This window comes from Phaethon aethereus, assembly GCF_964289735.1.
Source record: "Phaethon aethereus genome assembly, chromosome: 13".
In the NCBI taxonomy this organism is placed as follows: domain Eukaryota; kingdom Metazoa; phylum Chordata; class Aves; order Phaethontiformes; family Phaethontidae; genus Phaethon; species Phaethon aethereus.
In genome coordinates, this window is record NC_138589.1 from 8,471,157 (window position 1) to 8,757,122 (window position 285,966).

At 36.8% G+C, this 285,966-nt stretch overlaps 4 protein-coding genes across 5 annotated transcripts; 3 read left to right on the forward strand and 1 right to left on the reverse strand.

Moving 5' to 3' along the window:
- Positions 1-32,945: 32,945 nt before the first annotated feature.
- PHKB (phosphorylase kinase regulatory subunit beta) lies at positions 32,946-114,214 on the reverse strand (the record flags this gene model as incomplete). Its single annotated transcript, XM_082005490.1, has 31 exons — positions 32,946-33,083; positions 35,424-35,564; positions 36,737-36,844; positions 37,252-37,381; positions 40,404-40,538; positions 44,064-44,266; positions 45,554-45,644; positions 47,405-47,462; positions 50,053-50,134; positions 50,983-51,145; positions 51,233-51,294; positions 53,668-53,758; positions 53,839-53,921; positions 54,767-54,871; positions 55,308-55,391; positions 59,002-59,095; positions 59,287-59,342; positions 65,953-66,047; positions 70,209-70,367; positions 72,269-72,346; positions 75,586-75,643; positions 76,331-76,528; positions 78,188-78,283; positions 83,604-83,667; positions 91,393-91,508; positions 94,941-95,021; positions 96,994-97,101; positions 100,369-100,468; positions 103,186-103,324; positions 105,470-105,559; positions 114,160-114,214. 31 exons carry the CDS (start codon positions 114,212-114,214, stop codon positions 32,946-32,948), a joined length of 3,261 nt encoding a protein of 1,086 aa, XP_081861616.1.
- Positions 114,215-114,291: 77 nt separating this feature from the next.
- Positions 114,292-201,146, forward strand: ITFG1 (integrin alpha FG-GAP repeat containing 1). The gene is made up of 18 exons (XM_082005665.1): positions 114,292-114,706; positions 118,313-118,385; positions 120,275-120,420; positions 122,041-122,098; positions 122,640-122,714; positions 126,347-126,441; positions 141,523-141,584; positions 143,970-144,054; positions 157,889-157,983; positions 166,096-166,268; positions 174,498-174,648; positions 175,097-175,205; positions 179,114-179,157; positions 181,085-181,163; positions 194,768-194,892; positions 195,745-195,827; positions 197,463-197,580; positions 200,835-201,146. Exons 1-18 carry the CDS (start codon positions 114,532-114,534, stop codon positions 200,892-200,894), a joined length of 1,806 nt encoding a protein of 601 aa, XP_081861791.1. The 5' UTR covers positions 114,292-114,531; the 3' UTR covers positions 200,895-201,146.
- Positions 201,147-207,913: 6,767 nt separating this feature from the next.
- On the forward strand, positions 207,914-238,737 carry NETO2 (neuropilin and tolloid like 2; the record flags this gene model as incomplete). Of its 2 annotated transcripts, none has more annotated exons than XM_082005861.1 (9): positions 207,914-208,273; positions 218,821-218,877; positions 220,379-220,519; positions 222,498-222,746; positions 225,226-225,270; positions 225,360-225,487; positions 228,802-229,030; positions 235,093-235,206; positions 238,157-238,737. In XM_082005861.1, exons 1-9 carry the CDS (start codon positions 208,240-208,242, stop codon positions 238,735-238,737), a joined length of 1,578 nt encoding a protein of 525 aa, XP_081861987.1. In that variant the 5' UTR covers positions 207,914-208,239. The 2 variants fall into 2 exon arrangements, with proteins under 2 accessions (XP_081861987.1, XP_081861988.1); XM_082005862.1 differs by having other exon boundaries at positions 225,226-225,249.
- Positions 238,738-273,400: 34,663 nt separating this feature from the next.
- Positions 273,401-283,389, forward strand: DNAJA2 (DnaJ heat shock protein family (Hsp40) member A2; the record flags this gene model as incomplete). The annotated part of the gene is made up of 9 exons (XM_082005642.1): positions 273,401-273,448; positions 275,452-275,511; positions 276,478-276,701; positions 278,089-278,169; positions 278,512-278,645; positions 280,359-280,555; positions 282,239-282,383; positions 282,557-282,684; positions 283,201-283,389. 9 exons carry the CDS (start codon positions 273,401-273,403, stop codon positions 283,387-283,389), a joined length of 1,206 nt encoding a protein of 401 aa, XP_081861768.1.
- Positions 283,390-285,966: the final 2,577 nt, after the last annotated feature.

Consider the following 285,966-nt stretch of genomic DNA (forward strand, 5'->3'; position numbering starts at 1 on the left):
TCTAGAATTTGAAACTATTGAATCTGTCAACTCTCCCCTAAATACAGGGAGAAAATCTAATTCCTCGCTTATGAATACTACTTTGCTTCAGGTAGTCTTTTTAATTCAGTAGAAATAAATGTGGGCTATGGCGATGCTATAAGTAAGCAGATATCTTGATTAATTGCTGATAAGATGCAAACCTTGAGAAAAAATATCCATCAAAATAAATAGCTTTTTCTTTTTCAGTATTAGTAACTTATTTCTTTGTCCAGCATACTTTCAGGGAAAGAACCGGAGTATCTTCTCTTTTTTCCATCTGCCTGTCCTTAACCTTTTCCTTGCAATTTGATTTATTCTTACTAAGTTGCAGTTCTGGACTCCTTATCTTCTGCACTGTCATTTTTGTGAAATCTTGTATTTTAAGAAGGCATAAAGCTTTTTCTGACAGTTGAATGAATGCTTTTGCACAGAGAGGAATTGAATGAGTTCCAAAGAGTGGGTTGTGAATCTGGTTTCTGCTTAGGTGAGCAGTTATAGTAGTGGAGAATGGTAGTGCTCTCAAGGCTAGAAAATCAAAGAGTGCTTGTTCTGAATTTGCTAAACTTCAAATCTCTAATTCATGCAAGGAAACCTTCATTACATTTTCCCATGGTGATTCGAGTAATTTGGATAAAAAGTATGCCTGCTGTGCTTTAGATTACAGTGGAGGAACTCTTCAATTTAGAAAGAGGTTTTAAATTCACGACCTACCACTAACACCCTGTGATGCATGTCTCAACTTAAGACAATGAAACTAACCTGTTTCAGACTAATTCCATCTAAATAATTAGTAATTCAAAGTTGTGAAAGTTATTTCAGTCTATAAAGTTCATACAATTCTCACATCAAGTATTTGTGGATTGTTAATGCAAAAATAATTTAGTATTATTTGACATTGTTCACCAAACAGCCCAGGAAGAACTAATTTGTATAAAATGCTGAAATGGTGTTTTGAAGAGACTGACTGAAATCTTTAGGCTTTTTTATTGGAGAGTTTTCATGTTTGGTAGTCAGATGATATACAAATGAGTAATACAGCAGTTGTTGTAACTGAAATCCTCAAAGAAAAATATAAGCATTCTCTAGAACATGCAAACAGGAAATGAGGTAAATGTTCTAATGAATAGTACTTGTGCAAAGTGATTCTGTGGAAACCTGCCTGTGAGGGTTTGAGTGTTTTTTACTTACTTGTAAACAGTTTCTTTTTCTGCTTTAGCAATCTTAATGGAGTAACTGTCTGCAGGAATTAGGCATAGAAATTCAGTATGACCTGAAAAGAAAGTAGTAACATTTTGTCAGAATGTGGACTTTGTCTAAATAAATGAGTGACAGCCCTTGCTGACACCCTGAAGAATTTAATTTGAGAGGGATATTAAGTTCCCCTACCATCCTTTGCCATCTCGTTAGTCACGTTTTTTTTATATCTATATTAAATAGACCAGTTAACAATATAGATTGTATAAATAAGACAAATGAGTAACACAGATAAAAAATAAGAAAACCTTTCAAATCCGTTCACATCCCTTGTTCCATTTTTGGGGGGACTATTTTGTTCTTTCTCCAGGACAGAATGTGTATTCTATTCCTCTTAATTCCATTGTTCTTCTTATCTATATTTCTGTGATGAGCATTAGTTTTTACAACCATAAGCGGTAAGTGCTTGATTTAGAGACATGAAGAGATGCAGGTAAAAAATGAGCTTTAGACAGAATGAAAGCATTGAAGTTCAAGAGTGGATATGAAGTTTGACGTGCAACTCAAAGCTCTGCTTCTGTGCATATGTAGAGCAACTTCTGCATTAAGGACCACCTGCTGCTTATCTCACTCCTGAGCTTGGTAACTATCCTTAAACTAACCATTTCTCTACCTAAATCTAACATACAGGGTCAGTAAGTGTTGTAAAGCACACTGAAGTCATGCCAGCAGGAGTAGTTTGTGTGCAAAACCCAGAAGCATTCTTATTCAAAGATAGCAGAGGCATCTTATATTAAATCACAACATTTTTGTAGAGGGCGAAAGATCAGACCTCCACTATCACATGAATTTTTAAATTTCATTTTTATGTTTGAAGATTCACATTGCTCTGAGGAAATCCTAGTTTAAAAAATAAACAAACCACCATCCCACCCCCAAGCCCCCAAAGCCACCTAAACAACAGATATCTAATCTTAAGAGAATGTTGGACTTAACGTAAGGTTGCATCAAGTTTGCATCTACTTTGGAGTTTTGCACGGAAGGCTTGGGGTGATCTCATTAAACCAAATTATATACTTAATATTGAAAGCGTGCTGTTGAGAGACTGTCCTCTGTAATTCCTAAGATGTTCATTGCTGTCACTTCCTAAATAATAGCTCTAAGTTTTTGTGAAGGTTGCTGCTTAGAGTGCAGTCCAGAGCTTTCCAGGTGAGTGCAGAGAGAGGAAGGAAACAAAACAACCACACTACAGTTGTCTCTTTGGCTGACATTTCTTTTATCCTTCTGTCCGGTAGAGGTGGAGGTATTGTTCTAAAATACAATTTTTTAAGAAATGGCTAGCAGTAATGTTGTAGACAAAATTAAGGAATAAAAATGGGAGAGAGAACATAATAACTTCAGAAAAGCTTTTAGCTCCCTAAGTTTGGTGGCTTCTGCTAGTGTTCTCTCTATTGAAATGCCATTAAGAGGTTAGCAAAGCTATCCTAAGCTAGGTTGTAGTTATCTTTTTGCTGATGTTTGAGTATTGTTTCCTTTGAGTTAGTTGTATAATTCTCCTCTTATCTCCTTGTAGATGATGCATGGTAGTCTTTAATTTTAAAATATTACATCCCCTCAGTCCCCTCAGTTTGTAAATAGCAATTTGGCACCTGCAGCTTTTCTAGGACTAATTTTGGAGTTTTATTTCCTGATGCTTTAATTAATCTTGTGTGAACTCTAAGTGTCAGTACACATTTTTACAGCATCTTTGCTGTTGGGAAGTGAAGTAGTTGAAGGAATTTCTAACAGCGTAACTTCCTCTTCCCTTTCAGTTTACCAGGTCTAAATATATAGCAAAGTGCAGCTGTCTGAAATGACTTCAGTGATCTTATTTGAGGGCTGCATTTCTAAGCCCTGTTTCTCTTGCATGCTGTCACTCACTGTTTTGTTTGTGGTCCAAGTGGAGATACAAGTGATTCAAGTGATATATGTTTGTTCAAACTCTATATCCTCTTACCTTTAGTTATAACGCCTTCAAGCTGAAGTTGCCCTTCTGATATTGATGTAACCTATATTTTATCTACTCCAGAAATACAAATAATGCTTCTGTCCTGACACATTTGGAACAGTTGTTAGCTGGAGTACTGCATAAGAAGCAATTTCTAAACTTGTGTGTCCTCTGGCTATGTAACACCAGAATTATGAGAACTTGAGGAACAATGGCTAATAATGAGCCGCCTTTTTTAATGAAAACTATGTGCAAGTCTCGGTGATGCCACTTTCCAGTTTTTTTTGTCAAAGGCATTTTACCCCTGTGTATTCTAACTAAAGCTTTCGAAATCTACCCAGTGTGCTTTTGAACTATTCTTCATATGTAGAATCCATGAAGCATTAAATTTTCTGTAAATTGGTTTAGTAGAAATGTTAATATATGAACTATTGGCAATCAATAAACTGCTGAGCAGTTGACATTTGTATTGTCCTTCCAAAACCAATGAAAAAAAAAACAAAAACCCTGGAAGTATGAAAAAATTTACTTTCATCATGCTTTATTTGAATAAGTTAAGCTTCCTGGAAGGGAATAAACCTATATTAAAAAAAAAAAAATCTGTGTGGCTGTCTGGAAACATATTAATATTAAAGATGGTATTTTTCTCTCCAGATGGGTTTTGAGATTTGTATGCTAGCTCTGGGAGCCTCTGTGCAATGAGTTCTCTTTAGAGGATTTAAAAGAAAATCTGTAACTTCTGTATTGTGGGCAGAAAATGTCCGTTTTCCTTTGTGTGCACAAGGAAGAAAAAAGTTGTCTTGAGAAGGATATTAGTTGGTAATAAATATCCTGATTTAAGAACTTTGCAAAGTGAAGGATCAATGTGGTGCAGTAAAATGAAGATCAAATTAATCTTAGAAAATTATTTCCTTTCAACCTAAAGGATGTTACCGATACTGCTTTGGATTTTAGCCAGGGTATTTATATTCGTCTAGTAGGTTATTTGGCTGCTCATTTTACCTTTCTAAGTTGCAAAAATAAGGGAGGAAATAAAGCAGCAGCTTTTAAAGAGATCTTTAAAAGTTTTCGTATTGTGATATGTTTACAAGAGAAATGTATTATTTCTAGCAAGCCCCTCCAAGTTCTCTAGGTTCAGGCATGATACATTCTATACCTCCCAAGAAAGAGTAGATGTGATTCAAAGCCCATTTTGGTCAGGAAAAACCTTGCCAACAGCTCCAAAGTTTAGGATAGGCCCATTATGTATATAACATTAGTCAGACTTCATGCTAATGCTAGTAGTAGAGTAGCTGAAGTGATATATCAAGATATCAGTAAGTTATTCTAATGTGTGTAGCATAAGTTTTAACTTTCACTAAAGTCCAGTACTGTTATTGCAGGTTTGCTTGTTTGCCATACAAGCTAAGGATTTGATTTCTTTACTTTGAAGTAATAATACTAGGAATAGAAAAATAAAATTGGGAAACAAGTGTCTGAGAAAATGATCGTTATTCTGGGAAGTAACCTGATGTCATTTAAGCATTCCTGCACTATAATCTGCATTGTGTTTTTGACCTTTAGCTTTTCTGATCTGTGTCATGCACTTAAATTCTATCTGTAATAGTATCATGATGGTATACTGGCCCTTAGCACCTCCATGAGTTTTATTTGTCAGCTGAGCACTATGTGTTAAGCTGAGACAGTAAGATGAAGGGAGAAGGTAGGCACTATGTTGGGAAGTGGTAAGTGTTTTGAGTGTTCCTCCTAAAAACATAATATTCAGTAGTTATATTGTGCTGTTTCTCAAATGCCACCAAAGCAATAGTCAGCAGACTTAAGCTTCTTTTTTTTTTTGACCCTTTTCCCAGTGCCCAAGAAAAGCAGTGAAATTGCTTTATATAAAAATGCATACATCACGTAAAATTACTGCAATGAGTACAGTTTAAGAAGTTACCCAAAAATTCTGGTCAATAGTTGATGCTGTTGGAGCTCTTGAGCCTGCCAAACTGGGTGGTTGTTAAGGGAAAATATATATTTAAGTTGTTTGACGCCTCCCCTTTGTTTTGATCTGTAAATATGGTAACTTGGTAAATACCAGAATGAAGAGGTGTCTGAAGAGGCATAGTAAACAGAAATCTATTTTATGTTTGAAGACGTGACTTGTGGATCTAGAACAGTATTACACGTTTTTTCTTTTGCGCCTGAATTGATCTGTAATATATATGCAGTATTCCATAACATAGTGCATCAATAAAGTAGCACTTCAAAGTTCCACCTACCAAGAAATGGAATGAGTGTGAAGGAGAAGTCATTGTACCTGGAAGCAGCGCATTGGTGACAGGAAAGGACTCGGTGTGGTAGCATTTTTAGTATGTTACTACTTGCTAAGCTTGCATCTTCCCAGCCGATACTAGAGTCATGTGATGATGTGGTGGGGTAAAATATCTGTTGGGATTAATAAAATCTGGTTAGTATTTTACCATCTGAGTGTATTGGTGTCAGTTCTGTTCATCTTGTACATCTTGGATTAGGGAACATTTGTAAGAGCCTAGCTGGACTATGTAAAATTTCCCATTCTTAGGAAGCATGACTGCTGTATGGTATGGGTTGCACCTTTCACTAGGGAGAAAAATAACTTCAGGAAAGGTCCCTACTGTATAGGTTAGAGAGAGGCTAATGCTAGCTTTCACTAACTAGTTCTTTCTTGCAATGTATTTCCACCCTCTATCAATAGCATAATTTCAGGGGAAGGAGAATATATCTGGGTGAGTTTTTACCCACTTGTTGGTTGCTCTGCTACATACTTCTCCTACAGAGTCATTTTGCATGCTGCCACAAATATACGGTGAATATAAGAAAAACATTCTTTACTGCTTTCACAGACATTTATAATAATGCATAAAATTTTCAAAATCACTTGGTGTGGGAGACTGGATATCTGTAAGGATCTGGGTAATAGAAGTCTGCATCGCTGTTGGAAATGGTACTTCTATGCATAATGACTATTGGATTTTTTTTTTTTTTCCCTCAAGGATCTTTCCCTAGTTAACTTTCAAAGTTTTGAAAATAGTATTCTGTTATCCCAGCTATTCTTTGCTGTTTTTAAAGTGAAGGCCAATTTGGATTTAGGGATTGGGCTTGTTGGCTTGGGGTTTTTCCCCTTTCTATTGCTGTTGCCACACAAATAGTCCTGTTTGGTTGCTTTAGCCTGTGCAATTTACTGAAGCTTTGTCATGAAAACTGAAGATTACAGCAAGGTAAAACGCAGAAAGGTTTGTGCTTTCAGGTCACAGGTAGCAAATGACTTCTGACCACGGGTGGAAGCAGTATGCCAAGAACAACTGTATCACGAGGTGAGGATGCCAGAAGCAGTTTCCTGTTTATGTAAGCAGTGATCTGGCAATAGATTCCAAGTTTACTAGATTTTAGGGGTTGATACCAGAATGTCTTTGCAAACTGCGTGTTGTAACATCCATGTTGAGGAGGTCTGAGTCTATGTAACAGTTTATTCAAGCCTTCTGCTAATATGTTCTACCAAAACAATCCGTTTGGTTCATGCTTTTTAGGTGTTCAAGGGGGTTTTTTGAGAATATTGCCATGCAAAAAATGTTATCAACAAATAGTTCAATAGGAATAGGGGCCCATAGGAATAAGATCAAAGATGACTTTTTGATGCAATGAGACTAGACATTAGATAGGATTTTATGGTTCATGTCAAGAATAAGAAAAGCATGACAGGAACTAAACATGAAAAGCTGATCTCTGTGTTCTGACTGCAATTTTAAATGAAACATAGTGAGCCATATCGCAAAAGGATAGATGGATGGCAGGACCATTAAACTTTTATCATGTGTATGAAGTGAAAAAAAGTATTATTTCTCACTTTCTCTCTATGAGTCCTACAAAATGAGCTTACATTGACATATTCAGAATGTCAAACATCTCTAAATAATGCGCATTTGGGCCAATGCATCTGAGAATTGCAGAGAAAGGTGTTCACTTGCAGTTTTCTTAAACATACTATATCCTCAAATAACTTTTAAAAAGTTACTTTCTGCTCCAGTTTTCCCAGTTTTATTTTGTGATAGCTAGTTGTCATTGCTTTATTTTCTACCACTTGTTTTCTGTTTAACCCTGTTTTCCGCTCTTTGGTGCTTTTCTCTTAATTACTCTTCATGAAGATTATCCTAAGTGATTGAATTTCATACCAGTCTACTTTTAAGGCAGTAGCTTAACACACAGTAAAAGCCAATGTTGCCATCCAGAGACATCTTTCTCTTCCCTTCCCTTGGCTGCTAGATTTTATGAGTTGTGCTGGCATAAATGCAGGTATATCAAGGCAATGAATTAAATCCAGCAACATATCAAGGTTACAGCTAAGGTGGCAGTTTCACAGACAGCTGACCCACCCAGATTGCGTTGGGTCTTTGCTACAAGAAGGGGAGGGCGGTGTGTGCTCTTCAATGTGACCATGCCATTGCATACTGCATACTTGGTCTCACATACTTGGTGGAGAGTGGTGGAGCCTTCCCAGAGTCAATAGTTAGAGATTTTTTGCTAGACTGTTGCATTAAATTGATGCATGGAGAGTTGAGAGTGCTGTGACATAACACAAGACAAAAATGATGAACAGTACAGTAGAGCCGGTAGAATTTACCTACCTCAGAGCTTACAAGCTGCTATGCTGCTTACTGAATCTTCTGGAGCCTCATGCTTTTGGGTGCAATGTCAAAAATTGTCTAAACTGATACAGTGGTTTGCTACCAGGAAGAGGAGTACCACCGGCTACTTGGATTGGCTTTAGCACTCGTCATCAGGAGCTAATTTAGCTCATTGAATTTGCCCATCAGAATCTTAAAGAAATGTAATGCATCTATGAAGAAATGTATTGCTGAATTTTCTTATTTTTATAATGAAGTCATATGGTACTTAGTCTTCAGTACCAATGCTGGTTCATGTCAATTTACTGACATGACCAGCTTTGTCAGCACCAAGAGTAGTAGAAGACAGATTAAGGGCACTCTGGCAACATGTGCAGACTAAAATCTGTGTTAAAATGTTCCATGCATGCATGCTTTGTATCTTGAGTAAGGTTTTAGTTCCGTATGTATGAGTTTCATGACTGTAGTCACATTAGCTAGAAATGCAGTTATACAAGTCATGGGAGTAAATATTGGTTTGTTTTGCTTTAATAAGCTTTTTTTTATTCTGCTGGATATGACATTGATGATGTCTAAATACTTGGTTGCAATAGAGTAAAAACGGTGGAAATTTACGTCTGTGATGCTGTTGGTGATGTGTATTCATAGATGCTCACCCTGGATTATACATGAACTAACACATGGAGCAAAAATGTCAGCTAAACTGGTACAAAATGTATGTTCCCCTAGGCATGAGAATGCAATTGCTTTACCATTGCAGTCACTGTTTAGAGAATTTGGGTGTCAATGAAGTATTTTATTTGATAGAGATTTTTGCCTTAAATATTTAAAAATAAGATGATGTTAAAAAAAAGTTTCATGTCATTGCAGCATTAGAAAAGTGCTTTTTCAGATTTCACAGATGACAGCTCAGGTTCTGTCAAGTCAGGTTGGATTGTGTCAGTCCCACTCTGTTACATAACAGGACCTGAGCGATACAAACTGACAGTATGCTGCAGATGGGAAATAAAATCTGAAGTTTCCTCAAACCTGGAATAGAATGAATGCAAATTCTTATGAAGCATTTTGATACTCTTCTTGATGCAGAGAAAATTCTTAAACAGAAATAGCTCTGCTGATGTGCTTGAAACTGGTTTTGTGCTCTTTACATCAAGTACTAGTGCAAGTAATTCTGCTCCAGTGGTGCTAACGAAAGAGTTTCTTTTTGCCTCTTATTTATGTCTTTAAGGCAGTCTTTTCAATAAACGTATTTTTGTTAGTAACAGATTTAAAACCAAACTGCTATGGCTCTGCTGATTTGGGGGCATACCTCATTCATGATGTAGGGATCATGATAATATAATCCAAGGTGATCAAGAAATACTGGCCTAGTTAGTTACCGCCCATTAGTTGAGTCAGTGACATACATGCTCATAATACATTTCTGCTTACTAATTCAGATGGACTAAATTAAATCATTGTGTTTGGTTACCACTGTTAGGGGTAACCCATTCAGAATGGTAACTTGGTCACCCGGAACTGTGTAAAGAAATCCGATCTGCTAAGAAACCAGATACTCTTGTGCAAGTATAAGATATGCTGCTCTGACAGGTTTTACACCAATCTTGCTGCACCTGTTTCAGAGACTAGAGAGGGACCGAGAAGACTTTTTGGTTCAACTGTACTCATGTAGTTAGAGCAGCAAAAGTTTTCAGTGTATGGCTGTAAAACTACAAAGTACCTCTTCACCTAGCTTCTCTCTGAGATGTTGCCACTTTAATGTAACATTCATAAAGTATGTTAGAGTAAGGTGTCTACTAGGGCATTTTGGGATTATTCTGCTTAAATCTAGGTTATAATTTTTCATCTCTGAAGAATAAAGAAGAATAAATCTTGTTGTCATCTGTTCTTGTAAATCATCTGTCTTACAAACTTATTTCATAAACTTATTCCATTATTGCCTTTTGAGTGGACTAGCAGGCCAGCAGTTTTTGTTTAACAAAGTAATAGTAATATAGATTATACCCCCCAGGTATTCTTTCTTGTTGTCCCATAACTTTGAAACCCTGAGTAAACTGCTACTTGTAGAAATGACTTTCTTATTTTTGTATTACACAGTAATACATCCTCCCAAGTGGAACAGCTTTTTCAGATGGTATACTTGATGATGCTGGATATAGCATGTCTATCAGCAAGTCACTTCTGAAAATTTGCTCTCATAATTATCTTTTCCCTTCTTGCTATTATTTGACTTTTTAATTCTTGCTAATCTAGAATTTAAAAAAACAAACACGATGAATCTTTATCATTCAAGTAGTTCTCGTAACCTGCTTCTATGTTCATATGCTACAATTTTATTTTCATTCCAAGGTGTTTTTGCACTATCAGATGCAGCCACAGAAGCAACTTAGTTGCTCGTTTTGCTCTTTGTCCTTTAATTTCTTGTTTCTGCATACATCCCAGTAGCCATCCAGAGTCTATGGTGTTTCAAATACCACATTTATTAGTTTTTGTTCAATAAAGATTTTTGAAACATTAATGTTTTAATGTAAAACAAACTTTTAAAAATCTTATTGTGTTGTTCTGTCTTTGTGTTCTAAATCTATTGAGACACTTTTTTTTAAACAGAATCACTACTGTAGATATTGCACATACTCTAGAAAATCACAATATTAAGGTCTAATGTAGGTTTATACATTTTCTTTGCACTTATTTATGAACTGAGGTTGTCCTAAAGCTGGCATATAGTGTACTAAAACGATTCCTTGTCAGCCTAAGAAATTCTCATTTGGTGCAGCTGGCTTTCTCATCAATGCTGGGTCCTTTCATGTGGATTACCTGACTTGGTATATCGTACAAGGAGCATTGTACAATTTTCCTGTGCTTCTGGATGACATTTTCAGGAGTTTGCCTTAGGAGGGAGGTTATGAGCCTGTAATTCCAAGGCACCTGCTTTTTCTTGTCTCTGTCTCTTCTTTGAACATTTCATTGATCCCTCTCATTCTCCTTTATGTGGAATTCTTTCCTGGAGGTATGATGCCAGTCTACCTTCAAGGTTAGTATTGCATCACAATAATATAATGTTTTTTCTTTAAAGACATTATCTCACTGCAAGCCGAGTAAGTCTGTTTGCAGTGTGTAACAAACTGACTTGGTAGCAGTGGATACTGCAAATTGTAGATCACAAAAATGGGTTGCTTCTGAAAATGTGCTCTATGTTTAAAAATTTTAACTTGGCAGTTGTGGTTTAATATGCAGTGTAACAAGTGTTACAGTTTGGGCCATTTTCAATCTCTGCCATGACATATGGGCAGATTTGGAGCTTGAGACATGGTTCACTGCTGCAGCATGTTAATTGTGTTGTCCTTTGCTTTAATCCACATTGCTATTCTTAAATCAAACTGCGGTTTCCAGCTCTTCTTCCACTACATGCTTAAGAAGTTTTTGAAATTGTTTGGTCTATGAGAGATTAAACCCATATATTTATAGATTTGAATTATTACTGTCTTTTTATTGTGGTCGTTTTTAACATTGATATTACCTCTGTCAATCTTCAGGAATTTTCTGTCACCCTACCAAGCTATTAATGATGTCTGTTTAAATGAGAATAGAAAGTTGACTATATAACAAAGATACAGAGTCTGCATGAAATGCATCACTTGTGCCATTTTTTTCTTCCAATTATTGTTCATTATTTGCTGTTCCATGATTTCTCCCCCTTGTCCCCTCTTTTTTTTCTGCTTTGGAGAATTAACCTGTTACTCAGGTCTCCAGTCTTCACTTGATTTTATCAACTATATATATCAAATAACACAGAGAAAATAAAAGCTTAATAATGGAAGGAGGTTTCTGATGTTTTTCTTCTTAAAGCTAAAAATAATTTCACTGAGTGAATGATAGTCCTTGTTTTCATAGAATCTTTGTGTTGGAGGGGACCTTTAAAGGCCATCTAGTCCAACCCCCCTGCAATAACCAGGGACATGTTCAACTAGATCAGGTTGCTCAGAGCCCCTTCCAACCTGACCTTGAATTTTTTTTTTTTTTTTTTAATGCTTTCCAATTTAGTTATGAAATATGCTGGCCTAGATATTTCCAGTAGATTTTTCTAAACACTTTTATTGGATACCTGACTGTGCTTCCACTGAAAGCAACAAATATAACTACTGATATTTTCATAGTAACACCGCAATATTGATTCTCAGTGGAATTCACTGAGAAAATGCATGGAATTAACTTTTTTTTTTACATTACAATAACTATATTGTAGAAATGTCACAAGGCAAATTTGAGAAGAAGAAACAGGAAAATTAAAAAACCAAAACATAAATATTATCTCTCAAAACTCCATAGAACACAGATGTAGGACTTGCTCAAAGAACCTGTATTTAATGCGTTAATGGCCTTCGTTTCCCAATTCAAGAAAAATTATTGTAGCATAATGGAAAAAATATAAATAAGATGGACAGGACTCCAGATTAGTGTAGTTTCATAGAACATTATATTCAATTGTGTTGGCCTGAGAAATTAATTTCCCAGCTTTATTGATTTTCGTGTTCCAGGGCAACAGTGGATTTGGGGTTTTGCTGTTGTTCTTGAAGGGTAGAAGACCATTAAGCTTGTTATATGATTTTCATATCAATGTCATATTTTCTGTTCTGAAGTTTTGACAGTTTGCCAGCAAGTTCCCAAAGTTTGTGCTTTGGGAACAGGCAACAATAAAGCTTTCAGAAGTGGTATGTGTCTTTGAAAATTATTCTGTTTTAATGTATATCTAAGAGCAACGTTTTGACATGAGATGTAAGGGGAAGAGCTTACTGAAGGCAGGCTTCAGTACTAAATGGACTCAAATTCCGTAAGTATCTTGGATCGGGAAAATCTTTTAAGGATAACTGCACCTCATCTTCTCTCCTGCATGCGAGTATTTAACATGATCTTCATAAAACATTAGTCACTAAAGTCATAGAGCAGCATTGGTATAAGGGTTTGCCTCTGATACTGGAGAGAAAGCAGTGAAATAAAAAAGAATCTTAATCCCTTACTAATTACCCTAAAATTGTTCCCATTACCAGGTAATTACCAAATCCACGGGTGAATTATTCTGTCTAAGAGAAAATAGAAACCACCAAGGGTAGCCTGAGTATTTTTAGATATAGAATGTGTCAAATTTGAGGCTGAGGATAGATTTGCTGTTCTGCAGAATATATTTTACTAAAACAGTAAATGCTGTGATTGCCTCAGTTTAGGAAATAAAAAGGTACTTGCATCCTGGGGGGGCCAGTTGTGTTTGGGAGAGTTGTCTGACTTATACTGACCATTAGTTACTCGCTGTATGAGTGAAGAAGAAATTACTGAGGCTTTCTGGTTTGTTTTTGTGGAATCTTACTTGCTTATCTTGAAGCGCTTTCTGAGCATTCCATCTTACAATAAACTAGGGAAACAAGCTGTTTGTTGAGTTTTCTAGATGCCTAAGCAGAGGCACAGAGAAGGCAAGTGGATTGAGCAAAGCTTTACACTTGGAAAGGTGGGTATATTACCTAAACATCCAAAATTCATATTGTGCAATTTGCCTAAAGACTGGTTCTGCAGACTGAAAATCATACAGGAATACTTCGGTGGAGGCTTTTATGTGTGCATGGTAAAAGGTAGAGGCGTGTTCAACCCTGTATACATGTATATGTACAGGTATATGTAGATACCAATACAAATATATATGTACACGTGTATAGATCACAGCACAGGGTGATTAACTGAAGCCTGAGGTGAAGGATGTGCTTTCGCAATTTATGCATTAGAATACTAGCATCTTCAGCTGTTAGCATTTTCCTGTTTCTGCAGGTTCTGTGAGATGGTTTCTAGAAATCATGCACTGACTTGGCTCTCCTACTTAGTCCTTCTCCAATTCCCAGTTCTATGCTTGACCAACCTGCTCTCCTATGACCAGGTGACCCACCTAGTGTATGAGGGAAAGGCTGTGGATGTTGTCTACTTGGACTTTAGTAATGTCTTTGACACTGTCTCCCACGGTGTCATCTTCTCCTGGAGAAACTGTGGGTTTGTGGCTTAGGCAGGTGTACTCTTTGCTGGACGGCCAAGCCCAGAGAGTTGTGCTGAATGGAGTTAAATCCAGTTGGCGGTTGGTCGCAAGTGGTGTTCCCCAGGGCTCAGTACTGGGGCCGGTCTTGTTCAATATCTTTATCGATGATCTGGATGAGGGGATCGAGTGCTCCCTCAGTAAGTTTGCAGATGACGCCAAGTTGGGCGGGAGTCTTGATGTGCTGGAGGACAGGAAGACTCTGCAGAGGGATCTGGACAGGCTGGGTCAACGGGCCAAGGTCAACTGTATGAGGTTTAATAAGACCAAGTGCCAGGTCCTGCCCTTTGGTCACAACAACCCCATGCAATGCTACAGCCTTGGGGAGGAGTGGCTGGAGAGCTGCCCAGCAGAAAAGGACTTGAGGGTGCTGTTTGACAGCCAGCTGAACATGAGCCGGCAGCGTGCCCAGGTGGCCAAGAAGGCCAACAGCATCCTGGCCAGTATCAGAAATAGCGTAGCCAGCAGGAGTAGGGAAGTGATTGTGCCCCTGTACCTGGCACTGGTGAGGCCGCACCTCGAATACTGTGTTCAGTTTTGGGCCCCTCATCACAAGAAGGATGTTGAGGTGTTGGAGCGTGCCCAGAGAAGGGCAACGAAACTGGTGAGGGGTCTGGAGCACAAGTCTTACGAGGAGCAGCTGAGGGAACTGGGGTTGTTCATTCTGGAGAAGAGGAGGCTGAGGGGAGACCTTATCGCTCTCTACAACTACCTGAAAGGGGGTTGTGGTGAGGTGGGTGTTGGTCTCTTCTCTCAAGTAACTATGGCCTCAAGTTGCACCAGGGAAGGTTTAGACTGGATATTAGGAAAAATTTCTTCACCAGAAGGGTTGCCAAGCATTGGGACAAGCTGCCCAGGGAGATGGTGGAGTCACCATCTCTGGAAGTGTTCAAAAAACATGTAGATGTGGCACTTCAGGACATGGTTTAGTGGGCATGGTGCTGTTGGGTTGATGGTTGGACTTGATGATCTTAAAGGTCTTTTCCAACCTTAATGATCCTGTGATTCTGTGAAATGCCCATGTCAAGATGTAGATTAAACAACCAAGTTTGATTAATTTGAAAGACTTTTGCTATGTCATACAAATAATTATATGAGAATGGGATGCTTGTTGATCAGCAATGAATCTGAAATATATGTTGGGTCTGCTTTCATATAACATACATGATTTCATAATGGAGGTAAAACTTGGCCTCTTTTCACATATGACTTACAATTTTTAGTCTTAAAACAGTTTATGCTTTATAAGGAAACAATAAAACAGCTAATTCAACTCTCATAAGGTATTAAAACAATTCTTTCCTGTTAAGCGCTAAAAAAAGAACAGATGCAATGCAAGCCATCAAGCTAATTTTTTGGAAGTAGTGGAAACCCATTTCACTTCTGGGTTACATTGCCTTGGAGGTGCACCACGTCTGTGTTCACATGCAACATGTTTTGTAAAGAAATGCAATTGCTGCCTAGCTTTCCTTTTTCTCCTATTTCTTTTTAGGTTATGCCGTATAGCAATCTGGCTAGTGGAAGGTGTCCCTGCCCATGACAAGAGGGTTGGAACTAGATGATCTTTAAGGTCCCTTCCAACCCAAACCATTCTATGATTCTATGAATATGAAAAAAACCTGTCTGGAAGAAGTAGTAAACAAGCAAATTTTTCGTGACTTAAGCTTTGAATCCCCCATTTATCTCACTGATGTAGCCTGGATATTTACTGATACAGCATGCCACAATAGATAAATTATTCTTATGTACTGCTAGGTATCCCCAGCAATCTATAATAGTAAGCTTTATAGTGATAGCAAGCTAGTAACAGTGTGTGGCAGGATTATACAGGGAAAGGTGTCTGGGTTACAGAAATAAATTCTGCTTCCTCAGAATAGCTTGATGCTATTTCGGTCTTTAAATCATTTAACTTAAATAGTTCCTGTCTTGAATTGTTGACACTCTCCACATTAATGTCTGTCTTGTTTTTTAAACCTTGCCATGCAGCCTTCTAATGAATGTTTGTGTATATATCCCTCTCCCTCTGGCTATGTAGTTAGACAATAGAAAACTAGCAGTAAGCTGTAAGGAAGGCCTTGAAAGTTAAGTAGTTCTGTTATTAGACTAATTTTGTAGCACATTATGTAGATTTGTCCTCTTTCTATGGCTTAGCTCTCTCCTCCTTTATAAAAAGAAGAGATATATACTGTCCTGGTTAAATTGCATGAACAGGAAAAGAAAATGTAGATGCGCAAATGAAGCGATGTCGTTTTCCCTTGGGTTTTTCCTTTTCAGTTTCCCATAGCCCTCTGTGCCTTTTCTCCTTTTGCTGGTACTTGCTGACGCTCATTAACAATGAATATAGGGAAGGACATTTCGGAGGGGAACCTGAACAGTCCTTATTCTCTAAAAACAAATTATGTTTGAACCATTTTGTCATTACAGAATTAGGATTTCACATTTCCCTACTTTGTTCCTAATTATTATATTGTATGTATCAGCTCTTCTAACTCTATTTTTGTGACTTCCTTTGAAGTGTAGAGAAGGGGGATTGGTTTTGTTTCATGAAAGTTGTTCTGATTTTGGATAGGCTGCTGGTCATTCCTAGTAGAAAGGTTTGGTGCAGTTGGACAGCACAGGTTTTGGGTGGAAGACTTTATGGAACAGGCTAGTGTGCCCAGAAGTGTGCCTAAGGACTGGCTTTGCAATAGTAAATACGAAGAGAAGCTCATTGTACCTTGAGTTTTGAGAAAAGGAGGCAAAAAATCTTTTGAATTGTAGCTGCCATGTCTAGCTACCTGCCTAGTGCTAAGACTCCAGAAGAAAAGTAAACTAGATGCAGGATCTTTTTAGCTACTTGCTCTTCCTACTCTTTCCATGGTGGGTTTTGTGCTCTGAAGATGTGTATGTGCAGGGTGATAGAGGTTGGAGGGCGGGAGGTGAACCGTACTGGTCCTGTTGCTGGTCTGTTTGGTGACTCAGACTAACAATTAGAAAAGCTTGTTTTGCATCAATATTTAGTTACCTTTCTATGATACCTGAGTCTAGCATAATTTATAAATCTAATTTGTCTCTTAATTTAATATGAGGCATTTGGTCTTTAAATATGCGTGCTGTGCTAATCACTTAAAAGTCAGTTCTGCAAGTCAGTCTACTGTGTGCTCTCTAGTGTAGCATATGTTGCCTGTTTGCCCATCAAAGCATCAAGGCAGTGTTTTGTGGAATTCTGATAAAGTGTCTGAGGGTAGAATATGCAGGAAGGGTGATGAGTTTAAGTGTTCCTAACCATTCAGTTGAGAAAAGTTAGAGAAGTCTGAAACCACTAGTATAAAAAATTATTAATTTAATGTAGTAAGAATGAAATTTACTTAAGATTCACAATTTATTACACCTTTCATTTAAAGAGTTCATTAGAACTTTGGTTTTGGCTGGTTACTGAGTAAGGGCTTTGAATTTCTGTGTTAGAAATTTCTTAAATCATGAAAGAATTAGTAACACCCTTATCATAAGGGATCTTAGCATATCAGCTCTTCTCAGAGAAGTTGTTAATTAAGATCAAATCCGTAAGAGGAAGTTGTTTGTAGTTCAAAAGAAACCATAGAATAAATTAGCACAGAAGTCTCACCTGGCAAACCTTGCAGCATTTATTAATCTCTGTGAAAACAGCGTCTGATGAGAAGGGAATCCAAACTTTCCTTCCTTGCATTTAGTCCTGTTTTTCTACATCTTTGAGAAGGTGGAACTATATAGCTTGTTTCCTTGTCAGAAATATAAGGCGTTAGATTTGCTTACACAGTGATACAGAAAGCATAATGAGATGTGTAAAATGAGACTTCCTAGTCCACATCAAAACAAATAAAAGGTAACAAAGCTTGTAATAAAGTCTGTCTGGATTACCCAAGAGTACGCTTTTTTGAGATTTTCATTCAGCCTCTGTCTTTAAAAATTACATGCTTGCAGTCATTCTTATTTACTCCTGTTACTTGCTTCAGTGTATTAAGTACTTCCAATGAGTCATGTAGTCATATGAATTATAAAGCTTGCCCCCTATGCTTTTGCTAAAGGCGAGGTGTAATGTCTCTGGTTTGGGTGGGCTTTTTTGGTTTGTTTGGGATTTTTTTGTTTTGTTTTTTGTTGGGGGGGCAGTATTCTTTGTTTAATAAAATATTCTAGCTTGACTCGGAATTTGTGTCTGAGTATCATATTTTGGGATCACCACCAACAAGCAAAGTTGGATATATTTGGAAAGCACCTTTTGTAGTTGTCCTAAAAGCAAATATACCTTCTCTGTTGGTTTAGTGGGTTTGGTTTTGTGTTTGCTTTTTTTTTTCCCCACAAAAAGGAAACTTTCTGAATTTTGTTGGTGTTGCAAAGCAAACTATATAACTGGAAAACTTGCTTGCTTGTAAATGTTACCAATCTTTTCTCCTGCTTGTAGTCTGTCTTACCTAAAACAGAAAGGTAAAATGTTGGATTTATTTTCTTCTCTTTTATAACCTTTGTTTTAGTAATGTTGCAACTGTGGTTGGGCTTTCAACCAAAAGAATTTCAGTATTTCTAACACGTCTGTTGTGACCAGGATTTCTGTGAGAGAGGGTGATTTGAAACAATAGTAATTTCAAAATTTCAGCTGCTTGCTTTGTGCTGATGTAAAGGTTGTATCCATGGAAACTGGAGGGGTAATACCAGACAGCTGCAGACTTGTTAGAATTTTCTTTTCTAAAATTTTATTTAGGTCTGTCAGTACAAAACTTCACAGGCCATTTCCCAGTGTGCAGGCTTGGGTATTTGAGATTTGCACATTTGAGCAAACAGCCTCAAACACATAATTTTATAACCCTTTTAAGAGCTAGATAGAACAAGGTACAGAAAGAAGGGACTTCCATCACAGAAGTCAGTTGGCAGCCCCAGGAAAAGAAATTAGGTAACGCATGGGGAATTGTTCCCTGTTACTCACAGAGAAGCTGATAGAAACTTTATCATTGATACAACAGAGAGCAGCAACAAGCAGTTCAAGTGAATATATTTGAAAATCCCTTCCAAAAATATCTAGCTGGCATGGTGCCAATATGCATTTTTAATAAAACTAGTTTAGCAGTATTGTAGTAAAGCTCATGTATTGATTGTAACTTCAGGCCATTTTTTTAACACAAACATGTAAACCATGCCATTTAAAAATATTATCATGAACAGTCTGTAGTGGACTTCTGCATTAAAGGGCAGTTCTTCTAGGAAGTTCTGGATCCTGCTAGTACTTTAATACAGGTATGGCTTTATTCAGAGTAGTCCTAATTAAGTCTGTGTACCTGTCTTACATTAACTATGTGCATAAAGGCTTCTATAAAAGAAGGATCTCAAATAGAGCACTTTTTGAGTGCAAATATAGCAATTGCTCTGCTGCACGCTAACAGCAATCTTTTTCTGTCTCAGAAGTACGTGGATTCTGAGGACCGAACTTTGTAAGGTTTGTATCGCTTTTTATTTGACTCTTTGATCAAAACTACTGTTGATTTCAGTGGAAGTTTTGAATGTTTAAGTGTGTTGTGTCTTGAAATTTTACATTGGAAGTGATTTGTCAGTGAGACAGTATGAAGAGGCTTCTTTATCTATAAGGCTGTTTTTCAGCAATCTCAAATCGATTAAAACTCTCCTGGCAAGAGCTCTGAGTAAAAGAATCTTACTGCTTTAATAGTTCCCTGTCTGAGATGCAAATGAAATGTACCACATCTTGTCAGTGAAATGAACACAGGAATTGCTTTTCAAAAATTGCAGTAGAATTTGAAGCTCTGATTCTGGAATTATAAAATTCAAGTCCTATATGCATGGGGTACAAATAATTTCCTATGCAATAAGTGTGGCAGTTCTCAACAACAAATGAGAGAAAACTCAAGTCCCCCAATGACATCTTTGTGGGTTTTCTTGTTTCCCTGACTTCCACTGAGCCTGTTTTCAGTGGAGCCTTACGCACTGGTGGCGATACCCTCTGCAGAAGTGCTTTTCAGGAGAAGGCTGGGGATGGAGTTCTGACTTCTGGTTGAAGCCTACAGCAAGGCTTGCAGCATACGCTCTTGAAGTCTCACTTGTGGTTTATCTACAGTATAACTTGCTTCTGGGTGCAATGAAAAGGGAAAGATTTCTTACATTACGCCAAAGTAGTATTTTTTTCTTCATGGAGGTGGCATTCCATCTTCTGCAAGAGCGTCATGAATTACTGTGAAGCAGTAGTGTTGAAACTAGTTGCTCAGAAATAATAATAGACATGCGGTGAACATACAGTTCTCCACATGGACTAAAAATATCTTCTGAATAAATATTAAAAGGTTAAATTATAGTTCATATGGCTTGTGTGAGCTTTGAAATAAAAATTGACACAGCTTGGCACTAGAGGAAGTTCTCTAAAATCTCTCCAACGCATCCGATGATAATGTTATTGTAGCTGTTGGTATAGCCATGGTTATGGTGTGTTTTTTTGTGTTTGTATTTACTTTTAAAAATAGTCAAGCAGGGGACATATGTCCTCCTTTGTGAGTTCTTCTCCTTTTGTATTGTTCAGATGGATTTAACAACAACAACGAACTTAAAATTATTTGAAAGTAAGAACCACCACTGTCTGTACAATAGTAAAGTTAGGTAACTAATTCTTTATTTGTCTTTGTCCTCCATTTTATTCCTTATGAAAAATATTAGCACCTTGTATCCTTTGCAAGGAACTGCAAAATACTTTTTAAAGCTGTAATTTCTATTATTGAAGCTTGATTCAGAGCTGTATTCCAGTCTGACAGGTCATTTAGATACAAAGTAAATAATAATGTGTCATGATGGACTAAAAGAGAGAGCTGACATCCCATGTATAAATATTTACCTATGCTTTACCCACTTTTTGGTAGGTCATGTTAAAATTAATAAACTGCTGCTGTGTTTTAAGGTTTATCCATTTCTATATGCAAACTGCACTGTAGTCAGGGCAGTGACATGACCCTTTGTATGAGAGGGGATGTGTCAATTTACCACATAACCCTTACTCCAGCTGTCTCAACACTTTACCTGTCATAAATAACAGAGGTTGTGAAATAAAAGCATTTAAAGCAAACTCCAGAGAGTCAGCTCCAATACAGGACTTGGAATTGTAATCAGGTAAATAATTTTTTAGTTCACTTAGGCAATGGGATTTTTAATATAAGGGCTTCAAGATACAAAATGAGTTCTCACAAGCACACTATGAACCTGATAGAACGCAATGAATACTCCAGTACTGGGAGGCAGCTGGTGATAAGGAGGGGGAAAAAAAAAAGTATCCATAAGCAGTAAGTTCATTTTGGCAGAGACTTGACCCAAAGCTCATGTGAATCGTGGAATTGATACAGAGGCTGACAGGTCTGAATCTGAAAACCTGCATTGTGAAGAAAGATTAATTTTGTAACAGTAAGTGAGGTTTCTCTCTTTGTCTTGGCCAATACCATCAAAGGCAGGAAGGTCAAAATGACAAAGTCTGTGTAGTAAGAGGGTTTCAGAAAGAATTTTAAAGAGCAATTAGATCCAAATACTATTACATGATTTCATGTTCTGATATCTCCTCAGTATTTTTTGATATAAGTACAGTTTTCTGGAGAAAATAACTTTCAAGGAAAGTATACATTTGGGGGGATTCTAGCCTCCCTAGCATGCTAGTTAAACAGATATCTTCCTACTCATTAACGAGGGTCACAGTAACCTACCTGGGTTGTGAAGCAAAAGTCTCTTGCATCTATTCTGTACATCATCTGCATTTTGAAGAGAGAGATTATTTATTACAGCTAGAAATCCAAATTCTTTTACTAGGTGCTGTGGGTGTAGTTACTTACCAGTTGCTTCTTGTGGGGAGAAGAAAAAATCGTAGCCATATATCAGGTTCTCTCCAGCAGAGATGAAAAAATCGACTGCCAGATGAGCGTTGCCATTTTACTATCATTTTGAAGGATTCTTGTGAATGCAATAGCTTATCCTTTCTAGCATCACGTCAGTGATTTGTGTACAGTTTTGGGGATATTTTTTGTGTTACTGCCTTGACTGGAATAAAATCAGACATGGGAACAAGGCCATAGTAAGATTATTTAGTGGTGGCCTCTGCAGACTGCATGTACAATAAAAGCTTACAAAGTATCTTCTGATTCTGTCATAAACCTTTTCGCCTACAAACCAATAGGAAGCATCAATGGGACACATTGCTGATGTTAAATGCTTCTTGGGGGGGAGAGACAGCATGGCATGGACCATAGGTAGGTGAGTACCATTCAGCATCTATGCAGTTGCAGGTTCCTCTAGTTCTCACAACCACTATTCGTAAATTGTCGAATGGTGACACACAGTAAGTGTTAAGCATGGTTGCTGTAGTACAGGTTACAGCTGAGGGAGGGAAGGTTGCATCTGAAAAATTAATAGAAACAAAAATCAATTTTTCTCCATACTAACAGCATTTCTTATATATGTATAAATGTTCCATTTTGAGATTAACTAGTGATTTAGTCGTAAGTGATGGAAGTGTTTGAAGAACATGATTTGGAACATATGAGAATAAGACTGGCTATATCTACTCTCTCACATACCGATGAGAATTTTCTGTTTGGAAGAATTATTGGGGTTGTTTTTCTGATGATGGTGCAGGGTATTTTTGCTTGTTTTAACCTTGAATGCTAACCATATGGAAAAAACCCAGACTTTTTCTCAAGTGTGTGTTATATCATGCATCTATATAAGATTTGGATTTAATAGCAGACACAAACCAGGACTTACTTTCTGTTTATTTTTTTAGTTGCAGCTAAATCGTGTACTACAGGAGGAGTATGCTAGTCTTCAGTATTCTTATCTGATGTTGTTCTTCTGAATAAACACTTTTGTGAGAATTTGAGGAAATAACCATCTGCCATCAGAGGTTTAGTCAGGGTCAGTAGTGGCCACAAAGTTTGCTGCCAAAGCTCTATAGCTGTTGTCTGAGTGTAATCGGTGCTGTGTTGCTAACAACTGTCATAGCAAGACGTATTTTCTTCTGAACTGTCCTGGAGGATTGATAATTTTTGAAAAAATTATGCCATAGCTTGAAAGTAGAAAGGGATACATACTTCAGCAGTTTAGCAGTCTTCAGGGATCTTTTAGGGTCTTTTTTTGATCAGCTTGAATTTTATTTTTTTTTTTAATTGTCCAGTCTGCAGGCATGTTGGAGAAAAAGTAATTCTGAAAACAGCATTGCAAGTATTAGTCTCGCTACCTCGTAGAAATGCTGTATAAGAGTGTTTGGGCTCTGAGACTATATGAAATGGTGGGACTGAAGAGTAATGTCACTGTGAGTAAAACAACATAAAAGTAGTCCTAAATAATATCCCTGTTTCTCTGTTTCATAACTTTTAATGTTTGTCTTGCATTAGTGTTAAGAGGCCAAACAATATCATATTTAGCATTAAAAAAGCACTTTTATAAATATGCAGAAAATTACTAATTATCCATAATACCTAATCATATCTCAAAAAGTATGCCAGGAGTAGGAGCTACTGGGAAACAGGATGTGAAGTTAAGGGGGGGAGATTAGTTTGAATGTGATTTTTAGGTATCAAATGCAATTTGTTGCAAGATACTCTTTTTCTAGGTGGCTTTCTGGTTTGAGTAGGAGCTTCCACACTTTTAAAAAGGAGGATGGTAGGAAATTAGAAAGCACTTGACAGAGACAAGGAGAGTCTGGTGATCAGGGCTGATACCATCAGTAGAGCAAAGGAGCTATGAGATTAAAAAAAAAAGCTACTTAATTCTGTAAATTGTAGCTACTATTGGAAGCAAGAAGTTTGCATTAAATGTGATGGAAACGAGGCCACATTTAGTGATCTGAGAGCATCTTACACAGTGTCAGAAGTGTCATACCAACATCACAAAAAGAATTAACGTGTGAAACTTATCCTACTAGTTCAAATTTTGTGGTGGTTTTTGTATTTTTAGCATGCTTGCTTTGTTCTTGTGGCCTTGGTTATATGAAGTACTGTCTGTGCCACTTTATGTCAAATTACCTGTAAAGAGTTGTCCCACAGTGAATATAAAGTAAATACAAGCTCTGTAGTGTGTACCCTGGCCCATAAAATAGAAATGTGGTTGTATACATATACTTGACCCTAATTGAACTTTCATGATGGTAACCTTGGTGAGTATTAAACTTGTTGGTGATCAATCCAGTAGTTTACAGACCTGGTATCCTGGATTGTGGAACCACAAGAAGAAGGCAACAGAAAACATGGAACAGGAAAATTAGGAATATTGAGGCCAGAAAGGAAGACATGTAAAGACAAGGATTTTGGCTTATTGCAGAATGATACTACTCTATAGAAAAAAGTTAGTAGTTTAGTATTGATCTGGTTTATCCTGTGTCTGATTAGTGTTTTGTTTTCCTTCAAGTGTGAAGTCTGTACAATTCATTACTTTCACATAACTATCAAATGGTGTCAAGGAATAGAATTTGCCACTATCCGTCTGCTTCCAAAGGAAAAAAAAAAAAACAAACAAAACCCCCAAAACCCCCAACAAACTAAAACTGTTGTGTATTGTATGCTAGATGTGATCTAACAGTTTCGGTGTTCTAAAAATTCAGTACAGTCATGTGAGAGGTAATGGCAATTACAGCCCTCTAAATAAATGCTTTTTTTTCCCTACCTCGTAATGCAATGACATACTTAGTTTAGACCTCTGAATATGTGAAACTGGAATTCTGTGTGTTGTATTGAGCTGATTCTGTTTGGACTGAACATCTAAATGTGAAATGTTTTTTAATACATCTGCTTCTGAATGATAATAAAAAATTATTCAGTTAACAGCATTAGTAGTTATTGATTATTGTACATACTATAGATGCTTGTAAATTTATACTTACTCATTTTTGTGCCAGGATACTCATGTTCTTTCCTGGTGTTTACTCATTCCTCACTCAAATGCCAAATGAAGTCAGAGGACTTCTGTGTAAGCAAAATTGTGCTTCTGTAGGAATGACTACATTAAATCTAGCTAAATACATATTTTGCATTTTCATGTTATCTTTAGTTTTTCACAGTTAAACTTCCACCTAAGTATAGTTTTAAAATGAAGTATTTTGAATGATCATTTTCGGTTTTAGGTATTGACAGTTGTTTTGCATGGTAACAAGGCTGTCACTTATATCTTGTTCTCCCCTAAATTTATCTTTCCCTTTTTTTTCTCTGCATTGTGGCTAATGGCTTCATATTTTACAAATGATTGCCTTTTTTAAAATTGGTTAACAAGGTAAGTTGAAATTCTTATCTAACTCCTGGGGAATTTGGTAGGGCAGCAGTAACACCCCGTTATAAACTGTATACAACTGATGTTAATAGATGCTCATTTGATTTGGAGAGTTGTGTGCTACTATTCTCAGTTGCTCTAGGGGACTTCCTCTAATAGTCAATCTTGTCCATAATTAAGATGGCTCAGCTTCTTGTCTGCCTGTAGAATGAAAAGATGAATTCATTAATATAAAATACCTATAAACTCTGAAACTACTCAGCTGAAATTTTGCTGCAAAGCAAACTTAAATACAGGAGAACATGGAGAAATCAAAGTTGGTTCCTTGAAAACAGTGTAAGTTTCTCTGACCCATTCTCTGACTGAATGCCTCCTATAAAAGCCATAAAATTTGAATGATTCCCATGAATGGCAGTGGGCTCATGTGAAACATGTATAGTTCCCCTGGAAAGTGACATTGGAAGTATTCCTAGAAATACTCTTAATTTTTCATGTGCAGGAGACACATGGAATGTAAGATGGGTTTTCGTAAGTCCAATGCTAAGTAGAAGATTATTCTGATCATTTAATATTTGTCTTCCCTTCCAGGAGAGTCTTCATAAAAACTAAAATGCCACATTCATTACTAATTTTAAATTGTTGTTATTCCCATTTCTGAGTATTTGCTTGATTTATCATTGATGCAGAATTGTCTAGTGTATGTATTCTAAAGGGATTGTGGAGTGTAGGGACAAGCAAAAACATCAGTTGTGTTGACATTGCCAGTGTTGGGAAATAAGTACTATAAGCCAAAGCAAATCTGGAGCAGAACATCGAGCAGAGCAATGGACGTAATCAAAATAAAACTAAATTTGTAAAAATAAAATTGGGAGTCCTTAATGTATGTAGCTTAGACTACTTACACAGTCAAATGTAATAATGCATCTCTACTTGTATATTAATACAATATGACCTACAGATAAGAAAGCATTATGGAATCAATGTAGTCACAGAAAATACGAGTACTTACCTTGGGGAAAGTAATTCAGTACTTTTGCATGTCAACCATATCCATGCCAACCATATCTCTTAATTTAATCTTTCCACCAAGTGCTTGAGTTTTCACAAGGAGACTTGAGCTAAGAGAAGCTTTAACAGCTATTCGTTATGTGCTTTTAACACTTCATAAACAAAATGCGTAATTCATCTTCTTGAATGACCACTGTGATGCCGAGGTTAAGAATTTATGAACGCAAACTCAAAACATTTATTGTAGAGCATTCACAGGTAGAATTGAAGGTTTGTCTCTTCCTCTTGAAACGTGTTGATTTTTAGAATAGTTTTGTAACAGCTGTGATTTCATTAGGTTTGTGATGAGACTTTTGAGATTAAAATCACTAGTTTTAGTCAACCCTCTATTTTGTCTGTCTCTGGAATACAAAGAGCCAATCGTTCTGTTAGTGATTCATTGACTTTTTGCCAGGAAACCTTCATTCTGTCTGCCCAGTGTGAATCCTCATTACTGATGTTTCATATAGCTCTCATTAGATTGCTTAAGTTTAAAGTTGTTCTTGGATGTAGCTCTGGGAATTTGACTAAATCCCACAGAACTTGTACCGTGCTGTAATTGATTTCGGCAGAAGCTATAGTACTGATAGCAAAAAGAACAGGCATAAGGCTGAAGTCTTTTTATAAAATAAAACCCTTAAAAATAGTAAGCTTAAAAAAAAAAAAAAGACTCTGATAAAAGGCCATTTGTTCCCAGAAGCACACTAGTCATTTGTCATAATAGTATTAAGATAAAAAGACAGCTCTATATTATCTTCCAGGCTCCAACATTAGAAGATTTTTATGTTATGTTTGAGATGTTGCGGCTATCCATTTAGGACTTTGTCAGCCAAAGACCTCCAGTGCAGTTCTGCTGGCTGATAACAGTGGTGGGAGCACAAATGATGAAGAGGTGAGACTGTTCATTGATATTTTTACCATCATATCTTCTAGATGTGCTCTGAGATAGTAAGGAGGCCAGGAAGCACTTTTAAAAATCGATTTTCCTGTGCCTGGTGCTTGCAGGGATTATGGCAGTCACACTCAGGCACATGACACCATACCATTCTTGTGTTCCTTTGCCTAGCTGTTTCCATCCATCTCTTTTCTCTTGTCTCACACTGAGATCTTAGACGCCCTTTGAGAAGAGGGAGTGCATTTTGTATAGTGCCAGACAGAAGGAGAGTAAGTCCTTTTTTAAGGCCTCTAAAGGTACATAATAACAAAAATAATAAAGAGTGAGTAGAAGTGTGATATTGTACTTTTTCATAAAAATTCTCAGATTTAAAGAATAAAATAAATACTCTTGAAGAACACAGGCAGATGGAATTGTACAGTTAAGAGCTTGTTGACTTTCCCTATGTTAATGATCTGGTGTTCAGGCAATGAAAACAAAAGTAAGACTAAACCACAGGAAATACTTAATCATTTCACTTGTATTTAAAACCCTGAGGTCCCTAGTACTGAGAAGAAAACAATGTAATGGGGAAAGACATTTGTTCACAAAGAAAAGCATTCTGGATTTAGTTAGCTAGTTCAATCATGAAGACCTTAAGGATCCTCTTTTATGCATCGTTGAAAGACAGTTTTGTTTCTTCTTTCTTGCATGCTTTTATGCCCTAGCCAGCAATGTTAGATACATTCCAAATATATGAGAATCACTGTTGACATTTTCTTTCTAGTTTGTCATTACTTCTCATAGATTATAGAACAGATGCATGTAGGTTAAGAGAATGTGCTAAAATCTTCTCTAAGCACATTGTTATTGTTTCCTTTCTAAATTTTGCAGTGTGATTTATCTTCAGGAAGTGCAAGTTCAACTGTGCAGCATATCTAACTAAATACATACTGTCTATCACCGGAAAACAGAAAATTGTTGGGTTTGCTTGCCTATGAGTCAGATTAATGATCTCTTATGAGAGTCTGAAGTGCAGCCAGATGACTTATATGTGAGCAATGCCAGTAATTTCAGGTTCTACTGTCGTGGCTAACTGACAACCCTGTTGCAGAGACCACTTAGTAATACAGTGGCCTTCCATAAGCAAACCAGGAGCTTGAGATGCTTGCATCCACCTTAGGCAACAAAGTGAAAAAAGGTATAGTTCAATATGTAGTCCCATTCCAGTTCAAAGTGGAATTAGATTATATGCTTTAGTTTCTGGAATGTAACCCAGAGTGGACACACATGCATCTCTCCAGTGACGTGGCAGAAAGTGACTTTGGGAGTGTTTTTGTCAATAATTTCCCTGGGAGTTGCTTTTTGGTAAATTATGTGGCTTTCCTACCTGGATGGAGTGATATGCAAGTTTTAGGTCTGTGGTCTTGTGCAGATGTAAAACAATATGATGTCTTTTCTCCGTATACACACTTGCACCCAAGTGGATTTCTTGCAATCTGGGTGAATTTCTTGATGTGCCTAGGCATAGAGCATTTTGTATTTTGGCAGAGCATAGACTGTCTTTCTTGTTTATTTAATTTTCTCTTCCCATGCTGCAAGGCTTAGTTCATTAGGGGTAGTTTAAAAGACTGTCACGGTTCTGGAGAAGCGAGTATGTTTGGCAGGGATTTTGTGGATCATAATTATCTAAAAATCCAATCAGGCCATTTTCTTGATTGATTTGGGGATGAGATATACAGGCTTCAGTGGAGTTAATTGCACCGCTCTATTTTCTTAATCTATATTTTAGGCATCTGACTGCCCCACCCACTTCTTTTGGTACTTTTTTTTTCCCCGTCTCACAAACTAGCATACAAAGACTCTTCTAGGTATATGCTCTGACTATTAATCCCTCCCCCAATATGTCTTCCAGTGATACTAGTACTGTAATACTCATGTAGCTAAAAAGCATTTTTACAGAAGGAAAATTTTAAGTCTCAGAAATGCTGTTGGTCAAGCAGGCAGACTTTCTTGAAAACTGTAAGGAGGTACATGAATATAAAGTGACACTGATTGTGAATACTGATGATTTCTTGAGGAATTTTCATGACATGAACTCCACGTATAAGGTTTAAGAAAGTATTTTAAATAGCAGTGAAAAAAAAAGAGAGACCTAAATTACAAAAGCAGGAATGGTAGCTCTCTAATGGTATTTTCATACTAATCCTAAGCTTGCTGTTATCAAATACACTGCATGCTGACAGACCTTGATGACAAAACGTTAATCAGAAAAATGCCCCAGCCATCAGTGTTTTGATAGCATCATGTTACATGCTCCAGGACTGACCCAACAAAAGTCCTTTCAAATCAGGATCTCTTACTATGTTTTCTGCTCTGGTGGATTAGCAAGTAATGAAGAGGATTTCTCAGAGATTGATTTATTATTAATCGAGTTGTCTATTACTTTTCTGTATCAGTTGCACAAACTGATATGTAGTCAAAATAAGACTGAAAATTCCCATGGAGGAAAACAACAAAGCTAACAGCAGAAATGCCAAGAAAGTCAGCTTTGAATTGCATCAACTTGTTACCTCCTGAATTCTCTTGAGGAATAGAGCAGTTTGAAAAGTCTGATGTACTGTGACCATGATGCCTATTAACTGTCACAGTAATCCACAGTGCAAAGACGCTGGTTTTGGCAAAATTGAGGGTGACTGAGTTTGGGCTTGGAGAGAGGGGTGCGTTATTTACATCGGGAGTTGTCACTGCAAGTTGGTATTCACCCTCTTTCTAATAGTAGAGGAAAATGGAAATTTCCTCTGTGGTTTGCTTAGCTGAATTAATTTGATCCTGCTCTCAAGAATACCTGACAAAGGAAACTGGAAAAAAATGGTGTTAAAAACAACCTGCTTTTACTTAATAGCTTTACCTTAAACTGTTTCAACTATTGTTTTCCCATTGCTTGAATGGATCCTACTTCCCCTAGTAAGCGGAATGGTTTTTGAAGTTTTGGAGCACTGTGAAGGCATATAATAAGGGAGCTGAACGGTGTGAACCAGTATTGAACCTGTTGGGACTTAGCAGCAATGCTATTGCCAGTAGCGCTTGTGAATACACAAGGGACTGTATTGATCATTTCATCTCTGGTTATTAATCTGCAACCCCAAGTGCATGTCCTTCCTTGTCCTTTTGAGGCAGAATGTTTTCAAAGAAATCAGGACCAAGTTAGTTTGAAAAATATTAACCACAAGTCACTTGAGCTCTGGCTGCTTAAAAACTATTAGGTTTACCATTTATTTTTTGCTACCCTCTTTATTCTCACCAAGTTTTCTCTTTCCTCTGTGACTTAAAACATTTTCTAATGTAGGAAAAACGTTTACTTTAGTAGAAATTATAGTTTCTTTTCCACATGTCTTGTATTATCTTTCAAAACTATAATTTAGGAGGCATGCTATGTGAGAGCCATTTGTATCAAGCTCCTTTCTTGTCTCTGCTTCAGGAAGAAGAGAGACAAATTAATGGTATTGTCCTTTCAGACACGAGAGCCTTTTTCAGAGAATGAAGACTGCTGGATTGTGGTAGCTTCCTCTTCTAATCTAGGTACTTATCCCTATTTTGTAGAAGTTGAAAAATTGCCATGATCACACTTTCATAAACCATGTGTTCAAGGCTATAAAGGAAAACAGAAACAGTTTGCATGGATTTTCATCCCAAGTTTGTATAAGGAAAAGTGGTGACTGGGGCCTTTTATTCATTTGCAGTTGCACAGTTCAGACCAAGAGCAGCAAACTTAAGGCTTACCAGTAACTGGAGGTACTAAAGGAGCAAGAGCAGAAGAGGAGCAGTGGGAAGTAGGAAGTGATGTAAAAAATGTAAAACTGCTATCCTGATATTTGAAGAATTAAGGTGCGTTTTAATGCAAACAGTGCTACTGTCTAGCAAAATGCCAGGGCTCCTGGAGTAATCTGTTGATTTTTTTATTTAGAGGATTGTTTCCTTTCAGTAGGATTTACAGTTTGTAGACAAGAGTTATGTTCTGTGCTTGTATGGCAAGAGAGATGCATCAATTTTAAAGAGTACTTTTAAAAACACTAGAAATAGACATGCTTGCTACCTATGTAATCACTGACCTATGACCAGCTGGTCTTTTAGTAAAAAAACCCCAACAAACAAAACAACAAACCAAACCACAAATTATTGCAGTTGCTAACTCCCAAGGCAGTAATGAACTAAAATCTGTGAGGATATGGTGGATTGCTGTTTAAACTAGTGGCTCATTCAACATTTAGAACTGCTGCCAACAGACTCTGCTGTTTAATTGTAGCCTTCTTGGTAGAGTTAGAGCAATGCTGCAGCCCCTCAGATAACATTCTACTATTAAATGTACTAAGACGCTACAGTCATGTGCCCAACAGTGCGTAACTAGTGTATGTTTCTTCCCTGTCTCCCCCCCGCTGCCACCCGTCCACTATTCTTTGAATGATTAAATATATTACAGCAAGGAAGAGCAGTAGGACCACTACTCCACTAGCCCAAAATTAGCTTTTCAAACCTCATTCATTCTCCACATCATTTGAGAAGAGGTTTGTTAATGGTTTAGTGTCCTCCTTCAACAACAAATTCTTCTACCATTTTGGTTTGAGAAGGACTGATTCTGTGACTTCTGGGGAAGTTCTGTAAGCCAGGGAAATACTAACCATTGCCTAAGTATGTTCAAATAAATACTCCTCTTGTGCCCAGATTCACTCCATCACTTTTGCCGTTAGTTTTACCCTCTATCTCCAAGTTTATCTCCAAGTTAAACTCTACCTCCCTTTAATAACAATATGTATTGACAGTCGAAATATTTAATGACCAGTTCTAAAGCTTTAGTATATCTTGTACTGCTTAAGAGGCCACGGTGGTAGCAGTAGCATGTTAAAGACTTCCACTAAGGTCAACAGGAGTCTTTGCATGTAACTTACTTAAAGTGTTTTTATTGACAGGTTTTTTTTACAAGCATTTGCTTCTTATTATTTCACCAAAATAAAGCATATAGCATACAGTGCTTTCACACCTTTAGGAGATAAATAAATGTACCTTGACTTCTTTAATGCATTGATAGCTTAACATAATACAAAGTTTTTTCTTCATTGATGATAATTTTAAATACAGCTTGCTTGCCTTTTGTTTTTTAAAACAAACTTTTATCTTGTTACCTACTATACGTTTCCCCTGTTAACTTATAGAAGTTTAAACAACAACTGGGAAACTGCAGTGATATTTATTGCTAGAGATAAAAAGTTTCTCTATTAAGATGAAACCTGTATATCAAGTTATCAACTGGTAAATTAAAAAAAAAAAAGACAACCCTAAATGTACACTGTCAATTGACCTGATAGAGAAAAACTTTAAAGAACAACAAATATTTAACCTTCACCTCCAATTTGTGTGTAGAATTTTTAAAAAATCCAATTTTCATATTTCCACACTGATTGGTATACTTGTTAATTATAGTATTTTTCTGATTTTCATTTAGAATTTACAATAAACTTGTTTGCAATTACAAATAAATAGAGGTATAAAGACAAAATCTCATACTGCATTTCTCTTGAAGTTACCAACTATGTTAAATGTGTAATTTAAGATCATAAACACAATCCCATACAACTTGAGCAGCTATCATAGGACTAGCTTCATGTGCTCAGTTTCATGCTGCATAGTTGAGAAAGGAAGAAATTAGGTGGCACTTAGTATCATCTTTAATGGCACTTCTTTCAGCAAAGGATAGTATGCATTGGTATTACTAGCCAGGGTTACTCTTCAAAACAGTATTTTAATATATGCATGAAAAATACATAGAACACGAAATAAAGCAAGAATTCCTATGTTGTGTTTCAGGCTTTAGCTAACGGTACAAGGATCATCATTGCTTGCTTTCACTTCCCCTTCCAGCAGTAAAGTGATCACAGCCTTACTCAAGTAGCTGCATGTTCCTTTTTTTCCAATTGGGTGGGTGTTGTAGAAAGCAGTCATGTCATTCTGCAGGAGAGGGAAAAGATGTTGCCATTAATGTTGATTATGTAAAGCAGCCCAACAGAGGCAAACAAGAGGAACATCACAAGTATGTTAGAAATGCAGATGCATTTTTCAGACTCTAAAGCTATAGTGTAATTCTACTCAATTTGCAGAAATAGCCCACATATGCTTACCTGAACATGTGGAAAACAGAGTAGTAAAGCGCAGTGCATGTATTTCTTTACGAATTTTCCAATTCTGTACAGATACCACCACCTTAATTTTTTTTTTTTGATGTAACAGGTGTCAGAACAACTGCTCTCTTAAAACATGCAGTAAGATGATAACAATGTAGTAACTTACGGTGCTATCACAGTATGTTTGTGAGCCAGGTCTGTAGGTGTATATGTAGCGATACTGACAAAATACTTCTTTGGGAAATACCTTTTTTTTTTTTTTAAATCTAAGAACCAAACCACAGGTAGCCCATGAAGTAATTCATTAATCAGATCAACAAAATAGGTTTCCTTCACTGCACAGTTAATGATGTCAAAACATGTGCTTAATCTCAAATTATATATTGGCTGCTGTAGTAAAGGTTCAACTCTAATTCAGGAAACTGGTTACTTTTATTAAATCAAGGGCAGAGATTGTGTGGTGAAAATATTAGATTTCTGTAGTTTTAGGGTGTGTTTGAAATTGCTGGAGTAATTTTGACATAAAATTATACAACAGTAATTTTGATATAAAAGTACTTTGGACATTTATTACATGTTAACAGGGAATTAACAAAGTTGAAAATATTTGCAAGTCAGTTTAATGGAAGAGCATAGCTCAGCCAAATTCGAGTTCTTTTAGCAGTGTTTGTTAGGAAAACTTAAGACAGAATATAATCAGAACAATCTTAAATAGGCTACAATTAACTGCCAGCAGGCATATACCTGGGAATATGGGAAAGTCTGGTTCCAGAAAATTTTAATGTAAGGAGTTGGGCTTGCTTTCTAAGAGGCAGAAAGGCCTCATTCTAAGTAGATCTGGGCTTGGGAAAAAATCCATCACTTTAATGGAGGCTAGGGCAGCACCAATAAAAATTTTTCTTTCTGTTTATAGCCATTAGGGATTTCCAGCTTGTCACAAAAGTCAGTAGCACATTCAAGGTACTGTGCAGAGCTGGCACTTAATAGCTGTTTGTGTGGATGATACAGATCAGACAAAAGTCTGATTTTGCTATGGCTGCAACCACAGGGTCATTACCTTCCAAAACTGGCAGGCCAAAAGAATCATTATTTCAAAAAAACTGTGTCCCTTTAAAAACAAAGGTGTTGTGCAAGGTGATATGTGGTATTTCAAATACTTTCAAATCTTATTACAAAAGGTAGTGGCAAAAAAGTGAACCTCGAAATTCTTGAAAGAATTCTTAAGGAGCATATCCTTCCTCATCTTTTAAAGGAGCTAAATAGAGCAACAGGAAGTGCTGTTGCATATCAATATGTTATGAATCAATAAATTATTCAGAGCTAGCACAGATATCTCTGAATATATTGTGTACAATAAAATGCCAGACGGAGCGAGGAAGATCATCCTCGGTAGCACAGGGACTTGTCCCACTGCTTTACTCCTATTTCCTGCTTCAACCAGTTCAATGAACCTGGCTTTATTACAAAATGTCACAGCTTTGAGGCACCAAAACTTGTAGCGAGACTATTTAAAGGTCTTCTAAGCTTAAAACCTAAAATCCTAGTGAAGTAAACCTTAAAAGCCACTTCATGATCAAGTTTTATTTATTTGGATTTTAAGCCTTAGAGATTAAAAGCTTGCTAGGTAATGAACGCAACTCTAGTACAAAAAATCAGTAGCTAGGAACAGTTTTGCATTTCATGTTCTTACCTTAGTATTGTCAATATTGGTTCTTTCAGTTACTAAATTTGTCTTAGTATCTGTGTACATAATATCCTAAATTCACAATTCCTTGCTGGGCTTTAGTTTTTTCTTTCCTTTTCTGTTGTTCTTAACTCTTCTCTGTCCTAGTGTCCCCCCCCTAATTAATTCTTTCCCCTTTAATGAGTATTACAGCTATTTCAGCTTTACCCAGACTCTCACCTCAGAGCGATGTAACATTGTGAGTGTTCTCCTTACCACACCAGTTTGAATTTGCAATTCAGCGATAGAATAAGTGTGCATCTTTTATCTCTGCTTACAGGCTCTTGGCAGACTTAGGCAGCACTTCAGTATATTCATTTCTTATTTGTGTTCCATTCTGAACTCCTATCAACTGTGGTTTTTTATTCTGAACTGGAAAGAATTAACACTTGTAACAAACTTCACTCAGAATGGTAAATTCTAGAAAACTAGTATTTTACTCACTTGTTTTTCAGCTCCCTTTGAACTGCTGTGATCTTTCTGAAAGTCATGAAATGCTTCTTGCACCACTTTGTCCAAGTCCACTTTGTCCTGGAACTCTAGCTCAGGATTTCTCTCCAGAATAACAGATACAACCATCAACAACTAGAAGGCAGAAAAAGACTGTAAGACTTCAAATTTTATTTTTTTTAAATTCAGGTTACATAAAAGCACTGTTAATAGTTACATATGCCTCTTTCAAGCAGGAAGCCATTTAATAATGCTACAGATAATAGATTTCTGACTTTGATAAAAGAATCACTGAAAAAGCAGGCTCTTGTGAAAGGTTACAATTCCTGGTGACTGTCTAGTTAAGGGCACTGCATAAATGATTGACATTAACATCTAACTTTGCTGGGAGCCAGGGAAGGTATTTTCCAGTTTATTCTGTTCACTGTGTAGCTGGACCAGTGCTGGTGCCCAGCCAATGGAAAAGCAGCAAACAGTGACCCTCAGCATTTGATCTTTTGAGGCATAATCAGATATGGTGTAATTGTATAATCATGCTATGACAAAGTTTATAAAAACCAGTCAATAGACACCAATAAAGTTTCAGTTCAAGAGAATTTACATTCCTTATATATGAAAGAGGTTTAAAATAGGAAGGTGAACATGATGAGTGGCCTGCCATAATAACTACAAGTGGGTAGTAGAGTCTATATTGGTCATTTTGGGTTTTGTTAGTTGTGTTATCTTTTAGCAAAAATCGGGGATGTTCCAGCAAGCAGCATATGACCAGTAGTAGTTAGCCAGAAGCGAGATGCATTTATTTTACTGTGGAGGAAGTTTTTTTACTTGGGAACTAACAGTGAAGGCTGCTGACAGCACAGATGTCAAGTTACCAAGGGTACACATGCTTTTGATCTGTTCAAAAAGTAAACATTATGTGCAGTAGTGGGGAAGGAGTTTAAATAGCCTCTTACTTTACTGTTAGGTATGGGAACATAAGGAAACTGGAAAGCATAAGAAAACATAAAGGAAGCTACTTTGGAATTATTATTCTTAAGTAGTTGTCACCCCCTGTGACCTAATTGTATTGGCACTGTCATTAACATTTATCTATTTGCTAAAGGGGAAGAATATCAAGAACTTAGTCTATTCTGAACATGTTAACAAGAACCTGTTCTATCATACAAAATCTATGAAGAAACCACCAAAGCAAGTGTTTATACTTAAAATGTTACTTCTTCAAATATTTGAGCCTTGGATTTTTTTTTCTTTTAAGCTGTAACATACTCATGTTTATTTTAAAATTTCATTCATTGTAGGCCACAGACCTCTACAATAATTTGCCTGTATTCCGGCTGGTCAATATTTTGCAGCATATCTTCTACTAGAAGGGAAAAATTCATTTCATACATCGTCATATCCGATAAGGTTGGTTGCTGAAAAACAAATAATACTTTCACTGAAAGATCATTTGCATTTAATCAAAATGACCCCCAGGGTAGAGATTATTTGCTTGTTGAATAAATAATACTCAACTAAGAAATACAACCACTGTAGGATCAAAAAGGGAGCAGATTTCGGAGTCCATGCCTTGAAAAGAGTCTTCCAGACTTACGCTTTTATAAATGTGTTTTAATAGAAATAACTGACTTCCGCTCTAATCTAATTCTATTGTATTCAGAATCAAAAAGAAAACTTGAAAATAATTAAAAAAACCCCAAAACAACAGGAACAGATTACCTTAAGTAATACATTATGGCATAAAATAGACATTAATGATAAAGTAATTCATGATTAACAGCCAGGTAGAGCAGAAATAACTGAGCATCTCCGCCGGTTTTACCTGTGGTAAAAATTTCCCTGCCACTATTAAACCATTAGGGGTTCTCTCCAAGATCTGCCACACCCGATCATAGAATCCAGCAGGCGTTCGATTGAGAGAACCATCTATCTGTCTTCGGTTTAGCCAGCCTCTGTGGATAAAGAAAATTGAGAACATGAAGTCAAAAACCGTTACAGATGCAGAACCAAGCCATGTTCAAAGGTGTAGGCCAGTAGGGTAAGCAGTGACATCAAATACGTATTAATGATGCATATACAGTATAGGTTGTGCTTTCTGGTAAGTTACGCTCTAAAGGAAAGAAAATTAAGATGCTCAGCATGTAGAGGTTAGAATGTTATGTGTGTGTTTGTGCCTAATGTCACTGCAGGAAAAGAATTAACTGTGAAATCTATCCAGTGCAGTACAGCAACAGTAGTAGGCTGAATTCATCATGTCTGATCAATTGAAGTCACCGTCAACTAAAACATGCAGAAAACAGAAGTCACTGTGTGACACCTATGAGAGTCAAATTTATACATGCTGGAAAAACACAGTATTAACTATAGTATTTAAATTTGTTTTATCATACTACAATAGGCAAACCAATTCATTATATAAATACAGCCCAAAGAAATTCTGCATCTAGAAAATACAAAATGCAACAAATAATGTATTAGAAACACCTATCATTCTAATTTAAATACCCCATTAGCATGCCTGATGAAATAAAAGAGATCTTACATTGAAAAACCTTAACCTTAAATGCTGGAGGAATGGTGAGAATTCCTTCTGAGATAAGACCCGAAAAGCGAAATCTAATTCGGACAACTCCATATGTGTTCTTACACTTTTCTTCAGTTTCTTAGTGTAGCTCCCAGCTACACTAGAAGATCAAGCAAAGACAGTGTTGTTTTGTTTTGTTTTTTTAAAAGAAGCAGGGGGAAGTTTCACTAAGTGGTGGATCTTCTGAACAGGTTTGAGCTGTAGGTAATTGGGATATGCCTTATGAGAACAAAGGAGATATTTAAAGTTAAGGCTTTAAAGCACTTGTGATACAATAGCTGCCACTGACTTGCTATTGGCTTCTAATTACTCTACCACTGCCAGGATCAAGCCAATATGCAGTGGGTTTTCTCCTGTAGAACTGTATTGGATTAACATGACAAATTAAGAAAAAAGGTCTCATAAATCACTTCTCAATAAAACATCTAACTGCCAAAAACTTGTGCCTGCTATGACCATTCGATCTCATTCTCTGCACAGCTTTGTCCTTGGACTAGGACAAAAAAAATATTCATGAAAAGAAAAAGACAAGTTGTGATAGGAATAAAAGGTTGTTTTCTTAATACACAGAAAGAAGCATTTGAAGATGTCAAAATACTCCAACCTCTCTAAATTACTACGGTAAGGAAGAGAGTCCTGTAAATTGTATGAGCAAAGTGCGTTTTCTAACTGTTAGGACCATTAAAAGAATAATGCTCCATTTTAAAAAGTCTACTCGCAGTCTTGTCACCTACATAAATAGATCAAAAAGAGTAGCTGTGGAAGTCTGCACTCTGTTGGCAAGATACAGAAAGATAGGTACCTATACGGTATCATATCCTGGAGCCCAGTGTAAGAGGTAGGAAAATTGCAAAAATTTTACCCTCTGTGAAAACTTGGAGAGACTGTTAGGGAGGGAAGTATACTGCTAGCCCTTAATGCATGACGAATTAATTGGCAGCGATATATGGTATCACAGTAGGGAGAGATTTCTTCTAAAAATCACAACAGTAGGAAAAACTGTCACAGGAAGAAAATGCAAGAAGACAACATTCTGTACTTCCTGGCAGGAAGAGAACTTTTAAAAACAAGTCACTAATGGGTAAGGAAAAATGAGCTAGGAGTACTGTGCAGGAAAAAGTTAAAAGATAGGAAGTTTTGAAGGATATGCTGGCTAGCTTTTGTACTCTGATAACCCCCCAAAAGGAATCTTGGTCATCAGAAAATCAACCAGAGGGCTCTTTGCTGACGCAACTATGATATGTTAAAGGAATCAAAACCAGAAGGCACTGTGACAGCTCAGTTAAGATCTGTAATGAAGGATGGTGCTTGAATTGCTTACTGTGATTGACCAAATTGTTTCCTCAAGAGCATAATATTTAATGGAAGATGCGCAAAGAGAAACCTAGGGTTGTTCTGCTAAGGTTTTAGAGGAATAATGTCAATGTCAACATAAGTAGAGACAGGAACTAACAGCACATATTAACAACCACAACAAAGACACTGAAAAGCATGTGGGAGATACCGAATACATAGTCAGTGGGACTGAGAGATTCTACATCATACAAATTAGGTAAGAGAAAGCTGACACCGATTTAAGGAGCTTGTTTCTCTGGCATTATAGAGCAGGGGAAAAAAAATAGAATGTGTTTTGAATTAAGCAGGAACAGAAGTAGTATGATGTGGTGTATTTCCTCTTTGTTGAGAGGAAAGGCCATCATCCATTCAGTCAAGGACTATGGAATATATCAGCCATATTATTTGCCCGAGTTTAATCTAACTTAACCAGAAGTAAAAGCTACAGGAGGATTTTTGACTTTACTCTTACCAAGATAGTTTAAGTGGAAATACTGCAATTTAAACTTTTGTCTTGCACACTTTATATCAAGATGAATGCTCTTTTTGGCAACTGGTTACAGCCTGGAGAAAAGATTACAAGAATCACACAGCACAGCTACCTCTTGAGAATTCCAGAGACCATATGTTCTTAATTCATATAATAATCTAGAAGGAAGAGGGCACTGAACAGCAGACAAACTGTTCTTGCAAGTTACTTAAGGAGACTGTATCGAGTAATTGTTTGGCTCCTTTCCCCACATCAAAGAATGTAATGCTTCACATTCCTGCCAAAGTACGTGAAGTAGAGTAGTAGAGATTACTGCTATAAAGTAAGTCTTCCACAGAGATAAAGCTGAAAAAGGAAGCTGCAATATAAAAGAAACAATTGTAGAACCTGGACACAGGTGAAAGAATGAAAAAGTGCATTTTTGCTACCTTTCCTTAAGTAAGTACATTACTGATTGCAAATGCCTGGTGATTTCAGATGTGTACGAAGTATTTCAGAAACAAAAATTACTTGAACGGCCTATTATGAATGAAAATAGATGCCACAAGCCCACATATCTCATTACCTCCCCTGCTGCTGTGGCTGAAGAATATCCAGCAGAAGCTGCTTCACTTCACTAGGGGACATCTGGTATAAGTCCTTGGCTGGCATATCTCCAGCACGGATCTTCAGTTCATACTTCATAGCATGGATAATCCACCTGAAGTAAAGGGAGGAATACATTTATTAATTTAATACAAAGTTTCCCAAGAGGAAAAATTAGTCTAATAAAATAGCTCATAAGAATTCCACATGATGCTGCTATTTGGCTGTCTGGACATGCATAAAATATCCGCTATTCTTACCATATTACAGAATTTACTCAGATTTTCTGTGTGTCTGCAATATGATACAAACTGAAAGGGATAATGCATAAATTTTAACAAATGGGTTGTACAGCATGTTTTTCATAAGGAAGATATATTTGACTACATATTCCCCTATATCCCACGTTCATTAAGACAAACATTTACCTGCCTTGTGATGTTAAATTCCTACTCAAAAGTATGCTTTGACAGTATATGCATTTTGCTGATGAGTTTAAAAAAACCACATAAAAATGAAATTATTGTACATTTAAAAAGACTTCAGGGCTTATTTATAGTTTTAGCCTTTGAAATTCCTTTTTGCAGTCTATCACACTTTTTTTTCTTCTGCTACTCCCTTTTGAAAAGATTTGATTAAATAAAAATACAGCAACAGTGAAGATTTTTCAGACTTAGGTATCAGAGAGGCAGAACTTTGCAAGTTCTTAAATCACAATCTTTTCTGAAGAATTCTTGGTAACTACGCAGAATTCTGAGATGTTAGGCCAATGATTCAATGTTGCTTTAAATTTCAGGCTTCTAGGACTGTTCTTGAAGGTGCAAGAAACAAGAGAATATTAGGCAACATGGACATACTATGTTATCCAGAACACACTATTTTAGTGGGTGAATAGTGCCCTTCGTGTTGCTGCTAAGATTAACAAACACAGCTGGCGTAGGAATAATTTCTTTTTTCAGTATGACTCAAATATATCTGTGTGCAAGTGATTCACTGGTATTTTCTCTTTGCAGTGGCCTACAAAACATAGCAAAGTCAAGAGTGGACCTTCCTACTGACCTCTTCACTGGTAAGAGGTGGGCAGAAGTCAGTTGGTTGGAGGTTTTTACAGTAATAGGGCTGTCAGGAACTTGATCTATTTCAACATGAAACCCTGAAAACAAATCAATAACCAGACACTAAATCAAATCATTATCAAACTGGAATGGTGTTTCTGCGAGAAGGTTAATTTTGCTCACTGAAGTGGGTGATAACGCTGAAATAAAGGAAATTGAATCTCTAGCATTAACCTTGGAAGAAAGAAAAAAAACCTGAAAAAAGGATTAGCTACAGAGGATGAGGAAGTGGAGGAAAGAGGAGTAACATGGATCTGTAGAAGGTACAAAATAGATATTTAAGTGCCAAAGGATAGATGTACCTGCAGTTAAATTTGGTACAGGTGATTTGAAAAGGTTTTGGTTTTCTAACTACTGGAATGTACTACTAAAGGGAAAGCATGAATCTGGTGTGCTAGAAAAAAGACTGCTGGTGTCTACCTCCAGTGCCGAAACACTCTTTTCTGTGTGAAAAAAACATGGAAGATGGAACATTTAAGTTCTAATTTTAAAGCATGCTCACTAATTCTGTAAATCCCAGTCACTAGCACCTGGCCTCTTCAAAGAAGTGCTTATTCAAATGCATCTGTCATTTCCTAAATGTGAAAAAATAATTAATTTCTGTAGATAGCAAAGTAAATGCAGCCGCCATGGAATATGATAGACTGCACAGACTATTTGTAGGTCACCTTATCAAAGAACTTAATAGAAGAATCCAGTAGGTAAACGATGTTTTAAACTTGATTCATGTTTGCACTTCCTAAGATACGTATAGCTTAGCCTAACATACTTGGTATAGAATTGGACAACTATGTAGCTGATGAACATTCAAGAAATGTTGTGTGTGTCTGCAACAGGGCTGCTATTCAGTTGAGGGGGTGTTTTGGGGCTTTTTGAAGAACAAAAAGACATTTTTAGCAACATGACCTTATAGGACAAGTCAGGTTTTTCTTTACCACAGCTGTTAAGTACTTTTGTGTAGAGAATTGCTCTTGAACAATGTCTTTGTTACGCCAGATACCAGATACTCAGATTCACTGAGTATCAGAAGTATACCTTGGTGCCCCAAAATATTTTAGGAAAAGCTGTAATGGTAAATAGATTTGAGCTGCAGAGGGCTTTTATTACCTAAAGTCCCCATTACAGACAACATTCTAAAAGAACAAGCTGTCTTTTTAGGCTGATCATTGTGCTGAAACTCTGAATAGTTTAAGTACTTCGAAACACTGTTCACAGGGAATTTGTTGCTCATTATTGTCAGACTTCTAAGACTGGTTTAGAGAAGGCCATATTATGAGCTCGGCATCTTACTAGAAACCAGAGAATGCAACTAGAAGCATGTGTTGACTTGGAGAATTGTGTGGTTTCAGAAGAGAAGAAAATTCATGCTGCATCCTTCCCAGCTTATGGCGTTTATGCAGTCTCTCCCCTTTGCCCCAAATCTACATGACATAGGTGACTGCTGAAGTGAGCAAAGAGCTTTTAAAGGCCTCATCCAGGAGCCTTAATCCTGGACTGCCCTTTTCCCTCCACCTTCCTCAAGTCCTGACAGTCTCTGACAGTGAAAGCTCTTGCTGCCCTCTCTATCCTCCCTGCCAGCTCAGAACAGCCCTAGCCTCTGGCCCTGTCCCTCTAACTTGCCTGATAGGCGGGCAGGCAGCAGCATCTGCCTTACCTGTGGGGCCTGTAAAGGAAGAACCAACATTCCGTTTGGTGCAATCCATTATGCTTCTAGGACTCTGTCCACATCACCTGTTTACCAGTAATGAAATTTGTGCTAATTACCAGCCTTAAGCATGCACAGCACACCTGTGCCTAGCACACGATAAAAAGACTGCTGTAGAGATGCCTTGCTGCCTGTGCACAGAGCGTGAACTGTGAGCAGACGTTGTTTCCACTCTGCAACTGGGAAACTCTGGATGGCACCCAGTGTGCTCTGTGTCTGCTGCCAGGTAGAGAACTGTCTCAGGAGCCCCACCAATACACTTGAGTGCATACTTCATTATTTCATGTGTGGATATGAGGCCAGTTGCAATATAAAACCGAACCCACTGCCTTGCTAACGGAGACTCACTGTGTCTCTGCCGGTGCTACGCACAGGCCAGCCAGCTGGTCACGGCCTCCGTGTTGGCTGCCAGCAGGACAGGGTGAGTGGGAGGCAGCACACGTGCCATTGCTCATTTGCTATATGGAATGCATCTAACCTGGCTACACTGTTTTTGAGTTTAAAGCCCTAACATGAGAGGGATGCAGCTTTGAAAAATTCCTATAGTTCAATGTATTAGCTGTAGGAACGCTTCAAATGGGCTATTACAAGGACTGCCCCTCCTCCACTCTACGCTGTTGACTGGCAAATTTGAGATTAGTTGTGTACCCATTTTTGGCACGCTAATTTAAAGCAGGCTTCCTAGAAATGTAAAACTGAAGCATACAAGTTTTGCTGCATCATCTTATAAAAACATTTTTGCAATGTAGTAACAGTCTCTGAAGCGCGTACGTTCCCCTGCAATACTAGCAGTAAGAACACCAATAGATACTTTACTGACCCAATCCGTATCTTCAGCATGCCACTGAAAAGTTCAGGTGAATTTGAGATGATCCAGCCAATATGTATGACAAGTTCCTGCTGAACTACGGCTTCTCTTTCATCTTGTAAATGACATTTTTCATAGATGATGTTCTTAATCACTGCTGGGGATAAGGGATTAGAAATAACTTCTTCCTCTTGGCCAAAAGCTCCAAGTGTCACCTACGGTATATTGAAAACAATTCAGAAGCTATGGACAGGAATAAAAGCACAGCAGAAGCAATTCAGAAACAAGGCTTCATGAACTCTGCTTTTCTTGTTAAAATGCCACAATAAAAAATAATTTTACATCAGTGACTGATGCTTGTTAATACCGTTAGTTGGATGCTGTTAAAATAACAACATTCACTAAAGACCACATTTTACAAATGAAGCCACTGCTTTGGTTTCAAAACTGCCTGTACTTTTGACTGTGCACTAGGTTTAGGTAGTCTTTGATTTCTGACATTTCACCTGTGGAGCTCACTTGAAATTCAGAATTAAATTCATAGTTTTGTTTTCTTATTTCTAACAGCATCCTGAAAGCTAGCAGCTTTCATTTTAAGAAAATATATTGCTGGCACTGGATTGTTTAACCACAAAAAAATGATTTTTTATTAAAAATCTAATTTCCTTTTAATCTTCTGTCAGTAAAACAGAGCAACATTATTTTTTCTCTTGTAAAAAGGGATCAGTAAAGGCAGGTTAGGTTAAAAAGTTGAAAATAAACAGCTACAAATCATGCCGCATGCAGATGCAGCTTCCTCTATAGCTTTGTAGCGCCAGAAGCACATACCCAGACTTTAGTCTGGAGTAAGACAAAGATGACCCTGTCATAATAGCATTGCATACAGCTAAGTATACACAGATATTATATTATTATAGGTAAGTATATACTTATTTTAATACAAAAATACATAATATTCAATTACTATCATTTCAAAACAGCTCTTCAGGAACTTTATTAAAATTATTGTGCTGGAAGGAAAGAAAAAGTCCTCAGGAAAGGAAGACAACACTTTGATGATTCAACTTTGTTTGGAACAGAAAACTAAAATCCTGAAAGACTTTCTGCTCAACTGCTACTCATCTGTGGTCTTACACTCAATTACAGAGAGAGTGGCTACATCTTCCTTAGGGCTATATTACTTGACTCCATCTATTTCTGTGGCGTAAGAGGGCATATATATAAAATCTAAGGAGTTATGTAAATCATGCCTCTTCCCTTCTTATCTAGACACTGAACTGTCTTCCCAGAATTGTCCTGTCATTAAAGTAAATTTATTAGCATATAGTATATGCAGGTATTCAATACATCTTTATTTTCTCTGGATTTTGCTGCTTCAGTATGGATTTTTTTAAGCCATTTGGTACTTTTAAAAGAAGCAGAGGCCTTCAAAATTAAAACGCCCATTTATTTAGTTTCTCTGTTATCATTCCTTAATGCATTTCTGAGGAATAAAGACTTACCTGCTTGCCCTGAACTAAAACATTAGTAATAGATGGTGCAAGGCTGTCCACTAGTTTACCTAAAAGACTTGCTGCGAAGCGCACAACAGACCTGAGGGCAGAAAACAGAGCAAACCCACTACATATCAAAGCTAGTTTAATGAATTCATATGTAAGTTTGAAGTCTGCCACAGCAGAGATGCCAAAATTAACTCAGTAAATACATACATTAGTTACAAAGTAGAATTTGGATCAGATTTTATGTAATCTTCTATGGATTTTCATTTTTTAGTCTAGATAGTGGCTAAGGGATCAAAAATAAATTTAGTTAGAACTCATTAAACTACCAGCTCCATAAGAAGCTTGTCGCTTTTTTCTCAGCAGCATCTTGAAAACAGACAAGGTAAGAGATGCCACCTTCTCTTCTGTGACATTTTCATTATTTTGCAAGATAACCTTGGTAATTTTTTAAGTCTATTTAAGGAAGAGTTAGAAAGATTTTGCAAGAGAAAGTACAACACGTAACACCAAGGCTTTGTTTTGTTTTCCATGCTGAGATAATATTTTGCATCTGTATTGTGAAAAGAAGAGACTTGTGTAAACTGCTAGGTTAAAAACTAGCTGTAACTTCTAAGAAAAACATTTTTTCATATATCCAGTTGATGGTTAAAGATATAAATATTTTTAATAATAATTTCCTGACAAAATACAAACTTCAACCTGTACTTGAGCTTTTCTAGCACAGACTTTGAGGCTACTCAGAATCTTTTATCCACAAAGATAATGAAGTGAGTTGGAATAGTCTATATAGTGTTAGTAAAAAATTCAAACAGTTGATGTCGATTCCTGTGAAAACTGCTATGCACTTCTTAAGATCAAGAGCAAAGCATCTAAAAAATGCATTAGCTGATACTATCAAAATGCAAATAAGCAAAAAAAAAAAAAAGTCTCACAGAGCTCCATTTCAGACCTCTGGGCACGTTACCTGCTTCCCATGTACCAGTAAAGTAGTAATATGGGGGGTTATAGAAGAAGAAAATTTCTGTGCAAATGCAGCACTGTAGCGCAACACCAACCTATATGTATGTCACATGGCAATCATGGAAAAGAAATGAAAAACAGTTTACATATTTTGTTTCTAAAAATCCTCTGGTTTTTACTCTTTACAACAAATACCACCAAGGTATTTTGGTTCTAACTTCTTATTGGCAAAGGCCTATTTAACTGTATGAACCGACTAAAATGAAAAATGAAAAACAGTTTTTATATTTACAGAGTGAGAGAATAGAATTCAGGACAGGCTTAACTCATTTCTTTGATAAAAAGAAATGAAATTTCTACTGAGCTTCAGGGCAAAGAAATTAATCAACAACATGTCAATACCAATCTACTTGCTGAAACCTTTCAAAGTTATTGTGACAAAGTCAGGCTCAAAGTAAATTATTTCAGGGCAATAAACAAACTGCATAAGTGTATCAGCTTAACCGATCTATATTTGATCACCAGCCTTGCTACAGAAAGCTATTGATAATATTTTATCATGCCCTGTAAGAAGTAAGAATGTTAGTATTCTTTTCCTGTTATTTGAATTCAGTGAGAACTGTACATCGGCAATAGCACTCACAGCAAAACCAGCTTAATACTCTTGTATTTCAGAACAAAACGGTAAGAAAATTGTAATTCTTTTTTTTTTTTAAAAGCATTGTAGACCAGATCTTCAGCTGCAATGAACCAACACAATTTTGTCAGTAAAGCTTTTTCTTTCCCCTCCGCCCCCTTTAGGTGCGTAAGGATCCAGCTTTACTCTCTATAAACACATTAAGGGAAAAAAAGTGGTGTAAACCAAAAGGAACATGATATACGTATACAAACCAGAGCTTTTTGCTGCCGGCTCGTCTATAGATTCTTTCAATATGCTCAGCAACAGTACCTAAAAGCATTTAAAAAACAAAAAACAAAACACAAGCAAAAAAGATGTACAGGTTTTCATTTAACAGCAATAAGGTAAATTTGATGAGATCAGTTAATTCTGAATCAGCTTTAGTAAAGCACTTACCTATTGTGCTTAGCATCTAAAATTTAGATGCCATCAAGTCCCCTATCGTCTAGTTGTATGTTGTTGTGCAAGAAGCCAAACCAAATTTCAGCTAAATTTGCTGCATATGCTATAATGAGACTTAGGATATCACCTATTGTTGCAATATACTGGGGAGAATTAATCTACATACAGATTTGGCCTATAAAGGTATATCCCCATCATAAGGTACATCCTTAAACTGCAGATCATCTTTTGGATACAGCATGTAGATACTCTCTCCACTGCCTTGCCTCATCGTTGAGCTAAAACCTAGAGGAAGCAGCAGGGAAGGCTTATGCTCGACAGTGTCATTCACTGAAGGGATGCTGGGGTTGGACAAAGTTTGTAATAGCTGATACCCAAATTTGTATATGAACAATACATCACCAGGTTGATCATGTGGGATGCCAGTCTTCCATTTTGCAGGAATTTGGGCGAGTGTGAAAGGGAGGGTCTTTCACTGCTTTGCCGCTCTGCCCTGAATAACCACAGTAAGGTTCCCACAATGATACCCAAGTGACTACGTGAGCTAGCTTTGGTCATCGGGTGCATTACAGCACTCCTATCAGCGTTGCAAAGTACAACAGGGGATATTGGACAGATACGCAAGACATTATGTCACTGCTTTACTACTCTCCCTCTCCAAGCTGACTTTCTGTGTGCTAGAACCAAAGAACATTTTGTGAAGTATTGGCATATTAAACTGTACAGACATGACCTAAAAAAGAGAGGGGAGGAAGTGGGAAGAGCACCGCTGCTAAGTCAAAGTAGGTAGTCCAGGATTCAGAGAAGGCATGAAGTACATTAATCAGAACAACAGATACCCTTTTTTTGTCAGCTTGTAGTTGATCATAGCGCATCAACTTGCTATGCTGACATCTCTTCAATTGTGCAGGGGTCAAGTGGGGACCACTCATTATGTAAAAGGTAAAAATGGTGACAAACATTCCATTATTTAGACCTCATTTAGTTTATAGATTTTTAACGCTCAGATGCAATGGCAGTGTTTTTTGTGTCAGGCACTTAACTGGTGAACAGTAAGTTCATCTATAACAACAGGGGTAGTGGAAGTTGACTCACAAAATCATAGCCTGTGCCTGTCAGCTGGAACACCCAAGGTTCTTCAGCTTTTATTTTTAGATTGATGTTTTATCGATTGTGTGATCATTTAATGTCAGTCTCAGTAATCTCCAGTTGTAGGAGGACAGGAACTTTAGTCAGTGACTCAGACTGTTTAATGCAAGCTGCATATTAAAAAGGTTATCATCATCTGCAGTTTCATATTGGATGGCACAAAAAGATCTATATGAGTTAGCTCTGAACAGTCGGAGGCACGACAGTATTTCTTTGACCTAAATGGTTTAAGAGAGTTTTTAAGTTGGTCATCATGCTCTAATGGTCAAAAGCGACTTTTGCTGGTTGCTGACAGAGGTCAGGAAGTCTGCCTCAAGTTGCTTCCAGAGCAAAGGAGGACACAACCTACAAAGAACTAAGAAAGGCTGCTGAGGCTCTCAGAGCCTGACAACAGTATGGGTAACAGTTGCGAAAAGGCCTCCTGCTTCAGAGGTTGCGCGTGCCCAACGCACAGATTCCGACCGTGACTTTGGATTCACATGGTATTTCAGCAATGCACTGGGTATCAGCCAATGAATTCTATACCACTTTACACAGTATTGCTATATTAAAAAGGTAATGGACAACAGATATAATGTATATTTATGCCAAAATGACAACTCTTCGTCACAAGGACATCATCTGTCCTCTATCAAAATTATGAAGCAGGGCTTGTAACATGAGGTGGTAAGTTACAACACTGCTTGAGGATTAAGTAAGAGAATATGATTTGATCTTAACATTCTTCTTTTTCTGAGGCGTCTTCGTATATACACAGGCAGCTAATAAGCAGTCTTTGGCAAAAAAAACACCAAACCACCAAACCTTGCAGCACAACAGCCACAAGCCTTAGTAGCCTCTTCTGAATTATTTTACATTAATTTGAACCCTATGCTCTAATACAAAGCCATAATACAAAATTAGAGTAGAGCAAGATTCACGGATGTACCAAATTAGTCCGATTACATAAAAGTAAAATAAAGATTCCATATAAAGCTTCACACATTTCACACTAAATGTTAGAGACACACAAACTTGTCTTCAGTTTTCTATACAAGGTCAAATCCCCTATTTTTTAATATCTATGTGTTCAAAATTAGAAGCAGATACAGCATCTGCCTACAATCTAAAAGAGAGTTATAGATTTAGCAGCTCATTCCCCACCACACTATGAATTTGCATGTCCCATTTAATGCAGAAATTGCTTTAAATGGCAAAGAAAATAGCTACACAACTGCCTGCATGCATGGCCATTATTCACGTCCATTACAACTAAACGTACAGCTGCTTTCTGAAATGCTCAGAATAGTCAAAAGAAAGCGGCTCTTACCTTCCTTGGTGATAAAATTCGGTCCTTCCCTTTTAAGCAATATACTCGAGAGTAATGCTTGACTTGCCAGGCAATTGCAGTCCTTAAAAAAAGCCAGCAACAACATAACTACAAATAGCCTTCAGATTTTCAGTGAAGCAAAACCAGAACAGCTATTAAAAATTTCAAGTGAAAAAAGAGCCTCTTTTGGCTTAATAAGAAAAAAAAGTAGTCAAGAAATCTAATTTTTAAGGAGCCTTCACAGCTACTTCACACCCTGTGTATCCTTTTCACTGCTGCTTGCAGAGGCTTCTCCAGGGTTCAGATTAAGTTGTAATAATTTGGCCTCAGGTAGTTCCTGATTTTCTGCTCTTGGGTCCTGTCATTTCCAGCAGAAATACTTGTCACGACATAGGGAACCAAGCAGAATACTTGGTGTGTTCCTGTTGAACACTGGCTTTAGAAACAGTCACTGGTAGTTTTCTGCTAGAGGGAAAAAAACAGCCAGATTGGAACTTTCCCTTGGTATCGTTAAGAAGTTACCAGTCTATCAGAGTGAACACCAGCTGTTGAAGTCTTCTGAATTTTAGTCTAGCAATAAAATATCTGTTTGTACTTTTTAGATGGTCATTTATTACCAGGAGAAGATTTGGGTAGCTGAAGCCAGCAATTGCAGCATGAAGGGCCGGAAAGTTCTGTGAAGACGAAGGACTGTCAAGAGGAAGATTCCCTGAATATGAAGAGGAACATAGACTCATAGGATCATTTAGGTTGGAAAAGACTTTTAAGATCATTGAGTCAGACATTTTATCTTACTAGCTAGATCATTAACATTGAACCATGACATTAATCATGTTGATCTAAGTAGGCTGCTGTTAAAAAGAATACCAGCACACAATCTCTCATTTCATGAGAATGAAGTTACACTGTATTTTTATCAAGTTCTCTTACATTAAGTTTCTGCAGGATCTCATATGTTGACTTGTTTTTCCAGTCATTAATATTTACATCTGGTTGCTGCTCAAGTTCAGATGCATTTGGAGTACTAGACTGTCTCTTGACTTTTGAGTGTTTTGGAAGATCCAACTCCTCCAAACTCTTAAATACAGGAGCCCTGAAAAATAATATTTAATTTCTTCATAGTTCAGAAAATATTTTCATTATCGAATACTTCATCGTTATTATTTACACATAGCCTTACTCTTCTGTTTCAGTGATTCTTAGGAAGTCAAGTTGTTCAACAACTGCTCCAGATATTAATGTCTGAAATGAAAATTTGAAAAAAAAAAAATTAAAAATGCAGAAATGTACATAACTATATAGTTGTCTTTTTATCTCAGTATATTGCTGGTGGTTTCTACTGAGATAGTTTCTTTACAGTTCCAAGTATTTTTACACTCAAAGAGTATTTTTCCTCTTTCTTAAGCTTTCTCGAGACACTGCAAGTCTCTTGAGGCTGCTGTCTCTTTTTTGCTGGCACTCTGCTGTTCTTTTGCCTGCAACATATGGCTTAATCAAGCAATGTGTCCTGCCCTGCCCTGCCCACCCCAGGTCTGATGAAAACCCCTGAGTCTCCTGCATTCCTGAGTCCTGCAGGATACCCGTGCTCTGGATCATAATGCTCCTTATTTCGGGGATCTCCAAAGGTTGGTGGTTTTCCTGCCAGTCCCAGTGATGTTACAGGAAAACACAACATAACAGCGTTTCCCACTCCCTAGTCATTCCTTAATCCAAGCGTGGCTGCCCTAAGTTTGCACATCAAATGCAGCTATGAAATATTCTGTCTCAGAATGTTACTTACCTGAAATTCAATGTTGCATTTATCTGATCAGTCCTCACAATTCATTCACTCCAAATTTATATGAATTCCCTATTTCTATACTGCCAGAGGAAATATATTGTGCTACAGCATTTTCAAGACTGCTTTTTGATGGTTCTTATTAGTGTATTGTGAACTTCTAAATTCCATTTTCATTGTACACAAGTTGCAGGTAAAATACTGATCTGTTACACTGTGAGATGACTGAAATACAAGAAAACCTGGGTTGCTTTTATTGCTAGTCTCATTTATTCTTTGACTTGCGTATCTGCTTGAACACAGGATGACAACACAAAGGTGAAAAATCAGAAGAGAGATACAAGTCTAAGTACACATTTTTAAGTGAAATGAGATTTTGTAGATTTCACCAAAAAAAGAGCATTCCCCCAATGAGTGACACACATTCTATCTCTACGCATGTTTACACATACGCATCTAAATGAAGCAGCTGAATGCAATCCAAAAAATTCAATATATATTTTGTTGGAATAGATGAATTATTTAAGAAAGCACCATGAATTAGACAGGTCCTTTGTTCTTTTCCGAAATCCTCCCCCATAGTGAGACAAGACTGTTTCCAAAATGTGACAACTGTGAAGTAAGATTCAGGGACTATAGTTAAACTGATGGAGAAAGTGTACCACATTCCACCAGGAAAGGCACTGATCACCAACATCTACCCTTGGCCTGAAAGCCAAATAAACATTTGTTTTTATTTTTACCATTGTTTTTAATGGATAACAAATAAAGCAAACACTGATGACTGTCAACATCTTAAACACTTCAATACTTATTAAAAAAAAAATCTTTCCAGATGGTGACTGAGTGTAGAAGGGGAAGTTCACTCCCTGATGACTGTAACAGTGCAGTGCTTAAAATAAGGACATGTTATGTAGATTGAGAAACTTTTTGCCTGGTAATATGCCAGTTTAATAAAACGTAAGCCAAGAAAGTCCTTGCAGTTAAATTAAAAAAAAAAACCAAACACCCCCCCCCCCCCCCAAAAAAAAACCCACAAACCAACACTGTAGAGAAACGCAAGGTTTTCCATGGACAGCAATGGCATTTGGTGTAGAAGTTGATGGTAACAGGAGAGGCTACATGACCTACATATGACCAGTAGAAATACAGACTACTTGGAGGATTACAAGGGTATCTTAAACGACTACAGCTATGAATAGGTGATTTAAAAATGACCCAGCTCTTTGACGAATTCATGACGTTCTAGGGAACAAGAAATCATAACTGTGTCTTTGGTCTTCTCTCTTACGAAAAGAGGGGTCCTTCAGTAGGTGTAAACTAAGATGAACTAGCACATACAAGTATCTAAACCAGCACCTGACTTGGTAATTTTCAAGTTTTAATGAAATAACGTTCTTGCTTTAAGATCAATTCAAACAGCAAAGATGTTAAAACTAGACTGTAGTTCTTCTAAGAATTTTAATACATGTGAAGCAACTTTTTTTTCCCCAGGTTGTTGATTATCTCGTCAAAAGCAATCCCTGAGTGCTTGACATGGTAGATTTGTCCTGTGGTGGTAATTTCACAAGATTGCTAAACATAAAAAAAAACCCTTCTCCCTTCTGAAAATCCTCGATGAAGATTATCACTTTCAAAAGACTCATCAAAAGGAATTAAAACAACGCCATGTTACTTTTGAGATAAAACAAAAACTGTACCGAATGTCTTGGGTCTTGACTCCTTAATTTTATGATAATAAATAAAAGACTTTCGAGTCACGTGAAAAACACAGGTGGGAAGAATGCACATACCAGTAGTAGGAGGTAAGAACACAACATTCAGGAAACACAGCATACCTGTACTCTGTCAACGTGAACTTTCACTCCTCCAACAATTCCCTTTCGAAAGGCTGCCAGCATATCTAGTATTGGATTGAATCTGCTCCCTCTGAAATTTGAAACAGAACTCCATTAACCTTGCAGTTAGGTAAACACCACATGGCAAATGATTATTTTATCTTTCTCTACCTTATATTGTCTTCACGGATAAGTACGACAAACAGTGGACGACCATGCATTTTCCAGTACTGCTTAATGAACTGCAGCGCATTCTAGATAAGAAATAATACATTAGTCACAAAAAAATTAAAAAAAAACCAACCAAAAACCCCACACAAGCACAAGCTACCAGAATACACAGTACAAGATACTAGAAGAGCTACCTTAAAATAACAGTGCTGAAAAACCCAACAGATCAAAAAAACAGCTAACAAACCACTAACAGGTTTCTTCGAAGAACAGAAGCTGCTTTCAAGCACTATTTCACAAGTTTTCTGAAAATACTCCTAGCGTATCTATTGATCGCTGGCTCGACCACTCAGCAGAGTGCGGTGCACTGACCTACCCGTGCCGACGCAGTAAGCGTGTGTGGGAACGCGGGGCTTGAGCCGCAGCCACTAGCGCGAACAGCCGCCGCCAGCTGCTATGCACTGCATGCAGCCGCTCAAGCAGAGGGGACTGGGTGGGTAGGCTTTGCGCTGCTGCCTGCCTGGAAGTGAGGGGAGGAGGCAATTTTTTGTATTTGTGGAAAGTCAAGTACTATTTCCTCCGGGTGAGGCTTTCATATTTCCCTTAAGCGGACCAGTCTCGTTCCTCTTTTCAGGCAAGAATGTTTGTTTTCCCAAAGAAAAAAACGACAATTTGCTTGCTGCACTACAGCATTCCCAACCACTTTGGGTGAGTTTTTTTGTCAGGTAGAGGTACTCACTAGAACCCCCACCGGGCTGATAGGATATTCATCTTAATACACTTTCCAGCATAAACTGAGTTTATTTTAGAAGAATACACACTACACAGCGTTCCCTGTTCAGCCTTCTATTTTATCCAACTTCACCATTTCTTCTTCTACAGACTCTATTTTTGTCAGTTTCTTAAAGGAAAAGTTACAGATAAATACCTTAATGTCATCAATCAACATCATAACATCCTGAGACATGTAGAAATCACTTAGATCAAAAATGATAGAGTAGCAAACTACAGTCTTTCCCAGGATTCGATAAATCTGTTGAGAGAAAAAGCTTCCATTAATCTTTTCCATAAAATATTTTAAGCACTGAAGTAGCAGAAAAGGAAAAAAAGTGTGTTGAAACTATTAAATTAATAATCAATTTAAGATAAAAATCTATAAATCTATTTTTAGGTACTCTTTCATTAGGTATGCAGATCTACATTCTACTTCAGTTAACGCAGTTCGCTTCTCCACCATTCAGCCTGTTTTGGCCAAGTACTGCTGTAACTGGATGTCTAGGAGACATACAACAGTTTAGTAGTAAGACTGAGCACACACATCCGTAATAGCAAAACACATTACCAGGACTTCAAAATAAGATACATGCATAAAATAAAATTACATTTCAATTCTATTTAAAATAATTCAGAGACTAATTCAATGTTTATCTGAAATGTGTATCAATAACAAAACCATTTCTGGCAACAACCTTTGATGTTCCAAGGCATCCTATAGGCCTGTCTGGTCTTCCAGATAATCCCAATTTGTCATTGACTCCCAAATGGAAGTAAGCCTGTGAGAAAGAATCATGAAAACTGAGGGAAAGCTAGATCCAAGCCTTTCTTATGCCCCTGCTTAGAAAACATAGAAAGCTGTGTGCATTTTGCTCTCATTAGAAAACAAGATTCAGAAAATGTGGTCATTGTTTCTATTGGGTTCCCACCCACCCCACGTTTGTTTTTTGGAACATACATCTATATATCAACAATCAATAAAATGAAAGCACACTAGATTTAGTAAATGTACCATTCAAAGACCGCAATTAATTCTTTTGCTAACAACAGGTATCTTTACAGCAAAGAGAAATCAACTATTTAATTGAAGCAAGAAACACAAGATGCAAGAAGACAAGACACAAGCAGTCTGCTCCCTGACTTCATTCCACTGTAACGCACATCACTTCTGGCGGACGTGATGTGGTCTAACAGTCCACATCTGTGCAGATGTGGTCTAACAGTTCCCCTTCCCTCCTTCTAATAATAATTTTGGGAGGATGAAGGACTTCACCTTAATCATGAAGGTTAAAATAGAGTTAATATTGGTTTACATTAAAAAGAGATGTCTTCCTTAAGGGGAAGCAGGAGCGCGGGGTAGGATCCTGGTTAGGACACACAGGTGCAACTTCGGGTTTGGGCAAAGCACTAGAGTCCTGCCTATCTCCATAGTTTCAAAATTCAACTAAAACTTACTGCTTCCTATATTAGGTCTTACTCCTATTATTTTTCTAATTATGTAATTAAAATATTTTAAAAATCTTCTAATTGCTCATTGAGACATATTTTCTAAAGAATCATTTGCATTTATTGTCTGGCCAATTTTGCCTTCTGCAATGCTTTTCCTATCTGGCTACAAAGGTAAAAGAGTAATATAGGAACTCTTTAAAGATCTTTATTCTAATTTTAGTAAAGGCCTGCATCAAAAACAGAAGCAAGAGGAAATTACCACATTATTCATTGCTTGATTCATATTTGATGTAAGTTATGCATACCTAGTATTACTGCAATTGATAAAATTTTGTAAAACTTGCATATTAAAGAAATAATCTTCATTTATTACAGTGTATGACAATAAAACCATTAAAAAAAACCAAACAAACAACTAAGCTGTGAACAAGACAGTATAAACGTTTCTATTAAACCAGACTGAAAGGTATAATTTTTTCCTTATTTGGGCTGTTTTAGGTAAGAAACCCCACCATTACTAAAACTTCAGAACATTCAGAATTCAGAACATTGTCCTAAGCTCCATCATTTTTTATGTTCTAGGAAGATAATTCAGAAGCAAATAAAAGTGAACATTTGAACAAACATTACACTCAGTAGCTTTTTACTGCTGCCAGCTTTGGGCCTTCCTGATACTGCCTATGTTTCTGCATCAATACCAAGAACTAGATATAAAATAAACAAAATTACCTGTATCACCTGTTCATCTAGACTAAGTAACCATATCCAAGTGGGAAAGGAATGGAGACATCAAAACATTAACAGCGTTAAATAACCCATCTATGCATAAAAAACCCAAAAGAACATTGAACCCCTTTTTTAGTACGTAAGAGAGACTAGAAGAATGGCAGTAGACATAATTTAACACTAAAAGGACCTTTGTTTTGCTAGAATGTAAAACATCAGATGTTTTCTTAACAAAAATAGAATTCCAGCAGTATTGTAATATTGTCTCTTCCTTTGAAGACTTTTTAGCTTGAGGCCTCATGTTGTTCTACAGTCTACTAGAAGATGAAACTGCTTTAGTAGGAGCTTTCCACCTTGATCTGTTACAAAGTGGCAGCTCAGATTCAGCACCAGAGTCTGTGAACAAAGCTACAGTTCCATGCAAGTCCGGCTGCTTCAAGCAGGTTTTTTTTGGATTACAATGCCCTTCCGTTCTGGAATATTGAAGCTGCTAATAGCAAGAATCGGCAGTGAAAACAGACAGGGCTGGTGGGTTGAGTTCAGAGAGAGAATCAAACTAGCACGGTCTTTCACACCATCTGTTTCCGTGTTCTTTTATGTGTTACCAGTCTATGCCTATGGAGTATTCCCCTGTACTAGACTTCCACTACATATACACTTCCCCCCTATATATTGCATGTATCTTATCCCATTTTCTTGTTTTCCTCTTCTCCCTCTTTTCACCCCCTCCCCAACTTTGTGGATCTGTTTATATGACCCCCAGTCCTACCTTCAATCCCTAATTTTCCTGAATCAATGTCTTTCCCTCATCCATTTGTTTCTTTTTACACTACTACTTTGGACACGTGCCTGTTTATAAGTCTCGAGGTTTAAAGTGTTACCATGTGCCACTAGACCAGTTGAAAAGTTTCTAATTAAACACTGCTGAGAATTGACAGCATCAGAATAGCAAATAGCGAGACCCATCTTCTCATGGGTCACCCTCTTTTCCTAAATATACAGGTAATTGTTCCAGCATTAGCATCCCCTCCCCACAAAGGATGGCGAATACTACCAGGGTTATTTTGATTGCTTGCTTTTTGGTTTACATTGGGTTTTTTGCATAAGCCCAGAGATCAAACCTCAGTTCTCATAATGCCCCGAACACTTTCACTGAGGTGCATCAGAGAAGAGGTAAACAGGCCCCCTGTGTTCATATAGATTTTTATTAGGGCATTTGACAAGTTTACCTATACTTGCTGATCAACGCAGTTATCATCAGAGCAGCATTTGTCATAGTTTCTTAAATATATTTCCAGGACAAACAGCAGTGGAGAGCCTGAAGCACATAATCGATGTAGCCAAAGTTACTTTATATGTAAAGTACTGAAAATGAGCAAACAAAAAAGAGGCCGTGGCAGTGCTAAGAGATGCTGAACTGGAGCGCTATGGCCTGTAGATGCCACTCATCATCTTCGACTGCTGGCTTCACCTGGAGTTGACAGCCACCTGAACAGATGCACCTAAGCTGGCATCATCAGTGCGGCTCAGTACAGATGAGGGCAAAAAGGGCCAGCTTTTTAAGGGAAAGAGCCGGTACTCCGTTAGGAGACTACTTGCCTCTGTAGAAAAAGGAAAGCCTGAAGCCTTCACAGAGGATGAAGGGGATTCTGAAGATGTCCTTCATGCCAGTAATTTTTGACCGCAGATTTTTAGATGTGCCGAGTTAAAGGGGTAAACCAAAAAGGGTTTAAACACCAAACTTCGTGGATACAGTCAACTCAAGGGACTTAAAAAAAAAAACAGTTACAGAAGACTGTATAATGCCTGTGATACAGGCTACACTATGAAATTATATGATGGCTTATGCCTCCTGCCTTAATCCATTTCTTCGACTATTGTTCATATGGTTGTTTCTCCGTCAAGTTTCACTTAGTCTACTCTGCTACTAACATTATTAAAATTTTATTATTCATTCATTATTCTTTCAAAGTGGCGCAGGTAATAAGCCTCATCAGATAATACAGAACATCTGGGCCTCAGCATTTCACTGAAAGCTCTAACTAGGCATATATAACTGCCTGATATCAGTATATCTTGCAACTGAATTAAAATAACACAAAAAGGTGCATAACAAGCTTAAGGAGATACAAGTCTGACAGCTTGATATAAATTCCTATAGTTACAAAAGAAATGTATAGGTAGCTAAATAATTTTAAATGCAAAATTCCTTACTTTGACGAGTTCTTTTTGAGCCCATATCTGAATTGGTTCCACCTGCTGCGGGGTCTGAGTTTGAATTCCATATGTGTTCAGAAAAACTTGAAGGCTACAAATGAAGTAATGACAAATTCAGTGACAAATCACAGAAGAGCCTTAGCTTTAACAGTTATCCTGGCAGCAGATACACAAGTAACAGTATTATATTCTACATCTCCTTGAATACCTTTAGCAATTTTAAGATACCTATTGCTCAACACTTCCCTAATTCATACATTCTTAATGAAAGTAAATACATACCGCTGACTTTCTGCTATCAGGGCCACGTGTACTACCAAATCATTTTCTAAAGGACCCTAGAAAAGAATGAAAAAATATTTATTAGCATTTACTAATTAAATACTGTGTTAGATATAGCATGAATAAGGACAATGTCTATTTAAACAATTCACGAGTATGACAGACATCACTGTCTGCATTGATTTTTCATACTGCGTGAACAAATTCAAGAATAACACAGGAATAAAACTTGTAAATCGTAAAACTATGGGAAGACTGTCCTATCCATAATACTTTGCAAGATGCATTTTTGAGAATTAATTAATTAAACAGATAGTTTCCACTGTTTGGTTTGTTGTTTTGTTTTTTAATTAAAAACATTCTGCTTCATGCAAAAATTTAGAATTCATACCATCAATGTATTTCCTTTATGCCTGATGTGACATAGTGTTTTGATACACATTTCTGTAGAGAGCGAAATAACACAGCAACTTAGGTAACTGATAATACTCACTTTAAAATAATGAACTGATGATTTCAACCCTTTACTCTGAAATGTTTTGATCAGACAACTACTCTACAGTTGTATGAAAGATATATTACATTTCACAGGAGATAACAGCATTTCCTTGCATTGTTTATAATGGATACTTCACGTGTGAAATAAATACTAGTATTTTATGTCACGAAAGCATGCAAAGAAGAATGAATTCAGCATGTTGGGTGGAATCACTGACTCGACTCCCTGGGTCTTGAAATGGCAATTCACACCTTTCTTTTCACTGGCAGCATGTATCACAAGCTAAAAAGTGAGATGTCCAAGTTATTCCTTGTTCATTTCTTCTCTGGCATTCAGTGACTGTAAAGTCAAAAGAATTAAAAGCAGCACACTTTTTCATTCCTAAAATGCTTTTTTGTCTACTTTTGTCTAGAAACTACCAGAACATTAATGACAAAAGTTAAATACATCTTCTATTGATTGATTATATAAAAATATAGCATTTTCTGTGAAGATAGATGGGTAGACATATTCATGTAGAACAAAAAGTTCAGAGTGAATGCTTGCTTATTCAGGCATCTGTGAGTCTTGACACCAAGTTAGATCTTACAGATTTACAGAAGAAATTCTTGATAACGTTTTCCAAAAAGTCTATCAGCACTGTATTTCCGCTAATAATTTTGGAGTTTTCACCACATGAAATGAGTTTCTGATGAAAGTACGTGCAAAAGGGGACCAGATTAAGAAGTCAGAAGTTCAAGTGACTTTAAAAGATTTTCCTCCTCAGAATAAGTTGATCATGCCATCAGTCGCATTTATACAAACAGTAAGAAAACACAAACCAATTCTCTATGGTAATCAGTGCATTGTGTTTATAAAAGAAAAAGCAAAAGACACCCCCCCACACACACACCAAAAATGAAGGAGCCCCCTCCCAAGACTGTACTGATTTATAGACAGCCTGTGATCTAACTTGGGGAGTGGTCTTCAGGTGAAGGCTCAACTGAATTATTACCATATTAATGATGAACTGAGCGGGACTGTGTAACCACAGACCATAAGCTGTACAGAAACCTATGGATTGTGCATCTCTGTTGAGGTACGTCCTTCTCTGACACCAGCACTAAAGCCTCTCACACAGAGGACATGGCTCATTTATAAGCAGCCAGTAAGTAGTGGTTCTAACATGGGCCATAACTAAGCAGATCCATCTGCAGCACAACTGGCACAACACAAAATCTGTGTGAAAAATAGCTAGACTTTTACAAGTATTGTGGAAAAATATAACTAGAATTGCTGTACAACTACAGGATTGCTGTAGCTTTACATGGGAAGTTACCTTCATGGTCATTTAACATGTCAAGGCCTGGAGGATCACAGTGGTCTAGAGAAACACAGATCAAAGTAACAGATACTATACTCATTAAAAAGTCTGTCACCCTTTTCAATAACGATATCAATAATAATACAGCATTTGCTATATATTTAAAAAAATGTGGAAAAGCGTTAAACTCCTAAATATTCCACTAAATAAATCTTATTGCTGTTAAAAGTTCCCTTTTAACGTGTTCGATTTCACATTTGTCTAATAAGGCAAGCTAAAGTGTTGTTCACACAACATCAATCACCATCTCCCCAAGATGCTGCAACACACCTCCCCACCCTAGGTTCACCCTTCTGCCTGGCATTTTCACATTGGATAGTGGGCAGAAGGATCTGTTTCAACTATATTCTGCATGCTGTGCAAATGATAAAGATACTTCATTTTTTTCAGAAGACCAAAACAAAGACAGATTAGTTGTTCTTTGTCTCCAAAAAAAAAAAAAAAAAGTTTTTAACAGGTTTATAAACCATTGGAAGCAGGAAAAAGGGAAAAATCCCTGACTGCATTCCTGCATTCCTGGCATGAGCAGAGAAAGCAGCTCAGTATTAGCCTTTTGTTGCACTCTCACTGGACAGATGCTATCACTATATGCCTTTCTGCAAACATTCCCAGGAAATCTCAGAACTCCAAAAAAAATCCATTCATTTTGAAAATGTGAGAAAGTGGGCACAATACTCAAAACACCGATTAAAAGGGTACCTACTGGGCTTTCCACCCCCATGGAGCAAGATGAGGAAAACAGAAATAGCATGCAGCAGAAGAAATTGCACTTAACTCAAATAATCCACCTTGCTGTTACAAAACTACAACTGAATTGTTACAAAACACGTCTGCCTCTAGAAGCATCTAAACACTGCTGAACAGTTTATGGTCAATGCTACTAACACACCAGACTTTTTAAATAAAACACAATATATACACACATGGCTAACAATTGTAGAATTGTGTTAATTGTGGTAGACAACTGTATTAAGAGAAATGAAAGCAAGACTATGCCTATAATTAACATTACAAAACAAATCACTCAACGTGATACATCTCTCTCAACCATCAAAAGTAGGCATGCTCTAAGCCTAAACATAATTTAGGTAGCTGAAAAATCTTAATATAATCTCAGCCTACCTACACTCACTAATTTTAGTTCCTTCTTTACACATTATCTACTTCCCTGAAAATAAAAAGTCTATCATTTTGACTATTCTTTTCCCAGCATCATCAATGAGCATTAACCTTAATTTCCAGTAACTTGAATTAAGTCCTCACAATACTAAGTCTACAAAGCAAAACATTAAAAGAATACAATCACATGCAGTCAGAGAATGTAATTAATTCATTGCAACCCTGTACATATATTTCAAGTTAACCCAGAAGATAAATTAGTCTTACTTTGACAATTTAGTAACATTATCATTTCTTGTTAAATACAAAATTAAATATGACAGCAAAAAATCAGCTTTTATATGCTCCATGAAAATAGAAAACAAAACCATAAAATCCCCACCCCACCTCATTTCTCAAATGCTACTGTAAAGGCCCTCTTATACACTAAATTCTCCCAAAACAGCATGCTGTTAACGTTACAACACTCAAAACTGTGTTATAATAAAATCTCTCCTGGATATGGAGGCAGTAAAAAGGAATAATAAAATAAGCTCTTGTAAGGAATCCAGTTCTGAAGATTTATCCCCACTGAAACAAAATTCCCTGCATTCTTTCAATTAAAGTAAAAGGAGCATAGAATCATAGAATCATTTAGGTTGGAAAAGACCTTTAAGATCATCAAGTCCAATGATTAACCTAGCACTGCCAAGTCCACCACTAAACCATGTCCCTAAGCACTACATCTACACACCTTTTAAATACCTCCAGAGATGGTGACTCAACCACTTCCCTGGGCAGCCTGTTCCAATGCTTGGCAACCCTTTTACCTCAACAAAATTTATATACACAGGCATCTGAAGTTTTTATATATCCTTGTTTACTCCTTACAGGAATGAAATTTAGTATAAGTGGAAATACTTTTCTATTCAATTTAATTGAATAGTTCTTTAGCTATATGGAAAAGAGAAGACATCATTAAAGAGAAGAAACTACTTTTGATTTCTGAAGACATAATTAAGATGTGTTGTGCTTCATTTCGTATTTTATTTTTAGTCATTTCCTAGCACTTTAAGGCAAATACTAAATACTGATCTTACATACCTTAGCTCAATTAGATAAAATGGCATAATCAAATATTCAGACAAAATGTGGATTAAAAAAAGTCAAGGTCAAGACTCTAAGCTGGAAGTTGAAGTTTGCTGACTTTAACTGCAAGACCTTTGCTGATAAAGCACACCTCACACATTGATACATCTATACATCTGTCTTTCATTTCTTAACCTTCTCTTAATGATGACCAATCTGAATTAACTTCTGTATCAACAAACATTTTGCCTTGATACTAATTTAATAGTAAAAAACACACGAAGTACAGCAGTGCCTGTTTCAGTACAAACAATCCCAATGCAAATTCCACAGCCACCTGGTTAGCATTGCAGGGACACTAACCATTCTGGTCACAGCTTCCACATTGCTGCTCAGAAGGTACAGCGACAGAGGTCTGATGCCATAGTCATCTAGATTTCTGACTAATTCAGAAGTACCTCTCTGTCTTCTAACCCACCTTGAGAAGCACATGCAGTATCTTCAATAGTTTTATCTAATACGTATCAAAGAAGAGCATGCACAGTCATCTGTACCATCACTGGGAAGAACAGAGGTATAAGCAATCCCAGAGCTGCTTGCTTTCTTCATTTATTTACCGTTCCACCTATATGCCACTGAACAACAGACAACATATCTCACAACCTTTTGAACACAAAAGGATATGCACAAGTACAGGAATTGCTGAACGTATTGATCTAAGTCAGATTTCTATAAAAATTTTTAAGAAAAACAAGTGATCTTAGACTCTCTTGATTTCTGGCTTTCAAATATAACATCAATCTTGTTCATCAGAATACAGTCAAGGATCATCCTGGGAAGGTCTTCTCTTTCTCTTTCTCTTATCCTGACAACGAAAACATTATTGATCCCAAATACAGAAAATTTCTGCCAAAGTTTTAGCAAATTTAAGCAGCTAAAGGCAGCCTTTAAGGGGAAAGATTAACAAGGTTCAGCTCCACCAAGTTCTCAGAGAAGAGCACAATTGTTCTTTCAGATAATTCTAGCATATAGACAATTGTTGAGCACTGAAAGAACAGGACTGTATAATGAGCACTTGAGGATGACAAACCATCTAGTCTAATCTCCCTTTTAATGGTGACAAAAGCTTTTTGTTTTTCATCATTTGCACATAAAGCAAAGTATCAAAACGTAGCTGTTTTAAGTTATTTTCAATTCTTTCAACACTGTTGAACTTTCAGAGTTCCTATTATGTTGCTGAATTTTACTAGATAACTGCATTTTACTAAATAAGTTCTTTATTGACCCACAAAGTGACCACCAAAGAGTAAGTTATGAGAAAATAAGTCATTATTGCATTATTATCTCTTTTGGGAAACTCCCAAGGCAGAGGCTATTTCTCTCTGAAGATACGGAAATTCCCCATCATATAATGGGTACCCCCCCAAAAATAGTAAAAATGGTTTTCTACTAAAACATGTCCTGATGAGTCACGCAGTGTTTTTAGAACAAACTACCATAATCTTCAGAGTGTTCATCTGTGACATATTAAAAGTTATTGGCTTCAAGAATCAAATAAAAAAAAAAAATTGATGGGCTGCATGCAACAATGACTCCATAGAGGCTTCTTCTAATGGCACTCCTAAAAGGGCAGCTGATACCAGCAGTTCACAATTTCTGTAGCATTCACAATCTCACGATGCAAGAACAAAGAAACTGGCAACAAATGAAGTCACCGAGCTTTCATTATCTCCTATTAACACGGCAGAAGTGCTGCACTGTGAACAAAGAAAGCTTCACTATGACTGAGACAACACTCAGGCACTTGGATTACCTTGGTAACAGGAAATAGTAGGAAACAGGTTTTAAGCAGCATTTGGATAGTACAAGAAAAACATCGTTCACTTCTGATCTTGGAATAAATCTCAAGATAAGTGCTTCATATTTTATGCTTCAATAACAAATCCACAATGCTGCACAAGGAACTTTTCAAATATATAATCCTTATACCAAGAAATAAAAAGGCTGAAAAACATCTTGTGGCTACATATTTCCATGTGTACAGTTCTTACTTCTTTAATAAAAGGGGTCTCCTACATATAGACTATGTTTCTGTCTTGTTATCCTACCCACTGCAGATTTGAATTACAATATTTCAAGCATTCCCTGGGGGACTCATTCCTGCTGCGCATTTAAGCAAAATACAGGAACACACGTATATACCATGCACACCAAAAAAGAACCTCATCCTTGTAGTTCTTAGGAGCTCTGAATACAAAATATTAAGACACTGAAGTACTAATTAATTTGAAGAGGGTGGCAGAAGCAGGCTCATCCTTGCCTTGCTGATGTACCTTACAACTCAAAGACAGACAACTATCTATTAGCAGCTACTTAAATTTACAATTTATGAATCATTTTCATTGCACAACTTAATTTGAAGGCAAACATCCACTGCTTCCCTAAAACTGCAGATGTTCTACTCTTTCTTGTAAAAGCAATCCTAAGCATCAACTAAGAAAATGTACATACATTTAGTATTTCCCTAGCACTTTAATTCCAATACTAGAAGTCTGTAAAACAACATGTAGATAACAATCTTTCAGTAAAAATATTTTGGTACTAAGCTTATGCTTACCTGATTTGAAAATCTCATGCTAACGTTCCGCTGATCTTGTGGAGGTATATAACGTCCGATAGGGTCAATGTCTTTAGGACTTACTAATTTGTCAGCTGAAAGTAAGTGACAATAAAAATACAGAATTACTTGAACACTTTCTGCAGCTTTTTTGAAGGAGGCATGCAAACTTATTTTATGTACTCAATTCTGCAGCTATAATCTTTGTTTTAGAGCTATGATTTACAGATCAAAAGGACATTCTGCAAAATTATATTAATTTTTAAACTAATGACTCAAGCATCATCTTGCTACAGCTAATTATAATACTGTAGTATATACAATCATTTATTTTTTCACAGAGATGTGTTCAAAGAATATATGGAGACAACAGACTCCCCAAAACACAAGTCACATGAAAAGCCTTCAATCCACAACCATAGAATTATTCTAGAGCTTTAACTAGAAACGCAATGGTTACCAGCAAAAACCGTTTAGCTTTGAAGAAAAACAGACAGTCTCTATCTAAAGGTAATCACACAACTATAATCCTGAAAGGGACAAGGGATATCAAAGATATCTCTCAATACGGTATCTCAAGAAGAAATTGAACAAAACCCTATTAAATGTATTTGAAAACTAGCAATTCCTACATGGAGTTTTATACATGCAAAACCAAAAAAACCCCAATCACACAACACCCCAAAAAACCCACCCAAACCTAAAATTCCATTATTTTAACTTTCTCCTGAAAAAAATTTAGTATTCCAATAAAACTACACTATTAAAATTTTTCAACAAAGGTTCCCAATCTACTGTGAGCTATTACGCCCTTCAAGTAAGTATTCTATCAAAATCTCATTTTGACATGAAACTGTCCAATCTTTATTTAATTTCTGCTAGAGAGGAAGTCACACTGCATTTACATTTCTCCTATATGTCAACAATTTTTCACATATTCTTAAAAAGCTCTACACTAGGAAACCCATTATTAGTCTAAAATGGAAATAACTCATGACTCCATTAGCTTAATTCAGCTACAACAGCTGTCTTGATAATGAAAAATGCTTCTGAATTCTACACTTTGTAGTAAATTAAGACAGCAGGTTGTAAACTCAAAATATGCCCTGGTTCAAGCTTATCAAGTGTTAGGAAAGAACGAAGAGGAGAATAAATAGATGGTACAGTGGAAAGAAAATGCATGGGCAGACAATGAAGGACACTAGCAGGGCAGTTCATCAAGTAAGCCGTGAAGGGGCCTGCTGCTGCTAGGAACTATGCCAGCGACTGTCAGCCACTAGATACGGGGACCGTCTCCTGCCCTCAGCCTTCTGTTGAGAGAATGCAGCTTGACTCTTGCCAGGAAAGGACCCTGTTCCCGTGCTCTGCCCTACTCCCGCGGAGTCACAATCTACCTGCCGGTGGCTATGTAAAAACAAAACAAACCACACACACACAAAAAACCTCCCAACACCAACAAAGTATGATGACGACACATGGGTTACCAAAACGCATTGTAAGGAAAACAGTCATCTGAGCTCCAGTCCGCCCAGCCAGACTTCTAATGCTGGCTAAAGGCATGTAAGTTACTTAGATTATTTCTAGTACTGCTGATGCTATAAAATTGAGCAACCAAACGATTGCCAGATCAACAGACTCTCCCTCACAGTTCTTAAAAGCAAGAGTGGTTTCCAGAACAGGTCTTCTATTTCCACTGGTTTTTACATTAATTTACACTGCTCAGTAATTAAAGTATATAGTCAAAATAATTTATTTAAACCTACTGCACCAATAGACTAAAAAAAAATTTAAGCTAACTTCCAATATTAACAATTGTATTTAAAAGAAGAATCTCAGTGAATATTCATCACCATTATCACAAATACAAGTGTATCAGAATGCAAAAGCAGAATTTTCTGTGTTAGCTCACTGTTTACATTAGCAACAGCTGACAACGTTTAATCCATGTGGTCTATATGCTAAAAAATATTGTTAAAAACCCATTACTTAGTTATAGGCAGCACTGAATCCACAGAACAAGATATGAAAATTACAAGAAAAAGCACAGGAAAGATAAAAGAGAGCTACTAAACGAAAGACTAAACTGAGTGAATTTTCAGTTGCATAAAACAGCTGAATACCTGTCATTCCTCTCCCTTGCTCTAAAATGGGGACCCTATCATAAAGGATTTACAAACCTCCTCAACCAGAGCAAGAAAGATATCCTATGAAAAACTGCATCACCGTTGGCAAAATGCATGCTTTTTTCCTACATAACCTTTTCTTTCAGTTGCATAAGCATGTGGTGACCTCCAACAGCTGTAGGCAGGCACTTTCATTGCCTCTGTTGTTCAGAACCCTTATAAGCAGGATCAAAATTTTGATTTCACTGCTTCTGTTTGCCCCTCTGTGGGAGGCAGCAAGTTGTACAGAAATTGACTGTTTCATGTTGCTGCATTTAGAAAAATTTGGACCACAAAAGGCAGACACTAGACCCACAGAAGAAGAATCTAAAAAGGTTATATTGTATGCTCGCCTACACAACAGAAGCAAGGAGGCTGAGCAAATACAAATTAATCGCTACCCTTGAGGCAACACAACAATTTCTGAAATGGATGACGAAATGGGAAACCAGTACCTTCCCAGAAATCAAGGTGTTTGGAGTCAGGCTTCCACTTAATTAGCAACCACCAACAAGCAAAGTAACACACACGAAGACTTTCCCCAAGGACGAGATTGTTTTTCAGGTAGGTTTTCACCCAGAAAGGAGCAAAATTAAATGCACTAATTATAAATTAGTACAAATAAATGGAGTTGCTGATATAACAATCATGGGTGAATAGACATAGCTTTGTGATAAAATTTCCCATTTGAAAAGACTATGAGAGAAAAGGAAAAAAAAATATTTTGGAATAAAGGGAAGGAAGAATGAAAAGCAGTGAATACAGTGGAGAGAAAGTTTTAAAACAATAAAGAAAACAGTTACTAATGACAACATTTCAAAAAGAGATTTAGCACAATTATTTAAGAAACAGTGTAAGAACGTTCAGCAAATGAAAGAAATTAAAAGAAACAAAAGAAGAAAGTTGCATTACTCAAACAGCATTTAGCAAACAATAGATACAATTTATTTAACCAGCATTCCTTAGGAACAGAAATACACAAATATCAGTACAATATTAATGCTAGCAGAATTACTACAGTATTCCTGCACACATATTTGAGGATTATTTGGCTAATACCAAGAGGTTAAATTAATTTTTTTTTTTTTCATTAAAGGTGAGATTGCCTGCATTTACAGTGTTGCCTAAAAAAGGAACTATGCAAGGAATACAGTGAAACCAAACAGGTGGAGCACCAGACGGACTCTCTTCTTCCATACCTAAAGACACAACCACTGTTCTTGCCAAGTCTTGAATTTTTAAACTCCCCTTCAATCTTTCTCATTTTTACTACCAACAGCCTGTTTCCCTTTACAGTGTTCACAGAAAAAAAGTTTTTAGGACTCAATCTACTGATTACCAGGTAAATGCTGAGCATGTTAAAATAAAGTAATGTATCTTTCTCCCAAAAGAAATACTAAGAAAAAAAAATCTTAGCGGTGAAGATTTTTCTGGCTTAGCAGCTGTTTTTGCATTAGTGTTTGAATCCTCTGAAGCGAGGCCAAGAGTTCATTTGTGACTGAAATTCTCCATAACAACCTTCAATGGCAAAACTTTGAAACGCACTTTCAAATGCTCATCTAGTCTCTTCTATTTTAAAGGAAGGGTAGAAACATCAGCTTTACCTGGGACTGCAACTCTTCAAAATTAAAACTTGTCTTGCTTAAAAGCAGTCAGTAATTTGAACTAAATGCTGCAGATCACTTAAAAACATCACTGTACACGTGCAGCTGATACAGTTAATCCAGAAAGTGTCATATTAATATATTTTGTTATGAAGAAAAGGAAATAACAGGGAATGTCAGGAAAAGACACAGCAAAAAAAGAAACTTACGATGTTTAGATTTTCAGTATTCTATAAAAAATTCCAGTAAGCTTCATAGTGTGCTGCATGCAGCATAAAATTTTATCATAAAGAATAATAAGCAATTTTTGCCTTTCATGTATGTACTAAAGCAAAGGACATACATGTCACACAAAGGACATACATGTCACCCACAGTCCATTCAAAACTCAAGCAAACATGTTTGTTCAGATTCAAGAAAAACATTAACAAGATAAATATCCTTCACCTCTGATGAGTCAAAACCTGGTAGAATTTCCTCAGCCTCTTACCCAGCAGTTTTGCAATGATGTAAACTGCCTGCCCCCACAAGAAAAACTTCCCATCACGTCCACTGTTACTAGGAAACCGCTTCTGACTGCCAGGGTTCTTCTTTTCCAGTTCAACGAAATCAGCTGGCACATAGTAATACTTGGGTACAACAGGACACCCTGCGGAGTTTTAAAATAAGTACAGTAAGTAAATAAATTCCACTCTCCTCATTATTTGATTGTAGTCCCCTAAAAAAGCAGGAGTGGATTCAAGACAGGAAAAATTATACCCTAACAACAACTTGTTGTTATTAGGCTGTTGTCATTCCTTGTTATCTCTCAAAACCACGATCAGTGTAGGAAACCCAGGGCAATATTAAACTAGTTTATTTTGCAGCAAACACTTCCACAGAATTTCTTTCCAGACTACATACATTGTCTGTGTAGTACCTTACTGTGCAAAAAGAAAAATATTTTCACCTAAAGCAAAACGCAGTACAGATAACAAACCATAATCAAAAGAAATTAAAACTGCATTAGGGTGAAACACCTGAGGTGTTTTTCGCCTGCATTTAACACCAGCTCGGTATCAGACAACTTTTTAAAACTAAAATCTTAGCCAAAAGTAGTCAAACATTTAATTAAATGAAAATTATATTTTTTTGCAAGTATGCAAAACCAAGTTAAAAGCAGCATTTTAATTCTGAAACATCACAAAATAAAATGGCATAACTTCTTAATTGGAAAATAGCATATCTTATATCTAGAATTATGCCACAGGTATTACTGATCATTGTAGATTAATAACCTTTATTTCAACACTTTTTAAGTGGACAAGAGTAAGGAATTTAGAAACATAATTACAAATGACTGACCTAATTATATGCAATACAAAAACAAATTAATATCCCTTCTGCAAAATTAAACTTCACCTTAATATAGCTTTAATTTTGAATTCATTTGGATAAAGAACAGGTGATAAACAGAACAAAGTTGCAGTACCTATTTGCTTAGACAAAGAAAAAATAAAATTACTGGCAAGAAGCTGAGAAAAATTGAGATAAAGATAGATTATTCAAATGAGTGAGGTATCCAAACACACCCAGAAATTCTAAGATGAGACATTCATGATGACATTCAACAAGAGGAACCACAAAATTAATTTAGTGTCCATGGAACTTCACATACTCATTTATAATCAGAAAAAAACAACTATCAGCAAGGTCAGAAAATTTGGTAAAGAAAATTTGGTAAGGAAAAGTTTGTATTTCTTACAGAAACTAGTTCACTTCAACACATATTCCAAGTTTGAAGAACAAGTCTGACTAAAACATTCGGCATCTACTTATGTAACTGTACCACAGATGTGAAGAACAGGTGACTAAATTTGCTGGGTTTTAAAATTGGATTGTCAATACATTGAAGCTTGTTCTGTTCTCAGGCCATTTTTTTTTTTTCCCACTCAAAGTTATGGTCTTTTTTTTTTTTTTTTTTTAAACTAAATTTTGGATGGATGTGCCTGTAGGCCTTGTCTGCAGTTCCATCAAAATTCTGGAATGCACAATTTAAGTAAGAGAACATTTATATTAAAATTAACATGTTGCCACTTTTAGTGCTCTAAGCTAGAAACAATTTCATATGCATATACCAAATTATTTTTTAAATTTTGTGAAGTTAAGTGACATTGAATGATACAAGTAATTCTCAGCTGTATCCAGGTGGAACACTGAAACAGTCTGATGGTTGGTAGTTAATATTTTCCTGCAAAGTCAAAGTGAACTTTATAAATAATGAAGCATAGGCAAAGGAGGGGAGTAATTACTGGGTACACTGTAAATTTTATATTTATGTCAGTAGCACTTTTCCAGACAACGTTACTTTTATTATCACACTTTATGATGCAATGTATCTACATGAAAGAGATTATTCAGTATCAGCATTTTGCCACCAGGAAACACAGCGATATTATTACATCTCCTTTGCTCTGACTGCAATATCCATTAACAGGAATGTCAGTATTTTAATAATTTCAGATACATAAAAAGCTACAGTGCTTTAGAAGAATGATTATCAGATAATACCTTCAGATGTATGCTGAAGCAAAGGTTCCAGAAGATCCTGATACTCCTTTACTTGTGCAGGATTTCCTCTAAAAACTCCTAAAAATAACCAAACAATAATTGACTTAACAGAAGAAATAACTTCTCTGTGAGCTTAATGGTCATAAAAGAAGAAGAAAACAAATCTAGTGTTTATTTTTCAGTGGGGTAGTGCCTACACACAAAACAGTTCATGAAAGGTAAAAGACTAAACTGCAGCTAAATCTCAAAGGGATCATGAATCAGCCACTCTCTTATTAGCTGAAACTGAAATCGATGGCAAGTTACACAGGCTGGCAAAGCCGTGAACTTACAGAGGCTCAGGAACTGGAGGTAGACAACCAGCCCAGCTAGCTGTAAATAACTTCCTTAATTACAGCAGAATGAAGCAGAGCTTGTGTGCCAGTGTGGAGGCAAACAGGCTGGTTCTAAATCTTTAGGACAGAGTTGCAAACTTATCTAGAAGTGAGTTGCCTAGAAATCCCAGTAAACAAACACAAAAGGAATATGAATAGTAAATTGAAAACTTCCCCTTCAAAGATTAGATTGAATGTTTACATTGCCAAGTATTATATATTCATATTATAGCAGTTCTGAACTGCTAACACACCTTGAGATGTTAAACAGAACAGACAACTCTTTACGATGATGCTTTTGGGGAGAAATTGCTAAGTTGGGGAGTACCAGTACTTTAAATATTTTTCTAGCAGAACTTAGTCACTCCAAAATGAATCTGATGAATCCTAATATGACCAGTGTTCAGTTCATCAAAAGTTCTTACATGAAAAGATATCAAAAATATCAAAAAGATAACAAAAATATGAAAAGCGTTTCTGTTCATCAAGGAAATGGTGGATGAACTTGACAAGTCACACTGACATTTTAAAATAGAACAGTTTTTAACATTTAGAAGTGAACAACTAAGATAAAAACTTTTCAGTGTACATCTTCCATTCATGTCTCTCCACGGTTTTCCTTTTCAATCACCATATTCTTCCAAATTCCATTAAAACAACTATAATGTTTCCCTCCTTACCTTATCCTAGAAAAATACCATCGTCCTCCACATTCAACCAGAAATGTAAAAAAGCTTTCAAAAAATGCTATTCAAATATGCCTTATCCAAAAAATAGTCATATAGATTTATTTGGTTAAATCCTTTCCTACAGCTACAGATGTATATCTGCTAATGTTGTTCATTACATTTTCAAATATTCCCAAATATATATACATACACACACACACAGAGGAAATGAAATCACTTGCCAAAAGAAATAAATGCAATGAAAATCTGCACACAGAAAAGGGTGTGTTTAAGTGACACGCTGAACTACTTCAAAACACTTCAGCACAGTCATGACATAAGAGCAGTATGATATTCTGACTATTTGTAATTTAGTCTTATTGGGAGATGCTATAGAGGATAAAAAGATGCATTGATGTGTTTTTATATTAAGAATCATCTATTGAAGATAACAGTTGGGTAATAATGAGGAATCCATGAGGAATAAAACAGTGTGCTTAATACTACTAGAAAATGCATAACTAATTCAGTAGTATCTACTTGCCAGAACTGTTTTAACTCTCCTTATCTTAAAAATCCTAAAAAGCTGCCGTTGACAAAACAGAAGAGCTGAGGAGCTAATTAGCTTGTCTTATAAAAGAAAATATAAGTAGATATATAGTAAATATATAGTTACTTGAATATGTTGTGCTAATCTTTCAAAAAAGAAATTACGAAAGAAATTTTGCTGATGTGAACAAATCGGGGGATTATGGGCTATGATTTACAGGACTCCCTCCTTCCTTATTTAATGGAGCACTGTCCAACTGTTATACAGGTAACAAAATCCAGCTATCAGGAGTTACCTAGATATTCAGTAGCTTAATACACTTTGCTGAAAAGGCTTCCCTTTGTACTCTGCAAATGTTAGGTATAGGCAAATAGGTTTTCAGCTGAACCAGTATTGACAAGGTAGCATCTTGAAGGTTTTTTTTCCAGTGTTTTCATTATAAAGACATTCAGCTTTAAGCTACTCCTCGTATTTCATTGTCTTTTTGCCATTTAAGTCATCCTGTGAATGCTTAAAGTTTTTCATTAAGGAGATGCGTGCACAAAATCAACTATCAAAATTACTCTATTTGATGAAATTGTCATACAGGGAAAGAGACAAGGACAATATGTGCAAAATACGTATTTTGTACTTTTCCTTTGTAATACACAAAGTATTAAAATGCTTTCTTTATTCTTCTGCTAACTTCAGTTAAAGATGATTATCTTTCTTGTTGTTCCCAAAACTGCAAGTGGGCAGCATTAAACGTCAGTGCCTTTCTCCTCAGTTTTGGGCATCACTCTTTGAAAAATGTCACGCATTCCTTTAGAAAAATCAATTGTGAAAACTTACTACATCTTCAAATAAAATATTTTAATCTGTGGGTGGCCACAGAGGAGTCTAGGCAGACAGCAGGTTTCTATGCCCCTCATCACCTTTATTTGAACACTATTCCACACACTAAAGGGAAAAAAACCAGATGGCCATATTTTCATCCATTTACCAATCTTTTTGATGGCTGTAACCCTCACTCCTTTTCTTTTTCAAACTTATTGTTCTATGTGAGTTTTATCTTCCATGCTGAAATCATTCCATTAACGGTTTTGGTATGCCTCTATCCTCAAGACAAGATGTAGGTAGTGGTATTTTTGTTGCTGGTGGTGGTGGTGGGTTTTTTTGTTTGCATTTGTTTGTTTGTTGTTTTTGTTTGTTTGGGTTTGTTTTTTTTTTTTTTAAACCAGACTAGATGGCTACGTGGAAAAATGTGACTAGGAAGCACAGGCATTTCAAAAAGAAACTAGGCCTTTTTTGGTTTGCTTTCTTCTCCTCTGAATTCTGTTTCAATTACCACAGAATATCCAATTTGAAAAGACCTGCTGCAACATTCAGTGTGTCAATGTGTTCTCTCTTCCATTTCCTTTTCTCTCACGTGCTGCTGCAAAGTTCTGATATCCTGTGAAAGCTTTTAAGGCTTAAAAGGCAATGCAGGACTGAATGTCACAAGATTTAAGCTTTTAAAAAACCTGTATCGACTTATATCTTAAAAACAGGTCACATGAAAAATGCTAAGTACTCGTGTTTTTTTAACCCATGAAGCAAAAATCTCAATGAAATACTTCGTATCACTGCATTTTGGTTTATTTTGGCAGGACAGGAAAATAATTTTGTATCTTTCCTCTAAGGACTCATTTCTCATTAGAGAAAGGCATTAGTCTTTAAAAAACGGGAATGTAAAGCTGTACTTACCATCAATTATCATGAAAATAAAAAACAGAGGGAATTCACACTCAATGCCATCAAAAAGCTGAAAACAAGAAAAATTAATCAAACATTTTATCATTTTGATTTAAGGAAACTTATTTGAATATCCTGTTGCATAATTTCAAAGCAACAAAAGACAATCATGAATGCAAAAGCATTTTACTACATCAGCTTTTCATTTAGGTTACAGCTTCTTAAATCAATAGGCACTTTAACTGTGCTTTTACATATGCTGTGGCTCATTCTCAAGTAGAATATTTAGATAATCTATGTTTTATTTTCCAAGAGAAACTACTGGGGAGAAAAAGAACTAAATTTTCATTTAGATGACCTTTACTGATAAATACTGTGGTCAAAAGCAAAAATTGTTTTCTATACACTCAGCCTGTAGTCAGCTGTGAAATTAAATAAAATGATAAATAACTTCCTTATTTGTTATGTGAAATCAACTGTACCCTAAATGTAAATGGGAGCACATTCATTACAAGACTAACTTGCTGACTTAGCAATATCTCAAAACTGCACCTGCCAAATTACAAAATGCATCTCCTTCACTTGAAGCAGTTAGGAATCACTGCAATTCAAATTGCAAATACTGGGGGGGGTGTGTCCATTATTCTTTTCTTTTGCGTTTTTGGGGGGATTTTGTTTTGGGTTTTTTATTTTTTAAGTACTGCCTAAACATTTTAGAAAAACAAAATTTGTCCTCAGGACAAAGGTATTCCTTTACCTTAATTTCTGCTGGTTTATAATAACGTCGTGTTTTGTCCTCTAGCGCTGTTCTGTACCCATCTCTCAGAAATCTTTTAAACCCATATTTTCCTTTCAATTTTCTAATAATTTTATCTAGCGTTTGACTGAACAAAACCTCATCATCCAAAGCAAATGCAGGATAACTAAGACAGGGCAAAAGAGCTGCATCAGTATTCTGTAGAAGGAGAGGGAGAAATAGCACATTACAAATTTAATTACTTCTCTGACAATTATTTGATGCACAAAGACTATTTAACTTATTTAACTATTTTACTTACGAAGTGAAATATACATTTGGAACATTTATCTTTGTCAAAATCGTAGTATTACTCTATTAAAACAGTATGCAAAATGAGACTTCTAAAGATGTATAAGGATAAACTACAAACCAAATATTCGGATATATGAATTAAAAGAGAAATCAATTGACTTGGAATCTGACCTACTTCACAGTGGATAATCCACAGGGATAAGTGAATACATTCTAGAACTTCGTGGTTTTAGAAACAAAAAATATCCTCCAGGTCATTCCTGGAGGAGAAACAAACATTTGGGTATCCTATGCTCAAAAAGAATCAGAAACATTTCATAGAAGTACAATGCTGAGAAGTAACTATGATTAAATTATCATTCCTGAAAAGCTTTTTCAGGAATATTTTTCAGGTGCTGTAACAAACAAGCCTATCTGATTTACAATTAAGGTGATAAGGGAGTAATTTTAGGAAAAAATACGACTAGCATTTCTCAAGAACCATGTGCAATTATCATGAATTAAACACACAATAAAAATTACTACCTAGTGCATCACCACTACGGGTAAGCTTACAGAAACACAAAAATGTAGTTTTAAGTTATAATTCTTATGTCATGCGCCGTTTTTGTTATTCCTTTGTGCTGATATATCTAAGGTATTCAGCCATTTAAAATACCATATTTTTGCCAATACCATTGACATGAATGCATAAAAGGAAAAAAAATTACACAGACTGCTTCTACACATAAGTAACTTATGAAACCAAGCTTATGAATCCAGCAAATAAACAGCAAGAGTTCTAAAAGACCATTAGACTATAAAAAAGTAGCTGTCAGTGCCTTTTATTTTAATTATCCAGTATTATAACTCTGCTCAAATTCTTCTACACAATGAGTAAACTATTAATGTTGCAGATTAATAGTCTGTTTCATGAACAAAAATGCTATTCTATCCCAGAATGAACAAAAAAGCAGTAGAACTCTATTATCACTCATTTTAAATTACTGATTTTCAACAACCAAATCTACCTTTGATGCTAGTAGTAGTGGGTTTAAGTATTCTATACTTATGTCACTTAGATTTACTCACTGAGGAAATATTATTATAGCCTACTGTTACAAATAAGTAAGAAATCCTCCATATTCAGCAATTGATGAGAAGTCAACCTTAAGGCTTCTTTTCTAGACAAAAGAATGAATTAAAGCTCAACTAAAGTATTTTAAAAAGGGGGCCACTGAGCATATAGTAATAACTAGGCCAAAACAAAAACAATCGCTAAGACTGCAAACCCTACTTAAGTTACTATAGATAATTATTATTTTATTTTAAAATTGTTTAGAAAGCTACCGAGAGGCTACCATTTTAATCTAAATATTCATAAAATAAAGAATGCCATCGTAAATGCACTTCAAAGAAACAACTACATCACAGTGGCATTTGAGAAGCAAAAACTCAACATCTATCCAGCAAATTCCTATCTTTATTAAGCAGAACATAATGCCCATCATAGAACTAAGAATATGTTCACATCCATTTATTTTCTCCATGCTCTGTTGCGGTGAATCTCATTTAATTACTTACATGAGACCTTGACTCTCGGGGTAGCAATGAACAGAGAGTCTGTCTGTTACGGTTATGGGCATCAAAATCCACAAATATAACAGACCAAGAGCAGCCCTGTAAACAGAACATTAAATTTACTTAAAAGGAAGGGAAGAAAGATTAGCATATCCTGGTGAAAAAAACCTAAATAAACCAAAGAACTAGTTATGTTATAATAGTCCGGTAGCTGGTAATTTTAATCAGAAAATGTACCTCAACATCAAGTTGAAAACACTCTGAATTTTCAAATATATTTAAATCTAGCCAAAATGAGATGGTTTTATCTACTAGTAATTATGAATTATATGATTCATTCAAGCAATGAATTCCATTAATTCTTCAAAAATAATGACTGTATTACGGACAAACAAAAAAGTAGTTGCCCCTTCCTGTGACTGCAGGAAATGATCCAAATAGTGATGTTGAGTATTTTGTAACTTGTCCACTAGAAGACAAGTAATTGGATATTCACCTGCAGTACTGCTTTGGAAAAGGACTTCCATAGCAAATAAAACTGACCTGCTTTTCAGCTATTGTAAGGTCTACATTATTAACACCTATGCCTTAGCAAAATCCATTTCCTAGTAAAATTCTGTAATGTTACACTATATCTCTCTGTCAGCTTTTTAATATTTCCTGAAACACTCAGAAAAATTCCCATAGCTGAGATACTGTTTCAACAGAATCAACTGCACTTAAAAGTATTATCAGTAGGCAATTTTTTGGAAACTCAATGCAGTTTGTTAATGAATGGATATCTTCATGTATCTTGTAATTGATAATGAATCTCAATACCACTATGCCGTTGGAAGAGACATTCAACACTGAACTCATTCTGTTACTGTCATAAATACCATACCATAAATTTTCATGAATACACCCAATTTCTTCTAAAAAGAAGTCAGTTTCTTTGGTATACTACTCTCTTAGGGAGACTGTTCCAGAACCCACCCTCTCTAATTATTAAAAGTTTTCATTTCCAACTAAGTTCCTACATAACTAGCTAACTGCCCTTCTTTTTGTGCATCCCTTCATTTGCCTTTCCAAACCTTACTCTTTAGCCACACTCTAATTATAGCTATCATACAAATAGTCAGCTTTTGCTTTGCTAGGCTGAACAAAACCACTTTTGTTCTTCCAAAAACTGTCCTCATCAAAAATAATCTCTCTGTTCTCTTAATCATTCTAACGAGATATACTGAATAGTGGTGAGATAAGAAAGTACATAAATAATCACATTTGCTTTGATGATGTTATTCCCCTACTTTCTTCTTAATCCACATTCTGATTATTCACAAATCTCTAAATTCATCTACAAACTATGAACACAATCTGTCTACACATGTGAACATGCAGTTTCAAAATCCATGCTGCAGTAAAGGATTCTTTGGGGATTCAAAAGCAGACTAATTTGCATTTCTTAAAACCACAAGTATCTTGTTTTGCAATGAACTATTTTTTCAGTTCTCTAAAAATTGTAAAGTTCTGTAGCAAGGACACCTTACAAAGGCTTGATTTTTGTTTAACATACAGTTTTTTCCACAAACTAATATAGGAGATGTAGCTCATATACAAACAGTTGATTATACTATGACTAGGTCAAACTTGAAACCAGTGCTCATCTTGTCACTAGCAGTCCCATTGTAGCACACACATGCGTGCACCGTGAACTTAACTCATTAGTTCATTAACTCACGTTGCCAGTAATTGCACCTCCTCTCTTACGTAGTGTTTTTACCAATATGTAATTTTTTTCTAAAAGTTATTGTAGCTAAAATGGAATTCTTACATTAATGATACAAATTCTAAGCTATTTATACTCTCTGATACTCTGAAACTGGAGGTTTGGGTTAACCATATCAAGCCCACAAAAAGATAAAGTAACTTACAGTACTTTCAGTAGTGATGATTCTAAAGTGATTAAGTAAAAGCAAACTGAAATGCAATCAGTTCACACTGCATCCTAAATGTAGGGGGAAAAAAAACAAAACAGGCCCACTTCTATAGTTCTTCCATACAAACTTCAGCAGAACTTAGGACTATACGATTTCAGGTCTGGCTACAATCAGTGCATAATTAAGGATTACAACAGAATTCTTATGCCAATGTCATACATATTAACTACTTCATGTAGACTTAGAACTATTGTTGCAGAGATGAACAATACATTGGGAATAAAAGTAAAAAATTTAGCATAGAATATAAAGCAAAATAATGAGAAACTAAACAGCTTATTTAGCTGTTATAATAAAAATTCTCTTCTCAATGTGTAAATTTTTTACTGAGGAAACGCAAGATTACAGCTTGACTGTATTTTTATGCTTATAACTCCCACTTTTTATGAAATACTTCTGGTATGATGGAGAGGAAAATGAACAGCATTTAAAAACCATGAATGAACTCCTTTTTACATTAAAGCATGTAAATTTCAGATTAAACAAAAAGCCAATCATTTGTCAATTCATAAATTTTCTTTATTGTATCTGGCACCTAGAAAGTATAGCCAAGGATGCACTAAAAATATTTGGACATCAGTTAAGCAGTGCTTTGTTACAGAACAAAAAGTGGTAGGATTTCTTACAGAAATACATACTTTTTAAATGTTTTCTAGAATTTCGGGAGGGCAGGAAGGAACAGTTTAATGTGAATATCAACAGTAAGTGACCTTTATTTTGTCTCCTCTGGGTGCATCCATGAATGCACAGGGAAACTCCTCTATCATGATATACTCAAAGATATATAATACACATGCATGTGTGACAGCAGAGCTACAATACTACATATGTGTATTTATTAGTCTCTTCCAGCATCCACAGTGTGAGTGGAAAAATCTGCATGGAAAGGCTGAGCAGTCTGTTGTCCTCAGCAATGATTTATGCAGGTTGCACTAGTGTAGCTGCAGGTGCAAACAAGTTCATCTTGAGGGGCTCAGCAGGATTTCTCAAAGCTGCTGGAACACAGCTGGGGCTAAGCACAAAGGCAAATTCTGCCACAGACTGAAGGTCAAAATGGTTTCTGTTTATGCTAAATATCTTGGAAATAAACTCTCAAAGCATTTAAACCAGTTCTGCTTCAGCAATTTATTCATCAGTTTTAGAATTTATTAAAAAATCATTTGAAAAAAACCCCAGCAGACACATATACTAGTGCTCAAGACTGTTGGGAAGGTAAGGATTGTAGATAAATGTTTTTTCTGAAATACTGACAATGTGTGTATAATGTCTGATCATAATTTAAGATACTTACTAGCTCCTAGTTCTTAACACATAACATCAGTTTTTAAAATCTATGTAAAGTAAACCAAAAGTAGACCAAATGACTAAGTCCTTTTGAAAGAGTGTATTTGTATGTGCATTAAAAGCACTCATCAGCTAACAGCCATCAATATTTCCTGAGGAGTGGATTCTAACCAGAACGAGTCTATTGTACTACAGTATTTGTACAAATATATAGATTAAAAAAGGCAAAAACCCCAAAATCATACAAAAAAATACCACCAAACAAAAAAAATCACCATGATTAGGTAGCCACAAAACATGTAATGGATGCCTAAGTCTAGAGAGTCAGAAATCCTCATTTAGGAGGATGTCTCATTTTATACTTAAGAGAAAGAAGGGTCTAAAAACAGTAAGTGGTATAGCTTTTCATCAATAGATAAGAATGTTTAACAGATCATACTTCTATATCAGTTGCTCACTATTTAAAACAAATTGTAGCTTATATTTTTCATTCCAGGCATCTGAATAGCTCTAAAAGGTTTTAGTTTACAGTTGTTTTTATGTGAATAAACTGTAAGGAAGAACTTTTTGTCCAGTAGTGCTAATAATTATTTTATGTAACTGTTCCGATCCATACCTTCCATTTCACCAAAAGAAAAATGGAGACACATAACTAAGAATGTTTTAATAAATCAAGCAATACAGACAGGAACTTGAAACGTAAATGGGACTGTCTCCCAGGCACACCTTCCTGTCAACCAACCTTATACTCATGAGCTCACACAAAGAGCAGGTGAGAATTCCCCTTATTCACCATTTACTATTTTACCTTATATCTTCCCTCCTCTGTACTATTTTAGTTTTTTCAAGTTTCTTAAAGTTGAGTATTTGAAACAGGCAAGTACCACAATCTGAAAGTCAGCTCCATCTGACACAACAAAAGAGAACACAGGTATTGCAGAAAGAGAAGGAAAAAAAATCCTATCTTGAAGCCAGCAAGAATATACAGAAACTGTGCTCAAAAAAATATATAAATTGTACTTCTAGTCAAGGTCACAATATAAAATTATGAAAAGTCAAAAGGACCATATAATGCCTAACTGCAGAAAAAAACCCCTAAGTATAAAAATGTACTCATGTAGTAGTGTGTCATTTTTTTAAACCAGGTTTCCAATGTTACTCAACCCTCAGAAGAGATACAGCATGTTTCATCAATTAATGTTTAATTTGTATGAAATACATTCATTTGGGCATGTGAGCAAGGTCCATCAGTTACAAGTCAAAAAGGATGAAAGATTCCAAGAACACAGTGCAATATGGAAGGCTTTACTTAGTGTACTGAGCTCACCACTTCGTGTTCAACCTATCCTCCCTTCCACAACTTACAGACAAAACTCACCAGCAAGTTTTATAACTATTTCTACACACACTTGATGCTACTTAACTTTCTTTTAGCTGCACTCCTACCCTTCACTTCCATTGGTTAGTAAGACCAATAGCTTGATAATGATGTATCACTTCCATTTGTACATTTTCTAGACAATTAATTTGGAAAAGTATTCTTTTATTTTAGCTATAGACTAGATTAAACCTTTAGCTATAGGTAGGTATAACACCTCAAAAAAGATGCATGTTGAAGCGGAATACAAGGCAGAAATAAAAATCTAAGAAAAAAATTGCTTTCTTAATTGATCCAAGCCACGTGAAAGGATGGGAAAAGAAAAGATTTTACCACTATGCAACATACTGAAATTAAAAACCAGCATGAGTGGAATTATGTACAAGTAGCTTGTTTAAAGTCTTGATCAAAAGGCACTGAAAGAACAAGACAGAAGTAAGGTAATGCTTGTAGGTAGAGGTATACTGTATTATGATCAACAGATAGACTTCTGAAAGAAAAACCTTTTTGGTAGCCAAGTCCTTTTTCAGAATAAGCTGCAATAATTTTAGATTTTTTTATTTTGTTATTTTTAAGGAAAAAAAGTAATCTTTTATAGTAAGGGCACTAATGATTTTATCAGACTAATTTTGTACCTGAAACGGGAGCTATCAGTTTCCAAACTAACATTTTTAAAGCTGAAATCCAACAAGCTGCGCTAGATATTTCTAAATATCATCTGATCCACAGTGTAACTCATTACTGCTAAAAATAGGAAAGAAAAAAACATTTTTATTACCTGATTTCCAAAGAGATTGAAACCATTAATTGCTTCTAAAGCTGCTTTTGCCAGTCCCACAGAGCTGAGGAGAAAACAAAATGACAACCAAAAAAACCATTTAATTATGTTGAATTAACGTAATTCAAGCTCAGACTAAAATTTAACATGTTTGATAGCTTTCAGACCTATGACCTTTTTTGATTTGAATTTTTGTGCCTAACCTTTATGTTAATAAAATGATGATGCAACAAATTTCGGTTTGTTTGATGGTGGGTTGTTTTGGGTTTGGTTTTCTTTGAAAAATACTTTTCAGCATTTTTATTCGCCTTCAAATGTCAGGGACCACCTGGAAAAACCACTTCTGCTTGCATATTTCTACTAGACATCTGGCATTATGTGTTTCAAGGTCTTGCTAATAGGGTATTAACAGAGGATTTCCTTCAGCACAGTTTTTCAACCCAGCTTTCAAGCATTAAACTTTAAAAGACTTGATTCTGACTAGCTTTCGATATAATAAAAGGACTCATCAATCTGGATTCAGAAAAGGAGCATTTTCTCATGTCAACCATATAGTGAAACGTCTTTTATTTCACTTATTCCATGACTAGTATCCACCATGAAGAAAAAAACCAAGATCCAGAAATACTACCAACAAGCTTTCAAGTTAGCAAGTTCATGTTTAAAGACATTAAGCACTAGTTCTATCTACTAAAATCGCTAATCATTATATAATTTTAAATCAAATTATATACTAAAATATAATTACTGATTCTGAAAATTATACAGTACATATTAAAATATACACAAGAAGACTTTTATAAGGCTGTTTCATTGAAAAAAATGGAGTCTTAGACTTTCCTCGTGAGTATTTAAAAAAAAAAAAGCAGCAGCATTCCCACTCAATGCACACACTTTTGATGATTCCCCCCTCCTCCACCCCGAAAAGCTCTTGATAAGCTAATAGAAATCTACATGCCTTTAACAGGTTTATATGAAATTTGGAATATGACAGAGAGCAGAATTTTGAAATATTGTTTTAAAGAGTACATAATTATAGCTAGGCCAACTTCACATGTGTCCATTCAACCACAGTAAGGAGCAAAAGCATTAACATACACATAAAATGCTGTATTTTTGCACATTGATTCAAAAATTCTAGATCTTAATGTCACAGGGCATCAAAAAGTGAAAAATTAAATAAGCTAGATCCCAACAGTGCTAGAGTTTAAAAACGTGATATATAACACTACCAGATTTCTGACAGTTCTGCTATCGAATACAAGCATTCAAAGCAGGGAAAGGCCTCTGCACTGCTTACTAACTACTGACATAAAAGTCTAGGAACTAGAAATACTACAGAAGTCTAGTTAATAAAACAAACACCTTTTAACTTCTCTTAGGTGGTCTGGTAAAACAGATTCAGAGCATCCAGTAAAACAAAGCCTAGCATAATTCTCCCAAATTTATTCATAAAACAAATGTTAAATTATGCCTTTGTCTACCTTAAGTACACTGCCTCTGACCAATGCATCTTCATCTGTCTCTGCTTCATTTCTACATGAACTACAACAGTGATTTGTTGACTTTATTGACATCCCGTGTGCTATCCCTAAATGACTGTCCTGGATTTGAAGCTCCTCCTTCAGAATCAAGTTTCGTCTTCCTCCCTAACTGCCTATTCCTTTTGATAGGAGCTCTGCTTTCCAAGTAGCTTACAATTAATTTGAAATATTGTTATTCAAAATATGACAATAAATGAGACAATAGAAAAGGAAGAGAGCAGACTAACAGAAAAGTATAGCTGTCTACCTGGTTATCTTTAAAAGTTAACAAATCTGAAGACACCTAGCAAAAGACTGAAAAAGGAAAAAGCAGAATGATTCAGGCTGACATGACAAAAGATTCCGAGTTAAAAAAAAGACCACAAGGGTAAACAAAAGTGACAGAACCTAGTACAGATCCACAATGCAGAAAGAAAGCCTCCAACCTTAGCAAGATAAAAATCAGTGGAAAGAAGAACTGAAAGGTTCATCTTTCCATAAAGCCTTTCTCTCTAAGTCAGCGGAAGTTGTTGACACTGTCCTCAGCTAGCAATCATTTAGATGCAGCTACTGTATTTTTTCCCACTGGGCACAATACACAAATTTGGAGAAAAACAAAACCAAACTAAACACACACACACAAAACAGACAACAAAACCTAAAACAAAACAAGAACTCTCATAAACATCCATACTGCTATACGTAGATGTTTGAAAAGTCTGAAGTTTTAAGACCTGGGAAAAGTCTGGGAAAAACAGAATATACCAATTAAATTAACAGTTTATTTAATAGTACAGTAATTCCTTGAAATACTCTCTTTAAAAAAAAAGAGGAGTTAAAAGTTTATATCCTTTTCTCTCTAAAACTGACTATCCACTCAGCCTTTTTGATGTTGCCTTTCCTTTTCCTTGACATCTTTCATTTGGGATAAAAATTACACAGTACTGCCAAACAAAGAACAAACAAAAAAATAGTTTTTCAGAGGATCCATGTGCCCAGATAACGCAAGAACAACATTGCACAGAGGTAGTCATGATTGTGAAAAATTAAAGCATCCTTACGAGTCTGAGGGCCACACTCCACTTGCAGGAAAATGGTAAAATAGTTAACAGTTAGAAATATGTACTTTCTGAACAAGACAGCCCTAGATATTTTCTTTATAAAAAGATAATTAGTAAAGCAACACTCAGAAAATATATTCAGAAAATAATCACTAATAAACCCCAACTTCTGTATAAGAGGAGTTGTGATAGTATTGACGAACAACTGCACTTTACGGCCCAAAAAACTTACAGCAACCAAAGAGTCAGAAAACTGCAAACAGGGATTGTGCTTTAACCTTCATTTTTCTATGCCCCATGCAGCATTTTGGGATCAGAGCAAACTTTTTAACTTACTATAAATAAACTGATTTGTACTATTTATTAATGTAAAATATAAAATTTCAAATGTTTACTGATTTAGTAATTTCACCACTGGAAGTGTTCAAAAAACGTGTGGATGTGGCGCTTCGGGACATGGTTTGGGGGCATGGTGATGTTTGGTTAACGGTTGGACTTGATGATCTCAAAGGTCTTTTTCCAACCTTAATGATTCTGTAATCTGTAATTTAAAGATGGAAGCCAATTATGATTACACAGAAAATATTGAAAATAATTTTAAAAATTCAGTGCAGAGTTACAGAATTTAAGTACTGTTTTACCTGGTTTGGTTTTATATTAGAAGTACTTCACACACTGATTTCAGACTCTGTCATTCTTTTTAACTATTACCAACAGGTTTCTCCAGCTTACTTTCTGAAACATTGCCAGAAATAGTACTCGTGAGATTTAATTCTAATTGGTTCAACAAGAGAAAACTGATTAGGTTAACTAAGTTCTGCTCCGAGCAGCTGCCATCAAACAGTGGTGAAATCCCTCAGTTCATTATCTTCTGCTGTTGAAAGCTTTTGGTACTGGAGAATGTGATGAAGGAGTAAACTGAACTCAGAAGTGTTGTGAATATAATTACTTTTCTGGCTTTGTTTCAAATACCTAAACTAAAATGTAATTGTTCTAACAATTGCTCTATTTTAATTATCACCTAGCAATTGATCAAACAAATTGGCATGGTGAGTCAGAACACAACTTTTTGTAGGAGTTAAGTATTGTTATTAAACTGCATACACAGAAAATTAAAATCAGAGAAATCCCACACACTGAAATCTGTATCGCATGTTACAATCTCATATTCTTCTCTTCCCTTCCAAGTAACACTCCAATACCAACAGTCAGATTATTTTCAGAGCAGGAAAAAAGTTATGACAAAATAGTTGTTCAACAGCAACAACCACTGGTATTCAGATAATGTAAAACTACTCAGTCTATCTACAAAATAGGAAGATACTGTTTGAAAAAAATTGAAGACAGATACGGATTCCTTCCTTGAAGGAATTTTACTTAGTCATTATTCTACAATAAGAATAATACTTACTGTAATTGATCAGTATTTTTCTACCTGTAGTTATTCAAAGCCCCTGGAGACTTCAGTACTCTCACAAATATTACTTGCATATGAAAATATAACTGTCTCCTCATTAAAATATTGCTTCCCCCCCCCCCCCCCCCCATCATGTAATATTTCTTCACATTACCATGGTACATCAAGCATACCCTCCATCATATGCACAAGTACTACTTAGATTACTAGCAGTTTCATGAGTAACTGAGAGGAGGAAGTTACTTAAAAAACCCCAAAATTCTGAGAACAACTGTAGTTCATCAAGTATGCCTTCAAAAGACTGAACAATCACCCAACATAACACACTTCAGAACCATGATCACACTTCAGACACCTGTTGCAGTCCTAGTGATTAATGCCTTCCTGTTGGGCAAATTAGAAAAGAGGTTTTATAATAAACATTATGCTCATGTCTTTCTACAGAAAATGCATTGTTCATACTCCACAATTTAATAACGGAAAAAATTGACTGTTTTAACAGTATAAATTAAAGGCAAAACATATTTTAATAAATATATTCCTTCCTCCACTCAGCAACACACTATGAACATGCAGTGCTAACCTGCTAGACCCTATTCCCCCAGAAAAAGATGCTTACTTGGAGATGGCCCCAAAACAAAGCCCAACCCAAACCCTCTTTAAATATTCCTCTGAAAATTTCACAGGTTCATAAAGTCATTGGTTGGATGGGACAGATGGAACTCACCTAGTCCAACATGAAATCTCACTTCAAGTCAGATACAATAACCAAGACCACTTCCAGTAAACCATAGCCTCAACTAGACAAGTCTCAAAAACCTCCAAGGATAAGGAGTGCGTAACTTCTTTTCAGTATCCTGCTCTGGTGCTTCATTGAGCTTCAAGTGAAAAGTTTTCTTCTTAATGTCCACACTGAACCTCCCCAGGTGCAATCTGTAGACATTACTGTAGCTGCCAATTAGTGTGATTTGTCACAGATTATCAAGAGCAGTCTTGCAATCATAACACTATGGGTAACATCTCAGGCAGGGGAAGCTGAGACTAACTTAGACACATTTTACTTCCAGCTTGCTAAAAAAGCATTAGTAAATTCACTTAAACATCCTTCATAATTCCCAGTAACTTTGAATTGGTAGATTCACCCTCTCAGTAAAATACCTGAGGGCAAACACTAAAATTTGCATATGCCTAGCAACTGCTAATCAAAACACACCTTAAAGCATATACATCCTTAATCCTCCTCCCATTCACAGTTTCTTGGCTCCATCCAAGAACTGTGCAGCTCAGCTGGAACATCAAATACCACAAGGTTAAAAAACAAACAAAAAAACAACAAAACAAAAAACAATACCACAACAACAATCATAATAATTTTATAACTAGACAAAACAAAATAGAACAAGGAAGGACAGCACAATAGCAATATAATACCTACACTACAGAGAAGAGCAAGATCAAGGCTCTACAGTCTTAGATTTGGAATATGAAGATAGTGCACTTCAGCAACTTCATTATTCTCACAGTACATATGGGAGATGTCAAAGACATTTTGCAAAGGTGCTCAGCAGATGCCTGGAGAACAGCTTGATCAAATGGTTACAGGACAAATTAATTTTTCAGAAGTTCAGCCGTATGGGAAAGGGATCACACTATAATAAAAGCTGTTACAAATCTTGCCTTTGAACCAGTAAAAGACATCAATTTGCATACATCAATGAAGACCTGGTCCACAGAGTGTTTCTCTATTTATCATTTATTAGAAGTGTTTTGAATCAGTAAAAGACATCAATTTGCATACATCAATGAAGACCTGGTCCACAGAGTGTTTCTCTATTTATCATTTATTAGAAGTGTTTTGAACTGTACTAAGACAGAATACCAAGACCGTGTAAAGACTTAAAATATCCGCATCTTCTAATGCAGACCATGATTTGCAGTTACTATTCATGGACTTCGTTTTAATAATACCTTCTTTAAAAAGAAGCCCTCTTTCAATAAAAGACAAGAATTAACCTCTAATTCTGAAAGCAAACACACACCATATGTACACTTACAGTTTGACTTTTAAGGGGCAGGAGTACTGCATATTTAATACTGAAACTTCAGTGATTAGGGACTCTAAACTAGTCACTTAAGACAGATGTACATCATTCAAGACTAGCCCTGATTAGTTATAATCACTTCTTGAATGTAAAAAAAAATATTTTAGAGCTCCCTTAGGTAGATACACTACAACAGGAGCATAACAAAGTCTAGAGAATATTTTAGAGTAGCCAGGGCTTTCCTCAATAATATCTAAATACATCTTTTGATGTATGTTCCTCTTCCATTTTTTCTGATTTATTAGAAGAAGGGAAGTTTTCTACTGTCTTCCTACAGTGAAGCAGACAAGGAAAGATAAATAAGGGCAATACCTGTTGCTGATGACCACAGTCTACTTCTTAAATTATGACCAAGCTTTGTACTTTCTTTTGTGCCAGCTCAATTATCTGTTAGATTGGCTCAGTCCATCTCTAACAACTTCACCCTTAGAAAAACTAACCTATAAATGTCAGTCTAGATTAAGACAACACAACATGCCCATTTCCATATGGTTAAAAGATGTTCAGTTTTCCCTGGAGGAAATTCACATACTGGATAACCAGTATGCTGCAAACAACAGCAGACACAGGAGTTTCAGTGTCCCTTTTGCGAATTTATACAATGTGAGATACGGAAGGAAGTATATGATTCTCTAAGCGAGCGCTCATGTAGCCTGGCATCTGACAATGTTACAGACATAGGAGGATGGAAAAAAACCCAACAAACTAATAAAGCAGATTATGTAACAACTTGGAGGTTTCAGTTCTCGTACTGGTACTAAAGCTCTACAAAAGCCCTGAAAAAAACATACCTAAACTAAGTGCTTTGCTGCAATGACATGTAATTATATCTATAGCTTAAAATACATGCCTATATGTGAACTAAAAATACCCATATCATTCTGAAATGAGAACACAGATTCATTTGGCAACATCAAAGACTGGAAGACACGTGTATTATTTGCAAGCCCATGATAATTATGATGATCAACGATATTTTAAGAACCCTAAGATATCCAAGCTATAGACATTTTTATGCTTAATAAAACCTCAGAAGTCAAAAAGTGAAGAAAACAACAGTAACACTAGAAAAAGCAAGTTGTTAGATTACCGATTTGATCCTTCAAGATAGATAGCATGTGAGCAATTCCACTAAACTGGACCACTCTAATATTAAAATGTTAAGAACATTCCTAACTGTCTCAGGGGATAGGGGGCAGAATGCCCAGTTACTTGTAGCATCTGAAGAACCTGGAAAAGAACTTGTACACTAGGTTATGCTCCACAGTGTCCAGCATCTTCCTCCATGTCCAGCATGGTGGAGATGAGAAAATCTAGACTCATGATTCAACGCCTTCTTAAATCAGGATATTCCTAAAGATTTTTGTGAATCCAATCTACTGCACATGCCTCAAGAGTCTGAGCTATTCTGAACAGAATTTTCAGAATTATATGCATGCAGCTGCACATAATTATTGGAATTTGAATTCTGAAATAGCTAAGTGTCTATCTAGTTATTTCAGCATGCATATGATGATTAAATTATGCTTCACATTTTCCCAAAATACATCTCTTAGTCTTTAGAGAACCTTAATTTAGTGCAAACAGTATTTTAATGCATTATTATTTTTAACTCACCCCATGAATTCTTTTTATTCACATCACATTTACTTGCTTTGACCGAAAGAGCTACATTCGCTCACCTACCTTGAATGCAGCTCTGGACTGCCATTGTTGTATTTATTTCCTCTTTCCCAGACACCAAAGTCTGGTACGCGATAGGCTCTTTCCACGCAAAACACAAGATTTTGAATAAAGGACACCTATAGGAAAGAAAGAAATAAAAGTGACTGAAGGAAAACGAAAGCAGATTTTCTTCTGTTCATTTTAAAAAAAAAAAAATGTTCAAAAAAGTTGCTTTTCCTCAGCCGTCATAGCTGTGCCTTCCATCCTTTTTTTTTCCCCACCAGAGAATGATGTTCCCAGTTCAGATATTCTCTTTAAAACCAGGTTTTAATCACAAAAAATAGGTGATCATATGATTTATGCAGAAGTTCCTACAAAGCCAGGGATAAAATGATTTCATATTCAAGACATGTATTTGTAGAGCTCCAAAATGGTGGCATTTTTATCTCATAAAAGTTTTGTCCTAAAAACAACAGAGAGCAAAAGAAATTAAACCTTACAACATTAGGACACAGAAATCTTGGCATTGATTCTTAACTGGTTTTAAGAGAATTGATATGCTAAAGTTTCATAATATTAGCTCCAGATAATACAGACTTATGCAGATTCAAACACACTTCTTTTTATAAACACAAATAAAACTCTGAACCAATTTATTATAATTAAAATCTTCTCTTGGATCAACATGTTTAAACTGAACACTAAGGTATTTAAAAGGTATTTTAAAAGTTATTTAAGGGGACTTATTTAAGCAGATACTTTTTCCTCATTTACACTGTTGAAAGAGACATTTGGAGTCGCTCAGTTGTAGAAAAGTTAAATTGATGATAAATTTTACAGTTCACTTCAGGGAGTCTGCAGATTAGGACTTAAAGGAAATTTAACCACAAACACGAGATTTACACTGGTTCGTCCATCAAAGCAGGGATTTCATCTCATTCCATCCAAATTATTCTAGGGGATTCTGTGGGAAAAGAGAGTATTGCAATGGCTATAAACACAACCATATTGGGGAACTACAGAGGAGGATCCACTTTACTACAGTCAAGTGATTTTTTTTTAAATGAGCTATGAGATAAAAACCAAATCTTTTACTGAAAGGTATTTGCTTCCATTTTAATTTACCTGCATACCTCTGTTTTGTCTTTTTCTCTATATTTTTCCCTAAATCTTAAAAGAAATTTACTGTTTCAGTTAATACCAGTCCACCAGCAATATATACAATTCTATACTTACTTATCTATGTTTTATATATCTGTGCTAAAATTTCACTATGGGGTGCTCATGTACAATTATCTGTACACTAAGTCTTTTCATAACTAGTACTTTCAAGGAACCAGACTGTCCCACTCTTTAGATATGCCCGGTATTATTCATCCCCAGAATTTAGCATTTGGTTGTACTGAAATGAGTTTTCTCTGAATGAATCTAGAACACACAGCGATTAAGAGTGTGGCTTCTATTTCTATCATTAACTGAAATTCAGACGCATTAGCCCAATGAAGAAGCAAAGAGCACCACATGGAAATATATAACCTTACTGATGACTTTCTACCAGTGATGATGTTTAGAACATGCGAAAAAAACCTGTCAATTAGAGATACTTTCTAAGACTAACTAAGGGTTTCCAGATAGCAGATTTACAGAAAAAAGGCAGCAGATAACTGGTTGCAAACCAAAATCTTCAGAGAACAATCATTCATATAATAGGCATGTAAATGCTATAAACAAGACAATGCTAAAGCTCTTACAGAAATTTTGGATTATATGTGTTAAGCTTACTTATCCAGAAGTCAGGCATCTGGAGAGAAAGGTGTAATAAAGCATACGCACGCAGCATGGATGACTGCAAATACTACTGTTACTCTGTTTTATGTGTAGATAACTGCTCTCAAATTCATTCACTTGCACAATCGTATACTGTTCTCTCTGTTATGGATGCAAAGATGTGATTGAATTAATTTTTCAGCTGCAAACAGATGCAACTAGAGGGTAACTCATTGACAGCTGCCTTGCCTGACATCAAGCAGCCTAGTATACAATGGTTGCCTCCTAAGCCAAGAGTTCTGTGTACAAACATTCATGCAGACAGCTTGCCAAATATCAACCATCTGCCAGCACCTTCCATTGTGCTAGCACTGGTTCAAAACCCTCTCTCTATGAAAGGAAAGAGACTAAATACATCATGCAGTGATATCATTGGAAAGAAATACCAAACTTGATGTTTAGGTAGCAGACTGCCACATCCATAGTGCTGCCAATGCCACTGTGCTGAATATTATTTGAACACACAGGAAAACTTGGAAATACCGTAATTACGTGGCGTCAACAAGAGCTGAGAATATATTCAATTGTTGAAGCTATAGAACAACTAATAGAATGTACAGGTCTGTGGTAAGATAATCTTAGTATAAAGCTCCATACTCCACAGATTTCTAGGGTATGGTCGCAATGAAAACTACATCCTGACATTGAAGCAGAGAATATCCACTGACTGGAGAGTCTATATACATGTACTTTTTCTGCAGATTCTGTAATTAAATGCAAACATCTGGAGGATAATATAAATCATAAGTCAAGCTTAGTAAATACATAATTATATAAATTTGCATGCTTACAGACATAAAGGCAATTCAGAGAAAATAATATAGACCTAACTAAGCAAGAAAGGAGACAAGTTGCATCGTTTAGTTCTCTCATTATCTAAAGAAAAAAAATTAATGAAGATGTACATTTCAGAAACATAATGCAAATACACTATTACTGGAAAAATCTCCCTGTTTTTAAAATGGTAGTGCTAGAAGTGCATTTAAGCTTTTTAAGGCAATATAGTAGAGACTATTAAACAGACCACAGTAAATTTAAACAAATCCAGATTATGGAAATTGGGGGGGGAGGGGTTTAAACACACACCCCACACTCCCCCCAAAACTCAGTGCTTTCCATTCCTGTCTCAAAAACATAACCTCATTTTAGAGCAGGACAACAGGTCATCCTGACATGACTTGTCCTCAAGTCAAGGCCATGGTGACTATTATTATCTTATTTACAGAACAGTTAACAATCTTACAAACATCTCTTACCATAACATAAAATTGTTTTATTTCCAATTAAAGGTACAGAAAAACTTCTTAACACTCATAGGTTCATGTGTATTTGAAGAAAGTCCTGCAGCTTTCCAGAAAGTTAACCCTATTTATGATAGTGAAATTCCACTAGACAGCATGCACTGACTGACAAATAAAATGAAAAGTGAGAACAACATAACTAGAAGTTAACTGTCCTTAACAGACCTTTTTAATTCTTGACCTTGTACCTTTCAGAAATAGCAGGAAACTGTAAGAGTTTTCAATGTCATGTTACACTCTTTGCATATCTAACACTTTATTAGCTATTAACTTATTTCACTATCCATTCATTCCATTTATCTTTTCTGACTTCCACTAGAAGTGGAGAATATCTGCAGTGTATTTCCAGAACAATTATTTTAGAGTTCATAATTAAATAAAACCATGAAAAAAAGCCAACTTAATAAAGCATGTGTTTTAACATCAGAAATCAATTAGTACCTCATCTGTGTTGTAGATAATCTGCAGCCCTGAGGAGATCATCTCAACCAAATAGAGGAGAAATAACGACACAGCATTTATCTAAAGTAATTAAAGACAGAAAGGAAACTATAATTAACTTCATGTTTACTGAAATAAAATAAACAAACAAGCTAAATGTGATATTACTCACTAACAAAGATAGTCCCACTATAGCACAGTTTTCGTTCTTAAAAAATACTATTCTAATCTACCAATATCCTGGATGTAATGATGTGGAAACATTCAATAGGAAGGAATACCACAAACAAGCACTGTCCTCTACAACTTCTGCTGCAGTATCATTTTTTAATCTATTTGAAACTATGATATTAAAAGGTTTTTGCTTAGTCATACTGCTTTGACCCATAACAATCACTTTAGTCACAAGCTGCTTCACGTTTACATACATGACAATTTATCAGCAAGTAGAGCACCAAGGAGGCAAGTAGCATATTGAATAGTACACAGCATATCTAAAAAGCAAATCACTTTATCCCTAAACTGGAATTTTAGCATTATCAACTGACAGAAGTATAATTACGTTAGTCAGATATGATTATATTAGGGGAAAACTACTTTATTTTGTAGACGTACATAGCATTTATTATTAACAGTGATTATCTTCAGCAGCTGCATTGATGAGCATCATAATGTCAATTTATTAATGAATCTAAGAAAACTGCTTTTGCTACACCAAATCCTAGTTTAATTGAGAATTTGTACAACTTCAATCGAGAAAGTAAGTTTATCACAGTTAACTTGCTTCAATGAGCTATAAAACCACAATCTCAGTATATGAATTTCAGAGAAACCACCTAGAACAAAAAATCGTATTCTTATCTGAAACATAGCTGATTAAGGTCCACATTCTAAAAATTCCAAAAGATTTAAAGACCACTGACTCCATTTTCTTAACACAATCTGAAAAGCACCAAGTACAGCAATAACAGCAGACCAGCTGTGTAACATATTCCATTCTTTCCCACTGAACCACCTCAGCTACTCTGTTTTCTGTTGTCTCTGCAGAGCTGAAAACCCTTTATTTTTTGCGATTTTCTGACGTGCATTCATGTTTATGGGAAGGGTTAAGTTCTCACAAAAAAACAGAGACTTTGAACTATCATACAGTGCTCCCCAGGTCCCAAAATTATTGTCTGGTCTTGCAGATAGAAGATGTGCATGTTCAGGAAGCTTCACATAGAAGTCCCAAGTGCTGATTTAGGATAACTCCACAGATCATTCTTCTCAGAACATGCATTTCCTGAATCCAACACCATTACTGTACAAACTATTTAAGTGATGTTGTCGACATGAAATTAAATAATTATCAACCTACTGTCATTTCTGAATAATTTCACTAGCAATTTCTGAACTAAAAAGAGTACACAGAGTTATGGAATGCAAAAGAACAAGGTCATGAATGCAAAAAGGGGTTTGAAGGTAAACAGAAGGGGGGAAAAAAAAAGAGTAAATCAACACTTTGGAAAATGAAAGACAGTAAAACAATCAATTATGCAATGACTCTGACTAGGAACCACTCCACAAAATAGTGAACAACAATCTATAACTAGGCAATGCTGTTGACAGTGTACATTCAATCTTTATTATGAATGAAAATTGCTCAGACTTACGGAAAATTAAGTGGGGGACATTAATAAAAGCCACAATATTCAACATAATATTACACTAGATCTTTCACTTTACCGACTACTTCAACTTTTTTTTGCCAGGTTTATTTATTGACAGCCATGTGTTGGCCTCAAAAAGAAGCAACTTTGTAAACAACCAACCACCTACCTCTGCAAATCCCACAGTTATTTCAGTACCTTCTGACCAAAACATACCACTGAGTTAGACTTAAAAATAGTCTGCCTTTTTCACCAAAAAATGCAGAAGAAATCTCTATTTTATCAAGTACAACACATCTAACACAAATCTAAACAGAGACAGCTGCATCATGAAAAAATGGAGACAACAATAGCATTATTTAAAATAATTCAAACTCTTATTTACACGCACATGCATATTTTACCTGAAGGTGACCATATTCCTTATGGGAGAAGACCTCATCTCCAGTGTGTGCACTGAAAACAGAATGAAGACATTCAGATGGTTTGGGGTCTTGCTTGAATTGCTGAACCTAAAGGTAAATTAAAGGCAAAACATAACATCAAAGTCAATAATTTCAGTATGTTTGGCAACGACAAATTCACTATATAACTCAGGTATTTCAAAATTTCTTGATATAACCATTATGTAAAACTTTTAACAGTTCCTGAAACACATCAGAAACTATTTTATGCATACTTAAAGTATACATATACTTAAAGAATACAAATATCGAACCCATCTATCTAACCTCTTTGGGTTTGGTAGAAAAAAAATCTGCAAAAGCTACAGATGCTTTGTCACTTTCATCTTCTGAACAAATATGACCTCATTTTACTCGAGCTGAAACCTTAGCAGAAAGTATATTGAAGCATATCATGCCTACCTTGAATTCAGAGATCTTAAATGTACATATAGAATCCCGACCCATAAGCTCTCAGCTGGCTCACCACCTTTCCCTAGCAGAGTACCATGAATTCCAGCTACTCTCTCCCATATGGGGCAACTCCATTCCTCACCTTACTGGCCTGTCCTAATGAGCCTGTATCCATCCATCACAGTGTTCTAGTCACTTGAGCTATCCTACCATGCCTGTCATCCCATGAGATCGTAGCCCTGGAGCTATGATATAGTTCTAATATACTAATTCTAATACTAATACTTCTAATTCCTCTTGTTTGTTCCCCATGCTGCATGCGTTAGTGTACAGGCATTTCAGAGAGGCACCCAAGCATGCTGATGCAAGCAAGCTGACCTTAAAAGGTCCCTTCCAACCCTAAGATTCTATGATTTCCCAAAACGGTACAAGAGCTTTCTTCTCCATAATGCTGTTCCAGAGGTACCTCCTTATTTCTGTATGTATGCTTGGGACAATTCCACTTCAGTTAACGCTATGTGCCTTCTATTCACACCACCCCAGGCCTTTCGCTTGCCTATCCCATCCTACCACTTCCTCACCCGAGTTGAGCACTCTCTCTCTCACCGATTCTAGTTTAAAGCTCTTACTGGAATGCAAGAGCCCAAAACTTATGTTGGGAACAACAGTTTTAATAATTTTTATGAATCATGATCCATACAATTTAATAATTATTGTTGTACCATTTGACAACGTGACAAAGGTTTTAAAACAAAAAAGAAATTATTATTATTATTATTAATAATAATCTTTAAGCCTTCTGGGTTATAGACATACAAAGGTGTTAAAAAATTGCCACATGCAGATCATGTAACAAATGAAATAAGCTAAGAATATCTAGTATAAAAGAGTACATGGGAAAACAAAGCTTTATTTTAGTGAGCACAGTTTGTGACATTCAAATGTACAGTGAAATGTTTACAGATACTGGAAGGCAAAGCTGATAGCTTAAAAAGAAAACATAAATATCATAGATAGGAAGATAGTACCCTAGTTTAAAATGAGTTTTTATTCACGGACACTATCATTGGACTTTAGAACGAGCTTCTATAATACAGAATCTCTTAAGATGGAGATGTAATGCAGTAAGACTAATTACGAATACAAAAGGATAAGAACAGATGGGTGAAATAGAGCTATGGTGGTTTTAAAGTAGTTTTGATTCCTTTTTTGTCATGAAATACAATGTCTGCTCCCTTACAAAACCATTTGAGAAAACAAGCTGGATTGTCAGAGAGCTGCCAACAGGGCAGAGAAAGGAAATCAAATTCACAAAGGAAAGAATGAAGGTTATAAAAGAATATCCTTCTCCATAACTCCTCATCATGCTATCCTGTCCAACAAATGGTTTTCAAATTTCTAACCATCATTGCCAGTACCTGGTCCACATCTCACAATGTTTTTAACACTCCTCTTATCTTCATGGGATATTCTTCTCCACCAACAAATCACACATAACATATAGCATGTGCCCCAGAAGAATGAAAGTGAATACTATTTTGAGGAGTTATCATGTCTAATCCATAATCACATTCAATAAATTTTAGGTTATAACTCATACGCCCATTAGCAATTGAATATAACATCCACAATTTTTGTCACAAGCAACAGCATCTACTCAAGTAACGCCTCAGCATTTGGGCACGTATATTTCATATTATCAAAAAATATCCTCCTTCTACATGAGGCCAGCACACATAGAGTCTCTTAGAATAAAGTCCAATTTGACTTACGTCTGTTAGGTACCTGAAACTGCTTATTACTACATTGTAGGAAGAGAGAAGCATTTATAGTAATCAAGGCAAACACTGACAACCAGTATGTCAGCAGTGTGACACCTGTGTTAACTGAATGCTCATTATTCATTTCTGCACTGATCATCCTCAAAACAAACCACTGCATGTCAAAGAGAAAAACAACAGCTCAAATGTAACAATATCAATTTAGGTCAAGATTATTTAAAGATGGAAGACTACAAAGAAACAGACTAAGGAAATAGAGAAAAAAATACCATGTCAGCATAAATACAACAGATAATACAGCTGATTTGCTTATTATATTGTTACTAATATCACAAGCCTACGGACTTTACATTTCAGTTTGCATGCTTAGAAGTGACGGAAGCCAGGTGGTAACATGAGTATTATTTTTCATAGTTACATGCCAGTGACATGAAACTTAAAATAACCACATGGAATACAGATATTTAACTACTTGTAGAATTACTGCTAACCACTATGCAAAATTAATCCACCACATGTAAATTTTGATAAGGAGAAGCCCCCGAAGAAGTTCAAGAATATTCAGGTCATACACACAAGAGGATTACGGGCTGAGTATGTCAACTGTTTTATAATGCAAGTAAATTACTCTGTTTCCTTATTAGTTTTGGATTATTGCCTGAATTTTCATCATTAAGTCAAAGAACACTGGAAAATGGCTGCTAAAGAAATCAAGCAAAATCATCAAAATGATCACCTGGATAAGGAAAACAACTGCAAATGCAATAACCAAATTAACAGTGCAAAGAAAACTCTCCAGCCTTAGCTAAAAGAAATTCTACATCTTGCCATTTAGGCATTAAAAAGACATTACAAAAAAACCAATTACCAATGGTCTAACGTTTAAATGGGATAAATAACTGCAAAAGGAACCCAAAGAAGTTTCAAATATGCCCTGCAGTTTACTTTGCAAAATGCATGTCTTTTATACCCTAAAGCAACGCTGCGACCTGACAATAACGAAGCAGCTGTTCTTAGCTAGGCCACAAAGTAATACTGCATTCCCCTTTTGAATTTTATCTGTATTTAGAAGTTAGTCTTCACAGTTTAATTAATCCCTTAGAATTAAGTGAGCGCTTGTGTCCACAATACAGTGTTTTACCTTATCGGCCTGACGCATGTAGCAGTAGAGAATTCCTCTCATACACTTTATAGCTGAATGCTCCAGTTCATGAGTCCTTCCCTTGTCATCATCAATACGCCTGGGTAAAAGAGATAATTCATAAAACAAATTGGAAATGCACTGGGGGTGTGGGGGGGAAGGAGAAAAAAGGGACACATTAGTGCTTTGGAATATTAAGTATTTAACTAAGTGTTGTATAGTGGTGCCCACACTCATATCAACATATTTATAACCCCATCCATCCCTTCCTTACTAACAAAAAAAAGTTTTTTAGTTTATGTTGCAACTTACATAAAGACTCCTATTTCAAAATTTTCAAAGAATAAAAAATCCTTGCTGATATTATAACATTGCAAGCCACTGTTCTGTGTTCCTTCAGAGATCCAAAACACAAGGGCAATTCTAACTCTACAAAATATCTGCCATTCATAATCAAGTAGTCATTCTCCTGATGATATTGGTAAAATACAGCTGTGTATACAAGAGTCTGCAAGTTAACCACTCTGAATTTCCAGAAATGTGTCACAAGGTATCTTAGTATTTTTATACTGTGAAATCAAACAACACTCAAAATTACTGTATTACTACATGTGTATTAAAAACAAACCTAAATCCCAAGTTATTTTAACTGTAAGAAATATACTGTGTGTAAACAACCTTAATCACTGCATTCATGTGTTCTGTCTTTTCCAGTTCTCAATTTTTGATTGAGCCTTTCACGGTGAAAATGTTTTCTTACATGTTTGTAATTTACAACATGTCTCTGATACAAATATGCAAAACAGCATAATATGCTCAATGCTATTTCTCAGTCCACTTCATGGCTGTTACTAATTTGACTACAGGTAAGCAGATAATATCTACACTGAAAATGAAGCATATCTTTTTCCACCATACTTAACATGTTAGTAGTTTATGCTGAGGTTCTGCTGCCTACACTGAAAATTGGGAAGGTAATGATTAACTTAAAAAAAATCATACACAACCAAAAATCACGCTACTTAATAATAACCTTAGATAGAAGAAATGTACTTGATTTCAATTATGAAGTTCAAGCAAGGGGGGAAAGCAACCCCACAAGAAATAGCACCAGATAATACAAAATCCATGTTAAGACTTTTTGAGCAGTAGGATTTATTCTCAACTTTATCATAAACCTAAAGAGCAATAAGAAGCACATGTAAAAGCTCTGAAGTCTTCACGTTACAACATTTTTCCTCTATTCACAACAGCAGTGTTTGTTGTCTTAACATGCTCTCAAGAAATTTAGCTTTTATGAAAGTCAACCGCAGCATCAGTCAAGCGAGAACAGTAATCTGCATCTGACAGATAACACAGCCTTCCACATCATCTTGTATCTTGGCTAAAATCTGCGATGAGCCATTCACTTAATTTCGATCATCAACCTTTGCCCATCAAAGAAAATTCACTGTGCAGCACCTGAAGTGCAGGTCCCTGTTCTGAGCATAACTGGAAGTAACACAAACTTTTCGTCTTGCCACTTGGCTCTTCCTTCAAACTGCCAGAAATTTCATATATCATATTCTACAATTCAACATATTGGAAATTAAAGACTGAATACTCAGGCAACTTTATGCCATGCTCTCTTCTATGAGTTGCTGAAAATTCAAAACAATCACCCTTGCCCCTTTTATTCTTCCTTCTATTTTTTCCCCTATTTTTTTGTTTTCAAATGCTTTTATTTCACCAACAGAAAGAGGATTTAAAAGAAAGACACAAAGATTTCAGTATAAGAAATGGAAATAAAAATTACATATTCTGAATGTTAATTTCCTTATAATTTTTGTTAGTTTCTCAAAATTTTGAAACCACTAGACCTCAGGCACAGCACCTCCAGAAGTAAACAAAGATCTCTGCATGTCTTCTTTTTCAAAGAGCATCATTTTGTAACAACTTTTCCTAGAAGACAGTTTTAATAACAGATCGGTGTCAGAGATATAGAATCTAAAGTTCTGTAAAGTATACTAGAATTTTGTCCAAGAATGTGACCACTACCTCAATACAAGAAGTTGATTACTAAAAAGAGTAAATTACTCAATATTTGAACACCATCTTCTTTCTAAAATACACTGCATTTGAGTTATCACCTCTGTCTGTGTTTTCCTGGGTGGCTGGGGTAGTAAGGTTGGAAACAAGGAATACTAAATCTCAGAAGGCAATTTCCATAATTACTTATCCTAAAGCAGAGGGAATTATGAATCAACTAGTATAGGAGGTAACTCACTCACAGTTCTTAAAGTCATACTGCACCACACAAATTCCTAACCTACTTCTCTTAACAAGTCGACAGTGGAAACAGAAGAAACATAAAATATGAAGAGCTAACTGAGACTGCTCAGCCTCTGTACCTAGTGAGGAAGATAGTCACTATTATTTCCCAAATATACGTCTCTCGGCATTCAAGGATTCATGCTCCTGTGAGTACCCAGACTGTTACTATCCGCAACAAGCCTACTTCTGCTCTGAACTCTCCTACTACATTTAAAGAAAGCAGTTTTCCTTGAGTATAGTCTGCCACAATAGCCTTTATTTTTAATAGCGTGCATTAATTCCTCTGTTTCAGAACATTGGTACCATACATGTTTACTTAGCAAAAGTAGAGTGACATTTTTAACCTAGTAGCTACATAAATATTTTAATTGAAATTTGGAAACATGTACCATCTCTATGGGTTTACAAAACTATTTCTGATACAGCTTCATCTTTTAAAACAGTCCTAGGGTACTTCAGAACAGAATGTAACATGCCAGAGATGTGAGTTTAGAAATTGTTCACCTGTAAGCAAGGGCTAATGCCCAGGCACATGCAGCACAGTAAAGACTGTCATGTACTTTTGCCTTTCGGTTATCCCCATATGTCTTTGTAGGAAATAGACCTGTGGTTGGACTTTGATGAAGCAGCAACGTTGACTTAACTGGAAAAAGGAAAAAAGAAAAAATTGTATTAACAACACTTACATTTCTTCCAGTTTCTACACAGATTTTCAGGAATAAATCAAGATGTGAACAACCTGTTAAGAGTGTGCACAACATAGAAGAGAAGGAAAGGTAAGGAGAGACACACACACACAAAATTTTTTTGTCACGGTGGTGTTTCACTCAGTACAGATCTTTTTACAAAAAATCAGCATTCATAGCAATTTATATTGGTCTGTCCCAGTTCAGCCCACTCCATACAGAATTCTCTACAATGCAACCCAGTAATTTCCCTTTTAGCAGGGGAGGAAGGCTGCAGTATGTCAACTGCCCCCTCCCCCCCATTTAAATAGTACAACTCTGCAGAACTATATATTCATAACAACTAAAGTTTTAACCTAGGCCAGATGATTGTATCAATATGTTTAAAAAAGGAAAGGAATGGGTAAGTAAGGAGAAAGGATGACTAGAATTATTTAACTCAGTACCTTGACATAAAAATAGAATGAGACAGGAATTTCCAAGTTGTCAGAACTGAATTGAAAAAATACTAAACACTACTGTCTTCTTTTTGTACTTTAATGTTTTGCATTTTGTGAATTGTTGTCCTAGAACTGTAGAATAACCAGCATGCTGCAAGATTGAAACTGGGCTTAATGTTCTTGAACATGACCCTTCTAACAATAACCTGTCCATAATGAGACAAGAAAGAGTTTTTTTTCCAGAATGTTATTAAGCATCAATTTAAAAAAGCCTCTTTATTGTCTATGTATTAGAGATAAAGTATTTTAACTTAAAATTAAAGGGGTTTAGGGATTTTTGCATTATATTCTTCAGTGACTTAATACCTTAAAACTAGAACTTTGATAAAATGTTACCTAAAAAAGTCAATACAGATTATTCTAAAATGAAGTATAAATTCAATAGTAAATTTTTACTGAGGCAGTGTACTGTTTGCAACATAAGTGCCTGACAGATAAATAGCAAGCACCACGGCAGATTTGCTGCTGCCAAGTGTTGAAATTAAATTGCACAGTCATCTCCTCTGTGAGAAATACAAAAGCAATGCAACCACAAAAAGCAATGCATCTATGGATAGACCAGGCAAAACTCACAAATTTCACTTCAAAAGGGATTTGAGGGAAGGGAGTCTCATCCCACGTTTTTAGAATGATGGAAAAGTTGCTCACTATTCTACACCCTTGCCTGACTAAAACTTAAATTTTAAACAGTCAACTGCACAGCCGCTAAAAAACCCTGATTTTAGAATACAGGCTGGACTTCATTATAACACAAACACCCCAAAACGATCAAAATAAGCCATTGCTTCTTTAACATTTATGGTTTTAGCTTAAAATGATCTCATCATGAAAAGAAAAACTCTAAAGTTGGTTTAATATGAGTTAGCAAACAGATAAAATTTCAGCACAGAAATACATTACAGCACCATTAATAAAAAAAAAATACCGAAAAACTTCTCACTGATCACCTGCCAAACTGTTTTAAGTACTACAAGAAAGCTTTTTTCTATTTAAATGTTTCCTCAGATGTATCTGGCTAATGCCACCATACTAGGCTACCATTTTATCCAAAATAATTCTAAATTCAGTGTTATGGCTGGACTGGATTTCCAATAAACATCTTTATTTTCAGCAAGACGTGTAATTCAACCCTCCAGTTTTTGCACCTTTCAAACTCCCAGCGGAAACTTAGGAAACTATCCTCAGGTAGGAATAATACATCAATGATATTTAACATGTAAATATCCATTCTAATTCTTATCTGGGGTAATTCAAACATCAAAAACTGTCAGCAGATTATCTTTAACCCTCTGCATCCACGACCATGATGTGCAACTTGGAATCAATTTACCATTTGACAAATGCAGATGACAATTTTGAACACTATTTACAGGTCATGATTTTTCAAGCAATGTATGAAATATCCAATACAGACATTATATTATCACAGGAATCGTATGAGGAATTGTAATGACAGAACTCTTTACTTTTCAGAAAACAAAAATCCTTATTAAAGACTGCTGATATTATCTTAAGACAAAGCTGATTACTGTCATAACCATAACTGTAAATATTTTAGTAAGTTACACTGAAAATCTTTCATGGTAGGAACAATTAACTTACCAATTCTGTAATAATGATCTAATTTATCCCACAGACTTCCTCCCTCAGGTTTTGGAAGATTAATACTTTTAAGTGGCTCATAAATAGAACCTAAAAAAAAAGAAGAGAAAAAACAAAATCAAGATCAGAATTAGTTTCGTATTTCTACTATTGCTAAAAATTACTGCAATATGATTTTTTCATGTTTGTTATACAAAAGCACAATTTATCAAATTTCAATTCAAACAAACCCCCCTGTAATTTCTATAATCTCAGTGAATGAAAGATTTCTATACCTATCCTTTCTACAGTACCTGTCCACACAAACAAGACCTCCATCTGGATCTCTTAATGCCTTGTTGATATTGAGCTAGAGCAAATGCTACGTAACTGTACAGTTTAATTATTGAAGACAGCCTATTAAATGTTCCTAGAAAATTCTTAACATTTTCTTAGACATTAGTATGCTACAGATAAAATTCCTAAAGATACATAGAAAAACAGAAGGAAGAGGGACAAAAGTAGCCCAAATTTAACTATTACTTCCTTACACACCTTATAAAATGATGAGCATGTACAACACTATTAATGTGTTACCCATCCTAACCTCGTTTTCACCCATCACCTCAATAAGCCTAGCTGATTTCATGTCTTGAATCAAAAAATGGGTTAGCTTGTTCTCACATACTACCAAAGCTTAAACAACCTATCCGACAGATGAAGCCCTCAAATTACCTATATTCCAAAGAAATACAATGCTATCAAATACACATCTTTCCTTCTCAGTGTCTCACATATCAACTGCTTCCCTATTTGCACCTGAAAAGTCTGTTTTCCAGATAGATGAAATGAGCTACCTATCGGAAAGACACAATTTCTTAAAAATTGCTGGGGTGAACCATTTCCAACTTCTAATTTAAAAGCAACATACTGCTCTCCTTCCATAACTCACTTTGGCTTTATTCAGTGTTCTGGACGGCAAGACCTCCCACAGAGCCATTAGATAACAGGAAGAATGAGAATTTCCCCTTTCCGGACTGCATGCTGTCCTTCTGAAAAGCTCAGAGAAATGAATTGCCAGGGAAGCCCAGCCAGCCAAGCAGTTCTGGCAGGATGCAGCAGAGCGTTCCTATTCAAGCTGCCTCTTTCACACTCCCAGCACATATCCAAGCATTAGACAGGAGATTGTCCATACACAGGACTCTCATCCAAACGAAATGCATGTGTGGAGTGGTGAGAGAGGCTTTATTAATAAAAGTCCTGTGGTGGAGAGATTAGAAAATTTTTCTTGCCCCTCAGGAACTCAAACCCCACCCCCCAACTTAGTACTACTTTTGCTTTACAATCATAGTTTTAAAAAAAAAAAATCCCCCCCTCCTTGTGGGTCTGCTGTGCACGGATTCCCTGGTGATGTTCACCAACGCATCTGAGCTTCCCCTACAGCCTTTCCTTTCCTCACTGGGAGAGGTTAAGTTGCAAACAACACGTGCAGGTGGGGAAAGGGCCTGAGAGGGAAGCAAAGAGAGCCCAATTGATTTTAGTTGCCTAAAAAAAAAGCAAGCCAAAAGAAATTAAGTTGTTCTGTAAAGGAAAAGAAAAACTTGTAACATATCACACCTTTTGTATCTTCTGTTTAAAAAACAACATTCTGAACCAATTTAAATCAACTTTTCAAAGCAATTTTATTTTTTTACTTCTTTTTGCCTAGGAATTCCTGTCCATGAGAAAATTTGTAATTTATATTGTCGTACTATTAATTCAGTCATCTTGCAAAAGCACACAATACAGTGACCTTGCGGTAACTGTAATTTTATAAGGTGATTCAGTGAAAGTAGGACAGACGGGACGATTTTCTTCCTATGCATATTAAGTCACTTATTGCATAAAAAGAAGCAATTTTATGAGAAATGTTCACTTGCTACATTTTCAAAGGCAAAATAAAGATTCTTACTTTTTAACTGTATAACACATACATAGCACACTGTCCTTTATGCGTGAAACAGGTTCAGAATGTCTATTTCTTGCAGACTGTTAACCCCAGTACTGCACCATGAAAAACAATTGAGTATTCACAGGCACGCACACTTATACACACAAGTCAAAAGTTTCTAAAATGAAATTGCTCTAATTTACATACTTACCAGACAATCTGTGACCCTCTGTGGCCAACAGAGAAACAAAATAAAGTTATCAGGAACAAAAAGCATATTCTTCTATTTCAGAGCATTCAAAGATTTCAACTTTGTGTAGAAAGATGACTGAACAGACTAAAGAGCATGAAAATGTCAAAGCACCACCATCTACAAATTATATTCTTAGATGTTTGAAACTAGTAGCAGAAAGAAAACAGCCAGAGTAGACTGTTGATGAAACAAAAAGGGGAAATGAATTAGAAATTTTTAAAAATTGAGAAAATGTAAAGTTTTATGCCTTGAAAGTATCCCTTCAAATTACTCCTACTACAAGTACGAGAACTTGTTTAAAGGAAGACTCAAAATCAAAGTTTTCCACATACACTTCATTAACTCCCCATTAGCATCTATATAGTTTATGTTTTGCTTGGGTATCTACAGCATTCTGCTGGACAAATCCCATGGTGGATTATGTCTCATTAGTATCACAGTCTAATCAAAGCAAGAAACAGATAGGACAAACACAAAGCTAGCTGCTGCTTCCGTCTGGTTTTGTAGTGAGACCATAACCTAGCGGAAGCTATTTTTAGCACAGCTACAAATCTATACTCTTTTCCAAAATCTATTTAATAGTTCATTTTAGCAAGACAAAAACCTGCCATAGAAAAATATTTTCAATTACATATTTAGTACAGGTTTTCAAAGTGAAAAAATGACAGCAGCAAGACTGCAACACTTAAACATAAAAGAATGACATATGCAAGTAGTACCCTTGAGTTCTCAGTTTGTACATTGGCGTTCAGAAGAAACAGAATAAGGACATAAATTTCAAATACTGTTTTCCATAAATATCTCATTTCATTGCAACCATACAGTGTGAGTATTATTTTAGGTAAATAAGTAGATATGTTAGGAAGGAGTATAAAAAAAAATATTTTGTTGATTCAGTATTTCTTCAGCTATATACCGGTGTAAGAAGCTTATACAAAATTTAAACAGGGTATGTGATAGTTCAGATTTTCTTCCACAAAGAATGAAGTATGCCCACTATTCCCTTACATCAGAAGAGGATTGCTGCAAGTCAGTAACTACTTCAGAATCACTAAAAAAATACACAGATAGGAAATCAAAGTGTTGCTTCCTGCATTAATATATTTAATGTCTGATACGAGAAGACGCAAAATCTTTATCCCAAGTCCAATGAAATCCCTGTTTGTCTTCAGATATTGCCCTGACTAAATACACTATATCCATATTTTGAATGAAAATTAATATCCTTTCATTTCCTACCGCTTACAGGTTCCAGAGTAATATGTTTTCACCATTCTTCAAGTTGAAGAATTACTAAAAAGGATAGTCATTTCCTTTAAAAGTATTAGAGAACAGGAAGAAATCTGAACCAGCCCAATAACTGATAACAGACACATCAATTACTAGTGTAGAACTAAAGTAATAAACAGACAAGACACTTCTGACTTAGCTAAGTCATGGAAACTACAAGAACACATTATCCAGCAGATGAAACACTAATGTACAAAAATTCCAGGAAAAACTTACAATGTAATTATCTCTTCTAAGCAGAATACAAAACTGAAGGAAATTAAGGGAAGTTCTCTTAGGTTAGCTATTAGCAGTGTAAATACTTATGTACATACAACTTCTGGAGGCTGAGTATTATGTCACCCTGATCTTGAAGTACTTTCCTATCCACTTCATCTTTATTCCAGCTATACCGGAGACTAGCACTAATTGCTCTTCAAGGAAGAGTTATAAACTGCCTAGATGGTTAGATTTAAAAGCTCTGGCCAACATTTTGAAACCCTGCTCCCAAATTCATACATACAGAAGCTTTGAACATCCACACATCCTTGAGGATGGCAGCAATTACTGGTATTAAAAAAAGCATCAGAATGGAATTCTGGACCTAGGCTATGGATAAAGATTTCAATATTTCAACAAGGACAGACTATTCAAATTTTTCAAAGTACAGATTTAAAAAAAAAAAAAACAAAACCACACACCTCCCCGAAGCTTAATCACAAACAAATGGAAGCAACATGGCAAGAATTTTATTTCCATCATTTCACATGCTAGAACAAGAAAAGAAAATGTTTACCTGCATAACTAAATCAGGGGGGAAAAAAAAAAAAGCTAAGAATACCAGATTTCTTTCTAGATTTGATGAGGATAAAAACCGACCACAGTCCTTTAATGCAACACTAGTTCTGGATGTAACTCAACGCTTGAGACATGAACAAGTTCTGGATCACAGTAACTTTTATTACCCAATATTAGTACAGGCAATAACATCTTCCCTTAATTTCTTGAGGGAAAGGAAATGTGATGCTGGGAGGATATGATTTGTTCATATGATATAATTTCTTAAAATTTGCTGTGTGATGAAATAAAATAATCTTTGGTCCCAATGACTTCTGCAAGAAGTGTGTTCTTCTGCAATCTCCCCTGAGCTCAGACTTAATACAGTACTGGAAAGAAACACTGTTGGATACAATACACTTGATTCTAATAGTTGTCCACCATGAAATACATCTGCTTTTAAGTCAAAACCCATGTAGTCAAGCAAGTTGATATCAGAAAATAATTTTCAGAAGCACTTCCACTAAAGGAAAATTCATTTCTCACATATGTAAATATCTCTTTTAAGAGAGAAAAAATATGTACCAATTTATTTTGTCCTTCCTCTATTTCCTCATCAGCTGAAGTGACTTCTCTCTACAGTATTTTATACTTAATAGAAATTACTGATTTCAGGATTTACAGTAATGAACAACACACAGAAGTTACCGAACACCAGAAATAAAACATTGACCATCATGCCAGTACACAAGAGCTTCACATAACCAAAATACACCAAAATCTACCACGCAACCCTTGTAAATGCTACAAGCAAGGTACGAAACCATTCAGGATATTCAAGGCAGTCCTTGCCATTTCTGAGAACTCAAAACAATAGCTCTTAAAACTACTAAAAATGTTTATTTTGCATTGTAACAACAGAAACATCAAGTATCAATATAATAATTGGGAAAGAGTAATTTTTTAATTACAATGTCAATGCTTCACATGTCCTTTGACATTAAGAGAGACAAAACAGAAATGCCACAGGGCAGGACAGGGCAGTTCAAGTGACTCAGTCGTGGCAAGAGACAGCTGAAATCCCTTTAGCTGGTTACTCTCACCAGCACTTGTACTGCTTCTGTGTTTCAACACAAACTAATCAAGAGTCCTATACAGTTTTTCCCTGATCAGGTAGCTTCACATATGGACACATTTGTTCCAGTCAAACTCTTTCCAAAATATACTGAGCTAAATCAGTAACGATCTTGACAACTTCATACATTCTAGCTTCTGTGGTACCTAAAGAGTAGCTGTGCCAGGGGGCTTTATTTTGCTCCTACTTAATTTCTGAAAGTCAGGCTTTGGAACAATCACTGACTTATTGGAAATGTCACTTCTTTTTTCTAAACCAGTTACATTGGGGTTTTTTAGGAGTTAATTCTAAACACCATTCTTAGTGCACCTTTCTCGTGACCATCATCTTAAGAAAATTTGCAGTTCAGAGATTATTACACTGAGAGATACTTACAAGAACACAAACCACAAACAAAATTGGAAGATCCGAACAATAGATTTCAATCTAAGTAGATTCCAATTGTCAGAAATTTTCACTGAAAGAGCTCAAATTTTTAAGTTCTACTGTACAGTGCTATAAAACTGCTAGCACAAAACACTGTGTGAAGCACAAAACACACAATTAGTTTTTGTTGAGTTAAATAGCTACAAACAAAACCAAAACACAGAACTGCACACTTACCAAATTTCAAAAAAGCATGCGCAGAGGAGGTTCTCTCATCATCCATACTGGCCATTTCAAATTGGTGTAGCTAATCACAAACGTCTCAGGCTAAGCTACAGTAATTTTCAAAACTGTTTAGTAAATGTTAAAGGCAACCAGCATTAAATTAAGTGAAAGCAATATTAGTGGAGTTATTAACATGACCGAATGCACACCACGCGGGGTAGTAAAGTTTCATCACATTTTACATTTCCCTCTTCTACACTAAAAATTGGGTTTATTTTGCTTTTACTTCCATAAAACTTGTCTGAGTAAAATGACACAGTCTACACTGTGTCCATCTTTTGGACATTAGATATTAGCTTTGTTATTCAATAGGAAATTTGCTACTAACATCAAAAGGTGCTGAATAAATTCCATTTGATATATTTCAAGATTAAATAAGAATACTGATTTAACTAGTGCATATAAAACTGTTAAGTAATAGTAAACACAGGGAGCTAAAATTCTGCTTATGCATAGTGCTGCTTTTATCCCATGTGGAATTTACCTTAGGATGTTTCCTGCAGTCATATATATTGCTTATGGTACTGAATATCTCAGTTATTTCAAGTAGAACATCTTCCAGTTTGGAAAGTAAATTAAGAAAATACTGTTTGTAACTATGATGAAAAGTTTTTCCAAATCTTCAGAAGTTTGTGTTTTTTAAAGTAACCAAAACTTCAGGGCCAACTATTGAACATCTTCATAATCTGCTCCTAACTGTTAATTATTGCAGCAGCAACGAAGGAAACAGTTCTTTATTGTTCAAGAAAGGGAAAGAAAAAATTCTCAATAAAATTTGGTTTTACTGGCAAAAATGTAATTCATAATTTAATATACAGAAACATGAAGATATGGATTACCTCTTACAGGACAAGTAAGATAAATTATCTCTTAAATTATACTTTGCTGTTGGCTACAAAACATGAATCTCTCATGCATTTCATGAGCACGTGTCTATACTCCATGCTTACTATATTTTACCCCAAGTATCATACTGAAAAAAAATCAAAACCCACAAAACAAACAGTGCTATTTGTAAACTGTGACTCTCGAGCACAACAGACCTCAGCCAATTCAGAACAGCATGGGGGGGAGTCTCAGCCACTTTTAACAACTATACCAACCACATCTCTTTCTGACAGTAGCAGAAAGGAAGTACAAAAGCTCTGCCAGTTACACAAATTTCAACATACTTATGAAGATGCAGGAGTAAGTTTGAGAAACAAGAACATAATTCTCATTTTTAGATAAGAATGTTACCTGAAGGTTTATATATAAAATTTGATTTCTAAATCAATTATTTTCTCAGAAAAGCATTTCAACCAGAATAATCTTTATTTCTTGAGTAAAGAAGTTTCTTCAGTTACTATGTAAATGAAAAAATCTCTATGAGCAGGAAAAGAAGGAAGCGAACTACAGTAATGATCTGTCATCATCACAGAAGACGCTTTCTTATACATTTAACCAAAAAGTAGAAGGCAGCAGCAGTTAAGAAAAACTCAAGTGTTTAAAATCATCCAAATGCCTTCTGCGGTCACAGGGCCTCGATCTGCCTGGGAATGGCAAAGTTGGCACGCTGCCTTGTGACTCAGGATTCACATATTCCAAACATGCAGGTTCCAGACTTTTATTTTGTAGAGCTCTATGGCTACATTTGTAAATCAATTTTCGGCTAACAGTACCCTGTTGTTATAATTGGCCACAGAGTAACAACTCCTTTACTGGACAGTCTTAATCGCGGTACTTTGCAAAGCAATACTATACATAAGTAGAATTTTTAAAGCCATATGAATCAGATCAGTCTTTAATCAATCATTTCTTTTTATGAGAGCCCTCATAAAGCCCCATTTTCTTTTCACACTGTCTGATCAGTCATTGCCACAACAGAAACAAACAAACAGGCAAGTAAGGAAATAATGATTTTTACAAGCATGTACGACACACAAACAAACACCACAGGGAACATTTGGAAAATTGTTTCCGCTAGAACATTAATAATTAAAGCCCTACTAAAACTGTGTTTTATTAAAAAGAAAAAAAATCGGGTTTTTTGGACTTTGGAAATTCAAACCAACTCCGTAAACATCATCCTTTCGTTTAGGCCAGAATATCGCTGCCACGCAGCCCAAGTTCCGAGCACGAAATTCTCATGTTAAAAAAAATTACCTTTATCCAAGGGAAACCTGACAAAAACTGGTACTTTTGTGCCTGCGATTTCAAACTACTTCATCTGTTCGACACCTTTATAAAACTGCACGCAGCAATACTGCCACGAGCAGCTACCCCTACAACAGCGCTGCCAAATGACACCTGTAAATCACCGGAAACCCTGCCTCGCCACGGATACCCCCGCTAGAGCACCGCACTACGGTCCCGCACCAGCAGGAGGCCGGGCCGCCCTTCACGACTGCCGCGAGCGGCCCACAGAGGCAGCAAGACAGCGCAGCTAGGCGCCGGCAGAACGCCCCCGGCTCGCGCGGAGGGACCGTTGGGGCGCGCGCGCCGGCGACAGGTGCGCGGCGGGGCGGGAGTGGGGCCGGCGCTGTGTGACGCGCCATGCTGGGGGGGAGGGGGGGGGGGGGCGAACACAGACCGAGGCACGGCGTTGGCCAAGAGCTCGGGGGGTCGGCGGGCCAAAGGGGAGGAGAGCAGGAGCGGGGCAGGTGGCGAGGATTAGGAGACCCGGAGCCCCTCTCGGACGAGCCAAGAGGTCAGACCTGAACGTTTAGAGCGAGCCCGCAGCTCCAGCATCTTCCAGCTCACGTCAGCCATATGGGCCGCCGCAGGGGCCGCTGCTGCTGCTGCCGCCGCCATCCCGATGAAGACCCGCCGCTCCCGTCACTCCGCTCTGGCCGGGAGAGCCGCCCTCGCCTCACCGGCTCCGCAGCGAACGAGCCGGGTGGCGATCTCCGGCTGGTTACCCACGCCAGCCGTAAAGAGATTCACGCATGCCGTCACGCCGTTGTCGCAAAGCCGCCGGGTCAGTCCCGGAAGCGAGCCGGCTTGTTGTGCCGGGCACACCTCTGTGCTGCCGTAAGTGATGCGGGCGGGGGCGGGCACGGCGGGGAGCTGGGCCGCGCCGCTGCAGGATGGGGGGCTGCTGCTGCTGGCTCGGGCTGTGCCTGCTGCTGGCTCTGGCGGGGCCCGGGCGCGCCCTGCAGAACGTCACCGCTCAGCTCTTCGGGGCGGAGGCCTACGGGACCCTGGCAGCCTTCGGCGACTTCAATTCGGACAAACAGACGGACCTGTTCGTGCTGCGAGGCGGTGAGTGAGCCGGGGGCGGGAGCCGGGCCGCCGTCGTTACCGGCATCTGTCTGGAGGCGGGCGGGAGCGCAGGCGACGGGTGCTTGTCGCAGGATTCCCCGAGGAGCGCTTTGGGGGGCTTTCCCCGCGGGCGGTAGGTTACGTTTCGAGGCTGGAGGGGGAGCGGGGCCGGCAGAGCGCCCGGTGCGGCACCGGCGCGGGCCTCCGCGGGGCCGTTCTGCCTCGGCATCCCTTCTTGAAGAGGCTCCGGTTGCTTGTTTGAGAGAAGCTTTCTCGCTTCTTGGTGGGCAGGGAAAGGCTTTCCCGGTGGGGATTGCCCCGCGAGGAGCAGGAGCTGGGCTCGGCGGTCCGTACGGGTCCCTTGCAGCTGGAGATGCCCGCTCGCTCCGCCCGCTCGCTCCCTGGATTGCTGGCGGCTCGTTCCGCGCCGCGTCCGCTCAAGCGCAGCGTTCGGTGCTGGGGGCCCTGAGCAGTACCGCTGCGGGTGAGCACAGCAAACAGCGAAGTTATTTTTCAAGACTAAAGTTGACACTTGCTTTGCTCCTGAGATGTTTTCGGTATGGAAAAGGATATTTGCGCTGAAATACGGCGTCATTTAGAGCAAGAAATGCTTTTCTTTAAAGTTGAATTTATGGTTGTGAAATAATCTAAAGTCTTCGTCCTAAGGAGTGCATGGTCACAAATTGGCTTTTGCTCCCGCCTTCACAATATTTGGGGAAATGAGATGAATATTTCACAGTTGTAAAGAGGATAAATTGCACGTTACCCTACCTTAAACATTATGGTAAAGGGGAAGGCTAGATAAATTTGTTTGACACAGCTGTCATCTGGCATGAGTTCCTGTTGAGGCTTCAGCTGTGAGGGGACCCCAAATCAGAGCTTATTATCAGTGGTCAAGGTTATTTGTGGATATTAATCTTGGATTATTTTACTGATCTAAAGCTGCACATTAAGATAAGAAGTTTATTCTCAAATTCACCTTTTTTTTTTTTTATTCCTTCAATCTCAGAAATGTTTCTGTAAGTAGTTTTGATAAAGCTTGAGTGAATTTAAGTGAATAGTTGAGATATTTAAATGCATGGCTTCTTGAAAATGTTCCCCTGGCTCATCTACTGAAAAAAAGTCATGAAAGATTACATTTAAAATGAATGTCAGTGATAAGAGATTTAATCTTTACTATCTTAACCTTCAGATGAATGCATATCAAAATGTGAGTAGTTAAAAGTTTTAGAAATGACACTCATGGTTTCTTCTTTGCTTCTGCACAGCGACACTTGCTATAGTTTTCCTACTTGATACTTTCAGTAAAAATCAACCTGAAATAACCTACTTTAAAACATCTTTTTTCAAAATTTAAGTCTTGACAAGAAGTAGTTTGAAAAATTTACAGAATACCTTCTAAACAAAAAGTAATAGCTAATCAATAGTAATAGTAAACAGTAATAGCCAAGCTAGGTAGTAGAATAAACAGTAGCCAATTCTAAATAGTGCTGAAGAAGAGAGCATTGGAGATAATACTAGACTTTGAGGGACAGTGATCTAGTAAAGCAGGGCAGTCCTAATAATACTGACCCTTAATAAGGAAATGAGGATGGTGTCTTGGGCCTTTTGTTGGATTTATATTACTATTCTGGTCTTGAATTATTTCAGCTGAATGAGAGTAATGTTCTGTATGCCCAGATACATGAAAGAAAAATCAGTTTGTACTCAGAGCTTTGTTAAGAGAGGGTAAACTAGCTAAACACAGGAGGTAATCTAGATCCAGAGGTGTCTTGTTGCGAGAACAATTCAAAATTACCAGTGGACCCTGGGCTTAGTCAGTTTTTGAAACTATATGAATAAATGGAATTGTGCATACACATACCTGTTTTGTGAGTCTGTGCACAAAACGGGGTAAGTGGGGAAGCTCATGCTGTTTGCTTCTTCAGCCTACCACCTAGTTGTGTTTGATGCCTCTTTGATAGTACGGAGCAGTGCACAATCATTCCCCTATTCGCCTTCTGCATCATGTTGGGGGATTTTGAAAACTTCTGTGGTATCCTCAGTGAGATGTTCAGGCTGCAGACCTCTAATCTATGCAATTGCTGTTTGTATGGAAACTGTTCCCTTTTTGCACACCCTCCTATGTACTTTTTCCCTTTCTTCTGTATTCTTTTTGAGATGAGAGGACAAGAACTGCATCTAGGATGTGTGCGTTACAGATTGATGTAGTGGGGTAGTGATTTTGTTTTCTGTCTGTCTAATAATTTTCAGAAGTCAGTTTGTTTTGACTATTGATGAGCACTGAGCTGAAATTTTCATAAATCTATCTTTAGTGACCATAAACTTCATTGTTGAGTGGTATAATTGACTTGGAACCTGGTATGTGTAAAAAAACATTTGCTGCTTCATCATCATCATTACTTTACCACATAGATGATAAAAAGGCAGGTGAAAGTCTATAGTGTGAAATAGGAATTACAAGTTTTAGCAGTCAACCCACAGCTTTATTATCAAAAGCTTAACCAGCAGCAGGCTTCTTCACCTTACCGTGTGCCAACTTTTTCAATCGTCTGTGAATGTGTAGTGCAACCCAGGCTTTATTAGCTTGCCAGATGGGACTGCACTAGTTGCCCCTATCCATTTTGAAAGGGTTTGTTTTCATGTACTCATTTGTTGGCATATTCTCCTTGGCAAATACGTTTATGGCGGTGATCTCTCTTTCATAGCTGGGAAGCTTGTATTTTGTTATTTCACAGCTGTGAGCTGTGCCACAGAATGATACTCTCAAAATATACTATGGTAGCTAGGTTTGGAGCCCTAGAATTATTTTCAATTAGGTAACCTAAATTCTTGCAGTTTGGGATGTTACAGGTGAGTTTCTTGGAGGAAGCAGAAAACAATCATAATAAAGGATGAGTAACAACATTTTCTGTGTTTTTCCTTAGCTGTGAACTATTATTTTACTTGTGGGAGTAAGTGCGTGTGTATTTACTGACTGAAAATACATTTCGTCTTTCAGGTTAAGAAATTTTTTTTCTTCCCCAAATTTAAATTCTTTGTGCGACATAAAATATGGGCTTCTATTTAGATCTTCCTGAAATAATTAAATGATAGTGGCTTGTATCGTTGCTTCTACATGACAAAATGCTGCAGGAACCAGGTTACTTCTGTGAGTTTCACTTAAAGTGCTTTTGTCGGCCAACTTGAGAAAGCAGTATTATATATAGAGAGACACGTATATATTATATAGAGAGAGCTTTTAAGCTTTTAATTATTTGTATGGAATTGATGCCTACTACTTTTCCACATGTAATGTTTCTTGTTACAGGAAATTTTATTTTAAGCAATGGGATAAAAATAGCAGAGAGACAGGTCTAACACTAAGCCCCAAAGAAGATTCTTGATATTAGCATTCCTTTGAGAGGCAATTAGATGTATAGGTTGTATTGAAGTGCTCCTTTTGCTTCCTTTCAAATGACGAGGAAGTAGTTGTATGGGAAGTCTTTCAAAGTTTTTGCTACTGTGAGGAATGACTATTTGTGGCATAGCTTTTTAAGTATTGTTTTTGTATATAAACCATTTGCAATCCTCCTCTGCTATTCATCATCTTACTTGCTTTTGCAGGAAATGAGTTGATTATCTTTTTGGCTGACCAAAAGGAACCCTACTTTAAGCCCCGTGTTAAGTTACCAATGAAGTAAGTATTGCTAGTCAATGGTGAAATGATGTAAGTGGCCGTTTCTCTTGAAAGTGCATCTCTGCAGTCAGTGGGAATGTGACTAGAATTATCTGGGCAGTTGTTATCGGTTTGACTATGTTGTTCAGCTTGCCCTTAGAGCTGCAGTTCTTTAACCGGTTTCATGGTTAATTTCCTGACAGTCTTTGTTTTTATTTGTTTGGATTTTGTGAGTCAGATCGCAGAATTTATGGAGATGAGTTTTGTCATTCATATTGTTAACTAATAGGTGTGACTTCCACCCCCTTAAGAAATTTCTATTCTTTGGTTTTTGTCCTCTAATTAGTATTAAAAATACCCACATCTTGGAATATTTTTGCAGTTGACTTGTTTTTTCAGGACTTTATTTCCTAGTAAAGCAAACTACCGCCCAGAACATATATTAAGTCTTTTTGGCAGGTGGTATTAGTCTCTGTCCCAAGACATATTTTCAGGGAAATTCTTCTAGTTGCTGTCGTTAGTTACTCAGTAAACTGAGTCCAGCCAATATCATCTGCTTTAGAGACATATATGAAGAATGGTGTTCTGGTGTCCAGAGAAGGGCAACGAAGCTCGTGAGGGGGCTGGAGCACAAGTCTTATGAAGAGTGGCTGAGGGAACTGGGGTTGTTTAGTCTGGAGAAGAGGAGGCTGAGGGGAGACCTTATCGCTCTCTCCAACTATCTGAAAGGGGGTTGTGGCGACGAGGGTGTTGGTCTCTTCTCCCAAGTAACTAGTGATAGGACGAGAGGAAATGGCCTCAAGTTGCGCCAGGGGAGGTTTAGATTGGATATTAGGAAAAATTTCTTCACTGAGAGGGTGGTCAGGCATTGGAACAGGCTGCCCAGGGAGATGGTGGAGCCGCCATCTCTGGAAGTGTTCAAAAAACGTGTGGATGTGGCGCTTCAGGACATGGTTTAGGGAACATGGTGGTGCTGGATTAATGGTTGGACTTGATGATCTTGAAGGTCCTTTCCAACCTAGTGATTCTGTGATTCTGTATTTGTGTGTAGAGATCTGTTCCTTTCTAAATTTAAATCTGGCTTTGAAAAAAGCATCAATTTTTAATAAATGTAAAACAAGCTGTGTGTTCATGTACATATATATGCATAATTTAAACCATAATAGTATTATAGAATATGTTATTGCTTATGAATAATGGCTATTAAAAGTTAAATTGCTGTTATAGCTCAGCTTCGTCTTCTATCGTTTTATATATTTGTATCCTTATTCCCTCTTACATTGGAAGGAGCTAATTGTTTAGTGCATTAGAAATTATCTGCTTTTAATTCTTAACAGACTGATCCATGTTTGTGTGTGTAAAGCACTCTCTGAGCTGGTAACCAAGTAAAAGAAGATAGAAAGAAAAAACAAATGAAGGGAGGAGTGGTAAGATGTAGCAGGAGATGAGAAGATATTAAATTGTCTTTAAAAAGATTTAGCTGACTCCTGCTGCGTAAACTGCACCTGTTGCTTTATGGACTTGATCTTGGAATGCAACCAAAAGATCCTGCTCTCTGAAACACAGTTTTTGAGGACTGGTTCTACAACAAATGAAGGCATTTAATGAAGTCCATATAGCATTAACAAACAGGATTTTTCTGAAGAATGCCTGTTAGCTCAAGTTTATTGTTAACAATGTCATCCTTCCTTGGAGGAAGACAGACAGCAGAATCCTTGGTTTAAAATTACTTTTGCAATAGATAAGGACTTTAAAAAACGCCAGGTTGTTGGAGGAAAATATTGTACTGGACCAACTATTAATAATTGGGATGAAAAGGCAAGTTTTGAACACACAAGTGCTTTCAATTTTCATGCACACATTTGTACAATTAATTGCATGTGGTGTTTTTTGTTTGTTTTTAATTCTAGATCTCTCAGTGTTACCATAACCAGTGTAGTTCCTGGAGATTACAATGGCGATTCACAAATGGATGTCCTCCTGACTACCCGGGCACAAAATCATGGCAGAGATGAACTTTCAGTGTTTATTTTCTGGGGGCACAACCAAACATTAGGTGAGTTGATAACACTGCTTTATCCTTAGACTTTTTAGTAATTCAATTTATTGTGAGAAAGTTATAAACCATTTTCAGCTTCACAATCATATACTTTCTTGCTGTTAAACTGTATTCAATAATAAATGAAAGAGAACAAACCTAAAATTCTTGCTTTGTATCATGCAGCAGACATAACCAGACAGTATTAGTTTGATAGGAACCTACTAACTGAAGATCTACTTCTCATGGCTTCTCCATTATGCACGTCAGCTTCACAGAGATCATCTCAAAAGGTTTATCTTTTGCACTGAGAACCTGGTATAAAGTTTAGTCCATAAACTCTCAAAATATCATGCCTAAACTTAGAAACAGTAATATAACACTCTTATTTCTGTTAAACCAAATTCTGTAAAGACAGTGACGCACTGAAGTAGGTTTTGGGAGAGAGGTTTCTAGAGTCTCTATCATTGAAAGTTTTCAAGAACTTTAGAATCAAGTTTTCAAGAGTCTTTTAGCAGTGTTCAAGGTATAGCTGATTCTGTCCTAGGGTGGAGGCATGGACTGTGAACTCTTGAAGTCTCTTCTGTTTTCTGTCGACTTCTCTAGGAGAGGGTTTTGGGAAGAGTTTAGGGTTTGAAGAAGGACAGAAAAGCAAAAGAAGATACTCTTAAGTCCAGAAAAACTGCTGAAGAAAAATCACTAAAATGAACAGCTGTGTTATAAAATAATTACAGGTGAAGCAAGTGATGGCCTTAGATACCATTGCTCCTGCCTTTAATCAGAGGTGAAACAAGCAACCTGGGAAAGTGCACTGGATCAAGTATTAAGAGAATAGGAGGTATCTGTAGTACCGGGAAGAACATGAAGTATTAATTTACGCTGTTTTGCTTCTGAATAAACAAATATTGGGAGAGGCACAAATGAGCAAGTGGGACTTAGAAAAGGAGTCAGAGGTTAAAAATTCAGGCAGTGGTTGGTATGTAGTGAGGCTACTGGGAAGGTATGTGGTGCCTGCTTGACTGGTCACACTTCCATTACCCAATAGGAGGGTACTGACATACAAAATGTGGAAACTGCAAAGATGACAAACATTATGGAGGGATGAAGGAAACAAGGATGATGTGACAAGGAGTTAGGATTACAAGAGAAAGTGAAGTCTGAGAGGTGATAACCTGACTAGGACTTAAAATCCTCACTTCCCATTTAGGCAGTCTACCTCTAATCCTTATTTCAGATGCTCAGTGTATGTGATTAAGAATGTTTTTTACAGTGACAAAACATTATACAAGGGTCTTATGTAAGGTGTTAAATTTTTAGACTGTCTTAATCACAACTATTTCAGATTTCGTGTCTATGTGATTGCAGTCATACATAGAAATAGGTTTCACCAAGATCTATTTAGAATAATTTGTTGAAGAGTTTAGTGGAGAGAGAAGAAGCTTCAGCATTTTAACTGTAACTCACGTTTCCTGCATAATTTCAGGAAGCCATTTAGTTGTTTATGCTCAGTGGTGGCTGATTATTTTTTTAATCATAAAATTGATGGTTGTAAATTAATGGAAGGATTACATCTAAGTTAAAAATGTAAATGTCATAATATATTGGTAACTGAATCAAATTAATATTTTCTGTTTTCAGATCTTAACCATAAAACTATGTTAAATAAGACTTTCCATGATGAGCCTCTAGTAATGGAGTAAGTATTGTCTACTTTTTTAGAAAACAACATTTATAGTGGTGACTAAGAGCAAGTTAAATATAAACCACAGGGTAGTTTGTGTAATGTCAGCTAGTCTAACAAAAGATGACGGAACATAATGGTCATTTTTACAAATTTTGTGCTATCATCCTGGCAATAGTAACTAAATGAGCTTTTATTCTTTTTTTATTTCAGTACTCTGCTTTATACAGAAAGAGAGCTGTTCATTTTTTTGGGTGAATTTTGTATAACTGGCTTATCAGACTGAGCAAATACCGCTTCCATGGTGCACTTCCTTCTGTGAAATGCTGAACAAAAGGGCGGGGGGAAATACAGCTGGCAAATAGTGTAAAAGATTGAAATAAGCATAGTACTGCTAGCAGCTCAGACAAGAGTGAAAAGTCAGAAAAGACTACACAGCTGAAAATTCTTTATTGCTTGGTGGGAAAATGCTAACCAAATACAAGTTAACTTAAGAACAATGAATTTTGGCTCCTATAATGACTAAGGTGATCCTAAAATTGTTTTGCATTTTCAGCTTTAATGGAGACTTGATTCCTGATGTCTTTGGTGTCACAAGTGATTCAAGTAAGCCACAGATATTGATAGGCGGGTAAGCTAAGGGTTTGTTTATTAGCATGAATTTCGGTAACTTACTCATTGTGCATCCATTTGTGTTCTTATTAAAGAGGCATAAGACTCGTGTTTAACTGGAACTGTGTAAGCATATGAATCTTCTCTCTTTTCCATGTTTATCTTTAAATGTTCTATGACACTCCGCATCTGATTTTTGAAGTGTTGCTTTATAGGGGAAGTAGGCATTCCATGAGAGCTGAGAAAACGAAAAACCTGTTATTTGACATGAGAAATAGGGTAATTGTTTCTTGGAATAGTTATAGTCTCCTTTGTTTAGTGCACTTTGATATTTATTATTATCTGTATTATGGAATTTGGTGCTGCACAGAAATACAAACCAAAGTTTTTAAGTAGTGTCTGTAGAATTTAAGCTGCATTTAGTCTAATAGAGGAAGTGACAGTTTGATGATGTGAGAAGCACCGGAACAGATCTTATATTATAAGGGTTGGCAAAAGGAAAATGTGCAAGAGTTTGGCATAAACTTAAAAAATTTCAACTTTCATTTATCTAGGAAATTAATTGTAATGGGAAGGTTAGACAACATGGGAAATCAAAAACATGGGAAGTGTAAAGTGTAAGGCTATTTATCTTGTATTAAGGGAAATACTTGGTGTGCTTATTGGGGGAAGAGACAGATAAAGAGACATAAGGCAGAGGCAACTTGAAGTAGCAATGTAAGTGTGCATGCAAGTGATGGTCTCTGTATCACACCTTCTGTGTTAAGGAGTGGCTAAGTCCACTCTTCAGCAAATAGAAGTTGACTGAAGTCTGATGAGATGAGATGGCAGTAATGGGGGTTAAGTTTCATTATTAAAGTTTCTGCTAGCCCTGGAGTTTCTAGAATGGGACTAGCTAGCAAATACCAGGATAAAATGGTTATCTTAATGGCATATTTCAATGGTTAGTAAGGACTGTGCAAAGGATTATTTTTGTTTAACTGTTTTGGGCATGAATGCTGAAATCGAAGCATAACAAAAGAATGTCTGTACTGACTCAGAAGAACCAGTCTCTAAAATTAAACGAAAATTAAAAAGTAGCAATGTCTCTAATACTGGATAAGATGCCAAAGAAATTTAAATCTGTGTTTTGAAAATAAGTTATTTGTTAAAAACACTACTGGACCCTAGAGAAGAACAGTTCACATCCTGTTCAGTTTCTCTGGTGCTTCTTTTGAAGTTTGTAATCTGATTAAAGAAAAACAAAGCTTTGTCTTTTGAGACCTATTAGGATTATGTATTCAAGGACACAAATTGGTGTGACTGAGTTAGTGAAAGTTTCATTATTGAACAGGATGACCTTTTTTTTTTTAACCAACTAAAAATACAGGTCTGTACATCTTTTCTTGTGACTTTTGCCACACTGAACTTAGCATACATTCAGTTTTTGACTTTTGTAAGGAAGAGCTTCATTGATAGTGTTGTGGGTTTGGGCATTCTTTGAAAAAGAAAGAAGCCTCAAAAGAAGGATACTTGAATTAGAACTCTTTTTTCCTGATTTAGAGGCTTTTTTTCTCTCTCAATTGTCAAAGAATGTGCTCAAAAGACAGCTGCAATTATTTTTAGGGTGCGAGTTGGATTATAAATGTCAAAATAAATACATTGTTCTTAGCTTTGTGATAATATGAAAATCACTCTTTTGACATTTTCTTTTTGAACTATTTTCTTTTGACTGATAATGAATAATTTCCAATGAATAATTGGAAAAAATTAGGAACTAGGCTTGTGTTTTCTTAGAGGTTTGGACCTTTTAAATCAGTTGTTTGAAGAAGTTTGCATCTTCTAACTTGCAGTTTTTTTAAGTGGAACTTGATAGGATTATCTTGAATGTTATTTAGTAACATGAACATAAGAACTTGCAGCTCTGTGTGTCTCAGGAGAGGTCCAGGTGTCGGTGTCACAGCTGTTTTAGGTTTGCATACAATCAATACCTAAGTTTGTTTTGAAAGAGAGTGTGGTAGGAAGTCTCTGCATTCCTATGTGGCTTTCTTTAGCTATTGTTTTAAAGAGGTCTGTTACCACTGGAGAAATCAAGGAGGTGATTCCTCTGTCTCGGTGGCAACAATATATCATCTTTCTGTTGTGCATCTCCATGTCCCTTAAGAAGTGCTTAAATAAGGCTTTCCCCCCTACACACCCCACCAGTGAGTTTAACAAATCTATACCTGTTGTTCCTAACTGGCTATTTTCCTTTCCTCAGAGATCATTCAGAAGTGATGTAGGGTGAATAACATTTAAATGTGTAAATGGGAACTATACCCTTGTTGGCAACAAGGTTTTGGTCATTAATCACAACTTGAATTTTATCACAATTACTTTTACTTAAATTGATGGCTTATGGAACAGAGATTTCAAATTCACAAGGGCGTTTCTCAACACCTTGCAGTGGTTATATATATGGAACGGAAAAATGGGAGAGATTTGTTTCATTTTGTTGAAGAAATTCTTATAGTAGCATTAGGATACAAATAAACTTACTCATTAAAGCTCAAAATAAGACTGAGTGCTATAGGTAACAGTGTAAGCAATGTGTTATACATGGAAAACAGCTTTGTCATCTGCTTAGAAAAATGTTTTTCTATTTTTAATCTAAAATGTTTTTAAATTTATACTAGAGCTGTATAACTAACTTTTTTGGCTACCTTCAAAACTGAGTACATAAAAAACCCTGTAGAAAATATTTAATTATTTCTTTAAGATTAAGTGATTCTTTTTAACATTTCTAAGACCTGGTTATGATCTTTGGGAAGTAATTGGAAGCTTATTTTTTGTCTTACCATAAAATGAGTCACAGAAGATAAGGACTTCAGTAATATGTATGTAATGTCACTGGAATGAACAGTCATTCCAGACAGTAGTAATATCACTGTCCTGCTATTGTATAGTGCATATTGAGCTTTTTCTGAGTGTGTTAGCTAAGTGTTCTGAAAGTAACAAAACTGATGATTCAACCCCTATGACTTGTGAAGGATTTGTTACATTTCAGTAGGGAGGTTTTATGGAAGCTCAGTCATCTTTAGAACAGAAACCAGCAGGGCATCTATGCTTATAAATAAATAAAAGTATCACCTGCTTGGGAAATGACATAATTAGCCTGTAGTCCATCATAACGTGAGAGTTCAATTCTTGTGTTGATTTTTTTAAGTGACTGAAAATAAAGTCCATTTATATGCAGGCATGAGCCGCTTCAACAGCATGTGATTATGTCCATTTCTGCTCATCTTTATCAATCCTAAAGTAGATTTCAAAAGTACTGATAGTAAAACTGCTTGGGGAAACCAGGGAGGACAGCAATCAGTGTCTCAAGATTTACAGTTGAAGTCTAGGCACTAAATTACACTTTGTGGGTAGTGATACTTTTCTGTGTACAAAAAAGAAAGTTAATAAAATCTAACTGAAGCCCCTGTGCTATGAATCAGAACCTGTCAAGCAATTACTCTAGTTACTTAGTATATTGTAAGCTAAGTAGTAATTTTAGCTTAGCATTAGGACAACATGCTTTCTGTTCAATTTTATTTAAAGTTTCACAATTATTGTTTTAAAAGGTATGTTATCATGATTAACAGTCCCTAAGCATTGATGGAATCTATTGCTTTTTATTCTTGTCTGTAGGAACTTATCATGGCACGCTGCATTGGAAACTCAAAATAAAATGTATATACCACACTCTCATGCGTTTATAGATTTAAATAATGACTTCACTGCTGGTAAGTCATAAAAATGTTAAATACCTTCCTAAAAATATTTATCACTAAGTATACAATGTTATGTATTGCAACTTCTTTCTAATATTTTAGCAGATTTCATTGATGCTTGTAAAGAATTGGTTCTGGAATGTTGCATTTGGAAATTGTATGACTTTGCTAATTCTGATTTATTTTTATTTTTAATTATTTTAATATCTACAATTTGAAAATTCTGTGTTTTACAAAATAACTGCCAAAATGAATAACTGAATAATGTTTTGATGATACTTCTTGATGATAATTTAATCAGAACTAATGCTTGTTCTGAGTAATTTTGTGTTCACCATTAAAGCATTGTTGCCTGCTCTTCGTGATGTTGTACTCTGGTACTCAGTTTGCAACTGAACCAGAAGCAAGGCTCAGTTTTCTTCATCTTGAGTCTGAAAATAGTTTTACAGTTAGTTCAGGAGAATGTTTTCAAGACTGGACTTCAAGATTTCAATATGACTTCATTCTATTTTGTTGTAGTTAATTCTATCACTGAGCAAATAGCATGTGAGACTTTATTCTTCTATTACTGTATAAGCAATCCTATAACCTATTTATAATTTAGTGTTCACAAACAAGTACTGCAGACAACTTTTCGTACGGTAGATAAACTGTATTCTTTCTTTGGTGGTGGTGGCTATGTTTGGGTTTTTTGGTTTTAGTTTTTTTTCCGAAATACGCCATGCAATTTAGCCTTAGATTACCACGATGGATCGATCACTTGCGTATCTGGTTCATACCTCCAAGCACACTTAAATATTGTGCTAAACTTCATTTCTTCACACACTAAATTAATTCTGAAATGCTTTATCTTCTGCTAGATGTGCAATGTACACCAATTCATATATGGTAATTTTGGAGAGAGAGCTTATTTTTTTTCCTATTTAGTAGCATGGGAATGAGAGAGGAAAGAGTCCATAAATTTAATTAAGATGCTTAGTAATGTTGGGGATTAAGTTAATTGCTTTATTGCGTATTCAAACCTTAATATTCAGTTCTGGCACATTGCTGCATGAAGCTGTCAAGTGGAAATTCCAACTGGAAAATTAAATATACAGTTGCTTACCATAATCAGTGTCATGTAATAACCAGTTCTAATACACTTAGTTCTGTAAATACTTTGGAATTTTGTTTTAGTGGCATGGGCAGCATAGATGAGTGTTTCGGGTAGCATTTTAAGATGATTTGAAATCTAAACTCACAGGTAGGTGATGGTAGGAAGTCAAAGTTGCTTATGTAGATCAATCGCAGATTGATCAATTTTTGCAAGAGTACACAAAGGTTCTTATGCCAGCTAACGGCCTAAAGAATGTCCAGAGAGTTCCAGTTAGTGCTAGCGATATATGGAAGTTCCTCTACTAACAAGAAATGCAAGTTAGGATCTTTGTGTGGGGCATGCCAGGAGCTTTTATAGATTCGTACCTCGATATATGAATAGAAGCTTCTATGAAGCATTCCCAGTAGAAAGATCCTGACTTTCGCTTACTTGTAACAGCAAGGCTATAACACCTCAGGCTGAAATATGTCTTATGTAACAGCAACCTGAGGAAAATTTCTAGGGAAATACTTCATTCTGAGAAGAAAACCGGAGAAAATACTAACCATAGAATTATTTTCTTTAAAATAATTTTTTGCTTCTAAAATGGGAATGGTAAATTGTTTTTCTTTGCTGTCCCTATGAAAATTGGACCAACTGTGAACAAGACATATGTTGCTGAAAACTAATACCTTATCGGTGATACCTGATAATTCATGACTGATGTGGTATTCCAAGACTGCATGCTGCCAAAATGAAAATTCACCAGTTGTCTAGTCCTGTCTGTGTGCATTTATGGTAGTTCCCTCACATCAGCTAGAGTAACAGCTCAGGTACTGGGGCTGGGCGGGAACACAGTTCACTTTCACTTGAGTTATTAACCTGATCCAGCTCACTGTGCCGCTTCAGGATCGCCAGAGCCAATGTAGCACAGAGAGAAGGTAGACTCCTATTTTAGTAGCAGCAATTGTAGCCTGCCTTTAACCAAGCATGAAATTGCACCTTGAGTCTCATTGTACCTCTTCCAAAAATACCTGTTTAGTGTTCTCACCATGTCTCCTTTGTATTAGTCTGTACAGAGTTGAGCAAGTGACTCGTAGCAGTAGTCAGCTGATACAATTTAAAAAACAAAACCTGGCAAAACAAAAAACAACCTGTATGTAACTGTCTATACAGTACTGATAGTACTGTGATTCTAAATGCACTCTGCCAGACAGTGCCAAAATAAGGTGTTGATATTACTGCAGTATGCCCACAACTAGTCCTTGTCTCGCCCCGTGCGGTCTGGATAGACGTTGCAGAAGACAGCTAAATGCTCCTCCTGTTTGTTCAGCTCTGTTCCTTGTTAGCACAGCTAGGGCAGCGCAGCCTTGTATAATCCAGCAGAGAGTGGAGTGCGACACGTACTGTCTTATTTCTCAGTGGAGTCTATTACTTAGTGGTTGGTTCAGGTAGAGCTAGTGAAGAGGAGAGGATTCTTGTGACTCAGTCTTCACCCATGCTACCATTCCTGAGTTGGAACAAAACTTCATTAAGAATCGGTCCTGGTACACATTAAATTCATATTAATTGGGAGGGAGGCATCAATGAGGATGCGGAGGAATGGTCTGCATGCTGAAATCCTGTTGTCCAGAAAGCTTAATCATGACATTTGATGCTGCTGTGGTACTTCTTGACTGAAAAAATCAGAGTATTTACTCAGAGGCAATGGTACTATTCATGAATATGAAGGTATAGTTGTACCTAAAATGCATGCACTGAGTTTTGTGTACAAATAAAAAACAAACCTCCAGAATACACCATCTTTACTTGTTGTGTTTTTGGGGTTTTTTCAAGACTTTTTTTCTAATATTCTGCAATGTTTTGGGGCTCTCTGTATGCTGTAACAGATGCAGCCAATTCAGTGATTTTTAGCTGGGCTATTTTTGGCAACTTTATCATTATAAACAGCTTAGGAGATTTAAAGTGTGCTTGATATTAAAAAAGAAAAAAAATTCTCTCTGGGCTGAGAATCTTTGGTTTATTGCCTAACCCGTTTTCAACCTGCTGATATTAAACCCTCAAAAGAGAGCTTTTAATTGGCATGCTTTTCCTGCTCTGGGTAAAATGAAGTTGAATTGTTATGATTTTGTTATATCGGAACATGTTCACAAAGATGGTTTTAATCCCTAACAATGCTTCATGAAAGGCTAACTGTGTAAGGATTTTATAATCCAAAAATCCACTAACCAGAACAAAGAGAATACTCATCTCTTTTGGTGAGATATAAACTAGGCTGTTTCAGATAGTAATGTTGCTGCTGTTCTTAAATGAGGCATCACCATGTAGAAATCTCAGCATCTTACAATTTTTAATGCAGTAAGTAATTTTGAGTTAGGCCAGAAATTTCATATAAATCCACGCAAAAATTTGCAGTATAAAACTTTTACCAAAGGATCTATGTCTGTTTTATTAGTAAAGTAAATATAAATATAAAAAGTGTCTTCTGCATGTGTATTAAGCATGTGTTGCCCCAGGGAGGAGTATCTAGTTCACAGAATGGCTGAGATTGGAAGGGATGTCTGGAAATGGTCTAGTCAACTTACCTACTATCTATGTCACTGTTTGTACATGCACTGAGATAGACTGAAAGATCGGGGAAAAAATATGGTGACCCGTGTTAAAATAAGGCTACTGGCTGTCTAGTAATACATACTCACACTTGTCATTAGTTCTTTTTAACAGCTATCTTAAGAAAATAATCTTGAAGCTAATAATAGTAATAGGCTTGTCTGAACAGATTAACGTCGGGTGTATTTTATAGAGCATGACAGTTCAGGTGAGTGTTTCCAAAGCGGACTCCCTAAGAGACCTGCTTTAAAAAAGTCATATCCTCAAACTGAAAGATTTACATCACATGACTTAAATCCTGTTCAAATACTTTTTTTCTTAACTCTTTTGACTTAACAGTGAAGGAGGTAAAAAGTAACTTATCTTTGCATTAATCTACTCAATTCAAAGTAAGTAGGAACTCAGTCTTTCTCAGAAATGCATTTCAGATGTGTTAGTCAAGAGATGGAGATAATAATTTGAATAGACACTATTCCCAATATTGTCATTATGCTGAAGATTTTACAATTGAAATACATGAACCAAAACATGGAGGAAAAAGTGTTATAGCTGGAAACTGAGCTAAGATAGGTAAAAGGTCTTGATAAAAACCACCCAGAAATGATGTGAAGTTGGATACCAATACAGATCATCTATTTATAAAGCTAGACAATAGACAAACATATTTTGTTTATGCCATTGTTGACTTGCATCACAGTCAGCATTTTCAGATAAATACTTCAGACCAAGCTGAAGTTTAAATTTAGCATGGGTCACTAGGTGAACACTGTTTAGACTGGCTTAACATAAGCTCTTACAGGTGTATCACGAGTACTTTATTTAAAGTTGAGATTTTTATGACAGCAGTTATTTTGCTACATGTAATTTTTTTTTTCTAATTAGTTAACTTGATTGTTTCTAATTAAAACATCTTAAAATGTCAGCTGTTCAGTTAGGTCTAATGCTGTCTTTCTAAGCCAAAATTTTAGTACTTAATTACTGGGGGGGGCTGGGTGGTGAAAAAGGGTAATTAATAAACAATAAATTTTTATGCACTTAAAGTTGCAAGTCTTCTACCAAGAAATCAGGTCATGGCCCTGCAAATATTCTTGAAATGTCCAAATGTGTGAGACAAATGGCCTTGGCCTCTGAATCATACTGTAACTTCATACTGTACATTTGTCAGTGTATCCTTGAGTGCTACGAAAAATAGTGAGTATATTAAATATTCTGTGCCTTATTTGGCTGTGTGATTCCAAGGTTTGGAAATACTGCTTTCCCAGCCTGTTTTCTGTTGAACAGTAGGACACGGTGTCTATAATTGCAGGTATTTCTGGAACTGTTTATATAAAATGAAGGAAAAAACATAAATTTGATTTTAGGAAAAGTGAAGTGGAAAAATCATTAGTAGAAATAGCTTGCTATAAGCTAATTGCTAGTCTCTTTACTGATGGTTAATTTTCTTGTGTTGTTTTGCTTTGGGAATCTAGAAACCTAACGTACCAGAACACTTACAATGTGCTTTCTTTTTGATTCCCACTTCTTAGTTTAAATGCATAAATGTAGATGGCTTTCTTACTGAAAACCAATCATTCAAATCACAGGTGATTTCTTCTGTTGTCGTCATTTAAATCTTGATTCTGAAGACACTGTAATGCTTGATGTCAGACTCTCTGATTGTATGTTTAGTGAGTTTCCTCTTGATGGAAGCTGGTAGCCTCTGCATAGAATATTATCATCAGAGGTTATTTTATGCAATAGATCTGCATTTATTCTCTATTAAAATAACCAGGATCATGTTTGCAAACAAATTATCTGGCCTTTTAAAATTTACCTTGAGTGGCATTTTAAAACTCTGTGTGTGTGTAGGTATCTGAAGTCAAATTGTTCTCTCTGGTTTTGCCCCCTCCCTTATGTTTTTTCCCGAAACAAAGATTCAGTAATGCCATATCACTGTTTCATTCCTTGGACAGGTACATTTTTTGAGTTCTTAGCTGTTTTAAGCTCTGATAACAGAGCTTACCTGAGAGTTTACAGAAAATAATGGAGGCAAATTTTGGATTATCTCAATTTATGTCTGTAAAATTTTGTTTGTTTTTTATTACTTTTATTTTTACTATTTACAGATCTGTTATCTCTGACTAAAAATGCTCTGTGTGAAAGTTCTCCTGTTATCTCTATTCCTCCACTTGTTCCTGCACAGTGTTCAATACCACAGAAAGTTCCTGCTCATAAGATGAAACCAGAGTTGCTCAAATTAGCTGCATCTCCTCCTGCTGCTGAGATTGGCCTACTTTTGCAGTGCCACGTTTCTTACTCATAGCTTACATCACAAAGAGAATTAAGGAATGAGTAGAGATCTTCAGAGAAAAGAAATAGCTATTTTAAGTTATTCCTAATCTTTCTGAAAGAACCCATCACCTCTGCTATCTGCTTAGCAGTTTTAATTTTAAAATTGCCATTATGAAGTGTCTCAAAAGCTATTCCTTTTGAGAATTTTAATTATATTGAGATGTAATTATATACTTTGGGGGGTACTAATATATTTTTATGGGTATCAGTAATTTAATATAGGTGACGAGTAAGCTGGTTCTACCCCAAACAGCATTTTATTGAGAAAGAAACCGGGTTCCGAAAGCAGTCTTAATCACTGAGTGGTTATTTTCTATTGCTTGAAACAATGCTGTTGCCTTTATTCTGAAAATAAACAGAATTTTCTGTCTGAAAACTCATGTTTGAAGTGCTAAAAACCAGAGGAATAGTCCTGCCTGCTCTGCATATTCAGAAGCATAGCTATTCAGCAGAAATCTAATTTAAAAGTTTACCGTATAAATGATGCTTTTAAATTAATATATATGGCTTTTTTCTATAGTAATTTTTAATAATGAAAGGAATTTTAGTGCTTAATTATGTTGTTGGTAATTGTTTATTGTCTGCTTTAATAAATAGTTCCAGTAAACACTTACTAAATTTTGAAAGACCCATTTGAGAAGCAGAATAAATTCACAACCTCTTTTAGTATAAGCACATTTCTTAAAAATTTGCAAACACAAATTAGCTTGTTTGGAACATATGAAGTCATTTTGTTTTGCTTAAATTTCTCAGAAGAGGAAGTCACTGGAAGGAGTGGTTCTTTAACTTACTGTTTCATGTGACTAGCACCAAAAATTCATGACAAGTTAATTGCAAACTCATTAGCATTGGTACTTTTACTCATATCTATATTGTAAAAGCTAAATTGCTATAGCTAGGCAGTAGTTATATTACATTTTCTCTAGTATAGTACTAATGCCAACTTGACAAACAAATAAGAATACCAAATGATAGAGGGTTTCTCTGCCTGAATGAAAAACTTATGAACAGAAACACAAAACTTGTCAAATTTGGTTTTCCATTTCTGTGTAGTAAAGAAATAAAACTGACTATATCTTAACTTTTTTTGTATAAAATTAGGTTTGTGTATATTAAAAGTATTGTTGAATTAAAGTTGTGCAACTAAAAAAATTGTAAATAACATTGTTAATTTTGTTTTTAAATACTTTTTTTCCTATTGGTGGGTCAATTTGTAACGTAAATAGAGGAAAAATGTGTAATGTAAATAGAAGGACATTTGTAATCCAAATAGAGGAAAGTTATCTTTTACTTCTCCTTATGCTTTCTGGCATGTAATGATTTTAATACAATTGTCACCTTACCCATTCTGTCAACACACTGCAAAGCGGAGATTTTTAGTTCAGCACTTTTATTTACATCTACCAATATATACAAGCAGGCATGTTCATATCCACAAGTAACTTCTAGTTAAGGAATATTCAGACACACCTGTTCTTCCACAAAAATAAAAAAAAATTTAGGCATGTTTGGAGCGTACACATCTATGTTCTAATTGGGTAATCCTTGTGCATTTTGATAGTGTTTAAAAATAGTGGCTTTCTTTTTCCTTTATTAATTTAAACTTCTGAAATAAGGGTGAAATCAAGCTGTAACTTAATGTTGCGTATGCCCTCGTGTCTTCTGAAGACAACCGTAGATGCTGAGGGTTTTAATTCTGAAATAAAGCCTTCTGACATTAACTAGAAAGGTCAGATCAGTCATTAGTGAAGTGAATGCTCCATCTATAAATACTACTGTGTTTTGTAACAGGCAAAAGTGAAGGAAAATAACAAGGATAATCAGAAGTGAACTTGGAACAGATCTGTATCATTAGCTTTTATTGCAATTTCCTAGGAGCTCTAATAAGAAAAAGCATTTGGAAGTAGGGTTTGTAATACTATCTGCTTTATTTAATAAGATTGTGTGCAGTTTTCCCGTTGGGCTTAAGTCTGCTAAGCTCTCTACCTACCTCCACGTTGACCTTTTTCTAACCTTCAGTTACACTTGCTTAGCCACTTTCACAAACTGAAATTGTTGGTTTGGTGTTTGATAACTTAGGGCAGCTTTTTACGTAGTGACCTAGCACTTGCTTTTGAAACATCCTTCCTGAAAGATAGCAAGGTCTCTTTTGCTTTTGCTGTTTTAATTAAAAGAGCCATCCAAATTTAGCCAGTTTGAAACGGGTTTTAGAAATACCAACCGGGGTGGTTTTGTTGTTATTTTTCTTAATGTTATTACTGCCTTTCTAAAACAGCCATCAGTAGTGAACGTACCATAGGCAGGGATTCCGGAAGCCTTCCCTTGCATTGCAGCTCTGGACTATTGCCAGCGTTTGGATGCGTACCTGAGAGCGGGTCGCAAAAGGCAGAGATGATGCACAGGAAGTGGGAATGGAAGTTGGTAGGTGGGGAAGAAATCTAGGCTGAAGGCAGGGAATTTGGATGGAGATGATAAGGAGCAAACACTGGATGAATTTCTGCACGAACAGGATGTTAACAGATGGACTTGAAGTTATTGGAGGAGGATCGACCTTGGAGTGTATGGAATAAGAGAAGCATGGTTGCATAAGACTGGGTTGAAAGGAGTCTAGGATGGTCTGTGTGAAGAATACTGTGGGATAAGGATCGGAGATGGATCTGCTCTTGGGTGCAGAGCTGTTTGCTTGGAAACTGCCTATATGATTATTTCTGCATCTGTGGCAAAAATTGGAAAATATATGGTGTAAGAAGCTGGGGGCCTTGCAGGAAGAGTAGAAATGCTTTCATGTTCAAGGTGTTTGAATGCTGTTCTGCATTTTAATCCATCTTTTCTATGGAGTTCCTTTGTTGTGACAGATTACCTGTTAGGCTCTCAGTGGGTGATAATCTATTGGGCATCTTTGTTGTAAGTGCCTGGTTTCTGAGGCCCTGCGGCACGAATGCCGTGCTTTTGGTGCCTGAGATGGGCCACCATAAACATTAGTAGTTATGCAATGCTCCATTAGCTATATTACAGACATGATCAGAAATGGATCTAGCTCAAAATACGGGTGCACTGTGTTCAAATTATTATTTCAGTGTTTGTGTGTGTATCTGGGATGACTTTGGCATTGATACAGGTTCAATCTAAAGGCACTAAATGCAATGCAGTCTAGTTGTGTAAGTTTTACGTAGCTTTCTGGGGAGATTTTCCAGTCTTCCTTGGGCCATACGTTGAACGATGTCAGAATTAGCTGATGTCATCAAATAAAGATGGATGGAACTGCTGTGGTTCCACTGTAATGAACTTCAGGTTACTGGAACTTGCAATACAATACTTGACTATCTTCCGTCTTTCAAGCTGAAACATAAATTCTAATAATGTCCATTTCCTTTTTTTGTAAGAATGAATGCTGAATTCAGTGCTTTTCAGTATATGTATTTACTGTTGATAAGATGTAGTAGAGCATGGGTAGCATCATTTTATTACTAAGCCAATTAACTCAAGTTAAAGAACAGCAAAATTTGCTCAACAACTCACTTGTTAGGGGAAGTTGTGAGTAAAATGCTAATACAGTGTGGTTTTGTGTCACAGCGCGTGTCAGATATGTTCTGTATTAAGTGTTGGTATATGTTTAGATTGTTTTTCAGTCTTACGATCTAAAATGCTGGGATCTAAAATCAAACTCCTTGATTCTTTATCTTATTCCCCAGCTGTTGAACTCTGTGTATGAATTTTCCTATTGCTCGTGTTGTTTTTATGTTAATCACTGCCTGTTAAATCAAAAATAGGAAAACATATTTAAAGGTGAACACACTTCACTCTGCATTTGTTTAAGAGAAACGTTTCCTCTGAGACAGTATTGCTTTTTTTATTTCTAGCTATTCGCTTAGGCTGTTAAGTGTTACATTTCAGGAAATCTACCTGAATCTGACATGAAGGTCTTCCCCCATCCCAATTATCAAGGATTTTACTTATCTTTACTACATCATGTCACAAATTAAAAATGTAAGAAATGCCCTGCAGGCTTAGTCTGGTGGTCCATCCAGCTAATCCAATATTGTTTCTCTGGCAGTGGCAGTAGGAAAGTAGCCAGACTGATTTTCCTCCTCCCATTGCCTATTTCCATTGTGTATCTCCGGAATCTACAATGGCATAAGGTTGTTAAAGGTACATCATTGCCTATTGTCTAGTAGAAGTATCCAAAGAGTATCACCTTGATGTTCTGTAAATAATTAAGATTATTGAGCTCCAGATTACTTGGGTTTTTTTAACCTCAAGTTGTAAATATCTCACATTGTGCTGTTATTAGGCTCATCAGCATTTGCACAGAGCATTATGATCCAGCCCTCAATAGTTTATCCATGCTTTTTAAGCTTAAAAAGATCTGTGTGGAAATGATTTTGTTTTCTACAGCTGAAATTGCAACCAGAACTGCCTTCCAAAGGCAATGAGGCTGCATATCTTGAGGTAAGTGACTTTTCCTGAGCATGTGTGATATGATAGGCATTCCTTGTAGGAAAGAGGGGTAGAGTTTTCTTGATACAGCCAGAAGCAAAATTAAAATGTTGCATTTTCCAAGATGATTAGAGTATTAAAATACAAAAAGTGCAGAAATGAACGTGTGTACATCTTCATTGTTGTGTAATCCAAGTACTGAACATACAGATCTTAATGCATTCGTTGGTTCCGTCTCTTCTCTTGCAGCCCTTCTGTATATTAAAGAATTTAATAATAATAGACATGGAAAGCTATAGCAGTAGTGGTGAAAGATGTCTGCTGTGAATACCGTTCCTGTGGGAAGGAGATGCTTGCAAGGAGTTTTTGCTATGGATGTGTATAGAAAAAGATGCTTATAAATTGCACAGATTCTTAATTGTTTCCTTTCTCATATGCTTTTGGCTCTTACGGACATAATAAAACCAAACAGAATCATAGAATAAGTTAGGTTGGAAGTAACCCGTGGGAATCATCTCGTCTAAAACATGGTACCAGGCAGGGCTTGGTTGTTCTTATAGGTTTCTTTTCTACAAACTTGGAGAAAACATTTGTAATGCTGAACTGTACAAATTTGTAAACAGTTATTTGGAGTGTCTAAATTACATTGCACTTCTATGCTGCTGCTGCAAAGAAATGTTTTTCTTTTGTTTGCTTTGAAATCTCTGACGTTCTTGATCAAAATGGAAAATTACTTGTAAATATTAAGGATTTGACTTGATTTCAGTGCAAGAGGGTTTAATCACAAAAACATGCATGAGCATTTCAGACATGTACCTTCTAAGAAGGCTTAAAGATAAAAAGGAGGACAATTGGCAGTAACATACGAGCTGAGTTATTTCAGCTGGCTTTAGAACTAGACTGGTGTTGCTGTACCTGTATTAAGTTGTCCTGTGGGAAATCACAGCTTGTTGCTTAAACTTAGGAGCAGTGTGGCACTAGGACCTCAACACTATTTCTGGAAGATTATCTGCTGGCTTTGCCCGCCTTTGCATTTTACCAGTGCAGTGTAATATTACAGTAGCCTTGGATCTGCTTTGCTGTGTGGCTTCCATTCGTTGTATGTAATGTTGTATGCCTCAGGTTAGGAAAAAAGGAGAGACAGAGGCGTACGTGAAGAGGAACAAAGGGCAAACGTAATTTGCTGACTTTCAAGAGAAGCTCTTTTGGGGGTGGGAGTTCAGTGCAAAACAGGCATGTTGCTTAATGTAATCATCTTTAAGCTCTTGTAGAGGGCCATATTCAGAACTGATCTCTCGCAAACCAAAGAAGAAATGCAGGTAGATTGCCGCCTCTGAAAATATAGTCCTATTTTCCTGCTCTCAAAATGTGGCACAAGTGTTCACATTAAAATAACTGGTTTGTACAGCAGCTGAACAAAGCCTTAAAATCTGTAAGCACCTCCTAATTTTTAACATAGTAAACATCTTAGATGTGTTAAATTCTCATCTTTCTATTAGCTCTTTGTAGTTTGACTTGCATTTAGTATCCTGATTTATTCCTCCTACACTGCAGATAGCTAAATGCATTCTTTAATTTTATTAAGTTATGTGACATCCCAGCCGCTGTGGTTCTCTCATCCCTTTTTTTTCTCATGGAGTTTAATGTTCATTTTAAAGCTGTTTTTGATTCTGGTCCTAACATCTGGGATTTTGTGTGCTTGTTCCCTGCCTTCTTATATAATTTTAATTCCCTGTGCAGTCATATTTCTGAATATTTCTACACACTTGCTGTGAAATCAGATTAAAAGGGGGGGAGGGGAACCAGCTAATGTAATATGCTTCAGACTTCTTTAAGAATGTAAAAAAAAAAACCTTTTTTTTTTCAATGCATAAGAAAAATCCATTGCAAATTTTTTTGTTTTTAACATGCTTTTACAAAATAGGTGTATATATGTAATGTAGAGTAATCCTACATACTCCGTTACAAGTAATTCCCTAATACTTGGGCGAGCTCGTAATGGCTGTGTCTCACAGTTAGGGTTCGCGTACTTTGTAGCTTACTTGGCTGTCGTTGTTGCCCAGTCGTGTTGAGTGCCTGACTTTCTGTAGCCTATCATAACTGTCTGGGATGAACAATATGGAATGTCTTTTCAGTCAAACATGGCTGTTATGCTCTCTGAGGAGCTGTAACTAATACATTTACTCTGTAAAGCTCAAATGAAAACAAGATATATTACTACTTATAGGTAGTTCAATTCACAGTAGTGCTTGTATGACTTCCCATTAAGATGTTAAGGACGTTCATTTCTCTTTATTCAAAAAGCTCTACTGTAAGGATACTATAGGCGGTACTGCATTTTCCCATTGAAGAAAAGATCTTATTTCTTTTTTTTTTTTAACTCACAAGTTGTCATAGTATGCTGCATTAGTATGGGTTTTAAAATTAAGAATAATTGTTAAATGAAATTCCCATCACATGTTGAAACAGTTAAGAGATAGTGCCATTTTATTTGTGCTGTTTTTATTTTAAATGAACTTTGTTTTAACCCTAAACAAATGATTTAGAGCTAAGGACTTTGTAATACGCCCAGCATAACTCATATCTGCCTTTTGTATTTGTTTTTTCCACCCTAGAAGCATAACTGTATTGCATAAAAACTTGATGCATTTATTTAACCTAGTAATAACCAACTGTTCAGAGCTGAATTTCTAGCATAATAATACTGGGTGAATTATGTCTTGTGTTGGCAGCTATGCCATTTTGTCTAGTTCTGGGATAGAGTCACAAAACAGGTATAAACACAGCATTCCCAGAGGGAATGCTGAGTTAGTGCTCCCCAGGATCTCTCCTTGCGTAGAGGACTGGGCAGAGAGGATTGGCACAGTAGCTAAAGGTGAGAGGTCAGCTCAGCAGTGTGTGAAACTGAGTCAGAGATGTGGTGGGAAAACAGTCGGAGTGCCAACAAAACGTCTGCTGAGGGTTAGGCAACCTGTTATATTTGCTGATCAAATGCTAGTCACTTGCTGTGTACATAAAGGTAACAGTTGAGTCTATTGTGGCATAATCTGCAAGTAACGTAGCCCATAACTAGTTCAAATTGCAGTAGAAATTACAGCATGGATATACTACAGCCCTGCTTGGAATGCTTATTTGAACCTCAGAAACTCTTTTCAGAGATTTAGTGGCATTTTGGCTTGTAGGAAAGTGAGTCGAGGCTTCTGTTGTTCCATGTTTCTCTTTTTTTTTTGTTGTTTTTGCCTGTGAATGTATTAGATTTTTAACTATTTTTCTGGTGTATATTATTAATATTACTCTGGTAATCATCAATATTGCACAAACTTCCTTCTACATGAAAAGTTAAAATTTGAAGTTTATATATGCTTTCTAAGTTATGTCTAGGATATCTTCAGGTCGTTTCTGTTACTTATGTCTCTTGCCTTCAAGAAATACTTAAGTATTAATATAATTCATTGCAATGAAGCACACAATCATGCTTTTCCTGTGTATGCTCTAAAGGAAATTGCCATTTCAGGTATTCAGGGGAATAAAATTAAATGAGTACAACTTTCAAACTGGGAAGGGGGAAGGAACCTGTAAGCAAAATCTTTGGGTTTTTTGTATGTATGTGTGTGCTTTTTTGTTTGGGTTTTTTTGGCTGGTTGGTTGGGGGGAGTGGTTTGTGGTGTTGGTTTGGGGTTTTTTTTTCCCTAGAAGGCAATACCGCGTATTGTATCATTTGAAATTCCGTGTACAGCAGTCCAGCTGCTTATTCAGTAAACCACCTCAGGGTAAAGTGTTAAGATTCTTTCTAGTTGTTTTTCTTTTCTGCCTAAAAAGTAACTGTTGTGTCCTAACTCAAATAGTGATTTTTTTAAATTGCAAGGGAGGGGAAGGAGGACAATGAAAAGGAAAACAAGTGCTTAAATCTAAAAGAATAGTTTTCTTAAAATATGGACTTCTTAACACTAGACTTTATTTTTTTTTTAACCCTCTCTCCCACCCTTTTTTTTTTAACCTCCTTGGTAAAGCTTTTTCTTCCCTTTTTCCTAATTTGGGTGCTTTCCTAAATTGCAATGAATAAGATCCTCTTTAAGTAGGCATTGTCAGATAAATAATCTGAAGCACTGTTTTGATGTTTGAGAGTAAAGGAAGCCTGAAACATTTCTCCATCTCCTTTTCTCCTCCTGTCAACAGTATATCTGTTGCTTAATTCAACATATCCAAAATAATAATGGTAGGTTTTTATTTTGAATTTTGACTTAAAATATAACTGTGTATACTTTTTTCTAGCTTTGAGGTCTCTTTCTGCCTTTACTAAGGAACGTTTGTCAGTGTGCATGTATAACATCCAGCACTTACTAGCTCACGTGAGGCTAACTTAATTTCTGTATCAACTATACAAATGCAGAAGTTGAATACAGAAGGTATATTTATGTATACAGAAGAGTATGAGGGTTAAAAATAGTTTTGGGGTTTTTTGGTTTTTAATCTTTCTTTATGTGTATACATCTAAACATCATTGGAATAGAATATATTTATAACTCATATAGGCAATATATTTTAAATAATTTATATAATATACGTTTATTGAGTGATCAAATATTTGTGTGTGTAGTCTAATGTTAAATATTTTATTTCTCTTATGTTTTTCCTTGCAGATTTGTTCCTTACTACATCACCAAATTCACAAAACATTCAGTTTGAGACATGGGTAAATAAGGTGAGAGAGAAAACTCAAATAACCATTCTGTTAAAACACAGAAAAGTAAAAAAAAAAAAAAAACCCCAAACCCACAAAAAACAAAAAAAAAAAACCCCAAAAGTCATCATCTGATAATCTTTGTTTTAGGAATGAGTGGAACTGATGTTAAAAGGCACTAACTGCACTATTGTATTCAGGCTGCAGAATATCACTGGAGGAGATCTTTCACTCAGCATTTTTTTTTTAACATGACTACTAAGTCAATCAATCAGACTGCCTTCACACACCTTAGCAGGACTCCTGGTGTGTCATCAGCTGTTCTAGGAAGTTACTGACACTTAGCATGATGATTTATGAGGAAAAGGCTGAAGAGATTTTTTTTTTTTTTTTTTATTCTTGCTGTCTCAAAGATTTGATTTCTTTAGGTAAGCTTTTTTAGAACTATGACCTCAGGTCTCGGGTAAGATTTTGTGGGACAGAAGTTCAGAATCTCACTTCTAACTGTTGCAATATGTTCGCAAGTTACAGCTGAGAAAATCCTGGGTCCTATGTTAACTAAATATCACAAGTGCAATTCAAGATTGGGGAGAAATAGGTCAATGGAATTCAGTTAGTTAATTGAGATTCTGCTTTTGTATTGCTTAACCTGGCCAGGGTCAGTGAAGAACCTCATTGTTAACAATAATTAATTAAATTAGTTGACTTGAAACTAAGTGTATCCTTTATACTAAATCCCTTATCCAAAAGGACTATAGTTAAGAATCTTAGCGTGTGTATGTTAAACATTTACTTTTTTGTTATAATAGAAAGTGCTGCTTTAATAAGCTAAGGAATGAGTTTTGGGCTTTAGTTAAACTGAAAATTTCTCCATTGTATCACAGTGAGTCACTGAAGGACACGGAACGTATTTTTGTCTGTGACAACATGGCCACCTTCAACGTGAAGGTGCTGAACTGAAAACATAAATAATAGCTGCTAGATAGTATCTGAATACTAATTTTTAGGCAGAAGTAATGAAAGCTGTACCAGACATCTTTTTTTTAAAGCAGCAAGTCATGAATTCTGTATTTCTAGCTTTTATATAGACTTAAAAATGAACTGGTTTTGACTTTGATGTTTTTAATTCTTGAGGGATTGAGTGTTAGTGACTGTGCAAGGCATTTGACCCATAACCTCTAGGTGGTTTAGGTTTTTTTCCTTACAAATTTTGGATTTTCCAAACACAAGTATTCTAAATATTATCCTTCATTATATATTTTGTATGCATAGATTTGCTTATCTTTAGAAAGACAGAATTCTACTCTTTGGAATCAATCAACCCAGTAATACATATCATACATATAAAAATACATGTACATATACATCAATCTTAAAAGACCTTAACTGATCCATTAAAAGCTGTTAAATTGCTCTACAAACTTAAGCAAAGTAATTCCCTTCACTGATGCGCCATAAAATGCTTTTAAAATACTTGCCTAATGAGATATATGCTTTCCTGGCCAACTGAGCACAGGGCTTAGTCTTCTTTTCTGCATGGAAACGATTTGCATCAATTTTTTTTTTCCCCCCTCATCTGAGTCATATTAAATTATATGTCAAGGTAAAGATATATAGTCAAACCTCCACCTACTAACTGCCTCCAGAGTTGCATCTTCAACAGCATGGAAGTCTACAAACTGAATATGACATGAGTAAGCAATATGGATAACTGTACATAATCCACAAAACAGGCTCATTTGTCTCAATGGCTTTATGTATACTTGTGTGCATACCACTTTATATGAGCAGCGACTGGAAAAGTGGGCCTTAGGTCATTTTTACTTGGTTAGAAAAACTTAATGTTTTAAATGGTTTTGGTTGGTTGTGATCCAGTTCTACAATAAACAAGGATCCAGCATTCCTCTTGTCTTTCTGATGAAATACTGGAATATTGTTTATTGCAGTCCTAGCTTTTAATAATAGACAATTAAAACAAGACCTAAACCAGACCTAATGCAAAATTAAGTTATTTCCTAATTAGAAGGACGCTATTTAACACGTGTGCAGGTGTGTGTTTATGTATTACATATTTCTATAAAAATCACGTCAATATGCATAAATGTGCATTCAGTATTCATAATCACTTAATTATTATTTAGATTATGTTGCTGAAATAACCCAATCTTTTTCTTATAACACAGCAAAATACATGAACAACTGTATCTTAATATTACTACTACTGGATTTCCATAAGATTCCATGAAGTATTAGAAACGCAAAATCTCAGTCCCAATTTTCCAAGAGTGCATTTTTTTCCATAGCTGAGATGTCTCTTTGTTATCTACTTAAGCGCTTTCTTGTTGATGTTTATTTTATCACCAGTCTGCAATTAAGTTTTTCCATCATCTTTGTCCTGTTTGATAGGATGGGAACTTCTCTAAAGCTGGAAAAAGTAAAGAAATGCCTAGTGGTGTGAAAGTTGTTGGACAGTCCGTGTTTGCGGATTTTGGTGAGTTTTACTCTTCTAACCTATCTGGAGTTTTTCTTTCTCTTTCACGTTTTGTTTAGCTACTCTAAATCAAAGAAGAAATATAGATGTTTAGTTCTAAAAGTTTGTGGTTTGGGTGTGGGTTTTTTTTTTTTTTACTTTTTTTCTTTAAGGTGTTATATCTATCAGGGTTTTTTCCCTAATCTTGCTCAGAAGATACTATTTGAGTAAATGTTCATAAATTCTTCACTTGTACAAACCAATAAAGCCAAAATGTAAATGAATTAAAATGACTTGCATAAAGATTGATGAAACATGGTAAATCTTAATGGTTGTAACTGAAAATTCTGGAAGGCTTTTGGACAAAAGAAAAACTTAATTTATATGTAAATCGATTTTTGCAAGGGTTACTGAAAGCCTATATTTTTCTGTTAGAATGTACTTTTTCAGTCAATTATGTCTTATCAATGTGTGGGTTACATTATGTACAGGAAATGTTGGTTTTGTAGTCCAAAAAATACTTTTTTTTTCCTGTGCACTAAGATAAGAATTTTGCAATCCAAGAGAAAGTGCTAGAGGCCTGATTCTGCTGACACTGCTGAATGTAAATAAGTTCTTAAAGAACTAATTTACTATATTTATACAACATGCTAGTTAATTGTGAGACTGAGCCTGTCTTAAATGTTGTCAAATGGTAGCCTTGTTGCATCATTTAGATTTAAAATCTGTTTTAAAGAAAATGACAATTTTTTAAATTAAAGGTCTCACTCCATGTTAGACCCAGAGTGCAATTCTTTTGCGCTGTGCTGCCACTTAGAAGTCTGCTTAAGAGTTCTAGCAAAGCTCTTCCCTGATGTGTAGTTAATTATCCCTAGATCCCTATCTGGCAGCTATGGATGGGTTTACAGATCTATACTAAATGAGGTAAGGTAGAAGCTGAACAATGCTCTAGGCTCTTCTGTGAAATGTTTAACACATTTTCTAAAATATTTATAAAAGTTTTTGAAAATTCTTTTACGGTTTATCTACAAACACTTGTGTATATAATATCTGAAGGAAAGAATAGAATACTACTTTTTTTCAGTTAAAAAATTTTAAACGTCTTGGGGTTTTTTGTAACTGTTTTCCAATCTGAAGTTCTGAATAATGAGCCTTAATAGGTACCAAGTAGAAATCAGATATTTTATTTATCTTTAACAATGGCAATGTGGAAAGCAATCTTTATGTAGGATAATTTCATCTCTCTTAGGTAGCTAATGAACCCAAATGATACATCATAATCCCAGAAATTTATCATAATTAATGAAATTCTAATAAACCCTGGGATATCTTTGCAAAGCGAAGTGGAACTGTTCAAATGTTAGTTAAAATTTTGAAAATGTGAATAACTTGAATGCGCAGTGATATAGCAGTGCAGTCCACTTTCATAACCAGCCAAGGTTATGAAAGACAATGGCCGGTAGAGTGAGCGCAGCCATGGGGGGGGCTGCTCTTTCGAAGTTCCGTCACCAGTTGTTTGATACCCTGCTCTGTTAAGTATCGTCAAATTCATAAGCAGTGCACTAGAGTGAGGCAACAGTGGAGCAATGTTTCTAGTAAGAATGAATATAATGGGATAAAAATGCGTGCAAGGACTAAGAAATGCATGCAAATAAATGTAGAGGGACAGCATATATGACAAAGCGGATACAGCGGCAAGAATCAGTAGTAACACCTATGGGAGGAGATGCTGGATTTTCAGAAGCTGACTTTTTGGAGCTGGTTATTCTGAAAGATCTCAACTATTTCATCCCCAAGAGAGAACACCCAGCACAGATCTTGCAGTATGAGGGCCTTGCTTCCTCTTCCTGAACAGCTACATACACACTATCCTCTTTATCTTCATTCCAGATCACTCAAGTTCGTCCAGGGTGAAGGGTGGGATATGGTTTAACGGTCTTTCTGCCCATTAATTTTCCTAAGCGAGTGAAAGGAGTGCTATAAATGTATATGTGTATTTAGACAGAGGAACAAAGTTTATTCTGACAACTATGGAAATGTTTATAACTATGATTTCAAATTTACTATTTTAATACTATTAGGACTTTAATCTTTCTTCTGTTGTAACAGTGGGTAGGAAATTGAGTAGTGCATCAATTCTTTTTTTCTTCATCTTCACAGCATTAATTTAAAATGATCAGGACAACAAACAGTTATTTTCTCATTGAACGAAGTTTTAGAGAGTGTTGACGTGAATGTGGTACTAAACAATGTGTATGAGTAATGAAGGCATATCATTCTAAATTCTATGTTCTTTATGAAATGCAGTCTGAAGTAAGTTGAATAATACCCCAGCACCATCAAAAAAAATCGCGCCTACAGCTAAATAATTCTGTGTAAGAGTGGCTATACAGTAATTGGCTGGGGGGAAAAAAACTTTTAATGCAAAAGAGGATCTTAGTTGAGTTTGGCTCGTGTCCATTTTCATTCCAGTGGTTTTTGTTCTGCACAAGTCTAACAATACAAATGTAAAATCTCGTATTACTAGAATAACACTGTATCAGAGTAACTAAATTTACCCACTGTGCTATGTCTGCATATGTTTAGATGCTTCAAAGGTAGGCATTTATCATGCAGATTCTGCTTGTAGTGAGCTGAATTTAAAGAAAATGCCTTACTAGAAATGGTTTGTCAGACCTGAACATCTCCTTTTTTTAGTTTTCCCTGTTTCAAAAATTATGAAATCATGATTGTCGTAAGTCAAAGGAAATTAAGGTATGATGATTTGCCGTTTGAAATAGTAATTTGGCTACCTGTAATGGGGCCTGAAAGAAGTTTCATTGCACAACAAATCAAAATAGCATAATGAAAATGTAAAATGAGATGCATTGGAAGGTTGCACTGCCTTCCACCTAAGCAGCTTCTGCCAAACTGTGTGATACACTAAGCAGAACATACCATAGCGCTCTCACTTTGCTCTATGCGTGCTGCAGCCATCTTCACTGTTGGCACTGGGATACAGCTGCTGTGACTAGAAACACATTCAATATACAGTCACAAGCCTGTTAGATTATTTATGTGTTGCCGGCCTCTCTTTTCTTCCCCGTTCTTGACATTTTCTGTACCTCATAGCTGATGCGCCAGCCCTGCCATTCGCTAAAGGTCTTAAAGGATTCCGTATTTCTCTGTGCTTTCACTCTCTGCCACTTCTCAGTTACTTAACCTTGTGCATAGTAGACTCTGGAATTATGTCAGGTCCAGACATGAGCTTGGGAGTATGTCATTTGTGCTGCCACCTTCTCATTTACACCCACCTTTCTATTTGTACACTGGTGCACTTCTGCAGTTCAAGATTCTGATTTATTTATCGCTCATACATCTTAGCAAAACAAGTTTTCTTTCAAAAGGTGACTTTGTCTAACAGTTCCTGCTTCTGAAGTTTTATCTGAAGTACCCTTTGTAGCCATAAGTATTTACCTGTCATTTGAAAAAAAGGGGGGAGCTTTGAATAAAATCCCGACTGGGAACCTCCAAAGGCAAGTAATTTTGGGTAAGGTTTCCTTTCTTAAACTAAGCAGGTTGAACAACAGCTATCAAGTATAAATTATTTAGATAAGTGGATCTGGAAAAAAACCAACTATTAGGTGACTCATGAGAAGGTGTCATAGATGTTAGTGTAATCTTAGCACCCAGTGTTCCTGAAGTACTCAAATAATGACTTTTTTTTTTAATGAAATGTAAATGTATGTTTGTATATGTCTCTATATATGTATCTGTAAGGTCTACAACATTTCTGTATATAGATATGTGTGTGCATATTTTAATGGAAAAATACGCAAAAGCAGCTGCGTATATATATCTCAATATATTCATGTAATATAGTAGGCCTTAGACTTTATGTCTGAACTGGAACCTCAAAAATAAGTAGCACTCCTCTCTTACATGATAGCAATGATTTGTACATTAACCTGACCAAAGGACAGTGAACAATTGACAAATTTGTATTGCCCTTTTAAAAATAAATCAGAAATGCTTTGTGACATATTTATTACAAATGGCATTTCAATTGGTTAAGGTGAGCAGAGCTGGACACTAGAGAATTCTGCACTTATTTAGCTGACACATTGCTCCAAACAAGTAAGAGCTCTTCATTATTACTTTTTCTATTCTTCTCATGTCACTGTGGTAATTGCAGTGCAGTGGTTGCTATAGCAAAAATGATTAATCCTCCACTGTTGTTATCTGTATGCTAGCAGAGGCTTTTTATAAGATCTGCTTGTACTGTCTTTACAGGAAATCATAGATGTTGGCTAGAATCCTGATAAATAATTGCAATTATAAAGAGTTTTCATAATCATCACTTAAAATAGTGGAGAATTTTGTATTTGTTAAAGAAATTTCAGGATTTCAGTGGCGTGCTCTGAAAATTACCAATTCTTTTTAGTAAGAAGATGAATGTGAACCATATTTTGGGCACACAAACCTGCTATTTTCTTGTTACTTTGAAGATTAATGAAATATGTCTTTAAAGTTGTGACCCAGAAGCAATTAGCATATCATATTGTGCTGTTTACGAAGTCCATTGATTCCTTTTTATAGGAAATTAATATATAACTGCTGTTCAGCTGTGATTGGTTCAGTTGGATAGGGGAGATAGATAAATCATCCTTCGTGATACCTGATCTAAGAATGTAAAAGTTTGATTAATCGGTAGTGGATTTTGCTTAGTTTAGGCAAAGAAATTTTTTGCGGCCTATATGTGAAGAGAATAAAACGTAGCTTTTCAAAATCAGACTAGATCATACTGTTGATAGTCGTCATAAGTAAATACAACTACTCTTACTTTCTCAAAGTAGCATTTAGCCAACTCCACCTCAGTTCTTTGTCTTTTAGTCACCATTTGTTTTCACAGCTGCTGCTGAGTCTTTATCTCTGTGGTTTTCCCTAATTTATGAAGTCTGTGTTTACTCCTACTATGCAGACTTGCTTAGTTTTTGACAAAGCATGGACTGGGATTGTTAAAGTTCCAACCAAGTCTTTTAGGGACCTGAACTCAGTTTTTTCTTGTATTTAAAATCCAGTTATCCAACTAAGACAACCTTTTCTGTTCTTATCCCTACAAAAGTAATTGAGCTGTTTCATGTATGTTAACTACTTGTGTGACACATGGTAGAAATTAATCGGTTTTTTGTAGGAAATGATAGCTCATTATTGCCAGTTGATGATGCTTAAAGAGGAAAACGGAGTGCCTAATCTTTGGGTTGTGTGTTTGGTTTTTTTTTTTTAAGCCATTCATTGCATTGTGCAAAATGCATTTTGGTGAAAGATTTTTGTTTAAAGTAGACTTTGATTGTCCTGCTGCTGCTGATACACAAAACTAAAAGCTACAAAATCAAAATGCAACTGCAGGTAAAAAGGCAGTGCATTTAAGGTATCAGCTTTGTTTTAACATCTGAATGTCTTTAGTTTTTTCTTTCTCTTCAGAATGCTGCATCCTCAGATGTAGTAGCTGTGTATCAAAGGAAAATTTTAATGGTGCGTTTCAGTAAATAACTTCCTTCATAAAGCATTTGTCTGTTGAGCGCTGTATTGTGAAAATATATTAGTGCTCCTGTACTCAATAAAAAGATTCTCTGAGAACCTTAATATGCAGGAAGACAACACTTCTGTGTTTGAAACACTCTGCGTAGGAGGAAAACTGTTCTTACTGTGGTGAGTTTGGGTGAAAAAGGTATAAAAGCTGATGGTAATAAAGAATTCTGAGTGACTCTAGGTAAGGAAGATGTCATTTTACTAACAGATGCACTTCAGTTCATCTGAAACAGCAGTGCATGGAGACCTGCCAACTTAATTGCCACTTGTGTTTTGAGTCCGTGAAAGTGTATTTAGAAGCTAAATCTGTCTTACCTGGTAATTGGTAACCAGTCATGGTGTGGATCTGAGAATAGGACAGACACGAAGTTGAAGCAATTGTGCAAAGTCCACCTAGGAAACTTTTGAATACAATTCAAAAATCAAATTCTTTTTTCAGATTAATCTTTGACCCCTTCAGGAGGTTATTTTTCCATGCATCTCATCCTTACTGTTCATCCCTATCACATAGTCATTTAGTGTATACCATCGTTTCATATTGCTCTTTTTGCTGTTTAAAATGCTACATTTCCTGATTCTTAAGGCATCTGTCCTGCTGTGACACCTACAGAAATCCCACGTTTCTGAACTGTTTCTCATCCCTTTGCCACTAAATTATAGCTGGGTACAATTGTATCAATGTTGTTATCGAAAATCCGAGAGGTACTTTTTCTAATACAGTTCTTGTTTTCCCTGAATTTGCAAAGGGTACATAATAAATAATATAATAAAGTCATAGTTGGGATTATAATTGTCTAATTTTGCAAGAGGAAAATATTTTAGAACATTTTGGCATGTTTTGGCACCTGTGAGAGTGCTATGTGATGGGCTGAGACTGGCTGGAGTTACAGCCATAGGTGATATGTTACTCGGTTCTCTTTAAGTAAGTTTCTATATGTACTTGACTCCCTTCAAAATATAAACACTAATTCTGTTGTTTCTTTCTCTCCAAGTCTTTATTATGACTTGGATACAGTGAGATATTTTTGTCCAGTTAATTTTAAACGTAGTTCCAAAGCAGCATCCATTTTGGCGGGGGGGAAATGAGTTTCTCATATCTTGCAAAGTTCTTTCACATATTGCTGACAAATGCTAACGTCTCCTGGAAAAAAATTGATGTTGCTTCATACTAGCTGTTGTCAAAGAGGTTTGTACGTTAAGAATTACTTTGCTTTCTTTCTAATAACTAGTCAAGTGGTGCGTGTGCCACTTGCTTATTCATTCATTGTTGAACAACTTAATCGCCTCACGATTGAATTTTTCTTTGATAATGTTGATGGTTAATATAACAAGAACTCTCAACCCAAAATGTAGTCACACAAGTGGCTTTCTTTAATTAGTGTTATCCCCATCATTTGTTGCCATGTGAGGGTTTAATGCCATATGGGCTTCCTAAATGTATAACATTAGATAGTTCCAAGCTGTACAGTCAGGCTTTGTAGTTTCTGTTTTAACAATATGAAATAGTTGGAGATAGGGAGTTTTCAGCATAAACTGCAACAGGAATTTCAGTGCTACTTTTTGTTTAGCATGCAGGGGCGTTCTCATTTTGTATTTAATCTAATTTCATTTTCCTGCGTGGATTCCAGTTGGTACATTTGATATAGTCTTTCCATTTAAGATAGAAGGCTGCATCTGATCCAACAGTGCAGACTGGAAGTCTCTTTGTGCAGTTTGCTGGCACGCTGTGTTTAAATGCTTTTCTTGCACTGGAGGTGCGAATATGGGTTCTTTGGAAGGATATAGACAGACTTAGTCACAATTGATTTAGTGTGAAGGAGAGTGTTATAAGGGCTTCTTTAATGTTCACAGAACTTCGAATCATCTGTAAAAGCTCTTTGCATCTGTTTTTTGAAGTTGTGAGTCACATTTTCTAAAAGCAGCAGACATTGATTCTTTTAGTAATGCGTAATTATCTTAGTAATTTATGGTAATTCTCTCTTTCATGACCATCTCGTTGAACACCTTAGGGCAGAGAGTGACAAAAAAACTCTAATCATCTTATTACTTCAGAACATAAATTTAAGATAATCAGCTTTCAAACAAACGTTTATTTTGTTTGAATATCAAACTCGGTTGTACTGGTTGTAGTTGTCTTGCCTGCCCTAGAAAGGTACTGTTTTGAGCACTACCGTAACACGGCTTTTTCCTCCTTATTTTTGTACTATTCTTTAGAACTTCAAATGAAAGGCTCATGACAAAGAAGAATGAGAACTGTGCAAAGCCATGAGGGAGAGATGTGAGCAAGCTATATGTATGGTGAAATAAAAAGCATATAGAGCCTCATTAGGATGTATTGTATTAAACAAGAGATGCCTTATACTTATTTGGACTTTAAATCAATAGCAGAGGAAAAACTTCCTGGCTTTTATTTTACTATGTTGAGGACATTTTTTTTATCTTATGTTCTTGAAGGGAATTGGGGACACTGCACTGACAGAAGGCCTATAATAATACAGGGTCCACAGCTAGTTTGAATGTGTATTCTCAAGAGAGAACAGTAGGTTCTCAAGGCATGAGGACTTCATGGTATCTTGCTTTTATGTAGTGACAGGTTCAGAATTGTGAAAGCTAGACTGTGTTCACTGGCTTAGCCTGCATATTCAGCTTATTTCTGTTTGCCAGAAAACAACTTCTTTTTAACACACCTGTAATAAGTTATAATAATCAGTCATCTCAAAAAAAAAAGTTGATTCCACTTCTGTTTTTAAAGGAGCAGAAGTAAGATTACACTGCAGCAGAACTACATAGCTGTTTAAAGTAAAAATGTTTGGATCATACACCTACCAAAAGCTGTTTTGCTCTTCGTAACTGCAACTTTATTTTGCTGTATTACAAACCAGTTTTGAATTAAGTGATCGTGATACTTGTCACTTCCCCAGGTTCTGTTTTGCTTTCAAAGGCCATGTTGTAAAGTACATCATACAAGCATGTGCAATGAATCTAATAACCCTTGAACTTGGTTGCAAAATACCACTTTTCTGATCTTTTTCTATGTTTTTAAAGGAATTCTGAGATTTGGATTGAGTATTTTTTGCCTACATTTACTTATGCTAAGTGAATAACATGTGTGTTTGCTTTAAAAGCGTATCTCTGATACATCTTGGTTTGGGAAGAAGTTCAGTATGTATGTATGTATGTATCTTTTTTCTTAAAGTGTGAAAGAACTTTATAATTCACCAGCAGTCTTTTCTTAAAAGAAAAAAAAAAAAGTTTGGTATTAGAGGGTTCCATTCTATCTTTTCTCTGTTGTAGGGCCTGCTGCCTATTTGCCTATTCAGTCTAGTTACTTTATATATATTTCTTTATAATTATGGATAGATGTAGGTGGTAAGTTAGATACCAGACAGAACTGACAGATTTACCCCTGCCCCCTCTGCCCCTCAAAAAAAGTCTATGCCAATGTGAGGTGATAATCCAGTTGGTTCAAATTGGAAGGGCTAAAACCTAGTAGACCCTGCTACAGCAATTTCTTAACTGTCAGAGCTGAAACTACACAAACTCTAGAGTCACCGTTACGAATTAGCAGACAGACAGCACATCTACATGTAGATGTGCAGTTCAGTGAGATGCTAGGACCTTGGGGTTAATGAATCTCTTGGAGTAACCACTGAGGCACCATTTGCTATTTGTGCATTTGTTTTAAAGTGTGTGCTTATGCTACAGTACACTAGCATTGCATTTTGAACATATAACACTTTTTCATAACACTATGTTGTACTTAATCTGATTTAGAAGGGTCTTTATGCTTTCTCTCACTCAAATTTACTTTTAGAATAGATTGAAAAGATTTGAGCTGTGTTTTTTTTTTTCCCAAGTGTGAACATTCACAATTAATGTTAAAGCTGCAGCTGCAAGTATTTTTTTCTCATACAATCTCCCTATATGAGGTGTGCTCCTAGTGATCTGCACAATCTGTGTCTTTTTGGTTATTCCTGGGTTGGATTGCTAACGTTTCACAGACATGGGCAAAACGCTAGCAAGAAGGCTTTGTGTCCCGGGCTTTTTGAAATACAGTGATGGGGAGTTGTAAGTAATAATTCTCACATGATTCCTAGATGGCATAATACTGCCAATTTTGTCTTTGTGTATTTTGACATAAGTACAGATTTGCAGCTGATGAGTAGGTGGGGACTGTTCTTTTTCTAGCCTTTTCCACTGCCTGTAAAACTTGATCTTTATTAACCGTGTAGTTCTTTAGTATCACAGTCAAGCCAGAATTGTGTGTTGAGAACATGCTAGCTAACAGTTGAGTCTTTATTGGTAGGTCAAACATGGCTTAAGTTGAGATGTGCTAGCAAAGGACGTTTGGCGTCTAGAGTATGTTTAGCCTCATGTATTGCTGCAAATTCCATTGAAGTTGCAAGTAAGCGTAACCTTGAGATTTCCAGCAGTTTGAACTGAGATTGTTTAAAATCCATACGGTAATGGATGAAAAATGCTAAGAGTTACAAAGTTCTTCAGTAAGGCAGATTTATAAAGTGCCCATTATTTTGTATACTGTAAATGTTAACAAATGTATGTTGGAAAGTTAGATGCTTTAATTGTTCTAGCTCTCTTTTGTGATGTTCTTCTTAGTCGTTGTGTTAGTCAGCAATAATGGGCACAATTCTCATTCACAGTATATAAAACATAGTAATTTTTAATTATGTCTAAATAAATACCTAGTTCTGAAAAATAATCTTTTTCTATGTGTTAAGCACATAATAGGTAAAATACTTGCAGGTGTACTTTAATCATCCAGTATGACAAATTCAGGAAGTAATTTCTCTGTAAATCAGGTACCACATTGAAAGCAACAGGAGTTATTTTTTTCAAGTTAATACAAAAACGCATGGAAATCTCTACACTTAGGAGCCACATGAAGAAGTTTTAAAGGAGGTGCTTTTATTTAGATTCTGCTTTCTAATACCTGCTTTTGAAGCTTGTAATTTTTCTGTGTCTCAACTGTGAAGGCGGTTCTGCAACGTTAAGCACTTACAAATCAATACTTATGTGGTCCAAGCTTATCCTTTCCTTTCCCTGCTCCTGTATTTCTATTTTCTTCAGTGTGCTGGTGCTGATTCTTAACCTGATTCTACAGTGCGCCATTCTTGAGCTAGATCGGCTGATGGGAGCCATACACTTCTGAAGGAGGAGGGAAGGAAATGGAAGTGCTTTTAGACAGCTCAGCATCCTCGATCGTCTCACCATGCGGTCACCTTTATATGAATCCCACAGCCTGTGTCACTTCAGAATAAGTGTCATACTGTAAAGCCATATAAAATTGATTTTATTAAAATATTAATTTTAAAATACTGATTTAAGGAATTGAAAATTTAGCAAAACACACCAGCTTAGCATAAAATTTAGTTTCAGACATCTATGCTTAATACAAATGTAATCATACTAATTTATTGGACTAATATGTTTATGTCTCATTTCTTTGTGATCTTTAAATTCAGCTGAGCATGAGTTTAAAAAAACAGAACAAAACCCCCAGCAACCAGTCTTCATAAGATGGATATCTCTGTCTGGAAAATTTTTGGAGGCTGGATACAGCAGTAATTTGAGATCTAGGTGAGCTTAAGAATGGCCCCTCAGACTGTCCAGGATTTTTCTTGGCAAAATTTATTTTTAAAACTGTGCCATAAATTCCCAGCAGAATTTTCTCTTATCTTACAAATTTATTTTTTAACTCTTGGATTTTTAAATATATGTTACACAGAATTGAAGAGAAATTGCAAATGAAAACAGGAGCCTATAATAAAAGTTACATAAATGGACCTGTACGTTCTGGTCAAAGGAATTGGGGAAACTGTCCTTCCGATATGGAAAGTGTGTCATATTATTTTGAGTTGCAGGGGAAAAGGTGTGTTGTTTGATGCATATTTACCTTTTATTCATTCTTTGATTGTACTGAATTATTTTTATCAAATCTTACTCTTAAACTCGTAATTTATCTAGAACGCTGGTACCTGTAAGGTGGTGGCTTTGTATCTAATTATGTGAAAGTTCCATCCTTCTTACTGCCCTATAGTTTCATTATTCTTCAAAGCTATGTAGGTTGTTCTTGTCAAGGTACTGCAGTATTACTGAACATTAATTACCAAGACTATCAAACTGAGTTATCAGCATAACAAGATGAATGTTTGCAATTTTAAGTAGAATCAAACATTTTATATTCTCCTCTGCTCCACAGCATAATTTAAAATGAGAACATCCTTGTCCTTGTCCCTTTCTAACAAACAAACACAAGAGAAGAAGTTAGTATTTGAAGGTTCTTTGTCCTCATGTGTCATTGAAAATCTTCTAAAATTACTTTAGACTGAAACTTCTGTAGAAATGTGATTAGAAGATTAGGGCTTAATTTAAATTTTATATTTCGCAAAACACCTACATCTCTGCGACTTAATCTGTTCTAGCAAAGCCTTCAATACTTCCATAGTTTATCATTTGCAAATTAAACCGTTTCTCCCATTTTAAGTTTAGAAAAAGCCTGAAGTCTAAACAGGATTTTATTCCAGTCCATGTAAGCAAAAATTAAAGTGAGTAACATGTTTTAATTGTTGTTCTTGAATGATGCAGAAGGAAAAATAAAAAACAACAGCTTCAGAAGCTGGTGCTGAGTTCAGACTGGTCAAATTCAAAAGCTGCTATGTTAATTCTTCTGTTCAGTGGTAACTTCCTTTCCCGTCTCTTCGGATGCAAACTTGCTGGATTTCTACCACCTGGGCTACTCAGCATCCTAAATTGTCTAGCCTTGATACCAGAGCTGCTGTGATAATTTGAGAGGGGTTTAGCGGTGAGGTAAAATAATTCATGAAGCAGATGGGATGTAGGAAACCACTAAAGGTGACTGGCTTTATCACTTAGAGATATTTGGGGAAGTCTGATATTTTCATCACTCCTCCTCCCCCTTATAACCCTACTTTCCATCTCCCAAATTCCTTATGTAATAAGGGAGGGACCTAGAACACTTAACTATGCACAGATATAGATATATACAAAAAGGAGGTTCAGCTTCATAGAAATACGATTTGGCAGGCTGAGAAAGCGTTTCTTATAGTACGAGTAGAGTACGATGGAACGTTTAGGCTGTGGTCAGTAGGTATATTGGGAAATGAATAAGAGATTCAGTGCCTTTGGCAGATGACCTAGTTTTTGCATATTAACTAAAGCGGTTTCTTCATGCGACTTTATGAAATCCGCTGAAAATATTAACACCAAGCTCCCCAGAACTGTATCGGCTAAGGGGCAATTGAAAAGATGAATTTTTTTATTACAGTATGGACTTCAATTTCATAGCTGGGAAGAGCGGATTCCCAGAAATTTTCCTGGTCTGGGGCATACCATCTCTCTAGCAAGTCAAGTTTGGTTATAAACAGGACTTGCAGCAGTAGCCATTAATGCAGCTTACATTAGGCTACTTCTCTGTTCTTCCTTCCCAGCCCATAGGAGGTAACTTGGTGGCTTATCTCTTAGTAGGAGGGCAGTGTATGTCTGGATACGCTAGGCAGGGCTGCAGGGTCACCATGTGAACACAGGGCTTTCTCCTGCGGTAGATGATGAGCAATAAATTAATTTCCCCCCTCGCCCCCCCATATGCTCTGTGTGTCAGAATTCTAGATGCAAATAGACATTGCTTGTTTAAACATTAAAAGGTCGTTATTCTGCTAACAGTTTTGGAAATACATGGATTAAAGGCGCTTGAAGAACATTTTTGAAAACCTGTAAATTACTCAGAGTTGCCTAATTCTGTAAGCCTGGAATTTATTAGCCATTGTGTTAGTCAACTTTCCAGTATCCTGTTTTATCTTATGTTATAGATTAACATGTGAACTTGTGACTCTTTAAGAAGAAGAATTGCTGATAATATGAGAGTTTAAAACCAGTTCAGAAAAATTAAGTAAGTTTGTGTGGTAGACTTGTGATGGTAGACTTAAATTAAAGGTATCTTTCTTCTCAACTAAACACAGGGATTGAGTAAATTACTAAGCACTAATTTTTCTAAATATATCACATCATCAGAAATAAAATTTAATATTTTCTCTATTTTATGGGTCCAGGTGAAAGTACATTTACAAAGACAATCTTCAAACAAAAGACCCAAAATAGATGATTAGGTTAAGGATTTTGAAAAGCTCTAGTTTATCTTGTTAATTTTTCACATTTAAAAAAAAAAATCACATCTGATTATCTCTTGCAAACAGGGTTTCTGATTTTGCAAGTACAAAGCTGACGATCTTTTTTTTCTCTTTGACAGATGGGGACGGACAAAGTGAACATTTATTACCAGTCTGCGAAGATACAACGTGTCAAAAAAGTGCAATCTACTTAACTAAGCTAGGATTGGATCAGGTATTATGAGTTTGGAATTGCAAAGGCAAAGGAATATACTGTGCCTTATGAAATAATGTGAAATAGGAAAATTATTTTTCAGGAAAGAAAAACTGAACTTCCTCACCTGTAATTAATAATATAAGAGACTTTTATTTGTTTACTTATTTATTACCTATCTAAAAAATATGGGTTTGGTGGAAGAGGTTGCATGCCTAGAATTCTATATGATGGATAATTCTACTCAAGAAAATGATGGATCTTTCTGATAAGTCACTTTCTTGATTGCAAAACACTGCATTCTAAGCACCATAACTGCCCTAGCACGAGATGACAAACAAGGTTTGTGTTAAGAGTTGGAAAAAGATCTAATTAATTCAAATAAGCTTCTTCAGTTTAAGTTAAAGAGTTATTTTATAGTAAAGACAAAAAATATATTGCGTATACACATGCCCCCCCCCCCCAAATTGAACCAGCCCTTACCCCTTAGTTCTACTGTGTCTTTGACTGTTATTAATTAAGTACATTTCCAAAGGGTATATGAAGACTTGTTTAGGCTATGTATCTTCAGGATTGGGTTTCTATTATACTATTTCAGCTTCATTTGTTTGTAACACATTGTTTTGAAAGACATGGTCATAATTCATGCAGTGAATTACTATATATTAGTCTATTTTAAAGTGTGTGCTAATCTGTTTTAAGTATTTACAGTGCCCTGAAAGTTACAGCTTATAGTACCTTAACCTAATGTTTGTTTGATGCCTTAATAAATGTTTTTACTCAATAGGCCAAGGTGACCTATAAAGAACTTGCTTATCGCTGACAGCAAAACCCACTGTAGTGTACTTAGAGGAATTTATAAAATATGCCATACATGTTTCTAACCAGGTTATGAATTACTGATAATTGCTTTACTGACAAAAGTAGAATTTTTCCGTGTAAGTAGTACCTTCTGATCTATATTTCAGAATCTATAGGTGAATGTACTGTTTGCTCAAGGAACAGAACGTACTTTGGTAAGGTGCTTCTTGTTACAGTCTGCAGCCGAAGTTTATAGTGTAGGTTTTCTCTTTTAAATACCCAGAATTTCTAGAACACAGGCTAGAGCATACTTTTCTACTAGCAAGAAAATCACTCTGTATTGGCAAGAAAAGCACACAGTTATCAGTCAGTTAAGGAAGTATAACACAGAATAGAGGCAGTGGATTGTAGCGTTACTGGATACACAGTGTTGCAGTGGAGTTGGATCTACACATAAAGCAAGTGGATGCTCAATTCATGATACTTGCACTGCTTTCTGGTCAAAGGGGAGAATACAGACTTTTCATAAGGATTATATTGCTGTAACAGGCTGCTTACATTTCACTGTTGAGTAGTTGGGGTGCTCTTATATCAGAAGACAACTGCTCTTTAGCTCTAAATTTAGTTCCTTACTCTCAATAATATAAGTAGTAAAAGACATTTGAGTGTTTCTGCTGAAGTAAATTTGAGACAAATATTCTCAATGAATGTAATTTCACTGTAGAAAGCAAACTACACACAAACAGCGTGTATCTCTGAGATACAAAGCTGTTACTTGAGAGTAGCAGATGACTGGGCAGCGTGCTAAAGAAAAGTTACATTATCTGTTGTTCGTGGTATGTTTCTAGAAGGAAGTGATGCAGTAGTGGGAGAGGTCATGTGGGTCAATTTGCATAAGATCAGAATTTTTCTGAAGTAGAGTCTTTTATTGTAACCTGCTCTGAAGTAGCATTGGACATCGACAGTTTTTCTGTTCCTTCATTGTTTCTTTTTTTGGTAGAGATCAACTATTTAGTTAAAAATACATCAGATTTTTAATATACCAATTTTGATACTCAGTATATTTAATTTTTATACTTAATTTAGCAGTCTCACTGTGTCATTTCAATTTTAAAATAATTTCCAATGTAATGACATTTGAGTTAAAAATTAGCAGCCAAATATTGTCATTTTATTTTTAGAAGTGAAGCAGCCAACAGATTCTTGTTCTGCTAGAAAGAAGTATTAAAAAGTATTAAAAGTTACCTAGGAACTTGAAAGCAATTTTCCCTGCATATTTTTAGAATGACTTTTTAATTAAAAATGACAGTATCAAATGGCATGCAATAATGACTTGTTCTGGCCTAACCTGTTTAAAGAATCATATCTATAATAGTCTTTTCTTACACTCAGACTCATCTAGAGGGGATGGAGCTTTTTCTTCTAAAGCATTTTATCTTTTCCATTCTTAAACAGTGGAAAATATCAGTATCTTCATTCATATGTCTGCAGTTTTTCCCATGTGTTGCATGTTTCCTTCAGGTAGAAATGTATTCAAACGTTACTTCCCAGATATATTTGGAAGTGAAATGTTTTAGTTTCATTCAATTTGGTCATTGTGAGATCAGATGACCCAACTTCTGAGCTTTGACTAAATAAGTTAATTGTCATGAGAAATGATGAACATAAACTTTGTGGCAACACACTAGGAACAGTTCCTGTTGTTTATTTAATCACTGTACAATTTGGGGGAAATAATAATGAGCCCTTGTGGTGAGCAGAATGTGTTTCAACAAGGGGATGGTATCCCTTGTGGAACAGGTAGGTGATTGTAGGGAATCGATGAGAAACTGAGAGATTGCAAGTCTTTTACTGAAAAAGTAGAAGACGTTATATATCCATTACCTCTGCTCAGTTTTTGCTGTAGGGTCTTATGGGGGTCTTTTTAGGTCTTAAGAGTGTAGTTAGGAATTCTGGTTTCCAGAATTTTGTTGGTTTTTTTAATAAGGAACTTACCGATCTCGGATCTGAAAGATGACAAATTAGATTACAGCCTTACAAAACATAGTTTGCCTACGGTAACTGGACCTGGTTCTGTCCTTCCTGCTTGTTTGTTGTGACATTTGATGAAACCAAATGAAAAACAGTTAACACAGTTCAGCAAAATGCATAGCAATCAGAAAAACACACCTGTAGAATTTGTGGAGCATATGGCTGTGGAGGGGCACGTAATGGCATGTCAGGCTTTGGAGTTGTTCTGGTAAGATCTTGTTTGACGTTTGTCAGTCTACAGTATTATTTCTCATAATTTCTTTGCCATAGCTGGATGGCTACTGGAAAGCCAAGCAGACGTAGGAGAATTATTTGAAGGATGATCTTTCACCATAAATTTTAATTTATTTAATGATTTAATCTTTATAAATCTTGAAAATATCTCAGATAAATTTTCTTTTTTTGGGGTGATGGAGTAAAAGTAAAGGCCAACAAAATACATGTGAGTGACTTAAGGAGATAAAGACCTACTAAAATTTTAAAAGAATGTGAATGTTTCCATAGCAACAGAAGAATTGCTGTCAGATCTGAAGTAGAATCCTGTATGCTGTTTTAGACTGTGGCAGGTGTTAGGACACCTCAGATGACTTTAAATTCACCTGCAATAGCTACGGACAAATCTGCTAGCTGATTTAGATCTCTCATCTAGATTCGGAAAATTAGACTGAGTTCTCCCTGAAACTTGTTTTAAAGCCCCTAGTACTGTTTATTGTAGAAACTCTAGATATTATGTTGTTCTTAGAGATGACTAATATTTCTTTTAATTTTACCAAGTATTCAGTATGATTTTTTCATTTGTTTCCTGAGGCAATCAGTATTATTTCAATCCCTTCATTTTAGAGTTTCTTTGTGGGCTTGATGATTTTTATAACCGTTCTCTGCACAACAGAAAGGTTATAGCTTTATTCCTCTTACAAATCTAGCAGCTCTGAAGTAGAACACAGCAGTGCAACCTACAGCAAACCACAGGTCTTCGTGGAGTCGTTCTCTAGGCTGAAAAGGTGTATTTGACAGCATTGATTATCAGCTCCAGCTAGTCACTGGTAGAAGTTTTTCCTCCTTCCTCTATACCAGTTTGAAGTGGGGGTGGGAGGAGGCCTTGCAGCTGCTGTAATTTTAATAAATCTCAGATTCTACAAGATCATCTCATCACTTCTAAGTTGCTCATCTTTCTCAAAGCAGCTGTGGGGCTGTGAGCCATGTTCCAGCATTGAAAATGGCTTTTACTGCTCTAGTTACTTTTTTCTATGTTGCTAAGTCAGTGTTGAGGATTGTTGTGTTCCAGGCTTTGAACACCGTAAGTTAATGGTATAACGTATAAGTAATTTAGTTAATTTTTGTGCAATAGTGGCTACTCAACTGTATACAGAATTCAGGTGACCTTCATATGCACTGAAAGCCTAATGCATCCTGAAATCACTGGATTTAGTTTTTTATGTGCAGCTGAACTACAGCGCACATGTACAGTAGAAGGGGAGCCTCCAGGGAAAAGGACTTCTGTTGTTGTGGCCAGTTCTTTCAGGCCACTCTTGATACTCATCTTTCTATCAGATGGGATAGTATTTGTCATAGAAGGGAGGAGAAACCCTGGCACTTCCAGAAAAGGTATTGGCCAAGAGTGGGCTACCAATTTCCAGATGCTTTCTGGCTCACGGCTTGCTCCCTGCCTGTGTTAGGTGGCCTGGAAGTGGGCAGCTGTCTGGATGCGTTATTTCTGCGTCATAGGTTTCTGGCCATAGTGTAAAAACTGAGATGTGTTAATCCCACAGTTTTGGCTCAAAGACCTGTTAATGGGCTTTGGAGCAAGAGAACTGCCTTTCCTAATGTATAGAAGAATGTGGACTCTGAAAGAAAGGAGCCCTTTTTGAGTGAGGTGGGGTGAATGCAATTTTTCTCAAGTACCTGAGATCTTTTTCAAAGTGAAAAAGATGCTGTTTTTACAGGCAATAAAGCATTCTCTCTTCTACTTGTTGAAAAACAAGTATTTGAAGAGTTTGAAAACAAATTTTCAAGCACTTAAATAATGATATTTTTCTTATTTTAGCCTACAAAAATCATTAATTGAAGGAGTAAAATATCTACATAAATGTTTTAGGTAATGATATTAGTGGTGCTGTGCAATGGAATTTAACAAAAGGGGAAGTAGTACATCTTTGATTTCTCTGACTGAATTTTATGTATTAATTAAAATTTTCTTTTAGATACACTCATTCCACTTTTCAATTTGTCTGTTTTCATACGAGCGAGGTAACAGAAATCATATGATCAGAAAACTGCAAAAAAATAGCTTTGTGTGTCCTCATTATACCCACCTATTTCTATCTTACAGTAAAAGGAAAAAAAAAAAAACAGTTTTAGTCTTTTTCCTATTAAGATAGTAACAGCAAACACGAAGCTTAAAGCAATTGTCTGGATTATCAAATACAAAAGAAGCAGAAGATTTATATTATTGACAAACATTTCCGTTTTTTCTCTTCTGTACTGATGTATATGTCCTGAGGCACATGAACAATTAGTTTTGCATTACATTACACAATACTGCCGTTTAGAATAGAAATATACAGAATGAGTTTCACCGAAAATGTGGATTACTCTGAATTCAAACTGTCAGAGTCAGTTACGTGTGGTGCTAGAATGTGCTCTGGTTATGCATCGAACAAGAGTGATATTTTTGAAATGTTCTACAACTGCTGTTATAAAAAGTCCCACAGCTGGTTCAGTGAGATGGATAAATCTTACTCTGTAGTGTGCTTGGTAACAATAGATGCTCACCTGTTGTTTTCTATCTCTGCATTTCATTGTCGATCTTATGATTCTAAAATTGCTTTCTATGAATCACTCTCTGAGTAGAGTAAAAACAGAATACACATTCAGATTTGCGCCTAAAAAAAAATCATTTTTGATTTTGTTTCTTTAAAATAGTGTTACCATACATGGGAACATTTAGAAAGTATATGATGGATATAATTGGATTTCATTGCAATGACTGTGTGAATGATACCGTGTAAAGTAAAAACCTATATTATATTTCATGGTTCTGATTTCAATCGGTGTTTTTCAAAATTACAGTATTAATAATACTGTTTCATCTGTCTTCTGCATGACAAATAAGTGCTAAGAAATGTAACCCTTTGAAAAAATTCCTTTAGTTTAAGAGTCTTTTTCTTATTTTCTGTTGTTTTCCTTAGATTTTCCAAACCTTCAGCAGCTAACAGTAGCTAAATAGGCATGCATATGTTTGGGGGGAGTCGAGGGTCAAAGTATCTTTAATTTCAACTCTGAGTTTTTATCAGGAGTGTTGTAGTTCATCATTGCGGTTCAAATATCATCACTTACACAGGCAGACATGCACGAAGTATATGCAGTGTCTGGCAGAACTCTTCTAAGCCATCTGGGATATCCAAACAAAGTTGACTTAGTGCACTTTTCTTATAATTTGGGGGCTTCTCTAATAAGCATGTGTTTGTACGTAATCTCACGGGACCAGTCCACGTGTTGCACGTAATTGCCGTGTGGCAGGAATGTTGTTGATTACTGGGTTGTGTTAGTGAGGGAGACTCTCCACAGCGGGAAACGATGCTGTCAGGGATCTCATTCTGGTTCCTGAAATAGCTAAATTAAGGCTTGGATGAGAGACATTTAAGATGCTGTTAAGTGCTTTTGATGTTGATGATGGTGATCCTTTAAGATGGCATCCTTCTGTCCTTTTGAAGGCATTGTCAGTTATTTGACATGTAAAATTACTTCTGGCTTGAAAAATAGCACTGAATTTTCTGTAGCACTGAAATGTTAACGCTGGTACTTCAGCTTCATACCAACTTGTGAAATTACTTTGATTTTAATTAAGATAAATTGCTACTTAGCACCTCTGCAGCACTTTGTGGAAAGTAAGTGCAGATACATTCTACTTCTTGTACTGGAAAAATTATACTTTGCAGTTCTTTTGTACTTTCAATTTAATACTGTAATCTTAATTTCTTATCAAAGAGTTCAGTATCTGGTGCTGCTGGGGAGATAGGAAGGGAATTGAAGCTCTTGAACTTCTAAATATCCATGAATAAGAGAATCATTCAAGCTGAAATGAACCTCAGGACATCCAGCCTTCTGCTTTACGCAGGGTCAGCACTGAATTCAGACCATGTTGTTTAGAGCTTTGTCCAGTCAAACTTTGAAAACCCCCAAGGACAAAGATTCTGCAACTTCTCTGGGCCTCTTTCCTAGTTTAATTATCATCATCATAGTGAATTTTTGTTTGTTTGTTTACCTCCCTTATAGTCTGTGACTATTGTCTCCTGTTCTTCTGCCATATATCTCAGCAGAGAGCCTGGCTCCACCTTCTCAGTTATCTCCTTGCAGATATTGGAAGGTCACTGTTAAGTCCCCCCTAAATCTTCTGTTCTCTGGGCTGAACGAGCCCTGTGCCGTCAGCCTGTCCTTTAAGTAAATATTCAACGCCTGACCATCTTGGTGACCCTTCTCTAAACACACTCAGTATTCTCAGATTTTTCTTGTGGGGCACAAAACTGGACGCAGGATCCAGATGCCGACTAGTAAGTGCTGAATAAAGAGAAATAATCACTCGCCTCAATCAGCAGGAGCATAGGCAGCAGCTTGCCGTCATAGCTGCCACACTTGGCTTTAGCTTGCTGCTCGCCAGGACCCACGCATCTTTTTAGGAAGAGGAGCTACCCAGCTGGTCAGTCTCCAGCTTACGCTGTTGCAGTGGTTTACTCACTTTTGCAGGACTTTCCTTTGCTGATTGTTATGAGGTTCCTGTTTGCCCATTCTTGTCTTTCTAGGTCCCCTCTGAATGGCCATTCTGTCCTGATTGTATCCCCCAGTTTGATGTTGTCCACAAATTTGAGGGTGCGTCCCTTCTCCAGCTTTAATGCTGCCTATTGCTTGTAATCCCAAGAAAAATGGACAGACTCAGGATGTCAAGACCCTGATAGTTTGAGCTTACCTAAAGATTAGTACAGGTTCTAGGCAAGCCTGTTGTTTCTTCAAGTGAAATTGTTCCTGGATACCTCCATACACTGGGCACAATCCAAAACACAGGTCCTTTATTCTTACAACCCTATCTTTCTCTCTTCTGGAATAATAGTGCATAGAAAAAACTTTAATTTTTTCATTTGATGACAGAGTTAGGAAATAAGGATTATTTTCTCTTCAGAAATTTGTAAATGGTTAAGAATCCTGATGCAGTGAAGAAATGTCAGCTGTTTTTAAAAGAATTAGGTTGTTTTAATCAATAGATTTTTTTTACTTAGCTGTTCTTTTTTTTTTTGTCTTATTTTACAGTGGATTCCGGTCTTGCAAGACTTCAGAAATAAAGACACGCTCTGGGGCTTTGTACCGTATCAAAATGACAAATCTTCAGCGGAAATTTCATTTCCAATTACGCTTCATATTGGAGATTACAATATGGATGGCTACCCAGATGCTCTTGCTATACTAAAAAACACATCTGGAAGGTAAGAGTATATGTAAACTTAGAAATAAAGACTATCAAATGCATGTTCAATCATCAGTCATACAAATTACTAATTTTACTGCATCTTGTTCATTTTATCAAGTGAACAAGGCTTTTGATCTCTGCTACATGTTTCCCCTTTAAAAAGGTATTCATTTACATGGTATGTTTAGAATGCATAATTGTATAGGCTCAGATTGTGGCTCTTGGTGGGGAATTGCACAGGGGAGTGGAGTATGAAGTACCGTTTTAGGCACTCCTCCCCAATCACAGCAGCTGATTATCCCTCCCTTTCCTTTCCCAAATCATATTCTGTGAAACCCTGACTTCAGCTTTCAGTGTTGGCTAGTAACACCAGGCTGCTGAGAGCTGGGGAACCTGTTCTGTGCTGTTGCAAGGAGTGAACGCTGGCTGGTGACTCTGCTGAAAAATGCAGTAGTGTGTTGCTGCCTTTTGAGAACCAGGAATTTTAGACACACCTAGTAACTTATCAGTGATTTTATATTGTCCAAATTTAACCGAAATAAATAAACTCTGCTGCCCCACACCCTCCCCCCCAAAAAAAGACGCTTCTAACCTCTCCTATTAAATTTGTCAGTGTAATCTTTTTCCTCCTTTTTTTTTCCTTCATTACTTACTTTCCTGATACTTTGTATTGCTACCATCTGGTGTTAGGTGGGAGAGGGCATGTAGTGATGCTTACAGGGAGATTATTGTACACTGAGGAGTTAGTGAACCACATAACAGCTGACCTGAGTAGGTGCATGCCTGTGCTGTTCTGCGCATATCGCTTGGCTGCAGGATAAACATAGCCAGCTAATCGTAACGGAGAAGCCTGTAGGCAGCGCTCACTTGGCACCTGGTGATGATACCACTGGCATGTCCTTGTCTTTACCTTGAAGTGAAGCAGCATGCTTTCATGTGAACATCCTTTTGCTTGACAGTAGAAGTGATGAATAGAATTGTTTACTTCTAAGAAAAACCTCAAAGAGCTCTAGAGGCCATAATGCCACTGAACCTCGCTACAGACAGGGTATGCCAGCATGCTGTGTCCTGACTAGAGGTCTGTCTGATGCCGCACAACTTGGGTTTTCTAGCATCTGAAGAGTTGTAAGATTCTGTTCTACCCCCTTTTTCCTCCTCAGGTCAGTGCTTGTAAAAGGTATTTTAATCAATACCTTATGGAGTCTCAACATCTTCCTTACTGGGATCTATGACAAATACTTGCACTAGTGCATTACAAGGCAAAATAAGCCTCCCTTACAGGTGTATTTAGTATCTTCCTCTGTATGGTATTTTGGATGAGCTTGGGTGCAGGCTCATAGTTTGAATTAATACTCCTTAAGGAAAAGAACTGAGGAGCTCAGAACAGTATATAGACAGAATTTAGATGCTGAAGTCAAAGAATTCAATTCAGATCCTCTAGTGGTTGCCTAAACATGTCACCCGCTGACACTTTTGTGTTAAGAGTTCTTCAGATACTGACACATACCTAAAAATGACCCAGTTTGAAGAGCTACGTGCTTGTATTCAGCCTACGTGATGTGATTCAGAGACAAGGCAGTGAGCAGCTGAGCTCTGTCTCTGTACTTCTGAGCCTTAAAATAACTAGCACAGCAGCTGTTTATATTCAGCTATGGCAGAGGAGAAGGAGGTGATGCTGTTTCTGCCCAGAACTTGCATAGACAAAGTTAAAGCACTAGGGCCCTGAATGTCAGGTTTTCTACTACACAGGGAGTTTGCATCTTCTGTTCCACTGTCACTGAATAAAGACTGTAAACAGTCTTGAGAGCAGATTAGAACCAAAGTCTTTCCTTTTCCATAGAAATACCGTGGTCAAGCATTGGAACAGGCTGCCCAGGGAAGTAGTGGAGTAACCATCACTGGAGGTGTTCAGAAAATGTGTAGACGTGGCACTTTGGGACACGGTTTAGTGGGTGTGGTGGTGTTGGGTTGATGGTTGGACTTGGTGATCTTGGGGGTCTCTTCCAGCCTTAAGGATTCTATGATTCTATCTAAACTATGAAGTTGTTCTTGTTTTTACTTAAGCTCCACAAATGTTGTGTTTTAAGCTGTGCTGTAGGCTATCTTCTAGCATGTATCCTGATGGCTAGTACACTTCAGAAGGACTTTATGAAGATTTCTGGAGTTCAGAAGTTATTTTATCTTTTAAAATTTGTAGGAGCCTCTCTCCTCTGGCTGGTATATAATTATGTCATTTAATATTATGTAAAAGGTTTAACTAGTTTATAACTAGTTACTCCTGTAAAAGCCCAGGAAGTTACCTATGTTTCACTGCAGTGAATTACTGAGATACACTTTTATCTTTATTCTCCTTGCTTCTGAAATTGTTTGTTTATTCAGTTGGGTGCATCTTAAAGTTATTTTGAAATTTGACTTTGAAGTTGAGTGACACAGTAAGGCATAAGGGCTGAAGGTACTGGCAAGTGATTTGACAGGTTATTAAAAGGGAAGTTCAGAGAGCTGAGGAAGTCTGGCAAAAAAAGAGTAAGTAAATGAATATTTAAGAAATACATTGCATGTTAACATTGTATATTTCCAGTGTTTGTAGAAAAGTAATGGAAACAGGCTCTTCATACCCTGGGATGGGAATGAAAGTCACATTTTTTGCACCCCCTATCAAATGTCACTTTCAGAGTAATATTAATTCATTGTTTCTGAGTGGTTTAAACAAGTACTTCCTTTTAAAATGTGTAACTGGGTCACAGGGTGGAGAGAATTAAAAGTGTGTGAATTAAATTAAAAGCTCATCTTAAATTAGAGCAAATTAAAATGAAAACCTTATTTAATTGATTTTAAACACTTCTGGATCAAGCTGTTTATTTCTTTCTCTGAAGCCTTTCATGCTACATCTACAGATCTAATTTCAGTGATTCGTAACTGTGGTTAAATGATAGAAGCTCTATCTATGATTTCAAAACTCTTGACCTCAATCTGTGGTGTAGTCTAGGAAGCCTATCTTGTAGTAGCTGTCTGTAACTTAAAGAAATTAGAGGCAGAAACCATTTTATTCGTCTGAAAATACACTGATATGTGATAATGGAAAAATATGATTAAAATCAGTTACATGCCTTCATCACAACTCAGGAAAGCACTTTCTGATCAAATCCTTAAAAATACCTACAAAACACTGAAATAAAGACATCATAGTGAGGAATAAGTTGGTTTACTGTCCTTCCAGGTGAGTAAGTCAGGAAAACAGTTAATAGCTTCAAGTATTCTCAGAACTGCCGTAAGACTCACTGTTTTATCTCCTGCCATATCCGTTTGATTTTATTCAAAGCAAATGTTTTTCACAGGTGAAGTAATGTTCAAGTTGGAAATACAGTATCTCTTTCTGACATTGGTGATAAATAACACTAAAGACTGAAACTTGGAGATAACAAACAACTGGATAGGGACAGTTGAATGAAAAACTCTGAGTGTAATACAATTCTAGAAAGTTTTCCAGGTATTCATGCTGAGTTTTAAATTCATGTATATGTCTTAATCCTTTATATGGGTATACTTGAAATGACTCTTATCTGACTAAGTCCTCTCTTCCTAAATCATTGTTAGTTGTCACTTTTCAGAAGTAAGGTTGGATAGAGGACTTCTTTTTAAATGTAGGATTGATGAGCACCTTGTAATTGAGAATAGCTAAAAAACCAAAGGCAAATTCAATTATTCTGAATGTCTGGAGTAAGATATTAGTCATTGAGATGTCTCCTGTATAACTGTAAATGAACTAGCCTAAAACTGACAGAATGAGAGATGTATGAAATTAAGCAGTAAATATTTAATTCTAATTCCAAAGAAAGGTGTTAAAATAAAACTGAGATAAGTCTTCAGTCTTTCTTTGGTGTTAGGCCTCGCTTACAGTTATTCAGCCTCATTAAATTTAGCTTTGCTGCATAGATGTCTTCGGTCAGAAGGTCCAAATTGTAGACAACTCTATATTTCATTGAGCATCACTCATGAGCTGTTTGGGATAAAGTTATGCAGGTAGTACACAGTTTAGCCGCCACTGTGTATACATTGGTGTGTATACCTAAATATTGAAAGTGCTGCAAGTAGCATGTTAAGGGTGATACGCTAGTCTTAGTTCAGAGTTACTTTGCTCTGCCTCTTCTCAGTATTTAAGCTGAATTGCTCGATATTGACTGTTAGACATTTTGTGTAGCACTTCAGCATTGATTTTGAGGTTTTACCATTGTAGCAGTGTCTGTCTTTATGTGTTTCCCCATAGCTTTCAGGACATTGTTTTGTCATTTTAAGGATGCTGATTATTGTTACAGGGAGATTTTTTTCTGGTTGTGTTACTCTTCAAAATTTTGTTAAAAGTAATAAGAAGGTCATAAACTTGTCCTTTGTAATTGTAGCATGTAGTAGAAATAAAACATGGAGGTAAATACTTTGATTCTAGCGATGCTTGTCTATTAAAGCCCTAACTAACATGAGGACTCAACTGGCAGCTCACAGGCCAAATCCAGATGTCAGGAGTTTTTCCAAGAAAGAATTGAACAGCTGAGGAGTGAAACACCAAACAGCTGATTTCTCTTCCCTCTGCAAACAGTAAGGCACTGCAACTGTCCCTGTTGCTGCAGCCTTTCAAAAGAATAGCCCACATGCTAAGATTTCCTCCTCCCATGCTGGGATGTAGCACATAGGAACTCCCATATCGGCGTGGCCCTGGGAGTGGGCTGGGACCGAGAAGGATCAAGAAAGACATAAGGTGGCTAACAATTACTAAGATATATATGAACATATACACATATATAGATATATAGTTTCTGGTTTCCATTAGTGTTCATTATTTTAGCTTTTGATTACATAATTTATTACTGGTTTATTTCAGTGTTTATTTTTTGTCTTGTACTGAGTCAAGTGGGACTCACTTGACTGTACACATGAAAAAATGAAGTTTGGGCACAAAGAGAACTGGTTATAATATATACAGCCTTCAGTGGAACGGGGAACATAGCTCACCTTGAAAATTAGATGGAAGTTTAAAGTAAAGTACTAAGACTGTTTACATACGTGGATGTGAGGAAGGATGCAAGTACATTGCCTTCTTTTTGTCTGTATTTTGGGGGCAAACCCAAAGACTGTCCCCCACCACCAAATGAGTGCTTTTTGTTGTTTTCCTCTATTCAGTGCTGTGTGAGTGCATCCGTTTGCTTTTTAGAGGTACTTATTTTGAAATTGTTTCTAGGTGTTGTAGATCATTCCTACATACTCATGATAAAATCCTTATCCAGTATGTTACCAAAAGATAAGGGGCTGAAAATACATGAGGAAAAGGAAAGTCACGTTCGCTCAATTTCAGTCAAAACAGGAGGAAATACTTACACATATGTAAATGTATCAAATTAGTATTTTCAGCAGAAACTACTAATATTTCAGGAGTGTATTTTAGTTGGCTGATGCTGTTCAAATATTAATGGCAGGATATACCGTTCAAAATTTTGGCCAGAAATGTGAGGAAAGTTAAGAATCAAATTGAATCATTTTAGAATGAAATGTGAGTTTGTAACTTAGTTCCTTACTATAAATTCTGTCAGTTTTTTGAAAAGGGAAAAGCAACATGGTATAGAAGACACCCCAATGATATTCCCCAGTTAAAGCATTTGTTTAGAAGATACTTATTAGATAAGTTATTAACCCTTCTCATCGTGCTTTTCAAAGACGCTTTTAGAGGAAATAAGAGGAATTGAAGGCTGGTATAGAAGTCAAAATAATTTGAAGACATCAATAAAATAAGTGCCAAGGAATTGCTTGGAAATTGACAGGAAAGAAGGCTCAACTTTAATTATAAAGTTAATAATATCTAGTCTGTCAACAAGGAAAAGAAAACTTCTCTACGCTTCCAGTGAAGTGATGCGTTTCTGTAAATTCCACTTTAAAAAAAAAAAACAACAAACAAAACTTAAAAGAAGTTTAATATTGCAGCTCATGTTTAAACCTTGTTTTACTCCTCCTTTCTCAACAATAGTAATAGTTTTCATTAGCTTTAGAATTTCATTATTTTTGTTTGTTACCCTGCAAGCTCTCAATTTTTTTTATGGTAAGCAATAACACCAACTCTTTAAAAAAATAAAATTAAAAAATCAGATTTTAACTTCATATGACTCACAGTAGTGAATCTAAACCTATGTGTAGGTACTTGTAGGTATAGTTAGCATTTGCTGTAGCTTAACATTTATATGTAACATCTTTGAGTTGTTACTTTTACTAGGCAAGCTTGTGTTTTTGTTTCAAAAGGGAACGTATGGACATAAATCGGTAGTAGTATGAAATGAAATTTCCTGCTGCCTACTAAGATAAACATTAGTAGACTTTCAGCTATATTCTGAGTAGGGAATCTCCAGATCTCTGCTGCTCTGCCACAAGGATGCTACATCTGTGAACTTTTTTTTTCCTCTACAAGATAGCTCTATCGTGCACTTTTCAGTCTTCAGTATCTGTTTAGGGTTTGAGGTGGATTTTTTTTTCTGTTGTTTGTCTTGTGTTTCTCTTGTTGATACAGAAGAGTGAAGGAAAGTGGCATTTCCCTGCTCAGTGCCACTTTGATTAATATTTTCCTTTTTTGTCACAGTGCAGCTGGTGTTATGTTACTGTTTGTCAAGTTTGTGATGTTTTCAAAGTCAGTAAATGCACACTACCAAGGAAAGGAAATAAAAAAGGTTCCTGTAGTAAATAAACTTCTTGCGTCTATCCATTCACAAGGCTTATAGTTTAGACTTGACCAATACTCCATACATAGTGTCACGCAAGCTTGATAATCTTTTGTCTTTTAAATAATTATCATCTAGTAATTTTTGGCAATTTTAAAAAATGTGAACTGAAAAAAGTCTTTCCCATTGTGGGTTCTGAAATATTAACTTGGCAACACGCAAGGAAACTGATACGCTTTGTTGTCAGAAATGTGTTTTCTCAGGATAAATGTTTTGCCCTCCTCTAACTCTTTCAGAAACGGATGGAGCAGAAATATGAATATTGTGGGATAGGATTCTTATGAATAGCAAATTATCTGAAGTATACCATAGAAGCAAATAAAAATAAAAACTTTCCGAAGGAGAAATGCTCGTGTGTGCGCGTGCATGTGTGAGACTCCATCCTGGACGCACTGGATGCCATTAAGAATCAGGAAAACACCTTGTCAACCTCTGAAACAGCAGAAGGTCATAATGAAGAAGTGTTTTTGATTATTGCCCTGGGCTCTGCCATGCTTAGCTAGCTTTACAGAACATTGTCTGCTCCACCTCCTGGCTCTGCCCCCAGAAAGAGAGGAGGAAACTTCATCTGCTCCTGTTGCCAAGCCAGTGATGGATTCTAGTGGGCTCCCAGGATACAGACCTGCCAAAGAATCAGACTCCCAGTTGGTGAAGTCTGACGGTTTTCACCGTTCCAGTGCGAGTGGCAATGTTACAGTATCAGAGGCAGCGAATAATGCTATTAGCCGTCAGCGTGCACGTACGAACCTTGCGTCTCCCACTGACCAATGGGCATGTATTAGATAAATCCTTCAGAAGGGAGATTTTGCTATATGAGACCTGGTACTCTGGTCTGCTGGTTTCTTGTTTCAGTATTACAGCCTGTCTTTCTGTCTGTATTAGTTGTATGTCAGCAAATGTCCAGTTTGGTTTGTCTTATCCTATTTTTACTGTGCTAGTAGGTTGGGGTTTGTGTTTTCTGTTTTTCTTAGAAACAATGGAAAAATACCAATAGAGACTCGGTTTAATCTTAAATTAATTTTAAAACATCATGCAATGTGTAAGAAAATTTATTAATGGAACTGGGCTGGGAAGAGATTGTCATAAAATAATGAAAAAGTACTGAGACTTTTTAAGTAGTATTTAAGCTGAAGGACCGTGGAGGGATTAAGGAAAATGCCAGATAAGTGTGCTTGTACTTGTTTCAGAATGAAGTAAGAATATGTTCAAGTCTTTTGAGTGGATGGTTAATGAAATGATTCCTGCTGATTTGGGCCCATTTATTTAGTGTATTCATTGGTTTAAGTCAGTCAGGCATGACATAATGGTTATAATTCTCTCTATAAAGTTAACATAAATGCTTATGGATTTTAAAGTATCCGGTGGCTGCTAGCTTTGTTTTTATTGTACTTAACTTCAGTAGACTTAAATTATTTAGTTACAGTATTTTTGTAAAGTCTATTATTTAGACTGTTTATCACAAGTAAGCTGTTTTTTATATATATGTTTTACAGCAATCAACAAGCATTTTTACTAGAAAATGTCCCATGCAATAATGTAAGCTGCAAGAGTGTACGTCGTATGTTTAAAGTTTTTTGGGAGCTCTCAGACCTAAATCAAATCAAGGATGCAGTGGTGGCAACCTTCTTTGACATATATGAAGATGTAAGTTCAACCCTTTACTACAGCAGACAGCATCTCTCTCTCTGTGTTGCTGTATCTGTGTGCCATTGACAGACCGCTTTGTAGTGCCTTCAACCTGGGAAATTCACTCTTGAGATGCTCCCTGGATGGGGAGCACTCAACAGCAGCCCATCACTGCCTAAAAGTTTGCTGCCCCTCTGTATGCTCCATTTGAGCTGCCCTCTTCAGTTGCAAGAAGCCATGGAGCACATGCATTGTCCTGGTTAGCTGTGGATGGAGCACGCTGTCCTAAATTGCCATAGATTAGTAAAATCTGAAAGATACTAAAATTGGTAGTGAAGGTGTAAACTTTGCTGCACACAGTCTATTTTTTTCCTTTGTATCTCTAAGGGAATTTTTTTGCTAAATTTAGATGTTATCTAGAGTAAATCAGCATTCTAACATAAACTCTTTTTTTTTTTTCCTCTAGGGAATCTTGGATATCATTGTGCTAAGCAAAGGCTACTCCAACAATGATTTTGCTATCCATACGTTAAAAAATAACTTTGAGGCAGATGCCTATTTTGTTAAAGTTATTGGTAAGTTATTGCTGTATAATCAAGTCAAAATGGGACCTTGAAAGGAATGTATTTGAGCCTCTGTGTATGGTAATTTTAGAACAGAAAAAACACAGCGTGGAAAATATTAGGGATTGCAGTAATCTCTTGTTGCAGAATGTGAACTTGGATAAGTTGGTTTTGTTTTGTTTCAAAGGGTTTTTTTCTTGGTTTTATTTTAGTGGACTTATTAAAATGCAAGGTAACTCTGCCCGCTATTTTCAACACTTTACCTGTTTTTAATATCAGTGTTGACCCCAATGACCTTTAAATAAGTGTTCATAATCTCTTCAGTATGTATGTTTTTGTGGGGTTTTTATTGTTTGGGGGGGGGGGGGGTTACAAGAATGCATGTCTTATTTCACTTGTTAACTAGAGGCAGACTAAATCTTTTCCTTTCATCCTGGAGCTTTCTTTCTGCATCCTAGCAAAATTCTAAAGACAGATACTAGTCTTTAAAAACTCATTTATCAGCTGGCTTCTGAAGGAAAAACATGAATTATCAAGTGTCTAAAAATATGATCTGCAAGGAAATAGCACATGGAAACAAGTTATTCAGCCCAAAAAAGAAATGTAAAGAAGACCCATGTCTTCGATCCATAACGATGCAGAACAAGGAGGGAAAAGTGTTCTGTTTGTCCATGCAGGATACAACATAAAATAACAATCTACAAAGAGTAAATAGTAAGAATAATTTCCTAAATGACAGCTTGTGAAGTACTAACATACTAGTTATGTTAGTACTTCACCAGAGAAGCTGCAGAGTTACCAACACTAGAGGTCCTGACAACTAGATTAAGAAATTATGTAGTATATTTAATCGTTTTTGAGGGAGAGGGTTGGACTAGCTGAACGTATGAGACCCCTTCTAATGAATCATTTGTACAATATCTTCACTTATCCCCTCCTCACATAATATAATGTCAATATTAAAATGGAGTTAGTTCTACACATACCTATCCTTCCAGTTAGATTTTTTTTTTTTTTCTAATATGTGACGCTATTTAAAATTTGGAGCAAGATTAGCTCATAAATCACTAATTTGAGAAGAAATATAACTGTGTTTGCAAATATAAATATGTATGCTATAGTAAGGCAGAAAGGAACTGGAACAATTTACAGCAATATTGACTTGAAGGAACATGCTTTGTTTGTCTACAATGACTGCCTTTTTATCTTGCCTATTTTCAGAAAGCTAGGCAGGAAACAATAGCCAAGTGCTCTCATTTCCTTTTGTGCTTTGAGTGGTTGCAGTCTTTTCTTTCTAGTGGGGACTTCTGTCTTTTTTGCTGTACTTCTGTCTTATCAAGCCTACTCTACTGGAGTGCTTTTCTATATCATCTGGAAATGATTCAGAATCTAGTGCAAAATGGGCTGGCTTCATTTCAGCGAAGACCGGCATGGTGTGTATTTTGCTTATGCTGTATGATCTATTCTGAGAGCCACTTTGTTTCCATGTGTGAGTCAATTTGGTGTTTTCAACCTAAAAGCAGGATGTGGCACAAAACACGAGAAAAGCAGAGAATGACAGTGAACGTAGCAAGGGTGTGTGAATTAATTACAGCCTTGCTTTAAAAGGCTAGAGTTAGGTTATTATATTTGTAAGTGAGAGTAATTAGGTTTTCAAATTGCATGCCCTACCGTGTTCTTCCAGACTGCAAAGGTGTTGAGCTTTGAGCTCATTGCTTGTCTGTCTTCCTTGATTTTTTTGAGAACGAGTGAAAAATGAGGCTGTACGTGAGCTTATGAGGACAAAGCTAAACAGGAACAACCAAAGGTTCACCTTCAAAAATTGCATTTGCCTTCGTGTTATTTAAATGCATCTAATCCTTCTAAAGCACACATTCTGCATGCCATAAGATAAACAGAACTGCAGCTACTACTGTGGACTGATGAATTTATTATTTTCTCCTTAGCCTGAGCTTTATTCTCACTTTAGTAACCTATAATGATTTGTCATGTTGATGGAAGCCTTCTTTTAAATAATACTGTATATGGGTAGTGTAATTCCCATGAACATGCAGAAAGTCTTCTAGGAATATCTTATATTTCACAAAGCCCTACCAGAATTATAATCATGTGATATTTTAATGGGGAAAGGACTAATTTGCAACATTCTTTTTGTTTCACTCTGTGTAAATCTATCTTAAAAATTGGAGCAAGGTTTTTTTTTTTAGCACCCTTTTAGGGAGTATTTTAGCATAGCAAACCCCAGGAAATGGAAATTAATGAGTGGTCTAAAAATAGTTTTACTGTGATACAGGGGAGAGTATTTCTAACGAAACATGCTTTGTGCGAGTTGGTGTATTAAAAAATGCATTGTGTTGACTTATTTGGCATATGGACAATGAGAACAGTTTTGCTCATCATAACCGATGTCAAATGTACTTGGTCACATTGTTTGTTCCAGTAGTGAAATTGAACAGCAAATTGCAGTGTGCCATTTTGCGTCAAAATGGGAAGGGTAGGTTCCACTTGCATACATACCTATGTATAAATATAAACAATAAGCTCATAGCTTAAAAAGTCTATTTGTTGATACACGGTGTCTTCAAATTCTGCTTTGCCACACCTTCATCTTACGTGACCAAATATTTTTTGTGGACTGTATAAAAGTAATAGATTTTTCTGTATTTGGAAATGTCAACATTTTGAAATAACAAGCAAAGAATGATAACTTGGGAATCATGACAGCTTTTAATATCTGCACACAAAGTATTAGAAATGTTCCTTCACTAGAACAGTGCCATTTCTGACTCCAGTAGGGAATGATTTGTAATCGTTCCAATCACTATTACACTATGAAGATCTTACGTGCACTTTTAGTATTTGTGTCCCCAAACATTTTGTACCTGAAACTCCATGGAGCCTTAAAGTAGACAAAAAATGCTTAAAAAAATTCTGGTGGTTAGGATGGCCTGCCTTTAAATCTGGTCCAAATATTAATTTTTGCTGTCTGCCACACTTGTTTTGGGATACCTTAACTCATGGAGAAGTTATGTTTTTACTTGGCTTTGATACTGCCTGATCTGTATCCTCTTCCCTGCTTATAGCCATTATTGGGCTACTGCTCAACCAAACTGTTGTCATTTGAAGTCCAAATGTTGCATCAGAATGACACCTTAGATTTTGTGTGTGTGTGTGTATGTTTTGTTGTTTGTTTTAGAGGCATTTTAGTACTGATGTTCTCCTACTCAATGTGACAAGATGTTCTAGGTTGTAGAACAGATGGCTTTTATTGTCCATCATTTAGTTCATTATAAATGAGTGTTTAACAGATATTTCTGTAATTTAACTGATTTTTTTAAAAACTAGTAAGTTTTAAACAAGTAATTGAACAACTGTCACTGGCTTTAGATCTTAAGTACCATTATAGACATCTCCCTATAATACTTCTGAATTCATAGAATAAGTAGGTAATGGGATTTTTTCTATTACAGCTTTTGTGAATTGCTTTAAATCAAGTTGTAAAACTATCCCTCGTATAGAAGGAAAAGCCTTTATTTACCTTTTTCCCAGTTAAAGCAGTAAAGCTGAATCTCTGCCAATATTTTTAAGTGGTTAGAACTGAAGAGTAATGAATGAAATGTACAGTCCACTATTTTAAAAATATTTTAATTTGGAATTTTTTTAACTGGCAACTTCCCTTTTAAAGCTGGTTAACCAATGAGGTATGATAAAACAGTGACTAGCTAATAATTTTTCTGCAAAGAACTATACTTCAAACAGATTAGAAATTTGTTTATACATTAACATATGTCATATTTACTTTCTTTATGTGTTTTAACATATACCTGACACTATTACTACACTTCAACAGATGTCAGAGGTAGAGCTTGTGAGATGGCTTGTTAAAATAACCCATACAAGCTCACTTTTTGTTTTTGCAGTTCTCAGTGGCCTCTGTTCTAATGACTGTCCTCGGAAAATAACAGTAAGTATGACAATAACTTTGCATTACTATTTGGCTTCAAATAAGCTGAGGTCTAATTACACCAAAAGCTCTCCACATACCAAGACAGTTATTGACTGGAAGAATGTGTAATCCAAACCATGATTGGCCAAGTTCCGCATATTTGAGACCCATACCATTCGCCAGCTGCCTGCTCAGAGACTAAAGCAGTTGACTGATTCTGCAGTGAGCTTTGTTACCCAACATCATGGGGGCTGGGATATACCGGCTACAAGAAAAATGTCTGTAATACAGCTGGATGCCCAAACTGTGTTGTGTGCCAAGTCTTGTTCTGGGTGGTCAGAAAGGCCAGGCAAAACTGATTATGGGACAGATTCAGCCATATAGCCACTTCTGGACTAAAATACAGTAAGTGGGTACAATGAAGGATAGAAGGGAAGGCAATATACGTGGTTCTGATGATCCTGCAGATAGCTACATATATGTATGCTGATTTCTATTTTAATTATTTTAATCGTCTCCAGAGATGCTGCAGCTCACCCACCAAACTTTCAGTTAGCAAATTATTTAGCAATGTTCACAGTGAAAGTTGGCCTAAAAGAGGAACTTGGAGCAATCAAAGCTAGCAGTAGCACTTCAGTTCTGCAAAAATATGAATTTTAATTTTGATTTGAAAATACAAGAACTGCTTCAAATGGGACCACCTTTTTCTTCAAGTGTATTTTAAGACATAGGGTTTAATTTCTGATATAAAGTAATAAGGGTGTTTGATAGTATTATTAGCTTAATTGCAAAACTAAAGAGAGGGTTTAAAAAGCAAATCTTCACAACAGATGTTGGTGAATATTTCATTATCAAGATCATTGCAATAATATTGCCTCCACTGTAGAAGTTCTCTGTCAGAAAGTTATAGAAAGGACATTATGCCAGAATACAGCTACCTGGTGCAAAAAAACCCCACCGCAAAACCAACCAGTTTTTCACCTTATGTGCATATCTTTCATAGATATACATCAACATCACCTTTTTGGTCTCCTTACTCTTCATTCTAATCAATTATTTTTCAGCCTTTGATCCCATCTCCCATCATTATCACATATTCTTATGGTTTAGAACTTACTGTTTTTTGAGGCATGGTGTGAAACGTGTCATCTCTTCTTTCAGTGTTCTTTCTGTAATTCATCTGAAAGATCTTTACTGGATTTGATATCCTAATAGCAGCTTGAATTCAGGATTTAAAAAAAAAAAAGGAAAACTTAAAAAAAATCTATTCCTACAGTTGTCCACCTTCCTCTCCGTTCCCCACCATAGTAGATAATTAGGGGAATTTCTTACTTAAAACCTTCACCTTGTTACTTAGGTGAATTTGTTTCAAAGGTCCCTTTGATTTTTTTTTTTTTAATTATTTTTTCCCCCTAACTGTACATTTTCTCTCTCAAGAGAATTAGCTTAAAATAGATATTGGTACTTGACAAGTGACTATTCAACCACTTTCATGAATTAAACAAAACACTGCTAAATAATGATAACAAAATTTTGAATTTGTGTAGTATTTTTCAATTCTGAAAAGCTATCAACATAGTGCATTCTCTCAGACAACATAAAATGAGTTCTGCTTGTTCAGAACATGCAGTTTTTCCTTTGAATTTCTAGTTTGGGGGTTTTTTTATTTGTAACTTCCAAGGAAACATGTAACATTTTGCCAGAGGACTGCATAGTGTTGCTTTCTTCATGAGAAACTAAACATTACATACACAACTGATAAGCCTTATTTTGAAAATTAATTTTCACATAATGCTATGACCAAAACAGCTGCAAGATTTTTGAAATTATCTGTGTGAGTAGGAAACAATTTTCTTTGGTTTACTGTTTTATTACTGTAGCTTTATCTGTTCCTGAAATTTTGCCTGGGGCTGTTCTGCTTGTGGTTTGTTTTTTTCCCTTATAGCCTTTTGGTGTTAATCAGCCTGGTCCTTACATCATGTACACTACTGTAGATGCAAATGGATACCTGAAAAACGGGTCAGGTAAGATAACCTCATAATGAGAATACACATGGCATGGTCTGTCTGTATATACTTCTCACCAATCTAAAGAGTTGGAAAGAAGTCTACAGAGTGAAATGGGACTGGGTTTGAATGCTGTCTTCAGTTTACAAGGCCAAAACTCCCTAACTTTTCCTTCTTACTTTACAGATTGCATATTTATTACAAACACTGCAACTGCACTCTTTTTTCCTTTTTTCTGTCCCATGCAAATTGGGTTTGAACAGTTAGCTATATCTTGTCCAGTCTGAAAAATTGTTGGGTACAGTATCATCAGTTTGTGAAATAGTGTAAGCTTCTAATGATTTACTTTTTCTACCAGTTCCTTAGCAATTACATATTAAAAAACAACAGTGGCCTTGAAATACCTAAATATAATTTTGTAGCCACATGAAAAGGATCAACATAATACTGAGTAAACACAGGACGTATTTTTTTGGAGCTGTTCACTATACCTGGCAGGCTAACAGACATCTATAAAATCATGAGTAGCCAGGGGAAGACAGCGAGGGAATGGATGCATTCTTTCACATGATACAAGAACTACAAGGTATCAAAGAATCATTAGATAACAGGGTCACAATAAATGGAAAGAAGCAGTGCTTTATGCAACTTGTAGCTTAACTAAAGGTTTAATTGCATGAGGTGTTGCAGATGCCACAGTTCACGAGTCCAAAAACAAAGTAGACAAGAATAATCCCCGGTCCAAGCAGAAGAATATCATGGGTTTTATGCAACCTTCCTAGGTAGGTACTAGTGACTCCTAGAAAACACAGGTGACTGTACTAAATGGTCTATTAGTCTAACTTACGACTGTTAATCTTATGACCACATCTCATAATGGACTCTTGTCGCTTTGGTGAAAAATCCCAAACTCACAAGCCAAAATATCATCAGAGTATGCACATCTGTAAATTGCACCATTTTGACTCCTTCCCAATGGTGGCAGTCAACTGCATCTGGCACTCAAGTCTTATTTCAAATTAAACTCAAATTTTAAAACAAAGTTTCCCGTAGTTTGCTGGGGAAAAGGTATTATGTATAACGTTAATTTAAATAATAGCAGTAATTTAGGGGAAAAATGCTGACTTAAGGTCCTAAATCAATGATAATGCTCTCACCTTGAATACTGTGCTCAGGACTGTTAATTCCACCCTAGAAAAAATAAAAAGAAACAAGATGTCCTGAAATACAAACCAGATAGCTGCAAAAACTTACCCTAATATTCTGTAGTACTTCTGTATTTGTACATGCTTAAATATGGGTTTGAAAGCTTGGAAGTATTAGCCTATGTTTTAATCAAAGTAATAATTAATGCTAACATGAAAATGCAGAGTATTTTTTCTAATCATTGCACAAATTCTTTTTAACCAACTAATCATCCTGCCAGTTGTACACCCAGCTTCATCGCTCTCAAGGTTTTCTTCATAAGCTAAATTTAAAAAGAGGTTACATTTTTAGTTAGAAACACTTAAAACGCCATGATGATTTTAGAGGTTTTCAGTTACACTACATGCTGTTTGACTATCCGGCCCAAGTCCTTAGGCGGCCAGTTCACAGCCTGTCTGGTTAACCATATCAGAAAATACTGGTAAAGGCCTACACAAGATCTTTCTCCTTATCCCTGAAAAGCCTGGATTCCTGTGGACATGAAACTTAGTTCAGTATGCTGTCTTTTTGGTTATTTGTGGTCCTTAGTAACGTCTGAATCCACGAGCTTACTTAAGCCCATTTTAACTGGAGCATACATGCCTCAGATAACACTCTTACCAGTTCTGTGAAAATCAGCAGTTTGGTAGAAGACAAAATTCCACACAACAAAAGACTGTACTTGGAGATCAACAGTTATTTGGTCTGGTTTTGTCCTCAGGATGGCCAGATGGTCAGCATGCATGCAGTTGCAATTAGCCATAGCCTGAAATGTTCTTGCCCAAGCAGTAACGAGGGAGCATAGCAGAAAATAGCTTAGTGTACTGTGGAGAGTTCACAGGGAAATAGAAGATCCTTAAAAGGTGTTGCAGGTTCCACAGAGGAAGTAGGGCTGCTTGCAGAGACACACAGGATTCATATAAATACGGACATCCTTAGTTTCACGGTTTCTGTCCTGGTTTTGAAGGCATTTTGCCTCAGGACAGGTTTCTAAAGATTCCTACTGTGTTATCCGTATTACTTGAATCCACACTGGAGTGCCTTTTCAGTTCTTGATGACTGGGTATCTTATTTTTTGTCCTCTTCTTGCTTCCATGTTGCATATTGCCCATAGAGCTGAGTTTCTGATAGGATATCAGTAAGACCTATACTGTTAAATACAAGCAGTTTTGTTGAACCTATTCCTTTTTTTAAAGACACACGAGTACTTGTTTTTCAAAATAAAAAAAGTATAAACAGTTTGGAATGCACTTCATATCTTATGAAAGAGTAAAAACTTTTTTACTTTCACAAATTCGTGTAATAAAGATTGTAGTTCACTAATCTCTCCTTATGCTGTTAACTAAGCTACTTGCAGTTGATCCCTGCCCCTCTGTGCTCTTGGGGGTTAACTTCTTGGAATATGGACCTATTGATAAAGCTTTTTCTTGAGAGTTGCTCTCAGAGTTACTGGAAATTACTATAACTTCTATATTACAAAATTTCTTTCCAGCCCACCGCTACAAGTTAGTTGAGTGCATTCATTGGGTGAACGTGCATCTAAATGAAGAAATCAGTGGGTTTAAAGTTGTGTAATCCAGCGAGCCTGAAGGAATAAATAGGACTTAATGCAGGCCTGCCTAAATTTGGTGCACCCGTATGAATATAAACTAACTCAATGAAAACCCAGCTTCGTAGTTCCTTTGGCCATGTGACTTATGATCAGATACTTACACATAATCTTATTACCAGAGAATCAGGCGTACTGATGAATAACTGTTTGCCTAAGTAACAAAAAAGACATTTTTTTTGCCTAAGAAACACATTAGTAAAACCATCGAACTGACCCTTTTTTTCTTCCTTAGGAAAGAGCTATAAAATGGCTAAGTCAAAAAAAAAGTATAACCTTTACTTAGATCTAATTATACTGATTTAGATTCATTGTTTGTGTAATCAGAATTTTTTAACTCATGTTATTTATTTGTAATTAACACAGTCTCAGACTTAGAAATCTGGTATTTTAAGTGAACTCATACAATACACTTAAATCATGTCTATCAGCTAGTAGAATACATTAATTAGATTCTTTAAAATATTTTATATTTGTGATATTATAAATAGTAACTGTAGAGGACTGAAACTTGGCGTATCTGGATGATACATTACATGCTACTTTTTAAAATAAATTTTATTTTTATAAATTGACATAATTTTAATTGGAAGATGACAAAATAATGGATTTGTGGGATCTCAAGTGCAGAATATCTATTGAAAGGTTAATTCACAGCAGTAAAACTGGTTCTAAACCCCACTGAGGAAATACAAGTTTAGATGGGTTTGGTTTATGTATGTTTGACCCTTTGGCACTTACTATTTAAGCAAGCTTATAAAATAACCCAGTGGCAAAATAAAGATGTTCTTCTAACTATAGACCTCTGTGTCATGGAAGAATGCACATAGCTTACAAATTCCTTATATCTGTGGGGAATAAAGCTCGCTTAAAATTTGGATTGATTTCATGTATCATTTTCTTAATTTTTTTTTCTGGTTCTGTCTACCAAAACCAAATCCATTTTTCTTAAACGTTATCTTTAGGGTGTGGTGAGTTTGGTTGTTTGGGGGTTTTTGAGGGGGTGGGGTGGTGCTTTTAGGAATGCAGTGTTTTTACAATTGACTCTAAGAAACAGCTATCAAATATGATTTAATACTGCTATAGTACCATTCATCTTGGCTGCTACCATATTTACAATAATAAAAACGTAACAGAGTCCACTCATGATGAATTTCCTTTTCTGTTTTGGCATTATGAAATAACAGTAATGAATTCCAAGTGCATTTATGACCCTAGCAGTATTGCTACAGGGAATTTTATAATACTGTCTGTGATCAGTTTCTGAACTGTAATATGTTAATAGATTTTTTGAGTCTGTATAATTCCTGCAAGAACTTTCCAAAGTTGCATTTTCTGAAGCTATTATATTAAGTTTGTAGCTAAGCTTACTTCTTTTATAAGTCCTACTTGTAAATTCAGTAAATGTTCTTCTAACTAGAATTATTGGCCTACAAGTTATTCTCTTGAAAAACAGTCTGTTACTTCAGAACCATATTCTAGTTGACTATCAAGAAATACCTCAAGTGACACTTCTATATATGTCTACTGGTGGGCAATACCAAACCGACGTGGCATTTTTGGGCCATATATAAACTTACAAAACGTGTTTTCCACATTAAGCTTTTAGAAGTATGGCATCAATGTGCTATTTTATAACTAATTTTCACTAACTTATTTACATTTCTTATATAATATCACGGAACAATCCATATCTAAAGCTTTTAATTATATGAAAGCAATAATGAGAGAATCTGATAATTTGTAATCATATTTTTAAACAAATTCATCTCTCTCCCAGGAAGTAAAATGAGTAACCACATAGTTCTTTTTCTAATGAAAACAGTGCTCACCATTCAAATTTTTTTTTCAAGTCAGCTGATGCTATTTGTTGTCTTTACCAGTGGTTTTTGCCTGGACCGCTGAAACCAAACTATCCAGTCACCTTAAGTTATCCTTCCAGCCCTGGGCTAAAGTAAATCATACAGTACTCAATAAAATGTCCACCATGCTGCTTCTGATCTTCCCAATTCTGCAGGTCTTTAGTTCGGAATTATGGTATCTTTCACGTATGCAATATTCATGCAGAGAGTAAAATAAAAAGGCACATATGGCTGTCCTTATCTAATTCATTTTAAGGTTCTTTGATCTGCCAAGCCTTAACTACAGGAAATTTGCATAATTATGAGGTTTTTAAAAAACATTGTTAGAATTATTCACTCTCCTATTAACATTCCAGTATGTTGTTAAAAGATAGCAGAATAGTAATTAGCACATGTTCTGTGCTTTTACTTTCACATTGTTCAATTCACTTGTAATCTTACAACAAGAAATAATGTTAAATTAACTACAAGGAATAGCAATTGTCAAAATGAGCATTAGAATTGAGAAGTACTGGGTGTTACATCTGTGGCTAGTATCTCCACAGACCACCTCTCTTTGAGGAGAAATTCAATTGCAACAGCTTCTTCAAATATTTAAGGAATTTTACACTTGAGATCAGATGAGGTCCAAGTGTAAATCTGGGAGAAGTACACAATCTCAAATGTAAGTCATGCTTTCTGATCCATTTCCCGCAATCTGCCTTTTCCACTCCCCATTTCTTTTGGAGTTGTTATTTTTAAGGAGACCCCTCAGCTGACTGTAAGTGTCAGCCTGAATTTTCAGCTCTACATCTACATTTCCAGGCTTTTATTGGCTTCTAAGAAATTTCTAATACCATTCTGACATGGTGTTTTTCAGCTGAATCCTGTAAGCAGCAATGCACAGTATAAAGTAGAGTATAATATCTAAAGTTGGGCATAGAGTAAACTGAAGCTGTTCTAGGGGCAGGGAGGGGGAGGATACATAAAATGAATTTAGTAAAACTAAACAAACGCAAGTTGTTGGGCTTTGTTGTTTTTTTTGTTGTGGGGTGGTTTGTTTTTGTTTTTTAAACTTCAGCATCCTAAAAAAATTATTGTTGATAATAAAATTGTAGCCCTACTAAATCCTTTGGTTTTGAATAGAATTTTGCGTAATGACCGATGCCGGTCAGATTACTGCAGATTACAGCTATATGGCTATTTTAACAGTTCTGACCTTGGCTGAAATGCAGGCATGTCCTTTTTGCAAGCTGAAGTGGATCCCGATAATGATCCTTTGTGTTTTCTTGAGAAGGCTATCTGCTTAATATGTTTGTTTTCATTTATTTTATTACCAATAACACAAACTCATTTTCTTAGAACTAATGTCCTTGTGGGCCCAGAACAACATAAATAAGATCAAGTACTTTAAATTTAATATGGAGTAGCTGTTAATTTACTGAAATGTTTTCAGAAACTGCACAAGGATGGATTCATATGGTAGCACCAGCACAAGACAGGCATTTTAAATTTGTTATTGCAATGTTGCCTGGTCAAGCGCTGAACAAGTCAAATGACTGAGTAGTCCTGTAGAGACTTTATACTATGAACATCAGGCTGCCTTTAGCTATCAGCTTCTTTTTACCATTTTTCTTTCTGCTATCACAGAACCACTACGGTTGGAAAAGACCTTTAAGATCATCAGGTCTCCAACCATCAACCCAACACCACCATGCCCACTAAACCACGTCCTGAAGTGCCATATCTACACATTTTTTGAATACTTCCAGTGATGATGACTCCACCAGCTCTCTGGGCAGCCTGTTCCGATTTTTGACGACTCTCTCAGTAAAGACATTTTGGACAAAGGACTTTAATCACCATTCATATCCCTTCCCCTTTCACCGCAACCCAATTTTTCTGTCTTCTTGCTTGCTTTCTCCCTCTTCTGTGTAGCATCTGAACCATCAGCTACCTTCTCTCTTCTCCTTTGTAGGAATTCCTGGCCATGAAGACAGGCAGATAGAAGTATGAGCCTGGTAGCTATACATTGCCATAACCACAGCGGTACTGGCTGACTCCTTAGTGTGTTGACCTGCCAGACAGCTGAGGCACACGCACTCACAGCTCCCTCTTGCCATTTTTGTGATAAGGACACCTATGGCAGGGAGGGCCTGCTGTTCTGTGCAGTGTGTGGCATACCCAGAACATTTTAATATATTTTTTGATGTGCCACATGTCTTGTGTGTACCAGATGAAGCCGGCAAGCCAGGCTTAACCTGGCTGTAGCTTCAGGTTGATGTATTGTTTCATGTTTTCCCTTCCACTTAAAATAGGAGAATATCTTCTGTGTTTCAGCTTGTGCTACGGGCTTCTTAATTTTCTCTCTTCAAGTAAAAATATGCCAATAGTGTTTGAAATAAATAGGGTCGTAGTTGCAGTTTGTGTCTAACAAAAATATTAACCCTGTAAGCCAGAAACAACAGAACAATAAATGCTTAAGGTTTACTCAAAGGTCAATACGCATACATAGGCATAATATCATATGAATAGATAATTGAATTGCTAGTATGGATCAAGTCATAATTTGTTTAAGCATCCATATGACTGAAGCCGTATGGACCGATAGCCTTTGCAATTCTCATTTCAGAGCTCATTTTGCTGGTTTTCCTTGGTTTTGTTTTGAATGACCTTTCACATGCTGTTAAGTCGTGCCCTTCTGGTTTTTTGAAATCAGCTTACTCTTCTCTGTTGTTGCATTGACTTCTCATGCTGTTTAACTAAATTGGATTGTGAGGTGAACACAAATGTCTACCAGCTATTATAGCAATAAATTTAAATATAAACATTGCAGTATGTACCAGACAATAGCAAAATAAGCTTAATTTCAACAGCCATTTGACATTGCAGGATTCCTTATGTGGAATTCCACTACATAGAAAGAAGAGTGTGTTCATGGAACAAGCTGGAATCATTTAATAATTGAATAGCTGGATTCTGTTACGAGGGATTTTATGGTTGCTGTAGGTGATGGGGGATACCCTGCTAGTATGTTTTTCTGTATAATTCTCTTTTGTTTAGAAAACTTACTTGAACTCATAATGTTGCGTGCAATATTGCCAAACTTCAAATATTTAGGTATTACAAATCGGACAACTTTCCCCTGTGCAAAGGGTCGGAATATCAGCAATATGATCATGTTATTGTTTTTGTGGGGTTTTTTAAGAGTTTTTAAAGAATTTCTAGTTCTACTTCTATAATTTTATGGCATAGAGTTAATGAAAACACATTTTCATATAAAGGTACCAGATTTGGAGTTTGGGCTTTCAGAAGAAGTATCACAAGTGTTAGCAGCACTGCAAGTAATAGGTACCAAAGTGGCAAGTGTGCGCTTTCAATCCACTTCCCCCAGATATTTCTGGAACTCCAGGAAAAGATATTGCAGAAAAAGTTGAGAGGTGCAATTGTGTACTACATTAATCTAGAATTTCCTGTTGTGTGGAAAAGAGGCAAACAGCTAAGTCAGAGGAGGACAGCCTCAAACCTTATGAAGCTGAAGGTGCCATTGGATAATTTTAGGCAGAAAAAATGCTCTTTCTCCACTATACTTTTTTTTTTTCCAACGAGTGACCTACAACTCCAAAGGCAGTAATAAGGGAACTGAAGTAAAGCTTTAATCTAAAGCCAAGGAAATAAAATTTTCCAACTTTCTAAAAAGCTTTCAAGTTTGGAGTAGTTTGGTTTTTGGTGGGGTTTTTTTTGTTTGTTTGTTTTTTTCCCCTGAAAGCTGTTTTGTGAATTCTTATGCATGTTACACAGGTATTTCATTATCAGTTATATTTTCCCTTTCTTTTGCAGTAAGTGGTTCTGGCAATATTTTCAAATAAAATAAAGAACTGCCAGCTTCAAAAGATGGGGAAACACTTTGGTGTGCAATGTAGCACACCACTGATGATCGCTGTAAATATCACTGTAGCGTTTCAACTATGCAGCTTAAGTGATGCACATTCACTGTGAAATTTTACCTAACTCTTGAACTGGCAGTCTTATTCCAGCTGTTCCATGCATGTTGTTCACAGCTATACAGCAATTCGTGCAACTTCTGCATGTAGTTTTTTGGAATAACTTTCAGGTTTTCTAGGATGCATATGTGTATCTAATTTATAAGAATGCAGTCATTCATGTGTTGACCTCAATATTAAGGTAGACGATGGTACAGAGAATTTAGATGCAAGTCTGATACTACTGGCTGCAACTCAGGTACTATGTTTTACACAACGAACTGGGTTTTTTTTACCAGAAAAGCTGCCTACATTGTCAACAGGTGAAAAGAATGTATGTCTAAAAGGAACTCCTTGTTATATTTTCTAACTTGGTTAGATTTTTTTTTTAGTTTTTTTGACAAGTTGATTCACACTTCACAAATAGCTTCAGTTACTATTTTGGTGAATGTATTAAAGCTTCTGATAAATGCATAATTTTGCAAATTAGATGAAAAGAAGCAATTGGAAGAAATAATGACATAACATTTTTATTTATGAAAATACATTTAGCTATTCAGACTTCTAATATATTGAATTTGAGGGACTTTTAAAAGCCTAAATATTATTACTGTATTTTGAATTAATCAGAATGGCTTTAATGGACTACTTAAAAGCAAATTATATTTTGTCAAGAAAAGTGTAATAAAAAAAAAATCAAAAGAATGGTGCTTCAAAACCACGGGTTTGAAATTGGTGTTTCCATTAGTCTTTCAGCTCTCTCTAGTGATCTTGTATGTTCTGCTCTATTATTCCACAAAATAAGCTTATTTAAACTGACTGAACAACATAAGTTTTGTGAATCTATTTATGTGGGTTCAAACTGTCTGTAAATCCAGCATCATACACTATCAGATCTGTTTAAAGAAACAATAGGAAGCATTACTTCTACATGTAAATGGACTCACTTTCCCTTCATAAAGTTAAATTGGCTTCATTTAAGTGCTTATGCTGAAATAAGCTGTTGAGGACATTGCAGTTTAACCCTGGGCATAGTGGGTCACTCAAGCTTTCAGCAAGTTTACATCAGTATAATGGAAATGGAAGGGAAATGCCTTAATTCAGATATAAAAGAACAAGTACTGTATATGTCATAGATGACACATCATTCTGTTTTTCAGTCAAGACTTTCAAAAGGTTAATGATACATTTTGCTTCAAATTTTATATGCCAGACTTCAAAAATAAGGAGACTAATTCAGAGGTGTGCAGAATGATTTCTGAATATCAAACAGCAAAATTCTGTAAGGTTTGGCTGCCCAAGATCATTAGCTATTTCTTAAAAATTTGGTCTCTGACAGGCTGAAACCACTGAAAATCTTGTCTTAAAATGTTGAGGTTTTTTACTCTGCCCAAGGTTTTTGAAGCAATAAACATAGTGACTTAGGATTTAAAACAAAAATATAAACACCAACACCTATACGAATACCATAGCCCATGAGATCTGGCTGCTTCCAAATAACTTTTTTGAAACAAGAAGCATAAGGCAAAAGACATAGTGTTGAATACTCTTTAAAGTAGTATTAAAAAGTAATAATGTACAGCACAGACAGGAAAAGGTTTTTTAATTCTTGTTTATAGTAACAGTTCTACTGATGAACCAAAACAAGCTGTGAAGCAACAGCCACTTTCTCCATCTTGCTTGCATGGACTTCCAAAAGGTTAAACCACCACCTTAGTATAAGAAATAAATCCCACCTTCCTGCTTGAAGATGGAATGATATTTTCAAATCTTCTTGCAACAAGAAGAAAACTGTTTACAGTAGTTTTACAACTGAGCAAATAGCTAGAGTTGCTATTAAATTAAACTTGAAATACTTTCATAACTAAATTAATTACCGGTGACTGAGAACTTCAGAAATTAGAAAAAGCTGTTAACAGTACTCTGTAATTTCTCTTTTTATTTTTAATCTTTGTTCAAGGTTTTTGTTTCTCAAATGAACACTTGTCATTTCTTAATTATGTTTGCAATTCTAAGTGGAACATTTGAGTAACCATCAAACTCTTGCAGGATTTATGATAGATATAGGTAAAGCAAGAAATAGTGTCAAAGATCTCATATTTGTAGTCAGCTTTGAAGTAAACTAGAACCTTCTATATGGTGTTATCCCAAGTCCTGCTTAGCTAATATCTCCCAGTTTTTAAAGGCAAATAAAAAGAAGGTATGTGCACATTTTCTGCCTGCTATGTAGAAGAAAACGTTCCTTTCTGACCTTTGCAAGTGATCTATTTACATCCTGAAGCATTTCATTATCCTTATCTTAATAGGCATAAGAACCAGTGTTAGTAGCCATGAAATTATTCAATGCTTTTAAGAATTCTAGCTGCAGTATCTGCCCCTCTAACCTCTTTAAGGCTGACTGCACACAGTGTATGACCTTTTTTTTTCATTTCCTTTAATTTAGTTGACATTCATTTCATTTGTATGATGAAAGAAAAAAAGGAAGATCTTAGTTGCAGTCTGCTCATAATCCTAAATATTTCACTCAATAGTCATTTTAAAAGCTTTTCAATGTTAAATATTACAGCAGCACCTTGTTCTTCTGGGAAAAGTCCATCAGAATTCAGCATTAGTGAAAGAAATTCTTAAAGAAAATCTCTTATTATGTTATAGCATGATCAAGTAATACATACCTTGTTTGGTTTTATAACTAAGTCAAATTTAATAAACCTACTTATGTTACTTGCTACTTTTATATTGGTAACCAGTGCTTTCAGGTATTACGTCCTTACTCTAATTTAGTAATTACTCATTCTCATATGACCATTTGTATGTTCGCATTCCTCATCCTCTAGGAGAAAAGGTTAGCTGAGATTTAAGATTGTCAAGCTAATATTTATGGTGTTACCTCTCCTAATAGAGTTTGGATGGAAATTCTGCTAGGGATACTTCTTTTTTTCAGAAGAAAGAATATCGATTTCTAAATTTTAGATTTGGAAATTGAGACCTAGAGATTGAGCAATTTAGCCAAGATCATGTAAGGGAAGTCAGTGACAAAGCAGGGACAGACTTAAGACTCAAGTCCTATACTGTTATCTCAACTTACTGGAAAAATCCCCATTCTTAGAGAAGAGCTTCTCAGCTAATGCTGTCTGCTGCAGATTCCATAATCTAGGAATTCACCTAAGAATGTACACAGTACACCTTGCCCTCACAGCAGAGGACTGAAAGTACAAATCCTGTTTAAATATTTCCATATCTACTTGCTCATTACACGATTCTGCATGGAGAAAAACTAGCTTAATAAAAAGGTAACTCTGTCAAGATTATTTTTCATATCTCATCTAAGTGTATTTAGTTGACATTTCTGTTGTCTTTTTAAATAAAATTGTCATAGCTCTAAAACTACAGTAATACAGAATATTTACCTCATGATTAAACAGACCTGTTTCAAAACATGCCTGACCGCATATGTCAAGCTTCTTCCTAAAAAGCTGGTGCGGAGGTGCAGAAAAATAGAACCACAAAGTAATCATTGTACTGAATAGAGGTTCAAAATTATCATCGTCCAATACACAAAGTAGTTTGTCCCCGTAAGAGGATACAAAAGCTGGAAAGCTACTTCTGAAAGTAGGTGTCACATCTTGGTAGTCCCTTGGTGGAAGAGCTTTTATAATACTAGTACTCTTGTACAGTCACTTTCTAGGTCACTGCTGTGGTATAGTGGCAAATGTATGCTTGCACTTATGGGGCTATCATCAGGAGCCAAGAATGGGAGCTTGTTTCTGGTTTTTCTGGAAGGGATGTTTGGCTTTGCCAAAGAAGTTGTAGTGGCCGTTGTTTGGGACATTTTTCCCCTCTGCTCTGTTCACTGCAACTGTGAAGGATGCAGTGCAACTAGTATGGCCAACAGCTAGTTGTCTGAAGCAAAATACTAACTTCCAGAATTGAGCCTTGGAAGAAAGTGTGGAGAGGTAGAAAGGAGTTGGCTGTAAACTCATTACAAAATGTGAATTCGTGTTCTTTAATTCACATTGTTACGTTTTGTTGCTTAACTTATAATAATTTCAGGCATAATCTGTCAGATATCAAAGCAGAGAAAAATCTGATACTTAAATACCAACTGTACATCTTATCTTTGTGAAAAACTGTTTCTGTTGACATAAACCTACTTGTGGTTTGAACTAATTTCTGTTAATCTGGTGAAGGGCTGAATTCGCTGCAGTGCTTGTGAGGTGCTGATATCATTCCTGCTGTGTAACCAGATCACTTACTAAAAAGCTTTCTAGAGAATGAACAGAGAATCTACATTGGATCTGAATCAGTTTGCCAGAAATAAAAAGATTACAAGATTTTTATTTAAATGGAATAATTGCATCCTTTGGAAACAGGATGTTAGTGAACCTGTTGATAGCTGCAACACTTGTCTGTTTCCCTAAAGTCTTTTCAGGAAGCAAAAAATGTTATTTTTCCCCTACAGTCTCTCCCTTAATTATTTATAATTACATGCTCTCACTAGGACCTAACTTGCAACTACAGTAATCCTGTTTTCATTAAAACAGTTTATTATTTGAAAATTCGTTCATGAGAATTTACTTAGTGAATTTTGTAACACAAGAAAAACCAGTAGTTGCTGATTAACACTAATAAGAATTAAAGTGAACCTTCACATGTTGAGTCTGAGCTAAATCAATGGGGCAGAAGACTTGGCACTTCTCATATCAAAATAAATGTGGATAGCTGATTTGTTCTAAACTTCTAACAAATAGTAGAGATTCAGTTTAACATAGAAATGGTGCTCAAAAGAATCATCTTACTTAGAAATCTAGCTGCTCTCCAAGAGTGCCCACAAGTAGTTTGGGAATGTGCGACTGAGCCTTTAAGAATTAATCATGTGGTTAGTTAAAAGTTTTTTAAACGTCTTTATTACTGACTCTGAAGTGTGTATTTGTGTAGAAAGTTGGTGGTTGGGGGAGGGGTGGGTCTAAAATATTTACTTGGACTTCTTTTCTAATTTTATTTCAGCTGGACAGCTTAGCCAGTCAGCACATTTTGCTCTTCAGTTGCCATACAATGTGCTAGGCTTGGGACGTAGTGCTAATTTCCTCGACCATTTGTATGTTGGCATTCCTCGTCCTCTAGGAGAAAAGGTTAGTTGAGATTTAAGATTGTCAAGCTAATATTTATGGTGTTACCTTCTCCTAATAGAGTTTGGATGGAAATTCTGCTAGGGATGCTTTTTTTTTTTCAGAAGCAAGAATATCAAAGTAGTAAGTTTAAATATGGAAAAGTTTGCCAAAAAGAACCTTGTATGCCTGTTTTTGGGGGGTGTATAAGCTCTGATGCTAACACTAAGACCAAAAGATGACTGAAGCTGTCTACAAATGTTAACATGGGTTTGTTTATATGGTAAACGTATATTAGATCTGGTGGTCCAGTTATTACGGTCTCAGCTGTAAGACTTCTCTGGGGTTGGTCTGGCTGGCCTGTAAACTCACATAATCTGTTCTGCCTCGGCAATAAAACCATGATCAGTATGATGGGAGGTGGATATTACCATGATTATCTAATCTTCAGATGAAACATAAAAGTAGGGTCCTGACCATTTTCAGTCTTTAAAGATCTGAAGATCACTTTAAAAAGTGAGGTATTCAAATTAGCGTACTGAGCAAATTGTGATTTGGATAATTGCTTTGCCTGCCTCCTTTGTAGAATAGGTTCTTTTCTTCTTTCCCTATTATGTTGTTGCTTTGTACTTTTTAAGCAGATGCTGTGTTTCATGCCAGCAATATTTATTTTGCTTTTTACTATTTTTTTTAAAGCACTTTGGAGCTTTCAGAATAAAAGGTTTATACAAACATAAGGAAATAATCACTTATGTTTAAAATTTTTAAAAAGCAACTAGTTTGTTTCTTCTCCTTTTGTATGTTTCAACCGAGAATTTCTTTGCTTTTAAGTATGTTGGTTTGTTACGAATTGACATAGCCTTTGTTTTCTTTCAGTCCATAAGAAAACAGGAATGGACAGCTATCATACCAAACTCCCAGCTTATAGTCATCCCTTATCCTCATAACGTTCCTCGGAGGTACTGTCATCATTGTGATTTGCACTTCACAAAATTACATTAATACAGAGTTTAAATTAGGCATTATGTGTAGGTTTAAAAATAGTCACTTGTACAGAAAGTAAATTTAAGAACAGTGGCGGGGGGGTCAGTTCCCTAGATGTAGTTGCCACTGTGACTAGGCAGAATACTTCTCAAGTATTTACACAGACTCTTAGATAGGGCCCATAAACCATCAAAATCTATTACCAGCTCAACTCCTGTAAATAACAACATATTTGCTAGATTTACCAACATTCTTTTTGACGAATTACAAGCATGGTAATGATTGAAGCAAGCGTTTTTGTTTCACCAAACATGCAGTTTCTGTCTAGTTGCATATAAAAGCTTTAGTTCAGCCCTTCTGAATGCTGTATCTGTTGCCACAGGTATGAATGTTTTTCTTTAAGTAAAGGTGAATGGGTTTGTTACACAAGAGCTTGAACGCTGAATTCTCTTTGCAATTAAAATGTTTATCCTAGAAAGACAGCATGTTTCTCTCTGCTATTAGAGAAAACATTAGTCACATATTCCAGCTGCTTTTTGCCGCTCGATCTACTAGTGAGGTCAGTTGCATTTATCATGCAGAAATGATTCTGACATCAGTTTCAGCAGTTAATTTTACTATAGGACAAATAACAGTTGAGAAGTGATGTGCCACTTGAGTTGCTAATTAACAGCCACAGGAGTAACATCTGCCAGATGAAGAAAATTTACTTATAGTCTTGAGGTATTTAAAGGTATGTGTTTATGCAGAAATTTTTCTGTCATATTGTCCTTAATCTATTTTTGCTTTCCTATAACTTAAGTTTATGGACGCTGTAAAATAGCAGAGGATAGAATCCCCAGAGGAAATCAGATTTCATAATAAACACTTCCTAAACTTATAAATTTTTTTAAACATAAATATGTCATTTCCTGAGAGGCCTCAGTGCTGTGCCAACATAGAGCCTCTTGCTGACAGCCTTCTCATGACAGGAAGCCTGGAGTACAAAAAGGGTGTTAACTGAACCTCAGGACCCCACAACATTCAAGCAGTGATTCCAGAAGCCCTTAAAGTGCTTAATTTTGTTGTTCTCCAGCATTCTCCTGCCATAATCAACTGGTTCTGTCGCCTACAACTGCAGTTCTCCCTGGGTAAACTTCAGACTGAGATGCCTAACCAGCTGGACCCCATGAGCCTGTCCAAGAGGAGCTTCTCATGTGGGGAAACAATCTATTTTACAGGCTTATTTCGCCCTGTTTCTCCATCTCCCTGAGCCCCAGGCAGTTTTGTGGAAGGTTTTCCTACACATTTTACTTTGTCCTGGGCAGGGGTGGGAGATAAATCTCCTAATGAGAAAAAAGGCAGTCCCTGAGGATATCCGTAGCATTCCTGGAAAGTTAAACAGGAACTGAATTTAGACATGGCATTACCTGAAAGTAATTATATTAAGCCATATGTTTCCAAGTAAACACCATTAAGCTTCAGTCTCTAAGTATAGTCACAAGTTTCTGTAGACCAAGTTGTTACCTGTCTTACACTAGCAGGTTCTTTTCATCTTTATAAGTTAAATCTGTTTTCTGCTTCCTAATGAAAGGTATTAATGTTTCCTTGGATTTTCTTCTTTTGTATAGCTGGAGTGCCAAGCTGTATCTGACCCCAAGCAACATTGTGCTGCTAACAGCTATAGCCTTAATTGGTGTCTGCGTCTTCATCCTGGCAATAATTGGCATATTGCACTGGCAAGAAAAGGTAAGCTTAATTAACTACATTTTTTCGGTATTTTCTATACTATTTAACTCTTCCTAATATTTTACAGTCTTATACATTGTGTTTTTGAGTAGTTTTCCACAGTATAATTTCTGACACAGACTGCATTAATTCCCAAAAGTTGTTTATGATTAGTTCAGTATTTACTGCAAGCCTAAAAATTGGCATTGTTTTTATTTAAGCTCTAAGACACTTAAAAAGTGAAATGAAGAGCAACATGGATAAGCTTTTGTCATTAAGCTGTTATTCCCAACTAAATGAGACGTTTTTGCTTCATGTATCTAAGCATTCTATTTTGAGGAGTTTTAAGCAGTACTGTTTTGGAAAATAGAACGTAAACTCAGTTTACTTATCTTGAGTTCTGCTGGCAATCTAAAAATAAGGAAAACGTCTCTTTTTCTGTATCTATCTTTGCTGATTGCACTGACATTAGCATTCAAGACTGTATAGGGAGTCAATCGCATGAATATTGGCTGCTCTGCTCTGAATTATACATGCACTGTATAGAAATCCATTGATTTGAAGAAGCATTTTGAAAGGGGCCTTTCATGTCACAAAAGAAATGCGTTCCCATTTTTCTTAACTGTGCTCAGTTCACAATCATATCCAACTGGCAGGATTGCCAATAAATGCTACTACATACCCAAACCATAATCTTAGCTGTCAAATAAAATTACTGCACATTTTGACGTGATAGAACTGTTTGTTATTTTGTGCTTGTGGAAATAAAATGACCTTGTTAAACATTCAGATAAGCTTTGCGCATGCTTCATATTTAAACGTTATTTGTCTGTCAATTTTCACTCTTCAAAACATTAAATACAGTCTCCAAATAATAGTAAAGCTGGGAATAAAACACACAATACAAAGTCTATGATGACTGTCCTTAGCATATTCTGCTGTACTAAGAAAACATTGCTAACTGATAGCTAGGACTATGCACTGGCTGGGCTTAACTCCATCTCCAGCAGATTTTAAGCAACAAGAATAGCAGAAAAAACTTGGACTTTGAGTTGGGGAAGGATTAACTATGTATAATTCCATCTGGAGAAATGGAGGTTTAACGTCAACGTTTAAAACAATTCTTCATTTAATAACTCATGTATTGTAATGTAAAGAAGCACTCAGCCCAGAGTGACTGCTTTCTGAGCCACTTTAAAGCCCATTAGATATATGTGAATGAAGTGGTGTATTAGTTATATTATAAACTCATTTCCAACAGCTGCATCTTCCTCAAAATAGGCACAAACATTTGGATAAAATGTGTGTATTTTCAGACTACTGTATAAACATCTGTTAATTCCTATAATTTTCCAATGCCCTCCTATTGATTTTTACCTTCCCAATTTTTAGAAGAAACAGTTGAGGTACAGAACAAGTAAGAATCTTGACCAATATTGTGAATCACTGACGTGGTTGGGAGTTAAACTCCAAAGTTCCTTGTTCCTAAGCTTCTTTTTGGTTTACTGACTCTTTCAGTAATCCTCTCATAAAAATACTGTTCTGCCTAAATGCTGTTTTCCCTTAGAGATCTCTAGAGTAACTATAGCAAAGAAAGGAAGGGGAAATGTAGTGGCAGTTACAATCTTTTCTTTTATCCCAGAGGATTTATCTGTCTGTATGCTGCAGTGTTTTATTCAGCAGTTAAAATAAACCATATACGTTGACCTCTGCAGATAAGTAGTAGTAGGAGCCCTTTGTCTACAATAGTTCTTATACTCATCTGCCAGCCAAATATTGTATTGTTTAAATAAATATAGGATTTAGGGATAGTGTGTTGTTCTGTCATGCCATAGAAATTTGTGATCCATTTAAAAAAAAAAAAAAAAAGCTTTTAAATCTCAGTTACTAGTTTTTAGTTTTGATATATCAAATGAAAGAGAAATTGAGGAAGAATTTACACCATTATTCGTCTTACAACAATATAGTCTGCTACATTTAGCTAAGGACCTTGATAATGCTCTATTCTGATTCTTTATAACTTGCTTTGTGTGGCAAGCATTTCACTTCTATGTAGGAAAGAGTATGCCACTCCCTTCTTCCCACCCCATTTTTGACATTCAGAATACTACTGACATTGATAAAGTCCCTGCCAGAAAGCCAGACTGATACATCTTAAACTTCACCAAGAGCTCTGCTGCTGCCACAAAATGCAGTAAAATTCATAGTTAATCAAACAGAGTTGCTATCATACATAAACATTGTGTGATGAGGAAATCTTTGGCCTCAAGCCAGAGCAGATGACAAACTTTCATGGCAGAACACATGCACCGATTTCTACCAAAATTGTCATGTATATTTATCAACTGAGATACAAATCGGAATGCCCACACAACAGCATACTGTAAAGGCTTTTCTTCATTTTACTCATTTAAAAAAAAAAAAAAAGTTAGGCATAAGCAAGCTAAAAAGCATTTAAATCTGTTTTGCTAAATTCTCTTATGCTAGGACTTACACATACTGTCTGTCATGACCAAAAACACCGTTTTCTAGAAAAGTTCACCCTATGTGTTCAAAAATCCTTTATTAAGTGCTTTCATACTTGGTTATCACTTTGGAATACAAGAGGAGGCTTGTGGGAGAGAACATGCTTTTACACATTACATGGATTGTAGGTACAATTTAAATACACTGCGTTTTTCCAAGCACCATCCAAACTATTCTTTCAGCAGATCGGTGTGTGTTCTGCATAAAATAAGCAGGAAAATGCATCCTACCTTACATTTCTGTAATACAAACAAAAACATGGAACATTTTTAGCCTACTTGGTGCTGTTAACTGTTGGTTCAACTGCTATCTTTGTCTAAATTTGTATTTAACAGAATTTTTTAAAAATAATCTCATGTTAAGTGTAAAACAGATGACATTTACAGTTAATCCAGAGTAATTTCATCTCATATTTATAATGCAGACTAAACAAATGCATACTAGGAACATTCTTCCTTTTTGAAATATTCCTTTTAAAAAAGCATTTTTAGAAATAATAGAAAATAATGGGTCATAAATACTAAAACAGATGAGCATTAACAGTAGAAGCCAATTTTCAGTAGATTATTGCTATTGCAAACTGACATCATTTAAAAGCTAATTATTGGGGCTTTTACTAAGCTTTTTGCCTTTTGTCAAATGAGTGCCTTGGAAAAAAGTCAACCAATCTCTGACACTTGACAACTCATTTCTGTAACAGTATTGCTCTGGATCCCACAAAATGTTTTTTTATTATTATTATTTTTCAGAAAGCAGATGACAGAGAGAAGCGACAGGAGGCTCATCGGTTCCATTTTGATGCTATGTGACATGCCTTAATATTTATGAAGGAGCTGCTACTCATTTGCTTAATTGAAATACTAAATCCTGATTTGTAAAATGATTACCGTGAAAATACTGCTGGTGTGCTATTTGTAAATGTTGCATTATTTGATATTTATTTGGAAAGTATTAAAATTAGACCTGAATGTCTCACAAGGCCTTTTAGTTAACAGACTGTATATAATAGCATTTCATCTTTATTTAACAGAACTGTAAATTAATTTTTCTTAGTAAAGGGATCAAATTGCATGTACCAGTGTTTCTGTACCACCAATTCTTTAGTAATATTTGGTAGAAAGCTGTGTAAATAAAGTTTAGTGTTACAGTGAGCGGATACTTTGTACCACTTGAATTGGTCTTGTCAGTTATAAATTCCTGCAAAATAACCCGTATTTCTGAAAATTTAAGCTTCAGCAATTTCTCAGATGACTTGATCATTAATTATTTTGATTGTACTAAATGGTGCTCAACCTCAAGTATTCTGGGTTTTTCCTTGTTTAAATCCGTATGTGCAACAGTTAAAGAATATAGGAATTGCAGAACTAAAAGAAACCTGCAATGTTAATGCTTGTTCAGTAGCTCATCGTGGGATACATGCAGTATTTATGTGTGTTAGTTCTAGAGAGAAGATGATGCATTAAAAAATTAAAATCATAAAATGTATCAGCATTACATAATCTGCTTTTATAATTGAAATATAATCACGTTTATTTTAGAAAGGCCTGAAGTCATTATGGAAGTAACTTTTTTTTTTTTTACCTAAAAGAAAGGTATGGGATTTGTTTGGTTTGGTTTGGTTTTTAAAGAAGTTAAAAGAAGTATTTTGGACTGGAAGGAGAATGAGGATTGACTCCCTAACATTTATTGCTAAGGGATGAGATATGCAAAGATTAAATTACAAATACAATAGGACTCTTGGAATAAGCAATGTACATTACCTATGTACACTACTCTGCCCAAATTTCATAAGGCTGTAATAATTACATAAGATGAGTAGCTCAATTTTATATATTTAAAATGGTGATAGTTACAATTGATGAGGGTACTTTGGATCCTGGAAGAGCATCTAAAAATAATCCTGCTTTTATTTCATAGTTATTGCTTAGTGATACGAGTTTACATGATCAATTGTGCATTTAAATCTGTCAATTTGCATTCCTAATAAATACCGTTTGATAAACTAGAACACACTTTCTCAAAAAAACTACAAAGTGGTGGTCTTGCAGGCAATCACCCCTGCAGTAGGTATCTCCGGTATGGCACTTGTCCTGTAACCTGCTGTCCTGCAACACTACCTTTGCTTGTCAACACAGCAACAGAAAAAAAAGAGCAGGTACAAAGCCGAACTGATTATGTCCACCCTGAATCACTGTCAAAGAGTTTGTTACCGTGGCCGTGCTGAACGGTGACCCATTCATACAGCAGCACCAAGCCAAAAATCAGGAAAGTACTGATAAGCCATTTACTAAGCTTTTACTAGGTCTTTCTAATATGAACTGTTCAGATTCCCAAAAAGGAGACTTTCATATTACATCACTATTACTATTCAGGATAGCATATTTACTTAATGCAGACCTTTAATATTTCTCTTAGTGGCATTGAAAAGGTAAGATTTTTTTAAGATAAATACTTAATGCTAATGGACTTTTCAAACTGCATTCATAGAATTTGCTCCTGACAGCAAAAGTAATAACAGATTTCATAATTAAGAGGAAGCACAATCCAGCATATCTTCCTGTCTTTTTCAAATGGTCGGTGAATAAGGCTAAACGCATAAAGTCCCTGTGGCAGGCAAAGTTGTCTGTAGCCCTCTACCACAATATAATAAACATAGATTAGCCTCCTTATGTTTTTTGGAAAAAACAATTGGGAATTCAACAACCTCATGCTGACATTTAAGCTGTTGTCAAGTTAACAAAACGATGAACTTGATATCTTTTGCTTTAAGGTATTTTTGCATGCTCAGTAGTGCATCACTTTGTATACAAAACATTATTGGCGCTTTAATAGCGTTCTTATAATAAAGTTTACCACAGGTTCTAACTACTCCTAGCTTGACTCACAACAGTATATGCATACTATTTTGAATTAAGGCATTAAATATTGTTAAAACTCTTGTCAACGGTTTCATGTCATACTTTGGTTTTCTACTCTATAAGCACCAAAAACATGTTCGGGTAAAAAGGGTTATTACCCTTTTACCAGCAAGTTTAAGAAAGCAACATCAAGTAGCCAGTGTAGTTCCAGATGATTGTCACAGTAACCGAGAAGCGAGAAATAGTTCTAACTATACAAATTTTCAAAACGCATCCACCATAACACAGCCCTGGTGAGAAATGCTATTGGAAGGCTGCTTCAGTGTGAAATCTCACCTTTACAAAAATACTGTTGACACGCCAACTGACAGATGGCTGTTGAAATACCATCTATCTTTGTTCTCGTTTTCCATGGGAAGCTTTAAGACTGAATCTTCCTACCAGGTTTATCATTAATGCACTATAATCTCCTAACAAAAGAACCATCCTTGCTCCTGCAGATTGATAGGCATATTCTGTATAGTATGATAGGAATGGATAGCATGGAGGAATCCTATGATAAGGCCACCTTTCGTAAGATAGCCTTATTAAAAGCATTTGCTACAATTAATTGAAAAGTAATCACTATAAATACACCAAGCCAATTCAGGACTTTTATAATTACTTTCAAATAAATGACATCTCAATAGAACAGCAGAAGTCAACCCATAAGTTTCTAGTATATTATTATCATAAGAGCTTAGTTTTGTTAAAACAATGTAAAAGCATTAACCTTGCCAGTTTTGAAGGTACTAATAACCAAAATATTTATTTGAAATACAGAAAATAAAATAATGCTTAAAAGGATCTCAAACTTTGCAAATAAGTAGTACGAATTCTTATTTTTACTAATTCATTTGTTTTGATCAAAGACTGAGAAGTATGTCAAGAAATCAAGAGCAACAGACATGTTAAATCTGAAATATTGCTATGCTGTTTCAGAAGCCCTATTATCCATTCTATTTTTCTTTTTCCATTTTGGCTACAGGATCTTTTTGTTGTGGCACTAGTAGTAACAGCCTCAGCTGTCATATTGAAAATAATCAACAGTACAGCACTATTTTTATAATTAATTCCTGTCTTCAATGAAAAATGTGATACCATCTATGATACAATCCATAAAAATTGTAAAATATATGTTAACATTACTTTGAAATTCTTGAATTTCCCAACTTAAGCCAGAAAAGTTTTGTAGGTATATTGTAATACTCAGATCTAATTATATTGCCGAGCAAATAGAGAAGTGCTCAGTAAGCTTTCTGAAGACTATCAGTATTCTTTACAACTATTTGAAAGTTTGCAGTGTTCTTAACTCAGCAGTAAATAACAAAGTCAATTATGCATATTTATGTATGATTACATATTAAGTTACCCCACTAAGAGGCACTTCCACCTATCATTTTCTAATTAGAAACTGTATATAATTAAGATTTATCAAGTGCACATAAATCCTATTGACAAACCCAGGTGCAAGAACGATTAAAATGTAACTCCTAACTTCCTTTCATCATTACTCACTGTTGACATCTATCTTTTTGCAACCTCTTTTAAAAACAATATCCAAATGGCCTCAAACATAGTAAAAACCTGCTGATCTAAGGCTATTTGTGATGCACAATCTGCTACTCAAGAGCAGCAGATACTTTAGGTAATACTAAAATTAAAGCTGCTAGCAGAAAAGCAAACCAAAGGAAGTTCTAAGGAAAAACTGGTGGGAAGAGGCAAAACCAGTTCTAATAATGGCAATGTAAGCCTTTTGTTGCAGCAACGCACCTGTTTGACTCATTCTTTAACTGTTCATGCAGGTAGTTACCTACATCGAAATGAGCAGTCCCCTTGCCTTCTGTGAACTACTCCCATTCAAAAATAATCACGATGACTCAGCAGAGCAGCAGAATAACACACAACTGGCTGCCCAAAAGCTGTCTTCGACCTTTCTTAACTCCCAAACTTAAGTTTAATTAACTAAAGCTTACTGCAGGCTTGACTCAGTGGCACAGCATTTTCCTCCGTGGAAACCAGCGCTCTGCAGGTTCAGAAAAGGGGAAGTGAAAGCTTCTTCAGACCTGTCACTAGTTTACTATAAATTATTCTAAAGCACCACCACTAACAAGAACTCCAGCAAGACAAAGTGACAAGGATGTCCACACGAGAAATTTCTCTGAAAGCAGCAGTAAACGATGGCAGAATGTGGCCCAAATCTACAAGTTGATGCTCCTACCTGCGTCTCCCACACTGACAGCTTGACGCAGCCCTGGGAAAAGAACAGGACAGAGAAGCTACTACACTGCCTCAAAGTGTATAATAGCTCTGTTCAACCTTCTAATGGACAAACTAGAACTTCAACTTTTCAGTTAAATTGCCTGTAGCAGATTGGGGCTTTGCAATTACTCCCAACTTGTACTGAGCACAAGATACTAATAGGTTTTTTTCCTATTTCTTTGGTGTGAGACAACTTGACCACAAATAGTTTTCTTGAATGCAAATTCAGCTTGAGATCCGAGAATCAGGCTAGTTCTCTCATTTCTTATGTCATCATAAGTAATAAAAATATCCAAGCCAAATTTTGTCATTAGCTACACTGTGCATTCCAAAAAAAAAGCAATCCCCTGTCTCCTAACAATCTGCACAAGGGCATAGGCAGATTTTAATTTTGTGCTTATGTACTTGCAGAGGGGATAAAGAATTGTGGATGATGCACAAATACAGTAGAAATGATTAGTCTGTTAGATATTTTCTTTAGTTACTACAGTAAACATTTTTGTTAGTAAAGAAAAAAATGCAAAGTAGATCCACCTAATGAGAACTTCTCTTGATATAGGAGTTTTCACAACAGAATTTAACATCACACCACGATAAAAACAAGATTAGGAGGTGAACAGAGAGAAATTGCTTTATCCGCTGCTGGGATGCAGCAGCTATTTAACAATTCATGGAAAAAGTACCCTTCGAGAAGGACCGTATCATCTCTATTTGAAATTGAAAGGACAATTCGAGTAAGCGTAATAATATAATTATGTAACTTGGGATTTTGCCAGAGCATCAAGCTCAATACTTCATCAAGCTTCTTAGAACACTGAAATGGATCTTTAATACCCAGAAAAGCTCCGGACCTCTACTACAAGGTCTCGCCAGGTCTCCCCAGCGCCCCGCGGCTGAGCAGCGGGCAGGAGCGCCCGCAGCGGGGAGTGCCAGCTCCCGCACCCCCCCGCTCTGCCGCCGGCCCCCGCTCCGCAGTCCCTCCTTGCTTCATTCGCCAGAGCTGACAATCACATTGACTTGCAGAGCCTGAAATGTTTAACTGCTAATCTGAAGCAAGAGAATGACCTTTTCTAACAGGATGTGCTGACCTTTGGACATTGTAGAAGGGATTCACATTAAAACACATAGCACCAAGCCACAAGGAAACCGGAGCCTCACCGCTCACAATCCTGTTCGAGACTGCAGTGAGCGGCCCTGCGCCGTAAGCAGACGGAATCGCAAGTTGCAATTATGCATCTAATTTACAGTTTGCAACATCTAGCGGGTCTACCGAGTGGGTTCCGATCTGCCCGAGCTCGGACAGCGGAGTTCCGCCTGGGGTCCCTGGAGGTTCAGACTCGCATCGTTGTGCACGCCCGCGGCGGGGAGCAGAGAAGACCCGAGTTATGCGACGGACGTGACACCCAGCGGGAGCCTGCTCTCGGGCAGGGAGAACCCGCAGCGGCCGCAGCCCCGCCGGCGGCCGGGCGGGGAGGGCGCAGACCGCTCTTGCCCGTTGCACAAAGCTTCGCAACACGCTCCGCGCACAGACCTGAACATCTCCTTGTTTCACTACTTCGGGACCGTGAGCCAAAGCTCTCAGCCTCGGCTAGTCGACAATTCTAGGGAGAAGACACCCTATATGAAATACCCCGAGATACTTCAACCCGTGTTGCCTATGGGAGATTTGAAAAAAATCTCTAACGGGCTTACACGTGTTGCTATGATTTTACACGTAGGCTTTCGCGGCCATGCTGCCGGCTGTCCGGAGCAGCAGCGGCCCTCGCCGTTCCACACCGCCATCGCCAGCTCGGAGGCGGTGGAGCCCGGGCGGAGCGCCAGCCGCCCCCGCGACGGGACCTGCTGGCCGGGGGCGCTCGGCCTCCCCGCCCTTCTCCCGGGGGCTACATCCACCCCTTCCCCATCTCGGGCCCTTTCCCTAAGTAACACCTCTGCTCACAAGCTATCCCGGTGTGATGGATGGACAGAGGGATGGGAGCCAGGGCAGGCAGCAAGCTACGCGCGCCTTTTTATTAACTTCTTGTAAAGTAATAGCTCCATTTTAGCTGTCGCTCTTGTCAGACAACAGCTGCACAATAGCGTGTGATGGGCTCTTCCCGGCGCCTGAGCTGCCGGTAGCACACTGCGGCCAGGCGGGCAGCTGGGCACGCCGCACTGCCACGGGTGAGGGGCAGAAGGGGAGGAAGAGCAGAGGAAGGGGAGGACCAGCTCCCTTTTACACCCCAGGGACCCCACTCACATCCCAAACAAAGGCGGGCAGCCGGGATTCACGTTCACCCGAGCCACCGTGTCCCGGAGAGGGGCCGCAAGATTCGCACCCTCCGCCCGGCTCGCCGCGGGGGGACGTGCTCCCGGCGGGCAGTACCGCCGGGCCCCGCTCCGCAGACGGGCGGGGAGGATGGGGCGCGGGGCACAATGCGCGACGCGGGGCCCGGGCGGGGTGCCTCACCGGGTCCACTACCGGCTCCCCGTAGGGACGGGGAGAGGAGAGCGGCCGCCCCGCCGCTACGGCCCCAGCCGCCCACGCTGGGTGCGCGGCCGGGCGGGAGGAGCACAGCGGCCCCGCCGGCTGCGGCTGCTTGCGGGGCTCCGTGGGGGGCGGGCACATGCGTACAAGCGGCTCATCCAGGCAAACACCCCTCACATCTTAAATGAGCCTCATTCACCGGCAGCCGCGCCAGTCGGGCTGGGAGCCGCCGGGCTGCGCTCAGGCCGCCTTACGGGGAGCTCCCTGCCGCCCCGGGCAGGCCAGCCCCGCGGAGCCCGCCGCGCCCCACTCTCGATGGGACTGAGCACGGCGGCGGCTCCGGGCTCGGGCGGCGCAGGCTGAGCGCGCCCCGCGCGGGGGGCCGGGCATGGCCGCGGGCGGGCGGGGGCCGGCCGAGCCGTAGCCGCGGGCCACAGCGCCCTCGCGGGGGGCCGCCGCTGCCGCGCCCGGCCATGGAGGGCCGGTGATTGCCGCCGCGGAGTCGCCGCCGCGGCCCGCCGGGAGACAATGGCCCTGCACAAACTCTGCTCGGTGCTGGAAGGTAGGAGCCGCGGGAGAAGCTGCCCGCGCCCCGCCGGAGGGGAGACCGCGGTACCCCCGGCGGCACTCGCCCCTTCGGCTGCCCCGGCCGCCTGCCTAGTGCCAGCGGAAACTTCGGTACGAGGGGCACGGGGGCTGCGCAGCAGCCGGCCCCCCTCTCTCTGCCGCTGCCCCACCGCACCGCTTCCCCGCTGGGCAGCTGGCGGTTCCCCGGCCCCTCTGCCCCACGAGAAGCCGGCGCTGCGGTGCCGCGGGCGGCCCGGGCGCTGCCGGCAGCCCGTCGCCACCCCGGGCTGTTGCCATCCCCGCTGGGCGCGGGCGAGCGGCGGGAGCACCTCGGGGCTGGGGGGGGGGGGGGGATGTCGGTGTCCCAGCCTGCAGAAACGCGGTTGACGGTGGCAGCGACCCTGCCCCACTGCCCCGTGTATTCCCGGGGCACGCCGAGAGCTCCCTACGCTCCAGGCTCTCCACAGTGAAAATACTCTTTCGGCTTTCGGAACTCCCCTGAAGCGCTGCCGAACAGTGATCAGGTTATCATACTTGTTGTGGGAGCAGGGTCTGCTTTCAGCAAGGTTTTCACAGAATCAGTCACAAGCTATTGCCTGACCGGCGTTCACCTGTGCTTTTCTTCCTCTTGAGGCTTTTAAATCTTGTTTCTAACTTCTTTAGGTTCAGAGGTAAAGAACTGAGGAAGACTCCTTATCCTAGCATTTCTTTGTCTGTGGTATTATTTATACAGCTCGACAGTGGATGAGGGTTTTCTGTTAGAAATAAAGCTAGACATGGCAGTTAACCTTGTGCCTCAGGAGATTATTTCTAGCATTCTGTATCTTCTTCAGCAATAGCAGACCTGAACCCTCAGGGATTTTTGGGGTTTTTTTCAATTGTTAAATTATTCCGTTAGGAGATTTTGGAGCATCTGCTTGCATTATTGACGCCAACAAGGCACTACTGCAGAGTGGAGAACGGTTTCTGATACGCATTGATGTCCTCCCACAGTATGAAAGTTGTAAAGAAGTCTGTTTTAAATCCAGAATGTTTCCATGGCCCATCAAATTCCATGTTCCTGGCCTGAAAGACAGAAGTCTTGAGGTTTTAAATAAATAATTTAAATAAATATTTAAGTAAATATTTTTCACCATAATCTTTGAGAGACAGAAAATACTTGCCCTCAATAAATGTCTGTCTCTATAGCTGATAACCATCCACTGGGTTTAGATAACATAGGAACATAAGGCTTACATGGGGGAGAAAAAGGCATTTAGATTTTTTTTCTACTTCCTCTTTAAGTAACATAGTTAAATACCATAAACCACTATAGCACAACCATAAAATACATCCTGACATTTCTGCTTTTAATTACTTTCTACACATGCAGATTTAATTACATTTGAGAAATATGCAATTGCTGCAAATTTGACTATACAGGTTTTCTCCCAAACAGACCTCATGCCAATCTTTTATAATGACACTAGTGTCTAGGTAAAAAGTCCTTCTACAGTAAGTTTTTTGTATTATTCGTAATCTATAAATTGCACAAAGCCATTAGTCAACAAGCTGTTAGTATTCTAAATGCATCACTTGCCCTGACTACAAAAACAACCTATCATTACATAGCATCATACACTCCTTTTTATCTCTTCTTCACGAGAAGTCTTCATATAGTCCAATTATTACATCTAATCACAAAGAAAAAAAAAAAAAGGATTCCTATAAATAGGCACACAGATTTCATCCCAAAAGGAAACCATTGGGAATAACATTCAAAGTAAGCCTCCATATCTTAGAAGTTGCATCTTAGATTCTGCATGGAAACTCTACTCACAGTGGCAATAATTTTTTTTCTTTCCATACAAATAGCTTTTTGTGCAGAACTGTGAGAGTTCTGCTAAACAATATATAAAATACAGAAAAGCTCAGTATATTGTGAAAAGTCATATATCTTTTAATAATACTTAGAAACAGTTTAATCTTCTGTTCTTAACATGGAATGCATATGTACATTTCTGTCATCCACAGAGCTTATATTTTATGGCTGTATACTTCAGGGCAGAAGCAAGCCCATCACATTCACTTCATGGCAATTCAGATTTCTTCTGTTATGCTTGTTCAGAACTACTCTATGTTCTTCCTCAGCTATCAACAATAAGGTCCGATTTAAATAAACATCTTAATAGAATTCCTACTGCCTCTCTCCATAGTGGTCAGCAAAACTTTGAAAAGTCTCATCCTGAATCCCATCATCTTTCTTACACCGATTATTTCCTCTCATCCAGATCCACCAGCCAGCAGTGCTGAGTGGAAGCAGTGGTGGACCATGACAGCGCTGGGGTTGTGGCAGCGGCAGGTTTTTTGGAAGTGGAGCCCAGCCAATACCCACCTGCTTTCTCAACAGTGTATGTAACCTATTGGAAGCCAAAGTGCTCACTGCATTTTGGTTGTTTAAAGATAAAGCCTTTTCCTCCCGTCTTCATCTCTCAAAGAGATTTTAAAGACACTAGAATCATTCTTCAATCCTAGCACAGCTTGCAAAATGCAAATGCTCTACGACAATAAAACATTATAACCCTCTGCTTTTGTAAGAGAGAAAAACAGCTGCTTTTTTAATACAGCCATGTTCCTGTTATGCTTTGGAAGTAAATAAATCTATCTTGAATTTCCTCATATCTGCTACTCCCCCAAAATCTATTTCCTAAGAGCTTGTTCCTATTCTTCAAATATGCTCCCTCTTTCATTTCCATATGCTATTATTTGGTTAAAAAATAAAAAACACAAACCCAGAGTTAAATCCTGACTGTACACTCGTTTTAGACTATTTCAGTTATTACATTGGATTAATTGAAAAAGACAGAAAGAGATTTCTTCAGTTTCTGTCCTGATAATTCAACAAGCAGCCAGGGATAGGACAAATTACTGCTACTTCTGGAAAGTCAACATTCCCAGCCTTCCAATGAGGTACAGAATTATTTCCAACTGGCAGGTTGTAAGAATGTGGAGTACTATGATTAACTTCCTGCCATTCTGCTCAGCCCCCTCATTTGCATTTTGGCATGATTTTAACAGCTAATTTCTCACAAACAAGTAGTGTTAGGAAGTAATGCTTCCTTTCACACAAAAGCTAAGAATTATGGCCTCCTGTTTCCAAAATCAAAAGGTGTAACAATGGCCCAAGAAGCTAAAAACAAGCAGAGAAAAAAGATAATTTAAAAATATCGTAATGATTTCGTGATTTGTCTAATGAAACCAAAAGCAAAGTACTGACTGTAGAGACTACAGTGGCCCTAATGAAGGCAGTATCAAATGTAAATCAGAATTTCTTTTTTTTTTTTCTTAAAACTAGGATCTACTTGCAGCCTTTTCTGCTGCACGCAAAAAAAGCTAAGCACCAAACAGCTCGTACTGCTAAGCAGTTAAGTAGGAAGTAACTCAAGTAACTGTAGAATAGGATTCAAAAACTGCTGTTACAAACAAGAAAAGTATTTGGTGGTGTGTATTATGCCTTGCTATTAATGCATATACAAACTTAATATCCAAAATGCACCTCTCCCAGAGTAGCATTAACTCCCTAGTTTTCCTAAGATGTAGTTGAAAATGACCGCCAAAATTTTTACACAAGTTGGTTATAATTACATTGATACTAATAGAAAAGTTCAGTGTATAAATTAGGTTGTAGCTGGAGTACAGAACAACACTGGATTGAAGCTAAGGAGCTACTGAATTATGTATCCCTATCTAATGAAAAAGCTAAGCTTTTCAGCACCTTTCTTAAGGTTTAATTCACAAAGAGAGGTTAGACAGAAAAATTACCCCCAAAATGAAACTTTATAAGCTATTCATCATTTATGAACCTGTCAGAAATTCACAATATAATTCATTGCAGGGATGGTGAAGAGAGCTGATAAACATCTGCAATTATACCAGAAATTGTGTATACTCTTGTACACGTTGTTTACATAGAAAACAGGTTACACATGTAGTGATGACATGCTTATCTGGACTGAAGCAAAATCCTAATCATAGTGTCTTGGATACAGTTGGGGTTCTAGCACTGCAAACAAGCTTGCTGATTTTCTGCCTTATATAGACCAAATTGTTTTTTAATTAATTAAGCACTTACAGTCCTGGACAACTTAAATAGCTTGCTACCTCTATTGATATATGACTGACAACTGCTGCCTCAAGTGATTGGTGTGGGGGAGTGTAAATTCCTCAACAAAAAAGCAGCAGGTGACTTTTCATGAAAACATTCCACATTTCTGTTAGCTTATCTTTGTGCTTCACTCCATTTTCTGTTACTACAAAGCTGAGCCACTGTGCAGCAGGAAAGGAATGCCAATATCTTAACGTTTCACAAAACCTCCTTATTTAGCATACAATAAAACGAGGAGCTAGAAAAAATATTAATTTATACTCTGTACACAAATTGTTGTCAGACATGACAGAAGACAGCAGAACTTTTAATATTAATTCCATAATGGACATTCCTGGAAAGATTTCTACTGAAAAAATACACTATATTGATAATTAAGAACAAGAGATGAAGAAGTTTGGTACAAGCTGATCTATTTTTAAGTCAAAAGTATCACACTATCCAAGTGTTCTAGGAATAAATCATCTCTGAGAAAGATGTATTCAGAATACTCATACAGCAGGATCAGTTCTGTCAGTTACAGGGAAACCATCTGAACTTTAAGTCAGTCTATATATTTTAATAAGGTGTTTGGAACCCCTCATCAACATAGTTTGCACATGCAGCCTTCTCATCAGTCTCTTGCTGCACACTGCTTGGAGATGAAAAAAGATCTTCCATATAAAAAGGAAAGCTTCTATTTTAAAAATGAAAGATATCATTCTTCTGGCAGACATACCCAGGAATGGATTATAAGTAACAAGGATGTGGAGCAACTGGTAAAATGAAGCAGCCCACAGCTGCTTATACATTTCTAATGGAGGAAGGGATCAGAAATATTAAATGTTTTGAGCAAACCTGGAGGGGACTCTGTCACAGATCCATCCAAGCATGAATTGTTCTGCAGATGATTTTGATCAAAGGGACGTGGGAGAACTGCATTTACTTCCTGAATCAGTTAACCTGGTTTCTCTGCAGAGATACGGACTCCCAATTTGTTTCTTTAGCAATCTTGAAGAGAGGAATCCCTACTGGAAACAGCTCAAGTGAGATGAAACTGTTATATCTGAGAATAGACCCGAGTGCATTCAGATATCCTTCTGGCATGCTAATGGCTAACAAGATTTGGATCTTAGAAAGGCGCTAGAGTCACTGTTAATAGCTGGTGAAGCCCACTTCTACTATCGAGCTTTCGTGAGAAGGATTAAAAATGGGTTGGCAGCTCCACTAGTGTGCTCTGGGTAAGACTTACAAGCAAACAGCTAAAATATGTCTCGCCTGATGCGCACCACCATCTCTCTTACTTTTTTATGTGGCAATCCTGCAGTATATTCCAACATGAGGAAATCACCGGAGCTGTTAAAAGGCTAAATTATAGGCAGCCACCTTAACTGCGCTTTGATAGTCATTTTACCAATCTGCAAATGTCCTGGTTGAGATCACAGGAGATTAGGGAGTATATACAGACTATGAACTATACGAGCATGTGGGATTTAAAAACTGCTGTGTTTTCATCCTCAGCAATAGAATTGTTTGCCTAAAAAAAAAGCAGCAACAGATGCAATGCAGTACTCCTTTTATCAATTAGCAAATGTCACCAAATGCTAAGAGAGAGAAAAATCTCATTCCCTGGAATGTACAGTTTGTGTTTCTGAGCTAAAAATGCCTTGAATCAGAAATGCACTTAATTAGCTTTCTGAAAGAAAAGGAAGTGACCATCCACACAGAATTAAATAAAATCCAGAGTGTCTGTTTTCCTTCCCCCACTTAACCTTGTCTGTCCAAATTGCGCAAGTTCTTTACAAGAAGACCAGTCAATCACTTTGAATTTGAGCAGCATCTAACATCATGGGACCCTTGATGAAGAGTCCTTAAAAGCAACCAAAATACATATAAGTAATTTATGCTGTATATATAATCTTGACTAGAGAATAAGATAGGATATGACACCATGAATGGCCCCGTGGCATTAATAGCTAACATGAATGTTTAGACATACGTGGGGGGAAAAATGGATGTAAAAGCTGGGATATTGTGATTAGCAGTTATTGAAAGTAACATTAATTTTAGCACACAGGGCAAATTAGGAGCTAGGTTTAAGAATAGTACACAGAAAAGGATTAATTCCCTTAAGGCAAAACATAGTATATAATTAAGATCAAGCATTTGTTACTCTAGGCTGTATCTGCCAGAAAGAAGCAGGCGTCCTGGCAAGATTTTCTAACATGCATGACCTGTGTGTTGCCAATTACTGTCTATTTGGACTATATGTATACAAGGTGCTGCCTAATCCAAGGAGTACAGCACAGAGATAAAACAGTGAATCCTGCTTTAAGCAATGTCTGTCATCTTTATCCCTAGGATTCTGACTACCACTATACTAACAATGTGCAATACTCTAAATGATTGAGTCTTTATTTAAAACAATGGTGGAATTTTTCACTCTGTTTCTCAGTTGGGCATGGCTGCTCCCCAGTTTGATTCAGCTTGCCCTGCATGCATAGATCCCCCGCTGTCATCGCTGAAGACAGACACTGCTCTTAGAGCCACACAGCAAATCTAGGCTATTTTCTCTATATGTGAAGATCCCTAGAGCATGCAAAAAAAGCAGAGGACAGACATAATATAGGGAGCTCAGAGCACTGCTGTATCCCATGAAATCTGAAGAATGCATCTTGCCAGAAAGTACAAGCATATGTCAGATTTGCAGCCTAAAGCACTTGTTTTTCTAAGCAATACACTGATTGCTCAATGTTGGGTTGAGCACCCGTTTGCTGTAAAACTAACTATATTATTCTCATTTTTAAAGAGGAAAAGATGCCACTCATTTGTGAATCTCTCTATATATACCTCAATCCACAAATTAATAAATATTTTTGCAGCTTAGATTCATTTTAGAAAATTCCAAGAAATGCCACCAAAGATAAACTTGACTCCTGCAAACAATGCATAGTTTACTACATCAGTTCAGGGGATTTTTTTATATTATTCTGTAAGCCTATTTCAACAATGGAATAGTAATAAGAATTTGCAGTGTATGGTTAGTGTCTTCACTCTTAAAAATTTATACAGCTGTCTGCAGGCTATGTGATCTAAAATATTTCATGCAAAGAAGTGAAGAAAATGAAAAATCGATTCTTTTTAAAACGGAGACAGAATCTTGCTGCTTTTTCTTTATTTCTAGTTAATGCTCACACAGGTGAAAACTATCAGAGCTTTAAATGGTAGTACAAAAGTATGCACTGTAATTCGTGGAATAAAAATCTGTAGCAAAAACCAGATTCACGAATAAAAGAAACCCCTCTTAATCTGTCTGCCTCAGTGGCTATGCTGCTATTGGCTTAGTCATAGCCTCTTCTACAGTTTACATGCCATGAAGTAGAAGCTCAATATAAGGTGCAGAAGCACTATCGTCTATTTACCAACTAAATATCTCTAAGTTTGTAAGGTCAGTCTCCCATATTTCAGTGTCTTCTAGTAGAATTCTCACCACACTCCTCCATTAAAAACAATCCAGTCAAATCCACCCTTCTGTCCATTTGATATTCAATGCAGGCATGCAATCCTGCACTGTTTGTGCTGTTGTTTACATTAGCAAGCCATGTTCAAGTGGCATTTTTAGGTACTTACAACTTCTGCTTTCTATATCATAATAGAATATGGAGCAAAGTCTGGAGTTAATCTTTCTTCCACACTGAAGAACAGTCATGTCACAGTGATATATAACAGACTTCAAAAGAGGAAAAAAGGAGGAGCAAAGGAATACTGTGTCTCATTGCAAGTTCAGGTGCATTATAACTATTTTAATTTCAATTTATCAGCGATGACAAGATCTTTCTTCATCCTTCTGAAAGTGCTACAAGACTTTTTGTGAAAGTAGTTCAGTGTGTCATGTCTGTTCTAATTGCTGTGTCTGTGTCCCTTGCATGCAGTACCAGGACACTGGTTCAGCAGTAGCTCTCCACTCCACCATCCCACAGGATCTTTTCTAGACATCTTCCTTCCTTCTTACTGACTGGTCCAACTGAGTCTTTGAGATTCAAAAATATTTTTCCAGGGAGTTATATGGATTTAGTACACCAAGTGATTGCTGTGTTGTTTTTAAAATGCACACAAAAATGGGTTAATGGAAGCAGCCTAAAAGGTCTAAAAATATCCTGACTGATTATTTTTTCCTTTCATCCTGAACACTGATAGCCTTGCTTTCAGCCAAAACACTCCTGTTTGCTGTTGCCCACTGTGTCATGTAAATGCATACAGTTTAAGGCAATGTTACCTCAGATGTCCCTGCCCTGTATTCTCAGGAAAAGCAGATACAAGTCTTGTCTCCACCTTTTTGGTGGGCTAGCAACGTCACAGAGAGAAGGACAGCACACATACAGAGTATTAGTCAGAGATACCTCTTTTCTTTATCATACTATCACCTGGGATAAAAGTAATGGCAAAGGTAGGCCCTTAAGTATTTGCTACCTGGCTTGCTTTGAATACAACTTAAGGGTTGTTGAGAGCGTGAGAAGGATAGGCATTGCCAGGGAAAGGCAAGAAATGGAAGAGATTAAAAATGAAGAGGATGAAAAGGGCAGGGAACAAAGAAGAGGTGGCCCATATTTACTGTACCCACTCACCCATATAACATGACAAAACTAAGACACTAAGAGAAATATTCAGCCCATTTATCTTCTGTAATTGCCTGCATATCCATGCTGTTCTGCAGGAAACACGTCCTGTTCTTTTGCACTTACACACGCATACACAGCTCTGGACTATTTATAGAAACAGCACAGGCTTTAGTGAAAGCCAGTCAGTCCTTTTAGGAGGCTTGTTTCTGTATCCGCATCGTTTCAAGAAGGGACATCACTAGTTAGTGTAACTGAACATCTATTCTTTGGGGTCTCTATCTGTACAAGAGAGCACAACCACTGAAATAAACATAGATGCTTTCTGATATTTTTAAGGTGAAAAAGAAAAAAAAAAAAGGTACACTGTACCAGTGTTAGCTATAGTAGATAGATGTACTAAAAACCTCCCCCAAACCAACCAACCCCCACATTTTTCAATGTTACTTGAAAATTACTATCTGCATTAGTTCTGCTAGTCATGAAAGTATTTTACTCATATTTCTGTGTTTGTTTGCTTTAAGAAGAAAAGACAATTTCACAGTTTAAGCAGCAGCATAACAAGTTATAAAGAGATTGCTATGTCTTTGCAAAATAGAGGGTGGGCATAGCACATCTTTAAGAAAGGTTAATTCAATAGGAGAAAATAGTGACACATGATTTACAAAGGACTGTGGAAACTACGTTTACTTTAACAATAAAAGCCAACTTGAAGTGTTGCTCCAAAACCAAGGTAGAAAAAACCAAAGAAAATATGTAGACAACTTTATAATCACTACCAAGATTCTCTATTAGTGACAAGTGATCTCAGGAGTACAAATGCGTTATGAGTTCACGTACTCAAACTTAGATCTTTTAAGTGCACAGTTTAAACACAGAAGCTGCAAAACCAAACTGCAAATCATTTTGCAATAGTAGCATCTATATAAATATTAAAAACAAAAAATATCTGAAAACTGATGTCAATCATATGCTAATAAAGATGGGATATTTGTTTATTTTGTTTGCTTTAAAGACTAGTGAACATCCATAACTTGAAGACCAGTCATGGGTACTAGATACTTTCTTCTGAAGGATGAATTTTCTAGGGTGAGTCAGCAATGATTAATGATTGATACTGGGTATTTGGATAATGACAGGAAGTATATTTTTCACTATATTTTGTTGAAAATACAGAATTATTGCAAAGATGGAAATTGCAAAACCACAAAAGTCTTAACTTACTATCTCATAATCCATTCCTAAAAATCCAGTAAGCTTCTAGGAACATAAGACTTGTTTGCAAGACCCATATGGTATTTTAGAACACCCACAGTTGTGAACTTGACATGCAAGGGAGAAAGCAGTTGTTGGTGAGGAAAGTTTCATAATGATATACAATCTGTTTTAATATGGGTAAAGAGAAGAAAGGGCAGCAAGAAGCATACATAATAAAACACAAATGCTAAATGGACACTTCTGGGGACAGACTTTGATTCCTTTTGTTTTTCCCCAAGATAATGTATCTATGACAACGTTACAGTAGCATCTAGATGGGTTCGGTCAAGATCACTGTAGTTCACGGTCAGTGCATGCTCATTCAGAACTCTCTGAAGGATTGAAAGTCTAACAGCAACACAGGGAAAATCAGAGACAGAGAAAATGCTGTTTCAGCATGAGCCACAAGATAGGAAAATTGGGAAAATACATGAACTTCTTGAATGCGACAATAAAATTCCTGCTGAAATCTTTTTTTCCTGCAGAAAATGGTCTATAATTTTGATGAATTACTTATGGTTTTTCCTGTCCAATTTCTCTCATCAGTGTTGCTAGTAACAATCCTTGTAGTGGAAGGGATTGCCGTTGCACAGAAGACACAAGGTACAATTTTGGTTTGATGATTTTCTTTCAAAAAAATGTAACAGTTTTATAATTTTTAATTAAGCAATATAAGTGAAAGAAAGTGTTTGTGTTTGGGTATTAATAGCTCTTGAATTACCAATATGAATTCCAGTATTTTCCATTTTCCCCCTATTTACCTCATTTTCTTCCAACTGAACAAAGCCATCTAGTCGCAAAGAACATGGAAGTTCACCTACCCAGATAAAATTCTATGGTTTTAGACCTTAGAGGTGGGGAAAAAAACATCATGGAAATTCATATTTCCTGTATCTGATGACAAGCTTTTCAAATAGTCCACCCACAAACATTTTTGAAACCTGCTGAGTGGGGAAAGCATCAGTTTCACAAACCTTATTTTCTCCTGTGTGGAGTTTACCCACACATAGGAGAGAAGAATTCCTTGAACTAACACCTACAGATTTTCCTTGAACAATTTCTGCAGGAGAGACTAAGTTTTCACCCCCATAAATCAAAAAGCTGCCAAGATACCAGTGGAAGGTGATGTAATTTACTGGAGGCAGCTAAGACCTGTATCAGCATGGGCTCCCTCTCAAAGGTCTGCAAAGAAAAACTGCATAAATATAAATAACATTATGAGAGCACCCTGTGAGATTCAGGAAGAATCTAGCAGAAACCATATATCCTGCGTCTAACTTCTCTCCAGTTCTGCTGATATCAAGGAGAAGGGTCAAAGGTACCTACGAAAAATGTCAGAGAGATCATACTATTCCCAACTCCTTTCTCCTTGGATAGGAAAGCTGAACTAACAAAGCTCCTGTGAATGGTCTAGCGTGGTGCACTAGCTTAGCAAACTGCATAATCTCTGTCAAGGATCTTATTTGCCTGTACACACAGAAGAGCTTTGATCTCAAATGAGACCCTTGGCTACAAGTGCAATCTACCTATTGCTAGCAATTTTATTAAATACCATTGCTGTGTTTAGTGTATTTTCATACTATAATTCATTCTGTAATCAGCATTTTGTATTCCAACAAATTTTTTAAGTAGATATTTAACCTCAGGGCCATGGACTTCAGTATACTCTGGAATCAGGGCCAAAAATAGTAAAAGCTAGAAAATATTTTGTATTACATTTGCATAGGAATGGAGAAGATGTAAGCCATAAAATAATGCTGCTGTATTGGCAGCCACTGTGACTATTTGACTTAGAAAGAAGAGCATCAACAAATCTAAACTGACTTGAGTAAAAAAAATTACTCCCTCTCTTCCCTTCCCAAGGATTACTGGACATACTTGATATTCAAAAACTGTCATCTCTTTAGGATATACCACATCACTAAATTAAACATAAGATTTTCCTAGCTAGATATTAACAAGTGGCATGTAAGAGGGTTTTCAACCAAAATAAATTACTTTCTTCTTTTATAGGATACGTGTTATGTCAGTGTTTTACTTTTGCAAAATCAAATTTGCATGCTTGCAGCAGAAATGATTTGATCGCTTTTTTTGTTCGCTTAAGGTGGGCAAAATATTGGAGTGAATCGCATTCCTCCTACCCAGTGTGACAACTGGGTACGGACAAGTAATGGAGGACATTTTGCTTCACCAAACTATCCTAACATGTACCCACCAAATCAAGAGTGCATCTATATCTTAGAAGGTACATGCTGTATTTCTGTTGTGTTGTAATCTTACTGTTAAATGGATAATCTTGGACTGTTAAAACTGTGTCATTTTACTATACTGTCAAGCATTGTATAGCCATACTGGTAACGTAACCAATTCTGTAGTCATTTGGTTGAACAAGAAGCTAAATTTGCTCTCTGAAGTAATAACAACAAATTAATAGAAAATGCAAACATTCAGAAATCAGCGGTATGGAAGACAACATACCCTCATAGCCAGAAAAAGCAGCATCAGATCTACTGTAATCTATGAAGGCACAGAACTATTAAGATAAAAAGTGTAGCTTGTTATCTTAATATCACTTCCAATATTGCTGATAATAAACTACAAATGATGGTTGATGACTATCTTCAGTGTTTACCAGACCATACTGTGTTACTGTCTATCTCTCAAGCAGAAAATCTTTATGCTGTCCTTTACTAATAAAAAAGACACATTTGACTGCCATAGCACTGCACTAAAAATAGGGAGATTTGTTAGCACTGCTGAGGTCACTATTAAACTTATATGACGAGGATCAAAAAATTTCATTAACTAGAATAAAACCACATGCCAATAAGAATATCTTGGATAAAGGGTGCAAGACTTGGGACACATTAATTGTTTTTTCCTCTTACTAGAATGCACCCAAAACCCACTGAAATCAGCTAAAAACGTTAGTCACCTTAATCATTGGATTCATATCCATAAATTGAAATATTTCAAGTAATATGTTTCAGTCAGTTTTTATTTGTACAGGATAGTACTGCTTCATAGACACCCTCATTTTTGCTTGTATGCATGCACATCTGAAGTTTTGCATCTTCCCTGCCAGTGAAGGCACGGGAGAGCAGGTATCCTGTCCAGCTTCAGAGTTCGGACACACCAGATCCATTTCCGAATCTCCCTTGCACAAAGCAGTTTCCATGGGGCACAGAATCCGTTTCCATGCTTCTGTCCTCACAGTCCTTATACAGAAACAGTATGGGTACCTGGGCGAGACCAAGGTCCTCCACAATTTCTAGCTACGATATAGTCCTTCCTGCAGACCACTGCCAATAATGTGCAAACAGCTACAAATGCTTTTGACTCATGTATAAGGTGGAAGGTCTAAACAGAATGTGAGACACACATAAGTAAATCCTTCTTGCATTCAGAAGCAGCAGACAGCATGTGATTCTTAATGCTGTCATTCCAGATACCAATTAGTATCTGAAAGTTCATGTAGCTCAATAGATGACAAGAACAAGAAACACTAAAGCTATTCATACAATATAAAATTACAGTTCCAAACTACAGATGTGAAATTCCAGTCACAAAGTAGCCATAGCTGCATCTCATGAGGATTTAGGGTCTGATCCAAATCCTGATGTTAGACTGTCACTGGTTCAGACTTACCAACATCTGTAGTCACCTGCATATTAATAATATCTATGAAGCATTTATGCTTCTCTGAATATTCTAATAAAAGATGTCTCCTGCCAAAGGATCTCCAAATCTGGGCTTAATGTTTAGGAAATATACCAGTAAGTAGTTCTTCATATCTTTTTCTTTTCCATTTTCTGCATCCCTCAGTGTTTTGTCCTTTTTTTATGTACATTGGTTTCACAGAACATTGGTTTTAATTTATATCTTAATATTAAACCTTGTTTGAATACCTTTGCATATATGTTAATCTGTTACATGTCCTGAGTTAAATTTATGTAATTTCTGAATGTTCAACAATAAAGATCAGCAAGCAAAGAAAAAAATCTGTAAAATTTCATGAAAAAGTATCTTCTACACAATATTTTTTCCAGTTGTTATTACAGTGTGTCTCAGTTTTTGTAGCAGACTGCCAGATGTATTTTGAGAAGTTTCCAATCTCTCTCTTATTTTGCTGTTTTGGAGGCCTGTCTCTTCATTATTTCATGTCTTCATCTGTTTTTTATATAGATCTTCATTTAATCTTTTGCTCAATTTTTTATGTCTAGCTGCTCCACGGCAAAGAATTGAGTTGACCTTTGATGACCCTTACTACATAGAACCCTCATTTGAATGTCGGTTTGATCATCTGGAGGTTCGAGATGGACCTTTTGGTTTCTCCCCTCTCATTAATCGTTACTGTGGTCTGAAAAGTCCTGCACTAATTAGATCAACAGGGAGATTTATGTGGATCAAGTTTACTTCTGATGAGGAGCTGGAAGGAAAGGGATTTCAGGCAAAGTACTCATTTATACCAGGTAAAGATGCCTAAAATTCTGACCAAGTTAAAGACCATCTGCTCTGATTGAACTCTGTGGATGTGTTCATGCTGGCAGTCTAGAGCTGTATTTCATCGTAAGTGCTTCTGAAGGCAAAATGACAATGCAATAGGTACTGTCTCGGTCCTGCTAATCCTACAGCATACTTGACTAAAGCCACTTTGGAAAATTGACTGAAGGGAATTACAAGTCTGTAGTTTGCTAATGAAGATGTCAGTTGATCTTGTTCACGCTGAAGGCTTTAGCAACTTCCCTCTTTGTTTCTCTAACTTGTACCAGTTTCACCAGTAGTAGTAATGGAAAGAGCATTTTTGTAGACAAATAGCTGGCATTTTCAACAGCCTATCTTCTAGGAATATAAGACACTATGACAAAAACACCTGAAGCAAATTTACAAGCACTTCCAGCCAGATGCAAAATATTTTAAATCTCCATTCTGAAAAGCCGGAGGATCTATCTATCTATACAGTCCAAGCATCAGCTCTCAGTATAACTAGATTCCCTCAAACCACAGGCTCAGACAACAGAATTGTTACTTGGCTCAAAGTACTGTGTAGTTTACAGGGTATGAAGGAGAGGATAATATGCTGACAGTGCCTTTAGACAAATGAAAAGTACATCTGCTCTGTGGGGCCACTTAAAACTGGCAGGGCATTCTTTTTACAAGAAAATTTGACCTGATGTCCTTGTGCAAGCTGTACTGCATAGGTACTACACGTGTAGTTACCAGCATTTTATTGTCATTTGGGACAAAAGACAATATACGAATGTCAGCTTTACTACTACTATAAATGTATACACAGGCATAACTTTTTAACGTCATCTTTACCCAGCTGGTCTTTACCGCTACAGCACATGAAAACACTGTACATGATTATATATTACTGCTTGTAGAACTGTATATTTTGCTAGGGATTTAGACTTGGAAACTCTTCAGATTAACATGGTGACCAGTCCACTGGGAATAATGTGCTAAAATGTTGTCATAGGAACAGTACTTATGCATTGTGCTAAATCCATTTCCAAAGCCATTTCATTAACATCACTTTCAAAACTTAGTCTAGTTCCAGGCAGGAACTTTAAATATACATTTAAAGTATATATTATGTCACAATAGATTGCAGCAAGTCAAGGACTGATATTTTTCTTTCCTTTTCTTTCCTCTACATTTACATGGAGCGTGGGCAAATATTTTGGGATTGTGAAAGTGGAAGAGGACAGGCACGTTCACCCACACCTCATTTAACAAAAAATCTGTTCACAAAGAAGGTTGAAAATCTCTTACAGAATTTTGCATATAGTAATCATAGATTCCCCTATAGGTAACTAAAACAGAGGTCAAAAAAGGCATTTTCTCAACTGTACTGAGTATTAAGATCAGGACTGAGGCAATTTAGGGGTAATTATAAACTCCCTATACAGAAAAACATTTAGAGGACAATAGAAAGAGCCAAATGCTGGATCTTCTTATGGAAAAGAATTTTGTAGAAAACAGGCATGCATTTTTGCATGAACTAGTGCTTTCTTTGCATAGACTAACATTTCACACACATACACACACTGTGATTTGTGTGATTTCTGTGGTGAGTTTCTATGCCACAGCTGCAAATGGGTGACCCTTGCAAGTTTCTGTGCTGACTTGTGAAGAAACACTAACCTGATCACTGAAATGGAAGCCTTGGACATTCCAGCCCATTACAGACCCATTTTTAGCCAAGCCGTAGTCCCAGCAAAGTCAAGTACCATCAGTTAACCATTATGAAAAAGTATATTCTTAAATCACTAGTAGTATGCATACAATATACTACTACAGTATATACTACAGATACATACGCTAGCTACACGTCTCATTTAGAAGAGAGTAGGTAGAGGAGCAACCAAGATGAAATTCTGCTTTCATAAACAATGTATAGAGTTGTGCTACCTGGCCTAATAGAAGAGGCACGGCTACCCAAAGAAAAAGTACCTTTAGTATTGAACTGTCTTTCTTTATATTCTTTATTAATAGCAATTAGCAATTTCAAAGTCTTGATATATTCTACTAAACTACTCCAGTTCTAATTGTTCAGAACTATCAGACAGCGATCTCATAAAAATGATGCACGCAGAAAGTTCCCCTGTACTCTTGTGGAGCTCCAGTGATTTTAGTGAAAACCGGCATAGTTATATTCAGAATGTAATGTAGGAACAAAATAGTGAATAGTAATTTTTGATGTTAGGCTGGAAATCTGAGCTGTCAGTATAGAATTACCTTATTTGGATAAGGTCAATCTTTGTGGAATAAGGTTATCATCTTAAAAAACCCTGTCGATGTACCCTCCACTTGATGCAGTAAACTTTCTGGCAATTTTTATTGTGACATAATAAAAAATGGACATAATGTTTAGATTACACTAAAACTTGAAGTGATTCTCAAGCATTGATAGCCCCTGTGATTCATGACTTCTTTCTTTTACAGATCCTGACTTCACTTACCTAGGAGGTATTTTAAATCCCATCCCAGGTCTGGTATTACAGTAACAATTTCTTTATACATGAAATTTTAAATTAATACCATATTGCATTTGACAGCAAGGTATATGTTCTCCCTAGACTGTCAATTTGAGCTCTCGGGACCTGATGGAATAGTACGTTCCAGTCAAGTTGAACAAGAAGGAAAAACAAAACCGGGACAAGCAGTTGACTGTATATGGACAATTAAGGCTACTCCAAATGCTAAGGTGGGTTTCATTCATATCATTCAGAATATAATGGGTTTCCAAGTCATTAGTACAGGTAATAGTCACTAGTTGTGATTTGCATAATGTCTCGCTTTCACTGAAATGAATTACATGCCAGTGGTTTAGGAAATCCAGATAGAGGATTATTTCTGAAATTAAATTTATACAGCAAGTCCACAGTGTTGTCTTCCTGTTATTTGAAACTTAAAAGACAAAATAACTGGGAAAACTGCTTAAGCAACAACTTTCAAGGGCATTTGACTTGGACTCTGGTTTTATTGGAAGACCACAGGCAAAAATGCTGGCTAACAGCTTTGATAAATTTCAGTAAATCTTGCTGCCATGATTTAAAATTTTGTCTCCAGTGGTTCTACTGTACCTACTCCTCCCCAGTCTAATTCACAGTCCGGCACCTTAAAACCCACTTTCATCAGCAGTCTGAGTTAAAATGAAAGACTTGACCCGGAAACAGTTGAGGAATTATCACTCTTTCTCTTCTGACTTTGCTATAGGATCAAACCCTCTTTGCCACAATAAAAATGACAGCTATATGTTTCAGAATCATATACTTGTTAATTACTGATGAGTTGCACTAAAGAATACTTTTTTTTCTCCATATAGCATACACATCTGTAATTTTGCTTCCGTATATGGATTAAAGCACATATCACTGTTTAAATATACATAAAAGTTAAAAAATATTTTAAAGCAGTAGCTGCCAAGATGACAAACCTACTCTACACCTTCTTACACGGTCCAAAGAGTTAACTAACCAGTCCTATTCACCAACTTCCAAATTAGTTCTAAACCAGCAGCCTAAAAAATGGTAATAAGAGGACAAGATAAGAAAGAAACTGAAACTCCATTAATATATTTGAGCCTTTGAGGAAGTGACTCAACTCCCAAGAGCCCTAAGTAATAGTAGCAGTTCTTCCAGAAACAATAATAAAACCATTTTCTCTTTACATTGCCAATTGAGTGCACCAGGTCTTACGCTTAAGTATTTTAATAAATTATTGAATGTTGCCAGCAGGCAGAGTTATAGTTGGGTCAGTCTTGAGATTAGATCATCATCCTAAATTGTTGAGTTAAAACATTACAGAAAAATAATTCTTAGTATTCTCACAGTGGTTTCTCAAGCTTCAATTCTGGCAGAATTGTGATGATAAAGTCCATTAGATCTGATATGGTGCTGTCTCTTGAGAAAAATAAGCACAGACATTTTTAATTTCCTCAATTTGATTTTGTAATAAAAATAAATTTTAAAAACTGACACAACTGCAGCAATAAAAGGACTTGTAGAATCTGCATAACAGATACTTACTAAATTACCTCCAGATCTCAGAAAATTACTAGAATAATCAATATAATCTAAGAGTAAAGACCTTTTTATACTTACTTGCCTAACACAGTAACCACAAGGAGCTTTCGCAGAGCTGAGCTTTTTTAATGGAATTATTTCTTTGTTTTCATACACAGAAATAGCTCTATTAAGTGTGCTGATTTATTTTTAGCTTCCATTGTATTTCACTGCAGACATACAATGTCAATCATTAAATGAAAATACCATCTCTCAGCCCAAATACTAGAGCTTACAGTTCACACCCATGTTTGTGAGATAAGACAGCAGTGGAAGACAAGTTCTCAATGTAGCTGAGAATTTCCAGCAGTAAATGAACAATGACAGCAGGAAAAAAAAAAAGGAGAGGAAAAAAAAGAAAAAAAACCACATATACTGAAAATCACGAAACAGTGAAATGCAGCATGAGATAATATGGCACAGGCTGCACCTTTTCACAGAACGTGGAAGGGGAGACAGTGCCAGCAACCTGCCTCTGGAAAGGAAGAGCCAGGGTGTACAAGTATCACCTGTCTTGTACTGTGCTCTTTTAGTGTGTTTTCAGTAGAGCCTGTTAAGTGTACATGGAGATATCTTTTTTTCTTCCCCCCAAACAAAGGTGGTTGATTTTGTTTTAGTGAATTCTTTAACATTCAGTTTTAAAAGGCTTTAGCACTAGCTGAGGTTAAAAGCGACATATAGCAAAAGGACAGAAAAATAGGTGATACAGCACTAGTAAGCATGCTGTGGTATTCATCTACTGTCTTCCCTCTTTCACAAACTATACAAGAGTTTGAGATTATTGTCATTAGGCAGATGCGTGAAAAACCACGCTGTGCAAAAGTCTTTAGCATCTATAGTATGCGCTGGAGAGGTAATTGTAAACTGTACTCAAAATGCATGCAGTCTACACCCGAGCTTATCTGAGGAACATACTGAAGACCTCATGGACAGAGAAAGAGCACCTCTTCTCCCATGGAGCAGGAGACCTCAGACTCCACATGAATAGATTTCCTCTCTGTCAAAATAATGGCTATCAGAGGAATTTTTAAACTTTAAAGATGGGCTTTGCAGCACGCTTAGGTGACTTGGTTACATATCTCCTCAAGTTGCACTAGAATTTTAAGAATGCCAATACAAAAATTCAAGAGATTAAAAAGCCCTTGATCTTTTCATATAATTCTGACTGAATTACAATCTTGCACAAGTTTCCTGCTCCAGCAAAATAAATTACTTGCCTCTCCTCAAGTGCCATCTTGGTTTTCTAATTACCTTGCTGCATGTGTTCTACCACATACACTGCCTTCCCTTGGATTAGATTTCTGCTTTTGGAAGAATTAAGGTTGGTTTAAAACTTACTAACTTTTCCTAGATAGCCAGCTTACTTTTCTCCTGCTTCCATTTTTATTCAAATTACTCCTGACTTCATGGTTTATGTCCTCCATAACACTGCTATGGTTCAGTAGCTTTCATTTTGACGCAACAAATTTTAAATTTCCTTATTTTACTTCGGAGCTTTTCTAACTAGACCCCTTCCCTTATATTTTAACATTGTTTTTATGAATTAAAAAGAAAGACAAGAGAACAGTCAAAATATCATTAAAATTCTTTCAGCACATTTATGCATTTCATGTATCTCTTCCAGAGTAATAGACTACACATTTAGCAGAGCTGCTTAGGGCTTTTTTCAGCAAGCATGTTGCTTTTTACTTCTGTCCAACGGGAGCGGAAATGCATCAAAGTAAATTATTAAGTAAAGATTGTTTTGGGAAAGGGGAGAGAAGTGAAACAGATACTTAAGACAAATTTCAAGTAATATTCCACATTGACATTTAAAGAGAAAATGTAAGTTTAAGTGTTGTGAGAGTTACACATGTGTAAGAAGACAAAACCTCTTATTCAAGATTTGCTAAGAAAGAAAACTGTCTTCTCTGTATTACTTTTCCTAGAGGCATTAATTTCTCTTTTCTAACAGATTTATTTGCGATTTCTCGACTATCAAATGGAGCATTCAAATGAATGCAAAAGAAACTTTGTTGCTGTATACGATGGAAGCAGTTCTATTGAAAACCTGAAGGCAAAGTTTTGCAGCACTGTAGCAAACGATGTCATGCTGCAGACTGGGACAGGTGTGGTACGAATGTGGGCAGATGAAGGCAGTAGACTAAGCAGATTCAGAATGCTATTCACTTCATTTGTGGATCGTAAGTAGATTTTAAAGTGCTTATTCTCCTGGTATCAGGGTACTTCAGGTATTTTAGGAAAAACATCAGCTATATATTATGCAGCAGGAACACACAAAAAAGGTTATTTCCATTTCCTTCATATACTATCAGGTAAATTAAATCCTTGTTTTATTACAGTTATAAGCATGGTTCTTGAAGAAAGGCTTTCCTCCACTCTTAAAAGCTTTATTTTTCATTTGAATTCAGTAATAATACATCCCTAGACTATGTCCTTCTCACAAAGAGTTCTACAAATAAGCACAGACTTACTTAAAAAGACAGCAATGGGACTGAAGTGTGTGCACCCACTAGCCCCCATCTTGCAGTTCCCTGCCTGACACCACAACAGGCTCTTGTCAAGCCCACACTGGATGTTCAGAAGTGTTAGAAAACACGTGCGACCCTGCAGAGTCTGGATCTTCTTCCCATCCACAGCCCTACCTTCAGTTTCAGATCTGGAACTGCACCCAGTCCCGCTACATCTAAGCTGCTACCTCCTCCTCAGCCGCATGTGGCTCGAAACAATCCCACACATGCTCCCTTCGCAAAGCCCAGCTGTGTTGCACAACCATGGATAAGGACTCAAATTCAAATTTATTTAAGAAGGCTATATTAAAAGCAGAGCTGTAAATGCAGTCCAGATTTCTTTTTGGATCCCATAGCCTGGGTTAGAGATCATCTTTATTCTCATTGTAAATGAAGATGTTTCTTGAAAGTGTGCGTTTTGTGATATTTTCTTGTAAGTGCTTTTGCTCTGAACTTAGGGGAATTTTATTGCCTCACTTACTTGCAAAAGACAACATTGTCCACATTGCAGAACCTGAAAATAAGTGGCATCTTCAGCATAAAAGTAGACTAAGTTTAGAACTGCGGAGCGGATCCGAGATACATGGGGAGAGCTGAATAAAACATATCTGCCACTTCAGGAAATCAGACCTATGCTTGTGCTAAAGGTTTTCAAAAAGTTCTGCTTGAAGAATAAATAGCATACCTCTACTGTCAAAGAAATAATGTTTTTGACAGAACTAATGTGTCTGTAGCCAGTCCTGAAAGGAATCTTTGTCACCACACCTTGCAAAAAACGTTCAGGTTACAGGTAACAAGTAGATTTCATATTCTGTGCCATAAAACAGTGAAGTTTAACACAGGAGAGAAGTTACTTTAGAAAGACTTTTACAGAAAGTAAGAGAGACTTGTAAGAGAAGTAACTTGTTGCTTACTTGGGTGCATGGTAGTAAGAAACAATCGTATGTTTCAAACTAGTGTATCGTTTAACCTACAATAGGCATTTAATAAAGTTAAGATATTGTGAATTTCAGTAAATGTCAGTTTTCAGCACAACTTGCTTGCAAAATTTATAACTGCTTTTCCAATAGCTTTTATTTCAATACACTTCTTAATATTAGTGATAGTGCAAGTTATTCCAGCTTTCAATCTAGAAAATGCTATGAAATTTGCCAGGGAAGTTATCCATCTATATTATAAGTATTGGAGTGGGTTTTTTTGTTGAGTTTGGGGTTCTCTGTGCGGGTTTTTTTTTTGAGTACAAGAGGGTGAAACAGTAACTACTCCTAAACCTAGAGAACTTTCCAAACTTACAATTTTAAAGCAACTCAAAAGTCATTGGCAGAAGAAAATCTGCAAAGGTACGTGGTTATTCTTATTTATCTTCTAACTTGAGATACTGTCTTTCTTGGATAGGGTAATTCAAAAGTATATGTCTGCAAAATGTTTCATGTATTTTTAAATAACATCGTGATAAGCAATTTTTCTAAATTAAAATAGTGAATCCATGCTTATCTTATTTTCAGATCGTTAAACTATTTTGCTCTTATACCTTACTAGTGATTTGTAATTATATGAAGCCAACCATGAAAATAATCAATATTTCTGAAAGGATTTACGTAAATGAACTAATTGTGCACGACAGTCACCTAACACACACCTAGTGCTGCTTGCAGATTTTACTAAGTAATTCAGCTAACAGCAATGTTAAAAATCAATGTATTTGATTTCTGGCTTGATTCAATACATGAATAATGCTAGATATAAAGAACACTGTGTACATTGCACCAGTCTTAGGCAGTTGTTGTGAGAGGAGTCCAGCTATGTCCTTGAAGTCCTGGACTGGAACCAATCAATCATTGTGACTTTTAGACTTTGTACTCCCCAAATAAGAAACAAAAGGAAAATTAAGTCCATTTGTCCCATCTTTATAAACTTGTGAATAAAAGCCATGTCCAAAAAATGTTAGAGACTACACAGAATGTAAAATAGAGACTGTGCCGGCAGATGGAGAAGCAGCAGCAGAATGTATTATCCAAAAATACAGAAAGATGAAAAAATTTCCCTGTTCAGGAAAATAAGAAAAGGAATGTGTCTTGCATCATAATGCTTCCTCTGTGCCTCCAAAAGAGCTACAACCCCATAGGAATCCATATTGAAACACCAGCAGATACACATGGATCATGACAACCACTCTGGACACAAATTTCATACAGCCTCCTTTGTATCGCGGTCAGAAATATTTTAGTAGATGTTGCGGCCTATTACATACATAGCCTTTTTAAGCTATTCTGTTTAAACGATGATCCTATTTATCCGTTATAAAGTAAAGCTTGCCCAATCTTCCTTTACAAATTTAGAAAGAAAAACTACCTAAGTATTTTCTCCCCACATGTGCTAACAAGGCCAAGAGCCTTTTGTTTTGTAGTCTGCATCATGAACATTTCCGTTTTAACTATTAGTCTTTCTCCCATTATGGTTAGAAATGTTGAGTACATCTTCCTGTTTCTGTGAATTGCTTCAGGTTGTCTGGGATACCTGTTTTTGTATCTAGGTTGATACTCATGCATAAGTTTTAGTCTGTCGTCATTTAGTCCTTCAGAGAGAAGGTGTGAATCCCTTTGGAATTTAATTGCAGCATAATTTTGGACAATACTTACATCATGACATACCATGATTTCACATGGTGCTTACAGATTAATGCTTACATTGTGTCTTAAACCATTAATGATGTGAATTGCCTTAGCATCCACTCTTGATACATTGTAGGCGGTAGTTTTGCACACCAACACAACAACAACTGGGTTCCTTTATATTTTCTTTCCCAAATAGTAGCAGTTGGTGAAACAGTTAAAGACTTAAGTAGTTAAGTCTGAAGGTAGGAAAATGTTTGATTTATTCTTTCATTTACTAGGTAATTGCATGGTTGTACGTAAAAAAAAAAGTCCCACTGAATTGTGTCCCACTGAAAAATGGTTTGGCCCTTGAAACAAAGTGGGCATAAAACGTTCTTGAAAAGAGGCAGTTGGTTTAGAAGCCTAACTAGGAAGTGTGTTTGTGTGGAGAGGATCAAGGAGAGGAGGTTTCCCAGGACCATATGCAGGCAGTTGCTGAACATCTCCAAGGATGGAGACTCCACAGCTACTCAGGCAACCCATACCAGTCAGATGCTCCATGTCCTTATCTTCATGCCATTTCCCTGGATCCCCCTATATCTGTTTTGTACTGGTGACCCCAACACTGAGCATAGCACTCCAGATGTGGCCTCCCAGTGCTGAGCAGAGGGGAAGAATCACCTCCCTTGACCTGATGGCAATGCTGTTCCTAATACAGCTGAGGATGCTGTTGCTTCTCACATTCCGCTTTTTCTCCACAAGGACTTCCGAGTGTTTGTCTTCAGAGATGCCTTCCAGTCTATATAACATGGAGTTATTCCTCTGCACCTGCAGGACTTCAAGTTTCCCTTTGCTGGGGGGAAACATTATGAGGTTCCTGTCAACCCATTTGTCCAGCCTGTCTCAAATGGCAGCACAACTGCCTGGCCTATCAGCCACTCCTCCCAGTTTTGTATCATCTACAAACTTGCTGAGGGTGCAGTCTGTCCCAACATCCAGGTCAGTAATGAAGAGGTTAAACAGTGTGGGCCTCACTGTTGACCCCTGGGGTATACCACTAGTGACAGCCTCCAGCTGGACTTTGTGTCTCTTATCACAACCCTTTAAGCCTGGCAGTTCAGTCAGTTTTTAGTCCACTTCACTGCCCTTCCATGTAGTCTGTACTTCATCAGTTTCTCTACAAGCATATTATGGGATACGGTTTTGAAAGCCTTGCTAAAGTCAGGATGTACAATATCCACCACTCTCTCCTCATCTAAGCTAGTAATTTCATGGTAGAAGGCAATCAGGTTGGTCAAGCACGATTTCCTCATCAAAAAAATCCATGCTGACTACTCCAAATGACTTTCTTATCCCCAATGCATTTAGAAACAGATTCCAGATTAATTGCTCTATCACCTTCCGAGGCATCGAGGGAAGCTCCCCTCTGCCCCATTCAGTAGGCCCATATTTTTCGTGGCCTTCCTTTTGTGGCTGATACGCTTGAAGAAGCCCTTCTTGTTGCTTTTCATGTCCCTCGCCATACTCAACTCCAGGTAGGCTTTGGTTTTCCCAGACCCATCCCTGCAGACTCACTGTGTCTGTATTCCTCCCAGGGAACCTGACCCTGCTTGCACCTAAGATGACACCTCATTCATAACCAATGCCACGGGTATGATCTATACCTTTCTAAGTATTGATCATATTTTAAAGCAGTGTTTTTCAGACTAAATCTACTTTCCAAACAATTAAATTCTCAACTCAGTTGAGCAAGGAAGATACATGTGATAGCTGCCATGACCTTTTTAAGCACTGAAATTACATAGATAAACTCTTCCAAAAGACACTCTAAATAAGTTCTATATTACATTAAAGTACTACAGCACTTGCACTACAATTAAAGCACAAGCTTTCTATATGGAACTTCTTGCCAGGGGTTAAGCTGTAACAGGAACACAAGCTTAAAACCAATGAGCATAGGTTACCAAAATTCAGTGGAGTAAGAAACAGAAAGATAAGGTGTATTAAATTTAGGAAATGCAAATTCAGAATTAAAGGTTTGAATTTTCTTTTCTTTTAGGCATAACTCCTCTTTTTGTCACTGAGACTCTGAAGCCTAACAAAAGGACTAAGCGAGAAAAACGCTGTATTCAGGGCTAGTCACCCTCCTCCGCTGTACTCTTTGGGTTTCACATCATGTTTCAGAGAATCCAGACTGCTCAAGAATAAATTCTTTCTATGAAACCAAATAGTAGAATGTCTGTCACACATCTTTGTGGTTTAATATATGACTCCAATAATAACATACATTTCTATCATTAAAAAAAATCCACATTAGTGAGGCAGAGAAAGGGGGGGGGAGGAAATCAATTTCTTGTCCAGTGTTCTGAATTCATAAAGAATTCCCTATGTATATTATACAACATCCTGAAAAGAATTATTACTATTTTTTCCAATATATTTTTCTAATGCCAAGGAGCTATAACAAACATTCACGGAAACATAAAATCTTCAGGGCAACTTTCTCGTTAATTTCTTATTTCAAATTTATAACTATATATAGACAGATAGAGAGATAAAAAGCTGAACAGTACTCTCTCTTAATCCCTGCATTAGCTCTAATAGGAGGATCTAAGAGCTTTGATTCACAAGCAGGAATGACTTAGATGCCTCCAGTTACTGAAATCTCTTGCAATTACTGACAGTCCTCCACAAGCTGAAATCTGATTTGCCTTAAGATACTAATGGGCTCTAAAATGCAGATGTTCAGGAACTGCTTCACAACCAGCTATACCATCTACATAGCAGATGCACAGCAGATTGAATAAATATATAATTGACAGCAAGCATGCGATTTTTAAGTATTAAGTTTTTAAAGACAAGTATTAAAGCCTTCTTCCATTATCTGTGTTGTGTGACTGTCTCTAGCTGCTACCCATTTTAAGCAAGAAGGTTTTTTTGTATCATTGATAATACACCTGAAAGCAACCTCATGAAGAGAGAATAAATCATACGATAATTAGTGATGTGCAGGAAAAGTGATTGTGTTTGAAACAGAGGTAAAGAATGAGTTTGCATGTTAAAAAAGTAACAGGAATTTACTAGTTTTATTGCAATGCATCAATTACTGAAAATTCCTAATGTTTTCTTTCTCTCCTGCAGCTCCCTGCTCAGGCAACACTTACTTCTGCCATAGCAACATGTGCATCAATAATTCTTTAGTCTGCAATGGCATTCAAAACTGTGCATACCCTTGGGATGAAAATCACTGCAGAGGTGAATACAGTGCAAAGTGTAGCCTTTATGAGCTAGGCTGGTCAGTTTGCCTTTCAAGGAAGTAATGAAAAGTCTTTTTCCTGGAAATATGCCGAAGACAGCTATTTTATTAATCTCAGGAAGGTGTTCCAAATTTTTTATTTAAACTCAGGAGACATGTAAGCATCCTGAATATTGATCTTACTGAATTCTATTTCCTGTTAAGCTGACATCCTTTTAAAATAGAGTATATGCTGAAGAGGAGGAAATTTAATTATAAAGCAGTATTTCCCAGGTTGCATCCTATTCATTTCTAAACTTTAAATGAAGCAAGGATCATAGGGACAGGTAATACCTTTTATTAGAGGAAAAAAAATACAGAGTTGGAAAAGACAGACAAGCCTTCAAGCACAAATAGCCTTTCTCAGGACTGAAATAGAAGCAACAATCTTCAAAGACAAATACTATTTTAAAACATTTATTTTCAGTTGTTAACGACACTGTCTCAGAGTAAATGCAACTGCTGCATATGGTGTGAGAAAGGGTGGGAGGAAGGAGGAATTGTTAGGAGGCAAGAAGTCATCAAAATCACTGCTTCTATAACATGGGGCAGGGGAGAATTGTTTAAACCATCAAACTACCGTAAAGACTTGTTTCAATATCAGGTTTTGAAAGAAACAATCTCATGATTTGAGGAAATAGTTATTCTGCTAAAGCACAACTATATTCACCTGTGCTTCAACAATAACTGAATTTGAGTTGGAACAAAACCAGCTTAAGGTCAACGTTTTTTCTTGGTAAAAGAAAAAAAAAAGAAACAACAACTTAAGCTTGGGCTTTTTTGACAAATGGAATAGTATAAATAGGTCTTAACACAAAATTCCAGAAAGGTTTAAATACGTACTCCACTGCAAAGATAAATGGACCCTGCAGGAGGGGTCAAAACTTCCTTGATAGAAAATTTGAAATAAAATGGCTTTTCAACACACAAATCCAGCTTAATTTTTTTAGTAAAGAAATATTACTTTGAAACTGCATTTTGAGCAAACAAGAACATTCACACCACCAATACTCCACTGCAAGGGATATTATGGAAGCTTTCCAGTTAACAAAACTGATCCATAACTCCCAAGTTTTCAGTGTAAAAGTAAGCTTCCTCTAAACAATCCTTAGCTTCGATAATATTCCATGTGCCTCCCTCAGTGCCATTTCTAGATCTTTTTCCCATTTCTACCAACTTCTTTCTAGAATCTTGCCTAGAATCCACACTTCACTCACGTACTGCAGTATTTAAAAAAATTAATTCCATAAAGACTGTATCGCAATGCAAAGAAAGCGTCTTTCCCGATATTTGTAAATTGCTGTATCTGGTGCCGAATAACCTTCCGTGTTTTATGTTGAACAGAGTCTAAATTCTGCTTTAATACTTGCATAATTAAGAGACAGCTGAAGACTGGATCCTTATCGCCAGCTAAGATAGACTGAAGGGACACTGATGCAACCAAATGAGCATATCTAGCCTTAAAAAGAAAGTTTTTCACAATAGTGCGTAATTCCTGCAGGCACCCAGAGTTCTCATTTAGTCCGTATCAATAGCTACTGAAATCTGAGCATGTTGTGACCTACTTTATGCCTAAGCCCAGTGACACAAAAATTGATAGGAATGTCAGTGGTGTGCAATTTCTTTTTAGAGACTGGAGAAGAAATCACCTTTTGTATAACATCTTCCAAGAATTAAGAAACCTAGATGCAGATGAGAGAACTGCCATCGCACTGAAATGTATACCTCCCACAAAACATGGTAACATTAAGATCTAAGCTAGGCAGGACAAGGGGAGATAACCTCCTTCACATTGAAGATCTAAATGTAACTCAGAGTAAAGAGTATAAGCTCTGAAGTAGAACTGTATTTCAGACATAACTTCTTCTTGGTCAATTCGTTGGGAGTCTGCTTAGTAGATGGATTGTTTCAAAGCGCATACGATGATACATAACTCTCTCTGCATACACTGTGTGTGGAGTACTTAGGGGCATAACACACATATCCAGATATCTGAAAATAATATGCAACATTCAGGCTACGACATTTTCTTCTACATAGTCTTAAATGCTTTTCTCCCCAACAGCAGATGTTGCAGAGTCTCAGTGTAGAATTCTTTTAGCCCCCTAGTACAAGTACGTTTACAGAACAGAAGTCCAACTATAAAATTTTAATCTTCAAATAAAAATTTTAAGTATGGAAAAACATGATGTTCTGATGCTGCCATCTTGTGTGTTTTCATATGAAGTACTAGCCAAAAGTGCCATATGATTCAGGTTGGTTGGGTCCCCCCTGCTCCCCTCCTCCCCTTTTTTTTTTTCCAATTGACTTGATTACTGGACTATATCTATGCTAAAGCTCCCTGTGTTGAAACAGGTATAACAGACTTACACAATAGGCAGTGTCATTAAATTTCCAAGAGATGTGAAAACAAATAGTACAGTCAATCTTACATCATCACTAATATTTCACTTTAAGAAGTGGGTAATTTTAAATCTAGGTTTCCTTCTACTGACATCAATGGGAAGGCTACCAGCAGGAGCAAACCATGGTAAGAGAAGCATCATCTGTAGCTGTATAAAATCCTATTTAAACTCATAGATTTTGGAATATGAATTGATGAGTATAGGTTCAGGATTGAAGCCGTATCCCAGCCCAGTCAACCTGTACTGTCCACAGAGTTCCACCTGCCACTGAATTATCATACGGTAGCCACTAATGCAGCCAGGGAATTAGATTTGCTGAACAATGCACAGATCCAGCATGATAAATCCCATTGACATACAGGTCTAGTCTGCAATGCCATTAAATAATTTCATTAGTAGAGCACTTAGATGGCAATCACAATACAGCTTGCTTGCTTTTAATACATGATCAAAAGTGTGAGAAAATAATAAAAGCCTGATCATAATCCTCATTTTTTATTTGCAGAAAAGAAAAACACTGGATTGTTTGAACAAATCACCAAAACTCATGGAACAATCATTGGCATCACATCAGGGATAGTTTTAGTTCTTCTCATCATTTCAATTCTAGTACAAGTAAAGCAACCTCGCAAAAAGGTTATGGCTTGCAAGACTGCTTTCAATAAAACTGGTTTCCAGGAAGTATTTGATCCTCCACATTATGAACTGTTTTCACTAAGGGACAAAGAAATTTCTGCAGATTTGGCAGATTTATCAGAAGAACTTGAAAGCTATCAGAAAATGAGACGTCCTTCAACAGCTTCCAGATGCATTCATGACCACCACTGTGGCTCCCAGGCCTCTAATATGAAACAAAGCAGGACAAACCTCAGCTCCATGGAACTTCCCTTTCGCAATGATTTTGCGCAGCCTCAGCCAATGAAAACATTTAATAGCACATTCAAGAAGAGTAGTTACACTTTCAAACAAGCGCATGACTGCCCTGAGCAAGTCATAGAAGACAGGGTGATGGAGGAGATTCCATGTGAAATCTATGTTAGAGGAAGAGAAGATACGGCACAAGGTTCATTATCTATTGACTTTTAATTTCCTAGTGAAGGTGGTATCAGTGTATATACAAGAAGCTGGTGTATAATGATGGTATATGTATTACATATGTACTATATGCAGCGTGTGAGATGCACACACTTTTAGCTTATCATACTTCATTTAGGAAAAAAACCACAAATTCTTCGTAACCAATTATTGCTGAAAAATGGTGGATTTCCTCCCATCTTCCCAAGCTACCTATCTAGTGGAGGAGTAAGACAGAGACTTTGCATGGAAATAAGTTAAGGTTATTGGAAGAAAAAAGCCCAACAACTACTAATCATTGAACACTGAAAACAATGACTACTATTCTCTTCCTCGTATCATTTCCTCTTCTTTAGATGTCTGCTTTTCAAGACAATTTTAATACCTCAGTTATGAAAATAAAAGTGCACCACGTGTATGTCAACATAGGTGTCTTATTGTATTTGTCAAATTGAAAGTAGAGTTAGTGTTAAGTGCCAGTTAAGACTCAAGAATTATGTTACAGCCATCTGTTTCATCTTGCCTACCATTTATACTGCCTTTAATTATCAGTCCCTCACTCTCTGCTTTGTGGGAAATAACTATGAAAGATTGCTGCCTTTTAAAAATATTGAGTTATATTCATTTTACTACATTTGGAAATATATAATCTTTGCAGCTTTTGATTAACACACAAGTACTCATGTTATTCTAGATGTAGACTTTTACAACAGTTTTCTTTCAAGAAGGTTTAGGATTTTAAAATATTCTGCCGTATATTATAGATCCATATGGCTCACTGATTTCACAGCTCTGTAGTTAGAGAATGTTCCTGCATTTTCCAAGTATTTACATAAATAGACTTTACTGTACATTTGTATCTTAAAATAGCCTTTTACTCCTTATCACAGCCAATATTCCCTACTGAAATCAGTGATGATACTTTTAGCTCATGTCCTACTTGCCTGAAGAGAACAGCTCTGAGGTCTATGTGACTACCAGGTATATGAAGATACTGGAAACAAAGGAAAAAAAATCCCAAAGCAACTCTTATTAAACCTTACGGAACCCTTCTTGTGCCCCTTGTTTCCACTTGCAAAATTGCACGTTTCATACCTTTTTTAATGGTGGTTTGGACCTAATTTTAAAGTTTTTACAATATAGAAAATTTTTTAAAATATGATGATTCTCATTGTGGTTTTTAAACTTTTTATATAGTTTGATACTGTACAGACTATTTATTAAATCAAAATCTAGTTCCTGTACAGCAGGCTTGTTTCAGTGTCCATAATAGCAGCGCTGAATAATGTGCGGTGGCTGCTGCGTACATTGCAATTTGCCAAGAAATACTTAATATGACTTCCACATTAGCCTACATTTTATTCCCTGGTTTCTTTGGGCTATTCTGGTATTTTGTTTACAGGAAACCTTTCACCAAAAGGTGAAATATTTAATTAAAACAGTTCTTGATAGATTTCATTTACTTCTCATTGATTTCAGTAATAAATATCTCACCATGACCTATATAATACAGAATGTTATTTGTGATGGTCTGTTAGTTCCAGATTCTTTCAACAAGTAATATGTAGTTTTACGTAGGTCATTTTTGTCCATATAACTCTTGTAAGTGGTAGATTTGCATGATTAAGTTTTCTTTTTAAGGTATATTTGTCCATGTGATAAAAATAATGTGATCCCTGTTCTTTCCTAAGTAATGTTGTCTTTGAACAGTAAATCTGTAATAATAAAACAAATAGCAAGCCTGTAAAGCCCAAGTCTGTGGCGAAAAGGGGAAGCTCTATTGAAGAAGTTCCCAAATGGCCTGAATAATATTTCAGTCTCAGTTGTAACTTTTTGACTACATGGTCAGAACACAACTACTTTTTGGCTTCCCCACAGCTTAGAGGTGAGCTCCCATAACCAGTCATGCCTTTTGTGCGTAACTTTTTCCAGTATCCCCAAGCCCAGCTCTACAAGCTTTGCTTTCCCACCCTTCCTTGCTTTCTATTCTTTTCTTTGTCTTTAGCATAAAGATAAGATACTCCTGCCTAGTTAACACCTGCTCCTGATGCCCAATACAGAGCAAAAACTCTCCTGGAGGGAGCTTTTCAGTGTTTCTGTAATATTTCAGTATTTCTGCAATAGCAGACCCAACCTTTACTGTGGCAATAGCTGTATGCTCAAACAGAGAGAAACCCAAAGTAATAATGATTTCTATACGCTTCTATAAATAGTAAGGGCAGGAAAATGAACTATCAGTGCTTATTGGAAGCAAGGTGAAGTTAACACATTGAACCTAAAAATCTGAAAGGAAAACTTGTGTGTGGTGTGTTTAAGAAATAGTGTATCTATACATCTCATTGTAATGTTGGGTTCAGTTACTTAGCTGTGCTTTAAGAAATGAGTGGTAACTATTAAGAGCCATAATTCCACTTCCATTATGACCAAATTCCCTTCACTACAGAGAAAAAACTGTGTGGACTGCTTGGTATCACTCAGAGGGCAGAAAGCTGACATTTTCAGCAAAAGAGTCTAGCATTGGTTTTGCAGTCTCAGTCCAGTTGGAGCTGATATTGTGGTCTTTAACCTTTGTTATTCACGAAAAACACCACCTTTAATATTCTTGCAGTATCTAAGTACTTTTAGCATATTTCAATTGTCTCCATCTTAAATCCATACATTTCTAGGAGCATCCCAATTTTGCACTCAGTTGTACCCATATCTCCAACAGCCTCCATTAACACTGAATGCACATAAGCAAAGACACATTCCCTGGACACACATTGACCAGGAAGAGGCCAACAGCATTAACTACTTTTTGATATTTATAATTAATTTTTACCTTATATCATAGTAGCTTAGACAAACTGTCTAACATGAAGAAGGATTTGTTGTGAATAAAAGGTGTAGAAGTAAACCTACAGCCAACACAAAAATAAAAGTGACCAAGAACCCTGATTCTTGAGACTTCTGTAAGGAGACATCTTCTCAGCTTCCTGAGGAGTGGAAGTGGAGAGGGAAGTGCTCTTCTCCTTGGTATCCAGTGACAGGACACATGGGAATGGTTCAAAGCTGTGCCAGGCGAGGGTTAGCCTGGACATTAGGAAGCCTTTCTTTACCGAGAGGGTGGTCAAACACTGGAACTGGCTTCCCAGAGAAGTGGTCGATGCCACATGCCTCTCGGTGTTTAAAGAGGCATTTGGACAATGCCCTTAATAACATGCTTTAACTTCTCATCAGCACTGACTTGGTCAGGCAGTTGGACTAGATGATCATTGGAGGTCCCTTCCAACTGAAATATTCTCTTCAGAGATACCACTGTCATTATATAGGAAACTCAGACTTAACACTGTTACTGACTCTGAAATGTTTCAGTGATCACAAAAATACTAATTTGTACTTAAAAGGCATGAGATTCTCTTGTCTGCTATAGGCATATTATAAGAATTACTGTCTATTTTTACTAAACTAATTCAAAGAAAGGTTACAAAAAGAGTTGTCATTGACTTACAAGAAAAGGTGCTTGTCATGTGAACACTTCACAGAATTTTTAAGTCATTAAAATACACCTTTTTTTTTCTTGGTACAGAGAGATGAGTGCATTAGCAGCAAACCTGCTGCTAAATGAGGAAAAAAGGCTTGCCTTATCTTCAAATGAGTTTAATCCTTAAATAAGAAGATTCTTGTATCAATGATCATAGTTTGAAAACTTAAGTGTTGTTAATTATAATCCTTTATCTAAAAGGCTACCAACAGCAAAAGTAATAAAAAAGATCTTGGCACCTATACCTGAGAAGCCAAGAGTAAATTACTGCTTGAAATGAAACAACTTAATTCATATGGATTTACTGAGACTTATCTACAGTTTCCTCTTCCTGTCTCCATATATCTGTTCACAGTAAAACTCAGTCAAATCCATTTACTTTTACACGTCCTTATTGCAAAGTTTACGTATGCGCCCTGTGACTGCTCAGAAGGTCCGTAGACTGTTTACCAAAGCAAGATTTCTAATGTATCTCAGCGTGAAAGATAAGCTGGTTTTACCTTATTTGAGATCCCACTGTAACAACTGAAGATTAATTATAATGGGAGAACGGATTTTAAAATCAAAAACCTTTGAGTTGACTCATGCTTTGAAAATGAGTATTTATAGTACCTATCTCAATGTAACAATATGAAAGCTACTATCTTTAAGACTCCTGTTCCTGTGGTTTCCAATAACTATCTCTGTATAGGGTAAATACCCCCTATAAATACACAAATAAATCACATGTCAATACGCTCTAATATATCGTTCTGTGTCACCATGGAACTGCAAGTTTATTTTCACATTCAGCTTCCTTTGCTACAGTCCATTTTACAGTATCAGCTCAACAAAAATCTGTTTTCCATCTGTTTGATAGATCAACACCAACAACAGTCATTTGTGAATTGTCAACTTGTTCCCTCTTATCTAGCTATTAAAGATAATCTACCAGATAAAACAGCTTAGTTTTTATAAGTCTGTTCTTACAGAGCCAGACTCAGGAAGAAACAAAGTAAGAACTTGATGCCTTTGTATGTCTTTCCATTGCCATCACTTAATTAATGGTAATAGCTTTTATATTGGAGAAACCCATTAAAAAACAAATTTATGTCAATTCTGTTCAAGAAAAAATAAGGTATTGTAATAAACCAAGTAATAGTTATTATAATCAACCAATAACACTTACACACCTCAAAATTCAAAATAATTTGCTGTTTTGGAACCTGAATCATGCCTTCTGAAGGGAAAGAGCTGTCAATGCTGCCAGAGTACTTAAAGGATACGTATTATACCATCTTCTCTGAAGAACTACTTCTCCTCCCAGACACAGATTTCCTAGACATCTTTAGAGTGTTAAATCTTATTTCATTATTTTATTAATTTATATAAAAAAGCATATAGATTACATCTTATAATTAGCCTCAAAGTACATTATCTCCTCCATAAAAGTTGCTTCTGTCTTCTTTCCACATGTATTTAGGAGCAAGAAGTATATCATAGAAGCATTTATCATTAAACCACAGCATTTCAGAGTTTAAGCATTATGTTAATTTCTGAGTTTATACTGCAGCTTATTTTTCACCTGAAAAGTAAGAGACTAAAAGGAAAACTCAAAGCTCACAGGATTATCGCCTTAACCTCAAATGAACACGCCTAAACTGGAACAGATTACAGCAGTGTTCTAATACTCAAGGTTTAGTATTTTATGGGGAAGTAATATCAGAATTAAAAGGGCAAGTGTTTTTTATGCGAGAGTGTTTAGTTTGCACCTCATTATCACACTCAGTTTGCTCATAACACTTGTCTTTGACTACTACATTCACCTGTGAATAACACAGGAATCCAGAGCTTAAGCTTCCTTTCAGTTCCACTGGCAAAGCACATCAAATTGTACAAAAATTAAAAAAGCTATTTGCAGAGACAGGAGTTGACAATTAAAGAATTCTTTGTTTTAAATACAAAATGGGAGACAATAAAATAGTAACCATTGGACATTTCTGAGACAATGTTTAAATCACCCTTCAACACAATCAAATTACTCTCAAGGTAATAAAGCACACAGTTCTGCTTAACCAATACGCTAAGTTCCCTCACTTCAGTAAGCATCCTCAATACTCCAAATAATTTGAAGAAGCCAGCTTTAGTACTGAGTTTACTGGATAGCATCTCAATTACTACTTATTATTATATAATAAGATTATTTAGTGATTAATGGGGTGAAAAAAGCAGTAAAATACTCTTGAAAGCAATTGCGAGAGTAACAGATTCTTAGAAAGACAAGTCAATAAATCCCGAGTCTCTTAAACATTGTAATGAATCTTCTATTCATAAAGAACAGACAAAGTACATAAGCAATACCACTCATTACTGGCTCTCCAACTGTATGTTTGATAACCCAACAGAGCAGCTGAAGGCCTGAGGTGAAGCCAAATAATTTTAATTTTTCTGTAGTAATAAAACCCAAAGATATCTAGTAGAATGAAGATGTTTGCTTTGCACTTACCAGAGGCAAAAGATTCTGCACAGGCCATTTTATCTTCTGTCATCCTTAAGTTTTATCCTTAACAGTGAAGGGAATTCTGGAATATGCAAGAACAGCACAAAATATTTATGTAAAATGCAGGTGTATAATAAACAAATCAAAGTAATGGATATTTAAAATAATCCCAAATTTAGGTAATTTTTAGAGCTGTGTATGACTCCTAAGGTTATCATATTCTCCTAGATATTTCTGCATATATATCTGTTTTGACAAGTTTGAATACAAGCACTCAAATCTGTGCAAGACATAGTAATAACAGAAAACTAATAACTTTAAGATCCAGAACTAATAAAGCTGCAACCTTGGAAAGCTTTACTGTACTGCACTTTCCACATTGGAGTAGGAGCAAGGACAAACATTAGCATAACGGAAACTCATCCTTTACTTTAACTAGCAGAATGCAAACATTAATTATTTCTTAGTAATTGTTAGAACACACACAAAAAGTTTGCTTGTGTTTTTTTAATTGTAGTTAAAACTTCCCTTTAATTATTAGTGTCATAAGATAAAATGTTCTCTAAAGCAAGCATGTGGATTTCTTGCCCAAAAAGAGCTATAATAAGTAGATTTAAATATTACATTACTGTGTTTAAAACCAGGTATTTCATAAGTTTAATGTCAATTTTTAAAGTATCATAAGCTGCATTACATACACTCACAGAATAGTTTACATTACAACAAGTTGCCAGACATGTAACACCAGGATTTAACGACAACATTTCAGTACCACCTATAACATTACTGCAGTGCAGCTAGCAAATACTAATGCTCAACAAGAGAAATAAAAAGTGAAAAAAATCACTTTCAGTAGTCTCTCCTCAGGAACACGAATAAAGGCTACTAACTGTTCTTTAGCAACAGTGCAAAGAGGGAGCTCAATCTAAAAAGCAGCCCTCAAGGCTTAGGGGAGCATTAACTAGAAGAAAGAGTGTAGTAGATATTTCTACATTAATTACCCTATTCCTAAAAAGATTGTGCATCATTTAACAGCAAAGAAAAATACCCACAAATGTGATCAAACAAGCACTACTAAAGGGAAGATACATAACTGAATTCAGTTTTATTTGAATTAGAACTGGAGGTTATGGCTTATCCTTACTGTAGGATTACACGGAAATTAATATTGAAAAAAGATATGGAACAGTCACTTCAGATTTACAGTAAAATAAAAAATTGTTTATGTAAATTTGCAGGAAAGTGCAGATTGTTTGGTTGCCTTGTTGAGTTACAAAGAACAGTTTACAATGACTGAAGGAACTGGAAGAAAGCCAAGCCTATCTCAAAGCAGAACTTGTCTGCCTTATATTTGAAAGTGTACTAACTAGTCTTCTGCTCGCCTAATCATGAGGCTACCTTCTTTTCTTTCATCATGGAAACACTTTACGTAACGATAGGAGAATATCTGAAATGAATGGCAATCTTGGCTGTCAGCCCCAGGCCAACCTTAACAGAAATATCCAATATGACATATCCAGGGGAAAATAAAAATATACAGCTTGAATTCCTTCTCAGACAGGAGCCAAGTTTTAGAGTCTAATATAAAGCCTACGAGATGCAGTGGATAAGCAACCAAGAAAAAAAAAAATAAAATCACAATCTCCTAAGGAACTAGATCTGTATCCCCCATGAACAATAGACATTAGCTTTATTGAACATGATGAAATACTTTTCAACACTAAACCCCACTCAAGTTGAAAGATCAAGACACATCCAAACATCTAGAGTACTATTTTGAAGGCTAATACATAATGTAAGTGATCCTATTGATTAACAGCAAAACCCTGTTATTAAGGTCAGATGTGCTTATTGATTTTTTTCCTTTTTAAGGAAGACTTTGTATGAATATTAATGGATAATGCCTAGAATCAAAGAATTGAAAGATGATTTAGCAAATTAAATTAAACCAGGTTCTCTCTGTTCCCAGCAAACAAGCTATATAAGCAAAATGCCACATCTGATCTAATGTTTATTTTTTTAAAAGGATTTTGAAAGAAAATCTTTGTCATAAACCCTTTCAGAAAAGGAAAAGCTAGATAGGAAAGTATAAAAAAAGGAAGGTTAAATTACAAAAGTATCAGAACAGATAACTCCACAAAAACAGCCTACAAAGGGATGAAAAATTCAATTGTATATATAACCCAAGGCATAACTCATGTGTCTTTAACACCAATATAAAGATGAAAAATGGAAATAGGTTTACTTTTCTAGAGCTCAAAAAAATTATTGAAACACTGCACTCTTCCACTGCAAGGTGCCTCATTTATTACTAGTGTAAGTTTATCACCCATCTAATGATCTAATTTTCCTGTACTGACACCACTGAAGGTTTTACAATGTAACAGTAGGTCACATCACTCATCATCCTGATGGTGCATAAAATAGATCAAAGACCCAAGTTTTGTTTCTACTGCAAAAAACCTCTTAAGCACAGACAAATCGGATTATTCAGAAATACTGTCTTTAGCCTGCTACAACAAACATAAAAAAATAGCTAAACCTATTTCCTTATCAAATGGGCCCTGTGTCCAGTGATGTCTATACACAGCATGTCTAAACAAATGTTAATCTTCATTAGTGTTCCATGTCAGTGTTAACTCAAATAACAAAACATAAACCTCAGATTGAATATGCTGCCAAAGCCTGCCAGCTCTGCTTCTTCCTGCAGTATTAACATCCATTAAAGCTGTTGATTGTGAAACTAGTTTCTATCCTTGTCCTTCACTCCATCTGACCAAAAGCTCAGAGACTACTGCTCTCTATCTTCATGCAGATAACAATTCATTTTCAAACTCAAATAAACATCAGAAAGTACAATAGTATTTTCCTGTAGCAATTATTTAAAATGCTAACCCATTAATACCTATAGCAAACAGGGAAGACAATCTGCTAAACAGTTACCCAGCATCCCTGTAAGAACATACACATACAATTTAAAATATGGATATTTTCATCTTTGACAACCTAAACTTTAAAAAGTATGTCTACAGGAGAGAAAGGAGGATGCCATGGAAAATCTAACAAAGGAGTTAAGTATTTCCTGTTTTATTAGCAGCTTACTATCAGCATTAAAGATGATTAATAATACGGATATCTAGAAAACAAAGGTGTTCAAAAAACTGAAGAGAGGTCAGCTTGAATAACCCATCACATCAATCTTTAGGGAAACAAATTAGGGTGCGTTTGCTTAACATGGTTTCAGAGTTTAATCCAGTTATGTGGAAAGACTTGTAAACATCAAAGAAATAATTTTTCCCCCTCTCCCGAACACAAACAAGTGAAAAGGCTTCTTAATAAATCCTTTAAGCTGGGTACACAGCTCATACAGAGGGAAAGAGAACACTTTAAAGAATTCCTCTAAATTCTGACTTACTCTGGGATAAGGAATAATGCCTCAATTACACCCTTACCAAAACAGAGGCTTTTAGAAAATTCTTCCACTGGATAGTAGTTTACTGAATTACCACATCAATGTACATTTCAGGCTTTTAAGTCAGTGGGCCAAGGCAGAAATGAATCAAGAAAAAGGGCACATCGTGCCCCATTTACAATTACATTAATGATTTCTCCTATCTCTGACTGTGGAAAAGTTATTTACTGTATCTAAATTTCTGCCTACTAACAAGACTGAGTTGAGAGATAAGATAAATACTTCCTACTTCATTTACAGAAGTTGAATAGCTCACACTGCATTAGATTGGTCGCAACTTACAGTGGTCTCTTTTTACATCCTGATAAGCATACAAATGAAAGGCTTATGTTCCTCCATTAATGCCAGCTAAAGCACACTGAAGGCCAAATAAATATGCAAAGAACAGGCTGGAAAAACTTGCTTGCAGTGATATGATGTTCTAGTAATAACTGGTACTAAGTCATAGCACTAACATGGAAGAAGAGTCTCAGTCACGTACATAATTCATGTACCCATTACAGTAGCAGACTTGGAAATTAATTAGTAAAGGTCATGAGTAAAGGTTCATTTATGTATGTGCCTTTCTACATCAACTATTTCAACAATTTCCAGGTGATTTTTGTCTGCAGTTATCAACCATAATTCTAAGCACACAACTGCACTACAATCAAATTACAAAATAATACTGATTGGAAAGGGATACTGATGTAGTCAAGATTCAAAAGATAGAGTATTAACTTTTCTGTCAGGAGTCATGGATTGTCTTCCCAATTCTCCCATTGTTCACGTCTTTTCTCGGTTTAGTCATTTGAGGATCAAGTGATCAAATTTATCTGTTAATTTCACGGATGCAGCAATAAAACGTTAACTGTCTGCCCTAAACATTTCCAATGGTGTGACAATACTAGTTTCCCATAAAATTCAGTTTTACTTCAAAATGTTACAGCAGACATGAGAGACTCTCCTGAGACTTTTCAACTTTAGACTATTGCGCTCCTGAAACAAGACAGCATGCACATCACTGAAAAGAAACTGCATTTGTCCTCATTATATTTTCCTCCCGAACAAGATTGTGGTAATTTGCTAGAGCTAGTTTTCCCGGGGGGGTGGGGGGGTGGGAGGTGGGGTGGAAAACACACAACAAAGAAAGGAGTATTAAAAAAACACTTACAAATAACTGCTTTATCTAGACTAGAGGGAAGGGAAAAAAGAAAACCATCAACACACAAAAAGTTACCCAGTCACCAAATAGCAACCGTCTTCCACTTGATACATGTGACTACTTCCTGCTGTCTCTGAGCAAAGTGCAACCACTACTCTCATTTGTGCCGCAAAATAAGTATAACTGTTTTGTGGCATGTAAGTGACAACAGAAAAATATTTGACCACAGTGTCTCTTTCGTGATACAAGGCATGATGCTTTTAATAAGTCTCCATCACAGGTAGGAAATTTACAATTTAAAAGAAACAGAAGACTGTCAGTAGGGAAAGTAGTTAAAAGATATCTTTAAAATTAGATTTAAAACTGTCCAAAGTGATCGACCAAAACAGCAAGGAGTGAAATACAATGTTTTGCAAAAACATTAAGGTACCTGAAGACATTACCAGGATCCTGACTACATCGGTATCATATATTTTCTAAGTTCTCTCTACTTTTTCTTTTACCCAGGTCCTGAAAAATGAGAAATTGGGGTGTATTTATTAAGAAAATTATATTTAGATTAAAAAAAGTTAACAGTAACTATCCACACAAAATTGCAAATACACCTAGTACATTAGTGATGGATCTTTTCAAGTTATCTGCAACCAGAATACTGGCACTGTTATTGCTATAGGCATTATGCCGACAGTAGCTTTTTGGCAGCATGTGAACAGGTGATGTTCATTATTCAGGTCATGTTCTTCTAGAACAAACATTTGTAAACAAATTACTGTTTAAACGGCAATTTTCTGGCCAAGAGTACACTCGTGTTATCTGGATTTGGGCACAGTTCCTCCTACTTCTAATGGGGAGGATACTAGAAATACCAAAGAAAAAAGTAGTCACAAGATAGATTAAACTGTTCTGACACAGAAAGGAGGATAACAGTAATGATAAAAATCTGTTTGGAGCAGAGTCTGCTAATAAAGCTAGGTGAATTATGTTTCCTTTATCTTTCAAAAGCAAAAAAAACAAAACCAAAAAACAGAGAAGGGTGAGAAAAAGAAGAAATTCATCTTCTCTGTAGCACCATCAAAAATCCAGGCTTTGTAGTAACTTTGAATTTTGATTCAATTTAAATCAACACAATTCCATAAAGGTTGGAATGGTCACAGAGAATGGCAGCAAAGGTTAGATACTGTATTTGATATTAAATTGAAGTATCTCACTTTGCTGGCTTAGTTCTATTCAGCTTGATTATTTTTTTTTTTAAACCCTATGCTGGGATTCAGCTTGTCTCTGGTCAAAGTAACTAATGCATAGGAACATTGGGCAAATTTGGGTCTTTACTAAAGGATGATGAGGAGAATGTCTACAAAAACATTTATTTTGGAGTGAAGTATTTCATTATATCTACTTCATACAAACTATCACAGGACAGCCACGTGTCAATGCTTCCACACAGGAGAGTCCCTCTAAGGCAGCCCTTAGGTTGGGACGCGCTATGCTCGGCAGGCATGTGGCAGGCTGACTAGAAAAAGCCTGAAACGCAATGCTGCTTTTGGGTACCACTGGTTTGGAACTGGTACAGTAGGAGGCAGGAAATGATTGCCTATATCTAGTGACCAGTCATCATCTAGATAGAGAGTAAAAGAAGCAGTTCCAGCAAGAAGGTAATTTATAGGTTACAATACTGAACAAAACATACAGTCCATTCCCTGATGAAACAAAGCCCATAACACTTCAAGAAAAAAGCATCACAGTAATGGATTATTTAAAGCCTCCAAGAAAAGCCTGCTTTGATGGAAACTAAGCAGAAAATTAGAGAAAATGGAAACAAAGATTTCATTTACCTGTGGCTATGAAAGTAGATTAAAAAAGGAAGATGAAAGGCTGCAAGTTCTATTGTTGCTTATCCTGAGCCACCATAGGCTTAAAAGGCTACACATGCATTTTTGCTCTCACAGGGAAAGAGAGGACTAGAACAGAAATGCTAAACTCCATAGATGATTCCTATCCTTTCAAAACATGGCTCAAGAACAATTTTTTTTTTAAAGCAAATATCAAGGATAGGTGAACTAACTGAATATATAATATTTTAAATGTTTTAGTATCAGAAACATTTCAGGATTTTTTTTTTAAGAGCAATCTAAGCAGCATATCAAATCTAGTATAACTAATCCTTTAATAATTTTCAAGGCCTTCTACATTTATTGCTAGTGACAGAACGTTCAAATACAAGACTCATGTCTCGATTAATTATGGTAATTAATTTTCTGTAGTTTTCAATTGAAGATCCCAACTGCTTGACAAGAGATAAGGGATATATTATGACTCACTTAGCTGAGCAGTTACTTGTGTAAGCAACCTACTATCTTTGATGAATCTAGTCACATAAGTAACAACTGTGTAAAAACAAGTATAGTTTTTGTTATAAACGAAACCCTTATTTTCAGGTGCTCATAAAATAACTCCATTTTCTAACCAAAAAGCAGAGATAGCTCTAAGTATCGGTGAAACAGGTGGCTGCCTAACAGAGCCTGTATACATCTGCTATATCTACAACTGGTAAACTCTTCAGAGATCCTAACAGGCAACTTTGTGGGGCTTTTTATAGCTTAGAGGTTCTCCCAATGCCTGATCTTTAGAAGTGAGAGATTCTACACACTAATTCTATAAAATACCTCCACCTCCGTAAGGTAAGTATGCCCCCTGTAAGAACGTGCTTGCTTTCTTTCCACAGGATCATGGGAAGAGGTGGCTCCTTTAAGCAAAGGCATATTACAAAAACAAAACAAAATTTTCACTCATATCTGTCAGCTTCTGGAAAACCTAGCAGGAGGTGTCTACTACAGAGAACAGAAGGAAGAATGGCACGGGACAAGGCTTTCTTTTCATGTCAGTAGGTCTTTTGGGCCCACATTACCCCAGTCTACTCTTATCATAGAAACCTCAGGTTGGAAGGGACCTTGTCCACACCTCCAAGCAAGAGGTCACATGACTACCAGCTTTGAGTAGTATCCGGTGATGCTTTGCTCACATGACTGTTTCTGTCATAGGAGTTTGGGGTTTACAGTTCTGTTATAAAATCCCATGCCTGATCAATGTAACAAATTGGACAAAAAGTAAAAAAATCCATTTGTAAACATTGTGGGGTCTCCTGCTCTTTTCACTCCATACGACTTACTAAAACTACATAAATAGCACAATGAAGTTAAAAACAGGCACCACCTGCCTCTCCTTCACCTCCCTGAATTCTTTCTTCTCAAAGATAGGTACTAGATGTGATTCTGCTTTTTTCCCTCTAAAAAGAATAACTCTAAATTATACTGTATGAAATTAAAACAAAATACGGACTACTATAAGCCATTTCTAGCAAATTTTACCAATGCTGCTCTAGTATAGTTAGAATATAACAGTCCCCATCCATATTACTTTGAAAATTTTACTTCCAGACAACCCCAACAACACACAACTGTCTCAGTGCTGCTTTATCCAACCTTCAAACATAGGCTTTAGAGATGATAGTTAAATATTAGAGTCTTGGTTTTGGCAAAGCACCATATATCACATCTGTCCAAGTTGGGCACTGTACAACAGTGTATCCTAAGCACTAGCAGCCCCAAAATATATATGACATTTTAAAGCAAAAGAGGATAAAACCAGTCCTATTGCTATTTGTCTGTTTTCTTTTTCTTGATTCAGACAAGAAAAAGGAAGCTGAACGAACAAAGCTTGAGACAGTAAACAGCTTATCAGCAATAGTTGTGCCCTCTCCCTCCCTGCCTCATTCAAGTGAAAGAAGATCTAGAATTTATGGGATGCTAGAAAAATATTTTAAAAGATTTGAAGCAGACTCAATGCTTCAATGGGAAGAATGCAGCAGTTACTGAAGTCCACACAGGAGCAGAAAGATATGAACAGTCATTATCTGTGCAGCTCAGCTGGAGAAAGCTACTCAAAAGTACACAGTGAGAAGAGACAGGACTGCAAAGTAAACTCAAAACAGATCTTTCTGGCCCACCTGTCCTGGTTTCAGCCAGGGTAGAGTTAATTTTCTTCATAGAAGCTAGTCTCAGGCTGTGTTTTGGATTTGGGATGAGAAAATGTTGATAAGGTGCTGATGTTTTGAGTTGTTGCTAAGTAGTCAAGGGCAGTCCAGCTTCTCGTGCTGGCCTGCTAGCAAGAAGGCTGGGGGTGCACAGGAAGCTGGGAGGGGGCACAGCCAGAACAGCTGATCCAGGCTGGCCAAAGAGATATTCCATACCATATGACGTCATGCTCCGTCCGTATATAAAGCTGGGACAAAGAAGAAGGAAAGGGTGGAGGGACATTCAGAGTGATGGCGTCTGTCTTCCCAAGAAACCATTACGCATGACGGAGCCCTGCTTCCCTTGGAGATGGCTGAAGACCTGCCTGCCCATGGGGAGAGGTGAATGAATTCCTTGTTTTGCTTTGCTTGCATGCGCAGCTTTTGCTTTATTAAACTGTCTTTATCTCAAACCATGAATTTCCTCACTTTTACTCTTCTGATTCTCTCCCCCATCCCACCGTGGGGGAGTGAGTGAGCGGCTGTGTGGTGCTTAGTTGCCAGCTGGGGCTAAACCACGACACCACCTTTCCCAGATGACCTAGCAGCCCAGCGCAGCAACTGAGAACACCATAGGAAATAATGCACCACAGTTTTTTGGGTCAGGCCATTTTGATCCTATAGGATATGTATTCAGATTTGGAACAAAGAGAAAATAAATATACTAGAAGGTAATTGCAACATTTATCTATAGATATCTCAGACTTGGATGATGCAATCCTATGAATACTTTTCAGTACAGTATTTTTTTTTAACCTCTGCTAAAATTAAAGGCCTTTACTACACAATTGGATCTTGCTGTTCCCCTGGAGCAGTCACTTCAAGAAGTTTGAATTCTAAACCACTAATACTTATACAAAGAAAAATTGTCTTTTAGCATACAAAGTTGCCAAGACAACAGAGGTTTATAAAGCATTTAACAATTTCTGAATATATTTGATTTATAGTCTGAGGCTATTCCTATAATCACCCAACACTGATTTTCTTAGAAAAACAACTCTTATTCTATGCTGTCACATAGTCTTAAAAGGACACTGATGCAAACCACCAACACACTTTCTGTGCTAGTTTTTTTGTAGAAAGTTAGAGAAAATGATTGTTTCTTTATCATAATTTTTACTTCACTTATTCAACCATCAGATCAGCAGGATCCTTTCCGCACTAATGAATGTAATGACAATTTCAAAGCAGGCAAATCACTGACAGGTACTATACAAGTTTTGTCTTCAAATTCTGTCCACACACTTCAGTTCTGATCTGCATTATCTATTTTATTCTTGAACTGGAAGTCTAAGAGACCAAGGCTGATGTCACAAACAGACTAATAACGAAGCAATGCGAATCGCACAAATGTTTTTTCTGCACAGTAAATCGGCAGAAGTAAGAAGCATGTTTAGGATATCTTGGTAAACAACCAAAAGTGCACTGTGTTGGTATCCATATACCACTGAGATAGCTCAGAGGAAAAACAAAAAGGCTTGGAAAACAAGGAATCCTATTAAATCAGAAAGATGTATTATCCACCAAGCCTTCCAGGACATTATCTCAGAACCAAGCTATAGACAAAGGTCAGAAAAGTAGTAACGAGGTTGCCCTGAAACAGTGTTGAGCAAGGAAGGCTGCAAGACTGTTTGTAATTTACACAATGTTAGATCAGATAGTACAGCCCTACATAAATGCTGTTTTAAAAGCATTGTCAGAGCCACAAATTCGGTTATTTTTTCAAATAATTATTTTTGCAAATACTCATAATCATGCGTTTGTCCAAATTTACCAAAGCGGTAATAATCACTGCTGTTTTAGCTTAAGAAATCTATTAAAGGCAATTTTGTTTATAATGACACACAAGACATGTACCTATGTAGAGGTACAGGTCTAAACTTCTGAAACCCAGTCTTAATTAAATTTCTTGCCTGAAAAACTACCATGTGTACTCTACCTCTGTATTCTTCCTCTATTCTCAGTGCTCTGCATTCCATTTTAGCTACCGTTTACTTTCTTTGGTGTTTCCTGGGGCTTACAGGGAGGATGAAAGAAACATGTCCCTTTCTTCCCATGTTTATACTGGGTCATGATTGCAGAAGAAAGAAATTGTTAAGAAATTCTTGTACATTTTTGGAGAATCTGAGATGGACCATGTCAGCTACAATTCCTTCACTGTAATGATTTATTGTGCTGACTTTTTAAAGGATAACACAAAATTTATTTCCTGAACTGAATAACAAAAGTAGAATAAAATAATAGATATTATTATGCAACTTGGAGTCTTGAAGTGAACTAAAACACAACTTTGTTCCAGACTATTTTTATCTGGAATTAATACTAATACAGCTTCGGACTAAATTCTGGCCTTGGGTGCAAGAACTAACACAAAAATGAAACCAAAGATCCCCACCCCAATAAATAAAAGCAAATGCAACAGCAGAAAAACTTGTCCTGTTTCATCACTGTAGAAGCACACATGGAAACTGAGAAGCTCCTTAAACAGTTTAAGAAGTGGTCTATATTCACAAGAACATATGACAGTTCAGCTGTGGAACAAACTTATTAAAACCAACACTTAAGCACATGAAATATGTCTGAGTGACAGCACAGATAAGAGTCAAAGTTAAAATACTCATCGACATAAATGGATTGCAAAGTATATAAAAGCTTCAATTTCAAATTTTAATTAAATCCCCAAATTTTATATATTTGAACTCAGCCTTTAAGGATATACATTTTTCAGGAGTTTCTTCATTTATAGGCATCACATCAAACAGGACATAGGGACCAACAAAACAGCAGTCTGATCTACTACACTAATAGCTTTGGGCATAAAGATGATACCTTCTTTTTCCCTTTCAGTAGTTAGGTATGAGGTAACAGATGTTGAGAACAAAGTCTTGCAACAATGAGAAAATAGGGATTACTGTTTACAACCACTATTCAAAATTCCAAGAAATTCAGCATGAAAAAAATTGAAGCTTGATTCAACTCTTATTAAGCAGTATCTCTCCTCAAGTGGCCTACTTACATCAACTTAAGAATGCCTTAACCAGGTCTTAAAGGGAAAGTTCAACTCTACAAAATATCAGTATAAATCCCACGTAGCAGGTGGAGTTTACATAGAATTTAAGAGGCATGTAACTCTTGTGTCAACTTCCTACTCAGGGATCAATTTTGCCTTAACATACAAAGCAAACTACAGCGAAAGAAAGGTTATTGCACAGTATTTAAAAGAAAATATGACATTCGGGAAAAAAGTAAATACCATCATAATCTCTATAGCCTTCACCTTCTCACTAAACTAAAAACAAAAAGGAGGGCTATTAGTTTAGTGAAGAGGAGTCTGTATAATATATGCAAAATGGGTACACAATTACACTTACTTTAATATGAAATCCAACTTTCCTACCTAAGTTCTAAATACCATCACAGATCGTATGCTTCTTTCTTTGTTGTAAGCAGAAAAAAGAAAAAGAAGAAAATATTCTAAAACAAATCTTACTCCCACCCCCCCCACACCCCCAAAGACGCCAAGCCACTGGAGTCTTCAGATGCCAGAAACAACCATAAGACTTCTGACATTTTTCCAGCATTCAGACTAACAACATGAAATGAAGACAAAGAATCAGCTAATGAGCTACTTTAAGTTCCATGAAACTCATTATTAAGTTGACGCTAGCTGAGGTTTGTATTACATATATAAAAGATTAGTTAAATTTAAGGTTTGGATTTATGTTGAAGGAGAAGAAATTTAGATTCTATTATATTCATGCAGTTTTGCAATGTAGCTGTGATATTTACCAAGCCAGTTTCCTACAACACACTTAATGTAGTATCTGATCTGTATATAACATCACTCCTTCTCATTAAAAGCATTGAGTTTTTAAAAATTCAATATTTAAAAGACTATCAAGATTTATGTTTTAGCATTGAAATAAAACCTGAAGGTTCTGCACAGAATTTAGAGTCTACTAATAAACTAGACAAACATTTAAAACATTTAAAAGTATTTTCAGGAAAAGAAGAGACACTGTAACAGTCTGGCAATATATTTAAATCTCTTTAAAATGCAGGTCCTTCTTGCTACAATGAACATCTATAGATAATAACTTAGTGTAATCTAAAGCTAATTTCTGGGATGTAAGCATATCATAAATGGTTTGCTTACTGTTTTTAGCATGCAACACCAGTAGCTCTGCAGATTTTGAATTTTTACTTAATTTTTCAGCACGTTTGTATTCATATGTATGCTATTCCTCGTATTTCCTGCAACTCAGCAGACTGGCTTGTTTTTATACTCATTTCGTGCATTTTAAAGCAAGCTGATGTGTATTAATGTGTATGTTTATTTGAAGTGAAATTATATGCTGAAAAATACGCAGCATGTTTTAGATTCTTCTGTCCTCATTTTATTTGGTGGATGTCTAGTTTGTCTGACAATTTCTACATGGTATCTAACAAATTCATGCATTGACTTTTGCCTGGTAATATTCGATATGCAAACAGACTCAAGGTTTTTCACCAGTGCAGGCTAAATTCAGTACTGCAAGGATAGCAATAAGGCACAAAGAGCAGGAGGAGGAATTAGTGGCCAGGGCTGTCTCTTGCACTGCCATACACCTGGTCCTGCTGTTCACCAGCATTTCCTGGGGATACAGAACAGTCACTCCACCCACCCCTCAATCCCTGCAGCTACATAACCCCATAAAAGAAGGCAGCCCTCCTTTTGGCTTTTGATACAAGTTACAACCCCTAATTTTGCAGTTATGGATACCCTACTTGCCCCAAAATTTCAGCATAAGTTCTTTTGGGGTTTATAATCCCATTCATACCCACCACAACCCCAAGACTGAGAATAACTGGCAAGAAGAGTTCTAGCCAATACTTTCATTATAAGCTTGGTTCATTCAGAACCTGTTGGAAGCAACAGGTCAATTCTGGGCCATGTGTGCGTTCTAAAGAGTACATATGTCAAATGTATTCATTTTCCTTGAAGCAGCCAAAAGGGCACATTTCAATGTATGTATATATTCTCACCATCAAGGACAATGAGATAACACAGGCAAGTGCTCAGAGTAGCAGGACTAGAAACAGGAAATATTCGCCAAGTTCCTTTTTCTTACAAAGGCTTTCTGTGTGATCTTCGCAAATAGTCTTAAGACGGCTTGTCTCACCCTACTCATGCATAAAACAGGAAAAATTACTCGCTGCCTAATCCATTACAATACTTTAAGACTTCACCAATGAATATTAATATGACGCATAAGTGCCTTCAGGTAGGTACATACAACACAATCTCAAACTAGAACTTTGCTTTACTATAGATAAACTAGACTGTCAGTCTCTGAAATCAAGAACAGAAGTATCATTTAGCTGCTGAATCCTTCTCACACTTAATGTAAAAAATGTAAAACAAAAAAACTCAGTCTTCCCTTCCCCATTATTACCTCCAGCAAAATTCTCATCTGAACAGTGTTTGCATAAATTTAATCAGCAGTGTATAGGTTAGAACATTCAAATTACTAGATTTATTTTTACTGGAAGGAAAATTGCAATATAGTAAGACAAAAACCACCCCATAATTTAAATCTTGCTATTACTATCCACAGTGATATTGGGCCAGAGTGGAGAATGATGTGAAACTGGCTGTGCAAGAGATCTTAAGCTACCTCAGTAACTATTTGAAATCACTTCACTACTGTTCTGAAAAATAAGTTATTTAATAGTTGGGTAGAAGTGATGGGAATCTTAGTGCACAGGTCAGGAGAGCTCACTGTAACTGTTCAGGATAGCAGCAGACACTAAGTTTAAAAATCCTAATTTAGAGAAAAGCAGTCTGCTGTGATTTCTCATCTCTTCAGGACACCACAACCCTATGAGATAGGTGTTTGTTCAAAATTTAGAGATCCCTAAATCTTCTTTTGCTAGTAAAGTACTTTACAACACACATTACCATCTTCTACTTTGAAGAGTTGGCTAATAGATCAGTTCCACAGACAGGGGTTCTCATACAGTTTATCTAAGTGAGATCCAGCCTAGTTACTTAATATCCAGTTCAGTTGAGTAATTTCATCTCTGTTCAGCAGAGATACAGAACTAAGAAAAAGCACTGCTGGTCAACTAGCAAGAAAAAGGCATATACAGGCACGCTCTGAGCAAGCTCTCTAACTTGGCACGACTTCATGCAAATACTTACAGAAAAGAAAAAATAATCATTTTTTCACATTTATGTAGTTATTTTATGCCTTTTATCTTGTCTCTCAGGACTAACAGAGCAGATTTTCTTTATGAAGCATTACTAAATTATTTTGTAAGGGACAACTCTCTCCTCCGTTAATGTCCTCTAGTCATATCACTTTTCTTTTGATACCACTTTTGCCAGTAGAAGGAAGAAATTATTATTTGATTTAGCTCATCTTGATGCTGTGCTGTAGCTAGGCTCTTTGCCCTCTCGGTCAGCTCAGAACTGGCAATGAACCCTCCTTCTCCTACATGTTATGGTAGTGCTAGTATATACCCCTTCGTCATACCTCATTAGCCAAAATGCTTCCTGTCAGGAGCACTGAGCTGTTACTGCCCAGAGGTTCCTACACTTGACAGGAAAAGGCAATGCTGAAGGTAGAATGTTTGTAAGCTGGAGCAATCCTGGAGGGCATCTGGGCTCATTACTCACTTCTCTGTCTGGAAACAACTTATTTATTGTTATGAGACCTTGCCTCCACCAGGGCATCTTATTTCTGAGATTATCAATATACTCAGTGTAAGCCAGCTGCTCACTTAATTGTCAGCATGCCAAACCCACGTACTGTAATTTTGACTGAGCAAAATCAGCTTGTTTGATTAATTGTGATTGTTTCTCGATTTAGCTAATAGAACTCAATGAATTAAAGGCCCCAAGCTTTCAGATTTTTCCCCCCTGTATAAAAAGCCAAACTGTTTTAAAGCTTTATAAGGTAACAAACACTTAGCAACACACATACTGTGTTCCCATATGCAGGTCAAAAAAAGCTCTTCTTCACTGTTCAGTGAATGTAGTTAGGAAGCCAGTCTGCAACTACTACTACACTAGTTCTATACTTTTACTGTACAGAATCTAAATCTGACAAAGTCAGGTTGTCTGGAGTATCAACATAAAAAGCAGGTCTGTCCACAAATCTTAGATGCATTTTCATATAGGTTATGAAAGATGAAAGAGTAAAGCTGACTCTCTTAAAAGGATGTATTTTTAGAAGTCTGTCCACAATACCTGAACTCCCTTGAAATTATACCTACTGAGGTGATGCTAACCTACTCATCCAGAAATAACAATTTTCACAGCAAATCATGTGTGATAACACTAGGATCAAAAGGTCACATTTCTTTGTGAATATATGAGCACAACTCACACAGGATGCCACCTTAAGCATCTGCTGATATTAATGGCCATATGGTTTCTACAGTGCATTTTAAACTATTATTTAAATTGCTACTTTGTCCTTTTTTTAAAAAATCCATACACACAATAACAGAATTTTAAAATCTGCATCATCCTCTTTTGTCCTCAGACTTTTTACTCCATAATTTCTCTTTTCCCCAATCCAATGATTTGGCAGCAGAGTGCTTTATCTCTGCTAAATGACACACTACATTCCTACAATTAAGAATACTACAGAAAAAGCTTCTCTCAGTCTATTGTGTTCTTTAAATAATTAAGTTTTTCCTTTCAGCTAGTAATCAGAAGCCCCAGGATTACTGCCAAATGTGTGTCTCTTGGATACTAGGCAAAGTCGTCCTGTCTTCCATTTAGTTCCTTAGTTCCATTTTCTGAGTTAAATTGAAGGCTCCACAAAATACTTCTTCACAGTTTATAGAAGTGCAAAATGGAATAGGTTGTGGAATGGAATAATTAACTCTTACCAGTAGGAAAACAGAAAATTTTATTTTGGGTGTTAAAGTTAAAAATTATTTTCCAATTAACTACCCCATATAAAAATCACCTAAGTAACATAAAAGAGGGGTAGGAGACACAGGCCTCTTCATAAAGTTATTTCTTGTTCCCTAGGAGATAATTTCTATATGTCTTAAAAGGAGTGAGTTTTTCCCCTCCTGTTGCCTCGGTGATGGATCAGGAAGTGAAAAAATCCCTTAATGCACAAAGCTGTGTTCTCTACTAAAAGGCAACATAGAGTGTTACAAGTCCTAGCTTTATTCATGAGATACAAAGTGTAACCATGTCCCGCGAGTATTAAATGAAACAGAAAGTAGCTTTGGCTGTCACCCTCCATGACACAGCACTTACCTAAACTTCCCTTTTACTGCAAGATGTATAGCAAATATAAGCCATCCTCCAATTTCAATCTGTCTGCCATTTACAAAACTTCTTTTCCTCCTTTTCAGCTGTTACCTATAGGTTTCAAATTGTATTATTTTCCTCTTTTTTTTTTTTTTTGAAAGCATGACCTTATTCTGCTCACTGTTATTTCTGTTACCAGCTCCAAAGTGGAAGCATTGGCTTGTGTTCCAACAGGTTTCCCACACAGTACAATATAACCAACTGCCAGAGCTGTCTGACCAGGCAGTATGGAGCCGATTTTGCTCAAACTGACACTTTATTGAATCTACAGAAGTCCCACTAAACTCACTGTAATTACCAAAATTATTCCAAGTTTAATTTACTATCAGTTTAGTAGATTGTATTCCTAGGCATCTATTTTGAAGTTACTATGGCAACAATTCAACATCCCGATATTGCTGTCATAAATGACAGGCAATTTGAGATGAGTAATTTTAATGACAACTGTTTAGTTTGAGGAAGTGAAGTTTTGGGGTTTTTTGGCGGTTTTGCTTCCCCCCCGCCCCGCCCCCCTTTTCCGTAGGGGCACGTCAGAGACATGTACAGGTAAGAGTAAAATTACGGCAGGAGCAATAGCGCCCCCTAGCGGCCGGGAGGGCCGCCGGTGCCACCGTCGTCCGCTCCCCCGGGGTCGGTCACACCGACACAGAGGGGAAACAATTCCTTTAACAAAAGGAGACAAGAACGGAGGGGCAAAGCAGCGACCTGAAGGAAGGTCGTAACCTTAAGGCAACTGAATCCAACTCTGAGAAGGTCAGCAGCAGCCCGAACTGTCACAACACATACAGTATTTAAAAAAAGCCACAGCCTACAACATTTACTTAGATTTGGAAAGTGCCACACTTTAAATACAAGGCTTTTCTCTCCACTCTTTTTTTTTTTTGGCACCCAAGATTTGTTGATAAAAATAAGGATAGAACAAGAATGTTCTTTGAGCTGCATACTTCAGCTTTATTCAGAAATGAAGTATGCCCGTTTCCTCTTGCTTTAGAGGGATTAGTTTCTTTACTGATAGACATAATAGATTCAAATTTCAGAAGTTTATCTGAAGATATCCGAGATGAACCACAATCATTGCTCTTTTACTACAACAACTGTAACCAAGTCAGAACAGGAAGACTTCTGCAAGACAGCATGCCCACCCCACACTATTTTCAGCATGCTTCTGACACATTGCTAGGAATACGCACATTCCTTGGAATATGCACATTCCTCAACACGGAGCCAGTTTGCCTCTGCTCAACTTTTGCATAGTAGATTTCCAGGATCCAGAAAAAAAGAAGCTTTCCTGCTTCAATAAGCAGCAAAAGACAAGAGTTAATGTCCTTTACCGCAGGCTTTTCATAAAGGGAGCTACTAGCATGTAATATAACACAAAGGATACCACCTGATGATGGCAGTCTTTTTGGCACTTGACCTTAAACAACCATTCTTAGCTTTAATCAGAGATCGTTAGAAAGCATTTTGGAAAGGGCTCCTGCCTTGAGAAAACTCTACCTTTCTCAAGTCTCAGGCCTCTAGAAGACAAGAGGTATTTTGTAAAGGATCCCCATCTCTGGCTGAACAAGGCACAGCCACAGGGACCTGGCTGCTGGTACTTGCCAGGAGACAGCTGTACCAGAGGAAACTGAGCCAGGATGTTTGTGGAAACTTGCAGGGGGTTGCAATGGGTGTCTACCTGCAGAGGTATACAAAGGGGCCCCAAGCATTTCTGTGTTTTCTCTTGCCATTTTCTTGACTGGTATCAGATGCAAAATTCCCTTATTCCTTACAGAGATGAGATAAGGAAGAAAGAAAAGGAAGAGAACTCCAATACCTTGCTGATATGCTGGGTTGCATGTCCCACATAATACAGATGATTTAAATGACATTTAAAAGATAGGAAAGTTGCACACACACAAAATAGCCAGACTCCCCTGGCAGTCCCTTTTTGTCTGGACTCCTCCCCTTTCCTGTTTCATTTGCAATTCACATTTCAGCTGGAGACACTGCAGTTATCTCATGAAAGGGATAACTGCCATGCTCTGTTAAAGCACTAACCAGAACGCATAATTGGGGCAAGTTCTTTAGAGCAGCAGCTTAATATCACAAATAGTCTTAGATAAGAATGAGGGAAGCTAGCTTTTACTTCAGGTAAAGCTTGATTAGACGATCTTAAGCCTCCCCATCTTCTACATGAACCATGTGACCAAATCATCTGAGCCATCTTTGAAGACCCTAAGTCTGAACATCTTAAGTACTCCTGTTGCCCACAGACCATTTTATTTTTTATTCAGGCCTTCTTTTTTTGCCCTCCCCACTTCGAGTTACATAAAAGGTCATTAAGTAACAGAGGAGGAGATTTTATTTCCTCACAAGAGGTTTTGGAAGGGGGAAAGATAAGTCAAAAATGAGTCATTAGTCAAGTGAAGGAGTATGATGACAAGCTAACACAGTTATTTTTCATATTATCCCAGAGTACAAAGGTAATGGATAAATTAACAAACAACTTCTGCATTTAATACTAGAGGATTTGCAAGACAATTTTAATATTTCTCTCCACTAAGTCACATATTGTTCCCAAAGGCTAAAGAGTTCGTTGGTAGCTGAAAGGCAGACATCTCATACTTTCAGATACTCTGTCCACATTATTAATTCAGTGACAGATAAAAAGCTATTCCCATTTTAGCTTGTTATTCAAACATGTTTCAAATTAGCAAAGCTTAGACAGACATTTGGTAAAGCTCCAGACTTCCACTTCTGTTGAAATCAACAGTAAAACTGAGATCAACTGGAGCAAGACTGAAGCTAAAGTTATGAAGTAGCCTTCAGAACTAAAACAAATGATGTCATAGATATTGGTGGATGGTTAGACAAACTCATAAAAAATCTATATGAGGATAGATGTGTCCTTTAGTGCACAGCTTTGAACTAGCACTCTTAAATTGGTCAAGAAATACAGTCCCAGCTTGTAAAATGGTTTCATTTTGGAAAGCTCCAAATGTGACAGTCCTCTGCATTTATCTAAATGCAAAGATCTATCTTGTACAGAAAACTTTCATCACATGCTCTCTCTCCAAAATAATACGTAACTCTAGACACCAAAATTTTGGCTATATAAAGGAAGAAAGGAAATGTGGATACTTTCATAACTTAAGGTGAAGCATTACTACCATTATTTGTTTTGCAGTCTTTGCACTCATGGAAGTAACTATAGTGGAATATTTCATGTAAACTATTCTGTCTGAGACACAATATAACTGGCGGGAGCATGTGCAATAGAAAAATATTTATAAAAAGCTGATATTCAACAGCTCCTAATAATTTCCTTATGCATTTCCTAAACACTGACTATAAAAGCATGGATCTAGCAATAACTGGCCTCTTGGCTGTAATAAAATAAATTACAAATATAAGCTCAAAGCATAGAGGAAATGGTCAGTCACAAGCCATCATCAAGTTGGAATTCAGTAACAGCTTTCAGGAATGTGTTTACCTTGTTCAAGGACAAGATTCTGCCAGAAGCTGGACTGGCTTTTAAGACAGCCACTGACTGACGGATTATCTGTAGGCTAATGAACAGTTGTTGTTTCTTCTATAGAATAAATAACCTATAGAGTGAATAATAGTATTCTGCTTCTACAGAATACTTGCATTGCATTTTATACATGTCCTAGCCTCTAAATATTATAAAAACCTAGTTCTGTGGCTCAGAGCCAGTTATTATTCGTCTGTACTTTAACTGCATCTGGAAAGAATTAAATCTCATATGATTGCTTAGGGATTATCTAAGGATGATTCTCAGAAATAAGTCTTCTTCTCTAAGTAAACATTAAACAACTGCTGTTTGTCCCCAGTTACCTTCTCCAACAGTTTCTTTCATCCTTGCTTAAACCTTTGTACAGTCTGTTCACCACTACCTAGCTACCACTCTTCATTTCACACTTGTTACCTCCTCACCCTACATTTAGATGGCCTACTCTATTTTTTAACAGTTGCAGCATTCTTCAGGAAAAATGTAAATAGATAGAGGTATAACAACAGTATCATTAAATTTATGTGACAAGAAAATGTCCTTGTTACTCTCCTTTGAAATGAAGCCTTTTGTTGAGAATAGGCCTTCAATTAAAGAATAGGCACAACAAGAAGTAGTAAACCAGAGTATATTTTTCTCCACAGAGAATGTTTGCACACATTACAGAAAACAAGACCTAATAGGACAGATGGTTAAAAGCATATAGTTCAGGCATACATAAACTTTAGTTGCATCCAAATTCTAAGTGTGAAAATGTAACACCTGTGAAAATCTGTCTTTTTATACAGAGATCGTGCTTTTGTGTGTGAGAAAAAATAGCCTTTATGTTAAGAATGTTTTTGGCTCCCACTCCACACAGACTTAAGGGCAAAAGTCTACACAACCAGCAGGACTCCCAAGTTAATGCACATAAAGAGTTCTCAGAATGCAAGTGAACTTCAACTGTTAGTCAAATTAAAAGATTGGATACTTACAGCTTGGGCACTCATTTTGTATCAAGTATTACTGGACTTCCTGTGCACTGAAAAAAAAGAAAATTCTTACATAAAAATAGTGAATGCAAGTGTAACTCAGTTATATTACAAAACTTGATAGCTAAAAAGAACGACAGCTGACAAGGTCACTTCACACCATGTCAAGGGTCTTGCTCCCATCTCAGCTCTTACATGCACTATGCATCCTGATACACTGAAACACTTTTTCCAAAGACAAACCTTATTAAAAACATTTTTTTTCTGGTATGATTCCCAGAACACTGGGATCTTTACATTAGAAAAAGGAGGAAGTTGTACCTCATTCAGGAATTTAAATAATAGAGACACCACAACAGGGCTGGCAGATTTTTTTTTTTTCAGCATTGATTTTGAGGATTTTTCCTTTTCCCTCCAAAGTTGTATTTGAGCAAAGGTGTTTTGGCTTTGTTTGTAGGGTTTTTTGGTCAATATAAATGATTGTTTTGAAATTTAGAAATTCTTTTGTCAAAAAATAAGTGTATATTTGAGTTGTGAATAAATTTAGGTACCATTCACGCCTTGCTCTCTTTGCCACTTAACCATGTGGTGTTTCTCTCACTGGATAACCTAAACTTGAAAAAGGTTGGTGTTTCCAACTGAAAGCTTCCCACATCCTCAAGTCTTATAATGAATCTCTTTAAAAGGTATTAAAAAAAATTTCTAAACAACCACTTTTTTTTATTTCAAAGCTAGAGCTTTGATCCCTTATCCAAACTAATCTTCACACCACCTTTGCTTACTATTGACATTCATATAACATACTTGTGTCAGGCTCCTATTGCAATAAGCTCTACAGTCCATAAAAATCCCCCCAAAGCACAGTTTTAACACATAAGGAACAACAGACAATAAAAGCCAAGTCAATACACAAGATAGAATTTTTGTTATCTGATAGTTTCACTGTTTAGAATAATGATCTGAAATCTTAGTGTTAAATGCTTATCCATTGTTAAGACATAGGCACAGATGCAAATACACAGTTTATTCTAAGACATTGCTTAGTACAATGCCTACAAAGAAATCAATGGTAGCTGCAACTCAGCTTAGAAAAAAAGGCTTTCCATCTTGCTGAAGACCATTAGAAATTCAGCCTGAATCTACCTTAGTACTTCGTAACTTTAGCTCAGAACCTGTCTGACAAACTAGTGTTTAAACTTTCAATTTATCTTGCTCTGGCTCACAGAGGGAAGTACCTAACCAAGAGTTTATTGGGAAGAGAAAAGATAAAGTTGATGAATTTTCTTTCTATATTTTTCTGATCCCCTCCCAATCTTCAAAAATGTCTATAAATAACATTGAACACCACTCGTTCATCACACAGAAATCTCCTTCAGTGTGGAGGAAATTACAGAGCCCACTTCCCCGCTGCCCATGTTGCTAACATGGGAACTGTTGGGAGCTCCAATCTCTGACAACAGCCTGTACACAGGCAAAAAGTAGGATGATTTCCCTGAGTAACAAAAAAAACAAACCGCCACACCCAAAACCTAAACCCAAACTCAACACATTCCACTTGCAAGAAAAAAAGATTTGTCACATACCCTTCAGATGGAAAAAAAATCTCGTAGAGCTCAACTGCCTGGATAACTTGGCATTTAAAAATGTGAAACTCCTAAATTGTTCTTCTTGCTAACTCAGAAGGAAAATCCCTTGAGCTATGTCACTCCCCTCACCCTCTTAACAGATTCCTACAGTACAGTCTTCTGAGCTTGTAATGACACTACCTGCCAATGTTCCCCTCTTCACTGATGCCTTCTTTAATTTTTTAATTAAAAAAATGCATGGCACTTAAATGTTTTTATATATATATATATAAAAATAAAAAAACTCAGTGAGAACTAAGAATTGCATACTCTGATTTTCCATCAGTTACTCAGCTATGCTCAGTTAGGGTTCAAGCAAATGAGAGGCCACTGACTAGGTTATGGTATGACAGTCCCTTAACTGACCAAGATGTGGAAAACTACTAGACACAACATCACAACTAATAACAACAACAAAAAAAATCACTTTGAATTACAAACAACACTATGAGGCAGTGACAAAAGTTACAGATAGTGCTGCAAGCATGGCTGGATCCCACAGATGCTTAAGCAGGAGTTACAGGGAAGGTTGCCAGACATCTAAGATAATTGGAAGGGATTCCTAGGGAGCTGTTAGGGAGTAAAGTCGTGCAAGGCCAACAGTGCCTAGGTAGCCATATCAGTAATACCACATAAGGCTGAAATTATCTAAGTAACCCAAATCTTAGTACAGATGTAGCAAAACTAGGACCAATGGGGAATAAGTAATTAGGTCTTTGCTGTTTATCTGGGAGGATACTGGGATGGAAACAGAGGTGTAAGGACAGCAGAAGCAAGGGCCAGGAAAGGGCAAAGGGAATAAGGTATGCAACTCGTATTACTGGTGCTGCACGGAGGTACCCGTCAGGCCACCCTGGGTTTCATCACCACAGCCAGAGAAGGTCATTAAACCAAACCTGTTGTTCTGACCATATCACAAAACTCAAGTCTGCTTCCCTGGTCAGGAGAATTGGGGTAGGGACAGGCAGGGTGCTCTTCCTGACCAGCAAGAGAACAGCTGGCTGGCACAAAAGTCCTTGTTGTGTGACTTCTACACCTGCCAGCCCAGGCAGGTGCCCACTTCCTAACAGGCTCTTCAGTTAGTGAGTCTTAAAAATCTCTACAAGTTTCAGGTTCTTTCTTTGTTCTTTACTGGCTTGCTTTCTTTCCATAGTTGAAAAGTCCTAAAAATTAGACAGACAGTGTGCACAATGCACCAACTACCTTATCTGATGATAAAAAGGTTCAAAGCAATGGCCATGTAGGAGTATTTAAACAGAACACTTTAAATTTAAATTTGATTGTATAGTAATATATTTAAGCAGGAGTCAGCAATGCCTCCTCATATTTTCATGTTAAGACCATGTTAAACATATAAAATAACTTGATAAATAAACTTGCAGGAAGGGGGGTCATTTTTCTTTTGGAGTAGCATGAAACTGATCTCTTTGCAATACTCCAGTGCTAAACACGATCGATGCTTATTTGATTTCTAAGGAAACATTGTAAAATGCTTCATCTTAAAAAAGAAACCAAATCTGTTTCACATATAAAGGAAGCAAAAAAAGGTCTGAAACAAGAACTGAATTTGAATGATCCCTTTTACCATCTCTGTAAGGGCAAAACAATACCTCGAAGAGCTGAGAATTGTGCAGTCTATTAAACAAACAAACAAACAAACCTTCACATAGCAACTGTTTTTCATGACATTGTGTAATAATAACACCATTAGAAACTAAATGAAAAAGCTCTTATGTGGAGGAGGAGAAAAATGGAAAAAGACATACCAAAGATTATGTGCAAGCACTAACAAAATAAAGTGGAGGAAGACACAACATTTTGGCTGCGTGCCTAACATGTTCTGTCACTACAACTCACAAGTTTATGATAAAAACAATATGCAGGAAGATGAAACTCTACCTTCCTATTCATCTGCATTTTAATTTAATAAAAAGGTAATCATCGAAGCTCGTGATTCTTTAGTTCCACTTGAAAATAAAACAAAGTTTCATCCCAGAGATGTTTTCCTCTTATTTACTGCATGGTTTGGTTGTATAAGACATAAAACAGGCTTGTAGTAACAAGGATGTTTTGGCAAGGGAGAAGAAACTATACAAACATTGCTTCTAAACTGCCTCCTTTGTTTGGGCTGATACACCAAATTCACCTACCATTCCTACTATCTGTCAATCTGCTGGTTCACATTGAGTCTTGAGTTGCCAACAAGCCACCCAGCTCACAGGACAGGTAAGTCTGGGAGGAATCATACTTTTGGCGAGCTTCATCCCTACAGGCATAGATATGAATGGAACCCCACTGGTTTGAGCTAGCTCGTCTCCTCAGATTTTTTTTTTTTTTAATGCCAAGACACATATAAATGCTATCCTATAGTTTTTTAAACACTGCTTCTATCAGTCGTGCTGATTCTGCTTAACTCCTAAAATTGTAAGTCTGACATGTAGGGCAAAGAAGTGCTCCTCCACACACTCCTAACTTTTCTTCCTACCTGACTGCCCACTAAAAAGAAAACCCTGTATGACAAAAAAAACCCCAAAACTTCTCTAGAAACAGCAATCTGGAGCACAATCCAAAATAGTCAAGCCAGGTATGCATGCCAGTTCCTAGAGTAGCTGAATTCTACCTTGCCAAAATAAAAGATCACAGAATGACTTGCGTTGGAAGGGACCTTAAAGATTATCTAGTTCCGCCCCTCCTGCCATGGGCACGGACACCTTCCACTAGACCAGTTTGCTCAAAGCCCCATCTAACCTGGCCTTGAACACTTCCAGGGATTGTGCATCCACACCGTCTCTGGGCAACCTGTTCCAGTGCCTCACTCCACCCTCAGAGCACAGAATTTCATCCTTATGTCTAATCTAAACATACTCTCTTTCAATTTCAAGCCATTACACCTTGTCCTATCACACCCTTGCAAAAAGTCCCTCTCCAGCTTTCTTCCAGGCCCCCTTCAGGTACTGGAAGGCTGCTATAAGGTCTCCCCAGATGAAGCAAAGTAGCACAAAATACAAGTAAGCAAACTGTGAAGGCCTATTTGCTTTAGCCACATATGTTAAACCATATGATTACCAAAGGCTAGACACACAGCCTCCAAAAATACCAAAGAAACGTACCTCTCCTTATGAGCATGCTTTTTTTTTCTTTCTGCACATCTCTGAAGCAGACTAATAATTATAGTCCATCAGACTGTCTTTCCAGTAGCTGTTCTCTGCCCTGCCACTCCTTTTCTCCCTCCAAAACATGTCTCCATTTTCCTTTGAAGCTCTTGACTGCTGCCACACCTGCAACACCAGAGGCAGGTATTACCATCATGTACCGAATCAGATTATGCCAGACTGAATAAATACAGCGATGGAATTTAGGACCCCATAAACACCAGCCTAAGAAGGAGCAGAGAAGCCACCAACAGACCACATTTCTCAAAACAGGCATTACAACCTCAAGCTGTGTCAACAAACTAAAGATGAAAAGTCCCCCTACAGACTCTAAGGGAAGAAGCCTTCAAGCACTCTTGCTCCCCTCAGGTAAGAGGTCTATTAAAATTTCTACCCCACAAATCCTTTAATCACTTCAAAAAGCTTTTTCTGTTCTTTCTCACATACCAGGTCACTAATCTGTCCCCAGCAGGCTCTCCTCAGGGCTCACCTCTTCCTCAGGGAACACCCTCTCTGAGGCACACCCTGGGCTTGCTCACAACAACAGCAGGAAGCTATTTTTGGTTTTCTGCCTTTATAGAGACCCCATCCCATCTTCTCCAGCCAGCTACCTGCCACAGCTTTTAGAGCCTTCTGGCAGCCCCTGCCTAATGCGGAACTAACAATGAAGAGACCACATCTGAGGAAAGGCTCTCCTGGCTAGACTTTAGAAGACAAGCCTCTAATTAAACACAATTGGGGTTTTTATTTGCCAGCCGAAAGTGGTGTCTAGCTAGGGCCTCGGGGCCCCTGTGTCACTCAAGTACACTTTGCTCCTGTGAGTCACTTTAGGCCTAGCATAGCAACCACTGCTTTTTTTTTAAGATCCCAGACACAGAGCAAAACACCAAAACGGAGCAGATGGGTACCAATGCTATGTATAACTATTGAAGCCTTAACAATACATCCCTGAAGAAAAATACATTGGTGCTTGAGGTTAGGCAGCAGGCTGGTACACCAGTGCCCCTTGTCCCTGAAACTTCAGCGACGTACTTCAGGAGCAAGGAGAAACCGCACCAGGCGGAGGCCTCCGGGGAAGCACTCACACAGGCACTGGAATTTCAGGCTTCGAAATGACGGGGGGGGGAAAGCTGAGGATTCTGTTTTCATGTGCAGTACTCCTCTCTGCTCAACCGTCGGGACGACAGCCGCCGCCTCACCACCCACAGCCCTCCTCTTCCCTCACAGCCTCTTCCCGCCTCCCGCGCGCGGCGGTTACAGCTGCAGCGCCTTCACCCCCCCACCCCCCTGAGACACGGGCGCCCCCTGCCGCGCCGCGCCGGAACTGGGTCAGGCGCCCGAAGTGGGCCGAGGAGGCGGGGCGGCACCGCCGAAGGGCGACGGGGGCGGGAGGGCTCCTCCCGCGTCGCGGCGTGGTGACGTTGGGCGTCTGCGCGTGACGTCGCGGCGGCTTTCGTCCTGCTCCCGGTCTCGCCCTCGCCGCCCCTCGGCCCGTTCCGGCCTGTGCCCGCCGTCCGCTGCCGCCATGGCGAACGTGGCCGACACGAAGCTCTACGACATTTTGGGGGTGCCGCCCGGGGCCTCCGACAACGAGCTCAAGAAGGTGCGGGGGAGGGGCGGCGGCCGGTGCCCGGGGAGACCGGGCAGCAGCGTTGTGGGGGAGGGGGTGGGCTGGCCGCCGGGCAGGGCCCCGCGGGGCGGCTGAGGCGGGGGGCGGGCGGTCCCGGGGCCGGCGGGAGGCAAGGGGAGCGGAGCCGAGGGAGGGCCGCGGGCGCATGGCCTGGCGGCGGCCTGCCTAGCCGCGCAGCTTAGGCCTGCGGGTGGGGAGGTGCGGCGCCGGGTGCAGGCACCCGGTGCCGCCTCAGCCCGCCGAGGTAGGCCGCGTCGCGGAGCCGCTGGGGCCTGGCTTGCGGGCGGGCGCCGAAGGAGCGGGGTAGGCCGCGGGCAGGGCCCGGCGGAGAGGGGGGAGGAGGGAACGGCGGGACCCGGCCGTGCGCCTCGTGTCCCCGGCCCGGCGCCGCCGGGACGCCACTCGTCTCGCCCCCGCAGCGCCGCGTCCCTCCCGCGCGGCAGAGCCGTATTCCAGCCAGCGGAGGGCTGCTTGGGTGTGCGAATCCTCGTGAAGGACCGGTAGGTTCTGGCTGGTGCCATTGTCTGCCCCACGTGTAGGCCTTGGTAAGGTTTCATTTTGCTCATAGATTTCATCCCTCCCAGGCCGAAAGCGACAAGGTAAGATAAACAAAGGAGCGAGGTGACAACGTGAAGCCAGGTCATCAGTATAACAATTCACTACGTCCATTCATTGTGGTGTGTAAACAATTTTTTTCTGAAAGGACCTGACGACCACTTACACGTGAGGGAGGATAATTAACTAGACAGTTTACTAGCAGTGACCTGCTTCCGCTGATGGGTGGTGCTGGTATTAACAACTGTGCGTTACCCATCATGCATGTGGTAGCCTCATTTGTGCAGGGATAGGCGATGGCAGTGTTGAAATAGTGTTAGAGGTGGAAAACATGCAGTGAGAAGATAGCACTGTATACCGAACACAATCAAGTAGAATATTTTTTTTCTTACTGAATTTTCTTAAAGGTATCAGTGTCCTGTAAGAATGGAAAAATAACAGCAGTTTTCCACTCAGATGACCTGCGCTGCTCAATATTAATTGCTATAATTTAGACTTGTAATGGAATGTAAAGCTTCCAACAGCCTGCAACAGCAAGAAGTTCATCTATATCTTATTGTCACTGAGAGGTCACATGCGTGCTTTATTCTGATATTTTAACCTTAGATTAAAGTGAAAACATACGTAATAGCTTAGTCAAAAGGGGCTGAGAGAACAGGCTGTAACACTGATCAGCTTAACTTTTATTGAAGTTATAATATGATGCCAGTGTAGATCTTGATTCTGGATCTGTTTCTGATCAAATAAATAGTGATAGCTTCCTTTTGAGCCATGAGTAGTAGTCTCAAGAATTGCTGTAAAGTGCAATGCTGTTATTAGCAAAGACATGAGTGGTGTCTCTTTTTAAAGATCACCATCCTTTTTTTCCTGATTAGATAATGTTATGTAGGCTTTCAGCTTAGTGTTCTGTTTTTTTCTTCTTTTTTTTTCATGGTTAGACTCTTTAAAATGTGTGGGGAAAATCCATTATTATTACAGAATATGTAGGTGTGGAAGGTTATGCTTTGTTACTGATGGGTAATTTGTCCTAGAAGAGGTATGATTTTTGTTCTTTATGTTTGCTGTAGTTTAAAATATTTGGCTTGTAATATTAGTGTTCTATTTTTGTTTCATTAGTTCCTTATCAAACTTTGTTTCTTGATTGCATGCAGAAGTATGGAGTATTTCAAGATAATCAGTAATAAGAAGTAACTGTGCAGATACAAAAAAGGAATCTTGTCCCAGTACAAAATGAAAAGTTGTGATCTCTGTAAAGCTTTGTGTGTAAAGCTCTCTTAACGTTGTAGTTCTAAAGAGCTAGTGCTCAGATTATTGCTAATTGAAACTCAGTTCTACGGAAGTAGAGCTTTTGAAAAATCCACTCGTAAGAACCAGTGTCTCAGTTGTTTGCAGTTGTATCACTGTACCTTTTTTTAATATGTATAATTAAATAAAAGACTGTGTACTGTGTAATTTATTAATATCTGTGCCCTGATTGTTAGTGGGGGTGTTGAGGTGGAGTGGGGGAAGAGTTGAGGTATTTACTGTCAAAAACTTAAATTATAGGAAAAGTCTCTGCCTGTCCTGTTACTTGCTTCAATCCTCTTAAAGTATAAGCAAAACAGGTGAAGTACTGCTATAGAAGAAGTGAAGGTCTTGAGAGTCAAGGTACTGGTCAAAAAAAAAGCATTTTGAAAAATCTCTTCTGGAGATTTGGCTGTACTTATTCCTCCTGCTGTTGTGGAGGGGTGAAGTTGAAGAAAAGCAATGATCTGTATATTTCTGCAGATGTAACTCATATACTTAGTTGAAAGTGAGATGAGTTCTTCCATTATTGATAGGTAAGGAAGAACAAAATTATTATTGTGAGGATTGACTGATAGGGTTGAATGAGAAGCTGAGGCAGCCATTTTGTTGTTAATGTATTGCTGTGATTGAGGTAAAAGACAAATGGGTTGAACTTAAATTGTCCTATTGTAGGTTTTGAGTGGGTTCTGTAGAGCATGTAATTTTAATTGAAGTCCAATGTGATTCCTCCTGTAAGTTAATGAAGATAAGCAGGAAAACTAGTTCTAGCTATTGTGTGTGCTATAGCTGTGTTTAAATCCAAGTGTAGTTAATTTATGCATATAGCAGTGTCAGAATTTTTTATATATCATCTCAATGTATGAGTGATTTCAAAACCCTCATTTTCTCACTTTATTAGGATTTTCTTTCTTCCTGAAGACACTAGTTTTGCAGAAAAGAACTAATTAATCAAAATCTAAACTAATTTTGTACCTCTTTCAACTAGGCATACAGAAAGCTGGCCAAGGAATACCATCCTGATAAGAATCCAAATGCAGGGGACAAAGTAAGACTCTTTTTACTGAGGTTTGCTGTTACAGTACCATCTAAGGGACCAAATACAGGTTTGGGGGCTTGCTGTTGGAACTTGTTCAAAAATAACTGTGAGAGGGAACCCTGTCTTCGTCTACTTCTTCCCAATCTCAAAATCTACCAGTATACTTTTTGGGAAAAAATGCAGCAGTTGGCTGAGTCAGATTGGTTGTGAAGACAATGCTGAGGGAAAAACTACCTCTCAGCTGCTGAGGTGATGTCAGGTGGCATTGGCATCTGCATTAAGTGTTTGAAAAAGATAGTCAGTTTTCCAGGTTTTTCCAACATGGAAAAATATATGTGTGGAGTTTCTTGAAACTGTTGCATGCTGTTTATGTAAGCATAAACCAGCTTACATAGGTGGGAAGGTTGAATTAGATTTGTTATGCTAATAGCAATTAAAAAGAAGTCAATTAAGTTGACTCAGCTGATTCTCTTTAACAGAACTGAAATTCTAATGGTTGCTCAGAGGTGAGCAGAGATGACTATGAAAAAATATTAACTTGTTTTGTGGACAAACGCATTAATACACGTTTTAGTAAGTTGTTCAATTGTTAGTGAATTTTAAGTGCCTAACGTATCTTGAAGTCTTTGCCATTGGTATTTAACTGGGGTTTTTTGCCTGTTGGCTACTGCAGTATTGTGTACTTGGGTGTTTTCTTTGGTTGGATTTTTTTTGTTTGTAAGACAACTGTCTTAAGCTAGGCATGGTAAAGAACAAAGTCAACAAAGTTTTGCAATAAAATGTCAGATTTTGTGATAGAAGGTAACACAATGAAGCCCAAGTCTGACTTCTAAGTCTTACATATTAGAATGAGGGTGGAAAACTGTTCTGTTGTGTACCTTCTTAATGGGGTGCTCATGCTGGCAAGACACAGTAGTAAAATGCTGCCTTGAAGTTCTAAATTATCATGTGCTGTTTTGACTCTTCCTCTTTTAGTTCAAAGAAATAAGCTTTGCCTATGAAGTATTGTCAAATCCAGAGAAACGTGAGTTATATGATAGATATGGAGAACAGGGCCTTCGAGAAGGTAGCGGTGGAAGCAGTGGAATGGACGATATTTTCTCCCATATCTTTGGTGGTGGATTGTTCAATTTCATGGGTGGTCAGAGTAGAAGTCGTAATGGTAGAAGAAGAGGAGAAGATATGATGCATCCACTCAAGTGAGTATCTTGATACTGCAATTTGTACTTTAAAGATTTCCTATCAGTACTTGACTCTGCTGGTTTATATTCTTGATATGCTTCTCAGTTGAGACATTCTGCAGTCTGCACCTACTTTCCAGACCTGGGTGTTGTGTATAGCCCAGAAGGCAGTCATCTTGAGTTACTTTTCATGATTGGTTAATCTTACAACTACCTAATACTTTGCTTTGCCTGGTTATTAGCCTGTATATACTTAGTTAGCATTATTTTCCTTGGTTTCGCTCCTTAATTATGTTTGGAAGTTCTAATCTGAAAAAGCATTCAACAACCAAGTATTACTCATTAGCTGGATTCTTAGGGAGGCCAGAGGTACTTGCATTCATAGAGTAATACCAGCTGGAATTAAAGTTGAACTGCATAAGTAATGAAGTATGTGTGGTGGGTTTGGTTTTGTGGGGTGGTTGGTTGTTTTTTTTTTTTTTTTAAAAAAGCCATGCTTGAATATCGTATCTAACTGTTTTATAGATTTCTGCTTGAAGTCATGACTGGCTTTTTGCCTGCTGAGCAGGCCCTTTCTAAGTTCTTAAGCTGTATCTTTCCTGTGGTTGGCAAACCATGCTTAGTAAAGTCTGTTTACTTTTACATGCTTGCTTAGTTTAGTAGCTAGTACTGCACACTATATTATTAATTAGCTTTGGTTTTGTTGTTATTTGTAAACACTGATGCCAGGCAACCTTTTCTCAGTATGTTGAGTTAAAATTTCTATCCATCAATAAACCGTTTAAGGAGAAACACTAAATGTGTTCATAAACTTCTATCAATATATGAAGGTTATTGGAATTTGATAATGTATTGAAGAGCTTCTAAAAAGAAAAAATCAAAACATGAGCAAATCTAAAGAATTAAGTGGCCTTCAGGACATGCTAACCCCTCCCCACTAAACTGTCTTGTGTGGAAAGCCCAATACAGTAGTAAGTATTCTGTATATATTCTTATGTATGCGTGCTATAAATACTGTCAGGACTGGTCTAGAGAAGTTTGTTTCTCCTCTGCCTGATAAAACTAAAAAAAAATCAACTATGGCTATATAATAAAACCTAAACTGCTAGATCAGCTTACTTCCTGCTGAGAAACACAAGCAATCCTATCTGGTTTCTTATGACTAAATTATGGCTTTTCTCTGAAACTATGCTCAGGATTACATGTGTATATTCATATGTATGGAATAGTTTTTAATGACTCCTTGTGAAAGCTAAAGTGGGGCTTGAAAAATCTTATTTTAATAGCAGATTTAGTCTTTTTATGAAGATCTTTTTTTCTTTAATTTGTCCTAGGCAAGTATTTTAATTACATGGGAAAAGTAAGTTGTTAAATGATAACCCAGGATAAATGCTTTATTTTGTAGAGTCTCTTTAGAAGATCTGTATAATGGAAAGACAACTAAACTACAACTTAGCAAGAATGTCCTTTGTAGTGCGTGTAATGGGTAAGTTTGCTTATATTTTTGAGTTCTCTCGTTGCTTTGTTGGCATATAGGGTAGTGAAGCACCTCCGATGTCAGATCTTTATCTGTATTTGACTTACTGGAGCCTGCTCTTAGACTAGAAAATTGTTGAACTTGAATGATACTGTTGATGGCACTGGAACTATTCAAGGGCTTTGTTTGGGGGGGAAGGGAGGAGAAGAGAACCTAATCATAACTGGCAGTGCGATTAGGCATGTTAACCTACTGATGTAGGTTGTTGTGTGGGATTTTTTGTTTGGTTTCGTTGTTGTTGTATGTTTCTGAAAAAATTAATTTTCATGCAACTGGTGCTTTCTATTCTAGGCAGGGAGGGAAGGCTGGAGCCGTTCAGAAATGTAATGCTTGCCGGGGTAGAGGTGTACGTATCATGATCAGACAGCTGGCTCCTGGAATGGTTCAGCAGATGCAGTCTGTATGCTCTGACTGCAATGGAGAAGGTAGGCCAAGCTATTGTACATTACTAAATGCATGTAGTTGAATTCAACCTCCTGGCTAAATGTCAGGAGGAACTTACCCAGGACAATTTTGCTCCCATCTAGTCAGTTAGGTCTCGGTCTGATGTCAACATGAAGAAATCATTTTACTGCGAACAGCAGCAAGATTTACAGTGTTTAATGTACTGAAAAGCAGCCGGGAAGCTTGAACAGTAGGGGTTGATAGTTTTTTTTTAAAAACACTTAGATGTGAATATTACTTACTGCTGTTACTCTTGTGTTAAAGTAAAAACCAAGATTTTGTTGTTTTAGGAGCTTTTTCTCTTTTTGCAGTCTCCTAATATCCAAGGTCAGGTTTAGGTTAAAAATGGAAACCTAAAGTTGGATTTTAACTTCTTCAAATTAAGAATATACCTTTTGCTGAATTGGTTGTGTTTGGGGGAACAAGTTCAGCACATGATTTGTACTTCATGTGATTCCTTTTCAGATCTTCTGCAGTTTGCAGAGAGTAACATCACCTTGTGGATGCTTTTACTGTTCACAATACTCAGAAATTAGAGAGTTGTATTTTGTGACTAGTCAAAACATTTCTTAAATGATAATGTCTTTGAACATCTTGTTTTCACAGTTTACATACCTAACCTACATATTTAGTAGTTTCAACTGTATCGTAAGGTTAAGCTTTGTTTCACAGAAAGGTGATTTAAGCTGGCAAGCTTAATGTCTTAAGCCAAGTGCATCTGCGTGTGGCACTTAGAGCAGCATTGGAAATAAGTGCTGACAATATATAGTGCATCTGGCCTAATATTTTGGTTACGCTGTACAAAGACAATAGCTTACTTGAACAAATAGAGATGAAGTAGAACAGAGAATTAGTTATTTTGCATAGTCATCCTTCAGTTTGCTGGAAAAAGTAATAGCCTTGCTAGAGGTGACGGACAATGTGAAAAAACTATTTGGTTTCGGAGTGTAAAAGTGAAATCCCTTATGTGTCCAAAAATGTTAGATCCTTTCTGTGGGGAAACCTGTATATTGCTCTTGCATAGAACTGTGACTTGACCAGCTATCTTGTCCCTCCATTTTGTATGCAAGACTCTCGAGTTCTACTGACTGCATTTACATAGTTCTTTATTGTGGTGGTATACTGCAAAATGTGGCTGTCAATGAACAGAACCCAGTAATCCTTTTTTCACTGTGTTAACAGAAGTGGAACTAAGCTTCTTAAATCCATTGAAATAGTTTGAAATTTGTATCCTGACTTTTAAGGGAAAGGAGACACTTCAGTTTGCTTTTTAGCTTCATCCTTTCTCTTGCAGCTGTCGTCCTCCAGCATAACAAGGAATGGAAAAGTAGGCTTTTTTTTTTTAAGAGTAGTAAGTTGAGTGGTAAGGATACTGGAGTCAAATTAAGACTTAAGGAACACTAGAAGCTGTAGACAAAGTCTTGTTTTGCCTTTCTCTAAAGCACTCACACTTTTCAAAATCCTTGATAAGAGAGCTTGGAAGGTTATGTGTGTCTTTGTATTCCTCTCTTCTTCCCCCTCTTCCAGCTAGGGTAAATTGATCCTGGCTTTCCTCTTGTTGCTTTATGAATTCCTCACATCTAAATCACTAGTTATGTTGCCTGTATTCTTTAGCCTACTTTTAAAATAGTTTTCCTTCAGAATAGGATGCAGTTCTGAGGAAGTCTCTGAACTCAAAACTTGTCTTTCTTTAGGTGAAGTAATTAATGAAAAAGACCGCTGTAAAAAATGTGAAGGGAAGAAGGTGATCAAAGAGGTAAAAATACTTGAAGTCCATGTAGACAAAGGCATGAAACATGGGCAAAGAATTACATTCAGTGGAGAAGCAGATCAGGCTCCAGGTGTGGAACCAGGTGATATTGTCCTCTTACTCCAAGAAAAGGAGAATGAGGTAATGCTTTTGAGTTTATATTTTAAATGCCTTTTATCCTAGTGTCTAATATTAAAGTGATATAGGTGGCTGTGCGTTTTAAAATAATTCATATAGTTGCAGCTCTGGGAGAGATGGTGAATCGCTTTTAATAGATTTATAGCAAGTAACATGGCTTTCATGGTGAGCCAGAAAAAACTTTGCAAATTTGTAGCCAGAGGACATGCAGATTCTGGTGCTTTCCTAATGCGAGTAAAAGGTAGCTTTCTGACGTAAGCTCTGACTGACTTTGATACAGTGGGCGCAGTGAAGAGCCATTCAGGATGTTACCTTCAATCCGCTTTGCTTGTGACACTAACAATGTTAGGTGTGCTTTTTTCAATGTCTTGTGACATGGCAGGGAACTCCTATTGAAACCCCCAGATGGTGCTTTCTATCTCTGCTAGTGTGGTTGTGGAAATACAACACAGAATACTGATGTTACTGATTCATTTAACAAAACAAACATTATTATTTTATGCTGGTTTGTTAAGGTTTATGCTTACTGTATTTTGGAGTATATACATTGCACTTTTGAATTAATACTGGAATTTATCTTTTTCGATGTTAAAACTCCCTTAAGGCAGAGTTTAGGTGACTGCTGCTTTTACTGAATGCTTTTGTTTAGAAAGGCTGGGTATTACTATGATGAAATAAGAAATAGTGTGTGTGTTATACTCTGGAAAAAATGTTGAATGGAATGGTGATGGTGGGGGAAGTTCTGTTGTGACACAAAGAATAGTGTTGGGTACAATTTTAAATTCCAGCTACATATTAAGGATATAATGTTGGTTTTCTAAAATTAGGTACTTTGTAAGCTTTTCAAAGCTGTGTCAAGAACTGCTAATTTGTCAGTCAGTTTTGCATAGCTCTTCTCATGTTCTTCTGTAATACTGGTTGAAATGTGGCATTGCCATTGATTTTGGCTATGATAAAGGAGAAACAGTCTGTAAACCTACAGAACAGTCAAATGTGCATGACTATCAAATTCCAGGTGGTGGATGCAACTTCTGTCTTCTAATGAACTACATCTAGTTTTACAGTATTAACAAATCTGAAAAATACTGTACCTTCTCTCCTATTGAGTAGAATTAGACTGACTGTGAGTGTTCTTAAAATTTCCCTTGATGTGGGAGTCATGGTTCTGCTGGTGGATAAAACTTACATTGATTAAGAATCATGAGTGGTATGGCTTAAAGATCACTTATGACAGCTGTGGACTAGTTGATCAAAGCTCTGCTGTTGATAGTCATCATGCATATCTGCTTCAGCTACCTAATTAAATGTTGAGAAACAAAGATGTGTGTTTTGTACTTCAGTGCAGGGGCAGTAGTGTTAAACTGTCGTAAGTTTTGTTTATAGGTTGCTTGTGTGAAAGATCCTGGGGGCAAGAGAGCATGGCTGCTATACAGGCCTTCTTGTTTAATTTGAACTTATATAGTAGTATATAGTGTGGTTTGCCTTATCTTACATGACACTTTTATCAGGCACAGACTTTCCAAGCATGTTAAGCTATTTGAATTAAGAGAATCAAGCTAACTTTGTACAAAGGCTGTTGCTCTGACATAGAACTTTAAGACTAAATAATAACAAATGCTAAATAATGAATCTTGTGAAGATATGATTATAGGACTAGAAAATATACCTCTTGGTTTTGTTTTTCAGGTGTTCCAGCGGGATGGGAATGACTTGCATATGACGCACAAGATTGGACTTGTTGAAGCACTGTGTGGATTTCAGTTCACATTTAAGCACCTTGATGGACGTCAAATTGTGGTTAAATATCCTCCTGGAAAAGTAATTGAACCAGGTAAGCTTGGCCTGATACAGACTTCTTTGACTATGCTTTTGTGATTCTTGAACACTTAATCCCATGCTTGTTGTCCTGTTAACTGAACCTAGGCTAGAGAAATGAGGAGAACTGTATAGAGAAAGATTTGTTCTGATGTAGCACTCTCCAGTTTACTACTTTTTTAATTACAGGTTGTGTTCGTGTAGTCAGAGGTGAAGGAATGCCACAGTATCGCAATCCTTTTGAGAAGGGGGATCTTTACATTAAATTTGACGTTCAGTTTCCTGAAAATAACTGGATTAGCCCAGAAAAGCTTTCAGTAAGTAGTTTTGTCAAACATAAATGTGGTGGTCTTACTTGACAGTATGTGCAACGTGTGTGTGTTGTACTTCCATGTGCTTGCTTTCAGTCATTAAATTTAGATGCAAGTACAATTGTTCTTTTAATGTTGTTTATGGGCAACATGTAACTTGCAAATAGTTTGGAATATGAATTTATGGAGCGTGTATTTCAGAGCTGTGCAGATGTTGGGCAGACAAAAGCAGGAGGAAGAATATTCCTGCTGCTGTGTGATAAGTTTTCAGAGCGCAACTGTACTTAGTGATTGCACTTTTAGTTGATGATACGTGGAGCTGTTGGTTTTCTTTCAGTAGTGTTTTCCAGCTGATACAAATACTGTGGATACTTTTAAATGAGGATGTACTTCAGGGTTTACTTTATCTTAGACTTCTAAACCAAACGTGCTCTGAGAGAGTGTCTTGAAGTTGTGGGAGACTGGTCACTTTATTTAGCAATTGCACATGCAGTACTGAATACAATTCTCTTTTTGGGGCAGGAACTTGAAGATCTTCTGCCAGCTAGACCAGAATTTCCCAATGTAATTGGTGATGCAGAAGAGGTAGATCTTCAGGAATTTGATACCACTCGTGGTTCAGGTGGTGGCCAGAGACGTGAAGCTTACAACGATAGTTCTGATGAAGAAAGCAGCCATCATGGACCTGGGGTACAGTGTGCCCACCAGTAAACGTTTGTCTAAAAAGTTGCACAAGGATTTTCTTTCAAATTTTGCCTGACTTGTTTTCAACAATCCAGCTGGATTGTGTAAGTAATCCAGATGAACCAATGGACATCTATTGCTGTATGTGTAACTTTTAAATTGGTCTATAGTATCTACAGAGTGTAATTTAAACTAACCACAAGCTTACATCTTCATTTTGACTGTGTAGCAGAATAAAGCACTTGAAAGGAAAGACGAGACTCCTTTTCACATGGGTTTTAAGTTTGTCCTGGTATCTGTGCTTGATTTTTACCAGTTTTGTGTAGATTTTAAGTTTCATATTTTAAATTCAAATTCTACATTGTAAAGTTTGTGTACAATTTGTCCTGAGGCTTGGTATTTGGCTGCACCTGCATAAGCTGCTACAAGTAGAATAAAGAATTTCATAGCCTGTATCTATCATCTAGATGCATGGTAAATGGGCTTTGCACATAATGGGTTTAGAGCTGACTGGGAACAATGGAAGACTAAATTAGAAGTGGTTGTAAGTTTTTTCTACCATCTTGTGAACGGTTTCTGAAATTAAATAAAAGCAGTTGGTGTATAATATATTTCTTTTGCCTTGTAACTCTTACTTTTCCAGTGGCTTTAACTATTCTGTGTATGAAGAGACTATGTAGATGGTAGACATTTTATAAACACAGGGAGGCTGAAGCTGCTTTAAGACTAGGTTGCAGTTAAATAACAATTGTGTGCCACATAAAAGTCTCTTCTTGAAGTGTGGTATGACTAAATGGGCATGAGGAAGGCTGCAGCCATGTCCTCTTTGTATGATGAAAACACAAGGCTATCGAGTTCAATCAGAAAATAACAAAACCTTTTAAATGGAGATGATTAAATCCCAAAATAATGGCATCTTTCTCTTGGCCTTTGAATGCAATTCAAAGCCTGATTCAGCCTGACTTCCTAGAGACATGTTTCCAGCTTTAAAAAAAATCATTGTAAAAATAAGCGTTATGCCTGGCAACTTGTAGTTGCATTAACACAATTTGTAAAGCAATGGAGAGTATTGTACTTGCCAAAATTTTTGATCTGGAAACATACTACATGTAGATGGTTTTGTTACTTTTCCAGTAGATTGTACTTTCTGTTTTAATTAAGACATTAAGTCCTCCAGTTTCAGTTCTGTTCCTTTTTATATGCTTTTAATTGGTAAACATACCACAGCAAAGCAAAAATGTGACCTTAAATAATTATCAGGTACAGTTAGTTCTCTAAGCATTTTGTTACAGTGTTAAGGAGCTGTGCATGAACTTTGGTTGTAAGCTGCATCTCTATAGTGGGGTTTGTCTCCCTGTTGAAGTGAGGAAGTTGAAAGATGCCTCTACTTTTCTTTACAAATGTGAAGTGTGACTTGTTTAATTATTGCTCAAATAGTTGCTGGCACTTTGCCAATGAGGTTGGAGCAACAAACTGCAAGGGTTTCCATGTGCTTGGGTAGGCACTGGTGGTTGAGTGTTGCTGAACATCCTTGTTACAGACAAAACTGAAGCAAGAACACTGTTTGACCTGTATTTCAGTATTGACTTATCATGCTGTGGCATTCTCACCTAGTGCATCTTTTGCTTTTCATTTATTAAAATTTGAGGTTGCTTTTCATGAAGCCATGGTTTCATACTGATCCTTTTTCCTCATCTGTTTCTCCAAGAAGTCAGTTATCTTAACCTGTAATGCTTACACAATTAAAATGCCTGTCTTCTATTTTTAAATAGTAGCTTTAGGATTTACCTCCTTGGAAGACAATAGGCACTCTAAACTTTTTATCTCCTTGCTTTCAAATTGCTTTTTTGAGGGGGATAGAAAAAGGGATTCACAGTAACTTTTTGGATAGCATGCTGAAGTGAAGGAGAAGTTGATCACTGCAGGTAGTGTTAGTCTAGTTCTGTTATGGTCCTGAGCTTGCATTAACTTGCAGCATCTTTCAATGAGTGGTGACTTCTTCAGAGTTGCCCTTATATGCATTTCCTGTTCTACTATGAGGATATCCCTTTACATAGTTGTAGTATAGAAAAACTTCACAGTCTACACTGTCTTGGTTTCAATATTTAAGTTGCAAGTAATATACAACTACAGCTAATGTTATTATATAGAATTATAATTAATTATATATTATTATAATTATTATCTATTATCAAAAGCTGATGCCACATTGATGTCATGCTTTTATCAACTTAAGGGAAAATGGATGTTAATTCAGGTTAAACTACTGAGTTATAGAACTACTTGTGAATGTTCTGTAAACAGAAAAAACTGTTCTCTCTGGATGAGATGTTTATTACTGTATTTTCTGGTGAGAGCACAGTTTTAATCTAGGTTTGGTAATGTTTTAACTTCATGTTCTTTACCAGTTTTGTCTTGCCTGCTTTGGAAAGCTTTCTTTTTTTTTTTTCTTATTTGAAACTTGTGACCTATGTATCCTGAAGTAAAGCAAGGGTGGAAGCAGAACAGAAGAAATACTAATCTGGATTTCATTCTTAAACTAATGTTAATACCATCCTTTACCACAGTGAAAACACTAATTGAAATCACCAACAGCAGTGTAAA

Bases quoted from the DNA above. Each gene is read 5' to 3' on its own strand.
- ITFG1 (XM_082005665.1), top strand. From the start codon at position 114,532: ATGGGGGGCTGCTGCTGCTGGCTCGGGCTGTGCCTGCTGCTGGCTCTG. The intron at 141,585-143,969 runs GTGAGAGAGAAA...CCTGTTTGATAG, and splicing joins TTGAGACATGGGTAAATAAG to GATGGGAACTTCTCTAAAGC. The intron at 144,055-157,888 runs GTGAGTTTTACT...TCTCTTTGACAG, and splicing joins GTCCGTGTTTGCGGATTTTG to ATGGGGACGGACAAAGTGAA.